At 46.0% G+C, this 286,280-nt stretch overlaps 6 protein-coding genes and 1 non-coding gene across 16 annotated transcripts in view; 3 read left to right on the top strand and 4 right to left on the bottom strand.

The window, feature by feature from the left end:
- Positions 1–30,400: 30,400 nt before the first annotated feature.
- Fam186b (family with sequence similarity 186 member B) lies at positions 30,401–53,876 on the bottom strand. Its single transcript, XM_038342176.1, has 8 exons — positions 53,781–53,876; positions 52,612–52,837; positions 44,869–45,051; positions 36,771–38,433; positions 36,120–36,312; positions 33,562–33,734; positions 32,830–33,015; positions 30,401–30,518 (listed from the first exon to the last, which is right to left on the bottom strand). The coding sequence occupies exons 1-8, from the start codon at positions 53,874–53,876 to the stop codon at positions 30,401–30,403; spliced, it is 2,838 nt and encodes a 945-aa protein (XP_038198104.1).
- Positions 53,877–63,713: 9,837 nt separating this feature from the next.
- Positions 63,714–86,228, top strand: Prpf40b (pre-mRNA processing factor 40 homolog B). 6 transcript variants are annotated; one of them, XM_038341716.1, is made up of 26 exons: positions 63,714–63,890; positions 70,979–71,059; positions 71,760–71,903; positions 72,168–72,233; positions 72,883–72,910; positions 73,141–73,166; positions 73,454–73,564; positions 73,869–73,989; positions 74,080–74,104; positions 74,321–74,530; positions 74,720–74,846; positions 74,927–74,991; positions 75,446–75,610; positions 75,705–75,813; positions 76,121–76,271; positions 77,222–77,355; positions 77,863–77,977; positions 78,123–78,214; positions 83,679–83,795; positions 83,971–84,108; positions 84,318–84,413; positions 84,535–84,636; positions 84,759–84,936; positions 85,292–85,353; positions 85,443–85,586; positions 85,669–86,228. In XM_038341716.1, the coding sequence occupies exons 1-26, from the start codon at positions 63,888–63,890 to the stop codon at positions 85,759–85,761; spliced, it is 2,703 nt and encodes a 900-aa protein (XP_038197644.1). In that variant the 5' UTR covers positions 63,714–63,887; the 3' UTR covers positions 85,762–86,228. The 6 variants fall into 6 exon arrangements, with proteins under 6 accessions (XP_038197644.1, XP_038197648.1, XP_038197646.1 ...); XM_038341720.1 differs by having other exon boundaries at positions 85,673–86,228; XM_038341718.1 differs by having other exon boundaries at positions 84,535–84,624.
- A 253-nt stretch (positions 86,229–86,481) lies between these two features.
- Fmnl3 (formin like 3) lies at positions 86,482–146,295 on the bottom strand. 4 transcript variants are annotated; one of them, XM_038343535.2, is made up of 27 exons: positions 146,053–146,293; positions 107,508–107,591; positions 105,438–105,518; positions 104,730–104,806; positions 101,892–101,975; positions 98,853–99,005; positions 97,603–97,711; positions 97,357–97,433; positions 97,085–97,178; positions 95,571–95,645; positions 95,352–95,462; positions 94,943–95,092; positions 94,424–94,525; positions 93,264–93,546; positions 92,800–92,868; positions 92,592–92,716; positions 92,178–92,380; positions 91,166–91,400; positions 90,971–91,039; positions 90,763–90,843; positions 90,541–90,670; positions 89,848–90,008; positions 89,237–89,338; positions 88,833–88,925; positions 88,456–88,579; positions 88,231–88,343; positions 86,482–87,681 (listed from the first exon to the last, which is right to left on the bottom strand). In XM_038343535.2, exons 1-26 carry the CDS (start codon positions 146,176–146,178, stop codon positions 88,252–88,254), a joined length of 3,090 nt encoding a protein of 1,029 aa, XP_038199463.1. In that variant the 5' UTR covers positions 146,179–146,293; the 3' UTR covers positions 86,482–87,681; positions 88,231–88,251. The 4 variants fall into 4 exon arrangements, with proteins under 4 accessions (XP_038199463.1, XP_038199464.1, XP_038199465.1 ...); XM_038343536.2 differs by lacking the exon at positions 88,231–88,343 and having other exon boundaries at positions 86,482–87,677; positions 146,053–146,294; XM_038343537.2 differs by lacking the exon at positions 98,853–99,005.
- A 42,899-nt stretch (positions 146,296–189,194) lies between these two features.
- Positions 189,195–189,298, top strand: LOC119824169. The gene has a single exon (XR_005287089.1). It is a non-coding gene; the product is annotated as a U6 spliceosomal RNA (small nuclear RNA).
- A 9,599-nt stretch (positions 189,299–198,897) lies between these two features.
- On the top strand, positions 198,898–218,689 carry Tmbim6 (transmembrane BAX inhibitor motif containing 6). 2 transcript variants are annotated; one of them, XM_038341570.2, is made up of 10 exons: positions 198,898–198,977; positions 209,658–209,737; positions 210,110–210,218; positions 212,321–212,441; positions 213,714–213,762; positions 213,847–213,944; positions 214,115–214,194; positions 214,906–215,006; positions 215,960–216,035; positions 217,010–218,689. In XM_038341570.2, the coding sequence occupies exons 2-10, from the start codon at positions 209,682–209,684 to the stop codon at positions 217,031–217,033; spliced, it is 714 nt and encodes a 237-aa protein (XP_038197498.1). In that variant the 5' UTR covers positions 198,898–198,977; positions 209,658–209,681; the 3' UTR covers positions 217,034–218,689. The 2 variants fall into 2 exon arrangements, with proteins under 2 accessions (XP_038197498.1, XP_038197496.1); XM_038341568.2 differs by having other exon boundaries at positions 198,901–198,977; positions 209,655–209,737.
- A 13,058-nt stretch (positions 218,690–231,747) lies between these two features.
- On the bottom strand, positions 231,748–268,842 carry Nckap5l (NCK associated protein 5 like). The gene is made up of 13 exons (XM_038342909.1): positions 268,784–268,842; positions 245,462–245,522; positions 243,899–244,027; positions 243,480–243,548; positions 243,356–243,394; positions 242,602–242,721; positions 238,919–239,032; positions 235,445–238,062; positions 233,907–234,069; positions 233,669–233,750; positions 233,052–233,360; positions 232,827–232,966; positions 231,748–232,626 (listed from the first exon to the last, which is right to left on the bottom strand). The coding sequence occupies exons 3-13, from the start codon at positions 244,007–244,009 to the stop codon at positions 232,417–232,419; spliced, it is 3,975 nt and encodes a 1,324-aa protein (XP_038198837.1). The 5' UTR covers positions 244,010–244,027; positions 245,462–245,522; positions 268,784–268,842; the 3' UTR covers positions 231,748–232,416.
- Positions 268,843–282,389: 13,547 nt separating this feature from the next.
- The window catches only part of Bcdin3d (BCDIN3 domain containing RNA methyltransferase), a 5,171-nt gene continuing 1,280 nt past the window's right edge, over positions 282,390–286,280 (bottom strand). Inside the window, exon 2 of the mRNA XM_038342599.2 lies at positions 282,390–284,105. Within this exon, the coding sequence (XP_038198527.1) occupies positions 283,509–284,105 (597 nt within the window). The 3' untranslated portion in view covers positions 282,390–283,508. The remainder of the gene's footprint in view (positions 284,106–286,280) is intronic.

The raw sequence follows: 286,280 nt of genomic DNA on the forward strand, positions 1-286,280 counted from the left end.
ATTTATTACTGAATGTGACTGAGGGGGGGGTATAGGAGAGCACGGGGGAAGCCATCAGGACTGCATGGCCTGCCACTTGCCCAGGGGATTGTAATTGGGGAGTTATTTGATCCCATAGCCATCAGGGATAGCTGGTTCTCAGCTATCATGTCTTCAAATTCATCTGCATTAAACTTGGTAAAGCCACAGATTCAACGCAATGCCCAGCAAAATCCCAGCAAAATTCTTCAAAGACCTCGAAAGAATGGTACTCAACTTCATAGGGAAAAGCAAAAGACCCAGGATAGCCAAAACAATCCTATGCAATAAAAGAACTTCTGGAGGCATCACAATCCCTGACTTCAAACTCTACTACAGAGCTACAGTACTGAAAACAGCCTGGTATTGGCATAAGAACAGACAGGACCAATGGAACTGAATAGAAGACCTGGATATCAATCCACACATCTTTGAACACCTGATCTTTGACAAGGAAGCAAAAATATCACATGGAAAAAAGAAAGCATATTTAACAAGTGGTGCTGGCATAACTGGATATCAACATGTAGAAGAATGAATATATCTATCACCATGCACAAAACTCAAATCCAAATGGATCAAAGACCTCAACATAAAACCAGCCACACTGAACCTTATAGAAGAGAAAGTGGGAGCCAGGCGGTGGTGGCGCACGCCTTTAATCCCAGCACTCGGGAGGCAGAGGCAGGTGGATCTCTGTGAATTCGAGGCCAGCCTGGTCTACAAGAGCTAGTTCCAGGACAGGCTCCAAAGCCACAGAGAAACCCTGTCTCGAAAAATAAAAAAAAAAAAAAAAAAAAAAAAAAGAAGAGAAAGTGGGAAGTACATTTGAACGCATTGGCACAGGGAACCACTTCCTAAATATAACCCCAGCAGCACAGACACTGAGAGGAACAATTAATAAATGGGACTTCCTGAAACTGAAAAGCTTCTGTAAAGCAAAGGACACAGTCAACAAGACAAAACGACAGACTACAGAATGGGAAAAGATTTTCACGGGCTGGAGAGATGGCTCAGAGATTAAAAGCATTGCCTGCTCTTCCAAAGGTCCTGAGTTCAATTCCCAGCAACCACATGGTGGCTCACAACCATCTATAAAGGGGTCTAGTGCCCTCTTCTGGCCTGTGTCATACACACAGACAGAATATTGTATACATAATAAATAAATATATAAAAAAATTTTTCACTAATCCCACATCAGACAGAGGTCTGATCTCCAAAATATACAAAGAATTCAAGAAATTGGACACAAAAAGAACACATAATCCAATAAACAAAATGGAGTACAGACCTCTCAGAACTCTCAACAGAGGAATCTAAAATGGCTGAAAGACTCTTAAGGAAGTGGTCAACATCCTTAGCCATCAGAGAAATGCAAATCAAAACAACTCTGAGACTCCATCATACATCTGTAAGAATGGCCAAGATCAAAACACTGATGACAACTTATGCTGGAGAGGTTGTGGGGAAAAAGAGAACACTTCTGTATTGCTGGTGGGAATGCAAGCTGGTACAACCCCTTTGGATGTCGTGTGGCGATTTCTCAGAAAATTAGGAAGCAACTTTCCTCAAGACCCAATAATACCACTTTTGGGTATATATCGAAAGGATGCTCAATGGTGCCACAAGGACATGTGCTCAACTATGTTCATAGCAGCGTTGTTGGTCATAGCCATAGGTAGATACATATGGGATCTAATATGTGTTATATATAATAGATGGTTTCTATTTCCGATTATTTGATGTAGTTGGATAAATAGCAAAGTTAATTCTGAATTATCTGGAACAAGTTCAGCAGTTTCAATATGCAAAACAACTCTTTCTGTATAATGAGAGTCAGTAACTTTATTAAGAGATTCAGAAAAATCTAATAATATCATGGCATACAGCTCTAATATTTGAGCAGAATCATAAGGACTTTGAGCCACTTTGCTTATTTTTCCTGCCTTTCCTGATTTATTTGCATCACTGTAGAAAGTGGGGCTCCAGCCCCTGGTGTCTCTGTTATTGTATGAGGGAGAATCCACTAATTCTTTAATAAGTGGAAGTCTCTTGCTTTTGCCATATTTGTTGTTAATCTCTCCCAAAAAATTAATGCAAGCTCTTTGCCAATGTTCATTTTCTGCCCATAATAGGCAATTTCAGCATTAGTAGAAGGTACCACAATTTCTTCTGTGTCTGTTCCTGCTAATTGGTGAAGTCTCATTTTTTTCCATTCAGAATCAATTCAGAAACCTATTCTCCATTTCTCTTTTAGTTTTTTACTATGTTTGTGCGCTAAAAATATCCATTCTAACATATTATCTTCTCTCTGCATAAGAATCCCTATGGGAGAATGTGTAGAAGGTAAAATAAATAAAGTACAATAAAACTTTGGATCAAGTGATCTACATGTACGTCCTGTAATCTATTTTCTAACAGAGCCAATTCTATCTCTGTTGTTTTGCAGTGTGGTGCAGCAGTGAGAAGGAATGTAACACCACATAACAGAACTCATGTGGGAGGCTTATTGAGGAGAGAGGAAGGGAAGGGACAGGCTGGCAGAGAGGCCTCTGGGATGAGAGCAGCAGGAAAGAGAGGGAGACACGGGAGGGTCCTGCTTTTTATAAGGGGGTATGGTAGATATGCACGTGACTTGATGACATATTCTGTCAGGAATCTTAGGGCTGGCCAGTGTAGGTGCCTGATTACCAACCAACACAAGTACACAAGGAGTGCTCTTAGTGGCTACAGTTGAAGACCCCAAGGGTGGGCCAGTATAATGCCTGAATACTAAAACTCTCAGCCTTAGCTGATAATTTTCTTGAACTATTTAAGTCCTTATCCTTGTGAGGTTTGAAATAAATTACTTAGCTCTTAAGTAGTTAATCCAGGTAATATCTTCCAGAGACTTTTGAAAATCATTAAGAATTTGTAATTGATCTCCCTCGATTTGTACTTTCTGTAGTCAAATTTTCTATAAACCTCTTATATAATTGTTAGAACATAATTGACAGAATCTCTTCTTTGTATTTTTCAGAAGCAATTTGTAAACAAGGCAAAATTCTCTTTTCTTCATCAAACATTTTTTCTAAGGTATCCGCATGTGAATCAGCCAGTAAGACATCATCCATATAATAATAAATTTTAGATTGAGGAAACTCTTCACAAATTATTTCTGTTGTACAAAATAGTGACACAGGTTGTTGTTGATTACAATAAAATAGTCCCAGACTAGCTCAGAATGGAGTCTAATAAAGGTTCCTTTATTTAGGGGTAGACGCACAGATCAGCAGTCCTCTGCTTGAACAGGGAACAGGAACCGAATCCAGCAGCCAAGGGGCTATGCATGTTTTTTTTTTTTTTTTTTTTTTTTTTTTTTGTTTTTTGTTTTTGTTTTTGTTTTTCAAGACAGGGTTTCTCTGTGGCTTTGGAGCCTGTCCCGGAACTAGCTCTTGTAGACCAGGCTGGTCTCGAACTCACAGAGATCCACCTGCCTCTGCCTCCCGAGTGCTGGGATTAAAAGCGTGCACCACCACCGCCCGGCGGCTATGCATGTTTTTACATCTATATATATAGTAGATGTGACCACGTCCAAAGTGGGCCAGTATCTTCAAGGCTATTGATTGAAGGAGTTCCCACAGCACCTCCCCCTTTTGCCTAAAATAAAAGAGTTCTAAGCTTAATATAAAACTATATACAGTAAGAACATATATCAAGTATAAAAATTAGAATTACAACCAGCATAAATAATACAAGCAAGAAACATGCTAAATGTTTCAATAGTTATCCTATCATAAGGAATCTATGTTTTGTATTAGAAATGGCTTGGCTAAGTCTTGAGAGGAAAGTAACTATCACTGTCTAGTCTTCAATCCCATAAAAGACTTGAGAAGGGGGCTGGAGAGATGGCTCAGTGGTTAAGAGCATTGCCTGCTCTTCCAAAGGTCCTGAGTTCAGTTCCCGGCAACCACATGGTGGCTCACAACCATCTGTAATGAGATCTGGTGCTCTCTTCTGGCCTGCAGACGTACAGACAGAATATTGTACACATAATAAATAAATATTTTTAAATAAGACTTGAGAAGGGAAATTATATTGCTTGAGTAAACAGGAAGTGAAATCAAGAAGCTTCCAACATGTTCGATAAATGACAGAGACAACCAACCACCCAAAGTCTTATTTGCAACAATGGAGCAACCAACTTTGGCTAAGGCCTAGAGTAACTAACTGACAGACCATTTTCAGAAGCAGGAAAAGTTTCAAAACTGTCTTACCCTGTCTTGGCAAGGTTTGGCAGTCTTTTTTCTTGTATCCTGCTTGTCCAGTCTGGACACTGTGTATTTTGTCAGTGGTTAGTGGTCAAGGCATGGGCAGTTCTTTGCCCAAAGGCCAGTTTTGCAAAGAAGAAAACAAGCTCAAAGTGGAGTGTCTTTGGTGCACAATATTCTCTCAGGAATAGATCGGTGCTGCCAGGAGCAATTGTGTCTCACATCATCAGAACCCTAATATATTTAAATACCATATTCTACAGTTCTTTGAAGTGGTTGAAATTACCTCTACATGTAGAACACAGTTGTTATGTATCTAGAGAACCTGATTACTCTAACTATAACTATGACAAACATGGATGACTATTGACCTATAATTCTTAATACTTATATAGCTTAAAGACTAAGGCTTCATATTAGAATATTAAATAATTTTTAAACAACTGTGCAGCAAATGAGGTCAATGACCTCAAAATGTAAACAATGTATAAGTAGCTTGATTAGAGGTATAAATGTAAAGTACAATATGATAAATATATCCTAAAATTATCTTAAATAATATCTTAATATCTTAAGCAGTGGTAGAAGCATGCATGCATACAATATGCCAAAATAACTTTGTACAGGTGTACAAACATTGTAAACAGAAATAGGAGAATATTCAATATAACAAATAAATTTGAATTTGTATTAACATATAAGAATCTATACCAATGTAAATTGTCTATAAATAATAGCTCACAAGTATCCACTCTATTACTCACTATTATTATTAGTGTAAGCTCACAGTAATCTACCTATTATCTCATCCCCCCTGTTTTTTAAAGAAATCCCTGAGCCTACATAATTTTTACCCCAACCATATACCAGTTATAATCAACCCCTTATTGATGTCCCTAACCCTGAGGATAAACTTTGTTGGGAGAGAGGACATCGTCTTCTAGAATTACTTTCAGCTGTCATGGGAGCGATGTTATTTCTATGGGATCCGATAAAACCTAAAATGATGGTTAAGTTTTAAGATTACTGTCTGGTATAATTGTAAATAGTCTCTGAGTAGACAGTATCTTTTTTTCTTTTTTTAAAGATTTATTTATTTATTTATTACATATACAGTGTTCTGCTTGCATGTATACTTGCAGGCCAGAAGAGGGAACTAGATCTCATTACAGATGGTTGTGAGCCACCATGTGGTTGCTGGGAATTGAACTCAGGACCTCTGGAAGAGCAGTCAATGCTCTTAACCTCTGAGCCATCTCTCCAGCCCTTCTTTTTTTTTTTTTTTTCAAGACAGCTTTGGAGCCTGTCTTGGAACTCGCTCTGTAGACCAGGCTGGCCTTGAACTCACAGAGATCCTCCTTCCTCTGCCTCCCAAGTGCTGGAATTAAAGAGGTGAGCCACCACTGCCCGGCTGGTAGGCAGTATCTTAAAGGCTATTGGCTGAAGGAGTTCCCACAGCAACAGGTGAAAATGTTTTACATTTCTTATGGAAGAACCTTCCATTGATATCTTTTCTTTCAGATTTATTTATTTATTATATATACAGTGTTTTGCCTGCATGTATGTCTGCACAGCAGGAGAGGGCACAGATATCATTATAGGTTGTTGTGAACTATCATATGGTTGCTGGAAATTGAACTCAGGACCCTGGAACAGCAGCTAGTGCTTTTAACCTCTGAGCCATCTCTCCCACCCCCACTGATACCTTGTAATGTTTAAGCGTTATTGTAAGTTGGCACTGTGAAGGCAAATTTTTCTTTATCCTGTACTTGTAAAGGTGTAGTAAGAAAGCAGTCTGTTAAATCAGTCACTATAATAGGCCATCCCTTAGGTAATAAAGAAGGCAAGAGAAGTCCATGCTGTAAAGAGCCTATTGGCTGAACCACCTTGCTTATGACTCTTAGATACGATACCATCCTCCATATTCTAGACTTCTTTTTAATGACAAATATAGAAGAATTACAAGGACTGGTCAATTCTTCAATATGTTGAGCTCCTGGACCAGCTATTTTAGTATCTGCAATTTTTCTGATGTCAAAGGCCATTTTTTGGCTCCTTGGCCTGAAAAGGGAGGGAGGGAGGGCATGGGGGGGAGGGGAGGGAAGGGGGAGGAAGAGGGGAGGAGATGGAAATTTTTTAAATAAAAAAACAAAAAACAAAAAACAAAAAACAAAACAAACAAACAAAAAAGGCCATTTTTCCACTACACAGGTTTGTCAGCTAAATATTTTAAAGGTAGGGAGGTGGATGGTGATGGTGTACACCTTTAATTCCAGCACTTGGGAGACAGAGGGAGGCAGATCTCTGTGAGTTTGAGGCCAGCTTGGTCTACACAGCAAGTTCCAGGGTAGGTTCCAAAAGCTACACAGAGAAATCCTGTCTCAAAAAACAACAACAATAACAACAAAAAGATAAGAAGTTTGGTATCTTTGAAAGATCAACAACTATTGTGCCCTGCTTATGTACAACATGAATGGGCTGTGACTGTTCTTGATAATACCTTTTAATATTTTTCTCAGAAGCATTCTTTATTTTGTGGTTTGTTTCTGAGATTGGAGGAATGTTAATCTTGTTTTCCATTGCTGCAACAATTTATGCCTCCATAAATTTATGGATATATTGGCCACATATGGTTTTAACTTTCCTATTTGTCCTTTTCGTTCTATACACTTGACCCATCTTGCACTTTGCTTTACCTGAGATAAAGTTCCAATCAATAGAAGCTGAATATTTACCTCCTGAAGAGGCCAATCTGGATGCCAAGATTTTAGTGAAAAAAGTTTCATCTGCTCCTGTATCTACTAAGCCTTCAATTGCAGTGCCATATATATATATTTAACTTTGGTCTCAGAGCATTTATAGCGGTTGGCCAAAATACTTGTTTACTGATCTCTCCTGATCAGTAGTTATTTATCTACTGAAGCTGTTCTGTCCTTGATTACATTTATAGCAGCATTGCTTTTAACAACAACATTAGGTCTTTTAATTAATCTGTGGATGAGTTCCAATGCTGACAGGGAATGATTGAATCCAATTGATGTTGGGACATGCAGGAGACCCCTCAGGGCATTTCCTGATGACAAAGAGTTACCTTGTGTTTCCTTTTTTTATCTGCATTCATTAGTCCAATGCCAGCCTTTGCCATGCCTCTGCATACTCCAGAAGACTAGGACCTTCTTTTTGTATTGTCTTTAGAAAAAACGTTGTTTCTAGAAATATCTTGCCTACAATCAATTTTCAAATGATCTTGCTTACCACAATTAAAACATCTGACATTTTGATTTTCCTTAAAACTTTTAGAAATTACTTCTATTAGAGTAGTATCATAAGTGTGAGATCCAATTATCAGCCCTGTTTCTAATCCATTTATCTATTGATGCTGATCTTGTCTTTAAAGGCTTAATCATCCTTTTTCATTCTGGATTAACATTTTCAAAAGCCAAATATTTGATTAATGTTTGTCCGACTTCTGGATCTGATACTGTTCTATTTACAACTGAAGTCAATTTTTGTAAAAAAAATTCAGTGAAGGCTTATTTTGGGCCTTATATAATTTTAGTAAATGACTCAGACCTCTTTCCTGATTCTTCTACCCTGTTCCGAGCATTTAAAGTTGCTAAATGACATAGGTGTGATCACCAAATTCAAGCTGCCTTTGTACCTCAGCATATTGACTTCTAGAGAAACGGATCTTGGGAATTACCAATCCCTCTAACCCTATTTCTTTGTTCTATGGCCCTAGCTTCCCCTTTCCACCATGTTGTAACTAGGACCAGGTTCCAATATTGCTGTTGCCAAATCTTCCCAGTCTTGGGAGATAATTCTGTTCTGAGTTACCCATGAATTTAATATTTGTTCCCCATAGGGTGAATGCATACCATATGAAACTACTACTTCCTTAAATCTCCTCAAATCTAATATTTCTATAGGATTACATTTAACTTCTACATAACCTTTAGGGTGTCTAGTCTCCTGATCTTTCTTGTGCAGTAACTGGATAAACTAAGGTTGGTTTTCTAACAATTTTGGGCTGCCCTCTTCAGTTTCATCATGTGGTGTGGTAGGTTCTTGTCTAAATTCCTGTCTGTTTCTGAGTATTTTTTTAATTTTCATTTATAAGTCTTTTAAAGGCTTGTATCTTATCAATCCACTTTTCATATTTGGCACAAAAATTTATTAAGGGTAAAATATGAATTACCAGGCTGCTAGTAATTACAATTGGTATTAAGTCAGTCTCAGCTAAGCCATTCATCTTTTTTTTAGCTTCTATTTTCAAGCCACTTAAAGTAAGGACTGTACAGGATCCTAATGTCCTGTGTTTGATATTTCCCATCTTTAATGAGGGAAAGATTTTTTTCTTTTAATAATACTTAACTCTCTTCTTGAGGACTTTCCAGGTAGCTAGCCAAGTCTGTTGTCTTCTTCGTTTGTCTGCAGCTGGCATCATTTCTCTGTCTGTGTGGTTGTGGCACATGTTGGAGTGCCAAATGTTGTCTCCGATTAAATCTCAATTGTCTGATTTTTATCAATAAAGACTTGGGAGCCAGATGCCGGGGTGAAAACCTCCACTGACATTCCAGAAAGAACTTTCTTCTAGGATGTCTCAAAACTCTCAAACTGGATGCCCCTCCCTTCTACTTCCTGTGTGCCTCTCTATACGTCCTCCTGACTCCCTTTTACTCTCTACGGTTTTTTTTCCTGTCAACGGGTTGCTTGCCTGGCCTCTTGAACTATGGTTGACTTTAATCCTGTTTGCAATAAGCAGAAAGCTCTTGAATTAAAGGTGTGTGCTAGACTTGAGCCACATCATAATTAGAAACAGGTTTTTCCAATAAATAACATAATCTTTGTGTTCATAGCGTGATCAAATATCCTGCAACACTTATAAAGCCTACACCATGTGGGTGCCACTAAGTCTGACTGTTTCTTCAAGATATAGTCTGTCCCTTTCTATCACAGTTGTATTGGCTTCTGCACACACCAGTGCCACACCTGGAGCACCTGGGGAAAGTGTCTCTCTAGTTGCTGCTTTCAAACAGTGAATAATTTCAGTGGTATTCTCAATTTAGGCTCTCAAATTTTAGTTTTCTGAGGTTAGTGTCTCAGTGGATGGGGTATTGCTTACAGGGTACCTTTCCTATTGTCCGGCTCTCTCTCTTACTATTGGATAAGATTAGTAAGCATTAACCATGAATATAGCCTGATCACTGTGTTGTCATTGTTAAGATCTGTTGGTTTGTCATTTGGGTATACTGTCCCTTTAAGAGACAAGCTCCACCCTCTCCCAACCCCTCCTCTTCTGCTGAGGGAAGAGGATATCCGGCTTCCTCCAGTCTGCACTGGCTCTCTTTCATCTCTCTGCTGAAGAAGTAGCTTCTGCTTGTGCGCTCTCTCTCTCTCTTCTTCCCCATCTCTCTTTCAGTGCCTCTCTCTTTTCTTCCCCCTTATCCCCTTCTTCCTTTCTCTTTCCTCTTCATAACCCACTAAATAAACTCTATACCTAAACTCTCTCTCTGCATGATGTATCTGTCGCTCACCTGCTGCAGTCTCCCATCTGCCAAGGTGACCGCCAAGGCCTTCAGGGGACTAGCTGAGGGCTGGGGTACCGCCGAGGTCTTGGGTCATTTGCTGCTACCCTTCATGGGTTGGCCGCCCCTCATGGGACCAGCTGTTAGGTTACCCCTCATATCTTTAAAAAAGAATAACAGTCCTACCCCCCAAATTCATTTATTACTTTTTAAATCAGCCTCGCTCACATTCTCAGGACATGAGCAGAGTGCAGCCAGGTTGTTTGGCAGAAGGCAACAAGAATGGTGCTGCCCGCTCCTGCTGAGATCCTGGGAGCATGGCACTTACCGTCTGCCTGTTGTTAGTGCTCCGCTCTTCCAAACTCACACCACAGGGCCTTAAAAGATCTGTGTTTAGAGCATTCTAGGACTCCTCTTGCCTACCACCCCAAAGTCTTCCACTCCCCAACCCAAAACCAGTTCCAGAGGCCTAGGAACCATATATGGGTCATGTTTATCACAGCAATACCCCGCCCTTACTACTGAGTCTCTGTACTTGTTCATTTTACTGTGTTCTCACAAAAACAGTTTAAGGACAGATTTGCTTTAGCACATAGTCTGAGGGGTGCATTTTATCAAGGCAGGGAAGCCGTGATGGCAGCAGTATAAGGCAGCTGGGAACACTGCATCTGCAGTCAGTGAACAGAGCAGACACGCTCGTGAAGTTCCTCGTGGTTTCTTTCTCTTTACTTTGGAACTCCAGCTCTTGAAGTAGTGCTGCCCGTATCCAGGGTGGTCCTCCCCACCTCAGTCAGACCTTTCTGGAAAAGCCTTCGTAAAGATACCCAGAGGTGTATTTCCTAGGTGATTCTAAATCCCATCAGGTGAGTGATGGGAGTTGACCTTCACATCCAGAATCTGATGAATTTGAAGAACAAGGATCCTAGTGTGGCTGGCGCAGGATGACCAAGAAAAAATACTCTAGAAGACGGGAGCAGAGGAGCAGTGTGTGTCAGGAAAGCTATAGAAGACAGGAGCAGAGGAGCAGTGTGTGTCAGGAAAGAAAACTCTAGAAGATGGGAGCAGAGGAGCAGCATGCCTCAGGAAAGCTAGTGTTACCTTGTAACTAACTCACAGTGTGGGTTCTGACCCCCCCTCCCCGGGACACAGGACTTTACTATCTAGCCTGGCTGTTCTGGAACTAGCTCCGTAGACCAGGCTGGCCTCAAACTCACAGAGATCCTCCTGCTTCTGCCTCCTGAGTGCTGGGATTAGAGGCGTGTGCCAACCACCGCCCAGCTGGATTTTAGTTCTTTTTTATTTTTATTTTTTATTTATTTTATTATTTTGGTTTTGTTCAAGACAGGGTTTCTCTGTAGCTTGAGTCCTTGTCCTGGAACTAGCTCTTATAGATCAGGATGGCCTTGAACTCACAGAGATCTGTCTGCCTCTGCCTCCCGAGTGCTGGGTTTAAAGACATGTGTCACCACAGCCCAGCTGGGTTTTAGTTCTTATTCTTGACATATTAAACCCTTAGTGATTACAAATAAGAAAGAATATCCTGAGATGTGACTCTGTGTTTAAAGCAATCTTTACTGCTTTGTGAAGAGCACAACTTAGGGTCAGAAGAGGCAGGTCAGCAATGGGCAGCAGTTCCAGTGCGGGTGAACTGGGGTTCAGCTCAGGGGTTCAGCTCAGAGAGTGAGCTCAGGGGTTCAGCTCAGAGGGTGAGCTCAAGAGTTCAGCTCAGGGGTTCAGCTCAGGGGGTGAGCTCAAGGGTTCAGCTCAGGGGGTGAGCTCAGGGGTTCAGCTCAGAGAGTGAGCTCAGGGGTTCAGCTCAGGGGGTGAGATCAGGGGGTGAGCTCAGGGGTTCAGCTCAGGGGGTGAGCTCAGGGGTTTAGGAGTTGAGTTCAGGGGGTGAACTCCTGTTTGTGATTAACCCTCTGTTTCTCAAGGATTGGGCTACACCTCACCTGTAGCCTTAGCTACAAATGGTTCTGTATTGCCTACTCCAGGAAACGGCAACTGTTTCAAAAGTTATTGTGACTACCTGTTGTTACGACTATCTTATGACCACCTTGCAATCATTTATCTGATTTAAAGGTTATTATGACTAACATGCTTGTCAAATCCCCCATTTGGAAACCTCCTAACCTATAAAAATCTTATCTTCCCACGTCCAAGGCTGACATCTTGAGCCCCACCTTAGAGGAGGCAGCCTGAGTACTCAAATTTAAAAGTCTTGCTTTGCTGGCAGTGGTAGTGCACACTTTCAGTCCCAGCACTTCAGAGGCAGAGGCAGCAGGATTTCTGAGTTTAAGGTCATCCTGGTCTACAGAGTGTGTTCCAGGACAGCCAGGGATACTTGTGTTAAGTGGAGTTAAGTGCTTTTTTGTTTCCTGGCCACCCAGTCCCAAATAATCATACAGAAACTATATTAATTATAACACTGTTTGGCCTATTATCTCAGGCTTCTTATTAACTAACTCTTACATCTTAAATTAACCCACTTCTTTTATTTTATATTTTACCACAAGGCTCGTGGTTTGTTACCTCACTGCTTGCTTCTTGGGCAGCTACATGGCATATGCCTGGTTCTGCCTTCTTTCCTCCTCTATCTCTGCTTGGATTTTCCACTCTGCTTGGATGTTCTGCTCTGCCATAGGCCAATGCAAATTCTTTATTACCAAATGGTAATAAAACATTCACAGGCCAGGCGGTGGTGGCGCACGCCTTTAATCCCAGCACTCGGGAGGCAGAGGCAGGCGGATCTCTGAGTTCAAGGCCAGCCTGGTCTACAAGAGCTAGTTCCAGGACAGGCTCTAGAAACTACAGGGAAACCCTGTCTTGAAAAAACCAAAAATAAAATAAAATAAAATAAAACATTTACAGCATACAGAAGGAAATCTCACATCATACTTGCTTTAATTAGTTTCACTCTGATGGTGTGATTTGCTTTAACTAATTTGGTTATGATGGTGTGATTTGCTTTCATTAATTTGGCTATGATGGTGTGATCTGCTTTAACTAATTTGGCTATGATGGTGTGATCTGCTTTAATTAATTTAGTTGTGATGGTGTGATTTGCTTTAATTAATTAGGCTTTGATAGTGTGATTTGCTTTAATTAATTTGGCTGTGATCTTGTGATCTATGTTGTGTCTTTGGGATTAGCCCTAGGAAAGAAAGGGGATAAAAAACAAGACCCAGACAGCTTAAGAAACTGGGTGGCTGCTATGACCCACACCTGAAATTGCAGCCGCTTGGCCACGGAAGCAGGGGAATCATATAATGCATAGCAAGCCTGCTGAGAAAGGAGAAGAATATCTCACATCTCAAACCACCTTGCCAACTTTCCCGCCATCTCCTGCTCCAAGTCCCCAGGTTCCACCTGCCCTATCTACTGCCCTTCCTACCATGAATTCACCGCACCCAGGCTGCTCCTATTCCTGTGGACTTCTATTTATTCTGACCACTGTCTGAAATCCTGCTCTTCTTGGAAGAAAGCTGCTGCCTCTCTGACCTCACCCTGTTGTCAGTGTGTGCTCTTCTGGACCTCTTGTTCAAAGACTGGAAAAGAAGGGCTCGGGCAGATCGGCAGGAGTAACAGGCTAACTTTATCAGACCAAAGCAACGGTACAGGTTGCAGAAGGTCGCACTGTCAAGACTGACATCAGGCCACGTGAGGAGAGAGCCCTGAAGGGCCCTAAGCTAAAGCCGGAGGTCTTTTTTTATTGGATCTAAAAAGTTGAGTGTTTCTCTATTTTAATTGATAGACTAAATCATACATTGTTTTCTTATTACACATGCCCCTTCCCATAATGCACCTGAGTTTAATCATATGCACACTCAATTATGTATAAGCTTAAGATGGCAAATAGACGCCCCCTAAAACTTACTAGAAGACACAATTTTGCCTTAATTGTACATATACCTAAAATCAGTTCAGACTGGATCAGCCTTCTTTTGTTCTTACCCTGATATGTTGGGAATAGAACTGAATAGAAACTGTTTTAATTTGATCATTACTAGGAGCAGAGACACTTAAACTATTGTTCAAAGATGAGATTATTCATAGCCTGATGCACACAGAGGATTGAAGGAATTTTGAAGTTGCTAGGTGCCATTTTTGGAGAGGGGTACATGTGCACAATACATGCAGGTGAAGGAACTCGGCTGCCAAATGCATTACTGCTTTAGGGTATATGCATAACAAATGGGGTTCCGGGCTAATTTGACCTGTACCAGTAGGTCATTCTTCGATGATCCTAAGCGGGTGAGAGGATAGAGAAGATGGGAAAGCTGGGCTTGGGGTCTTGCACAAGCTATGCCTTAGGTCAAGCAAGTTTATTAAGAAGGACAACAACTTATATACATTTTTTTTTCAGGGAAGAAATGAGACAAAATCAGCAGAAAATGATCATATATTGGGACAAAGTCATCAGGAAGCTAATTAAGCATTGTTGCCCAAGAGGGAACAGAGTATGTCTCTAGTCACCTAGCACACAGCAGCCTTGGGCCTAATGACCAGTGCTCTGAGGGGGAGACAAGTGGGGTCCCCAGGCCCTGGCCCCAGGCCATTGCTGGCCTTGCCAAGCAGATTTCTGGCAGGGAACTTCTGTTCCTTTCCCACACATCAGGGCCTTGGGTTTGTCAAACTTGTTCCTGGGTTGATAAGGTATTAGTTGTTTCTCCTCACATTGGGGTCTGGGGAAAGCCTTGGATCAGCCTGGCTCTCAGCACTGAACAATCTCCTATGCTTCAGTTGCCTTTGTCCTCCTCATGCCTGCCCAACTGTTTGGCTCTGAGGGCAGTTGTTTGGGTCTGGTTTTTGTTTTCGTTTATTTCAGTACTAAAGTACATACTTTATATTCGTTGAGTAATCATCTTTAATTACTAGAGGGGAAGAGTCTGTGGGAGGCCCAGAGTTGTGTAGGCACAGAAACAAAGAGCTCTGAGTTAAATAGGTTCAGTTTCGGGCACCTGTGCTCCCTGTGAGGCGTCTTGGTGGAGGTATTGAGTATACAAGGCAGATGTGAGAGCTTGGCGAGGAAAGAGGCCTGGAGATGCACAGAAAGCCACCAGAAGATGCAGATATGAATGCCTTGGGGAAGAGTAGAGACAGGTAGAATGAGGAAGGGCCAAGACCTGTGCAGGGACCCTTCCCAACATACAAAATAAAGTAGAGGGTGTAGATGAAAAAAAAAAAAAAGACAGCAATGACTTCAATCATCCAGTTTAGCAGCCCTCAGGGTCCAGCTCTCTTTTCCTGGTATGGATGTGGTGTACAGTGAGGGCCATGTTCATGGGTCCTTTTGGATCTTGGCTCAGGACTCCAGACTCCTGTGAGATTAGAACACAGTAGTTGGGAACACAGGATCTGGAGTCAAACTGCTTGGTTTTATTTCTTTTCTTTTTCTTTTTTTCTTTCTTTTTGTTTGTTTGTTATTTCCAGACAGGGTTTCTCTGTAGTTTGGGAGCCTGTCCTAGAACTCACTCTGTAGACCAGGCTGGCCTCAAACTCACAGAGATCTTCCTGTCTCTGCCTCCTGAGTGCCAGGATTAAAGGCATGCACTTGGTTTTATTTCTTATTTATTTGGGTTTTTTTTTTGAGACAGCATCTCTCTATGTAGTCCAGGCTGTCTTGGAGCTCACTGTCTAGACTAGGCTGGCCTCAAACTCACAGAGTTTCACTTGTCTCTGCCTCCCAGATGCCAGGACTAAAGGCATGTGCCACGATACCTGGTATTTGATTTTATTTTTTAAAGATTTGTTTCATTATTATTCTCTTTTGTCCCTCCCTCTCTCCCTCCCTGCCTCTCTCTCTCTCTTTCTCTCTTTCTCTCTCTCCCCCTCTCTTCCTCTCTCTCTTCCTCTCTCTCTTCCTCCCTCCCTTTCTCCTTCTCTCCCTTCTCTCCCCGTCCCCCATAACATTGTATGTGTTATGACAAATTTGTGGATGTCAGAGCACAGCTTATGGGAGTTAATTCTCTTCTTCCAACAGATAGGTTTGGGACTGAACTCCAGTTGTCGGACTTGGCAGCCCATGTCTTTACCCATTGAGACATCTCACTAGCCCCATGGTTATTTTTTTTCAACATGATTAAATCTCCACACTCAGCTGGTTATAGTGGTATAGTGACCTTTAATCCTAGCATTCAGGAGGCAGAGGCAGAGGCAGCTGGATCCCTGAGAGTTTGAAGCCAGACTGGTACAAAGCAAGTTCCAGGACAGGCAGGGCTGTTATGAAACCCGGTCTCGAAAAAACAAAAACAACAAAATCCAGAAATTTACATATTTAGTCCGAAGTTCATAATTATGCTTAATAAAAAAATTAGATTATTCCCATTACACTGAGACATGTGACAAGGTTTGCTCCTGTAGCTGTTTTTATTTAACATGGCTTTGAAAGTACTTGCCTATGTAATTACAGAGAGAAAAGAATGAGACATAAAAATCAAGAATTAGCCGGGCGGTGGTGGCACACGCCTTTAAGCCCAGTACTCAGGAGGCAGAGGCAGGCGGGTCTCTGTGAGTTTGAGGCCAGCCTGGTCTACAAGAGCTAGTTCCGGGACAGCCAGAGCTACAGAGAAACCCTGTCTCAAAAAACAAAAACAAAAACAGACAAAATAAAATCAAGAATTAAAATGTTTAGGATGGTAGCTTTCCTTTTTAGATTTTTGGCCACTTGGCATGGTAATGGTCTGTCCTGTCCCTTTAAGAGACAAGCCCCACCCACTCCCTCCCCCATCCACTGAGGGAGGCAGATCTTCCTTCCTGCTTGCAGTCTCTTCCTTTCTGTCTCTCAAAGAGGCAGTTTCTGTCTCTCCATTCTCCCCACTTCTCCCCTTCTCCCTCTTTGTCTCCCCCCCCTTTCTCCTTCTCTCTTTCCCTTCCATAACCCACCAAATAAATATCCAACTTCACTCTGCATGGAGTGCCTATCCCTCTCAGTCTCTCATGCAGCATCCTGCCTGGGACCTAGCAGCCTTTGTGGCCTGCCATCATCTCAGGACCCACTGCCCACTGCTTGCTGCCTGTCGCAGCTGGGGGACCTGCGACATGGGCTCATGGCCTGCTGCACACTGCCCACTGCCACTGCTCTGGGACCTGCAGCATTCTACTTAAACCATTACAGACACAAGAGTTATTTAGGAAGAAGAAACTCAACTGAGAAAATTTCTCCATTAGATCGGCCTATAGGCAGGTCTGTGGGGGTATTTTTTGATGGATGATTGATTTGGGAGGACCCAGTCCACTGTGGGTGTTATTATATTTAAAACTCCTGCGGCTCAAAAAACATGGCTTCTCCATACAACACATGACTGCTGCCATTTTGGCTGAGGTTAGGTGACTTCACTACCATCTTAACCGAGGGCCAGATCAGGTGACCAAGTCCTGCCATCTTTACTGAGGTACTCTTGTCTGGTCCCCCAATTCTGACTCTGTTACATGTGTGTTTTGTGCAGTGGCATGCCTTTGGTAGGGCCCACCAAAAGCATCCACTTTGCTCAATTCCTGTTCACTGTGTGTGTGTGTGTGTGTGTGTGTGTGTGTGCATATGTGTAACTTAAATGCATCTATGTTTACTGTTAAATGTTATAATTGTTCACTGTATCTCATTTCAGATTACAAAAACAATAAGTCTCATGTTTTAAATTGGTATGTACTTTTAAGCCTCTTACAAAAAATACAGTATATTTAATCCAACCCTGCTATATATATATATATGGTTTTTTGAGACAGGGTTTTGCTGTAGCTTTGGAGCCTGTCCTGGAACTAGCTCTTATAGCCCAGGCTGGCCTCGAACTCACAGAGATCTGCCTGCCTCTGCCTCCCAAGTCCTGGGCTTAAAGGTGTGTGCCACCACTGCCTGGCTAGCTTTAAAATATATTAAGCTGTTCTCTACTATTGTCAGTTCTACTGTTAACCTTCTATTGGAAGTTGTTGTTTTTTCTTCTGTCTTTTACAAGTATAAATCTTACCTGTTAAGTTGAGAGCCAGTACAGTCAAGCTCAACCCAGCTCTCCAGGCAGATTCTATACTGTAGTTATAACTCATCTATGCCTGGTAAACAGCCCTTTACTGCTCAGAGATCTGGGGAATATGGCATTTAAATCTTAATTATAATTAATACTTAATTAAAAACTTTTCATAACAAAGAGAGACAGGTTGGCTACTATCAGCAGCACTCTACTTCCTCCCAAGAAGACAGAAGATAGATAGGCAGAAAACAACGTCCAATTCGCTTCAACTGCCAAGCGCTGACCACTGGGAAAAACTGCCTTTCATCTAAATTGTAGATCTCCAGACGGTGGACAGAATCACTGAAATCGACAGCCTAGCCGCTCAGGTCAAGGTAGGCTTGTCTTCCTACAGATTTCTTAGCCCATAGGATCTTCTGGAGCCTGACAGGCCCTGCACTAATTAGCAAAAGGCAAATATGACCCTCAGCAACCATGGAGGAGTACTAAGTGCCAACCAAGTAAGTTCTTTGTCATTTTTAGTCAATAATTCAAGTAAAATTTTATCCTTCTCAAAGATCTCTGATGCAGTTTGACAGCTGAGAGGTTTTGTCGATTAAAGGACAAGCTCACCAAATTTCTATAAGATACACGTTAACAAAATTCTCTCTCATGCTGCCTTTCATAGTCTTAAAGAGACTATTTATTATATAAAAATATCTGTCACAGTCATCCTGATACAAATATGCTGCTATTTAAAACTTATGTTTTCACAAACCCAAAACATTCTTGTGAGTTCCAGGGAGCTGAATTAAAGGTTCCACCTTAAACAGGTCTAAGAGACATTGGATATTTCCATACCACAAAAACCCGACAGGAGCAAAGAGACCAGCTTATGCCAGGATGTGACCAGCACCCAGCTTTCTTAGGTCCCCTCATAAGATGATGCCCATAAATAAGCTGGAAACAGTCTAGAGAATCTGCCGTCCCAATTCCTTTAACCTGTTGTGCCTAGCCTCCCGCCTTTTTATTATAAGAAAGAGATGGGAATGTTATGATCTACTATCTTGTCCTGTCACCTGGGTACCCTGTCTCTTTAAGAGATGAGCCCTGCCCTTTCCCACCCCCTCCCTTTCTGCCAAGGGAAGTGGATATCCTGATATCCTGCCTCCTCCAGCCTGCACTGGCTCTCTTTCATCTCTCTTCTGGAGAAGTAACTATTCTCTCTCTCTCTCTCTTTCTCTCTCTCTCTGTCTCTCTCTCTCTGTCTCTCTCTCTCTGTCTCTCTCTCTCTGTCTCTCTCTCTCCCTCTTTTCTCTGTCTCTCTCTCTCTTCTCCCCCTTTTCCCCTTTCCCTTTCCCCTCCAAAACCCCAAAACCCACTAAATAAACTCTTTCTCTGTATGATGTTTCTGTCTGTCTCCCACCCGCTAAGGCCTGAGGGGACTTGTTGAGGGTCACCTGCTACCCTCCTGGGACCATTGCTCCTCGTGGGAACCCCGTCATTATATCTTTAAAAAAGAATAACAGTGGGTGGCGCCATACCTAGGAAGGTGTTCCTGGCTTTGATGTGGGAGGGTCTTCTGTTTGAGTTGATTTCATTGGTTAATAAAGAAACTGCCTGGCTCATTTGATAGGCCGGCCCTTAGGTGGGTGGAGTAGACAGAACAGAATGCTGGGAAGTTAGTCAGACTGCCGTGCCTCTCCTCAGGGAGTCAGAAGCGATGAAGCTCTGGCCCAAGATGGACATATGCTAGAATCTTCCCGGTAAGGCACCACTTCGTGGTGCTACACAGATTATTAGATATGGGTTAATCAAGATGTGAGTAAACGGCTGGAACTAATGGGCCAGGCAGTGTTTAAATGAATGCAGTTTGTGTGTTGTTATTTCGGGACATAAGTTAGCCAGGTGGCTGGGAGCCGGGCGGGAATGCAGCCCGCAGCTCCACACTACATGGCTTGTGTAAGAAAGCTCATTAAGTAAGCCGTGAAGAGCAAGGCAATAAGAGCACTCCTCCATGGCCCCTGCTTCCGTTTCTGCCTCCAGGTTTCTTCTTTGAGCACTTGCCCTGACTACCCCTGAAGATAGACCTGTAATCCAAATCCAAATGCAGCCTTACTTCCCTAATGTGCTTCTGACCGTGACCCTTATCATAGTGACAGACACAAAGACAAGAGCTTATTTAGAAAGTCCAAGAACAACAAAATCAACGCAATGCCCATCAAAATCCCAGCAAAATTTTTCAAAGATCTTGAAAGAATGGTACTCAACTTCATATGGAAAAGCAAAAAACCCAGGATAGCCAAACAATCCTGTACAATAAAAGAACATCACAATCCCTGACTTCAAACTCTACTACGCAGCTACAGTATTGAAAACAGCCTGGTATTGGCATAAGAACAGACAGGAGGACCAATGGAACCGAACAGAAGACCCGGATATTAATTCACACATCTTCAAACTCCTGATCTTTGATAAAGAAGCAAAAAAAAATCACATGGAAAAAAGAAAGCATATTTAACAAGTGGTGCTGGCATAGCTGGATATCAACATGTAGATATCTATCACCATGCACAAAACTCAAGTCCAAATGGATCAAAGACCTCAATATAAAGACAGCCACACTGAACCTTATAGAAGAGAAAGTGGGAAGTACACTTGAACACATTGGCACAGAAGACCACTTCCTAAATATAACCCCAGCAGCAAAGACACTGAGAGAAACAATTAATAAATGGGACCTCCTGAAACTGAAAAGCTTCTGTAAAGTAAAGGACATGGTCAACAAGACAAAATGACAGACTACAGAATGGGAAAAGATTTTCATTAACCCCACATCAGACAGAGGTCTGATCTCCAAAATATACAAAGAACTCAAGAAATTAGACACAAAAAGAACACATAATTCAATAAACAAAATGGAGTACAGACCTAAACACAGAACTCTCAACAGAGGAATCTAAAATGGCTGAAAGGCTCTTAAGGAAATGTTCAACATCCTTAGCCATCAGAGAAATGCAAATCAAAACAACTCTGAGATTCCATCTTACACCTGTAAGAATGGCCAAGATCAAAAACACTGATGACAACTTATGCAGGAGAGGTTGTGGGGAAAAAGAGAACACTTCTGCATTGCTGGTGGGAATGCAAGCTGGTACAGCCCCTTTGGATGTCAATGTGGTGAGTTCTCAGAAAATTAGGAAACAGCCTTCCTCAAGACCCAGTAATACCACTTTTGGGTATATATCTAAAGGATGCTCAGTTGTGCCACAAGGACATGTGCTCAACTACGTTCATAGCAGCATTGTTTGACATAGACAGAACCTGGAAACAACCTAAATGACCCTCGACCAAAGAATGGATAAAGAAAATGTGGTACATTTACACAATGGAGTACTACACAGTAGAAAAAAATAACAACATCTTGAATTTTGCAGGCAAATGAATGGAGCTAGAAAACATTATTTTGAGTGAGGTAACCCAGACACAGAAAGACAATTATCACATGTACTCACTCATAGGTGGTTTTTAAACATAAAGCAAAGAAAGCCAGCCTATAATCCCAGAGAACTTAGACAACAATGCAGACACTAATAGAGACTTACATAGATCTAATCTACATGGGAAGTAGAAAGTAGAAAAAGACAAGATCTCCTGAGTAAATTGGGAGCATGGGGACATTGGGGGAGGTTGAAGGGAGGAGGGGAGAGGCAGGGAGGGGAGCAGAGAAAAATGTAGAGCTCAATAAATATCAATAAAAAATGTATAAAAATAAAAAAGAAAGTCCAAGAACACGTACTAATAAGCTAGTACAAAAAGACATATTTTACATCTATCTGTGTGTGTGTGCGCACGTGTGTGTGTGTGCTCGTGCATGCCTGTGGAATACAACTCAGATCAGACTTGATTCTTTAAGCAAAATAGACATAAGTTAATATACATTTTTAAATGAATTCAATAGAAAGTATAAGGAAATAAAATATGTGATATCCAAGTGAAATAACAAGTAAAGGAAATAGCAATCTAATCATAAATATGCTAGATCTAGGTACTTAAAAATGCTAGCAAAAGACACAAAAAGAAGGTTGGATAAATGGGAAAGCACAGTATATCTTGAAGTAGAAAGACTCAGTATCATAAAGATGTCAGCTCTCCATAAACTAATCTATAAATTTAATATGGTCTAATAAAAATACCAATAGTCTACAAAACCTGAATATAAAGTTCATGTGTAAATTTATACTGATTTAAGCAGCAGCAGCAGCAACAACAGTAGCAGTAAGCATGAGCATTTTGAAAAGGAAGGTTAATGAGAGGGAAGAAGCTCTCCCAAACAGTACAGTGAACTCTGGAGAATGCCAGTGCATGCATAAGTAGTTCTACCAAGAGAACAGAATGGTCCAGAAATAGATCCAAGACATTAAAAAAATTAGGATGTTATAAAGATAGCATTGTCTGTCAGCAGGAAGAGGATAGATTATACAGTTAGTACTATTGAGACAACTGTGTAACCACCTGGAAAAAATAATTCAGTGTCTCTGCTTCAGTTCTTACACCAAATTACATCCATACGAATCAATCGTGTTCAAATAAATGCAAGAGTAAAATTACAAATTTACAATGTCATGGTGGAGGAAGGGTTTTTCAGATGGTACAGGATTTCTCAAAGCATAAGAAAGACAAATTCTGTCAACAGAAAAATCTATAATTTCTGCAGAACAAAAGCACACCATAAACAAAGATGAATGGAAAACCAGAGGGGAGATTTGCAACTCATATTGCAGACAAAGGAACTCATTTGCTTTATATATACAAAATCTTTTCAAATCAATATGAAAAAGAGTAAAAATTGTATAAGAAAATGGTTTGTTGACAGAAGAGATAAATGACCTTTACACATAGTAAAAAGGAAAAAACACCTAATGTCTCTCACAAGAAAACTTAAATTATATTTAAATATACTTTTTAAACCTATAAATTGGCAATAATTTCAAACGTTTGATGATCGGTCAAAGTGCAAATTATCACTGTTGGAATTACAGTAAACATATGATCTTTGATCCAGTATACCTGCATACATGGAAAATAGACTATATACAAAGTTAAAGCATTGGTAGCAAAAGTTTAGAAAACATGCAGACACTTATCACTAGAGGACCAATCAGCAGCACAGCTCATCCAAGTGATGGAGGACCATACAGCCAACTGAAGGGCTTTGCAGAGTAATCAAACATTTTCTTAAGAAAAGTAAGAGCCATCTTATGTATACCTTCCTAAGCCTGGATGGAGTGGGGAGGGCCTTGGACTTCCCACAGGGCAGGGTATCCTGCCCTCTCTTAGGACTGGAGGGGAAGAGGGGAGGGGAAGGGGGGAGCAGGAGGGAAGTGGGACGGGGGGAGGAAGTGGAAATTTTGAATGGTATTATTTATAAAGTAATAAAAAATTATTAGAAAAAAAAAGAAAAGTAAGAACAAGCCGGGCGGTGGTGGTGCACACCTTTAATCCAGCACTCTGGAGGCAGATCTCTGTGATCTCTGTGAGTTCGAGGCTAGCCTGGTCTACTAGAGCAAGTTCCAGGGAGGCAGAGGCATATGAATCTTTGAATTTGAGGCCAGTCTGGTGTAGAGATCTAGTTCCAGGACAGCCAGGGCTGTTACACAGAGAAACAAACAAGCAAACAGAAAGGAAAAAAATGGCCACTAGAGTTTTGTTTTTTTTTTTTAAAGTGGAGATGGTCTATGACATCTACAGTATAGATCTCTCAGCCCAGTGTGGAACATTGTTTGCAAGAGAATAAAACTAAAGAAACCTTGGCGTTTTGGAGAGCTGGCTCAGCAGTTAGGAGCACTGGCTGTTCTTCCAGAGGACCCACATTTGATTCCCAGCAACCACACAGTAGCTCACTCACAATTGTGTGCAACTCCAGACTGAGGAGAGCCAATGTCCTCTTCTGGCCTCTGTGGATCCCAGGCACACGGGTGGTGCATAGAGATACATATGCAGGCAAAACACTTATACACATAAAATAGTTTAAAAATTGAAATGAGACCCCACTCGATGGCCTGAATTAGGGTACTTACCGGAGAGAAGACACACAGAAGACGCGTAGACTGAATACAGGCCTAAGAGATAGGATAGGTGTCTGTTCTGGCAGAAGGAGGCTGGTGGTCGTGCTTTCAGACAGGAGCAGAAGGAGAAGTACAGGTCTGGGCTGATTGGGGTGAGCTGATGAAGGTATCAGTGGGCAGCTTTTGAGATGTTTGGTTGTGGGTACAATTCCTCGCAGCCACATGGTAGTTTACAACCATAACTCCAGTCCCAGGGCATCCAATGCTCTCTCGTGACCTTGGTGAGCACCAAGCGTGCACATGGTACACACACAAACATGCAGGCAAAACACTCACATAAAAAGTTAATAAAATGTTTTGAGAGAGAGATGTTGGGTTGTGTGTGTGCTTTACTGCTCTGTGACTCAGGATAGGATTGGAGGCCCATGTGGCATAGGGCCCATGGGTCTACCCCTGCTCCGGGGTTTCATCTTGGAGGACAGTTTCTGGTCAGCCAGCTAAAACATCCTGCTTCTTCCTGTGCTCCCTCTGCCCCGCCTGGTGATTAGCAGCTATAGGGCATTGTTGACTCCACCCTGGGCATGGTAATTTCCCACCTGCCTTGGGGGTATTCCATTGAGCAGCAGCTAGGTATTTAAGGTTTTTTTCTAAGTTTGAAAAAACGGCATTTGGTATTAGGCTGATCTCTTTTCAAATGACCCAGGTCTCTTGTGTGTTCTTTGAATCTGGAATCTCCAGGCCCTTGCCAGGCTCCCGAATGGCACAGTGATGCAAGTGTTACGATGTGGAAATCTCTTTATCTCTTTGACAGCTGCAGCCTGTGGCAAGGTAAAGTCATCTTGGGAGATAATCCAAACAGCTGGGTGTCGTATCCCCTCCCGCGCCCCCCCAACGGAGCCAGAAGATAACTAATGGGACAGTGGAGGGAAACCATGAAGAGTGGAGACCTTGAAGGATATAAATGGGTTTATTATTCTTGGTTTTCCCTCCCTGTTCATCCTCCCACCCTGCTCCCTGTAGTAGTTCTGTCTTTCCTCCTCCAACACTGACTGAAATCCCTGAGCCCAGGAGGTCTGTCCTGCAGTGAGCATCACTTCTCTTCTCTCCATTTCACCCTGCTCTATGACACACTGCCATGGACTGCTTTTCAGGCCTGCCAGCCCGCTACCGTTTACCACTCTGTCTCCAGGGTGGAAAGAGACATGGTAGCTCAGTGTCATAATCCAAAAAACCATATCAGCACAGCATACCAGGAAGCCATTGCTGAGTGAGTGGTGGATGGATGGATGGACGGATGGGTGGATGGATGGACGGATGGGTGGATGGATGGATGGATGGGTGGATGGATGGATGGATGGATGGATGGATGGATGGATGGATGATGGATGGATGGATGGATGGATGGATGATGGATGGATGGATGATGGATGGATGGATGGATGGATGATGGATGGATGGATGATGGATGGATGGATGGATGATGATGGATGGATGGATGGATGATGGATGGATGGATGATGATGGATGGATGGATGATGGATGGATGGATGGGTGATGGATGGATGGATGGGTGATGGATGGATGGATGGATGATGGATGGATGGATGGATGATGGATGATGGATGGATGATGGATGATGGATGATGGATGGATGGGTGATGGATGGATGGGTGATGGATGGATGGATGGATGATGGATGGATGGATGGATGATGGATGGATGGATAGATGATGGATGGATGGGTGATGGATGGATGGATGGATGGTGAGTTCTCAGAAGTATAAGAACCTGGTTTGTGACATTTCAGAACTTTACATATAGGCAGGACCCTGTGTTTGTGGTAAGTTCATATTTATGTCCTCAGTGCTTAATACAAAATGTGACACCACAGTAGGTGTTCAAAAAGTGATTAAGAATCAACCAGTAACCAGATATGGTGGCACATCCTTTAATCCCAGCCTTCAGGAGGTAGAGGCAGATAGATATCTGAGTTTGAGGCCAGCCTGGTCCAAATAGTGAATTCCAGGCCATCAGTGCCTAAATAGTGAGTCCCTGTCTCAAAAACAATCAATCAGTAAATACAAAGTCATTTATTTGATCTGCTTTCCAAGCAGAAGAGCAGCTCAATCAAAAGCTCAGATGAAAAGCAAGCAGTTCCACAAGAGGGGGAGGGGCAATCTATTCCTTCAAAAGAATTCGACTTGGTTTCTACGGTGTACACAGTCCTCTGGGCAGGGTGCATAGTGTCAAGTGCTTAACAGATATTTGTTGAAGTGAACGAATGAATGAGGACGTGGTGTGTGTTTGGCAGAAGTCCACAGGAGGGCCTAAATAATCATCTGCAAGAATGTATTTCCGCACTGCAGTGCTGAGGGCCTTATGGGGATGGGTAGCCAGGCAAAAAGGAGTGGCCTGAGGCTGAAGGAGAGAAGCTGGACTCCTACAGATCTTCTGTAGGATCTAGACGCTCAGAGGATGGTCAGGAATCTTCTGTGTCATTCCTCTCCCTTTGCCAAACGTGCCCTCCACGCACAGCCCGGACCTTCCCACGTGGACCTCCTGGCGGCCGGGGACCTTCCCAAGTGGCCCCGGGCCCATCCACCTGGTGTGGTTCCTAAGCTTCCTGTAAAGCATCTTCGCCCCTTGAGCCTCTTAAACAAGCACTTTGCTGCCTCCTAGTGGCTCCCGCAATTAAGGCACTCTCCTAGGAAGCAAGGCAACCTTGCTGTTCCCTCTTTCAGGAAGCAGCCGTGATGGTTCCTCAGCCGCACCCTGGCTGCTGTGCTGCCAGATGTGTTCAGGCTGTAGCTGTGCTGGGGCTGTGGTGTTCTAGAGTAGTCTGGTCTATCCCAGCCCTGTGCTGAGGGGCATTCAAGATAGTGACTAGCACACACATCCAGTCTCCTCGTGGCCTTTGCCCAACCAGTAACTGCTGTCTTTGTGGGGTTGTGAAGAAACCAGCCCAGCTCCTCGTGCTTGCAGCGTGGGAGGAAAGGCCTGTGGAGAACTAGCGGCCCGTGCCGCATGGGACACTAGCCAATTGTTTTTGCAGACAGAGATCTAAGCTAATAGCTTCCTGGGCTACTTGGTGATCTTGTGTAGCTACAAGGCAGGGAAACAGCTGGGTCACAGGAACCATCTGGCTGCCAAAGTTTCTAATGAGAAGGCTGCTTTCTTCTATGGTGTGCATGTACGTGTGTGTGTGTGTGTGTGTGTGTGTGTGTGTGTGTGTGTGTGTGTGCGCGCGCGTGCACATCCATGTCCGTGTTCATATGTGGTTGACTCTCAAACCCAGGGCCTCATACATACTAGGCAACTACTTTATTGTTGAGGTACACCCCATACATATTTGGGGGGGTTATGGCTAATTTTAAGACGTTCTCTTGGAGGTGAAGAGATGACTTGGTGGTTAAGAGCACCGGCTGCTCTCGCAGGGCACCTGGGTTTGAATCTCAGCACCCACATGACAACAACTGTAACCCTAATTCTAGGAGATCTGATGCCCTCTGCTGGCCTCCCTGGACACCAGGCAGGCTCATGGTGTACAGAGAGGCAAAGCACCTATGTGTGTAAACTTAAAATAATTAAACATTTAACTGAAAAGCTGTTCTGTCTTTGGAATCAGGTTTCACTGAGATATGATTAGGTATTTTCCTTTGTATTTACTCTGCTTAGGTTCTCTGGGCTTGAATCTGAAATTTAATACTTTCTATCATTATCTCTTCAAATATTCCTTTTCTTTTCCCTCCCTGGGTCTCCACATTCATGTGACATTGCTCCACATACCTTGGGTGCTTCATTTGGGGAGTTGGGTTTTAGTAGGTTTTGCATTTGGTCCATTTCTATCGACCCAGTCACAAGTTCATGGATCTCCTACCCCCTTTATTTTTACCTAGATTGGCAATAACATTCTTGAAAGAATTCATCTCTAATACTAACTTTTTAAAAAAAGATTTATATTTAACTTTTTTGTGCTGAGAATTAAACTTGAGGCTTTGCATGTGCAAGGCAAACACTCTACATTGAGCTATATTCCCAACCCTGCCTTTATTTTTCAGCCATGTGTGTATGTACATGTGGAATGTGTGTGCATGTATGAAGTGTCCATGGAGTCCAGGAGAAGGCTTTGAAGCTCCTGGAGCTGGGGTTACAGGAATGTGAGCCGTTTGACATGGGTTCTGGGAGCCAAACTCAGACCCTATGTAAGAGCAGTGTACACTCTTGTCTTTTTGTTTTGTTTTGTTTTCAAGACGGGGTTTCTCTGTAGCTTTGGGGTCTGTCCTGGAACTAACTCTAAGGACTAGACGGGCCTCAAACTCACAGAGATCCACCTGCCTCTGCCTCCTGAGTGCCGGGATTAAGGGTGTGCACCACCACCACCCAAAATTTTGTTTTGTTTTGTTTTGTTTTGTTTTGTTTTTGTTCTTTGAGACAGGGTTTCTATGTGTAACAGCCCTAGCTGTCTTGGAACTCACTTTGTAGACCAAGCTGGTCTGGAACTCACAAAAGATCATCCTGCCTGCCTCCCGAGTGTTGGGATTAAAGGCGTGTACTGCCATGCCCGGCACAGTGCACACTCTTAACCACTGAACAATTTCTAACTTTTTTATTTCCAGAATCTCCATATTTAATTTCCTTTTCTATAATTTCCTATTCTTCACTCCAGGTCCTCACTTACTCATGTGTACTGTCCACTTGTCCACTAGACCAGCCTATTAGCGCCTGCTCCTTCACAGCGCCCTGCTGACATCTGCAGGATCCCAGCCGTGCGCACCTCTCTACTGAGATGACTTATCCAATCAGAAGTTATGCCCATCCCGCTTTTTTGAGTCAGCCTCCCACAGTCTAGGAGACAGGAACATACCACTTTCTGTCCCTGGCTCTCTGCCTGGGTTATTTCCAAAAGATTCTTGTCCCTTTTTATTCACACCTTTTTGCAGTCACACTTAGGGCCCACACAGACCTTCCCCTCGGGTCCCTTTCCACATTACTTTTGACTCCTCAGGGAGCCCTGGGGGCCATGGACCATGCAAGCAGAGCTACAGCCACATCCCAAATACATGCCTTCCTTGCCCTCTGGGGCTGTTGTTTTGGTTTTGCAGACAATGTCCTGTTTGTAGTTTAACTCTATTCTGAAAAACATACAAACCAACCCCATCTCTAGAAAAGCACCACACACACACGTGTGTGCCCACATGCACGTGCACATACGTATGCATGAATTCACACGTACATGCACACAGACATGCTCACATGTGCACACATGCACACAAGCCTGCACACACACATATGCACACACATGCACATACCTCCCAGGTCATTAGTGAAGCAGGAGAGGAATCTATCAGGCACAGATTGCTTGCCAGAGATCTTACTGAAGGACATATAAGAAGACAAAGTCATCCATCCTGGTGACTAGCTACTCAGAACTCTAAGCACTGTGACAAGACTGTGAAAATATATAAAACCTTTAAAAATGTTATTGGTACCAAATATTTCAAGTGTTTTTAAAACATCATAGTTTTTTTTTTGTTTGTTTTTTTTTTTTTGTTTTTTGAGACAGGGTTTCTCTGTAGCTTTGGAGCCTGTCCTGGAACTAGCTCTTGTAGACCAGGCTGGTCTCGAACTCACAGAGATCCGCCTGCCTCTGCCTCCCGAGTGCTGGGATTAAAGGCGTGCGCCACCGCCGCCCGGCTCACAAGAGATCCTCTTGCCTTTATTTCCTGTGCTGGGATTAAAGGATGTGCCATCATACCTGGCTCTTTCCTTCATTTTAACTTCAACTGGAACCGAAGATGGATTCTATTCCTGAGGAGAACCTAGACATGGGTTCACTTAGAACACTTGCTGCTTGCTATGTCTGGTCTGCAGGCCGTTTGTGGCTGTGAAGTGGAGAGGGCTAAGAAAGACCGAGTTGGGGATGAGGCAGGATGGGTGAGGGTCGGCAGGTAGGTGTTCATAGACGAACGTATTCACTAAAGCAGGGCTTCCACTGAACAAACTCGTGGCTGCTGGCAATGGCCTCCTGAACTCCACCATCTGGATTTGGAACCTCGCCTCTCTATTTCTTCTGCCCTTGTAGTCAAGGATGACCATGAATTCCTGATCCTCCTGCCTCTGCCTTCCAGGTGCTGGGATCACCGGCATGTGCCACAGTGTCTTTTCTTCTTCTGAGCTGTCCTACTAATCAGCTGAATATGACTTATTTGTGTTTGAGTGGATAGAATTTCTAACCTGCTGTGTGTCAGGCACTGATAACAGCCTTCTGGCTTGTTGGCTCCCAGAGTCAGTCGCCCCACTTGGGCAACCTCTGAGTGATGCTTGGCTTATTGCCAGATGGCCTTGGGCCTAGTTCCAAAGACGAGTTGGGGGCAGTGGCTTTCGGCAATGAGACAGAAGACTTTGAACCAAACTCTATTTTATTAAAAACTAACAGTTTGGGGACTAAAGAAAGAAAATAGTGTTTCTCAAAGTTCTGGGACAACTTCACAGCCCCTGACGTGGGTTTCAAAGCCCCAGCTGGGATCCTGTGTTTGTGAGGTCTTTAGTAACCCAGTAGAAGTTGTTGGAGTGGAAGCTGGAGCTGCCCCGTCCTATTGGTTTTGTGGGGGCCCAGAGAGCGACTGGCTGCACATTTTTCGGACAAGCTCAGTTGGCTCCTCTGAGGGTTCCCGGCATTCCTTTCTTTGAATCGCTGAGGCACTGAAAGAGCTGATATGGTTACGGGTTGGGGAGCCACTGAGAAAAGGCCCATGTGGCCCACTCAGAGCGTGGGGTCAGATCCAGAGCGGGCTCAGACTTGACTTGAATGTAGAACTGCCACGCATGACACTTTTGCCTAATCTTAGGTGTTCGGCCTCTCCTCTTTTGAGTCTACATCTTGCCTTGCTTCACTGGGCATTTCCTCTCCCCTCCTTCCAATCTTTCTTCTTTTTTTTTTCTAACCCTAACCCTAACCCTAACCCCTAACCCTAACCCCAACCCTTAACCCTAACCCCTAACCCCTAACCCCTAACCCCTAACCTTAACCCTAACCCTAACCCCTAACCCTAACCCCTAACCCCTAACCCCTAACCCCTAACCCCTAACCCTAACCCTAACCCTAACCCCCTAACCCTAACCCTAACCCTAACCCTCCTTCCAATCTTATTTGTTATTTTTTATCACCCCATCTGATCTAATCTCTTTCTCAGGTACCAGGTTCTAAGCCTTCTAAGTTTGTGCTCCGAGACCTCTGAGTGGGCACCAGAGCAGCATACCCTGTGCAGGGGTGGCTCTTCTTGAGGGAGGGTAGGGCTCTTTGAGCTTCACACTCTGCAGAAGGTGCTATTGTGTGCAGATACAGCCACACTTATCCTGCCAGTCAGAGAGCCCAGGAGCCCTCCTAGCCAGACAAAGCAGAGACCTCAGTGAGGTGGGCCTGCGAGGTTTTAAAGGACACCATCTTGGCACAACACAGGAACCTCATAAAAAGACACAGGGAGGTGATCCAGCCTGGGCCGCAAATGCACTTAGGAGCAGGGCCCTGCCTCTGTGCTGGGACTGTGGTAAGTCGAATATACTCCCGGAGAGTTGTAGAAGGGGAAGAAAATTGCATTCACCTAAATTCTCTCACAAAGAGAGAAAGCTGTCTGCGCTGGGAACAATATTTTGATAAGAGCTTCAGCCTGAGGCTGAGATCCCGGTGGAGGCTCCGGGGTGGGTGGAACTGCTCTGTCTGAACACGAAAGGGATCTTAGAATTCTGCATTATACCACAGAGTGTGAGCAAAAGATGAAAGGGAATGACAGGAAAGGAAGCTGCTGCTGGGTGCTGGTCACGGCGCACTCTCTTTCCCCATCAGCCTCTTTCTCAGGGTGTGTAGAGGGTGGCCACGCTCATGTAGGTGTGTGGGTGGATGTATGTTATGTGTGTGAGCACACGGGGAGGCCAGAGAGTGACACTGGGTGCCTTCAGGTGTTCTCTGCATTGTGAGGCCTGGTCTCCCGCTGGGCCTGGAGCTCATCTGTTTGGAGAGCGCTGCCCTGCTAGCGTTTTATGTAGGTGCTGGGAATCTAAGCTCAGGGCCATTCCAGACTAAGTCATCACCCCAGCCACTATCTCCTCTCGTTCTCAGAAAGATCCTAATGCCCCAAATGCCTAGGGTCAAGTGTAGTATGTACACTGGATGTTTATCCAGGCATTTATGTGTGGAAAGAACAAAGGGGTGGCCCTCAAGTTCCCCCCAGAGATTGGGCAAAGCCAGGGAAGTATCAGGAGTACAGACACTGAAGGAGCCTGCAGTGGGGAATACCGCCAGAGGAGGGCGTCACTGAGCAGGATCCCCCAATGGCTTCTCTTTGTCAAGGGTCTTTCTTGGGGTGGTATCAGGCCCACTAGCAGCAGATGAGATGAATCTGAAAAGGAGCCCTTGAGAGCCTTGAGTGGTGATGTCTTCAAGCCAAGAGACAAAGGAGACAACCCGATCTAACCAGAAAAGCCTTTTGCTCTCCCCTCTGCTGCTGTCCCGGGCTAGCCTTAGCCTGGAGGTCCTCCTGTCTCGGCCTTCTGAGTGCTGGGGTATAGGTATGTGTCCCAACTCCTGCTTCTCAGCTGCTTTCCCCAGTGACAGTTCTTTGGGGCAGTCAGGAAATGAAAACCCCAAAGATGGGCTCAGGCCCAAGTCTGAGGTCTGTCACACAATTCTTGTTTTCTCTCAGTCTCTTTGTCCTTCCACCTGTTTCTCTAGAACAAAGGCAAGCTAGGGCACCTGAGAAAGCCACGTGACACTGGGAACACGTGAGAAGGTAAAACCCGCGCGGCAACCTAGGTCCCACGGAAAGTCCTGTGAGAGGTGGAAGCAGCATTGCCTCAGGACCCACGCCACTGGCCAGCGAATGCGTGAGGCAGAGAGGTGTTTCTTTTCTGGTGTGGTACAATAACTGAGTCCAGGACTAGTGTTTACAAAGAGAGGCCCTGAGCTGTTGGGCAGAGCCAGTGCATCCTTGATGGACAGGCTACACAACCCACCCTGGCTCCTTACCGAGTCTTGAAGGCCATCGAGCTTCTGTGGTAGGAGGGATGCTCGTCTACCGCCAATAGCCTAGGGATATCTGGGTAACCCCCCAGCTGGTCCCAGGGCAGGCTTGTGGGGGTTTTCTTTTCTATTGGGTGACTTGAAGAGGACACATCCATCTTCCATACGGCTTCCATCTGGTTCCCTTGTTGGCTAGGAGTGGGAGCGCACAGACAATATCAGGAGAGACAAAGAGACACGGGAATAGGCTGAGGAGCCACAAGGTCCAAGGCGCAGGCCTCCATGTCACCCTTACCTCCCCAACGTAGGATCTACGTCTTAGTTCCCGAGGCTCCACTTCCAGGCCCACGCCCTGGGGCTGAAGCTCTGAACAGGTCCCATTGGGGTAGGAGGTCATGGGAGGCATCTTGGCTGTCCAGAGGCTCAGCATGGCCTTTGGAGGCCACACAGTGGGAAGAATTAGGCTTATTTACATAGACAGACCAATGGTAGATACTGGCTCAATGTGCCCAGAGTAGAAATTGAGGTTTTCCCCCTGTATTTTCTCAGAATTAGTCAGGTTATCCCCACAAAACCACACATTATCATACACATTCTGTCTCTGGATCTGAGCCCAGAGCTGGTCAGGGCAGCTGAGCAGACAGGCCTTGAAGCCGCTGAGGTTTGTCCTCACTTGCTGCTGCCTCCCAGGCTGCCCCTGCTCCCTCTTCCATCTCATCTCAGCCTGCCAACACCTACCCAGCTATCCGCAGGGGCACAGATTCCCGGTGCTGCTTGGGTGGAGGAGGTTGCTTGTTGGTGGCAACACTGGACCGGACTCTCTGGAGTAAGACTGGAGGTGACTTGCTTTTCCCTGGCTTGGCAGAGTTGACCACAGGGACATTCAGGTGGATGCTCCACTCTTGCTGGAGCTAGAGAAGCCAGCAGAAGGCATCAGGAAGATGGGAAAGGAGGCCTCTCTAGGATGAGAGGAAGTCTTGTCTGATTATCACTGGCCCTGCTAGGCGCTGGGTTGAGGAGCGGCTAAGTCCCTTTGACTAGAAACCCAGGTCCCTCGCACATAAGTCCTTCATTCTTATTTGCTGGGGCAGTTCCTACTTCCTCCTTTGTTGTGAAGAATCTGGACAATGGACAGAAGAGAAGGAAGGGAACTGAAGGACTCCAGGCAGCAGAGCCCTGACAGCACTCGCAGGCCGGGCTTGAAGCAGAGAGTGGCCTTACACCCAGACACAGCGTGACAGGGCAGGTAGCACTGTTTACACAAACACCCAGACACAGCGTGACGGGGCAGGTAGCACTGTTTACACAAACACTTGCCTGTTCAGAAAGCCTCCATCGCATTTCATATGTCTTTCAAACTTTGTAGCATGAATAATAAAAATCAAGAGACAGCTATTGGGGTTCAACCCAAAAACCAGAAAAGCAAAGCAGCCAAGCCACTAGACAAGTCTTAACCTTTACCAAGGTTGGGCGACCACAGACTTAAGCAGACTAAGCCTCTCTCTCCTCCCATTTTATATTCCCTTGAGTGCTGGGATTAAAGATGTGACTCTCTAGTATTGGGATTAAAGTTGTAGGCCACTGCTACCTGGATTTGTTTCAGCATTGATCTTGTGCAGCCCAGGGTGGCCTTGATCTCACAGAGATCCACCTGCCTCAGTCTCCCAAATCCTGGGATTAAAGGTGTGCGCCACCACTGCCTGACTCCATGGTTTAGCTTTGCCCTTCTGATCTTCAGGCAAGATTTAGTTATTAAAACATAAATAAACTATCACTATAAAACTTTATTTACAATTATTAATGTGTATGTGCATTGAGTGCTTGTGGTAGTCAAAGGACAACCTCACGGGGCTGGTTCTCCCTCCCACCTCTATGTGTGTTCCAGGGCTCAAACCGAGGTTGTCAGGCTTGTGTGCCAAGTCATCGCACCGCACTAGATCTCATTACAGATGGTTCTGAGCCACCACATGGTTGCTGGGAATTGAACTCAGGACCTCTGGAAGAGCCATCAGTGCTCTTAACCGCTGAGCCGTCTCTCCAGCACGCCCCCCCCCCCCGTCCCCCGCCCTTGTTATTTCATTTGATGCTTAGCCGTCCCAATGCGGGGATCTCGGGCATGCAGCGGCGTAGCGAGTTGTCTCCATGCTCACCCGTTATAAAGAATTGCTATAATGGTTTCATTTCTCTTGTGCACACAGCACGTATGTTGTCTGCCGAGTTCAGGGAGATTTCAGTCTATCAGAGTGGCTGCGCACATAGCTGAGCAGAAGGCCGAGAGCTGCACCAGAACAGGGGTGAGTGTGACCTCCAAGGTCCAGCTCTGATGACTTGTGTCATCTAGGCTGAAATCACTTCCAAAGGGCTCTGAGGCCTTCAGAATAGTGACACAGACTGGGCACTGAAAATTCAAAACAAGGGCCGGCAGGAGACATTTTAAACTCAAACCAGAACAACCCAGAAGAGGGATGGCTGGGTCCTGTGGGGATTCCATTTTCAGCTTCTTTAGGAATCTCCCCACTGTGTCGGCTGTAACCAGGTCCCCATCTCCACCAACAGTGTACACGGGATCTCTTTGATCCACACCACTGCCTAATCTCACGTCACCTTTCTTTTCTGGTGTAGCCCAGCCCCTCCAAAGAGGAACTCCCATGATTTACCCCAACGTGCTGTGTGCTGAGTGAAATAAGCCGGACACAGAAAGACAGTCTATGTGGAATCGAAAAGAAAACATTTCAAATACACAGAGGTAAAAAAAAATAAAACATTAGTTACCAGAGTTGGGGTGTGGACCAGGAAGTGGGGAGGTGTAGACCAAAGGACGGAGTAGAAAGCATGAATGAATAACTCTGGCTGCCATCGTCCTCGCAGGGACCAAGATGTTCTAAAGAGGGACACTTGTGCCCCACTTTTTATCCGGTTCTTGAAAAAAACGGTCCCCAAGGAGTTAGAATTCCCCAGGAACCTCATGCAAGGGGCAGGGGAGATCTAAAGCCCCGGGGTTCCCCAGGAGGAGACTTCATTGCTGATGGATAGAGCAGGAGTTAAAAGCCCATGGTCTGGGATGGGACCGCATCTTGATCAGAACCGGGTAGTTAGTTCTGCAGACCTCTCTGCTCTGTTTACACCTAGAGCCCATGACAGCGCCTCAGCCAGACCAGCAAGCTCCCCCTTCTTGCACAGCGCCCTGTATTTATACTCCAGCCCAGAGGCTCTCACACGCCCTCTCCTTTTCCATCACCCCACGGGCCCCCACACTGCACCCCCTCATTGGCTAGGTGGCAGGACAGGAGGCCCACCTTAGGGAACACGGTGGCCATGGTATGCAGGCACTCCCTGTGCTTCTCCTCCAGGTCCTTCTGCTTGTCTGTCCAGGCCTGCAGCCTGAGGCTTTGCTGGCGGTCGATGTTTTCCAGGAAGACATAGAGGTTCTGGGCCTTATAGGTGACCCTCATTTGTCGAATGGCTCCTATATGTTTGATTACTTCTTGTCTGGGAAGACAGAGAAGTGACTTAGCTGGTGGAGGGGTTTCCTCTTTCCTTCAAGTCGGCTGACTAGAGAGAGGCCTCCACTTCGTTAATTCTTGAGGGGAAAAGAGGAATGGGTATGTGAGAAGGAGCAGGACGGTACGAGGTGGCCTGAGGGGAGGAACCCGGGGCTGGAAGGGAAAAGTCAAGCAAATGGTATTGAGTGCAGGACAGGAAGATAGGAGTTGGAGATGGGAAGAGTGGGTTTGGAGGGAAAGTCCACTATCAGGAAAACAACACAGAGATGCTCCCACACCTTCGAGTGTTGCCCAAGGCCTGATACTAAACAGTCTTTGTTAGTCCCCTATGCTAGGAGACCTGGGGGAGTCCCCACGTGGCTTTCCTGCCCATTGGCCCTACCCTGTTTTGCAGTGGGTACGCGTGGGTGCCAGGTGGGTGCCGGTTGTCTGCTGGGCACCTACCGGAGGCTCTGGAAGCGTCTGTAGTGGATGTACTTCCTGCACAGGCAGTGCAGCCTGAGGACACTCAGCTCCATGGCGACGGCAGTGACCTCCAGGGCCTTGCTACGCAGGTACTGTGGCAGTAGCAGCTCTGATTCCGAACTACCCAGGATCTGCAGGTTCTTCAGCTGGCCCTCCATGTTTATATGGTACACCTTGTCCTTAGAGGTTACCGGGGCTTTCTGCAAAGAGGACCGGCTCACCCTTCGGATGGATGTGCCAGTGATGGGAAAGGAAGCGCATTTCTTGGGTTTAGGAGAAACCTGGCGGGTCCACGATGCTTGCATCGACTCAGCTGAGTTCAGGGTCCTCTGGTTTCCCTGGCCAGGCTGCTGGGTGTGTGCAGACATGGGTAAATGGGACCTCCTGCTCTGGCGAGCAGACTGTGCCCTGCACGGGGGAGGTGCTGATGATGGTTCTGACTTCTCCAGGTTCCTCCATCGGTTGGTGGTCATGAAGATCAGCTTCTCGGAACTGCCCTTCCGCTCCCCGGAGGACATTCTGGGGCTCCCTGTCTCCTCTTCTGGCTGGATGAGTCTCTGCCACTGCTGCCTGGCAGCTGCCTCTGCCTCCCAATGCCGTACCTTTTCCTGGTGCTCCTGCTCCAGCAGGGCCCACTTCTTTTGCCGCTGGAGCCACATCTCCTCCTCCTGCAGCCACTGCTGCCTTCTTGTCTCCCAGCTGAGTTCTTCCTCCCAGTGCCCCATGTGGCTCTCCAAAAGCGTCCTCCTGGAGCTCCCTGGGGACAGACACTTCCCCAGATAGGACTTGTTTTGGACTTCATCCATCTCTTGGAAATGGTCCTCCCGGTCTTTGCTTTCATGTTCTGGGACCTCTTCAACCAGTTTTTCCCACCGTGTAGGGAACTTGGGGGCCTCTGAGTGCAGCAGCACGGGTTCTAGGTGTTCAGTGTGGCCAGTGAACACATCCTTGCCCCTTGAATCTGCGACCGCGGCCGAGAGCGGCGGCTGAGCTGGTGTGGCGCTGCTATCCCAGGCCTTGGCCAGGCGGCTTGGGGAAGGGGGGGAAAACAGCTGTTCCTCCTCCTTGAGCTTCTGGTGGGCTTTTTCCAGGGCTACACCTTTCTCTGGGAGGGTCTCCTTCTCCGGGGCTTCTGGGGCATCAGTGAAAACCTCCACGGATTTTTCTAGCCCAGCAGCAGTCTGAACCGTCTTCAGCTGGATTTCCAGGGCATGCTTTATCATGAGGAGGTCATGGTATTTCCCCCCCAGAACCTCTACCTGCTTCAGCAGGGCATCCCTTTTGCTTTTGAGGACTTGGATGGATTTTTGGAAGTACAGCCTCTGGCTGCTGAGCTCTTTGGTCATCTCCCCCTGCAGGTGTCTGTATTTTATCTCCAGACTCTTGTTCTCCTTGTGCTGCAGGATCAAGGCCTTGCTGAGGTTCTCCACCACAGTAGACATGTACCTGATGGCCTTGACCTCCCCTTTGTCGAACATGGTGGAGTCAAGGAGCTCCTGCAGCATGGACTTCACCTCTGAGGCCTTTGTGCAGGTAGGGTTCTTGTCTTGGAGCATCTGCTCCGGGCTCAGCAGCTCAGAGAGGTGTGAGGAGTTTTGTGGGTTTTTCTCCCGCCAGTCCTGCCAGAAGTTATGTTTGGACACTGGAAGATAGAGAGGAAAAAGGTAGCAGGCTCCCATAACGCAGCAGCAAGCCCATCAGGAAAGAAGTATACTGACTCTCCAGACCCTGCCCAGCAAGAATTCTTACCCACCCCTCTTCAGGACAGACAAGAATAAGGAGCTGGCTGTGTGAGCCAGAAGGCTGTTGTGAGGAGACACCCTCGGGCCTAGCCTTAGGCCTACCAGCTGCACAGTACCTGCAGAGCCTGAAGGGCCTGGACTAGTTGCCAGGCACCGCTCAATTCAACCTACCCCTCACAAGGAGTTGCTTTTCTAACCTTGCCCCTTTCCAGGTTCAAAGTCCATGTTTGGCTCCTTAACGCCAACTACCCAAAACCCTCAGCCCCACTCGGAAGTCTCCTGTCTGTCTCATGTTACCTCTGAACTGGGCACTTAGACCATCTGTTAAGGCCACTCACAGGTAACTGTTTAATGACCATCTTTGCCTATATGGGGAAATCACATTGGACCTTCATCCCAAGAAGATAGAGTAAGCACAGATTGTTGCTGTGTGCAGCCCCCGTGACAGATCTCCGCTCCTCCGGGACTGGTCATGATCATACATCTTTGTAGCTACTGTGTACAGGGCTGGTGCAAGACCGTCTTGGAGCATCTTCTCAAACACCACTGGCAAAGAAAACAGGGGCTAGCTTTGGATGCGGGGCAAGAGCACATGTGGTGCTTAGTGATGTCGAGCTCAACTCAGCATCCTGCCAGCGTTCAGACAAGCCATAGGAGCCTGGGAGTCAGGACTCTGAGACCAAGTCACTTGGATCCAAATCTATTTTGTGCCAGTTTGCTTTGGGTACATTTCCTGCCTCCTTAGTGCCTCAGTTTCCTCGTTGGAAAAATGGGAACAACCATAGATTCTAATGCTTAGGACTTAGAGTACACACATTTGAGGCCAAGTAAAGTATTAAATAAATGCTTAATAAATAATCCCCATGAGCTTGAAAAAAATGCTGGTTGGTGGTGGTGGACGCCTTTAAATCTCTGCTTGGGAGGCAGAGAAAGGCTAATCTCTGTGAGTTCGAGGCCAGCCTGGTTTACAGAGAGAGTTTCAGGACAGCAGGGCTACACAGAGAAATCTTGTCTCAAAAAAACCCCAATACAATACAAAACAAAACAAACTAAAAAGATACAGCTTTTGCCCTTTAAGGCTGCAGAGATGGTCAGGTGGGAAAGACTTACTGTGTAAGCACAAGGGCCTAAGTTTAGATCCCCAGCACCAACATAAAAAGCAACACATGCTAGGCAATCCATCACCCCCTTACTGGAGATGCAGAGACAGGAATTGATACGGGATTCCCCTCTGCATGTTGTGATTACCACTGATTAATAAAAAAACTGCTTTGGGCCTATAATAGGGCAGAACAGAGGTAGGCAGGGAAAACTAAACTGAATGCTGGGAGAAAGAAAGCAGAGTAAAGAGAAACCATAAAACCCTGCCAGAGACAGACGCTGGATGGAACCTTGCAGTAGCACAGCCACGTGGTGATACACAGATGAACAGAAATGGGTTAAATTAAGATGTAAGAGCTAGCCAATAAGAAGCTAGAGTTAATAGGACAAGCATTGGTTTAATTAATACAATTTTGTGTGGTTATTTTGGGGCTGAGCAACTGGGAACAAACAAGTGGCCTCCCACAACAAATTGGCACTCCAACGTGTGCTAGCTAAATCCACATAAAGCCTGAGAGGGCTTGGAAAGGAATTCTAGACACAAAAAGAAAAAAGAAGAAGAAGAAGGAGAAGGAGAAGGAGAAGGAGAAGGAGAAGGAGAAGGAGAAGGAGAAGGAGAAGAAGAAGAAGAAGAAGAAGAAGAAGAAGAAGAAGAAGAAGAAGAAGAAGAAGAAGAAGAAGAAGAAGAAGAAGAAGAGGAGGAGGAAGAAGTTTAGCTGCATTTTTTTCTGGATGGGCTCTGTTTGCTGGAGGCATGCTGCAGCTCCTTTAAGAGAGTTCCTCCTGATTCAGCAGTAGAAAAGAAAAGCACGGTTTCAAAGTGGCGGCTTCCTGGGCTGTGCTTCCCAGGAGGCAGAGCACTTGAGTGGGGTTTGTGGGCAGCATGCTACACGTTACTTGGTGGCAGCATGGGCCAACTGGTTACTAGAGTTGAGGTAGTGAGTGTGGCTCACACCTGGCAGTCTCAGAGGCAGTGAACGAACCTCCACCATGTTGGACTTGGTGGAGCCAAAAGGCAAAGCAGCCTTAGTCCTAGTCAGGCGGCAGCTTGGCATTTTAAGAAGTGGTCATGGTCAGAAAATAATTACAGACGCAACAGTAAAGACAGATTCAGATTTTTTTTTTAAAAAAAAAAAACCTCTAAGTGGGTCACAGGGTTGGATAAATGTACAAGGCTTGGGAGAGAAAAAAAACATAGACATTTATAAAATGAAGTAAATGGTTATTAAAAAAATTAAAGTCTTTAAAGAGACAGAGTAAACCTGTAGAAAAAGTAATAGAGTAAGAAAAATAAGCCACACAAAGACGGAAAATACAGAGAGTCTGGATTATGTATATTATTGTGCTTTCTTTGAATTTTTTGACTGTGAAGGAGCTAAGTGCAGAGAGGCATTTCATTGTACAGGCTGCTAAGCTAAACCAACATATATATCTTAAAGCCATCTTGACTTCAAAATATGGGTCTAAGAATATGTTGCTTTGGAAAAGAGGTTCTTCTTTTGTTACCACAGAAGATGAGAACCTATGGATTCCTTCTAGACTAATGTGGCTTGATGTACCAAGACCCCCTAAAAAGTTGCCACAAACATCCCCCAAAATTACTTCACCCAACAAAAAGCAAGAAGCAGTTTGGAGAGAACTACACCCAAATTTCCTAAATGAATTGTTTATAAATGTTTGTTTGCATTTAAAGGGGGATATGATATAGACATGGATACTTTGCATTGGTATGGATCTTAGTTTGTTGATACAAATTTAAAATCAATTTTGTTATATGTATATTTCTGCTCTTGATTAAGGTGTTATGTTTAGGCAGCTCATTTAAGAATGTAATGTATAATTAAGAAATACAGGTTAATAGATAATCATCATGGTGGTTAGTATAATCATCTATAATAGTTAAGTGTGTAGTCATGTTAGTTAGATTTTTCTAGATATATAGAGAGATATTTCAGTTACATAGGTATTCTTTAAATTTTTCAGAGACCTTCAGAATATGGCATTTAAAATGTTTTAAGAATTTAGGACTTTTCATGCCAATGAGATATATTTGCTTCTGGCAGCACCAATAACTTCATGAGGAAGATGGGCACCGAAGAGGCTCCTTATAGAGTTGTTTAGCCATTTTAGTAAGAAACTGCTCTTGCCTGGACTTCTTTTTTTTAAAAAAAAATATTTAATTATGTATACAATATTCTGTTTACATGTGTGCCGACAGGCCAGAAGAGGGCACCAGACCTCATTATAGATGGTTGTGAGCCACCATGTCGTTGCTGGGAATTGAACTCAGGACTTTTGGAAGAGCAGGCAATGCTCTTAACCGCTGAGCCATCTCTCCAGCCCTCTTGCCTGGACTTCTTGATGTTATGCTGTATGAACTGGACATGCAGGACCCACAGAAAAATGACTGCTGAAGTTGCCTAAAGAAGGTGAGATGGTCTTTCAGGGTTCCTACTTCACGAAAGAGTCTGCCAGACATTATGCAGGACACAGAAGAAAGTGACTGACAAACTGCCAATATAGGTGGAACTGTCTTTGAAATTTCCTGCTTCATGGAAAAGTCTGCCGGATACTATGGGCCTATAGGCCAAAGATGGGTGCCTGCAATGTTACAGAAGAACTTTGGGTGACTGTCCAGGTAGTGAGATGTCTCTGTTATTTCTAGAATATTGGAATTTGCTTACAATGTACTTCCTGTTAACTTAGGTAATATTATATTGTTCTGCAGTCTTTGATGAAGTTGAAGAACAGATAGTTACAGTTTCCTTAGTTATGATAAAAGATAAAGTAGATATAAATGTTGTAACTGTAATTCTTGCTTGATACCTGTTTTGCTATATGTAATTTTACTATGTTAAAGTTAAAACCTTCCTTTTCATTTAGACAGGAAAGGGGAGGTGATGTGGGATTCCCCTCTGTAAGCCATTGGTTAATAAAGAAGCTGCTTTTGGCCAATGGCTTAACAGAATACAGCTAGGCTGGAAAAGATACATAGAGTAGGCAGAGTCAAAGAGAAGCCATGTAGCTACAGTCTGAGACAGACAAGCTGGAACCTTGCTGGTAGTCCACAGCTACGTGGTGATGCACAGATTAATAGAAATGGGTTAAATTAAGATGTAAGACCTAGTCAATAAGAAGCTAGAGCTAATAGGCCAAGCATCAATTTAATGAATACAGTTTCTGTGTGGTTATTTTGGGGCTGAGCAGCCAGGAACAAACAAGCAGCCTATTATAACAGGGAATCCCTGGGCTTTCTGGTCAACCAGTGCAGCTCACTGGAAAGCTCTAGGTTCAGTGAAAGACTATCTCAGAAAATAACGTGGGGACTAACTGAGGAAGACTCCCAGTATTAATCTCTGGTCTACACACAAACTGCACAAATTACACTCTTGAAAGAAAATAAGTATACAAATAACTATACTTCAAGATCCAGCGTGGTGAAGATAATGGGGCAGATAGTCTCTGTTTTCCATTTCTTCCCCCTGGTACATTCAACTTCACTCAATTTTGTTTCTTTGGAGACAGAGTTTTTCTAAATAGCCCTGGCTGTCCTGGAACTCACTCTGCAGATCAGACTGGACTTGAACTCAGAGAGATCCTCCTGCCTTTGCATCCCAAGTGCTAGCATTAGAGGATGAGCCACCATACGCAGCTTCAATGTCACTTAGTTGATAATGATAATGAACTTGTCCAAAAGAATTCAGGGGAATGCTAATGCTAGCTACTGTTCATTAAGCCTGGACTGTTCCAAACATGGCGTCAGACATTTCATAGCCCATGCACACCTCTTCCCAACCCTGAAGGCAGATAATACCCTCTTCATTTTACATATGAGAAAGCAGATTCATAGAGATAAAATAAAGATGCCCAGCTGGGCAGTGGTGGCGCAAACCTTTAATCCCAGCACTGGGGAAGCAGAGGCAGGTGCATCTCTGTGAGTTCAAGAGCAGCCTGGTCTACAGAACGAGTTCCAGGACAGCTCAGACTACATAGAGAAACCCTGTCTCAAAAAAACAAAACAAGGGGCTGGAGAGATGGCTCAGAGGTTAAGAGCATTGCCTGCTCTTCCAAAGGTCCTGAGTTCGATTCCCAGCAACTACATGGTGGCTCACAACCATCTCTAATGGGGTCTGGTGCCCTCTTCTGGCGTGCAGGCATACACACAGACAGAATATTGTATACATAATAAATAAATAAATAAATAAATAAATAAATAAATAAATATTAAAAAAAAAAACAAAAGCAAAGCTATACAGCTCCAAATTGGTAGAGGTGGGATTCAAGTTGAAATCACACTCCAAAGGCCATGCTCTGGAGTGTGACTAACCAAAGCAAGGGACTGGGTTCTGCCATCAGGTTTCTGTGGCCCCTCCTGAAGTCTCTGAGCTTCAGGACTCTCATCTAGAAAATGCAGGAGATCATCTGGGGCCAGTCTTCTGCGTGTGGGCAGGAGTAAAATGCCAAGGTTTAGTCAGGCTGGTGACTGACCAGCTTAGGAGAATCCAGAATCAGGAAGGCTCCAGAGGAACGTCCAGTCAAAGCTTACCAAACCCTGGCTTGGCAGCTGGGATGGAGAAGGAAAGGATGTTCCTCAAGCTCTGCCTATAAATTTGCAAATTTAGGCCTTTTTTTTTTTTCGAAACCTGTATGAGGCCACAGCTCCATGGAGTACTTAAAAGCCCATTTTCACCTCACTCCTACCTATATCTTTTTGTTTGTTTTTCAAGACAGGGTTTCTTTGTGTAGCTTTGGAGTCTGTCCTGGCACTAGCTCTGGAGACCAGGCTGGCCTCGAACTCACAGAGATCCACCTGCCTCTGCCTCCCGAGTGCTGGGATTAAAGGCGTGCGCCACCATCCCCTGGCTCCTTACTTATATCTTTAAATATTTTTACTTTATAGATATCAGTGTTTTGGTCTGTGCTCCTTCTACATGTAGTGCCTGTAGGGGACAGAAGAGGGCACCAGACACCCTGGAACTGGAGATACAGACAGCTGTGCTGTTCTGGGAATGGAACCCAGGTCCTCTGAGAGATCAACCTATGCAGTGCAGCTCAGAACAGCTTTGTGACCAGTGTGGTCGCACACCTCAGCTCTGCACCCCGGCTTCCTCTTCTGCTGTCTGATGTGTGATATGGAGTAAGGGCAGACCCTGCAGATCCCCCTGAGACCTCTTCCCCTGAGACAGCATCCAACCCATCCCCATCCAGGCCTCCTAGGGGCTCCCAGAACCTACTTTGTGTCTTTTTCTTTTGTTCTTCAATCAGACTGGAGCAAAGAGAGATGAGAGACTCGATGCCTCCTTTGGTGGCCATGAGGGACAGAGGCAGCACTTTCTCCATCACCTCGATCCATTCGTCCAGGGCTTCCTCTTCCTCCACATTCCTTCTGTTCTTCATCTCATAGTTCAGACTGTCACCTGGACGGGGTGGAGGCCAGGCTGAGCCAGTCTGCCATCTAGGGACCCCCACAGAGCCCTACAGCACAGGGGTTGCGGCAGACCCGAGGGTGGACACTAGCTATTGGGTGGGTCACTCCTTGAGCTTGGGTTTCCTTTCCTGCAAAAGGGTTGGGCAAAGACTGAGTGAGCTAATACTTATGAAATGATTGACCCGAGGCCTGTGTGCAGAAATACAGTAGACATGAGAGATTGTTGTCAAGGTGTGAGGCCCACCCAGGTATGCCTGTTGTACAATCTAACCTCTGGACCACGAAGTGGGTGAAGTAGAATCAACAACTTTCTTTGTGCTTCTGTTTGTCTGCTGGTGTGAAGGAGAATCTTACAATGCAGCCTAGGCAGCTATGCTTGCCTGTGTGGGACTGTGTAGCCCAGAGGGTACGGTGGGGTGTCTCCTCTCCCTGAACCTGGAGCTGCAACCGTTTCTGCTGGGCTGGCTGCCACTCACCTTTCTTCACTTCCCAGTGCCGAGGTATAGGCACATACTGCCACTCTCTGCTTTTTTTAAAAAATAATTTTTTATAATTTTTATTTTTATTGAGCTCTACATTTTTCTCTGCTCCCCTCTCATCCTCTCCCCTCCCCTTAAACCCTCTCCTAAGGTCCCCACGCTCCCAATTTACTCAGGAGATCTTGACTTTTTCTACTTCCCATGTAGATTAGATCTATGTATGTCTCTCTTAGAGTCCTCATTGTTGTCTAGGTTCTCTGGAATTGTTATTTGTGGGCTGGTTTTCTTTGCTTTATGTTTAAAAACCACCTATGAGTGAGTACATGTGATAATTGTCTTTCTGTGTCTGGGTTACCTCACTCAAAATAATGTTTTCTAGCTCCATCCATTTGCCTGCAAAATTCAAGATGTCATTATTTTTTTTTCTGCTGTGTAGTACTCCATTGTGTAAGTGTACCACATTTTCCTTATCTATTCTTTGGTCTAGGGGCATTTAGGTTGTTTTCAGTTTCTGGCTAAGACATACAATGCTGATATGAACATAGTTGAGCACATGTCTTTTGTGGTATGATTGAGCATCCTTTGGATATATACCCAAAAGTGGTATTACTGGGTCTTGAGGAAGGTTGTTTCCTAATTTTCTGAGAAATTGTCACACTGACATCCAAAGGGGCTGTACCAGCTTGCATTCCCACCAGTAGTACAGAAGCGTTCCCTTTACCCCACAACCTCTCCAGCATAAGCTGTCATCAGTGTTTTTATCTTGATCATTCTTACAGGTGTAAGATGGAATCTCAGGGCTGTTTTGATTTTCTTTTCTCTGATGACTAAGGATGTTGAATATCTCCTTAAGTGTCTTTCAGCCATTTTAGATTCCTCTGTTGAGAGTTGTCTGTTTAGGTCTGTACTCCATTTTTTTATTGTATTATGTGTTCTTTTGATGACCAATTTCTTGAGTTATTTGTATATTTTGGAGATCAGCCCTCTGTATGATGTGGGGTTAGTGAAGATCTTTTCCCATTCTGTAGTCTGTCATTTTGTCTTGTTGACCATGTCCTTTACTTTACAGAAGCTTTTCAGTTTCAGGAAGTCCCATTTATTAATTGTTTCTCTCAGTGTCTGTGCTGCTGGGGTTATATTTAAGAAGTGGTCTTCTGTGCCAATGTGTTCAAGTGTACTTCCCACTTTTTCTTCTATAAGGTTCAGTGTGGCTGGCTTTATGTTGAGGTCTTTGATCCACTGGACTTGAGTTTTGTGCATGGTGATAGATATGGGTCTATTTTCATTCTTCTACATGTTGATATCCAGTTATGCCAGCACCACTTGTTAAATATGTTTTCTTTTTTCCATTTGATATTTTTTGCTTCCTTGTCAAAAATCAGGTGTTTGAAGATGTATGGATTAATATACGGGTCTTCTATTCAGTTCCATTAGTCCTCCTGTCTGTTCTTATGCCAGTACCAGGCTGTTTTCAGTACTGTAGCTCTGTAGTAGAGTTTGAAGTCAGGGATTGTGATGCCTCCAGAAGTTCTTTTATTGTACAGGATTGTTTTTGCTATCCTGGATTTTTTGCTTTTCCATATGAAGTTGAGTACCATTCTTTCAAGGTCTTTGAAGAATTTTGCTGGGATTTTGATGGGCATTGCATTGAATCCATAGATTGCTTTTGGTAAGATTGCCATTTTTATTATGTTAATTCTACCTACCCAAGAGCATGGGAGATCTTTCCACTTTCTAGTGTCCTCTTCAACTTCTTTGTTCAAAGATTTAATGTTTTTGTCATAAAGTCTTCCACTAGTTTGGTTAGAGTTACTCCAAGATATTTTATGCTATTTGTGGTTATTGTAAAATGTGATGTTTCTCTGATTTCTTTTTCAGCCCTCTTATCTGTGTACAGGAGGGCTACTGATTTTTTTTTTTGAATTAATCTTGTATCCTGCTACATTACTGAAAGTGTTTATGAGTTGTAGAAGTTCCTTGGTAGAATTTTTGGGGTCACTTTTGTAAACTACCATATCATCAGCAAATAGTGAGAGTTTAACTTCTTTTCTGATTTGTATCCCCTTGATCTCCTTTTGTTGTCTTTTTGCTCTAGTTATGACCTCAAGAACTATATTGAATAGATAAGAAGAGAGTGGACAACCTTGTCTTGTTCCTGATTTCAGTGGGATCGCTGGGAGTTTCTCTCCATTTAGTTTGATGTTGGCTGTTGGCTTGCTGTATATTGCCTTTATTATGTTTAGGTATGTTCCTTGTATCCCTGCTCTCTCATGAAGGGATGTTGTATTTTGTTGAAAGCTTTTTAGGGAACTAATGAGATGATCATGTGGTTTTTATTTTTCAGTTTGTTTATGTGGTGGATTATGTTGACAGATTTTCATATGTTGAACCATCCCTACATCTCTGGGATGAAGCTGACTTGATCATGGTGGATGATGGTTCTGATATGTTCTTGGATTTGATTTGCCAGTATTTTATTTTTTGCACCCATTGATAATTTAGGTAAGCATTATTTAATTTCCATGTTTTGTGGGCTTTCTGGAATTAGTATTGCTGTTGACTTCTAGTTTTAAACCATGGTGATCTGATAAGACACATGGGGTTATTCAAATTTTTTTTGTATTTGTTGAGGTTTGTTTTGTTACCGAGAATGTGGTCAACTTTTGAGAAAGTTCCATGAGATGTTCATGAATGAGATTGGTCTATAATTCTCTTACTTAGTAATATCTTTCTGTGGTTTGGGTATCAGAGTAATTGTAGCCTCATAAAAAGAATTTGGCAATGTTCCTTCTGTTTCCATTGTGTGGAATAATTTGAGGAGTATTGGTATTAGTTCTTTGAAAATCTTGTAGAATTCTGAGGTGAAACCAACTGGTCCTGTGCTTTTTTTGGTTGGGAGACTTTTGATAACTGTTTCTATTTCTTCAGCAGTTATAGGTTTGTTTAATTTGCTTACCTGGCCTTGATGTAATTTTGGTAAGTGATGTTTATCCAGAAAGTTGTCCATTTCCTTTAAGTTTTTCAATTTTGTGGAGTACAGGTTTTCAAAATATGACCTGATGCTCCTCTGTATTTCCTCCGTGTCTGTTGTTATGTCCCCCTTTTCATTTCTGATTTTGTTAATTTGGATATTCTTTCTCTGCCTTTTGGTTAGTTTGGATAAAGGTTTGTTTATTTTGTTGATTTTCTTGAAGAACCAACTCTTTGTCTCATTGATTATTTGTATTGTTTTCTTTGTTTCTATTTTGTTGATTTCAGCTCTCAATTTGACTATTTCCTGCCATCTAATTCTCTTGGGTCAGTTTGCTTCTTTTTGTTCTAAAGTTTTCAAATGTTCTGTTAATTCACCAGTGTGGGATTTTTCCAGCTTCTTTATGTAGGCATTTAGTGCTATGAAATTGCCTCTTAATACTGCTTTCATTGTGTCCCATAAATTGGGGTACGTTGTATGATCATTTTCACTGAATTTTAGGAAGTCTTTAATTTCTCTCTTTATTTCTTCCTTGACCCATTGATAATTTAGGTAAGCATTATTTTATTTCCATGTTTTCTGGAATTAGTATTGCTGTTGACTTCTAGTTTTAAACCATGGTGATCTAGTTTTAAAACATGGGGTTATTCCAATTTTTTGTGTTTGTTGAGGTTTGTTTCGTTACCAAGAATGTGGTCAACTTTTGAGAAAGTTCCATGAGGTGCTGAGAAGAAGGTATATTTTTTTTTGGTTTGGATGGAATATTCTATAGATGTCTGTTAAGTCCATTTGAGCCATAACATCTGTTAGTTCCCTTATTTCTCTGTTGATTTCTCACCAACCTGCCCAGTGGTGAGAGTGAAGTGTTGAAGTCTCCCACTATTAGTGTGTGGGGTTTAATGTATGGTTTAAGCTTTAGAAGTGTTTCATTTACATATGAGGGTGCCCTTATATTTGGGGCATAGATGTTTAGTACTGAGATTTCCTCTTGATGGATTTTTTTTCCTGTGACTAATATGAAATGTCCTTTTTGTCTCTTTTGATTGATTTTAGTTTGAAGTCTATTTTGTTAGATATTAGGATATCTATACCTGCTTGTTTCTTAGGTCCATTTGATTGGAATATTTTTTCCTAATCCTTTACTCTGAGACCATGCCTGTCTTTGAAGTTAAGGTGTGTTTCTTGTATACAGAAGAAGGATGGATTCTGTTTTTGTATCCAGTCTGTTAGCCTGGGCCTTTTTATAGGTGAGTTGAGTCCATTTATATTAAGTGTTATTAATGTCCAGTGATTGCTCTCTCCTGTTAATTTAGTTTTCATTGTTGGTGATGTTAATTTGTGTGTTTTTCCCTTCTTTGGGACTTGCTGCTATGAGACCATCAATTGTCTGTTTTTGTTGATGTAGCCAACTTCCTTGGGTTGGAGTTTCCCTTCTAGTATTTTGTATAGGGCTGGGTTTGTCGCTAGGTATTGATTAAAACTGATTTTGTCATGGAATATCTTGTTTTGTCCTTCTATGGTGATTGAAAGTTTTGCTGGGTAGTCTGGGCTGGTATCCATGGTCTCTTAATGTCTGCATAACGTTTGACTATGACCTTCTGGCTTTCATTGTCTCCAATGAAAAGTCAGGTGTAATTCTGATAGGTCTGCCTTTATATGTTACCTGGCCTTTTTCCTTTGCAGCTCTTAATATTCTTTCTTTAGTCTGTATGTTTAGTGTTTTGATTATTATGTGGCGAGGGGACTTTTTTGGGTCCAGTCTATTTGGTATTCTGTAAGCTTCTTGTATCTTCATAGGCATATCTTTCTTTAGGTTGGGAAATTTTTCTTCTATGATTTTGTTAAGTATATTTTCTGTGCTTTTGAGTTGAACTTCTTCTTCTTCTATATCTATTATTCTTAGGTTTGGCCTTTTCATGGTGTCCCATCTTTCCTGGATATTTTGGGTTAAGCTTTTGTTAGATTTAATGTTTTCTTTGACTGATGAGTCTATTTCCTCTCTTGTATCTTCAGCGCTTGAGATTCTCTCTTCCATCTCTTGTATTCTGCTGTTCATGCTTGTGTTTGTGGTTCCTGATCATTTTCTCATGATTTCTGTTTCTATAATTCCCTCAGCTTGTGTTTTCTTTATTGTCTCTTGACAAAATTGAAAATTTCAGTTTTTAAGTCTTGAATAGTTTCTTTTATATGTTTGATTGCTTTTTCTTGTTTTTTTTTTTTAAAGGGATTTGCTGATGTCTTCCAATTTTTTGTTAATCTTTTCCTCCATTTCTTTGAGGGAATTTCTCATTTCCTCTTTAAGAGTTTCAAACAGTCTCAAGTTATTTTTTAGGTCATTTTCTTCTGCTTCATCTATATTTGGTTGTTCAGGTCTTGGTGTTGTAGGGTCTTTAGGTTTTACTGGTGTTGTGTTGCTCTCTGTGGTGTTGCATGTGATCTTACCTTTTCTACTCATCTTTTCCTCTAATAGGCATGTTTGGGGCTGTCTGTGATTCTGTTGATTAATCTTCTAGGTGCCAGTGAATCCAAGGCTCAGGTGGTTGTTCCTTGTGTCACAGTTCCAGTTACCCCATTAGTTACTCCATATTCCTGGAGGTCTCTCAGTGCTCCCAGGCTTTGCTCCACTCCCTTGGAGTTTGCTGTTTCAGGCCTGCTCTAGCCTAGGTTGTCGCCTTTGACCTGTTTCTGTAAATCCTGGTCTGGATCCACTCCTGCAGAGCTCCCTGGCTTGGAGTTGGCCCTGCAAAGGTCTCAGGCTCCCATCGAAGTTCCCAGGCTCAGGTGCGCCCAGACCAGCAGAGGATCTGGCTCAGGCTTACTCCCTAAGACATCCCAGACTCACTCCTGGACCCGCAGAGATCTCTGGTTCCTGCCTACTCCCTTGGAGGTCCCAGATTCATGCCCAGACTCTCAGGGGACCTGGCTCAGACCCAGTTCCTCAGAAGTCCTAGACTCCACCCAGGCCCACAGGGGTCCTGGCTTAGGTCTACACCCTTGAAGGTCCCAGATTCACATCTGGACCCTCAGTGGTCTTTGGCTCTGGCCCACTCACTCAGTGGTTGCTCCCTGTCCACGCTCAACTTTTATGTCGCTTCTGGGAGTCTGAACTTAGGCCCTCAACTTTTCACGGCAGGTACTTAGCCACTGCGTCACCTTCCCAGCCCCTACGAGGTGATGGGGTGCACCTCTGGGTGAGTGCATTTACAGAGTGACCAGAACACAGGGGTTCTGACCCAATCAGTAAATTATTCCATTGATACATTCACAATCTGGGTGGACATTTCCAGAGTGACCAGAATACGGGGGTTCTGACCTAATCAGTAAATTATTCCATTGATACATTCACAATCTGGGTGGACTCCTGTGGGGAGTGATAAGGACCACGTTGGAGAAAGTGGGGGTGTGCCTTTAAATGGTATGTATTGACCCTGGGGTTTTCCTATTCTCTGCTTTCTGATTACAGGACTGGAGCAGCTTCTTCTGCCACAATCCCACTGTCACCATGGCTTCTGACTGGCCTGGGGCCTAAAGCGATAGGGTCAAGAGACCATCACTGACACCTCAGGTTCCAGGAGCCAAATTGAACCTTTTGTCCTTTCTTTCTCTCAGGTATTTGTTGGAGCAACAAAGGACTTGACTGATGCAGCCCTTCTGGGGTGGGGGTCACTTGCTGTGATGTCAGGGCTGATGTAGCTCTTCTGGGGAGGGGGTCACTTGCTGTGATGTCAGAGCTGATGCAGCCCTTCTGGGGTGGGGGTCACCTGCTGTGATGTCAGAGCTGATGTAGCTCTTCTGGGGAGGGGGTCACTTGCTGTGATGTCAGAGCTGATGCAGCCCTTCTGGGGTGGGGGTCACCTGCTGTGATGTCAGAGCTGATGTAGCTCTTCTGGGGTGGGGTCACCTGCTGTGATGTGAGTACTAGCAACCATCACTGGGGAAGAGGTTTTACAATGTGTTCTTTGCTGTCCCATATCCACCACCCCATTCCCTTTCTCACAAGTGCTGACTTAGGTGGAGAAAAGACAAGCCTGGGCCAGCAGGGACCAGCGTCTTGGGGGAAGCACTAGCTCTCAGGACCGTTCCAAGCCTGTAGACTCACCCCAGTCCCCCAGCCAACGGAGGATCTCATACAGGTGTTTCTCTTTAGCCTTGGCGTCTTTGGAGAAGGAGGCAATTTTTTCCAGCAAGATGAATCTCTTCTTGCCTTTTTGCTCTGGTTGGTGAGGTTTTGTCTTTTCTTTTAAATCATATCCCAGTTCTTCCTGGAAACGATTGATGGCACAATTGACATTATCCAAGATGTCTGAGAGCTGGGTGGAAATATCCTATATGGGGGGGCAGCAGATGGCAGAGGTCAGGAGTGTAGATCCCGGGGCCAGCTGTCCATGTTTTAGCAGCATGGTCCCAGACAAGTGGCTAAACTCTAGATCCCAGGGTTTCTTACTGGCAAAGTAGATCTCATTACAGTACTTAACATCACAGGCTTCAGGAGAATGGCACGAACTGGTATGGTATTTAGAGCTGTGCCCGGAACACGGAGAGAACATCAGCTCTCCTCATCTTAATTAGTAAGCTCAGTGACATTAAAGGTCCATAGTGAACCTACCTTCAGAATTTTAGAACTTGCTGGGGACATCTGGAATTTCACAAGGACTCAGAGGCAACGAGGGGGGGGGGAGGAAGCAAAAAACAAAACAAAGCCCCCAAAAACTGAATCCCAAAGAAACGCTGTGGATCAAAGGTTCAAGAATGTGTCCTTGGCTGTCCTGTGTCCACCACCCCCATTTCGCTTCTTAGAAGTGCTGACTTTGGTGGAGAGGGAGGAGCCTGAGCCAGTGCGGCAGCAGAGTCTCATATACAAGGTGATCCGAGCCTTTGGACACCACTCCAAGTGTTTCCAGGGCACAGCTTAGGGGATTCTAGTAGTCTGTCAACACAGAATCTGAATTTTAAATCCCCTCCCCCCAAAACACACCTTTTGGGACCCATCACTAGGCAGGCGCTGTCCAGGGTCCTCCTGCCCACTTATCTAGGGGCTATTGTTACCTTACAGCCCCGCCTTACAGGAGTGGTTGGTCTCAGCCTACCCTTACAGAAGTCAAATATAGGATGCAGACACTCTGAACTCATCTCTCTGTAAATCCAGATTGTCAAGTATCCCAGGACCCCCAAAGGCCCAAGGGCTGGAATCTTGTGTAAACATGAGATCAGTCCCCAGCCTCGACATCAGACTCCAATAGAAGGGTGTTTCCTCATCTCTGGCGTTACCTCCTGAGTTCGAATTAGCTGAGCAGCCTCAATCTTTGAGATGATAGCCTTCACTGATGTGGGAGTCACCAAGTGTGGCGGGTTGTCCTTCTCCATGCCAGATAATTCTCTCAGTCCCAAGATGCCCTGTGTCTCTTGTACACAGGTCTGAACAAACAGTATCGGCAGCTTTGGGGGTTAAGGGCCCAGGGAGATTCCCGGGTACCCTGTGCTCAGCCACAGCTCTAGTAACTGCCAGATACCAGATTCCAACTGACTCTCTTTTCTCTAGTGACATCATCAGTTTGACTTAAAGAATTAGAAGATTAAACTTTCTGCCAGCTAGCTCCATTTCATCCATTACCTGCTATTATCTTTTCTCGATCTGTTTTTTTAAATCATTATGTTATGTTCCCTAACTAAATATTAATGACAAAAAATAGGAAGAGAAGAAACTAGGAAAAATGACTTTCTTCTGTGGTTTAGGTCTTGGTTCCAACAAGGTCTGTATGTGGAAGGTTCCAGTTCACAGTGTGGTGCCACGGGGAGGTTGCTGAACATTTGGGGGGTAGGGCCTCGTGGGGTCCTTAGGATCTTGAAAGTACCCTTGAAGGGGGCTGTGGAACTTCAGCCTTTTCCTCACCCTTCCTCCTTCCCTGATTTGTGCTTTTGTTCCACCACATCGGAAACAGAAGGGCTGTTAGATCACAGCTTGGAATTTCCAAAATGGTGAGCCAAATAACCGCCTCCTCTTTGAGGGAATTATGTCGAGGATTGTGTTCTAACATCAGAAGGCTGAAGAGACTCTTTGGAAGAGAACATTTGATCTTAGAAATCAGAGCCAATCAGTAACTAAATGAGAATGTGTTTGATTCTGCCCCAAAGATCAAGGATCAATCAACACTATTATTGATGTTGATAATCACAGTTGGAGGTATTTAAAAAACAAACAAACAAAAAAAAGGATGTCACTGTGTGCTCAGGACCTAAAGTTATATCTGGCACATACTAGCCAGACACTGAGTGAATGAACTGATATGAAATGCAGGTTCATAGACATGAAAATTGTTGTTTCTTGTTACTAAAAATGTTGCCATTTAATAGATACCAAACTAAACATTGTAAGTTCAGCTCTTCGTGTTGCCGTACCCACGAATGACTACCTGTCTTTCGATTCATTCGTTAAGGTGATGTTAATTCTTCCATCGCTTACTCACTCAACAAACACGCTGTGCACATGGGGGCTAAGTGATGCCAGCCTGAAGTGAGTAGTCCCACACTCAAGCCCTGGCTCGTGGGCACTTGTCTACCTTGACATCCGCTCTAGATGGTCCCTTACTTCTTTATGATTTCAGACCATCTTAGAGTTCATAAATTATTTTTTATTTGACTATGTTTAAAAATTTTTTTAATTTAGCCTCTCTCGACCTCTCACACTTGCCGTGAGGATCAGATCCAGACCTGTGTGCATGCTGGGCAACAGTCAACCACTAGACACACCGCAAGCATGCTGGGCAACAGTCAACCACTAGACACACTGCAACCCCCTTACCTCACCTTCACCAACATACCTAAGCCAGCTGAGGCTCAGAGGGGTGGCATGCACCCAGTGACAGCTGCGCAGACCGAGATCAGGATTCTAACCTGGTTGCTTCGTTCCAACTCCTTATCATGCACTCTTATTTTCCTCTTCCATCCCTCTCTTTTCTTTTAAGCTCACCACACAGTTGAGTAAATTGTACGACTTAATTAAGAAAGGCCCAAGACACCACCTTGATTCAGTGTATGAAATTAGCGTTCTCCTTCATCAGGATGGGCACAGCTCACCCATTCTGAGCTTTCTGTTAGAAAAGAAAGAAAGCCAGACCTGGTGACACCTTCAGTTAATCCCAGCATGCGGGAGGCAGAGGCAGGTGGATCTCTGAGATCGAGGCCAGCCTGGTCTACAGAGTGAGTTCCAGGACAGCCAGGGCTGTACAGAGAAACCCTGACTCAAGGGGCAGGGCCAAGACCCAAACTTCACACTACTTACCTGGAACTTTACATTTAAAAGGCGCAGATTGCTGGGTGTGGTGGTGTATGTGGTGGCACCTGCCTGTGATCCTAGTTCTTAGGCAGTAGAGGCAAAAGAGTCAGAAGTTCACATCATCCTTTGACCCATAATCCATTCAAGGCTGGGCTCAGTAAGAGAGCTTTAAAAAAAAGGAGTGGGGAGGGCTGGGAAAATGTCTCCATGGTTAAAAGCACCTACTGCTCTTACAGAAGACCTAGGTTTGCTTCCCAGGGCCCATGTGGCCACTCACATCTGCTTGCAACTCCAGTCTCAGAGGATCCAGTGTCCTCCTCTGGCCTCTGCAGGAACTTCATGTACATGGTACACAGACAAACATACAGGCAAAATACCCATACACATAAAGTAAAAGCAAATAAGATTTCTTTAGAAGATCAAATATTTTATTATACTAATTCCATGTCACCAAAGAAGATATTCAAAATTATAAATACAGACATGAAAAGATTCTTGATGTCATTAATCAGTGTAATAAGAAAATGCAAGCCGAAACCATAACAAGATACCCACAACTTTGATAAAGGTGAGGATATAAGAGATGATGGTGAAAACAGGACCATACCAGGTGTTGATGGGTACAGTGGGAAGTGAAACACTCAGATTGTTGGTGGGAATGGAAAATAGAATCACCACCTTGGAAAATAGACAGCTTTGTTTTTAAGTTGCTTATAATGCTATACAGTCCAGCAATCTCATGTCTAAGTATTTACACAAGAGAAAGACCTGCACATGGATAGATAAATAGGTGTGCGTGGGCACACGTGTGAGAAACAAGTTGAGGGTCCCAAGGAAAGACCATCACTCCAGTTGAAGTGTCTCAACAAGATACAATCTTACTCTTGGTTAAGAGGGGGTGACAGGGGCTGGAGAGGTGGCTCAGAGGTTACGAGCACTGGTGCTCTTGCAGAAGACCTGGGTTCAGTTCCCAGCACCCACATGATGGCTCACAAGCATCTGTAACTCCAGTTCCAGAGGATCTGACACCCTCTTCTGACCTCCATGGGTACCAGGCACACATGTGGTAGGTACACATATATAATAAATACAGGCAAAATACTCTTACGAATTACAAAAGAGAAAAGAACAAAAGAGGCTACACAATTTGGTAAAAGTTGATGAGCAAGCACTCCAGGGCAGGAAGTTACTTGGTTCTTTTCTTTTCCCCCACAAGACGGCGTGGGAGAGAGTTCACACACAGCACACGGACACAGACACATGCAACACATACACGGGACACGGAACCGCTCCGTGACACTTAGTTCTTATTCTAATGTAGGGGGAGACATTTCGCCCATTGGGTGGGGTCTGACCTCACAGTCTTTTTTTTTTTCTTTTTTTTGGTTTTTCGAGACAGGGTTTCCCTGTAGTTTCTAGAGCCTGTCCTGGAACTAGCTCTTGTAGACCAGGCTGGCCTCGAACTCAGAGATCCGCCTGCCTCTGCCTCCCGAGTGCTGGGATTAAAGGCGTGCGCCACCACCGCCCGGCTCACAGTCTTTTAAGATGGCTTGTTTCCAAAGAATTTGTGTAAAGGAAATGAATGACAGTGGAAAGTCGCTCACTTAAGTCACTTAAATTCTGCAGGGCAGCAGGCAAGGCTATGTGCTAATAAAGTTTTATCAGTGTGTGGGGTTTGTATAGAGGTTTTACACCGTGGGGGGATAAAAATATTTGAATTCATTGTCATAAACAAATGTTTACAGTGTTCGACAGAAAAAGACTGCCATTTAGTGTTTCTTACACATATCCACAAACGTGTGCAAAACATCACAACACACACACACACACACACACACACACGATGCAACATGTAATGCTTGAGACTGTGGTGGGGCTGTGGACAGAAGGCAGGTGAGCCCTGGAGAGTGTAAGGGTTGACATGTCCTCCTGTCTCTAAAGCAGCCAGTCTTACACCCCTGTCCCTTGGGACACTTCCAAACACTAGTCCTTCTGAGGCCCACTCCCCTGGCCAGCTGTTATACCTGCTATACTGCCATTATAGTTCAAAGGTCACTCTGATCACTGCATGTCTAGGGGGAGATGCTGACTAGCTTTTAAAAAGCTATCTAGTGGTCCATAGAGTCATTACCTAAAGCAAACAAGCTGTTATGTTGTTAGTCACCTACATTGTATGTTCAACTTCATGACACTGTGCTGTGAAGAAGCCTGCTTGGATGATATCAGAGATTTGGTAGGTCAGACCAGTGTGTGTGTGTGTGTGTGTGTGTGTGTGTGTGTGTGTGTACAAAAGCGTGTGTACAATTCGGTGGTGGTGGTACATACTTTTAACCACAGCACTCAGGAGGCAGAGGCAGGTGGATCTCTGTGAGTTCGAGGCCAGCCTGGTCTACAGAGAGAGTTCCAGGACAGCCAGAACTGTTACACAGAGAAACTCTGTCTCAAAAAAAAAGGTGTGTGTGTATATAAGCCTGTGTGCATATTTTGCTTGCTTTTGCTTTTTTATTTATTTATTTATTTATAGTTAGTTTGAAACAGGCTCTCACCCTGTAGCCCAGGATGCCCTCAAACCAACAGTAACCCACCTGCCGGGGCACCTGCATGCTGGACTCACAGGTGTGAATCACCATACCCATCTGTGTGTGTGTGTACATTTTAAATTGCTGTTTGAAAGCAGCTAAAGTGTTTCAGGTTTTCAGGTGAAAAGTGTGGCTGGAATCCATGCATATAAGTGTGTCCTGTTGGATAGTGACGAAACCTATCGCAGGATTAAGTGTAGATGTGCATGCGTGCATGTGGAGGCCAAAAGGCAACCTCAGATGTCACTCCTCAAGATGACCATCTACCTTGTTTTCTGAGACGGGTTATGTCATTGGCCTGCTACTCTGAGTAAGGTAGGCGGCTAGCCAGCGAGTCAGCAAACTAGGGACCCACCTGTCTCCAAGCATTGGGGTTGTTAGTGTGAAACATCAAGCCTGGCTGTTTACACAGGTTCTGGGGATTGGTTGGGTCCTCAAACTTGTGAGGCAGAACTTTACAGACTGAGCCATCTCCTAGCCTCAAGGATTTTCCCCTCACAGCATAAATGCACAAGAGCAGGAAAACAAATATATTATTTTAAAACCTTCTAGCTGGGAATGTGACTCAGTGGTAGAGCATTTGCAAGGCCCTGGGTTTGCATCTTGAATGCTACACACACACGCATGTGCACGTGCACACACGCACACACACACAAAATAAATGTAATAAAATAAATTTAGAGCAGATTGTGGAAAGAAAAGAATTAAATAAAACACAATCACTCAACAACTAGTAATTTTCATGTTTAATTATTGCAACCAGAAACACATAAGATGCTATAAAAGGATGTTCAGAGCACACGTGAGAACAATAAACATGTCAAAACCAACAACTGCAAGGCAGTGGTGGCGCACATCTTCAATCCAGCACTTGGGAGGCAGAGGCAGGCAGAGCTCTGAGTTTGAGGCCAGTCTGGTCTACAGAGTGAGTTCCAGGACAGCCAGGGCTACACAGAAAAACCCTGTCTTGAAAAACAAAAACAAAAAAAGAGAAGAAAATGAGGACCCATGTGATTGCTTGGTGAATATAGGAACTTGCCACCAAGCCTGATGACCTGAGTTCAATCCTGGGACTCCACACATAGTAGGAGGAGAGAACTGATTTCCACAGCTTGTCTGTGAGCACACACACTTGTAGAAGGAGGGGGCTGCTTAATGGTTCCTGGCTACTCAGCCCCTAAATAATCACACAGAAACTGTATTATTTAAATCACTGCTTGGCCCATTAGCTCTAGCTTCTTATTGGCTAACTCTTACATATTAATTTAACCTATCTCCCTTAATCCGTGCAGCTACACGAGGTTGTGGCTTACTAGTAAAGTTTCAGCACATCTATCTTGGAAGCGGCTCTATGGCGTTTCTCTGACTCCACCCTTCTTTCTCCCAGCATACAGCCTAGCTTTTCCTGTCTAGTTCTGTTCTTCCCTGCCATAGGCTCAAAGCTGTTCTTTATTCATTAACCAATAAAAGCAACACATAGAACGAAGGACCTTCCACACTATACACTAAATATACAAATACAAATAAATTAACAAAAGAATACAAACAACACAAAGCAAATGAACAACAACAACAAAAGAGTAGTTAATGATTAATCCCGGCAAATAATGAGCATTTGTATAGAAGAGTCGCATTGACTTTCTGCTTGGCTCCACTCTGAGCAGCAATTGCAGTGTTGTAAGAATTGACAATTAAAATCAATAAAAAATAAAGAATTGACTATTAACACACAAGAAAAATATTACAGAACTGAATTTGGCAGACAGAAATTATAAATGATGTATCAGTTATGAGAAGGGAAGGGGAATAAGCTAAATCCTTATATCTGCCCCTATTGTTTCTGGGGCTGAGGCAAGACTATAAATCAATATTCATATACTAAATATTTCAACACTATAATCTGTAGCGAGGAGCTGTGTTCCTGATGCCCTGCTCTTGGCCACCGGCTAGCTTAAAACCCGAAATAACAACACACAAACTGTATTCTTTTAAACACTGCCTGGCCATTAGTTTCAGCCTCTTACTCACATCTTGACTAACCCATATCTAATAATCGTTGTAACACCATGAATGGTGTCTTACCGGGAAAGATTCAGCCTGTCTGACCTGGTGGCTGGCTTCATTGCAACTCACTGAGGAGAGGCAGGGCAGTCTGTCTCAGAGAGGAGAGGTGGGGCAATTTATCTCACTTAGGAGAGGCGTGTCATCTGACTGAGCCACCTACCTCACTTCCTTCTTCCTGTTCTATCTACTCTGCCCACCTAAGGGCTGGCCAATCAAATGAGCCAGGCAGTTTCTGTATTAACCAATGAAATCAACTCAAAAAAAAAGACCCTCCCACATCAATAAGCCAACAAACTGTTAAGGAAAACACATTCTAAAATTTAGTTTCACAAAAAAATTTATCTGGAAAGCCAGGTTCTAAATTGGAGTTCTGGACTCTGCAGAATTCTGCAGGAGAAAATGGCAGTGCCTAGCCCCTGGCCCTCCCCTCTTAGCTCTGTCCTGCCTTGAGAACACCTCACCAGAGACAAGTGGCCCCTGGCTTGAGCCTCTTTCTGCAAACAGCTGCCCTTGGTCATTCCCCAGGCCCAGGGATGCCCCTACATCATCTGCATGATCTTCCCGAGGAGGGATGTGGGAATCCAACAGGAAACAGGAGATGGTCCAGGAAACTGGGTAGGGGTTATACTGGTCCTGTATTTGAAATATCACCTGTAAGGAGTAAGTAGCTTTGGTCAGGATATCTTCTTGGACTACCAAGGATGAAGCGGAAGAGGGTCGTAGATATTCCAGACAGGGCTGGAGAGATGGCTCAGAGGTTAAGAGAACTGACTGCTGTTCCAGAGGTCCTGAGTTCAATTCCCAGCAACCACATGATAGCTCACACCCATCTATAATGAGATCTGGTACCCTATATACAGAATAAATAAATTTTTAAAAGATATTCCAGACAAAACAAAACAAACAGCACAAGAGAAAAACATACCAAAACCAATCCAAAACGCACAGAAAAACCACTAAAAGATGTAAAAATGGTTGTTTCCAGAGAGAAGATAAACAAGGCAACAGTCTGCTGTTTGTCTTGAAAATTTTTTATATATTTATTTGACCTTTAAAAACACTTGTCTTGCCGGGAGGTGGTGGCTCAGGCCTGTACTTCCAGCACTCAGGAGGCAGAAGCAAGGCAGATCTCTGAGTTCGAGGCCAGTCTACAGAGCAAGATCCAGGACAGTCAAGGCTTATCTTGAACCAGCCAAAGCTCTTCCTGGCCCCAAATTGTCTGCCCAGAGTGATGGCTCATATTGTAATTTCAGTACTTGGGAGGCAGAGGCAGGACTGTGAGTTCAAGGCCAATCTAGGCTGTAGTAAATTCTAGGTAAACCTGGGCTATATAGTGAGACCCTGTCTAAAAAGAAAAAGCCCCAAACCACGTGAAAACAACAAAATCATGTATTTTTGTGTTTAAACACCTCACTAAAATGAAAACAAAACAAAACCTAACAGCTCAGTTGTGCTTTGTTTGCAAACACAAGGACCTGAGTTGCCCTGAAGCCTTGTGAAAAAGCTAAGCATGGTAGGGTAAGCTCGTAAACCCAGCACTGGGTCCGCAGAGATAGACAGTTCCCTGGGGGCTCACTGGCTGGTCAGCCTAGCCTACTTTGTGAGTTCTAGACCAGTGGTAGATAGTGTGTAGGGAACCCCACCGTGAGTTGTCCTCCAGCCTCTGCATGCACTCACACAAATGTGCACACATGAAGTCCTGGTTCAGTCTCTGGTACTGACTTGTAAAGTTTATGGAGGTCTGATGTGACGGTGTGTGCCCAGATTTTCAGCTGCTGAGGTGGCAAAGAGCACTGACTTGCACTCAAGAGTTTGAGGCTAGCCTCATCCAAATAACAAGGTCAGGTCTCAAAAAATGTAATAACATTTCATGGAACCTCTGAACCACTTCTGTTGTGCCTCAAGTGCTCAAGAAGCTTGTAAGCTGTGCACCAGGCCCTCATGTGGCATCTAGATATTGCTAAACTGTTAGCTGGGCGCGGGGTGATGCCCAACACTGCTGCCAATAACGAGTTCTCTTCCCCCTCAGGTAAAGCCAGATGCTTGACTGTGCTGCAGAAAAATATCAGAACAAATGAAAGTGCAGTAAAAGTTGAGTTTATCAAGATAAGGAAGAGGGCTCCCAAGGGTGATTACATCCAGGTCTGACAAAGGAGAGAACTGATTCCTACAGGTTACACTCCACATACTTGCCCCAGCACACACACACACACACACACACACACACACACACACACACACACACACACGTTCTTTTAAAAAAATAAGGGAGAGGCTGGAGAGATGACTCAGTGGGTAAAGACAATTACCAGCAAGCCTGATGACCTGATTTCAATTCCCAGGGTCCAGAGGAAGGCGAGAATCCACTCCAGAAAGCTATTCTCTGACCTCCACGTGGGTGCGGTGGGCATGTGCCTCCCAATAAGCAAATGAAATAATAAAAACAAGAAAAAAGATAAGGGAGAGACACGAGATTTAAAGTATATAGTTCTTTTATTATTTGAGATGGCTTCAGGAAAAGCATATCAGAACCCAGGGGAAGGGCTTCTTCCCCCTCCTCAGTCTGTCTTTCCCTCTGATATCCTGCCTGAGGAATTCAAGAAACAGCTACTGATAAAGCCGAAGTTGTCTATAGACATAAAGAGGTGTTCGCCTGACTCAGGCTCAGGAAACTGCCACAGTGCTGAGAATCGAGGATAGGTGTAAGTGTTAATAGAGGAAACGGGAAAGTTCTTCACCCGGACTTTGGGAGGCAAAGAGGTGAAATGCATCCAGCCCTGGCTAGCAGTCGTCAGTTACTAGCCCACGAACCTCAGCAGACCCGTTAAGTAGCTTTGCGTTTCCTTATCTGCATAACCGAACGTTCATGTCACATTATAAGTATTATGGAGCCCGATTTCAAAACAGGGTTGAGCGAGAAGGCACGTGTGCACTCCTGGACCGGCCAGTCCAGATTTGTCGGCCGCGCCCAATACACGTGGTTCCTGGAACAGGTGTTAATAGTTCTTGTATGAATGACATAAAAAGTACAGAAAATAGACAAAAAACCCGCTCTGTGTGGAGCACAACGGTGCCCTACAGGCGGGTGGAATGACCGCCTCGGTCGAGTCCGAATCTTCGGGAAGCCTCGGAGGCGCGGGCAGCGCCGCAGATCTAGGCGCTGCTCAGCGCAGAGCGCGCGGGCAGCCAGAGGCCGGAGCAGGCGCGCCCCGCCCCCAGGGGCGGGCCCAGGACCTGGCGCGCGGGGGCGGGGCCTGGCTTCTCCGTGCCGGGGGCGGAGCCGGGTCGGGCACACCGGGCCGGTTGGGGGCTCCGCTCCTCGGCGAAAGCAACCGGAGCCCCGGCCACGAAGGGGTGCGACCCCCCACGGGCCCCGCCCTCCCGGCTGAGTCCCGGCCAATCAGAGCTGTTCTTACTGGCGAGTGGGCCGAGCCGGCCCAGCTGCTCTGAGGCTCTGGCATGGTAACGTCCCCGCGCGGGGGTGGAGAGGCCCGGGGCTGTCCCACAGCGCCTCCTGCGGCCCGGGCTCGGGCCGGGGAGGCCGGGGGGCCGCCGGGGTACCCGGGACCCTGAGGGAGGGCGAGGGGACCGAGGGGTGAGGAAAAGGAGCCCAGGAGAGGGGTGGGGGCGGGGATTTGGGGTAGAAGGGGCGGAGAGGCCATTATGGAGCCTGGCGGGGGTGTGCGGCCGGGGGCTGAGGGGACGGAGAGCTGAGGCTCTGTGAGGTGGAGGGATGGATGAAGTGAAGGGTGGGTCTGTGGAGAAAGGTCGGGGGAGAAGAGAGGGAGGGAGATGGAAATCTCTCCTGGGCTGTTTGGCGTGCCCTGTGCCCCTCCCCCAGACCCAGGCTTGTTGCTGGATGTCCTGGGTGCCCCTTAGGACCATAGGGGACTCACTTCTTTTTCTACCCATTCACAAAACCTTGTCTCTGAGGTGAGGAGGGAGCTTCTGAGGAAAGAGAGACTCCTGGTTTTCACCTCAGAGCTGGAGTAGCTAAGAAATGGATAAGCAGAGGCCCCTTGGTCCCAGCCCTGGCTCAACCTTCTACAAACTAGTAACTCTGTGTGACCTTGGGCAAGTCACTACCTTTCTTTGGGCCTCGAATTTCCCATTGGCTTTTAAGAAGGAAAATGGGCGAAAATGATACATTGGCTCTCCATCAGTTCCAAAAGGGGGCGGGTTTGGAGGAGGAGATTTAAGGTGAATGGATTCTAGGGTGTGGGAAGCATGAAGTAGGAGAGGAAACCCTCGGTTGGACTGGAAAAAATTGCCCGGGATTTGCGGGTAGGAGGAAATTTAAAGCTTGCATGGCCTCGTCCTGCTGGGCCTGGGTCTTGGAAATCCTGTTGGAGGAATGGTAGAGCTTTGTACGTAGAGGAAGTTGAACCCTGACTCAGAAAGATGAGAGCCAGAAGTAACATAACATTCTGTTCTTCCGGCGAGTGAAGAGGTGATGGGGATCAAAAGCAACACGAAATTGTATTCTAGAAAGATCTCCAGGCTCTTTGGGGGAGCGGAAGAAATGCTAGGGCTTACACACCAGAGTAGAGGCTAGGAAGGGGTTGGGGGAGGGGTTGGTCCTGTCTGGGCTCAGCAAGTCAATGGGTGATTAACCGGTGCTTTAGCTGTTGTTTGCATCACTGTGCATTGAAACTGGGCCTTGTGGATGCTGGGCTAGTGCCTCAGTGCTGAGCTACATTCCCAACCCAATTTCTGAGAAGTGTACCTCCTAGCTTTCATTTTATAACAGTTCCTTGGGTGAGTGAGAGTTGAGTCAGACCAGGCCAACCTAGGATCACTTGGCTGTCTGAGAATCTCAGGATTGTGTAAGGATTGGGATGAAAAGAAAACATTGAAGACAAGGCTAAGAAATGTCACCTGTGGACCTATCCTTCCTTCTGGGAGGCGGCTTTATGGGGTCAGACTGCTTGGATTCCAAGCCTTCCTCTACCATTTAACCTCTTAGAACCATAGTCAAGTAATCTGTCAGAACTCAGGGGATAGCTGATGGTTGTGAGAATTAAATGAATGTTTGGTGTGATTCTGGCTCATGATAAGCACCCAGTAACCATACTTGTTAGCTGTTATTTCTAGTCTCTTCCCTATGTTTCTCTATTCTCGTTCTCTGTTCTTCTGAATGCTTGGTTCTAAGATAACCCTTAGGTGAGGGCTGGGATGTTGTCTCAGGATGCTTCCATTGGTCTCCATGAATATATGATGACCAGATGATCAGGTGTCTCATTTTCATTATGACTCCCCAGTCACTGAACATGTGTTATGTTCCAGGGAAGCCCAACAGGTCTGCTTCCCGTCAGTTTCTTTCCTTTTGTCTTTCTTGCACTATCTACTTCAGAGTTCACTCAGAAGATAAGCAACCCAAAATTGTACTGGTACTGCAGCCCACTGGTGAGAGGAGCAGGTTTTTCAGGGAAGAAACTTGTGGAAGGGAAGGCTCTGACAGTTCCACAGTCCTTTACATTCCTCCCATTGCTCTGTCTTCCCTGGGTAGCTGATTGAATAGGCCACTGTTTGAATTCTGGCCAGAAGTCTCCATCCCAGTGTGAAGGTGATCATGCACGGTTAGCTTTCTGTCATGTAACTTTTCCCATGAGTATTTCATACCAGCTCCCTTTCCCTAAGCCAAAGCATCTCCACTATTCTACATGCTTCTATCACAGACTGCTCAGAATTTGTACAAAACATACGTGCAAACAGTGTTTTAGGTTGTATGCAAAACCCCACTAAAGTTAGGGATGAGACTGTTTCATCAAAACATTTCAGGTGGAGGGCTCTGTCTAGACAATTGGGAAGTATAAAAAAGAGAAAACAGCTTGGGGAGGTGGCTTAGTAAGTGCTTGTTGTGCTGGCATAAGGACTACTGGCCAGATACCCAGAACCTACAAAAATGTCTACTTCCTGCAGTTCTATCCTGGGAGGGCAGAGATTAGATTACCAGAGCAAGGCAGCTATTGAGGCTGACTGTATCAGTGAGCTCTGAGTTTGATTAAGAGACTCTGCTTTCCTCAGTGAATGAAGTGGAAGATTGATCAAGAATGATTCCCAACATAAGCTTTGGGTCTCTGTGTGCTCATGTGCTTCCCCCCCCCCCCATCTTCAAACATTATGAAATGGAAAAAGACAGAAAGCTTACTTCCGAAATGTAGGGAACGCCATGCTGGAGTGGAGAGGCGGGTAATTTCAGAACCCAGCAAACATTCAGAGGTGCATGCCACTCTGCAGTGCGCTGTATCCTGAATGGACAAAGAGTGTGTGGGGCAGGGTGTGCAGTAATGCAAAAGTCACACAGTTGTCTTGAACAAAACAAGACGGTAATCTAACAGTTCCTATACAGAAAGCACTAGGAGAGCCCTCGGGGACGGGCCAAAGTGTGGGATTGGTTATATTGAAAGGCTTTGGATGGTAGTTGAAGAAAAAAAATGTGTTTTGTTTTTCGAGACTGTTTCTCTGCCTAGCTCTGGCTATCCTGGAACTTCCTCTGGAGATTAGATTGGCCTCAGATTCAGAGATCTACCTACCTTTGCCTCTCAAGTGCTGGGATTAAAGGCATGTGCCATCATGCCCAATTTACTAATTTTTTATTGTGAGACAGGGTCTCTCTATGTATCTCTGGTTGTCCTGGAACTCACTATGTAGACCCAGCTAGCCTTGAATTCACAAGAGATTTGCCTGCCTTTGTCTCCCAAATTAAAAGCATGTGCCACCAGTATCTGACAGTAATTTGAGGAATTTTATGGGGTACGCAATAGGCACCACTGTACATTCTTAAGATGAGGTTGGAGTCTTGCTGATTTAATCACTTGCAGGAAAGGTAGGTATGAAGAATATCAGCTTTCTCTGGCAAACATTGCTCTTCTAAGAGAGGCAAATTAGATTCAGTTGGGGCTCATCTGAAACCAGCTGTGGGACTGTAGCCATGACTGTCTTACCTTTCTCACATGACAAGAGTGGAGTATTGGTATGTGTAGTGGCACTCCTGTGTTGGAGGTGGAGGCAAGAGGATCAGGCATTTCAGACTAGTCTATGCTACAAGACCAAACACAAACACTGGCGCATGTCTGTAATCCTAGCACTTGTTTTGTTGCAGGTTTGAGACTAGAGGTAGAGTGGAATATATAGCGGGCTCCTGGACAGCCTTATTACAGAGTGCTGCCCTGTCTCAATGTTGAGGCGTGCTTTGGGGGTGATTTTCAGATCTCTTCCAGCTCTGAATTGTATTTTCTTGATAGTAGGCCTTACCAGTGGCTCTCAGGTTTGGTGGGACTTAACAAGACCAGTCAAGAAACAAGTATCCATTCCAGCTTATGACTGCTCCCACCTAAATTTTTTTTCTAAAATTTCTATTATTTTGGATGAATGCACATGTGCTACTGTACATGTGTGGAGGTCAGAGGAAAAGTCGTGGAAATCAGTTCTCTATTTCCACCATGTGGGTCCTCAGGCCTGAAGGCAAGTACTTTAATCCACTGAGCTGTCTCATCAACTCATTTATTTATTTATTTTTGAGGCAGAGTCCCAACAGCCCAGGGCCTGGTATGCACCATATAGCCCATACCGGCATCAAACTCTGGATCCTCTCTATGTCCACGTGCTAGGATGACAGTGTCAAGCCACCATGCTGAGTTTACCTCTGCCTTTAAGAGTTTTCACTGTCATGGAGTTGTACTAAATGTTTTAGTTCGTTGAATCTAGCATGTGAGTATCCATGTTTAGAGTGGTGCCACATGGAACTCCACTAATGCCTGTAAACTTCCAGGGGGTGACTCTTGACAAGAAGGGCTGTGGTGTTGAGCATATAAAGGAGGGCTTGGGATAGTGCGGTGGGCTTTTGTGGGAAGTGTGTGCTGGCTGTGAAGTGGATATAGAACCTAGGAGAGGTGCTCTGTGCACAAGTGAAAACCTGAGATGGGAGAAGCCTGAGTATGGCTGGAGCACAGAAGACGGGTATGGAAGAGGCTGAGGCTGGCAAGGTCATTGGCAGCCTTACAGGCCTGGCTGGATAGGGCTCTGCTGTTCACTCTCGGAGCAGTAAGGAACAACTGGAGGATTCGAAGCAGGTGCTTAAGGGCCTGAGGTCCATTTTGAAGAGTGTATTGTGGGTAGTTATAAAAGTGGATATGAAGAGAACAGTTTGGGAGGCCACATAGATCAGATGGAAAATGTGGGTTGGGGGAAAATGGAAAGGAATGTCTAGATCTAAGAAATCTTTTGGAGGTGAAACTAAGAGAACTTGGGTTGGATTATCGAGGGTGCTATAGGAAGTAACTCCCAGGTCTATCTTGGGCAGGACTGGATAACACAGGGGCCTGATGAGACTCAAAGATGATTACCTGGTAGGTTAAAGCAGCTCAGGGAGGAAGAGTAGAACACATTTGATTTCCTCCCATGGTAACTCGTTTCTGACATTCCATACAGATAAAATTTCCAGAGAACAGGAACAGTGCCCTTAGTCGAAGACAGAGAATGGGGTCAATTGCAGTAGCTTGGCACATAACTACTTAGGACAAGGTCAAAGAGATATTTGTAGAGATAAAGGTTAGAAAGCATTTTTAACTGTCCAGGCCTCCTCAGAATAGGGGTAACTGAGAAGCAGTTGTGAGGTGTCTCCTGTTCCTCCAAGCTCCCTAGAACTCTCATGCTGCTTCTCAGCTTCCAAATAGGAAGAAGAGCAGCTTTTAGCTCCGTCTTTTTGAAAAGTGTCTGAGCTGAGTGTGGGCACACATCTAAGCACAACATGCAAAGGCAGAGGTAGGAGGATCTCTTGAGTTCTTAAGCTAGTCTGGTCTATAGGGTGAGTCCCAGGGCAGTAAGGACTACATAGTGAGACCTTGTCTCAAAAACAAACAAAACAAACAAATGTGTTTGTCAGTGCAGTGAGGCCAAAGGAAGACGGCAGACATTTTATCCATCCCTCTCTGACTTATTTGCTAGAGATGGCCTCTCACTGAGTTAGGCTGGTAGCCAGCAAGTGCTAATGATCATCCTGTCTCAGCCCTTCACAGCACGGGGTTACCGCCGTTCACAACCTGTGTGCATGTATTCAGGCATCCAAACTCAGGTACTCATGCAGCAAGTGTTCTTACCTACTGAGCCATCTCTCTAGCCCCCAAAGTACTTTTAAAATAAGGTTTATTTTTGTGTATTTAAGGGTTTGCTTGCATGCATGTCTGTGCCTGGTGCTATTGGAGACCATAAGAAGGTATCAGATGCCCAGGAACTGAAGTTATACACAGTTGTGAGCTACCATGTGGGTGCTGGGAACTGAACCCAGGTCCTCTGGAAGAGCAGGCAAGGGCCTTAACTGCTGAACAGTGTCTCTAGCTGCCCCCACCTTCAAATATTTTTGAGCAGGTAATAAAGCCATATAGTTACATATTTACAAGACACAAAATTGCATACTGTTTAAAGTCTTTTCCCTTGTCTTTTGTTTCTCTTATCACCAACATTTAAACATGGTAAAGCTTCACTGCACCTTGTCACTATATCATAAGGTGTTGACATTGATCCATTCTTATTTATGACTATAGCGTTCCATTTTATGTTTGCATATGATGAATCTTTACTGATGGAAATTTAAGCTTATTCTCATCTGTGTTTATAAAAATGAAGACTTTGTATGTCTATCATTTTATGCATATCTACTATATATATATATATATATATATATATATAATGACATTTTAGAATAGGAAATTTCATAGAAATTTGCTTCATTTGTTTTAAATTCATCCAGTATTATTGAGTACCTATTATGTGCCAGACCCTGTGGCAGGTACTTGGAATCCAGTCTTCAGCAAGTCATGTGATCCCTGCTTCTGTGGGATGGCGTCACCTCTAGGAGGGCAAACCATGCCCAGGCAGAGACATTGTAATAAAATTGGGTACATGAGGAAATTAAGGACGGGGATCAAATAGAGAAGAAATTGGAGAAAACCACTTTAAATAGTGTCATGTGTTCAGCTGTAGGGAAGACAGGACTGCTTAGACTGTGCAAGCCTATGTTCACGGTCAGGGCTTGTGAAGGAAGGGAGCCATCAGAGGTGAGGAGGATGGTCCAGTTGGTGTTTGGGAGCAGAAGTGAATGCAGGTGGATGAGTGAATATGAGTCTGGGTAGGAGGAAGCTGGTTGTAAAGACCCAGGACTGTAAAGGACTAACAGCCTTGGATTGAATCTTCAACCTAGTAAATTGAACAAGGGAAGACATCAACCCCTAACTGGCTTGAGAGAGGTGCAGGAGAATGGATTGATGTCATGGGAAGAGCCAGATGCCTGTAGTAGAGCCTTCTGTGACTCTGGCAAAGCGGGAACTCCCAAAATAAAGATGACATGAAGGCCTCTGTCAGCTGGCTCTCTGGGCTAGCACAGGAGAGCAGAGTTCTTCAGGGCTCAGGCTCAGAATGGGCGGGATGTGGGGCTTGGAAACTCTTCCTGAACTTGTGTTTCTCTTTCATCCTCATCCCTCTGCTTCCCTTCTGCAAAAGTCCATCTCTGTGCCCATCCTGGGTCCTATGACTTTTCTCTCCCTCAACAGTCGGTTCCCGATTCTGGTCCCCGGCCCCCAGCAGCGCCTGCCCCCTTCCCACCGGGGCCCCCCATGATGCCACCACCCTTCGTAAGTTTTATGTGTTTCCCTGGGCTTGGCTTTTCCAGCCTGCACCCTCAGCCCCCACCCTACCACTGCTGTGTTGCCAGCAAGAACCTGTACCACACCCTATGGTATTCGGAAGATGGGTGGTGTTGAGCGCTGGGGTGGGGAGAGCTGCTGCTTAAGCTCTAGTCCATAAAGTGACAGTTCTCCCTTTTGCTTTGTCCTGGGGAGAAGAGGGGCTGGAAATTGGAGAAATGGAAGGAAAAGACCCCTAGTGGAGTGAGGGCTGCGGAGGCTTCTTTCTCTTTCACTGTTCCTTACCTGTGCTCTTTACAAAAGCCTCTGAGTTTTGGGCTGCAATAGCATTGGTGGTCATGAGTTAGAAAGGGATGGGAGGCAGAAGCCTGGGATCCCTGCCTTCTCCTTTTACCTGAAGGTCTCTTGGGAGGAGTACAGCCTCCCCAGTCTGGTACTGTTCCCTTGTCCTTTTCCTTGCCCTCCCCAACTTAGGAAGCTGCGTGCTTACCATTGTGCTGGGGAATCCTCAATTACTTGTCTTCCTCAGTAGTGAAGGGGGAGACAGTGATGCCCTTTATTTCTCAGATGGAAGCCTTGGAGTCACCTCTTGGTCAGGATGAGGGTTGGGGAGTGTCTGACATAGGTGGTCTCTGCCATAATAAGACAGTGTCCTCTGTTCAGTGACTTTTTCTTTCCTCATTTCCAGATGCCCCCTCCAGGGATCCCACCTCCTTTTCCTCCAATGGGGCTGCCCCCTATGAGTCAGAGACCACCAGCCATTCCCCCAATGCCACCTGGCATACTGCCCCCAATGCTTCCACCAATGGGGGCACCACCACCACTTACACAGGTAATTGTTCTTTCCAAGGGGATCTTTAGCTGGGAAAGAAATGGGAGTAAGCATCTGGGCTTTAGAAATTGGGGAGGGAAGGGAGCTTTGGGCCAGATTCATCAATTTGTCTACTGAATGATTAAAACAGTTCTCAGGCATGGTGAGTATCCAAAACCTGGAGATTGCTTGAGAGTGTGCCCTAGATCAGGGTTGAAGCCACTCAGAGATCGGTCTGCCTAGCCCTTACTTACTAACATCGGCTGCTGGTCTTCATATCTATAGATACCAGGAATGGTACCTCCAATGATGCCAGGGATGCTGATGCCAGCGGTGCCTGTCACTGCAGCGGTAAGCTCTAGGGGCAAATAGGAAGCAGGCTCTGTCTTGCACTCTGTGGGTCTGACTTGGAGTGCATGGATGTGGACTTCTGTTCTCTCCCTCCTATCGTGTCTGCTCTGGCCCCTTGCAATATTTCTCACATTCAAATCCTCGCCAGCCACATACTCAGCAGTTCTAGTTTCCCACTCATCGCCAAAGGCAACATGTTCTCTCGTTACCTCTCGGGCCACACCCAGCACCCTTAAAGAATCACTCATTCAGGTACTCCTGCATTCTAGACACGCTAAGGTTTCTTCATATCACTTCCTCTTTGCCTCTGAAAGAGGCAGTAGCACCTTCTTGTGCTGTTGCTCAGTGTAGTGGAGTCTGAAGTGGGGTGTAGAATGTTGGCATCTGCTATGAAGAGATGGATCTCAGGAGCTGACTCAACAGAGTACTCTTACTTGTGGAAAACGAAGAAAGGAGCTACCATGCGACTCCCGTGGGGCCTGAGAGTCACAACCCTGGTGGGGTGGCGGGAACAGGACTGTTAGAAGGCAGAGATCCCTGGGAACAGGACACACATCCTGGCCTGGCCTGCTTCTCCATCCCCCATGGCCTGGGTCCTGGGGGCCACTGGGCTTGGCCCCAACCCTTCCCCCTCCTCTTTCTTCGGCAGACGGCTCCGGGTGCGGACACCGCCAGCTGTGAGTCTTCTGGGGGCCTGCTCCCCCCAGGCTCGGAGGTTGGGGGGCACAGGGGAGAGGGGACCATGGACTGGAGCCCACGCTGGATCATGCCTGTTGGGATGCCAGGGATTTTGGGATGTTGATGGGATCAGGGGTTATTTATGGGACGGAAGAAGGGAGGAGTAAGTGGGGAGAAGACGGCGGTTTGGAGCAGGGGCTTAGTAGGTTTCCTTTGGCTTCTTTTCTAGCTGCTGTGACTGGGACTGGCCCTCCGGTGAGTGCTTTTAGCTTAGGTCTCTGGGTAGAGAGTGGGAGGCTGACTGGGCGGTGGTGGGGCACACCTTTAATCCCAGCATTTGGGCAGGTGGATCTTAGTGAGTTTGAGACCAGCCTAGACAACAAAACAAGTCCCAGGACAGCCAGGACTGTTACACAGAGAAACCCTGTCTCGAAAAACAAACAACAAAAAAGGAAAAGCAAGTGGGAGGCTGATGGTTGTCTTCGGGTGAGGAGAGTTTTAGGGAAAGGAGCTTGACCACGATTCTGTGCCCCTCCCCCCAGAGGGCCTTATGGAGTGAACATGTGGCCCCTGATGGGCGCATCTACTACTACAACGCTGATGACAAGCAGTCCGTGTGGGAGAAGCCCAGCGTGCTCAAGTCCAAGGCGGAGGTCCTAAGTGGGGCTTTCTGGCTCTTCCTTTTAGTGTCTCTGACCCTCTCAAGTCCTTGGCCTTCCTTGAGTCTCCGTAACCATACTCATTGTGGTTCCTCTGACCCTAAGATCCCTGACTACCTCCACACACCTTGGAATTCCCTCCCTAGGGTCTTAGGAAGTCCACTTTCCCCCATTCAGGCAAGGCCAGGTGACAACTAAAGACTGCTACCGTATCCTCTATTCACTGGGTCCCCTTAGCCCCCTAGACAGGCTGGAGAGCTGCCCAGCAGCTGATGACTTCTGACCCATCCTCTTACAGCTGCTGCTGTCCCAGTGTCCCTGGGAAGAGTACAAATCAGACACAGGGAAGCCGTACTACTACAACAGCCAGAGTCAGGAGTCCCGTTGGACCCGGCCCAAGGATCTGGATGACCTGGAGGGTGAGGGGTCCTGGAGATAGAAGGGGAAGACTGGGCAAGGCTATTTGGAGACCTTTGCTACTCTGTGACTGTTATCTTTTCCCCTTGCAGCCTTAGTCAAACAAGAGTCTGCAGGGTAAGTGACTTGATCATGTATCCTTCCTTCTTGGAGCACTTGCGGGAGGGAGTGAATTCACAATTATCCTTCCTCAATGGGAGGAGAAATCTTATTTCTTTATGGGGTCAGCTGCTTTAGACTCAATCTTCCCCAAGCTAGAGCAGTTGGCCCACCCTGCCTTCCTGTCCTCGCATTGATGCACCATCACCCTTTTGGCTTATCGCTTGCCTACAGAAAGCAGCAGGCCCAGCAACTGCAGACCCTACAGCCACAGCCGCAGCCACCTCAGCCACAACCTGACCCTCCACCTATACCTCCTGGTCCCATCCCAGTGCCTATGGCCCTTCTGGAACCTGAGCCAGGTCGAAGTGAAGATTGTGATGTGTTGGAGGCTGCCCAGCCCCTGGAGCAGGGGTTCCTGCAACGGGAGGAGGGCCCCAGCAGGTGAGAGCTGCTCCTATGCACTGCAGCCTCTTTCTCTTCAGAGACTTGGGAGGGACATGTGAAGATCTGAGCATGACCCCTGAAGGGCTCCATGGGGAGCAAGAAAAGGACAGTTCATTGCTGAGAGTGAAGGGCACTGAAAACTATAAGGATTGTGGGTCTTGTGTCTGAGTCCCTTCTTCTCTCCAGTTCTACTGGACAACATCGGCTACTACAGGAAGAAGAAGAAGTTAGGCCAGAACCAGAGAGACCTGGCCTCAGTTGGAGCAATCGGGAGAAAGCAAAGCAGGCCTTCAAAGAGCTGCTAAGGGATAAGGTGCTTGGTGTGGGCTTCCAGGGAAGGCCTGAGGGGTGTGGAGGTGGGCAGGCTCCAAGACCTATGCATCTCTCTTCCAGGCTGTCCCTTCCAATGCTTCATGGGAACAGGCCATGAAGATGGTAGTCACTGATCCCCGTTACAGGTAGGCTTGAGCAGGAGGGGGGGATAGATCTTGTTCGTGAAAGCAACTGGGCCGGGAACTCCCTGAGATGTTCAATTCGACACTCAGGTCCAAGTGGCTAGGGTGGGGTGCAAGAGAAAGAGAACTAGAGTAGCTCCAGAATGAGAAGAGGGAGAGGTACAGCCATGCGATACTTAGTAAATGATTATTGGCTTAAATTGAACTATAGGGAATAGGGGCTCTAACAAGACGGGTGTCTGATGGTGACTTGAGACCACCTAAGCCAAAGGGCTTAGTGCTTCTTCACTACCTACTCACCCCTACCTATATTCTGGATGCCTGTATACTAAGTCCACACATGGGTTCCAACTTGGTGTTGTGGAGGCCTTTCCCCCATTTCTTGAGACCCTGCTTCATGGGTTGTGCAGGCTAATTCAAGCTGTGTCCTTCCCTGTCCTCACCTTGTCCACTCTAGTGCCTTGCCCAAATTGAGTGAGAAGAAGCAGGCATTTAATGCTTACAAGGCACAGCGGGAGAAGGAGGAGAAAGAGGAGGCCCGGCTGAGGGCCAAGGAGGCCAAACAGACCTTGCAGCATTTCCTGGAGCAGCATGAACGCATGACCTCCACCACCCGCTACCGGTCAGTGAACTGTGTTAGGCTGGGCTGGGGCTCTGGGACGCTAAGAACAAACAGGTTCTGTTTTCTGCCTACTCATAACCCATGTGCTCCACAGGCGGGCAGAACAGACCTTTGGGGACTTGGAGGTCTGGGCTGTGGTCCCTGAGAGAGATCGAAAAGAGGTTTATGATGATGTCCTCTTCTTCCTGGCTAAGAAGGAAAAGGTAATGGTTATAATCACTGGCTGGATTCTCAATTTCCTGTAGATCATGGGTGTTCATTTCTCCACACAGCCAGTGTCCCTTCTGAATTGGAAGCTGGTGTGGGACTTTTCCCTTCCTTATTTCTGCACTGGGCCAATAGCCCCGGATAGGGGAGGGCAAGGAGGACACTGATCTATGACTTGGAATTCCTCCCCTTTCCTGGGACACTAAAGTCCCAAGTCTGGCCCTTCTAAGGTTTTCTAGCTACCTCCTTTTCTCAGATCCTACTTTGCCAGCCCTGCCACACTTTCATCCCATGGCTTTCCAGGAACAAGCCAAGCAGCTTCGGCGTCGAAATATCCAGGCCTTGAAGAGCATCCTGGATGGGATGAGTAGTGTCAACTTCCAAACCACATGGTCCCAGGCCCAGCAGTACCTCATGGACAACCCCAGCTTTGCTCAGGACCAGCAGCTGCAGAGTAAGCCTGGCTCTCTGCCCTTTCTCCACTGATTTGAGACCTTAGAGCCTGCCCCTGCCTGTCCTGGAAACCCTCCCTTCTGTCATTGCTTCTCTTGGACTCGGGCCCAGATGTTTCAGATTGCCCCTCTGGTTTGCTGCTGTATCTGTATGTGTGGTGCTAGGGATGGTACCCTGACCCTTACATATATTTTACATCAGCCTTTTTTTTTTTTTATTAAACACGTTCTTATTTAGTGGCACTGAGAATTGAACCTAGGTCCTCAGGCAAATGCTGTACTGCTGAGTTCTACCTCCAGCCATAGGGTTCATTGTTTACCTGAACACGTGTGTCTTGGAAAGATATATGAAATCCTTGGAGATGATGGTATCTTTAGCTCAAATGAAGGTGTTCTAAACTGTCTTAGTATTGTGGGCCTTAACTGTAGTAAGGAATTGCTGGCTTGTGGTTATTGACAAAATAATTCACCTTTTTTAAAAAACTGTTTTACTGTATTTCTCTCTCTCTCTCTCTCTCTCTCTCTCTCTCTCTCTCCTCTCTCTCCTCTCTCTCCTCTCTCTCCTCTCTCTCTCGGTTGTGAGCCACCATGTGGTTGTTGGGAATTGAACTCAGGACCTTTGGAAGAGCAGGCAATGCTCTTAACCTCTGAGCCATTTCTCCAGCCCCACTTTTTAAAGCTGCATCAAGGCCTGACTGACTTCCAGTTCCCTAAGATGTGATGCCTCAGATTCTAAGATAAACTAGGTTTAGATGGTTGTTTGTACAAACTGAATTGATCAGTTGAGTACTTGCCCAGGAACCACCATTAGTGACTGCTCCCATATAGCTGTACTTCACTTTTCTCCACCCCCTTGAGAGCACCTAGCACTCACAGGGGAAGCCTTGAGAAATGGGGTCTGAAGGGCTCTCCCACTGATACGGTGCCTGCTGAGCTTCTTCCCCACGTGTAGACATGGACAAAGAAGATGCACTGATCTGCTTTGAGGAGCACATCCGAGCTTTGGAGAGAGAAGAGGAGGAAGAGCGGGAACGTGCCCGGCTTCGGGAGCGGCGCCAGCAACGGAAGAACCGGGAGGCCTTTCAGGTATCTTCCTGTTCTTGGGATCTAGACCACAGCCTCTCTGTAGTGCCTCTCAGTGAGGTTGTCTGTTGACTAGCCCCTTTCATGTTTCATAAGACCATTCTGCAGTAGTGCCCCTCCAGGGCACTGTTTGTACCACCCTCAGATGTGAGTGCCAGCTAGACCAAGTGTCTTTCCCTTTGGGTGGAGTCAGACAGTTTATTCTCAGCTTGGAAGCAGTAGTAGTGGGTTGACTAAGCTGGACATAGTAGGAAATTGAAGCCAAGTTAGAAAATTGTGCTGTCTGCAGGTTTCTGCTTTACTGCCTCTAGACTGGCTTATTTATTCTGTTTGTATATTCATGTTCCTCCTTTTGTAGTTTCCTCCTTTGCCTGTGTCTCCGCGTCTCTGCCTCCTTTGTGTGAATTGCCCCTACTTGTCCAACTCTGCCATTCCCTTCCCTCCTCCCTAGTCCCCGGCCATGCTTCCCTCCCTATCTCATTCTCCTATCTCCGGCCTTTCCCTGTTCAGACCTTCCTGGACGAGTTGCATGAAACAGGGCAGCTGCATTCCATGTCCACCTGGATGGAGCTGTACCCAGCCGTCAGCACTGATGTCCGCTTTGCCAACATGCTGGGCCAGCCGGGTAAGGCAGCCAGGCTTTCCCTTGTCTGGTCTGGCTTCCTACCTTGCCAACCTCTCTGCAACCCCACTCTCTGGCTTGTCCTTGACCCCACCCTGGGCCTTGGGAAGCTGCCGCCCGCCAGGCCCCCATCTCTCCCTTTCTGCAGGCTCTACTCCTCTGGACTTATTCAAGTTCTATGTGGAGGAGTTGAAGGCTCGATTCCACGATGAAAAGAAGATCATAAAGGACATTCTTAAGGTAGGAGAGCCTGGTGTGACGGATGGACAGAGAGACAGAGAGAGAGAGAGAGAGAGTGTGTGTGTGTGTGTGTAAGTCACACTCTAGACCAGGATCCCTAATTCAGATTTTTCAGGAACAGGGCACCTTTCCCTGGGGATACAGATAGACACATTTTCTAGCCAGATGTAGCGATGTTTATCAGTATTCCCAGCACTTGTGAAGCTAAGGCAGGAGGACTGCCACAAGTTCAAAACCAGTCTGAGCAATAAAGGGAGTGCCAGCCATGTTGATACACTGTGTCAGAAAAATAAAAATCAAAGCAACAAATCATTTTCTGCTCCTAGGAGCTCATGACCTAAAACAAACTTAAGAAATATTAGCCAGGGACAGGTGTTACTACAGAGACAGAAATCAGAAGAGTTGAGAGTGATCAGTGACCTCACCTTCAGGAGTGAGTAGGTGGAAGATGTAGAATGATGTAAGCATAGGGTCACTACAGGAGCAAAGGCAAGTGGGTGGGAAGGGCGTAGTAGGCCTGAGTAGCAAGCACAGCTAATTGCAAACTCTTACCCCCACAGCTATGCCCCTCCCAGCCTGTAGGGTGTTTTGAAGAATTTGGAATTTATTGCTAATATTTTAAAATCAGATTTTACAAAAATATGTTTTGTTTTGGTTTTTGAGACAAGGTCTTACATATCCCAGGCTGGTCTTGAACTCCCGGTCCTTCTCCTTTCACTTCCCAGTGCTGGGATTATAGGTGTGCACCACTATGCCTGGCTTCACATAAAAATATGGATCTTCAGTGTCTCTTGCCAGTTTGGATGATCTGTCAGCACTGGGCTCCTTCTGCAAGGCATGCCAAGGACACTGGCTGAGATGCCACTGCTCTTTTAGAAAAAGGGAGAGGGTGAGGCGTTCTTTCCCTCACTACTCTTTACTGCCTTCTTAGCACTGGCAAGGTCAGCTGCTGTCCACTAGCCCATGCGCCCTGTCATTTTCTTTACTAGAGAAATAGTTGTCCGGGTCTGTACAAGTTACAGATGTGAGTTAGCCAGTGAAGGGAGCTTTGTGCTCCAAAAGGATAAGTGTGTTTCTTTATGGAAGTAGGTGGTATTCTAATATGTAATTCTATTGGTATTCTAAAAGAAAACACTGTTTGGGGCTGGAGAGATGGCTTAGTGGTTAAGAGCACTGGCTGCTCTTCCAGAGGTCCTGAGTTCAATTCCCAGCAACCACATGGTGGCTCACAGCCATCTATAATGAGATCTGACGCCCTCTTCTGGTGTGTAGGTGTCTATGGAAGGAATGCTGTATGCATAATAAATAAATCAACCTTTCTTTAAAAAAAAAAGACTATCCTAATTTTCTAATAAATACTGTATGTATTTGAAGAGATCGTCCAATACAATGACTAGCAGCAGGACTTGGGGTCAGAGTCCAGATGAAGCCCTTACGTGTGTGAGCTTTTCTAAGCATCAGTTTCCTTGTCTCAAAAATGGCAAGTGTTCCACCAAGGGACACCCAGTTACTGAAAACAGTGACTTGATGTCCAGGTTGAGAGGGACATGAGGTAATGTTAGGTAGATCACCTTATAAAGCCATGGATGTTGATTGTAATGCAGTCACCTGTTTATTATGGACTTAATAAACCAAGTGTAGTGGTTCATGCCTTTAACCCCAGTGGAAGTTGAAAAAGGAGGATGGTGAGTCAGCCTGGGCTACACAATGGGTTCTATCTCTGAAGACCTGAAAAAACCCTAAGAGTTATGTTTCTAAGTGAGATGCATCCTGTTGTCCTGAGATTGTCTCTATTTCTCTGGAACCACATGCCCACTAGAGCTTTGCAAAGAGCTTTAGGTGCTAAAATAAGATGCTTAGATTTTTAGATTGTAAATGATAGCTCATATGGTTGTGGAGAAATACTTCCCAGTTTGTCTGTATCCTTAGGGGAAGTGGTAGTGAAAAGGTAGTTTAGCTCCTTAAGCCTCAAGATCTTAAAAGTGATGACAGGTACTTGAGCTACATATTTTAGCTCACTCTTGTCCCTGGACTTGATCCCAGTACTGACCTGTTATCAGTGCTCTTTGATACAAAGGTTGGAGAACCTTATGATGCCAGAGACTGTGTTAGCAAGAAGGAAGAGGGTGGGGAGGATTACTACTCAGGCAGCTCTTGCGGAGTCTAGGTGGCAGATGAGACAAGATGCCATATATTCCTTGTAAATATGTGCTGAGGCCCAGCGTGAAGGTGCATCTTCCCTTATTTTCTAATAGAAAAGCTTATATCTCTTGTGCATTGAGGTGCTGTTGAAGATTTTTATTAAAAAAATTTGTTAATAAAAGTTAGACTGGGCATGGTGACAGATAATTTTAATTCCAGCACTTGGAAGGCAAATAGGTAATCTCTGAGTTCTAGGCCAGCTTGTTCTAGAGTGAGTTTCTAGGACAGCCAGGGCTACACACATAGAGAAACCCGTCTTGGAAAAAAATAAGTGAGAGTTGGGTTGGTGAGATGCTTTAATGGGCAAAGAGTATTGCCACCAAGCCTCATGGCCTTAGCTGGACTTCAGACATCCACAATGGGAGAAGAGGAGAACCAATTTCACATATGCCATGGCACATGAGTGTCCGCATATACACATGGAAAATACTTTAAAAATGTTAAAGGTGACTTTTTTATGTGTCCCTCTGACCTCAGTATTGATCAAAGGGTTATCAAGGTCACCAAGAACAATTTAGAGATTGCCAACGACTGGCTTAAAGGTGTTTTCAAGTCTGATGAGAACTCTGACATTTATAAATAAACAAATAGGTAGGTAAGTAGATAAGTAGGTAGATAGGAAGATGGGGATATTTAAACTCAGTGGGACAGAACCACTATAGTAGAAGTGCCAGATTATTTTGTGACGTTAAGGGAAAGGTGCAGGGCAGGCAGTGAATGGCAGCACTGCTTTAAATATTAAGGATTTTAAGCAGTGATAGTTAAGCAGAAAGAACTGGCTGTAGGGTGGATCTCTGCGAATTCAAGGCCAGCCTAGCCTACAGAGTGAGTTTCAGGACAGCTAGGACTACACAGAGAAACGAGAAACCCTATATGGAAAGCAAACAAAACAAAACAAACGTGCTTCAGAAGACAAGCATTCCTGAAGTAACTTTTAAAAACAACCTGTTTTAAAAAACAGCAGGAAGGAATAAGCATATAAATACCATATACAGGGTAATCTTTTTTTTTAGATTTATTTATTTATTTATTATGTATACAGTGTTCTGCCTGCATGTATGTCTGCACACCAGAAGAGGATACCAGATCTCATTATAGATAGTAGTATGTCACCATGTGGTTGCTGGGAATTGAACTCAGGACCTCTGGAAGAGCAGCCAGTGCTCTTAACCTCGGAGCCATCTCTCCAGCCCCTGGGTAATCTTGTAAATTATAAATACCTATCTTTATTAAATAGTTAACATTGGGCCAAAGTAACTGGTATAATGGCCTGCTGGGCTCCTGTCTACACCATCTGAGAAAATGGTGTGGTAATTTTGGACAGTTCCAATTTCTATTCCTTCTTTTGGGCTCCCAGTTTAGGAGGCCAGGTGACCTTAGGAGTTCCTGTGGCCACCCACAGTCACATGGACTGCAGGAGCACCTCTCATCGCCTAGGACAATGTAGGGCCCTGACCCTGGAGCAGATAGAAGACTGGAGATCTGGGCTAGAAGATGAGCGATGAGTATGGGAATTGTGCATTAGAATAGCAGTCTGGTAAAGGTCTGAAAGTCAGCAGATGAGGGGTGAAACTGCCAGGGAGAATGTAGATCAGGTTAGTTAAAAAAATAAAATAGCCAGGCGGTAGTGGCACATGCCTTTAATCCTAGCTCTTGAGAGACGGAGGCCGGTGAATCTTTCTGTGAGTTAAAGGCTATCCAGGTGTACAGTGTGAGTTCCAGGACAGTCAGGGCTACACAGAGAAACCCTGTCTCAAAAAACAACAACAGAAACGAATAATAATGAAAATAGTGTAAGGGCAGTTCTCAGGAGGGAAGTGACAAGAAAGGTCAGGATACAGGAATCCTGGAGATGGGGGTACTGTATAATTTCATAGGAAAGTAACTTCCGGCTGTTTATTGGCTGAAACCTCCACACGTTTATCTAGTGCTTCTGAGCCTCAGTTTCATCCTCTATAAAGTGGGGATAATCTACATACCACATTGTAAATTTTTAAAAAACATTCATCAAGTGTCTTGCTTGTAACAGGCTCTTGATAAATGTTTATTCCTTTTTCCTGTGCTGTGTCCAAGGAATTGAATGTCAGGAAAAGGAACAGCTAGTTTGAGAAGCTAAATGCAGGATGGAGGGCTATTCTAAGTAAAGGGAGCTGTGCCTTGGGAGGACAGTGAAGAGGGTGCTAGAGGTGATGCTTGCTACACAAGCATAGGGACTTGACTTTGAACCCTCACCACCCACATAAAGTCTGTTTGCAGCCCCATCACTGAAGCAGGGCAGACATGATCCTAGCCTGATAGTTTAGCCAAAATGGAGAGCTTCTGTTCCAGTGAGACCAGTCTCAAGGGAGACTGAGCTGTACACCCAAAGTTCTCTGGTTGTGTCCTCACTCGCACAGAAAGGATGTCTTTGGGAGGGCTAGAGCCTTGACTGAGAGAGGACTTCTGGGGAAAACAAGAGTATATTCCTGATATCAGCAAGCAGGAAGACTGGAGGAAGCCAGCTGTGTGGAAGGACAGGGAAGTTGGCCTATGACAGTATTCCATTTACCTCTCACGTCAGCTTGGCCAAGTGAGATTACTCTCCTTCACCTCAACTTCACTGGGACATGGAGGCTTTTGGATGAGAAATATAGAGCCTGACCATGTACCTAAGACAATGGACGTGTTTTTAATATTGCTGGAGAGTTACACACTCTATGGCCAACATCTCTTCCAGGAACTCTGCAATCAGGGTGGGTATAGTGCTTGAAGCACAGATTTGGGAATTAGACCTGAGATACAACAGATCAAGTGCTTTCATTCTTGTCTGCGTAAAATTAGAGACCGACTTAACAAAGAGAGCAGGAAGGTTAAAGGAGAAAAGTGTCAAGCACTCAGCAGAAAACCTATTACAAAGCACTCAATACAAAAGGCAGAGGGTGTAGCCCAGATGTTAAGAATGCATGGCAGCTTCCATGAGCAGCGGGAAGGCCCAGCTGTGGCCAGAGGAACAAAGATGTAATTGTGAAAAACTAAGTCATCAATCAAGACTGAAGAAACTTCCTGACTTTCTTGGCTTCATATGAACCCACACAGGTTGGAAGGGGGGAGGGGAGGATCCTGTGAGGTGAAGACTTAGCGTGGTTTCTAAGGTGTGTCACAAATCTTGTGGGTACTCTGTAAGGGCAGAGGCCTGAACGCCTTGCAGCCTGATCCTTTGTCCTATTGGCCTTGGGTCTGGGCCTGTGGTGCCTCTGGCCTTCACGCACTGCTGTGCCTACAGGACCGGGGCTTCTGTGTGGAGGTGAACACAGCCTTTGAGGACTTCGCCCACGTCATAAGCTTTGACAAGAGGGCTGCTGCGCTGGACGCAGGCAACATCAAGCTGACCTTCAATAGTGTGAGGGGATGGGCAGGGCTGGGTGGTTCTCTCAGTTATCCCAGTGTCTTGTTCCTTCTCACTACCCTGCTGTTTATCTTGGGTTTGGGGAATGATGGCAGGAGTCCAGACCCCACCTTCCTACCTCTTTCAAGTATGCCTGACCCTGTTCTCTTTTCCTTTTCCTTTCCCTCAGCTGCTGGAGAAAGCAGAGGCACGGGAGAGGGAACGGGAGAAGGAGGAGGCACGAAGGATGCGGCGCAGAGAAGCTGCCTTTCGAAGCATGCTGAGGCAGGCCGTGCCTGCTCTGGAGCTGGGCACTGCCTGGGAAGAGGTCAGGAGCACAGCCTGGCCCCACTCACCCTCAAGCCTGAGGGCAGCGGAGCTTCTCCATCACTGAGGGCCCACCCCAGTCACAGCACAAGCCCTGGGCCAGCTCCAGTTCCCTTCCTTCCTCTGCCCTAGCCCTGCCCAGTGCTCGTGGCGTGTCCAAGCTGGGCCAGGCAGGGCCTGGTCTGATCAGCAGTGCTCTCCCCGTTCAAGGTCCGTGAGCGCTTTGTGTGCGACTCAGCCTTTGAGCAGATCACCCTGGAGTCGGAGCGGATCCGGCTCTTCCGAGAGTTCCTGCAGGTGCTGGAGGTAAGGTACTTGGCCACCCTGATCTGTGTACCTGGCCAGCCAAGGAAGGGGACTGAGGGTATTCTAGAAAAGGGCTCACTGAGACAGGAAGGCAGGTTCTCACCTCTCCCTCTGCCTCTAGCAGACTGAATGCCAGCACCTCCACACCAAAGGCCGAAAGCATGGCAGAAAGGGCAAGAAACACCATCGCAAGCGTTCTCACTCACCTTCAGTGAGTTGGCAGGTAGAGGGATGTGGGGGAGACTAGACCGTTTCCTTACTTGGCTCTGGACTATGTCCCCAGCTCCCAGGTGAGGGCTTCTGGAGGACAGAACTCTAGGATGACTATGTCTCTTATCTGCTCAGGGTTCTGAGTCAGATGAAGAGGAGCTGCCCCCACCATCCCTCCGGCCTTCTAAGCGGAGGCGGCGGAACCCCTCGGAGTCTGGCTCTGAGCCCTCATCCTCACTTGACTCAGTAGAAAGTGGGGGTGCTGCCCTTGGAGGACCAGGGTCCCCATCGTCCCACCTTCTTCTTGGGTCAGGTAAGCAGTTTCTAGTAGCCTGGGAGCTAGAGGACTGTTGTCCTGACAGAGGCAGAGCAGGTCCCAGATCCTTTGTAGATGAGGATGGGAGAGCCTGGCTGTGGAGCCACATTTCCCATCCCTGCCCAGGCAAGGAGCTGGGTAGAGGAAAGGAAGCCAGATTCAGTCTTCCTCAGACCAGGAGCCAGCATCTACAAACAATGTACAGGGAAGATCATGATCTCTCTCCTCCCGTGGGACTTAGAATGTACAGGGAAGAACATGATTTTCTCTCTCCTCCAGTGGGACTTAGTATTATTATAAGTAATAATATATATATATTATTTTTATTTATATTTTTATAATAAATCTATAGATCATGGTCTTCGGAAAGCCAAGAAACCAAAAAAGAAAACTAAGAAGAGAAGACACAAGTCGGTGAGTAGCTCTCCTGAGATCCTGGAGTCTGTTTTACCTGCCTTCCAGCATGCTGCTCAGTTGCTTAGATGGACTCTGAACTTTTACAGAACAGTCCTGAGAGTGAGACAGACCCTGAAGAGAAAGCTGGCAAGGAGAGTGAAGACAGAGAACAAGAACAGGACAAGGACAGGGAACTCCGGCAGGCAGAGCTCCCCAACCGCTCCCCAGGCTTTGGAATCAAGAAGGAGAAGGTGAATGGAAGGACCTGGCTTTGGCCCCAGCCTGTGACACACTGTACAGGGGGCTCAGGTAAGCCACATCTTTGCTCAACAGACAGGCTGGGACACATCAGAAAGCGAGCTGAGTGAGGGGGAGTTGGAGAGGCGAAGGCGGACACTCCTACAGCAGCTGGATGACCACCAATGACCCCACGAGCTCTTTCTGCCTTGGGACTTCATGAGGCAGTGGCTCCAGGGCCGTCCTCACCATCTGCCTCAGACTTCGTCTGTCTGGTCTGTGTCCACTTTCCCTAAATAACCCACCCCAACACACTACTGTTAGCACCTCTCAAGGTTGCTCTTGGTGTTCAAGGGTCCCCTAGTTCTCAGAAACTAGTGCAGTCCTTGCCCTTAGCCCCAGACCAGAGATGGGCAGTCTATACCACACGGGGTGGGTGATGCCAGTAGATAAAGTGTGAGAAGGGGTTTCCAGGAAAGCGACAGGCTGGTGGACACAGCCTGGGTGGCAGAGGGCAGGGTCCTCACCCTCTAGCATCAGTGCCTGCTCTTGCCTGACCTGGCCCTGGGGCTCCACCATTGCTTCCTCTACCCCTGGGACCTGATGTATGTGTTCTGTTTTTGTTTTTTAAATAATATTTATAACATGATCTACAACTATTTTGTCTTCTTCATGTGCTAACCACTGGGGACCAGCAGAGGGCACTGACGGGGAGAAAGAGGGAAGGGGGAGGGCATTCCCCCCTACCTCTTTGCATCTGTGGTAGTTAAGCCCACCCAGCCAGGCTTCCCCAGCCCTTCTAGGCCTCATCACTCCTGAGATGGGAAGCAAAATACCACTCCCACCCACTCTTATATATCCTCATCGGCCCACCCTCGCCACACACAACCAGAAAGGAGAAAGACAGGCCAGGTGCACAAGATTTTGTTGAGAGGTGTGGGATTTATGTACAAGAGAGACAGGAAATGGTACATATACAAAACAAAGTGCCCTCGCATCCCTTCCAAGGTCAGAGAACCTAGTAGAGAACTGAGCAGATAGTCTATGAAGATCCTCTACGTTGCCTGTTCCTGGCCAGAATCCACCTAGCTGAGGAAGGCGAGATCCCGGCACATCCTTCCTCTAGCAGTCTTGGAGCTGGCGCAGTGCCTGTGCTCTTCTTCACTCAGTGGGAAGACAGTGGGCAGGCTGTGGTTCAGGCCCTTCCTTTCATTGTCGGGAGCAGGAAGTACCCCTCCAGAGGGTGGCCACCTGGGGTTAGCTGGTCCCACAGTCACACTCTCCATGTTCAGTGTTAGCCCTTCCCTTTCCATCTTTGAAAGCCTCAAGTCTTTCCCCACAAAGACCTTTGGTTTTGAGAAGTGTAGCAAGAAGCTCCTACAAGAAGCAGGAGGTAATGCAGGAGAATCAGCTGGCTCAGGAAGCCAAAGAAGCTGGATGCCAAGGTTGGTGGGACCAAGGGCCTGGAAGGCAGGACCAAAAAACTGAGTACTCAGGTAGAATGTCAAGAATGTAGTGGCCTGACATTGCTCCTCTACCCTTTTTTCACTTGGGCTCAGCAGAGTGGGCCCAGGTAAGGAAGGGCCTTACTCAGTGAGATGATCTGATATTGCCAGTCCAGGGATCCATAAGCCTGGATATTTTTAGACCAGAGCTGACTGGGACTACAAAAAGGGAAAAAAAAAAAAAAAAAAAAAAAAAAAAAGGGAGGACAGCATTCTCCTTTTTCATCCTATTAGACTCTAGTGGAAGAGGGGCCATCTGCCCTCATGAGCCAAAGCTGGAAGTGGTTTTTCCCAGCCCTGAATGAAGTTGAAGGCTGGGGGCAAGGTGCATTATGGGAGGCACTAGGGAAGTGCCAGGCCCCTATAGACCCAGTACCCACAGTGGCACAGGGAAGATCCAGCCCCAGAGCTGGAGTGGCTGCAGCTGGAACAGCACAGCCCTCTGCTGGGCCCTGGGTCCACTGTCCGGACTTGCAGGAAGAGTTAAAGTACTTCTACCTCCAAAAGGATCTCAGTGAGGACCTGGAGCCCGAGGAGGGCCACTGGGTGGTACAGCACTCCTGGCTTGGTTGCGAATGCTCATGGGCCCGTGTTTGAAGCCTGTGGGGAAGACAGACAGATGCATGTGAACAGGCAGGGAGACTAAGCAGGGCAGCACCTTCAGGAGGTACAGGGAATAAGTAATAGCATGTATAAAGGTCAGGGAAGGACCAGCTAGAGAACTGCTGGAGCTGTTTTCAGAGGTAACACGGGGGCTCTAAAGGCTACTCAGGAAAAGACCACTAGCCAACTAAGATGTCAGGAAGCAAGGTCATGGGACATCTGTCCCTGAGTAGCAGCTATCTGCCAGAGCTCTTAGGGGAGATCAGGACCCTGGATACCTTGGGGTCTAGGAGTGAAGCCTCAGGAATCGGAGGCCATAGGCTTGGACTTGCCTGCTCTGGCATAGTTCCAACCCTGGCCAGACTCCTTACCCCTTGGGTCTTATTTAGTATCTAGGACAAGAATTAGTGGGGAATGAAACAGGCAGGGGAATAACTGTGTTTCTTCAGGGCATGCAGCATGCAAGAAGTCTGTCTCCATCCCAGGCAGGCTGCTACTAGATGATTCTAGAAGCATGCAGAGTATGCAGCCATGATGCCCAGTACCGTGTCAGGGGCCCCAGCCTTGAGGGCTAACAGTTTGACTCATCGTGGTGGGCTGCATCACAGAAGAAGCGTGAGCCCCGCTTGGCAGTACGGGCCGTGAAAGGGACACTCTTCAACACTATGGCCCAGGAAAGATCGTGGTCAGGCTTTATGGGGAAAACAGACTAGAAAGAAGGACCAAAGGGGGTTAGCTTAGGCTCTGGGAATTGGGCCCAATGGACCCATCCTACCTGTGATGATATCCTCAATGGTACCATCCTTCCCTTCGTAAACAGGCCGGTGTTCCTTAGCTTGGCGCCGTCTCAACTCTGCAATTAGCTCCTGCTGTTGCCATTTGTTTCGCTGGGATGGAGTCTAGGGCCAAAGAGTAGAAGGGGAAGGAAGTCATCACTAACCCAACAAGTAACTGGTTCCTGTCCCAAGATGCAGTCTGAAGATGGCCCTACTGAGAGAAACCCTGTGTCCTGTCCATCTGTGTCTGCCCCTCCCCCTGGACTCTTGCCTTCAGGCACGCCAAGGGTGTGTGTGTGTGTGTGTGTGTGTGTGTATCCCTGAATCCTCAGGTTTTTGTCCTACCCTCCAGACCAAAGCTCTTGGTCCCACCCACCTTGGCATCCAGCTTCTTGGCTTCCTGAGCCAGCTGCTTCTCCCGCATTACTTCCTCTTGTTTCTTGCGAGCTTCATTCTCTTGTTCTGCTTCCTTAGAGAGAACCAAGAAAAGGGGAATGAGGCTCTCACAGGCTGGGAAAGGAGGGGCTGACATGAAAAGTGGGTGGCAGTAAGACCAGCTAACCCCAGGTGGCCACCCTCCGGAGGAGTATTTCCTGCTCCAAACAATGAAAGGAAGGGGCTGGGCCCCCACCCTGCCCACCAGTTCACAGCTGAGGCCTGTCACCAGCTTCCATGGTTCCTTTCCTAGGCCTCAGGAATTGGAAAGACTCAGACTTGAAGCCCAGGTTCTCTCTCATCTAATCTCAGCCAAACTCCTCTAGAAACTTTTCTTCAGCTTACCTTGTAAGAACGAATGAATCGGACAAATACTGGGAAAAACACAGAAGGAGGTGTGGTCTTGGGACTCTCGCCAAAGTAGCGCACAACTGCATTGTAGGCCTCCTGGGTAAGGAAGGGGCAGACAGAAGGGTGGGTAGAAGCTCTGCTCACACATGGACAGAAGGCCCACAAAAAAAACCTAAGGCCAAAGGGAGAAAACCAACTACCCAAGCGCCTGTGAACCAGAGAGAATATGGGTGTTCTCAAGAGTTATAACTCCAGACATGGATGTCTGCTGCTATCTTTAAAGTCCTTTGTGACTCCCACCACATGTTCCCTAACGGCTGGCTAGCTGCCTGGTGGAACTGCAGTTGGAGCTGACACGGTGGCCTTAGTACCTCGGCTCTAGTGCAGCGGTTCCCAACCTTCCTCACACTGTAACTCTTCACTACAGCGCCTCATGTGATGACCACCTCATGACTGTAATTTTGCTACTCTTAGGAAACATAATGTAAATATCCGACATGTGACCCCTGTGAAACAGTTGTTCGACCCCCCCCCAAAGGGGTCATGACCCACAGGTTGAAACTGTTGTCCTAGATGTTTGTTGCCTACTCCAATTCCTTGCTCACCTCGGCAGTCTTGGCATCACGCTGGAGCTTGTCCAGCCTGCCTTCATTGGTGCTGAGGAAGTTTCGAAGGACGCTGTTGTCATGAATGCTGCATTCCCGCCGAATCAGCTCCATGCCCCGGCCCAGCTCTTTCACATCCAGCAGCACGTTCTCCAGGGACACTATTTACCAAGGTGTCTGGCTGAGGCTTGCTCAGGACTACAGCAAATTTATCCTCCCCCATGGCATACACTTCCAGTGACATACATGTAGGGAAGTCCATGTCAAGCAGACTAAGCTCTCTCAGCAGTGGGAAAGAATGGAAGGCCAGAGTTCATAAGCCCAAAGGACAAGGTAGCAAAGGAAGGCAAACCACTGAGACTGCTCATCTCCAAGCTGGAGCTAGCTGCCTTGGGCCTGCTGTAGTTTCTCATGGGCGGAACAGAAACAGCAGTACTGTATGTATTAGGGGGCTTTATAATTATAGTTTTCTAACCATACCACATAAATGGTAGAGAAATGCAATCTCTGGGTCAGCCTAAGGAAGCCTGATCCCACTTGAGCTCAGAGGAAGGCTCCCTCTGGAGTGGTCCCAGCTCACGGCTTTAGCGGAAAGCTTTGAAGTAGTAAGATAACAAAAGCCAGAAATGAGCCCAGGTGTTCCTCTTGCTCAGCTTCCTGGTACTGCCCAGGCTGGAGGCAAGGAGCCCTCACCTGCTGCAGCCTTCTCCACGAAGTGCAGCTCATGCCAGAAGGTAGCCAGGTCTGGGTATTTCTCCTTCACTGTCAAGGCGATGAAGTGCAGCAGTGTCATTTTCCGGTCAGTGGACTTTGTGTCCAGCAGCTGGAAGGCAGTGGTGGCAACAGAGAGCTAAGCACCCTAGCTCCAACACTGGTGTTCCAGGCTTCCTGCACATGCTGCTCCCGCCATCTTACCAGATCCAGGCTCTGGAGCTTAAAGCCGTACACAGCACCTCGCTTGCTGCTGTTCATGTAGTTCCCCAATGCAAGTATGATCTGTTCATAAGATGCACGGAAGGCGGGACATGAGAAGCTCCAAGTACTTCCTCCTTTGTATAGTAGCACTAGAACCCACCCAGGACCCCTGGGAACCACCAGCACCCCAGTCATTCCCTTTCCCAACCTCCAGCATCTGCTTCAGTTTCTGTGAGGACTTGACAGAGGCAGAGGCTGCAATGATGGCATTCAGTTGCTGGAAGACAAGATGAACAGAGTCACCAGGCTGGGAGAAGAACAAAGTCAAGGGATAGGGCCAGAAGGATGGACAGCAGACATGACTAGTGATGGCAGTGGAAAGTGATTAGGGAAGAGGCTGTACCGGTGTGAGCATCTGCAGGTTGTCCTGGAAGTTGCCCAGAAAGGCCATGCCAGCCATTCGCTGGGTCAGCCGTTCCACCTTGCTAAAGAGTAACATGAAGCGGTCCTCAGCGGCCAGCTCCTCCAGGGGCTGCCGTTCACGCTCATATTGCCGCAACAGCTTCACCTCAGCCTCTGTGGGCAGGAAGCGCATCAGGCATTCCACGAAGTCTACAGGTAATGTCTGTAAGTCAAACCTGTAGGAGGAAAACCACTTCAGGTCTGACATCTGTCCACATGTTCCCTCGTCCTTACAAGGACTGGGGAACAATATACAGGACATAGCCAGACGTAAAGACATTGCTTCATCTCTCATGATGTTAACAACACTCCTAGGGGGTAATCTGTGTCTGCTGTTCGTTTTCAGACAGGATCTTGTTATGTAGCCTAGGGTGGTCTCAAACTTGTGAGCCTCCTCTCTCTGCTACAAAAGAGCGAGGATGACAGATACACAGACTATGCCTGACCCTCATGCTCCTGTTGTTAAAGCCCTTTAGTGACTTCCCCTCTGCATCTATGGTAAAGTTTAACCAACCTGAATATGGCCTGCAAGACCTCTGCCCACTTACTACCCTGCCTGGCCTCCACACTAAAGGCAGATTTCATTTTCAGTACTCAGTATCATAATGCTTCCACCAGGTCCTGACCTGGACCAACTTGTGCACTTCCTTCAGTCTTAGTTAAACCCTCCTTGGAACGCCTTCCCTCAGTGTCAGTGGCTCTCCTGTCTGCTCTGCTAACGTGGTATCCCTGCCTACACTATTCCTGCCACACTTCTTCGTTCTGGGCTGAATGGGTAGTTCTCTCACTGACACTAAGCATGCAGTCAGTATGCTCTGTTCAGGCCAGTGGGTGGCTGAGACGTGTGAACAAGTCCTGTCAGGAACCCAGAAATCTAGGAGAACCCATTGCTGTGGGGATAAACTGGGGTAACGGCTGTCTGGGAACCAGGGCCAAGTTAGTGGGAGCCTCACGTGTGAATGGCCCTGCAGATCTCCTCAGCTGAGCGCCCAGCCTTGCGAAGGGTGATAGCCAGGTTCTTGGCACGATTGGCTTCCAAAAGGGTCACCTTGCTGGCAGCCTTTTGTGCAGTCTTATTCTTGGAGCAGATGAGGTCAAGGGCAGGACCCTGGGCTTTTGTCTTAAATAACTCTTCAAACTTGTCCAGGTCTAAGTCCTGGCAGAAGTAGAGATGATGTTGAAGGCTCGAACTATGACAATAACCCACTGCCACGTGCCCTGCAAGGACCCAGTCACGGTCCCTAAAGCTGATATAGTATCAGTTCTGCTCTGCCTAAAAGCTTTTCCAAGACCAGAAGATCTGGCTGTGAGGACATCTTGGTCCTCAGACCCCAACCCCACCCTTTTGGACCCCAGAACCCTGTCACCTCCAAGATCTTTTCATCATCAAGTTCACTGAAGACAGTGCCATTGATCTGATTGGGTTTCAGTGCTGTCCAGTTGAAGACTGGCAGCCGGAACTTTGTCTTGATAGGTTTCTTGATGCGAATGGCTAGTTTTGGAAAGGGGACAGGTATAAGGCAAGGGTCAAGGAAAAACTCCATCAGCGTTGCCCAGAGCTCTGAGGATACTCACCTGACAGGCCCACTGTTAACACAACAGAAGGAGCAGCACCAGGGAGAGGTGGGGCAGGGGGACACTTGTCTGGGGAAGAAAAAAATGCCACAGTGACCCAAAGGTCCTAAATTCTTTCCAGGCTGCTCAAACTCTGCCTGCCTGACCTGTCCTTAGAGACCCAGAGAGGAATGCTATGGAAAGTCTGGTCAAGCTAATCCCAGAAGTCTCCTGAAGGGGGACAGTGACTAGCATCCCTGATGGAGTTTCTTCAGAGTAATTAAGAGTAGCACTCAGAGATCCTCAAAGCAAAGCCTGCTCCCAACATTCCTTCTTCTGCTTCCCCAAATTCTGGTCCTCCCTTAGTCTTCTCATCCTGACTTATCCTCCTAGCCCTTAAATGATGCTATTTCCCAGCTGCTCCCTGAGACTAGAGTCTTGGTCTCACAAAAACCTGCCCCTCTTGGCTTGGAAGTCCCAGTTACCTGGTAATGGAGGAGGTGGTGGGGGCAAAGGTGGAGCTGGTGGAGGGGGCAGAGGAAGGGCCTCCTCAGCAGGTGGGGCTGAAGCCAGCAGGTCCAAGTCAGAGGATGGCATGCCCTCACTCAACTCTGTAGGGCCTATCCTGGCTAGGGCCTCGCTACCACCCATGGAATCCAGGCCCCGGGCACTTGGCTCCAGGTGGCATCGGCGTTGGAAAGCCTCCTCCTTTTCTTTAATGAGCCTCCGAAGAGTATGAACCTGGTGGTTTGTGTTCTCATATGTCTCCTATCAGGCAGACAGCAACATTGAAGGAAGAATGGGCTGAGGGTACAACAATTACTTCCACAGAGTCAGAATTCCTACCCAATAGACCCTCTCAAGGAGCTAGGGTCATCATGTCAGGGAGGGGGCTAACAACAGCAGAGATCTGGTCAAGAACACAAAGCAGAAGCAGGAAGAAGATTCAGCTAGCTTCCACTGGTATTCTGATAGATTCTCTCTGCTCAAGTCAGTTCTTACTGCATAGGACCCTCAAGGCTCAAGGAATAAGGAGGCCCCACATTTGAAAGTCTCATTGATCCCCTGCCAGATGGGCACAGCGGCTCTCTCCACAGATCTTAACTCTTCATTGTTGGTTTTATTTCTCTGGCTGTGGATAATTGCTCAGATGGAAGCCTCATAGATAAGCCTTGTCTCGGTGAGCTCTGTACCCCCAGCAGAGAGGAGCAGATACACACAGAGCTGAGCTCAGTACAACATAATCATATTCTTCTGCAAGAAAAAGGAGTTTGTGGCATGGCTTTATAACTAAGTTATTAAGTTAGGCGCAAGAACACAAGAGACTGAACTAAGAGAAACCCTGCCCTGCAGAGGACACCTGTCTAATAAGTAGACCTGGGCTGCTTGGACGATGCTCAGTCATCAGAGCTAAGGAGATGTGGGGAAAGAGCCAGCAAGTGGGCAGGATGGCTGCTCCCGTTCTCTTCTGTGTCTGGCCAACTCTAGCCTCAACTTCTCTTTCCAGATAGAAAAGGGGAGATCACCAGTTACCCCTTGCCTGAGTGCCTTGAGGATAAATCAGTTTCTCTCCTGGACACGATTTGGTGAGAAGGGGAACCCAGGTCAGCTGCAGTCTCCCCACTTCTCCCTCCCCTACTGGCACCTTGATGCTCTCCAGCTCCTTCTCCCGCTGTAGTAGCTGCTTCTCCAGCTCTGCCACTCGCATCATATTCTCATTCTCCAGGTCCAGCAGCTTCTCTGTGAGCTACAAATGGAGAAGCAATGTTCAAAGCTGTGTTCAAGCCTGAACACTCATTATAAATTTGGAGCCATACCAGGACCTGAAAAGCAATGCCCAAAAGCCAATTTATTCAAGTGGCTTCCCTACATCACTCTCAGGAACCGGGAGTCCTGATACTATGAAAAGCAACAGGTAGAAGGCAAATGGTAGCAGTGTGTCCCTAGTTGAAGACCATCTTATACCCAGCCATGGATGTTAGCACATTCTAGTGAGTAGTGTCCAGTGCCCTGGGCCAGAGCTGAGTCTAGAGACTCAGTGGTTCTAAAGCCTTCCTGTAGCTCAATCTGAAGGCAGGCAGGTCAGCTCAGGATTCCTGGAACCTAGTTTTGCCCATCCTCCCAGACTTCCACAGTGACTGCCTGGTAAGCAGAGGATACCTACGTGGGACACGTGCTCTTCCAGTTCTTCCACCTTTTCCAGGGCTACATTCTTGGTTTCAGCATCCTCTAACAACCCCCCTACATCAAACACATTGTCCAGGTAAGCCTGAATCTGCACCTGCAGCTTTTCGCTCTCCGTGTGCCTTGACTTCTAGGGAAATACAGAGTAGCAGGGAGTCAGTGTAGGCCTGAGAAAGCATCATTGCTTCATAACCACCTCTGAGAGCATGTAACCAGGGTCTTCCAGCTGTTCCCGATGCCTGGCTGGCCCTGATAGAGCTGTTTTATTGGGAAGACAATAACTGGCAAAACAGCTTCTGTTCCAGGTCAAAGGAGACAGGCCCTTTGTGCTGTGCCTAAGCTGATTCTCTACCCTTAAGAGACCCTTTCCAAGACCCTAGCCAGTTTACCTGCAGGAATTCCTCCAGCCCCAACTTGGTAAACTCGTATTGCAGGTGGACCCGGAAATTCATGTCCTCTACCGAGTGCACCACAATGTTGATGAACTGCATGCAGGCCACCTAAGGGGGAGAAGCCAACTCTCAAAACACGATGTTAGTGTGGCTTGATTTAAGTAGCAGAAAGCCTCAATGGCATGGCATGCACTTGTCCCAGGCCCAGGTCCTCACCATGAAGTCAATGTTGCTGTCTTCATTCCGGAAATACTCCATTAGCTTCTCAAACCGATGCAGTTCTTTACACACCTGAATGTGCAAACATTCTCAGAGGAAGAATCTGCACCATGCAGAACCTAAACCTCCAAGCCCTGGTTCCCAGGAACATGATGGCAAAGGCACAGTTCAGACCAAGTTTAGCCACAACTCAGTGGAGCATGGCAGTCTGCACCTAACTTCCTAGCTAGCCTTCAGGAGGCTGAAGCAGGAGGACTGCCGTATGTTTGAAGTCAGCTCGAGTTGTGAAGTAAAAATCTGTCTTCAAAAAACAAAATATAACCAACCAACCAAACAAACAAAAGATACCCAAATAAATATATAAGTAAATATCATAAAATAATAGTAAATTAACCATAACTCTATCTAGGGACTGTGCCATTTGGATACCAGAAGAAAACCCAGGACCTGGAATCTGGCCCTGGGTCTCTGACCCTCCACCACACTGAGGGAATCCAGTACAGCCTAGGATTTAGCTCTGATGCTGGCAAACTACAGAAAGAAGAAAAGGAGAAAGAAAGGAGTCTAGCCATGGCTGTGGCAGGAGGCTGAGCCCCAGGGGGACAAAAGGGAGGAGTCAGTATGCAGCAAAGGCCTCGGCTGAAAAGGGTGCAGGGGCTCCTTTGAGTTTCTGAACTTTAAGGAGGAAGAGCTGTTTCCTGAACTAAACAATGGATGTGAGGGAAGAGGCCCAGAGAGGAGGAAGGGGTGGGACCACAGCTGTGGCTAGATGTTGAGGAATCCCATGTTCGAGCAAACTGGGGTTTCAGACGTAGACCTCAGGAAGGGAAAATTCCACACACAAGTTCTCTCTTCCTTCGCTAGCTTTCCTCCCTGAGAATATACTTGCTTTGGATTCCACCTGGGGGCTCACTGCAGCAGAACCACTTGGGGAGTCTTATAAAGTGAAGATGATGCCCAGGCTCTGCTCCAGTGGGTCAGGAGTAGAGCCTGTGCCTAAAACAAGAAAAAGAAATTGTGTGTTTTGCCTATGTATATTATATATATATATATATATTATATATACATATAAATGTATATGCATATGTTTATAATACGGTGTCTGTGCAGGCCAGAAGCGGGCACCAGATCCTCTGGAACTGGAACTAAAGACAGTTGTGAATCACTGGAAACTGAGTCAGCAAAGGCTCTGAACTATCGAACCATTTCTCCAGCCCCAGTCTGCATTTTCAACGCACTCCTTCGGTGATTCTGACAGTATCAGGTTAGAACACTTCAGTCTGTCCCAGAGTGTCATTAACTGGCCAACTGCGCAGTGTCGTGGAACAAGATCTAAAAAGCTCTGGTTTTGTTTTAGCTTGAAGCAGGCTGCTCAGTCAAGCAGTTATTTTAAAACCACTAGAGATCCCAGTAATTGGAACCACCATATTTTTCTCTAATACACACACATGCACACGAACACACGCTTGCGCACACACATGTGTCGTGTGTGGAGCATGCAGGAGACTAACCTCTTTGAAATTGTCAAAGGCAGCAAGAATGATTTCATGACCTCCTCGCACCAAACACACAGCTGCCAGCAGCTCCAAGACCAGAGCTTTGGTCCTAAGAGATGAAAGAAGATTAACATCCTAGGTCTCATCCAAGTCACCACAATTCATATCCTTAGATGCTTCTCCAGCAGAGGAGACCCTGACTAACAGACCCCAAAGCAGGCAGGGCTTGTCAAAGACAAGTCAGGACCATCAGATACCTGGGCATAATGAGGAAGGAAGGAACACACCTTGGATTCTTGTTGTTGAGGCTAAGTGCAATCTCATTGACCGCGTGTGGGTGGGACATGACCAAGTTGAAGCCATACTGCAAAGGAAAGGAGGGGACCTCGATGGTGGGAAAGGGAAAGCCAGCAGGCCTCCCACTAGCAAACCTCTCTTTCACAAGCTGGTGCTTTGCTCTCTTGGTTTGAAAAAAAAAAAAAAACATACGAAGCAGAAGGAATAGTACATCCACGAGGAGCATCACCTCTTACCTGATAGTTCATGATGGCTCTGAGACAAAGGATACAGACGTGGACATCGTCCTTCTGGCTCACCAGGCGGGAGTTCTTCAAGGCCCTGCGGCCAGGGAGAGTGCTGTACCTGGGGGGGCAGTGCCAAGTGATCAGGTAAGGGACAAGACTGCCTGCTGGTGAAGGTTCTAAGACACCACGCTGCCCCTTCAAAGCAGAAGAAATGCGGGGGGGGGGGGGGGAGGGGAAAAGGACCTTGTACCAACTGCCAGTACAGCAGGAGGCAGGGGAGTCGGCTTCTATTCACCTCCTTAGTAAAGGCCTTTGTTAGCCCAGGACCCTAGCTTTATAGTCTGTCAAAATCATGCTAACCCCAGAGACCCTCTGAAATACAAAAATGTTTTGAGAACTTTGTAGTCCTTGGGATGGATCACAAAGAACGCACCTGAGATTTCTCTCCTCTCACTTTTAGTTAGCACAACTTTGGCACACTCAGTGGGGCAGGTGCATCTTTACTTTCGTCTCATTCTTAAGCCCCGCAAGGGCAGAGCAGACCTACATAGGCCTTACGAAGTCTGGGGGTTATGCCTGCTTTGTATCATTCCTCCCCTGCCTTAATGTTTTGTGAGAAGAGGAAACATGAATGGAATCTGTTCCTGCCAGACCAGAATGATGAGCAGTGTGCAAGACACAAAACCCAAGGAGACAAGCAGAGCAGTGGACGAGAGAAAGGCTAAAGGGAAAGCTATGAGGTGCAAGGACAGCCTCTAAACTAAAGGGGCTCTGAGAAGGGATCCGGTTCACCAACAGGACTGCTCTCAAGCACACAGACAAGTGAAAGCACAACTTAGAAAGACCTGAAGGAAAAGGGAAGGAAAGGATGGAGCAGCAGGCAGCTGGGGCTGGGTTCCAAGCCACTGATGGGAAGAGTGAGTGTGTTCACGAGGGCAGGAGCCGAATCAGCCAGCAAAGCCCAAGCCCTGCCCAAAGTCAGGAAGGAATGGCTAAAAGAGAGTGAGGACTAGAGAAAGGGGAAAGCTGGAACATCAGATGGGGTGGCACAGCTGAAGACCATGTACTTACCCAGGACAGACTGCTGGGCAGAGTCAGGGAGACAGAGAGGACAGATCAGAGACAGGCGAGCAGGCAGAGGGCAAGAGAGCTGAGCCTGGAAGCAAGAGTGAAGGAGGAGCGTGAGCACTCACCGGGTTACCAAGACCTGGATCAGGGCTGGGGTGGGATGCAGGTGGGCAGAGTAAGCGCACACATACCGGAGCACGGACTGGCGCGCAGAGCGAGCGAGGCTGTTGGTGAAGGGGGCCGACAGGGCGCTGGGCGGCTGCAGGTCCTCGATTGACCTGCTCCAGGACCGGAGCTTGTCAAATGCACCATCATCGCCACTCTCCAGACCCTCAAAGTCAAACCTGGAGCATGAAAGGACACACATGCGCACACACAGGCACATACACAAGAGAAGTTCTGTGCCAAGCCCCCAGCAAGTTCACCCTCCACCCTTCAGGCCTCTATGGCAACACAAAGCAAGGACAGCAAGAAGAAAAAACAGAATTAGGCATCTGAGACCTAATCCTGATTGGAGCTACCAATGTAAGACAGGGCAGAGAAGGTTCAGACAGTTCTGGGAGCAGGAGATCAGAAGGTTTCTCCATGGCCTAGGACGGTGGAGGCTGGCTGGCTTCCTGTGCCCCTAGACTCAAATGGGACATCTCAAATTACCATGGCTCTACTTAAAAAAATCTATACCAAGGGCTGGAGAGATGGATCAGTGGTTAAGAGCACTGGTTGCTCTTCCAGAGGACCCAGGTGCAATTCTCAGTACCCACATGGCAGTTCATTGCTGTCTAGAACTCTAGTTCCAGATTTGACACTCACACAGACATACATACAGGCAAAACACCAATGCACATTAAATAAAAATCAGTTCAAAATTAAAAAAAAATCTATACCAAAGAAGAGTATAGGCAAATGGGCCAGCTGCAGATCTTACTCACTGACCAATGGCAGTGGCTTAAAGATTCAGAGCACTCTAAAGTAGCCTAGGTCATCAAGAACTGGATAGGCCTAAAAAGAAAGTAATGGGGTTCCTGAAAAGTCAAAGTTGGCCCTTTAAGCTTAGGGAGTACACCTGTCCCAGCCTAGTACTGAACTGGCTTCATTTGGCTTTTCAGTACTGGACGTAGCCAAAGGCCTCCTGCTAGGCTGGTGTGCTAACAAGAGGCCCCAGTAGCTACACCCCAGGCCTAGTGGCCCTCTTAATGGGCTGTTTCTCTATGACTGACTACATGGGGCTTCTGTTTTCCATCTTAGCTTCAGCTTCAGTAGAAGAAAGAAAACCATAGGCCAAGATTGACAGGGCGTGCTAGCTGCTGGAGACGCCGGTGTTGTCTGGGCACTTCCTGTAGCATGTCTCTTACCAGAAGCAGTGTGCTCAGGGCAAAGAGGGTAGCTCAAATTACACACCACCAGGGCCTTCCCTTACATTTTCACCAGAGCACACACCCTGAGAGCAGTTCCACCTGAACTTCTTCCCCCGTGCCCCTGCAGCCACTGAAACTGGGGCACATCCCCCAAAGCCTTTTCCCACAGGACATCTTGCCCCACGTGAATGCCCAGTGTCAAAGGCTGGGAGTTCTAAAGGAGGCTGCAACAGTCCTGACAACAGGAGGTAGTTAGCAGGGCAGTCCGCACCCTCAACCATGGTACTCCGGGGCCCAGAATGTGCCGTTTATAAATGCACGCCTTCTCTCCAACTATTCAGCCACACCCCTTCCCTCGCAAGGCTTCCTAAAACATATTCTCTCTCCTTCTCTGGACTCTTTCCTTTCAGAGGCACCGCCCTCAACACCAAAACATTAAACATCTGGTGTATTCTTGCTTTAGAGCAACTGGAATTTGTTTTCTTTTTCAAGACAGATAGGCATATTTGGGGAAACAATCTACATCTTTTTACTATAAATGTTCTGAACTAAAAATTCATTTAAGCATTTTTTTCCATTTCTTTTTATAAAAAAGATTATTTAAAGGGACAGGAGGACCATGAGGTATGAGTTCTGCAGAGATCTGCATGGAGAGCAGCCTACTCTAGGTTTAAAGAGGATGACCTGGGAATGGTGATAGGAGCTGCACCTGGGAGAGGCTTTAGTGTGTGCCCTTAAGAAAATGCACTGGACAGAGAAGAGCCATAAGGGCAGGGACAGCACAAAAGCAAAGGTCTAGGCAAGGCTCAAGGCTCAAGCCTGGGGCTTCTCCAGACTAGGAACATTCAATGCTAGGGTACCATGGGAAGTTGAGAGCAAAGCTGGGACCTGCTTTCCCCAGGCTGACTGTCTAGGACGTAAGACTACACATGTTGGTAACTTCATTTGCCATCACAGTCAGCCTTCTTTCTATATGTCTGGAAATTACAGGCAGGCCCATCATCCGGGTAATAAATCAACAACAAGCAGCCGCCACAGAAGAGGAGGCCTAGCATGTTCCAAATGCTAAGTGTGAGACACACTTCTCATTTACTCCTTCCAGCGATGATGACAAAGCTGCTTAAGGTTCTACAGATAGTGCACAACCCAACTCTGTCTGAATCAAAGCTGCTTAAGGTTCCACAGATAGTGTACAACCCAACTCTGTCTGAATCAAAGCCCTCAGTCACTGTGCCTCGCCACGCCATTGTTCCTGCCTCCCTGTGAAAAGGATATTTGGACAATGCTCCCAAATGCTTCATCTATCTGCTCAGGTCAAAGGTCATGCTCACTGTACTTCTTCAACAACAGACCTGTAGTAAACCTTTCATATCTCAGGGCTTAAGCTGCTTCGTCGAATATTCAATTTTGTAGAAATGGAGAAGTCCTACCAAGGCATTTCCCTGAGGAGCCAGGATATTTCCTTAGATAGCCTGTAATTTGGAACTTAGATCATTTGGGTTCTGATTCCAAGCTCCCTTTCCATACTTTCTCTTCATGCTCCGCCAATCATGCCTTCTATTCCAGCTAACCGACCGATCCTTGCTGGTTCTTGATTTGTCTTGATTTGCTTGTCTTGCCTGCTCACCTTGACACAACACTTGGATTGCTTCCTCCTGTCTTGGGTTGCCCATTCCCATCCTCTCTGCTGGAATCTCATCCTTCCTTGTCCTCCACCCCCATCTCCTCCCATGCTGGAGACTGAACCCTCAGCCTCAGCACATGGCAGAGTGTTCTCTGATGCTCTGTATCCCCACCCCACAGGTGCTTCTTCTAAATAGACTGGAGCTGTGTGCTTCCCAGTGGGTCCCCAACCTTAGCCCTTGTGATACTCACATGACAGAACATTGGGCAAATGACAGGTAATCCACCAGCACATCCAGGCCTTTGTTTTCCTCATTGAGAAATTCCCTCACCCACCTGCAGATACAGGAGACAAGTGGACGGAGTCTATAAACTGGTTTGGTGGAGGGCTCTGACCCAGCAATCTAGTGACAAATGTGTCCACTCTTGTATACTACTGGAACCTAGTGTCAGGCTGAGAAAATCCTGAAAACCAAAATCTATGACATCCATCTGTGACTTTGTCACGAGTCTGGGCCTCCCACAGCCAGGGAACCAGGGATGGGGAAAGCATCTCCAATACCACTTGCTTTATCACAGATAAGCTTCAGCCAACAAGATTCCAGCCAGTCTCTCCTAGTGGGCCAAGGCTATAGCCCAATTATTTCTTGTATCTCATTGTCCTTTCCCACTGTGTGCCGAAAGAATTGGGGAGGCATCCAGAGCATTTACCACTCACAGAGCTGTGTCTGAGAAAGCTAACAAGTCCCTAATGCCATAAATCTCAGTCAGAGCTCCTTACTGGGCCAAAGGGCTCTTTACTGAGTTCAGTCTTGAGAAGCAATGAGCAAGGATGGTTGTGTGATTTCTGTGTTCAACTGGAGTGAGTCTGGCAGAACCGACAAAGGCTGGGAACAGCTAGGAACTCAAACTCCAGCATGTCATGACTCCCACAGTCACATGAGAATGTGGGAAGGCAGGCAGGTGGGCCACAGAAAGACAATGGCCTAGGGCGCTTTGCTTTCCTTTTGGACTGTGCTATCTCTGGAATATATGTGAAGAGTCGGTGCCCGCAGAGCTGGTGAGGGCTGTTGTCCACTGCCCCTCAGGACAAACCCCTCTTCTCCAGAGTGCTCTATTCGCTCTGGAATGTCACGGGACCACATAAAGCAGCTGTGTCCATCTGCCCTGCAGGACTTTCACCCCACAGTTGGACATCAGTTCCATGCTGGGCAGCCACACCCGGAGCTGAGAGAGGCTGGAGCTGGAGCGCCAGGCTTGGTTGATTTGGCAGCAAGCACCAGCTGAAGCTGACACTGGAGCTGCCTGAAGTTAGTTTCCTCTCTGGGGGCCGACAGGCCTCCCATTTCCTGTCTGTCTGCTCTCCAGCTCCCCACCCCCTTCTCATTTCCTGTCTGAGTCTACACTGCTATTTTAGGGACAGTGACACTTTGAAGGAGAGGTTAAAGGGCGCTGTGACAAGGCAGGAAAACCAACACGAATCAGAAGAGCTAGAGGGCTCTGGAATCCTACTTTGGGCAGTGTCATTCGACAGCATGAACCCCCAACCACTGCCCGTGGACTCACTCCTGCAGAACCCCTCAGGACCCTTCACTAGCCTGACAAACTTCCTGAAGAAAAGGATTCTGTCTTCCTCATAGAACTACCCAAGAAGCCTCAGACTGGACGGCAGGGGCTTCTACAATGTCACAACTAAGCTCTTTCCTGGGAGTCAGAGGCTGATTCTGGACTTCCAATGTGAGAACCAACTGCTAAGAAGCCCCGGGCCTGGGAACTATGCTAATCACAGGGGATGGTTACTTTGTGGTCCTTTCCTAAGGAGCACAGACTCTCACCCTCACAGACGACATCACGGCCTGAGAGAGAGGCCCTGTGGAGAGGAGTGGTGCAGGTACCAGATGGTGCTCAGGACTGCTGGTGTCACTTTAAACCACGTGCACATAGCCTAACTGAGGAACTGTCTAGTTTTCCCTCTGTACGGTTTTTGGGAGGGCTTGGCTACATCTTTCTCAGTGCTTTCCATGTCTAGGTCACATATGACCGGTGTGGAAGCCAAGCTCTGGCTACCACAGCACAGCTCCCAGCGCCAGGAACTGCCCCTTTCCTGCCCTCGCCTGTGCCGCTTCCCTTCTGACTGCTGTTGCAGCTGGCCACATACAGACATCCTCTCCCGCTTAAGAGCTCCAGGCAGGTCTGGCCTGGAGGTAGACAAGTAGGCTGCTGCCTGGACAGAGAGGAAAAGATAATGATGTCATTTGGCTCTTTCCACCTTACTCTCAGGAAGCTCAGGGACTTAGGATGGCATCTGCCCAGAAGCCCCACTTCCCCCTTTGCTGACCACTCACTGAGGCCCCACGTCACTCTCCTTTCTGCACAGGCACACACACCTTCTACCCCACTCTGTTCACCTTTCTCGCTCTTGAGGAACAGCTTCACAGGACTGAGGCACTGTCCTCTCCTGAACCTCACTGCATCAACCCTTAGCTCCCTTTGCACCACTTGGCTCCCCACTGGGGCTGAGAGACTCACACAGATCTCAATGTGTTGGCAGCACATGGATCCGTGGATACAGGAGACAGCCAATGCCTGATCCCCACTATCTCACATCTTTCTTTGGTGTTTCAGGAAGCCTCTTCTGCTTGGGTACTACAGTTGTTTTGGTTTTTTTTCCCTCACAAACAGGTAAATAATCTGTGCATCAAAAAGTCTAACTAGTCACCAGTTAGGAAGTAGGTTTCATCTATTCAATATAACATATTCTCATATTCCAAGCTTTGCTGGGCCTCTCTTGGCCCAGGACCAGCCCACAGGCAGACTCTAGTCTCAGCTGCTATGGGAATGTCTTCTACTCAAAGCCACAGGACCCCAAGAGAGGCCCCAGGCTTGCCAGAAGTGACTGGTCAGCAGTAGGCAGAACTGAAGGGTAGAAACCCCAGAAAGGGCACATCTAGAGCTCTGTAGAGCTGAGAGTTATTCAAGGGAAACCTACTTCATGGCAGGAAGGATAAACCAACAAAGGGCACCAAAATCTGTGTGGTGGACTATGTGTGGTACCAGGGAGAGAGGCTGGGATGCTCCGGCCTGACTTACCCAATGTGATTGGTGCGAAGTGAGATCTCCAGCTCCCGTAGGACCTTGGTTGACTCCTGCACTCTCCTCCTGAACTTCTGTAAACATAGAATCTTTTGTCACTTGATAGACATTCCCTGTCAAACATTTTTCTTTAAGATTTTATTTGTTTATATTTTTGTATGACTGTTTGCCTGCATGTATGTCTATGTACCATACACATGCACGGCCTATAGAGGCTAGAAAAGGATATTGGATTCGCTGGAGATGGAGTTACAGAAGTTGTAAGCTACCATGTGGTGCTGGGATCTGAACCTGGGTCCTCTGGAAAAACAGCAAGTTCTCTTAACTGCTGAGTCATCTCTCTAACCTCCCTTCCTCCACCAACCTTATCTGTCTGTCTGTTGTTTGTCTGGGGAAAGGGTGTGCAGCATCTTGCTATGTAGCCTAAGTTGGCCTGGAACTCACAACCCTCTCGCTTCAGTCTCCCAGGCATACGCTAGCATACAGCTATCCAATTTTATATTACAAATAAAAGAGGCGAAAAGAAAACATAGAAAGTACAATGTGCAATCACAGACGTTTCCTCCAGTACTGGACAGTCACTTAGGCCTCAAAGCTCAGATATCTTACTCCCATTATTCAAAAATACTTAGTCCCACATCAAAAGGTTTGTGCCCAAACTCCACAGAAGGGCAGTAAGATAGGCCTTTCCATCTCATACTTCACCTTCCGTGTTACGTTGGGGTCCAAAAAGCTCTGGAGTTTCTGGATATAGGTGTGGGGAGGATTCTTCACCTGGAATCGTTCCTGTGAGAAAAAGACATATATATATATATATATATATATATATATATATATATATATATATATGACACACACACACACACACAAAACCCATAAAGTCCACAGAGGGTGTAAGGAAGGAGAGTGCCTACAGTGCTCAGTTTGAGGAAACTCAGCCTCCAGTTGTCTCCTGTCGCTTAGCATCATCCAACCCTTAGGCTCACTTCCCTGATTGATCCCTAGGCACGTCCCACTTGTTGCTGTGGTCTCCTCCAGTCAATGCTCCTAGCACCTAAAATGCTTTTCTATGTTAGAAACTATTTTGAGTCTACTGCTTGCTAAGATGCAGAGACCAGAGCTGGGACTAGTACTTAAAGGGAATATGTAAATGGCTAGCTGGCAGACAGTTATGAAAGCCACAGGGAGGGGAGCTTTGTCCCAAAGAAACTAGTTTTTGTAGTTCTAAACTCTGCAGCTATGGCTCAGCTAGCATTGCTGTGTTCTTATGCTCAGGGAGGTATATAGTCTGTGCTTGACCAGGAATTGGACCCCAGCAACCAAATGCTGATTCGCAGCTGGGTTACCTCCCAATACCCTTCCGCAGAGCGCAGGACTATGTCTTCTATACTCAGGCCCACCCAAGAGGAGACTCAACAAACCCCTCAGCAGTGGTCCTCTGAAGTCCTCCACAAAGACTCTATCTGAAGAACTCAGGGGAAGAGATGCATACAGGGATCCAAACAGAACTTGCCAGGCAGTGGTGGCACACACTTTTAATCCCAGTACTCAGGAGGCAGAGGCAGGAGGATCTCTGAGTTCGAGGCCAGCCTGGTCTACAGAGTGAGTCCAGGACAGCCAGGGCTGCACAGAGAAACCCTGTCTCAATGGGGACGTGGGGGGGTGGGGGGAGAGAACTTTACAAGTAAAGAACTTCAGCACTGCTGTTCTCCAAATCTTTTCCTGGCGAGAGCTCACACTTAGACCTCAGTACTCTTAATTTTTTTCTTTCTGTTTTTTTGAGACAGGGTTTCTCTGTGTAGCCCTGTCTGTCTTGGAACTAGCTCTGTAGTCCAGGCTGGCCTCGAACTCAGAGATCTGCCTGCCTCTGCCTCCCGAGTAAAGGCTTGCACCACCACTGCCCAGGCTTGGACTTAGACCTCAGAATCATAATGCCAGCTCAGGGTAAGCACAGGGCACAGTAGAAGAAAACAGCTAGCAAAGACCTAGCACCTGTTTGTCTTACCCAATCTGACTGTGAATTCTCTAACTGAAAGAGCATGTGTATCAGGGGATTTTGTGAGGATAAATAAGATATTTTATTGTGTGTTTCATTCCTGACAGGTAGTCAGCTCTCAAACATTAGCTATTATGCTTTTTTTTTTTCAGAGCCTTAAAAAAAAAATCACAGATTTGTTGATGACAAAGCTCAGCACCCGAGTGTGATTTAAACACAATGCCCACCATCCTCTGTGCCAGGTCCTTCCAGACCCACCAAGAGACAGGCTGAGCCTTGCATTCAAAGACTCATGACCTGTGACCTTCACATGTGTGCAGGGAAAGAAAGGCAGTGAGTGTTGATGACGCCTTGCTTCGCAGCAAAGCAGCGCCTTCCCTTGCTACCCAGCTCTAGACACTGTCCATGCAAGGAAAGCTGCAGTCCTCGGCTACACAAGGACAAGGGCATCTCCCTCTTACAAGTCTGTGGTTGACAGGACAAACACCCCACTGTCTGTCACATCCAGGTCAGAATAAGAGTCCGTCAGCACAGCCTGTGTCATAGCCACAGTTTTCTGAGAAAACTGCTCACCTCATCCACAGCTGACCTGCACAGGCCACCAGCACCACTGCCCACTAGGTAGCCCTTGTGGGCGCTCAGGCCCACCAGTCATCTCAGCCAGGAAGCTCCCTGAACAAAGTTAGGTTACCCTGTGCCAAGGCTGGCTCCTGTCAACACGGCAGTTATACCTTTGGCCTTACTGTTCCGTCCAGGTGTCACAGACTGCCACCTCATACCTGATCACAGATGAGATCCCACTTCTTCTCGTTGTCGTACTGTCGCAGGAGCCGGGCCTTGTCAGGAGGCAGGTTCATGGAGCTCTGAGGAGAGAACCCGAGTCAGCAAGCTGAAGCTCCCGCCACACACTCACCTGGAAGGCAGGAAGGAATGAACTCTCCTCCCTCCTTTTACTGCTGCTAAGGTGGCACAGAAGGGGGGGTACTCCCTGTCTCCCCACCATAACAGTCAAGTTTGGCTGAACAATATTTTCTTTTTTTGTGCATTACTAATATAAATATTTATTAAACAATTAATTAGAATCCAATACCTCACATTAGATATAAAAAAGGGAAGATAAAGAATTTGTCTACAAAAGGCAAACACATAAAGTATAGAAAGTTTGAATGAGCCGGGCGGTGGTGGCGCATGCCTTTAATCCCAGAACTTGGGAGGCAGAGGCAGGCGGATCTCTGTGAGTTCGAGACCAGCCTGGTCTACAAGAGCTAGTTCCAGGACAGGCTCTAAAGCTGCAGAGAAACCCCGTCTCGAAAAAACCAAAAAAAAAAAAAAAAAAAAAAAAAAAAAAAAAAAAAAAAAAAAAAAAAAAAACAAACAAGAACTAAGCTTCTGTTGAGTACCTTTGCCGGGCGGTGGTGGCGCACGCCTTTAATCCCAGCACTCGGGAGGCAGAGGCAGGCGGATCTCTGAGTTCGAGGCCAGCCTGGTCTACAAGAGCTAGTTCCAGGACAGGCTCTAGAAACTACAGGGAAACCCTGTCTCGAAAAACAAAAAAAAAACAAAAAAACAAAAAAACAAAAAAAAAAGAAAGTTTGAAAGTAATGGAAAGGAATATATCATAAAAAATAAGAACCTATTTTATAGATAGAGTTTTCTACAAGTAAACTAGAAAGGTGCTATTATATTAAATTCTATTACAGTAGTTGCAATTTTAAGATGATTAACAATATGAATTTGTTTATTGTTATGCGTGTGTGTGATGGGTTATATGCACAGGAGTTCAACTGCCCAACAACACCAGGGACAATCACAGCCTCCTGCTGCCAGACTGCCAGGTGGGTGGGAACCACCTGGTGTGTGTTCTGGTAACCAAATTCAGATCCTCAGCAAGAACAGTAAGTGATGTGCTCTTAACTGCTGACCCACCTCTCCAGCACCAACAAATTTTTGTTGAACAATATTTTCAAACTAAAGGTTAGAGAATAAATCTAGCGAGACAAAATGCACAATAACAGTCAGTGAGATGCTTGCCACCAAGTCTGTCTTGAGCAGAGCCACATGGTGGAAGTCAAGAGCCAACTCTTATAAGCTGTCTTCAAACCCCCTTGAGTACATCATGGCACACTTGCTCCCACAAATCAACACAAAGTACTTAAAATTGCAAGTAAGATTTAAATAGAAGATATCAATATTCATTGCTATAGATGTTTTATGAAGCCTTCTTTGACATTCTACCTATATGCACATAAGTCATGTTGTAAGAGGTGCTATATATAATATGAGACAAGTCAAACTGGGAAAGACCATACTGTAAAACGTTTTTGTTGTTTTTACTATTTTATCTATTTGGTTTTTTGAGACAGGGTTTCTCTGTAGCTTTGGACCTGTTCTGGAACTAGCTCTTGTAGACCAGGCTGGCCTCAAACTCGTTGAGATCTGCCTGCCTCTGCCTCACAAGTGCTGGGATTAAAGGCATGCATCACCATCGCCCAGCTAAATTAATTAATTTTTTTTGCCATGGGTGTCAGGTCCCCTGGAACTGGAATTACAGACAGTTTTGAGCTGCCACGTGGGCATGGGTCCTCTGGAAGAGCAGTCAGTGCTCTTAATCCCTGAACCATCTCTCCAGGCTTTGATTTTTTAATATTTTTAAATTGTGTGCAGGTGTTCTAGGAGTCCAAAAGAGGGCATGAGATCCTCTGGAACTGGAGCTATAGGAAGCTATGAGCTGTCTGATGTGGATACTGGTTGTCTGTCAGAGCAGTACCTACTTTTAACCCCTGCACCATCCATTTCTCTAGCACCAAAAGATACTTCTTAACATACAAAAGATCAAAACTTTGAAAGTCACTTCCAATTTGGTTTTCTGCCATAACCCGAGAGTCAAGCATCATGAATCAGATGCAAGAGGATAAGGTCATTCATATAAAAAGAACTATTCACACATTTTTAGAAAAATATTTACAAGCCGGGTATGAGTGGCGCACACCTTTAATCCCCACATTCAGGAGGCAGATGTCTGTGAGTTTGAGGCCGGTCTGGTCTATAGATTTAGTTCCAGGACACCCAGGACTATATAGAGAAACCCTGACTTGAACAAAACAAAAATAGCAGTAGCAATTTCCTTGCTACTAATTACAAATTACTACCTTCCCAATTAACCAATATACAGCACTGTCCAGACCTCCTGCTGAGACACCCTAATATAAAATACTGAAGGATACACATGAATCATTTTATCTTGCTCATTACTATGTACTAAGTGAGTAATTAGTACAGTGCAAGGAAGACCTAAAGTCTGCCTGTACATGGTATAGACCTCCCCTCCTGTGTCCCCTGCAGCCATGACTGCCCCCCCCTTCAGTTAGATGTCCCCTAAGCCATGACTGGCTTTGTTCTAGGTCACAACCTTTGCCTCTAATAGCAGCCTGACACTTTGATCAGATGACAGACAACACCTGCACACCCCACTTCTGACTCAAAGAAGATGCCCTATTTGAGGTACCACAGCTGTCTGACTCACCTAGCCCCCCAGAAGACCCCCCTTTCACCTCTATCTGTTACATTAAGCCCAGCACTTACTCCCTGGTGGCCCAAGTCTAAGCACTGGCTTCACTCCTGTCCACCCCTAGCATCTTCCTTACATGAATGGTATACTCAGGAGCTCCAAGGAGAAACAGAAGAGGCCTGGGGGCAGGCTGATCTACTTAAGGGTTCAACAAGGGAATCCTTAAATGTTATTTACTTCTGTCACATAATCTATTCATCATGCACTTATCTTACACATAACTATTATGTATCTGTGCACTCCACTCACCCTGAGGACTCAATCTATATTCAGTGTCCTCCTGTTAACACATTTAATGGAGACATAGTTGATGGTAAATCCATGGTTATCAGGCCCCAGGAGCAGTGGGCTCATGTCCTGGCTGAAAGCAACCATTAAGGTTCAAAATAGAAGCAGGTTGAGGACTCCAGTTAGTTATAAATGGAGAATTTAGGATAGAAAGACAAAAGCGGCCCAAGGAAAGAACAGGGACAACCTCATCACAACTCTCCCATGGTTTCTTCCTGAACTACACGAAAGGGGGTTGGCTCACACCTTCCCCACAGCTGATACTGTATTGATGGGCAAACACAAACCACCCTCTGGAATTGCTTTGCTGATGGCCAGTCTCAACTGTCTGTGTGGATAGCAGAACGGTAGTGATGTTTCATTTGTATTTTAATAAATAAAGCTTGCCTGAAGACCAAAATACAAAACAGCTACACTCGTCAGCCACAGAGGCTGGGCAGTGGTGGTGCACGTCTGTAATCCCAGCACTAGAGAGGGAGATAAAGCGGAATGAGAGAGGAACTCGTTCTCTTTCAATCTGAAGATTTCATAGAGAGCTTCAGGATGAACTCCAGTATCTGTCTCCAGGTTTTTATTATTCATGCTACAATTGGTGCCCCACGTTTAGGGTACGAATAAGCCATTTGTCTGTGGATTTTAGCCACCTGCACAGGCCGGAGCTGCACATGGGGCTCCAGCTCCACCTGGCTAGGCTTTCTTTTCTTTTTTCCCCAAGCATCTGAGCAAGTTTGAGATTTTCCTATTGTAGCCACTATGAAACAGTCTCCAGCTGCTACCCAAACTCCAGAAGCACAGGACTCCAAATGCCACAGGATTCAGGCTGGTTCTCCTGTGCATTTTTCAGACAGCTCTCCTCTCTCTCTCCCTCTCTCTCCCTCCCTCCCTCTCCCCCTGCCCCCCCCTCCCGTGAGGTAGGGTCTCCTTGAACCCCCTTCTCAGGCTGCTGCCAAACTAGGAAGCTTCCTTGAAATCCAGTAGGGCCTTTACTGTTCTATGAAGCAGGAATAAGCCTCACATCTACATCAACTCCATCAGTAGATTTAGTAAGACAATGGGGAATTCTTAAAGGGAGAAATTAAAAGAGAGAGGTTTTTTTCCACATTAAAAAAATGGGAAAAAACCATTACAATGGAGGGATTTGGGTCTCTGTATGATAATATGCTGGACAGTTTGAAAATGGAATGATTAAATAAGAAGATATTTAATTTAGATGGGATTCACATAATGTCAATTGTAAACATTATCAGTTTTATCATTTTTGTCTTATCACTAAAATAGTTGGTTAATCTGAGTGCTAAGATACAGGCCTTAGAAAAACCTAATAAAACAGATCACAGAATTATTCAAATCCAGACAGAGGAATTTAATGGAGAACCAATTTCAGCATGCCTAAGGTTTTCAAACAACCAACCTTAATATATCCAGTAATCTTACAGGAACTACCAAATGGCAAAGGTTCTATTACAGCAAACTCCTGTGCCAATGTTAGATTTGAGGAGATTCAAGGAAGCAATAGTCTCATATGGTATGCATTGACCTTTTGTGTGAAGCAAATGTTATACTCATGGTCAGTTTCTCATAAAATTATCCCTAATTAATAGATAGAATTGGTTAAAGGTGTTTTAGAGCCTGGTCCACAATTACAATGGAGGACCTGGTTCAGAGAAGAGGCTAAGATTATTGAACAATGGAGTAAAGCAAGAGGTAGGGAAATCTCCCAAGATCAAATCCTTGGAGACGGAGATTATGAAAATGTAGAAAGGCAAACTGTATATGATGACCATGCCCTGGATTTATGCTACACATCAGCTTTGAATGCTTAGGTCAGAATTGGAGAAGTAGGAAAGAAAACTGAGTCATTTACTAAAGTTATACAGGGCTCAAAGGAAGCCTTTATGGATTTCTTACAGACTGACTTCAGCAGTAAATAGAATTACACCAAATTCAGAAGCCAGACAAATAATAATTGAATCTCCAGCTATGAGACTGCCTAATTCTCTATGGAACAGGGTAATTAGGCCATTAAAGGCAAGGTCAGCAACTTTGGAGGAATGGATTCGAGATACAATTAATATTTAATCTCATGACCATGATGATACTTGGATAGGACAGGTGATTTCCAGAGGTTTGAAGAAAACTCGAAATGTCAAGTGTTTCAATTGTAGTAAACAAGGTCACCTTAAAGGATTGCAAATAGGGCATTTCTAAAAACAATGCTTTTTCTAAGAATAATCCATTCAGAACGCTCCTCCCTTCTGGATTATGCAGAAGGTGTGGCAAAGGTAGGCATTGAACTAATGAATGAGGACTATTCATGGTAATCCTGTGCTTAGGGAAACTCCTGCAAGAAGCCCCCGTGCTAAATCCGGTTCAGTTGTTTCCTGCCATTGTAGAGGAAACTCCTCCCAGAGCAATTAAAGAAACTAATGACTCTTCTAAGAAACCATCCTGCTCTGGATGACTGAACAGATATAGAAGAGAGAACGAAAAGTTCAGGAGAAACCATAAAGCAAGTATTTTGGCAAACTTCTATAAATGAACAAACTTCTATATACAAACAAATGACATTGTCATTGAAAGTCTGGTATACACAGGTGCGAATGTAACAATAATTTCATCAGAATCTTGGCATGCAAACTGGCCTTTTCAGGATGTAAATGGTCAGTTTTTAGGGATCGGAATTTTATCTCAGGTAAAGCAGAGTGTGAGATGAATGTATGTATAGGGACAGAAGGACAGAGAGAAATATTAAAACCATATGGGGCTACCATAGTAATGAATTTGTGGGGATGTGATTTGTTACAATATATGTATGTTTCTGAGAAAAAATATCACAAGATATTATAAAGAACAGTCACCATATGTACAATGAGAAAAAATAGTTTTTCTAAAAAAAATTTTAAAAAAAAAGAACATTTTTGTCCGGCAATCTTGTCTACTTCCAATAACCAGGAGGATAACTATATGTTTTTCTTTGGGTTCACCTTCTTATATAGCTTCTCTAGGATTTTTTACGAATTATAGGCTCGATGTCCTTTATTTATAATGGCTAGAAACCAATTATGAGTGAGTACATCCCATGTTCCTCTGGTTATTGGAAGTAGACAAGACTGCCGGACAAAAATGGGAACATGGGGGTGGGGTGGGATGGGGGGATGGGGAGAGAAAAGTGTGAAGTGGAGGATGGGAAGAGCTTGGGGGAATAGGATGGTTGGGGTATAGGAAGGGTGGATATGGGAATAAGGAATTATATATCTTAGTTAAGGGAGCCATTCTAGGGTTGGCAGAGACTTGACTCTAGAGGGGTTCCCAGGTGTCCAGGAAGACGACCCCAGCTAGTTCCTAGGGCAGCTGAGGAGAGGGTGCCAGAAATGTCCAGATCCTATTGTCATACTCATGAATATCTTGCATATCACCATAGAACCTTCACCTGGCATTGGATGGAGAAAATGACAGAGCCCCACATAGGAGCACCAGACTGAGCTCTCAAGGTCCTGATGAGGAGCAAAAGGAGGGAGATCATGAGCAAGGAAGCCAGGACCGCGAGGAGTGCTTTTACCCATTGAGACGGTGGAACAGATCTAACGGGAGACCACCAAGTCCAGTCGGAATGGGACTGATGGAACAGGGGACCAAACCGGACTCTCTGAATGTGGCTGACGGTGGAGGAGGACTGAGAAACCAAGGACAATGGCAATGAACATGAACTCTACAGCATGGATGGGCTCACTGTGAGCCTTGTCAGTTTGGCTGCTCACCTTCCTGGACTTAGGGGGAGCTGGGAGGACCCTGGACTTAACATAGTGAAAGGAACCCTGATGGCTCTTTGTCTTTGGAGAGGGGTGGAGTGGGGGTATGGGTGGAAGGGAGGGGAGGGAAGGGGGAGGAGATGGAAATCTTGAATTAAAAAATAAAAAAAAAAAAGAACAGTCAACGACCATTCAGGTTATACAAAAACAGGGTACAACAGCTGCTGATCCAAAGACACCAACAGCTCTATCTTTAAAATGGTTGACAGACAAACCTGTATGGGTTGAGCAATGATCTTTACCAACAGAGAAATTAACATATGTTAATTTATGATTTGTTTCTAAAATTGGGGGATTGGGGAAATGTTAATCTGAGCAGGCTTTAGAATAGCTGGTACAGGAGCAACTAGATGCTCAACATACTGAAGAATCAACCAGCCCTTGGAATGCTCCTGTATTTGTTGTTAAAAAGAAATCTGGAAAATGGAGAATGGTGACAGATCTAAGAACTGTTAACGTGATTCAGCCATTGGGCTTTCTACAGTTTGGTGTTCCTTGGCCTTCTCTATTGCATAAAGGATGGCTTCTTATAGTTACTGATTTAAAAAACTGTTTCTTCACTATACCTTTATAAGAAAAACACAAGAGAAAAATTTGCCTTCATAGTGCCTACTTACAATAATTAGCAGCCTACTAAGAAATATCAGTGGAAGAGTCTCCCACAGGGAATGTTAAATAGCCCAACCCTGTGCCAATATTTCGTAAGTCAGACATTGAAAATGATACGTTAGCAATTTCCTCAATTTATAGTTTACCATTATATGGATGACATTTTACTATCTGATTCGAATGCAGATAATTTAGAAAAAACGTTTGGGGAAGAAAAATTTGCCTTGTTGGGGATTACAAATTGCTCCTGAAAAAAATACAAATAGGAGACTCAATGAATTATTTAGGTTATAAATAGGTTTACAAAGAATTAGATTTCAAAAGGTGCAAATTAGGAGAGAGCTATTGCAGACTGTTAATGATTTCCAAAGATTGCTAGGAGACATTTCCCATCTATGGCACACCGTTGGGATAGGTCCTGATGACTTGAATAATTTAAACAAAACCTTAGATGGTGACAAGGACTTAAATAGTCCCAGGAAATTATCAGCCGAGGCTAAGAGAGAATTGGCTTTGATTAAAGAGAAATTATAAAAGGCACATGTGGATCGTGTAGATCCGAATCTTAACCATACTCTGGTCATATTACCCTTTAAACCTTCCACTACAGGTATTTTAATACAGAGGGAAGATATTATCATAGAATGGATCTTTTTACCACATAAACCAAGTACAAATTTTAAAAAAATGTGGAAAATGTCTCTGAGTTAATTCTAAAAGAAAAATTGAGACAGCATCAATTAGCAGGAATAGACCCAGCAGAAATTATAGAACCTTTTAGTAATGACAAAATTGACAAATTATGAGTAAAAAGTGAACCCTGGCAAAGAGCTTGTAGTAATTTTTTGGGAGAGATTAACGATAAGTACCCCAAAAGCAAGAATTCAACTTATGCAGAGAACTAACCTGACCCTTCCTCACGTTGTACAGGACACAGCAATAACTGGAGACCGTACATTCTATACTGATGCAAATAAATCAGAAAAGGCAGGTTACACTAGAAAATTTAAGTAAAGTGGATCAAAGCCCTTATGATTCTGTCCAAAAGTCAGAATTATGTACTATTCTCACGGCACTAAAGGATTTTAAAGAACCTCTCAACATAGTTACAGATTCGCAATATGCTGAAAAAGTTGTTTTACATATTGAAACTGCTGAATTTATATCAGATGATATAGAACTGACTTTATTATTTATTCAGTTACAAGATATAACCAAGAATAGGAATCACCCCATATACATAGCACATATCTGATCCCATACAGGTCTGTCAGGTCCTCTAGCACAAGGTAATGCACAAATCAATAAATTATTGATTGGAAACGTGCTGAAGGCCTCACAATTTCACAAAAAAATATCATGTCAATACCAAAGGTTTAAAAGACTTTTCCATCACGTGACAACAAGCCAAAGAAATTCTAAGGAAATGTCCTACTTTTTCTTTATACAATCAAACAGAATAGCTGCAGGAAGTAACCCAAAAGATACTCAAAGGAATGAAATCTGGCAGATGGATGTGTTCCATTTTGTAGAATTTGGAAAACTATTATTGATACAACCATACTATTGATACATATTTAATTTGGAAAAGGCTGATTTGGTAATCACATATTGGCTAGAAGTTATGGCCATCATGGGTATACCTGTACAAATAAAGACAGACAGTGCTCCAGCATATCTCTAAGAAAATGGAAGCTTTTTTGTTTATTATAATATAAAGCATATTTACAGGTATACCACACAATCCTACAGGTCAGGCAGTTATGGAAAAATCAAATCGAACTCTAAAGGATATGTTAAATAAACAGAAAGGATGATAAATACCCCCAGAAATAGATTGCATAATGCTTTATTAACTTTGAATTTTCTAAATGCTAATGAGAAAGCAACAGCTGCGGAGAGATATTAGCTAGAAGAAAAAAAATTATGTAATTAAGTCAGCCAATATACTTTAAAGATGTACTGACCTCAGAATGGAAACCAGGACATGTGTTATGTTGGGGAAGGAATTTTGCTTTTGTTTCCAGGGGAGAAGAAAAGCTATGGATACCATCAAAATTGATAAAGATTCAATTGAACAAGAGACACTCTTAATTAGAAGAGATGATAGTTCATCAAACAGCATGGTCATTTTTAATCTAAACCAACCTATAACACTAACAAATTCTTATTATTTGAACAGATATAACTTGACAAAAAAGAATCTCTCCAAATTTAGGGTTGGGAAAGGGTTTTGATAGTGTCTTTTTAGGAGAATCAAGATATCCAGCTAAGGAGTCTGAAGACTACTGGACAAATGAGACATCTGAAGAAAAAGGACAAATCATCCAGAAAGAATGTCTCAAGAAAAGGAGTAAATTGGCCTTTTGATATATCACATTTCCAACAGGATAAAATTTCATAAATCTTCCCAAATGTTTTTTTTCTGCTGTTCTCTACAGATATTTAATGCAAATGGACTTTTTGTAGTCCCAGTCCAATTAATTAAGGTTAAAGCTGTCTCTGGAGTTGGAGTGTGTCTCTCTCCTTCTCTAAACCCAAGCATGCTTATTAAAAGTGAAATCCAAAATCTCTGTCAGAAGAGCCACCTGATATGGAACAGAAGAAAACCAAGTATTTAAGGACTATTTTATTTCCAGTAACTTTATAATCCTTTGGTTTTGTATTGACTCTTTAACAGCTTTTCTTAATGTATAAGATTTATAAGATTAATATATATAGATATATTAGTATATTAATATATTAAGATATATATCTTAAACTTTTTGTCATTATATTAATGGTCATATAGAGTATTAACTTATACTAGAAAGCAGTTTCATCTACCTTCCTGTACATAATTTCAGGTTTGAGCCTCTATCAGTGAACCATGAACATGCCTGACCTTTGAAGTCTCCAAAAGAAGGATGGGGCCCCACAACGATAATTCCTCCAGGACTATGATAACACCATTAAGCTGAAAAACACCACCTGAAGATCAGCTTTTAACTCCAAACTGCTCAGAACAATTTCGAGGCTAGCTATGATCCAGTCTGACAGACTACTCTAACCAGAACTTGAGACAAGCCCTGCACTTTCCCATTACTCAAGAGACTGGACAACAAATGATACAACTACCTCTCCCAGGACTTAACAATTAACCCAAATTTTTCTTTTCAGGATTCCCTAAAGATGCCATCACCCCCAGACTGCAGGTAGTAAATTTAAGAATACGATACCCACATTTCCAAGAGGTGGGGTGGATGGTTTTTGGCCATTCAATGGGTTATAGATATTTGTCATTGTTTAGGGGGGTTAGTTACAAGTTGTTATTGGTTACTCTCGGGAGGAAAGTTGAACATAGGAGATTAGATTCAGACTTCTTATTCTGAAAAGAAAAGGGGGGATACAGATATGACAGGACAAAAGGGTAGATTATTGAATCTACTCTAAAAAGAAAAAAGAGAGTATATAAATGATAAGATAAAAAGGTAGATTTTAAAAAATAAAAAGCAACTACTAGTTTTAAATGTTTTATATTGGATTGGATTTTTGTATATTGTATAGATATTTTGTATATTGATACAAATTTGAGATTTTGTTAGAACATACTGTACATACATTTCTACTCTTGTTCAAGGTATTGTACCTATAGAGCTCATTTAACAATGTAATGCAAATATCTGGTGAAACAAAATGCGTCAAATGGGGGGTACGCGAGTCAAATAATCCCAAGCTAACTCTGAATAGAGTATTTTAAAGTTTTTCTTTATTAAAAGGGAACTCACATATCACAGTGAGGAAATAGGAATTGGGTCCGACATCCAGGTGTGGCTCGCAGGAAGAAGAGAGCAAGTGGGGTGGGACTGTGGCTTTTTGGTACCCAAAGTCATGCCCCAACCTGGTCCAGCCTCTTAATGGCCACTGACTGAAGGAGGTTCCCCACCATCACCTCCTCCTTTTTTCTAAATAAGAGAGTTCTAAACCCAATACAGAACTATACATAATACACTAAGAACAGATATCAAGTATAAAAATTAGAATTACAACCAGCATAACAATATTAAGCAAGGAGCTTATGCTAAAATGTTTTAACAATAATTTTATCCTAAGGAGTCTAAGTCTTGTATTAGAAGTGGCTTGGCTAGATCATAAGAGGAAGATAACTACAACTATCTAATCTTCAACCCCATCGAAGGCCGAGAAGGGAGATAATATTACTTGAGTAGGCAGGAAGTGCAATCAAGCAGCTTCCAAAATGTGCAGTAAAATTGACTGAGACATCTTGCTGCCTGGAGAGTCACCTAAGGGTCTTTTGTTATGTTGTAGGCACCCATCTTTAGCCTACTGGCCCATAGTATCCGGAAGACCGTTCCTTGAAACAGAAAATTTCAAAGACAGTTCCACCTATATTGGCAGTTTGTCAGTCACTTTCTTCTGTGTCCTGCAGAATGTCTGGCAGACTCTTTCATGAAGCAGGAACTCCAAAGCTGCGTGGCTTCTTTTGTAAGCCTGTCTTAAAGGAGCCAAGGTGAGCCAGCAAACAGAACAAGAAGTTGCATTAAAGTCTTGCTTTTTCATGTCTAGAATTCCTTTTCTTTTAAAAAATATTTATTTATTCATTATGTATACAATATTCTATCTGTGTGTATGCCTGCAGGCCAGAAGAGGGTACCAGACCTCATTACAGATGGTTGTGAGCCACCATGTGGTTGCTGGGAATTGAACTCAGGACCTTCGGAAGAGCAGGCAATGCTCTTAACCACTGAGCCATCTCTCCAGCCCCTAGAATTCCTTTTCAAGCTTTCTCAGGTTTTACGTGAATTTAGTCAGCCCCACGTTGGGCATAAGATGATGCAGAATGCGTCAAATGGAAAGGAACATGAGTCAAATAATCCCAAACTAACTCTGAATAGAGTATTCTACGGTTTTTCTTTATTAAAAGGGAACTCATGGATCACAACGAGGAAATAGGAATTGGGTCTGACATCCAGGTGGGCTCACAGGAAGAAGAGAGCAAGCATGGTGGGACCGTGGCTTTTTGGTGCCCAAAGTCATGCCCCAACCTGGTCCAGCCTCTTAAAGGCCATTGGTTGAAGGAGGTTCCCATCATTTCTGCTCCTTGAAAATTATTTTTACCAACTGTTTAGGATAAGGAATTGTAGATTAGTAGTTAATCACCTATTATAACTAAACTTGTAGTCACATTAGGTATGTTTTCAAGGTCAAACAAAAATATATTTCAGATAGACAGGTCATCTTCAAACACTTTAGAGATCTAGAGAATATAGCATTTAAGATGTTTTAATAACATAGGCTCTTTTTTATGACAATGAGACATGTCTGCCCCTGGCAGCACCAATCTACTTCAGAGAAGATAATGGACATCAAAGAAACTTCACGTGAATTTTACTTTCTTTGTGGCAAAAGTAAGTCACTGGGCAAAAAAAAAAAAAAATGCCCTTGCCTCAACTGCTGACATTATGCTGCCCTAATTAGACAATCAGTTCACAAAAAGGTGACTGCCAAACATTGTCAAGACAAGGTGGGACAGCCCTTCAGAATATCCTGCTTCACAGAAAAGTCTGTCAGATATGCTAGGCCTGTAGGCCAAAAGATGAATGCCCCAACATCACAGAGCAACTCTGGGTGACTATCCAGGTAGCCAGCTGTTTCTGTCATTCCTTACATTTTTTGGAAGTTGCTTGCTCACACTTCCCGCTTACTCAGACTCCTTCTTTTGTCTCTGAGGGAGTTGGAGACTAGATAGTTAAAGTTTTCCTTGTTTACCAGGTGCAGAAAGAAAATTATGATAGAAAGTAAATTAGGTACAAGACTTTGAACTCACTAAGATAGGACAGATATGGAATATTTTTTCTGAATTTGTCAAATGCAACTGGACTAGATACTGTTGATGTATTTATTGCCTGTATATATTGCATACAGTTATTGTACTTATTGTATATAGTTTCTTATTAGTTATAGCCTTTTTATTTTAGATAAAAAGGATGGAAATGTAGTGATATTTCATTTATATTTTAATAAATAAAGCTTTCTTGAAGACCAGAAAACAAAATAACCACACTAGTCAGCCATATGGGCCAGGCAGTGGTGGCACACACCTTTAATCCCAGAAGCCACACTAATTAGCCACAGGGGCCAGGTGGTGGTGGTGTATGCCTTCAATCCCAGGCCTAGAGAGGAAGCTAAAGCAGGATGGGACAGGAACTCACTCTCTTTCAGTCTGAAGATTTCACAGAGGTAAGAGCTCTCTAGTGGCTTGGCTGCTTTGCTTTGCTTCAGGTTGAACCCCAATATTTGTCTCTGGGTTTTCTGCTACACAGAACAGAAGCAGGGAGCTTTAACAGAGACACAAATGTCAAAAGGCAGATCCCGAGAGTCTCAGTTCACCCAGTTGGGGTACAGGCTGCTACCAGCTGAACATAAAGAAAACTAAGTAGAAAGAGTCCCCAGAACTAGTCCTGGCTCTATACTCCCTGGGCATAGTACCACTATCTAATGATACTGCTTCCAAGTCTGAGCCAGGAAAATAATTTCCTACAAAAGAAAACAATGCTAGTTGTGCTTTTTTTGTTACTCATCTGTTTTATCAATTTAACATTAGCTAGAGTCATTTGAGAGGAGAACCTCCCTGTGGGCAAGCCTGTGAGGCATTTTTCTTAACGACTAAAGCAGGTGGGTCTATCCCCTCACTGAGGACCTCACTTGGACAGAAGATGGTCCTGGGTACAGTAAGAGAGGAGGCTCAGCAAGGGACAAGGAGCAAATCAATAAGCAGCATTTCTCCATGGCCTCTGTACCAATTCCTACCTCCATGTTCCTGCCCTGACTTCCTCTGATGACATAAGCACTGTGGTTAGAAGTGAAATACACTTTCCTCCTCACGCTGAGTTTTGGTCATGGTGTTTTGATGACCCTCACAGAGAGCAGAAACAGTCTGCTGCTACTGTGGCTGACATCACCTCCTGTCGACACCACCTTCCTCCTTTGGCCAACCACTGTGGGCTGCTGTGGCTTTCACATCTAACTGGCAGGTGTGCTGGTGAGGAAATGCTTGACTCTCTCCAGGCTTCAAGACTGAGCAAAATCAACCCCTCCAGGACTCCTATCATAAACCATGGGTAAAGACAGGTCGTGGTGACACACGCTTTTAATGCCAGTACTCAGGAGGCAGAGGCAGGTGGATCTCTGTGAATTCAGGGCCAGCCTGGTCTACAGAAGTTCCAGGACAGGCTCTAAAACTACACAGGGAAACCCTGTCTCAAAAAACTGGGAAAAAAAAAACATGGATGACACATCAAGGATCTGATCACAATTTAAATCCTCAAAGAAGATGGACCCCTGCAGTGTGGAAATAGGTGGCAAAGCATGAAACAGGCCTCAGAACGGGCCCACGCCCTCCTCTCTAGACCTTCTGTGGACAGTGGCTCCAGCCTTCTGTTTTGTCAGGGCTGAAAGAGTAACACGAAGGTGATGGATCAGGAGAAACCTGCAACCTCTAGCATTCTCACAAAGCAAAGTACTGACTATGGCAGGAGCCACCAGCTGAGGCAGAAGACAGGCAGTTCTCTTCCTGACAGACAAGAGCATGAAGGCTCTTGCCGCTACCTGATAACGTGTATAAATCTGGCAGGGTCCAATGTCCAGAGGAAGCCAACTTCTTGGCTTCCAGAGACAGTCTGGGGTTAAACTTAGCACGGCTCCAGACTAAGTCAGAAGCTTGTTTTCCCAGCATTCTCCTTCCATGGTTCCTTGGCTTTCAGAGGCAGAAGTTAAGTTCTTGCTAAGTGTCCAATTTAAGTCTTGCTGGACAGAAAGAAGGTAGAGGGCACTGGGTATGGAGACTGAGTACCCAAGATCCACTTGGGCATTTCAAGCTCTCAGCCTCACCGAACTCCATCAAGCTCATCTCACTGTCCATGGGTTCTGAGCATCAGAGGATAAGTACTTTACACTTGCACACACCTGGAATACGGTGGGTACTGGCCAAGTCCCCTCTCCTCCTGAAAAGTCTGTGTGGTACCTGGCATCCATACACCAGCCCTCTTGCTTCTGGGTTGTCTGTTCTCATTTATCCCTCAGCAACCCTTCTCAACAAGGGTAAACCTTTGAACCCTTTTTAATCCTTCTTTGATTTCCTCCCAGATTAGAGTCGATCTAAACATTCCATCTTGGAGGAGGGACACACCCCACCCAGGAATGGGAGAAGAGAGGCGAATCACAGCCCAAACAGTTACCATAGGAGACAGGAGAAGGGGAAGTTGAAATCAAATTGAAAGCTATTCTGGGTCCTGATCTCTAAATCAAAGGGTAACAAGAAGATGCCTAAATAGAGACTCATAATGGAAGAAGTTGAAAGGTATGAACCTGATGCAAGGCTGCTCTGGCTTGCTTCTGACTTGGGAGCCTGTATAAACAAAGAGGGTCCTATTCCTCCATCAAGGTCTCCCTACTTCCTCCCATCCAACCTGATCCCCGTCTGCCCCAGGAAAGCTAGGGAAGAGGAAGGGGTTCTGTTCTCAGAGGTTCCTTTCTCCTGCAGGCCTTGTCTGCTTAGCCCCTCCTCATTTCTTTCCCACTGCAAGGACAGGGAAATACCGGATATTTGGAATTTCCTTAAAAGCTGTGTGCCTAATCTGGGACTCACCCCTGCTCTACCAGTCTTCTTGGGCCAAGCCTGGGGAAAACCCAGCATACAGAAATAGGAAGTACCCAAAATTCCCTGCTACATTACTTCTAGTCCCCGCTGATCATGACAAATCTGTGAACAGACACAAAAATGACATAGCTCCTAGAGACTATGAGACACTGGAACATCCCTGGGAAAAGGACTGTGAAAACTTTAGGGACAGCCACAAATGGTATTTACTTTCAGCAAAAACAGAAAGAGTTGGTGATTGTTTTTAATGTTTTCTCTTGCAGAACCACCTACCAACAAAGTTTCCAAAGCTGGACCTGTCTTGGAGCACAGATGCTCCAAGCCCTGTGTTTAGGATGGAGACTCCTGGAGAAATGAATCTAGAGTCTCCCCACGGGGGACATGAAGTGCTTTCTCAGCACGCTGCTGACCTAGTAGACAGAGGAGCAGAGGTAGGAAATGGTAAAGAAATGGCAAAAGCTTGGACGCTGTGTAGTCTGCTGTAGGAGCAGAGTTAGCATTGTTCCCAGCCTAATGGGATACCCTTCACCAATCAACAAGTCTGCCCCAAAGCCAGTGACAAAGCTGGCAACATAAGGCACAAGGCCCATGACCAGACATCAGTAGGACACTGTTTGGAACAGCCCAGCCAGCCTTCCACACATCTCCAGGGGTAGGCAATGGGCACAGCTGTGGCCAGCTGGGCACTGCTACAAAAAAAAAAAAAGGAGGCATCAACCCCTCCTACCTTGGCCCCTTGGCGGCCACAGCCAGCTCCGCTGCAGTAGCAGCTCCCAGACAATGAGAGCTATTTTAAGCCAGTGCTTTAACACAAGCCAGCTGGCCAGTATGCTGGGCAGGAGTCCTCCTCCACCCAGCCCGCCCAGACAGCGGGCTGCCCGGCCAGCCCCACCCGGCCCATGCTGCTGCCACCTCTGCATCACTGTTCATCACTGTGACAGCACAGCACCTCCCAACACCCCCAAAACTGCAATCCTGTCAAAAGGAAACAAACAAATCAGAGCTTAATCAAAGGTCCGCAAGCTAACATTAGAAAATCCAGACATAGGAAACACAGCAGCCCCTCCAAACGCCCACACTTTTCCCCAGGCCCATGACTGGCTGGGGTAGTGCAGGGGTGGAGATGAAACCCATGAACAGGCAGACTTCCCTGCAGCCCTCACCAACCCAGAATTCAGTCTTCACTGCCAAGCCTGGGAAACAAAGCTTGAGACTGCTCCTCTCGCCCACTTCCTCTATCCTTTCCAGAGCAGGGCTTCAGAGAATAAGTCTGAGTCTGGAGACAAACTGATTCTGGATAAGAGCTGTTCTACTCCAGAAAGAGAATCATAGGAAGGGCCAAATTTTTGTAGGTACTCAAAGCACAGATGGATGGAGTGAGCAGGGCAAACAATCCACCAGCCCCCTGCCCAGCGGTATTCTAAAACAGGAAGCAGGGAGGGCAGCAGCCACCTCCCTTGGACCCTGGGACTCCAGCCCTTTTCTGCCAAACTCCATAAGCTCACAGTACAGCAACCCAGCCCCCACCTCACTCCTTCACTCCTTTAGAAAGACCCTATGCACCAGACAGAGTACAGAGTGCACAGCTCTCCAAAACAATTTTCTCCAAGGTTGAGCTATTAAATAAAAAGGGAAGTTGCTGGGGCTCCTTACGGCATCAGAAAAGCGGGTGTGCTTTTCTTTGACTTAAGTGTCTGCAGTGGCTTAAGTCTGCCTTTCTGGATTTGTTTTAATTGAAGCCATCGTTTTGGGAACAAGCTGCCAGCAGAGAACTATGTCTGGAGAACGTGCTCCTGTGGTCACTGATGACTCTATAACCAGAAATGACTTGCTGAGCAGTTATGGGCCAAGTCCCTAAGCAGGCTGCAGGAAAAATAAATGGATTCACCAGATGTCTCCAGCTGATCTCTGCAGTTCGCACATGGCAAATCAGATGAAGACGGGTCCTAGGTCCCAGCACAACTCAAACGGAGAGGACTTTTTCTAACGATTACACCCCCGAGACTTCTTCGTCACCTTGGAGGATTCCTCTATTGGATGTCGAGAGTGACAAAAGGAAAATGACAGTGTCCCCAGTACCAGGAAGCCTAGGCTCTACTCTCTTCTGCACTACTTTCTTACACCTAATATCAGGTAACTTCTGCAGAGGACTTGGGCCCAGCTTCTAGTTGAGGACACCCTTCTGCCTACCAGTTGAAGGTACCCAATTTCAGACAAAACTGCTGATGTCATTTTCCAACTGAGCCATTGGCCCAATGAAACCACCACCACAGCAACTTGATCCACTTGCTGGCTCCTCAGCCCCTCCTCGTGGTTAGCCAGACCCACACACTCCCCAGTTACGCAGAATGGAAAGTATTCCGATGGTGGTGGGGGTGACAGGTTTTCCAAAGCCAAGGAGTTTTAGGCACAGCTTGCCACTCTCTTAGCTAATCTGGGTCCTCTCTCTCTCTCTCTCTCTCTCTCTCTCTCTCTCTCTCTCTCCCCCCCCCTCAGGCAACTCATAATTCCTGGGGTCACATCCCTCTCTGTCATACCACAGAGATTCTCACTGGGACTTTCTCACTGGGACTCGGTGAGTCTCCCTTAAGCAGCCTTCGACCTACACAGTCCCCTGCTCTCCCACTGACACTCCACTGACCTCTTACTATTATTCACTTCAGCCCTTGGGGCACCGGACCTTCTACTGTCATCCCTACTTCTAGCACTTCCTTCCCTTTCCCCAGAAATAGGAATGAAACTTCAAACACCCAGGCACATACAGTGAATCGTGTTTTTTCTTGATTCAGAAATACTCTTGTTCCTTATCATTTACAAAAGTCCTTGGCTGGTTGCTCCTCACATTTTACCAGAAGGCACTTGGGAGCTAAGCTTCTCTCCAGGCTGGCCTTGGCACCTCTGAACAGCTTACCCTTTGGGCTCTCACGGAACTAGACTTCTTGCCATTTCTTGGCACCAGAATTTGCCTGTGACCAACACTTCTTTGGTCTTCTAAATCCCTCCTACCTATCACTACCTGAATCAAAATCCAATAGCTGTCACAAATCACACTCCCAAATAATTACATGTAAAAATGACATGGCAAAGGCCCACTTGCTATCCCCCAGTCTCCTCATGTGTTAAATGGACATAGGAATAGTGTCTACCTGGCAATATAATATGGTGACTGGGGAAATTAAGTTAGCATACGTAAGCATCTACATCAGAACCCACATAGAAAATGTTACACATAATGCAAACTTTGCTCAGGATTTTTATTTCAACACTTAGTTATGAAACTACACATCAAGCACTAAACTAGAATCTGGGAAGGGGAAATAACAAGGAGTGATTACTATCTTTGGAAAGTTTATATCCTGAGGCAAGGTCGACCAGAAAGCTAGGGTGAGCTGTGGCTGACTCTGTTAAGGAAGAGGCAAAGGTTGCCCAAGGGGTCTCAGGGAGACACCATCTGTTAGATGAGGAAGCAAGCAGGGATTCAGGGATTACTGGAAGAAAGTTTCAGGATTCTGTATTAAACATCAAGCAGGAGAGGGTTGGGCAAAGCAACAAAGAAGATGGTCATACTCTAAATCAGGACACAGCGTCAGCAGATATGTACAAGCACAAAAACATCAGGCCAGGAGTCTACAAGTGATTTGCTGTAATAGTGTGCACTAGGAAACTATTAGTGGCAGAAAACAGTCCAATAACAAAGGAGTCTATGAACTACTAGATAAGCAAGCAGGAATGAGTAGGGTGATGCTACTATTGATATTACAATAGTAATGATGACCAAATCTAACATTTATTGAGAAAACTGTCATAAACACTATGGATTTTTACCTCAACTAATCCTGTAAAATAAGGACTATTGTCTTTGTTTTATAGGTAAGGGGCTAAGAAAAGTTATGGAACTTGCCTAGGGTCACACAGTGAATACGTATGTGAAAGGGCTGGAATTGGAGTCAGATCTAACTCCAAATCCTGAACTTTACCCCTATATAGCACCTATTCTGAGCCCAGGAAGTGCCTTAGCCCTCTTGGCTGCCTTTCTAACCTGTATACCCTTCAGGACTCACCTGGATAATTAAAATTTTTCTCATAAACCCTTCTCCCACCAACAACCCAGACCTCTGTATACGATTTCCCCTGAGCTTCTGCAGGGAACTGTTAACAATTATAGTCAAGCATTTTTCCTTGCTTAGTTTTCATTTATAATGATGAACTTTACAATCCAGCTACTTAGGACTAAGGAAAATGTGGAGCCTAAAGAATTGCAGTGAGAGGCTGGGGACAAGGGGATGCAAGTTTTTAATCCCAGAGACTGGCAAATCTCTGTGGGTTCAAGGTCAGCTTGGTCTACAAAGGGAGTTCCGGGCATCCAGGGCTACAAAATATAGGCCCTGTGTCAAAACCAAAACAAAACAAACCTACACAAACAAAACAAAAAATAGAACAGTCCGAGCAAAAGCACAGGAGATATTTGGAGTATATAGGGTGGAGTTTCTCTCCTGAGCCACGAAAAGGAAAGGTCTGCTGGTTAAGATATATGTAAATCGCTGGGCGGTGGTGGTGCACGCCTTTAATCCCAGCACTCGGGAGGCAGAGGCAGGCAGATCTCTATGAGTTCGAGGCCAGCCTGGTCTACAAGAGCTAGTTCCAGGACAGGCTCCAAAGCTACAGAGAAACCGTGTCTCAAAAAACAAAAACAACAACAACAAAACCACAAAAAACAAAGATACACACAAATCAACAGTATAGAGTGATCCAGTGTCAGTAATAGTTATCTTCTTGCTGAGCTTGCTGTACATGGACCCAAACAAAGTGATACATGACTTGCATGGAGGCTCGTAGTTTCCTTCACCTTCCAAAAAACCACAGACTTTTCCACTCAACTACTCAGGCTTAGCAGGGGGTATGAAAACTGTAACTATTAGCACTGATCCATCGTTTTCCATGAACAACATGCCAGGGCCTGGATGCTTCAGAATAAAGTACTCCATTTCAAATTTCTCCCTGTAGACAACTTGAAGCCAGTGCCACTATAGAGTATGAGGTCACCACCCTGGCACATGAATTCTGGAATAATTCTGTGAAAAGAGAAACCCTTACCCTTCGTATTCATTGCTCAGAACATAAAAGTTTTCTCCTGTCTTTGGAACTTTGTTGGCAAACAGCTCAAAGTAGACGCTGCCCAAGGACTTGCCATCTACAGTAATGTCAAAGAACACTGTAGAACTGAACACAGATGACAGCAAAAAGTCAGGTGACAGCATCTGCGGAGCCGCAGGCTTTCTTTTAACAGCCGTAAATGTCTTCTACACCCACAGTGTGCCAGGGGAGGATGTGGTCTCTCTCTCTCTCTCTCTCTCTCTCTCTCTCTCCTCTCTCTCTCTCTCTCTCTCTCTCTCTGTGTGTGTGTGTGTGTGTGTGTGTGTGTGTGTGTGTGTGTGTGTAAAAATCAGAGTCAGTTCTCTCCTTCTACCGTGCGTGTTTCAGGGATCAAATACACGTCCTTTACCCACGGAGTCATCTCACCCGCCCAGAAAATCTGTTTTGCCTCGCAAAAACTCTAGTATATTTACAGAGAGGGGAAGCTGTAGTTCATAAACATCTACTCTGGGCCAGGCACTCTGCTAAGCCCTTTAATTATAAATTGTCATATAAAAAAATTTTTTTCCTCGGTTGTTCATTGTTCACCTTTTGCGTGATTTCCTGAACTAGACTGCATGAACTGTATGTATGAGGGTATGAACTTAGCATAGAAACACACATGTTCCTAGGCAAGAATATTTGGCATATGCAGAAGAAATTTAGTAGAAACTGGCTATCCAAGGAGACAGGAGAGGCTGACGGGAGATAGCACTCCAGCACCCAGTGCACTTGCCTTGGCCCTACTCTGACTTTCCAGGAGTCTCATAATAAATCCAGGAGCTTATTATCCAACCATAAAACTTAATGAATCCCTTCCTACTTCTAAACACATGTGGGAGGGGCATGACTCCTGCTTTATAGAAGGGTAAAATGAGGCTCAGCCCCAGGCACATATCTCATTGGCCAGGAAGAGGCATTCCAAATCCTCTGTCTCTCCTTGCTTTTTGAACTCTTAAATGGGACATGTCCACAGTGCCTCCTGGCTTCTCTCCTTTGAAGGAGGAACTATAATGAACTCAGTCTACTCTCAATCTCCAGTTTTCCAAAGCTGTTACTCCTCAAGGCCACTGCTACCCACATCTCAACAGTTTTTAGTTGTTCCAGTCTTTTTATATTTCACTGGACTATCCAATGAGATGAGAATACCTCCCTGAAATTGGCCCACTGAGAGTTCCTTTCCTATGATATAAAGAAACCCCAAGGGCCTGGTGAGATAGTTCAGTGGTTAAGAGCACTGACTGCTCTGCCAGAGGATGCAGGTTCAACTTCCAGCACCCACATGGAGACTTACAATCACCTGTAATTCCAGTTTCAGATAATCAGATGCCCTTATCTGGCCTCTGCAGACACCAGGCAAGCACACGGTGTACAGACATATAAACACATACACACACACACAATTTTTAAAAAATGTTCATGTGACATTTTAAAAAATAAAGAGATCCTAATAGCTTTTGGCCATCTATGATGACATACACCTTTAATCCTAGTACTAGGTGGGCAGAGGCAGGCGAATCTGTTATAAGTTTGAAGCCTGGTATACATAGCAAGTTCCCGGCCAACCAGGGCTACACAGTAAGACCTTTTACCCAGAATCAAAGATTAGAAGAGAAACATTACCAAGCATTTCGTACAGTAAGCACTTGTCTCAAATATCTCATTTACTGCCCTCAGCAACCCCTGGAGGTAAATGCTCTTTCACTTGTTAACCCAGTAAGGGAAGAACTAGAGATCAATCTGCTCAAGGTCATATAGAAAGTACTAAAACCAGCTGGGTGGACAAGGTGGTGCCTGCCTTTAATTCCAGCACTCCAAAGGTGGAGGCAGAGGCAGAAGTAGTTTGAGGCCAGCCTGATCTACAAAGAGAACTCCAGAATAGCCAGAGCTGTTACACAGAGAAATCTTGTCTTTAAAAAATGGGAGAAAAAAAAGCACTAGAATCCAGATTTAAGACCAGACATGTAGTTGTAACATACATGCTTTTCTAACATGTCCTGCCATCAGCTTTTATGAAGGAAGGTGGGGGAACTCCATTTCTAATTGAACAAGAGCCACCTGGATTTGTTTGACAGCTTTGATTATTAAATGGTGCTTCCATGCCTATCAGGATCGAGAGATATCAGCTGACCGAGGCGTGTACACACACCTGAAGTTTAAAGTGTCTCAGTAAGAGTACTATGCATAGCCAGAGAGAAAAGAAACTGTTCTCTTGGAAACAACATGGTCTTACAGCTGAGTAACATCCTGAACTCTACAAAATACAGCAGATAGCAATCAGCCCAGGCTGTGCTAAATGTGGTGGCATATACCTTTATCCTAGCCCTTGAGAGGCAGAAGTAAGCAGAATTTTTAGTGAGTTCCAGGCCAGCCAAGAACTCACTGTGAGATCTTGTCTGAAAAAAAAGAAAAAAAAAAAAAAAAAGGCTTTGGCTTTGGAAGCAAAAGGTGACTCAGATTCGAGTCTCCGTCAGGAGACCTTGACTAAAATCATGAATCTGGGTCATATTGCTTTAAAATATTTGTCATAACTTCTAGAGAAGTTATCAAAGTTTTCTAAGCCTCAGTTTTCCCAACTGTAAAATAGGAAGATGACTACCTCTTCGTCATGCTTTAAAGCACATGCATATGTAGCTGAACAGCTCCCACAGTGCACAAGCCAACCACTCTGAAGTCTAGAGCAGCCACACACATGCTACCCAGGCTTTTCCCACAGGCAGGACCAGAGCTCAGGAAGATAGTACAGAAGCGCTGACTAAGCTGCCACTAGGCTATGACAACAGCCGGAGGAATCTGGACAATTCACAAAACTTGTGGGGTCATAGTTTGATTATCTGTAGTGATTAGGGGAAATGTTACCAGACTATTTCTAGCATTCTTGGCTTACCTCTAATCCCTCACTTTCCCAACTGCCTCTGACTTCCTCCGGCACAACCTGTGGTCTGCAAACCTGAGGACTCATTTGACCATAAGTCACTCTCTTCAGCCACCTCACTATCTCAACAACTCTGCTTTGTTTCCGGGGCATTATGTAAGTCCTCTTAGTGTCCCTCCCTGTTCTTAGAGGGCTAGGCTGTGAGAACATAAAGGCCTCAGGTTTAACTTGACCAGTTATAATAGATAGTTCTGTCTCCAACATCTCTTTTGAGCTTCATCAATAAATCTCCAGCTTCCCAGTAGATGTTAGTCCCAGATTCCCATTGGTTCTGTGACTTCACATGGCTCAAGACCAGTCTCATCTTTTCCATTCTCAGGTCCCTGTGTTCCCTCAGCTGATGAAACTTCCATTTAAGTAATCCAGCAAGCTAGAAATCTCAGATGCCATCCTGAGTTTTCATTCTCTCATCTTCACGCTCCCAAAGTCAAGCCTAATCAGTCTCCACTGTGCCTCCCACAATCATCATTACTACTCAATTACTCCTCATTGCTGATTTCTTCCTATGGGACCTACGGGACTGACCCTACACACAACTCAAAATCTGACCATGATACTCTCTTGGAAGAACTATTAAGTACAGTTCCTTCTATGTGGCATCCAAGGCCTCCTGGCCAATTTTGCTTTACTTCCCACTGCTCTCAGCTTGCACCTCTCAACAGCAGTGAGCTGCTCTGAAAAGATTCTCGGAGCACATCACACTCTGACTCCCTTACATGTCTATGGCCAAGCTGTTCTCTCTATCTTGAGTGACTTCTCTCTCCTTCTCTGTCCAAGTCCTACTATCCCATTGGCCAACAGAGATTTCCTCCTGTAGGCAGCACTCCCCAAGTCTATACCCAAGCTTCCAGCTGATCTACACCAGACCTCGCCTAACTACATAGTCTAATTATATGTTCGGTGAATTTGGCTCCCCCTCCAGCCTGAACTCCTGGGGTAGACACTGTCTTAGTCATCTTTAGTTCTCTGGCAATTAACACAATCCTAAACCCTCAATAAATGCCTGCTGGGTGAATGAATGCTACCCTATACCTGCTGAGCCTCTGATGGCTGAAACACCGTTCCTGTCCCTGTCTCTAGGCAGGGCAGATGACACTCTGGCCATCTTCAACTCACTGCCTCAGTCCCTGCAAAACTGAAAAGAAACTGAAAAGAATCTTCACCAGCCTTGCTTCAGGAAAAAGGTGGGAGGAGCAGCTGGCAACACTAAGGTTATTATGGCTTCGCCTTGACATCTCCCCGAGTATCTGGAGTAATAAGTACTAGATGGTTTCTTTACAATTCTTGGAAGGAGTCAACTGAGGCCAAATACCTCCTCATACTCTTCAGCTGGCCACCCCTCAAGTCCAAAGGTTATGCTCACAACTTTTAACATGAATATTTTGGGGAAATGACAAATAAATGCTTTGGGAACATACCAGGACCTGTTGCTCTATAAATGTACAAGAGATTCTTAATCCCTTAGTCACCTACCATGCTAACAGTAATTAAAATGCCCACAGGAAGCAATTAAGAACTGCTATTGGACTACTAATCTAGAATTCATACCAGATGCACCCAAATAAAAGCAGCAGATAGATGTGAGCTCTTCTCAGACACCAGGATTCACCAAGTCTTGCCTACCAAGGGCCTGCACAAATGAGGGCTGTGTGAAGCTCATACTCCCAAAAATAACCACAACCACAAACAAGTCTGTCCAAAGTAAAGGGACTCTTCCCTAATTGTCTATCTTCTGGCCCATCCATTCTAGAGTATCATCCCCAAGGTCTGCACTAGGAGAAAGCGTTGTGGAATCTCCAGCCTACAAATGAATCCACAGAACAGCAACCCAGAGGTCCTCAGCCTCAGCAGGCCTGTGATGGCTGTCCTGGCCTTAATAAAAGTGCCAAAGTTGAGAATGCTCTAAAAATCAGAATCCGCCATGGCTGCACCACAAACAAAATGCACTGAAAGGCAGGCTGACAGGAATCTAGGGTTACCCTTGTCCCTGGAGTCTCTAAAACTATGGACAAGTCATGATTAGTCTAACATCAGATGGCAAAGCAACGTGTGGAGGGTAGTGCAGTGAATCTGCAACTCAAGGGTGCAGAAAACAGTTTCTGCCCACGAATAGTAATTCACACTTCTTTTCTGTTTCATATTGTTTTTATGTGCACGAATGTTTTGTCTGTATGTATGTATATGCACTATATGCATACCCAGTGTCCACAGAAGTCACAAGAGGGATTCAAATCCCCTGGAACTGGAATTACAGATGATCATGAGTCACTATGTGAGTGTTGGGAATTGAACCCAGGTCCCCTGAAGAGCAACAACTGTTCTTAACTAAGTTCCAGCTCCGATAATTCATTTCTTGAACATTTTCATTTGGTTTCATAATACAAGACCCCTGATTCACTAGGTTAATGCCTTTAGAATATTCCTTCTTAGATTAGGGATGCGATTTGGTAGGAGAGTGCCTGCCTAGCACACATGAGGTCCTGGGTTTGACCCTCAGTACTGCATAAACTGGGCTTGATGGAGCATGCCTGTAGTCTCAGTATTCAGATGGTGGAAGCAGAAAGATCAGAAACTCAAGTTCATTCTTGCCTATTTAGGGAGTTCGAGATCAGTCTGGGACATATGAACTCTTTTATTGAGCACCCCACTATGCCAAACACTGCCTTGGATCCTCTACTCATCATTTAACTCTTATAAAAACACCCAGAAAGCAAGTACTGCTATTCTTATTATACAGGTAAAAAAGCTAAGGTTCGAGAAAGATGAGAACTAGTCCAAAGTCAGAGCTAAAAAAACGGTGCATTAAGATTCAAATCCAAGGCCAGGTTGGTGGTGGTGTACTTCTTTAATCCTAGCAGTCAAGAGGCAGAAGCAGACAGATCTCTTGCAAATTCAAGGCCAACCTAGTCTACAAAGCAAGGTTCAGGACAGCCAGAGCTGTTACACAGAGAAACCCTGTCTTGAAAAAACAAACAAGCAAACGATTCAAATCCAAATCCCGTCAGCTCAGCTCTTACAAGTGCACCCAGATACAGGAAGGAAGCACCCTGTCACCGCTGCAGTTGTTTCCCAGGCCCAGCTTCACAGTCCTCCTCTGTTCAGCACAGTCCCCTCAGAAACCCCCAGAACCAGACTTGAGAAATCCCAAGAAGACAGGTGTCTATTTACAGTTAATCAGCACCCTGCTCACCCTGAAGACAGTTGACATTTTGAGCCTGGAAGAAACAACCACAGCTCTGAATGGGGCCCACCTGGGGCTAGGAACCAGCTGGGCCCCCAGAGGGGCACTGCCTCTCATCTCCACCTAGGCTGACTATACTGACAGAGGGAACCTCTGCCTGAGAAACAGCTGCCGGGATCTAGAATCTATAGAAGTAGCCTGTCATTTTTCCATCTTTTTCCTATACTTCAATAGCCACAGAAAATACATGATCAGCTTATCTAAACTTATCTAAACTATCATTCCCATTACTGTCTATCTTTCTTTTCCTATGTGGCACTGAATATTATTTTATATACTGTACATTTATTTATTATTCTCATCAACAATATGAAGTCTGAGGCAGTGTCTTTGTCTCTCTTATTCACTGTGATATCACTAATGCCTAAAAGACAAAAATCATTCAATGTTATTGAACACGTATGAATGAATGGACGGATGGATGTTAATGCGATCAAACAGGAGAAACGAATGTGAGACAAGACTGAATAATGTTTACTCCCTAGGGAACTATATCAAGCCTATCACTGAACCCCAAGATGCCCTCCAAATCCCTCCCTAGAGTCCCCACATCTCAGCACCAGGCACAAGCCCTTAAAGGGCCCTATAGCAGGTACTAAGGCAGAACCTGGAGCTATGCCTGGGGAGGAGACTTGCTTCTTCAGTAAGTACAGCCCAGGCAAATTAAAAGCTCACTCTTCACTGAATCCACTCAGCTTTAGTTATAGGTCGCACTTTTTATTTTTGTAACCAGCCAACCCACCAAATTATAGGCCCAGGCCATGGATAGGCACTCCAAACACTGGGGCCAGCCTAGCAGAGACACTGCCCTTTTTGGCCTGAGGGTTAGTACAACAGTGGAGGGCTGAGCACCAGTCAAACCTGAAATGATAGATAAAGAGAGTCATCCCTCTTCTACAGCCTAGAGAGGATCCTGGCCCTCAGGCAGGCTGCTGGCTAAGCAGGAAGGATTCCAGGACTCTCTCCAGCAGCCACAGTGCACCCAGCACTATGAATGAAGCAGGGTAGGGCTTTACCATGCCTGAAAACTATCCCCATAACTGCTCTCAAACTCCTTACTAAGGCTGGCAAAATCCCACATTGTCTGGGTCCTGATCAACATCGATGGCTTCTCAGACCTCTTTGGGATCCTCATCAACTAACCTGGCCTCTCAGTTCCTTGAGTGTGCAGTTGTTTTGTCTCCTGAAAAGAAATTTCATTATTCCAAGAAAGTTTCCCACAAAAACTTCAGAAGTGAGCATATGATGGTAGATGGAGAACAGTCAGGTCCCGCAAGACTCAAGCAAGGAAACCATCGAGTTCATGAAAGCAGGCCAACTACAGAGTGGCAGTTGTAGAGGGAAAGCAAACCGAGCAGCTGTCCAGAGGGACTCCAGGTACCTAGCCTGGGCAATTAACTAGGAAAGTGTACTGTCTCACCCCCACCTCCCAAATATAGCATGCACACCACTATTGGCAGCCGGAGAGTAATGCTGGTCATTATCATGATACGGTGAAGCACATCTGTTGAGAATCCACCACAATCAAAGCATTTTGTGTATCTGTATGTACCCATGTGTATCTATGCAGTGTGAACATGACTGTGGAGGTCAGAGCTTGACATTGGGTGTGTTTCTCAATAGCTTGCCATCAAACTTTTTGAGACGGTGTCTCTCACTGAACCTGGCTGGCGCTCACCAATTCTCCAAAACCGACTTACCAGCAAGACCCAGAGATCCTCTTGTATACCCAGCACTGGGATTACTGGCATATAAAGACCTTGCCCAACTTTTTATATGGTTGCTATTGATCAAACTCAGGCCTAAGCACTTTAGCAACTGAGCCATCTCCCCAACCCCAAGCACTGTTTTACAAATTGCTTAGTACAAGATGCCCTTCCATCTTTAAAAAAAGGCAAGACAGCTGCTGGGCAGTGGTGGCACACGCCTTTAATCCCAACACTCAGGAGGCAGAGGCAGGCAAATCTCTGTGAGTTCAAGGCCAGCCTGGCCTACAAAGCAAGTTCAAGGAAAGGCTCCAAAGCTACACAGAGAAACCCTGTCTCAAAAAAAAAAAAAAAACACTAAAAAACAAACAAACAAACAAAAAGAATGTGGACTTTGGAGGCAGTGTGGTGGTAAGCAGCTGCAAGCCCAGGACACAGGAGGCTGAGAAGTGTAAGTTAGACACCTGTGTGGGCTAGTGAGCTCCAGGCTAGTCAGGCCCTGCAGTGTGAGGTCATGTTTCAAAACAAACAGAAATACAACAAGGGCTTTGGAGTCAGAATGCTTGGATTCAAACCCGAAGCACTTAACCTTCCTAGACCTCAATTTTCCCATCTACAAAACAGAAATAACTGCTTCAGTCTGGGAATGTAGTTTAGTGGGAGAGCATGTTTGAGATTATTCATTCAGCTTTAATGTGTACAAAAAAATCTAAAAGCAAGCAAGTAAACAAACAAAACAGAAACATAACTCCTGCTTTATATAGTCATGGTGAAGAAAAAAGATGGGTTGTGCCAAAGTGACTGCTTGGTGCTGGCATCCCATTAACATCCAGTAAATGTTACCAAGAATTATTTGGAAGATTCCCTTGGTGGAAGGTCACTAGATGTCACAAGTTCCTCTTCCCAATGTGGCCACATTCATTATATCTTCTTTTTCTGTTTTTCGTTACTTAAAAACACTGTTAGCTATCCTTTTCCTAAGAGACAAGAATCTAGAGAAAACTATTTCTGTAAGGGTCGGACCTGCTGAGCCAACCCTGAGAAGTTCGGGTTCAGTGAAGTTCAGAGCTTATTTCCTTGGTTGATGTCACTGCGGCTCTGCCAAGGAAAGAGGTACAAGTTTAAGTGGACTTGAAAGAGACTAAAAATATACAACCTTCCTATGTCTGAGAAACTATGCCTGCACTCAACAATCTAAATGCAGACTCAGGGCAGAAGGGCATCTCTCTACTGTAAGAACATGTGACAGGCAGGACCTGGCTACCAGTCTCACCCGTGTCCTTTCTCCTGTTCATCTTTTGGCTCGCTGTAAATAAGAGAAACTTTTAATACTATCATTCAAAGTTGAGGTGCCACCAGCCAGCTCCATTTTTATCTTTAAAGAATGATACACAGTATAAAAATGTATGTTTTTTTTTTTTGAGAAATTCAATCTACCCTGATGTTTATAGTCTTTTTCAACCCCAACTTATTCATTTCCCTCCAGAGGGCAACACAATTTGGTAGTGATTCTTCTAGGCCTTTTTTCTACCTATTTACACACAAGCATGTACATACTATTATAAAGTATTATAGTCTGAACTAATAATTATAGGTTATTATTTTTGTACAAACACACACTCCTATCTTGGAGATTCCCATCTGCCGCAAAAATTAAATGATGACTCCCAAGTATTTGGCTGTACAATGATAAGCAGATGTAACGTCCCCACCCTCGGGGGATCAGTAATGTAGGAAGAAAGATAAGTACGCAATTAAATAAATAATTTCAAAATGAAAACACAAAGGATTCTAAGACAGAAAATAATAAGCAAGGCTGGCTTTTGAGAGGTGGCTATGCAAAAGCCCTAAGTTATAAATAAAGCGAGTGATTTAAAGATCCAGGCTAAAAGCACCCATGGCAGACATTGTTTATACAAAGACCCTAATGTAGAAAGGATGTTCTGAATGAAAGACTAATATTTTAAATTTGCCTCCTTTGTGGAGAACAAATGAAGAATGGAGAGGTTGCCTGGCTGTAAATACAAACTAAACTGATACTGACTTGGATAGAAACAGTGGCAGTAGAAAAATGATGAGAATAATGTATATTTTTGGAGAGAAACCAGGGGGAATTACACATAGACTGTATACTGAAAAAGAAGAGAAAAAAATTTAAAATAACTCATAGGATGAGCAGTTAGGTAAATGAAAAAAATCAAGTTTTTTTAAAATGTCTTTATAGGCTCCTTTTGTTTGTTTGTTTTTTAAACTCAGGTCCCCTGGAGTCACTGACAGTTGTGAGCTGCCATGTAGGTGCTAGGAATTGAACCCAGGTCTTCTGGATGAGTAGCCAGTGCTCTTAACCTCTGAGCCATTTCTCCAGCCCCCCCGTCCCCTTTTTAACCATTAAGCAGCATCACTGAGTATCCCCAACAGGGACCTTTATGCATACATGTAATCAGTTCTGGAGAAACACTTCCAAGAAGAATAGAGATGGCCCAGTTTAAAAAAAAAAAAGCCTTTCTGGCTGGGCATACCTTTGATCCCAGCACTCCAGAGGCAGAGAAAGGTAGGTGGATCTCTGAGTTTGAGGCTAGCCTGGTCTACGAGGTGAGTTCCAGGACAGCCAGGGTTATACAGGAAAACCCTGTCTCAGGAGAGAGAGAGAGAGAGAGAGAGAGAGAGAGAGAGAGAGAGAGAGAGAGAGAGAGAGAGAAACAAAGAAAAAGGAGAGGTAAAGCAACTGCTGAAGACAGACCTTCCCAGTCCTCTTACACGTGTTGGGAGCCAACTCTACCTTCTACCTGGACACTCTGGGAGAACACTGCCCAGAGGAAAGGCGCTGCTGCTCCTCAGGTAGTGCCTCCAATCACAGGACAAGACTTATCAACTCTGTCCCCTACTACAAGAGAGGCTACTTGTTCCCCATGACGTATCAAAACTCATGTAATTACTAGATGTTCCCAGAATTTGAGAACTGGACCTCTACCCCAAAAGAGTAGACCAGACCAGACCCCCACGACAAAAGATCCTTAATCACCAGACGCCTAGCACAGAGGCAGAGGCAGGTGGATCTCTTGTGAGTTCAAGGCCAGCCTGGTCTACGAAACAAGTTCCAAGACAGGTTCCAAAACTACACAGAAGGAAACCCTGTCTTGAAAAACCAAAAATGTCCAATCAGTGTCAAGGAGTCTGAACGCCTCACTCTGAATGGGAGTCAACCAAATTTCAACAAGATACCTTTGTTGCTACCACTAGCAGAAGCATCATTTTATCTGATTAACTAGGGTTTCCTCCTACCACACACTCAGATCACTGCTGGCATTAAGAGTCTCCTCACCCTCTATCCTTTTCTATTCTCTGACAATCAAATCTACTTTCCTGGTAGATCCAAGGACAGGCCCAAAGCCCCTCACAAGACCTCGTATATGCATGAGGGAGGCCGTAGATTTGAACAGATTTTCAAAGGGATCTATTATTCAAAATTAAAGAAGCACTATCAAATTCACTTTAAATTCAGCTAGGCATGGTACCACATGTTTGTAATCTGGCAGTGAGAAGGTAGAAGCCAGAGGATCAGGAGTTCTACCTTAACTCTGCCCTAGCCATAAAAAAATATTTCTTGGGGCTGGAGAGATGGCTCAGTGGTTAAGAGCACTGACTGCTCTTCTAGAGGACCCGGGTTCAATTCCCAGCACCCACATGGCAGCTCACAACTGTCTGAAGATCCAGTTACAGGGGATCTGACACCTTCACACCAATGCACATAAAATAAAGTTAAATAAACCATAAAAATATAAAAAAATATTTCTTGATAAAATATTCCCGACTAAAACAGCTTATCATTATACACTGGTCTAACGGACTGACAAGGGAAGAGGCAGCATGCACACACCACAGTCATTGGCAGAGTTTAGGGTAGAGCCTACTGTACTACTTCGTAGGCAGGGGTAATAATTACATCCACTTCTTTTCTAAGATATAAGTTCATAAGCTATGGCTCTATCTTTACTTTTATTCCTTTAAAATAAAAGTTTTAAAAATACACAAAATTTCCATTTGTAGCTCAGGCTGGCCTCCCAAGTGTTGGGACTACAAGCAAGTGCGGGAGTCAAATTCACTTTGGATGTTTAACATCCCTGGACTTGTGTATCGAACACAACATCAGTTAGTGTGATAACTTAAATATCCTCTCTTGCTCCCCAAAACTCCAATAAAGGCCAACCCTTCCCTCAGCTGAAAATCATGTTAGGATTCAGGAGTACCCTTAAAACGCTGTAGAGTAAGAAGTTCTCCCCACTCGTGTCATAAAAAACAGAAGTGGCTCAGAAAAGTTACAAGATTTGGGATGGTGCAATGGTGAGCAAGTAAGGACACTAACCACCAAGGCTGACAACCTGAGTTCAATCCCTGGAACCCACCTGATAGGAGGACAGAACAGACCCTCACCAGATATCCTTGGTCCTCCAGACCCACACTGCGGCACACGTATGTCCACATACATACACAAAACAATAAATGACTGGAAATTAATTAAATTAGGGACTGGAGAGATGGCTCAGTGGTTAAAAGCACTGGCTACTCTTCCAGAGGACCTGGGTTCAATTCCCAGAACCCACATGACAGCTCACAGCTGTCTGTCACCTCGGTTTCAGGGGACCTGACACCCTCACAAGGACATACATGCAGGCAAGACACCAATGCTCATAAAATTAAAAAAAAAAAAAGAAATATAATTAAATTTTAAAAGTTTAAGTTATAAGATTTGTCCACAGTCTTTTAGATGAAAACAAAGACTACAAAACCGGATCAGAACCTAAGTCTCCTGATTATAACACCAACAGCCTTTCTTTAAAACCAAATCTGAGCCAGTAAACCTCTAACCAGCTATTTCCTTAGCGGGGGTGGGGGTGGGGGTGGGGGACTTTCCCTGCAAGGAAACTGACAAAAAAGAGCTAAACTCTGAAATCTAAGTAGTTCTTAAAAGAGAATAACCATCTCCGAAAATAACCAAATCCCAGGAACGAGCCCAGCCCTCACTTGGAAAAGGGTTGGGTAACTGAATGACGTGACAATCTCCACTTGAACCGACACAGAGATGAGAAGAACAAACGTACACATCTCTCTTGTTACTCTGGGCTAGGGACCCAGGGGCAAACCCGACAGGCTGCTACACTAGCCCTGGAGAAAATCAGAGGTGAGATGGAGACAAGAATTAAACCTGAACCCTGCCATGGAAGGAACTCAGTCAGTCTCTTAGGATTCTTAAAGTCATTTACAATACTTTTCAATGTCACAAAATATGACAAACTGAGCCTACCGCAGATCAGCAAAGTTCAGGACTGAAAAAACTCTGCTCCCACTCGTGCCCAACTTCTCCAGGTCCTTTCCTACCAACCCACATTCCCAGACCACACCTGTGCTGCAGGGTGACAGAAGAGATAAGAGACCAGGGAAAGGAGGAGAGAGGACAGGAGGGGGCAAACTGGAGACAGAGCAGTCAGGAGGGTGGGAAACAAAGGCACCAGGAGACTAGTCAGCGGACAGGAGGCCTCCACACCTTAGGGGATTCACTCACCCAGAGGGAAGGAAAGCAGAGAAAACTCGGGGATTCGAGCTACCCACTTCAGCTCCATCCTAGCATCTCCTGCCAACTCCACTTCCTCACCGTGAACCTTTAAACCCTGCTCGTCTACAACTGTTCAGAGTGAGTCCTGAAGTTTCTTGCCCAGAGGGGACAAGGGAAAGGAGGTTAAGTGACCACAGACAGCACCTTCTCCATCTTCAAAGGAAACGGTCTATTTTTCAAAAGTATTCCTAAACCAAATGAACTCCCAGCCTTCCCTGCCATTGCTGCAGCTCAGCTCAAATGCAGGAGAAATGTCTCCCTAAAATGGAGGCCAGATGCCGGGCAGACCAGGCAACACACTGACTGAAGGCAGACAGCACTGCTCTTCTCTGGGTTCACACAGCCAGCCTGGGGCAAATACCATGGTCTTGACCACAGGGTAGACCTTGACTAGCCTTCCTAAGAAGCCTCAGGGGAAGATCTGCGGGTTTCATTTCCTCTCCACCTCAGCTTCTTTTCACTTCACTGAAGATTAGCTATTTCCAACTAGACCTGTTCCTGTTCTCGCCGAATGTGGCAGTTGTTCTCTTAGAGGCAGAGTGTGTGACAGCCACCTGTACTACCCCCAGCTGTGGGACACACAGACTCAACAAGCCCTGCACTAGAGACTTCTCATTCCAGAGACAGTGCAGAGCATAAGGGGCAGGGAGCAATTCCAAGAACTCCACAGTAATCTTACAGAACAGTTATTTATACTCTTTCATGTGTGAAAAAGACAACGTGAGACTGTAGAAAATATACATTTACTACATAGACATATGGATACAGAATAAATCCCAACAAAGAACAAAAGACAAACAGTAAACAAAAGACGACAAAATATTCAGAAAAATCACAGCAAAACAAGATAACATGTTGTATTAATCAAAGAAACAAAAGTTCCTAAAAATCTAAATCATCCAGAAGTGGATTACAAAGAAAAGCAGAGCTGGGTGGTGGTGGCACACACCTTTAATCCCAGCACTCGGGAGGCAGAGGCAGGTGGATCTCTGTGAGTTCAAAGCCAGCCTTGTCTACAGAGTGAGTTCCAGGATAGCCAGAGCTACACAGAGAAACCCTGTCTTGAAAAACAAAACAAAAAGATACAAAATGCTTAAAATTGTAAAGAAAGACTCGGTTTACAACACAATCCCCAGTATTATCTTAATTGTTAAAATATGTTTAAGTGTGTCAAAATGTTACTAGAAAACAATTACTAGTCCATAGTACAGATAATTTACTTCCTTCAGTATTTCCAAATCTGCTGAATTAAATATATTACTTTATAATCAAAAGGAAAAGCCATCCCACTTGGAGGACACTAACTTTTCTGGAGGATGAAGATTTGGTTTTGACACAGTATCTCACTGTGAAACTGAGACAAGTTCTTCTACTGCCTAAGCCTCACAAGGGATTACAGGCATGTACTACCATACCAAATCACATTATGGTTTTTGAAAAATAATCTGGAAATACACACCAAGGACCTTAAAAGCATTTATAGGGGTGGCAAGGTGGCTCAGCAGGTAAAATCTCCTGCCGGACAGGCCTGACAACCTGAGTTCTAGGCCCAGAAGTCATGTTGGAGAGAACGGAGTGCCAAAAGTTGTCCTCTAACCTCTATACTCAAGCCATAACACCTACATGCCAGTAGTCACACACGATAGTAATAAATACATTTTTTAGAAAATAAAAAACGATTTATAACCTATAATTCAGCAAGCTCAATTTAAAGCTTCTATCCTAAGGAAAACTATACATTGAAAGGGTATTTAGCACAGCATTGCTCATGATGGCAAACAGGAGCTGCAGCCCATGCTTCGGTGCTGCTAGGCCGGTGAGAAGCAGGCGTGTGATATATCAGCACTGGGTAGGTGCTAGGCCTGAGAGAAGCAGGTGTGTGATGTATCAGCACTGGTTAGTGGCTCAATGTGGGCTACTTTCTTTTTCTTGATGATATAAAACAGACAAACTGTTTGCCTTCTTCTTTCCCAGTCTGTCAGCTTCCATGCAACTGATTGGGTTTCCGGAAAGGCTATTTGGCGGATGTAGTGTGACATACTAGAATCATGGTTTAGGATGTGGACGACGTTCAAGCCAGAATTAACTGTTTTCTTCCGTCTCTGCTCAGGTAGTTGACTCCCTTGGAGCCCTACTCTCCTTACAGTGTGGGTAGTAACAGCACTTGCCCCATGGGGCTGTTGTGTAGATTTAATGAAAGTGGAAGTCTGCGGTGCACTATATGCTCAGTAAATGTTAACTCTGAAGTTTATCTCAACGGTGACTCAGATCTGAGATCACTTGTATTCCACAAAAGGAGCTATCTAAGGAAGGTAGCTAGGCTATGCTATGTACCTAGTCACAGGATATGCCAGCTCTTGTCAGATGAGAGCATCCTAACCCCCTCTGTATTTATGGAAACCCCTGAAAAACACTCTGGCTGGAGGAAGTTGTATCAGTGCTGAGTCAAGACCACAGACTCCTGGCTTTCTGGTGGAGACACATGATCTGATCCACACAGACGGTCAGCAGAGGTTGGAGAGCTTGAGGCCTGAGGTGATTTGCTCAGGACACCGATCCCAGGAATCCTAACCCAAGTCAGTGTCTTAAACCACCGCCTCTCCATGCGGTACACATCATAGGTGTGCAATACTGATTTCCTGACTGGTCTCCTCTATGTGAACCCTGATATGAAACAAGTTCCAAGGCTGGGATCCTTGCCTGCTTCCCTTGGAACAACTCTTTGGAACATCCTGGACTCTGAGTCCAAGTCGGTGCCAGTGAGCTGATGTCAGGCTCTCCACATTGCAAAGGCCAGGATCTCTAGACAGCTCCACTGCTGCCAACAGATCTAATCACCCTCTTCCAAGGCAGATGAAATCCAATAAGGCTGCTAAGTCTACAACTTATCCCTCCTCACTGGCAGAGTCGGCCCTCCGGCCATACCAACGACACACCAAAATTCTTACTGAGAGTTCCTCGGGGGAAACTGAGAGCTATTCCCCAAGTTTTCAGATTTCTCTGTTAGCAGATGTTCAGGTTTCTCTAAAGTTTCATGTTTAGCTTCAACATATGGTCCAGCTTCATCTCAGTGGTACCTGCTAACCTCTCTAGTCACAAGCCACTCACATCCCAAAGTCGGCTCTGAAAGGGCATCTTTATAAACCATCCCTTTTGAAACCACAGGACTACAAAGAACCACAGGCAAAGGAATCCAAACCAGTCACCAAGGCTTAACATGAAACGAAGGGGAAAAAAGAATCAGGCGGAATGGTTTGTGTATTGTTTCAATCAATTGGGGGGAAAGCCTAGTCAAATGGCTTATCCACATGTTCAGACCAGGCAAACTCACTCCGACTTAGCAGAATGCGGCTCTGAAATAAGTAGAATGGTATCACTCCTTATTCCCCCACCTCCAGCCCCTTCTCCGTTCCCTCTTCTCCCCACACCCCCGAAACATCTGGAATGACCACGAGACCCACTCTCACACGGGAGGAAAAGCCCGATTTGGTCTGGGGACCCAACAGCTTCTGAAATCGCCCACCAGGGAGGTCCCGGGAATGGAATTCCGGCAGGCGACCGGGAAGTCTGAGGGAAGTGGGGAGGAGTCTGGACCGCGGGCAGGTCCGGGGCTGGGGGACCCCTCCTCCCCGACCCCCGACGGGCTGCTCCGAGCTCCCGGGCCGGCGTTGCTGGCCGGGTCAGGAGCTGACCGGGCGGCGGGGGTGGGCGGGACCCGGCGGGGGAGGGGTGGGGGCGGCGGAAAGGCAGCAGCGCGGGACTCACCAGCACTAGAGCGAATCTCTCTTCCAGCTCGCACGGCTCCGGCATCGGCGTCTTGCCGGGCGGTAGCAGCAGCGGGACGGAGGGCGGCTCGCCGGGGCCGCCCTCGGTGCTCTCCAGGTTGCCCATCGCGGCGGGGCCTCCTCCGGGCCTCAGCCCTCCACCTCCTCGCCAGCCAGGGCCCTCTGCCGCTCCGACCTGGCTCCTCCCTCAGCGCCCGCTCCCCAGGCCCGATTTCTCCGCCCCTCAGGGGGCGCCTCGTAGTCCGGCGGGCGGCGGCGAAGCGCTGGACGCGCTGAAGCGCGCCTTATTCATGCAGGCCACGCCTCCCGGCCCCCGCCCCGCCCGTGGCTAACTGACAGCGGCATCGCCCAATCACAGAGCCTCCCGCCCTCAGCGGCCTCGCGCCTAGCAGCGAGCGCGCCCTGGCGGCCCTTGGTGGGCACCCAATCATCGTGCTTGCATAGGGCGCGGACTGCAAAGTGAACTGCGAGATACTGTAAACACTACACCACCATCTGTGACCACATAGCAAGACTCTGTAAGTAATCGGTTTTTTGGTTGGTTTGTTTGTTTGTTTGTTTTTTGGTGTTTTGAGACAGGGTTTCTCTGTAGCTTTGGAGCCTGTCCTGGAGCTAGCTCTTGTAGACCAGGCTGGTCTCGAACTCACAGAGATCCGCCTGCCTCTGCCTCCCGAGTGCTGGGATTAAAGGCGTGCGCCACCACCGCCCGGCCTCTGTAAGAAATCGTGAGAGCAGTGTGTGTAACCCTAGAGAACTTAGGACACCGCTTTCCTAGCCTTGGTCACAAGGAGGAAAAATTCCCATTTGAAAGTATGGTTAAAATGATTACTGTGAGGGCTGGAAAGATAGATGGCTCAGCTGTTAAACTCACTGACTGGCTACTCTTCCAGAAGACCCGGGTTCAATTCCCAGCAACCACATGGCTCCTTACAACCATCTATAACTCTATTTTCAGGGGATCTGACCCCATCACACAGACCTACATGTAGGCAAAACACCAATGCACATTTTAAAGCATGAGTACTAATGTCTATTTCAGGCCTGACTCACAGACGGGTTCCAACGATGGTATCCGTTTTATGCAAACCTTCCTTAATGCACCTTAAGCAAACTATTTCTTCTCCAAGTGGCGAGTTCCTGTACAATGCATGAATAGGACGCCCAGATAGCGTAGCTGAAGACAGAAGGTTAGATTATGGAAATGGATTTGTTTGGTCCTTCCACTGCCCACAGTGTCCCAGCGCTGCTGGAACTGAAGCCAGGTGGCTCCTGGGGACCCTAGAGCTCTCATTGATGCTGTAAATGTGGCAATGCCTGTTGTCTGGAGAGGTCAGGAGATTCAGGGTCGGTCCTGTAGCAGAATCTGTTTGTCCTTTCCTGAACCTGGACTTGGCATTAGGAAGAAAGGGATTTCATTCGAAAAGGAGACTCATGAGGGAGATGTATTTGAACCAGGCATCCAGGGATGAGGAAGGCCTCTGCAGACACGCAGAGATGGGAGAGGGGCATTTAAAGTAAGACCTTATCAACAAGCACAAGTCCACTGGGCTGATGTGAAAATAGAGAGAAAGGAAATGGCGCCCACGTGGATAACTGAATCCACAGAAAGCTTGGGAAAGAATAGAGTAAAGCATGGCTTCTTGGTGGCAGCAATTTCTCGGGTCTGCTCTGCTTGCTAGAGGCAAGCAAGCACTCTCATCTAAGAGAGGCTTCCTGACTCAGCTTTAGCTGCAAAATCCTGCAGCTCTTTTAAGAGGTCCTGCTACGAAACACTTAAACAGTGTTGATGAAAAGCTGAATGCATGCTTTTTGGTTTTCAGCCATAGCAGGAAAAAAGCTGTGCCGTTTTAAAATGCCAGCTTTCTGGGCAGTCCTGCCAACTCTGACTCTTTCAGGCAGGCAATCCAACTGAATGTGGTCTGTGAGCAGAATGCTGCAGCTTGCTTGCTGGCAGGGACCTTGAAACACCATAGAGTTGTGGCAATAAACATGGCTACAGCCAGTGCCTCCACCATAAGGCTGGAAAGCTAAGGAATGGGCTGGATCTAGCCGTCAAAGCCATACTTACCCATATTGCTCAGTAATTTAAAGGTTCATGTGGTCAGAAAAAGAGAGATACAGTAAAGAGAGATTCAAAAACAAAGAAAACCTCTAAATGATTTAACAGTGTGTTAAAAATATATGCAGGCTAAAAGTTAAAGTTCTTACAGTAAAAAAAAAAAAGAAAAAAAGAGAGTAGTTGGGTGTGGTGGTACACATCTTTAATCCCAACACCTGGGAGACAGAGGTAAATTGACCTCTGTGACTTCAAGGTGTGGCAGGACACACCTTTAATCCCAATGCCTGGGAGGCAGAGGCAGCCGGATCTCTGTGAGTTCAAGGACAGCCTTGTCTACATAGTTATTCCAGGACAAAGATATACAGAGAACCTGTCTCAAAAAGTAAAAGTAAAAATAAAAGAAATAGAGGTTAAAACAAAGCTGCACAAAGATGGAAAATACACAGAGAATCTTGATACTGTATGCTATTATGCTCTCTTTGAATTGCTTGAATGCTGAAGAAGGAGCAACAGCCGCTAAATGATATTTGTTTATAAATGCTGCTGAACTAATCCAACATAGTCATTTTGAAAATACCTTGACTTCAAACTTTGGATCTAAGGTTATGATGCTTTGGAAAAGTCCTTCTGGGCTGGAGAGATGGCTCAGAGGTTAAGAGCACTGCCTGCTCTTCCAGAGGTCCTGAGTTCAATTCCCAGCAACCACATGGTGGCTCACAACCATGTATAATGAGATCTGGTGCCCTCTTCTGGTCTGGTGGCATACATGCAGACAGAACATTGTATACATAATAAATAAATAAATCTTTAAAAAAAAAAAAGAAAGAAAAGTCCTTCTTTTGTTTTCATAGAGGATGAGACCCTGTGGATTGCTTCTATCCCAATATGGTATGATAGACAACACCCTCCTGAAAGGTTGCTGTGAACACCCTCAAAAAATTACTTCACTCAACTGCTGACTGAGATGAACCTGGCACACAGGTTATACCATGAAAGACCTAAATAACAGCGCCCCATTCAGCAGGAAGCAGTTTGGAGAGAAATAACTGCACCCATATTCCCAAATATTGTTTATAAATGTTCTTTTACATTTAAAGGGGGATATGATATAGAGATGAATAATTTGTATTAATATGGATTTTGCTTTAGTGATTTAAATTTAAGGTCAATTTTGTTATATGTATATGTATTTCTGCTCTTGATTAAGGTATTGTGATTTTGTAGTTCATTTTTAAAATGTAATGTATAATCAGGAAATATAGGTTGTTAATGGATAATCATCAATAATAGTCAAGCTTGTAGTCATGTTAGTTAGATTTTCTAGATATATAAAGATATATTTCAGTTAGATAGACATTCTTCATATCTTCCAAAGACTACAGAATATGGCATTTTAAATGTTTTAATAACTTAGTGTTTTTCATGACAATGAGACACATCTGCTCTTGACAGCACCAATCTACTTCAAGAGGAAAATGGGCATCGAAGAGGCTCCTTATGGAGTTTGGTAGCCATTTGGTCAAGAAACTGCTCTTGCCTAGACTGTTGCATAAACTGGACACAGAGAACCCTCAGAGAGAGGACTGCTGAACTTGCCTAAAGATGAGATGGTCTTTCAGGGTTCCTGATTTATAAAAGAGTCTGTGAGACATTCTGCAGGACACAGCAGAAAGTGACTGAACTGTCTTTGGAATTTCCTGCTTCATGGAAAAGTCTGCTGGATACTGTGGGCCTGAAGGCTGAAGATGGATGCCCCAACAGTACAAAAGAACTTTGGGTGACTGTCCAGACAGTGAGATGTCTCTGTCATTTCTAGAGTTTGGAAGTTGCTTATTTCTTGTTTACTTAGGTAATATTGTGACCTTCTGGAGTCTTTGATGGAGTTGAAGAATAGATAAATAGTTATGGTTTTCCTTAGATATGATAAAAGATAAAATAGATATAAATATTGTAACTATAATCCTTGCTTGATAACTGTTTTGTTATATGAAATTTTACTATGTTAAAGTTAAAGCCTTTCTTTTTTGTTTAAACAGAAAAGGGGGAAATGATGGAGGACTCTCATTGGTTAATAAAGAAACTGCCTTGGCTTTTTGATAGGGCAGGATTTAGATAGGTGGAGTAGACAGAACAGAATGCTGGGAAGCAGGGAAGTTAGGCAGTCACCATGCTTCTCTTCTCTGAGACAGATGCAGGTTAAGATCTCTCCTGGTAAGCCACCCCTCGTGTGCTACACAGATTACTAAATATGGGTTAAAGCAAGATGTGAGAATTAGCCAATATGAGGCTGAAACTAATGGGTCAGGCAGTGTTTAAAGAATACAGTTTCCATGTAATTATTTTGGGTAAAACTAGACGGGTGACGGGACGCAGCCCACCAGTCTATCTACAGGAAAACGGCTGTGCTCTGGCTTGTCACCCCTGACAAGTGATGGACATCAGTCATTTCTATCAGCCTTTGTCCCCCTTCTCCTGGTGACAGAATCCCATTTTCCTTGAGGGAACCACTAGTTCCTGTTTTCAGCTGCAGTGAAACTTGCCTTTGGCCCTGAATAGGAGCAGGACTTGTCCCAGGACTGTCCAATTTTAGAGATTGTTAATTGACCTATGCCCAGCTGACTGTAGGACAAGTCAAGGTTTTTCAGAAAGAGTCAGGGTCATTTGGGCTTCTGAATTATTAGAATATAAACCTGCAGCTATTCTCACCTACCTTGCTGTCACTCAGCACCCCCAAACCTGCCTGAGAATGAAGCCAATGCATGGAGAATGGCCAAGGCAGAATTCAAATGGCACTGAGAAACTGGATCTAACCTTCCCTAAGTTTTACACCCAAATGTTTTAGTCATTTGTTCATCAAGTATTTATTGGAAAGATTATTTTATATCCCATACTGTTCTGAACATTGAAGATGCATCTGTGAACAGAAAAGGCAAACTCATATATCAGGGATACTCAAGTAACATGGAACAAAAATTTGGCAGGATGCCCAACATCATGCCTTCATCCCTGTGTGGTTCCTCATCTAATGTTGGACAAATCAACCAAACTCATATCTTTCTCTTTTCCTTCTCCGCTACCCTAAGCATACACTTAGCCAGCATTTTGTAAAATTTTATTTTGTTTCTATTTATGTGTTTATGTGTATACAAGGGTACCTGAGGAAGGTGTTGGACTCCCTGGAGCTGGAGTTACAGGTGGTTGTGAGCCACCTGATGTGGGTCCTGCGAACTGGAGTTGGGTGCTCTGGAAAAGCAACAAAGGCTCTTAACTGTTGAACCACCTCTCCAGCCTCCTTCCCAATTCCTTAACGGACACTTCCAAAGCAGAGACATTGTGATAAAACTGTAAACTCATACTAAACAAAAGTCAAGACTCGAAAGAGGGGGAAATAAATCACTATTAATTCATCATAGCCATGGATACACTCACGTAACAAGCAACAGAAAAGGAAAAAACAAACTTGACAGGATGCCTCACAGTGTGGCTTCATTCCTGTGTGGTCTCTTAGTCACGAGCATTTTGCTTTTAGTTGCTAATACTCTTGGGATCTTCCAGCACTCACTAGAGGACAACTTTCACCGTAAACCCCCTGCTCACTCTCAAAGCCACTGTCTTATTTCCCTTCTGGCATTGAAAGATCTGTAGAATAACCTTCAAACATTAATGCCCTTTTATCCTGCTTTTCCTATCTCACCTACCTCCAATCCTTCAAACGAATGCTTTTCATCAGCCAGAAATGTCCATTTATTACAAATAATAATAAAGATACCAGTGATAAACGGGTGTCTTTCTTCCAGGTGCTCAGTCTGAAAGAAATCTAGCAGACTCCCAAACTAATGTTTACAGAACAGTGTGATAAATGTTGCAATAGGAATGCATACAAATACCACTGAGAAAACTGACAACAAAGCCCAGGAGAAAGAAGGGATGTTGACCAGGAGCCAGAAAGGCCTTGTGGGAGTGGAGGAAAGAAACAATGAAAGAATGTGAGAGGCTGAGCAGCACTCAAGCTAAATCATAGAGTGTATAAATGTTGAAGCCTGCTCCAGCAGTCAGCTAGACTGTTAGTCCTAGAGAAGCCCCTAAGGAAAGCCAACAACTACATCAGAAATAACAAAAGTGCTTTATTAATTCCAACATTGTGGTGGCACATGGTGACCCCCTACAAGATGGTCGTAAGCTCCTTTTAAGCAGAGTTAGGGGAATTACAGGGAGGAGGGATCTGGGGCTGATTGGTGGAGGAAAGATTAGTCTGGGGCTGATTGGTGGGAGGTCATAATGGTGAGGGGCCTTCCAGCAGCAGGGTAAGGAAAACTATCTTAGTTATCAGGAGACCGAGGGGCACCTGCTGAGCTAGCAGAAGGTGCCATGGAGTGCCTGCTGAGCCAACATAAGGCTGTGAGGCACTTGCTGATTGGTTGCTCCTAAGTTGTGATTTTCCTGAGGACTATCTATTTAGCTCTGTCCCATTTTAGTGAACTGAAACTAAGGCCTTGTCTTTGCCAGGCTACTAGGAGAACCTGTCTTGGCTCTGGTCTGCCTGCCCCCCAGCCCTCTCAGGTGGAGTGGAGGGGGAGGGCACAAAGACTAAGGAAATGTCAGATGAAAGAAACTGAGACAGAAAACACAGGATAGATTTGAAAGTCTGTTGGTAAAATACCAACCAGTCCAGAGTTTATTTCAGAACCTGCTTATATACAAAAGCAGAACAAAGCACAACCTAGACAGTCAGTCAGTATCTAACCACAAGACTATTCCTGTCCTTGAGCAAGCAGTTTCCTTTTCTCTCTAGATGTGCCCTCAGCGGCATTCACCGGCCTGTGTCTTGGTAGATAATGTGCTCTTTCCCATGGGCTTAGTCAGAACTTTCTCAGAGCTCTCAAGGATGCAGGCAGAACAGGCAAGCTTGAATTCAAATGACTTTAAAGTCAGAATTGACTCCAGATGGAAACTGAGTCACATACAAGATCCCGCACATTCCCCCATTTTTATTTTTTAAGACTCCTTTGAGTCCCTCAGATGTCTGTGTCTGTCTTAGGGGTCCCATACCACATTCCAGTCTTATCCATCATGGTAGCATGAATTCCATCATTCATATTCTGCCTTAGGTTGAAAAGAGGGAAAAAAACTTACCCATCTTTGAATGTCAGCCTCTGGTATCATAAGTTTAGGGAAGCGTGTGGAGTTTTACTCCATGAAGTTCTGAGCACTCTTTCCTCAGCAAGTTCATCATCAGTTGGAGAACTAGGTGAACAAATTATGCCCAATAGAAAACATGCCCTGATAACTGCAATACTACTTAGAAATTAAGTAAATGCTGACCATGATGGAATAGCCTCTGAAAATGGTCTGTCAGTTACTATAGGCCATAGTCAAAAGTTGGTTGCTCCAACGTTGCAAATGAGACCTTGTGTGATTGCCCAGGTAGCCAGTGGTCTCTGTCATTTATTGCACATTTTGTAGGTTGCTTCTTTGCACTTCCTGTCTACTCAAGTAATATTATTTCCCTTCTAAGGTCTTCAATGAGGTTGAAGACTAGATAGTCATAGTTTCTTTCCTCTCATGACTTAGCCAAGCCATTACTAATACAAGACTTAGTATTAGTAGGGTAGGGTAATTATTAAAACATTTAGCATATGTTCTTTGCTTAATATTGTTTATGCTGGTTATAATTCTAATTTTTATACTTATATCTGTTTTTATTGTATATAGTTTTTATATTGGGTTTGGAATTCTCTTATTTAGACAATAGGGGGAGGTGCTAGAAAAACTCCTTTAGCCAATGGCCTTTGAGATGCTAGACCACTTTGGGTGTGGTCTTGGGTACTATAAAAACAGATGTAGAAGAAACGTACACACTTTCTCTCTTGGCTTCTGGATTCAGTTCCCATTTCCCGCTCGTGCAGAGGACTGTTGATCTGTGAGTCTACTCCTAAATAAAGAACCCTTTATACTCAATTCTGAACTAGTGTGGAACTACTTTATCATGATCCTCTATGATGTTGGACAGTTTACAAAATAAATGAGCATTTAAATTAAGTGTGTGTGCATATGCTATGTGATATTTGAGGAAGTCAGAGGGCAGTTCACGTCTTTCCTTCTAGAATGTGAGTTCTGGGGATTGAGTTAAAGTCATCAGCCTTGGTAGCAAGTGCTTTTATCACTGAGTCATCTCTGTTGCATGCCTTACAATTTGAAATGTTGTCTATCATCAGATGTGATCATTATCCAAATTTTTGTCAGTGAGTAAACAGACTTAAAGGTCATGAGTCATTGGTTAGTCGGGCACCAACCCTAGGTTTTAGTTTCAAATTTTTATATCATTCTAATTCTCTTCTAAGAAGTGAGGGAATTAGCTGTTCAGTGGTTGCTGTGGGAGCTCTTTTGGCCAATTACCTTTAAGATACCAGCCCACTTGGGCATAGTCTCTTATATTATAAATGCAGCTGTAAAGCATGCGCTCACTCTCCTGCTTCCCGTTCTCGCTTCTGGCTGCTAGATTTGGTTCCTATTCCCTGTTCGTGCAGAGGATTGTGATCTAGGACAGTGATCTGTGAGTCTCTCTTAAATAAATAACCCTTTATTATACATAATTATGAACTAGTGTGGGATTATTTTGTAACTTCCACCATCATCAGGCCACCAAACATCGGGACCATGTCCACATGTTTTGGGATCAGTTTGCCAGCCACATGGCGCTTTGGGCACTGACTCTCCTGCCCACAGCTCTAGCCTGCACTCAGATGCAGCAGGCTGCTTCTCAGCACTCCCTAGCTCACGACCCACATACTGTCACTTAGAGCATTACACGCCAGCCCACACACTTCTGCCTGCGATTCCTGCAGCACACACAATCCACAATTCTCACTGATGGAAAACTTTGGGTTTTTTCCCTATCTTGGGCCCCAACTCTTGGAATCATTTGATCACCTTAATAACTGCTCTTAATTTGTTAAACAAAGCATATTGATCAATATCTAAGTAAGCAACCCATGCTGTTCGCTGCTGCTAGTGTCTCTCAGCCACATGGCTGCAACTGTGACACCTACTGGCCAATAACGATTATTGTACCTAGTCCAATTCATTGTAATTGCCTTACGACAGGTAAGATATGAAAAACTACAGAAATTACTGATAACATAACTACCCAGGAGTTCAATAATTATTTTGCTTATACTATGGAAGGGAAGGTATTCTGCAAGGCTTATGTGATTTCCTTCTACATCCCTTTATTTGATTCTAGAAATTAGTTTTGTTTTCAATATTATATCACTAAAAAAAATGGTCCAATAATAGGGTCAAGAATGAGGCACTTGGGGCTGGAGAGATGGCTCAGCGGTTAAGAGCATTGCCTGCTCTTCCAGAGGTCCTGAGTTCAATTCCCAGCAACCACATGGTGACTCACAACCATCTGTAATGAGGTCTGGTGCCCTCTTCTGGCCTTCAGCCATACATGCAGAGAGAATATTGTATACATAATAAATAAATAAATATTAAAAAAAAGAATGAGGCACTTTTAGAAATAATACAGTCTTTACAGACTAATAATGGACTGCTATTTGAGAAGATCAATACTATGGAGAGTGATAGCATCAATTTGACAAAATTATCTGAAAGAATTTATGCTGTTGAATTTAACAATCTCTCCAGGGTAATATGTACACAAACAAAATTATGTCCAAGGATGAGACATTATCTTTATTGGACAAGTTTCATACCTTGGAATCCTCAGTGAGGGAATTAGAACATAACACTGGACAGGAGATTCAGACTTTATAAAAGGCAGTAGTAAAAATATTTGAAAAAACTGAGGAATTTATGGAAATTGATGAGCAGGGACAGAAGATACAAGGACAGGATTTAGCATCATCAGTACATGCTAGACCCTGGGATGACTTACTCAAGAGTTTTAACTGCATATCTGGTAATTTCCTTGGAAAGACCATCTGGCACTAAGTACCCTAAGGTAGTCAAAGAATATGCATGGGAACCAATACGCATGAGCAATCTAAAAGAAATAAAACAAGCAATAGTTTCTTATGGGCTACATTCACCTTTTGTCAGGAAAATGGTGAAAACGTGGGCTTCAAGCACTGAGACTACCCCACACGATTGGCTTCAGTTAATCTCAGAGTTCCTAGAAGATGGACCTCAGCTGCTTTGGAAATGTTATTGGAGAGAAGAGGTAAAATTTTAGAGCCACAGGGGAAAGCTAAAGGATTTGACACTTCCCAAGATCAAATTCTTGGCAAAAGTCATTACTCTGATCCTCAGGAACAGGCTCACTATGATGAATGCACCTTGTCCTTATGTAGTACAGCATGGGACAGGATTCAGGGACCAGGAAATAGGATTGAGTCATATATTAGGGTTAAACAAGGCCAGAGAGAAGCATTTGCTGACTTCTTACAAAGATTAACTAAGGCTGTACATGTAGGAGTGACAGACCCTGAATCTAGACGTGTACTTATTGAATTTTAGGCGTTTAAAAATGCCAACTTAAAATATAAGAAGATCCTTGGGCCTTTAAAGGTTAGATCAGCAACTGTAGATGAATGGATCTTGCATACAATGAATGTTGAAACATTTGACTATAGTACTGAAGCTTGGGTAGGAGAAGCAATTTCCAATGGTATGAAGAGACACCAAAATGTCAAATTTTTAATTGCGGTAGAATAGGACATCTAAGAAGGGGCTGTAGACAAGGAATTCCTAGGAATAATGTCACCTGTAGGTATGGCAAAAGACTCAGCCTTTTAGTATACGTAAAAGGTGTGGCAAAGAGCCGGGCGGTGGTGGCGCACGCCTTTAATCCCAGCACTCGGGAGGCAGAGGCAGGCGGATCTCTGTGAGTTCGAGACCAGCCTGGTCTACAAGAGCTAGTTCCAGGACAGGCTCCAAAGCTACAGAGAAACCCTGTCTCGAAAAACCAAAAAAAAAAAAAAAAAAAAGGTGTGGCAAAGGCCGACATTGGACCAATGAATGTAGGTCAACAAGAGACAGACAAGGCAACCTAATACCACCAGGAAACTCCTTGGGGGGGGTGGCCTCTCGCAGGCTCCAATGTCAAACAAGGTCCAGTCATTCCCAGTCACTGTGGCGAATATGTCTCACCAGGAAAATTAAACAATCCAGTGCCTACTGTAAAGCAAAATGAAATAAAACATACTGTTCTGAATGATGGAATAAACATGGAGGATGAATTAAAAACTCCAGTAGGAACTAGGAAACACATATTTTCTCAGACTTCTATAAATGATCAAAGACCAAAGCTAAGAGTGCATATAAATGACATTGTAATTGAGGGATTACTAGAGATGAGTGCACACGTGAGTATCATTACTCCAGAATCTTGGCATCCAGATTGGCAGATATCTTCAAGAGGGGGATATTCAATTCCTAGGAATTGTAACCCTATCTCAAGTGGAATAATGCACAAGGTGCATTGAATGCATAGGGCCAGAAGGACAGAAAGGAAGGCTGAAACTATATGTAGCTAATGTTGCAGTGAATTTATGGGGTTGTGACCTATTGCAGCAATGGAATACCTAGGTTAACATTCCTGCAGTCCCAAAAACTCATGTTTCTGGGAAGGATATTGTAAGATATTATAAACAAAGGTCACCAGCTATTCAGACTATACAAAAAACAAAGCAACTAGCAAGACTTCAGAGGTACTAATGGCCTTGACTTTAAATTGGTTAACTGAGAAACTCATGTGGGTTAAACAATGACCTTTAACAGAAGACAAACTGCAGGCTTTAGAACAGCTGGTACAGGAGCAACTAGATGCTCACCATATTAAGAATCAACCAGCCCTGGGAATTCTGTATTTGTTGTTAAAAAGAAACCTGGAAAATGGAGAATGGTGACAGATCTAAGAGCTGTCAACACGGTTATTCAACCTATGGGCCCTCTAAAATCTGGAATTCCTGAGACTTCTCTATTACCAAAAGGATGATCTTTTAGTTATTGATTTAAAGGATCGTTTCTTTACTATACCTTTATAAGAAAAGAGTAGAGAAAAATTTGCCTTCATAGTGCCTACTTATAATAATTCTCAGTCTACTAGGAGATACCAATGGACTGTCCTCCCATAGGGAATCTTATATCCCCACTCTGTGCCAATACTTTGTAAGTCAGCCATTGGAAATAATATGCTAGCAAATTCCTCAATCTATAATTTACCATTATATGGACACATTTTATTATCTGACTCAAATGCAGATACTTTAAAGAGAATGTTTGAAGAAGTAAATAAGTTTTGCCTTAATGGAGATTACAAATTGCTCCTGAAAAACTGCAAAGAGGAGATTCTGTCAATTATCTAGGTTACAAAATAGGTTTACAGAAAATTAAAACACAAAAAGCACAAATTAGGAGAGAACGATTGCAGACTCTTAATGACTTTCAAAGATTTTTGGGGGGGCTGGAGAGATGGCTCAGAGGTTAAGAGCATTGCCTGCTCTTCCAAAGGTCCTGAGTTCAATTCCCAGCAACCACATGGTGGCTCACAACCATCTGTAATGGGGTCTGGTGCCCTCTTCTGGCCTGCAGGCACATACACACAGACAGAATATTGTATACAAAATAAATAAATAAATAAATAAATAAATAATTTTTAAAAAAAAAAAGATTTTTGGGAGGTATTTCCAGTCTACGACCAGCGGTTGGGATAACACCTAATCTAGTAGTTCATTTAAATAAAGCCTTAGATGGTGAGAAAGACTTAAATAGTCCCAGGGAATTTTCAGCTAAAGCAGAAAAAGAATTGACAATCATTGAGAAGAAATTAAAGGAGGCACATGTAGATAGAGTGAATCCAAATCTTAATTGTATTCTAGTCATTTTGCCTTCCAAAATTTCCTCTACAGTAATTTTAATGCAGAGAGAAGATAGTATCTTAGAATGGATCTTTTTACCACTTAAACCAAGTAAAAAATTAAAAACTTATGTGGAAAAAGTCTCTGAATTAATTATAAAAGGAAAACTGAGACTTCATCAACTAGCAGGTATAAACCCAGCAGAGATTATAGTTCTTTTTACTGTTAATGAGATTAAAAAATTATGGGAAGACAATGAAACATGACAAAGAGCTTGTGCTATTTTTTGGGAGAAATTAATAGCAATTATCCCCAAAGTGATAAAATTAACCTTATAAAGAGAACTACTTGGATTCTTCTCTGAATTGTACTTGATCCACCAATATCTGGAGCCATTACATTTATACTGATGCAAATAAATCAGGAAAGGCAGGTTACAAATCAGAAGAATTAAGTAAGGTGGAACAAAGCCCTTATGATTCTGTCCAGAAGGCAGAATTATATGCTATTCTCATGGTACTCAGGGATTTTAAAGAACCTCTCAATATAATTACTGATTTGCTTATGCATATTGAAACTGCTGAATTTATACCAGCTGATACAGAATTTACTTCATTATTCATCCAGGTTCAAGACATAATCAGGAATAGGCTTTGTCCCATATATACAACACACACCCAATCCCATACAGATCTGCCAGGTCCTCTAGCACAAGGTAATGCAGAAATTGATCAATTATTGTTTGGAAGTGTGCTGAAGGTCTCAAAATTTTGTAAGAAACACCATGTCAACAGTAAAGGTTTAAAGAAAGTTTTCTATGACATGACAACAAGCTAAGGAGATTATAAAGAGATGTCCTGCTTGCTCTTTCCATAACCAAACACTGCTACCTGCAGGGAGTAACCCAAATGGCACTCAAAGGAATGATATCTGGCAGATGGATGTGTTCTACTTTACAGAATTTGGAAAATTAAAATATGTACACCACACCATTGACTCTTATTTAGATTTTCAATGGACAACTTCCTTGAGCTCAGAAAAAGCTGATTCAGTAATCACACATTTATTAGAAGTTGTGGCCATCATGGATATATCTGCATAAATAAAGGCAGACAATGATCCAGCATATGTGTCTAAGAAAATGAAACAGTTTTCGCTTATTATAATATAAAGCATATTACAGGTATACCAAACAATCCTACAGGTCAGGCAATTATAGAAAGATCAAATCAAGCTATAAAGGATATGCTAAACAAACAGAAAAGGATGGAAAATATGCCCAGAAATAGATTGCATAATGCCTTTTTTTGGTTTTTCGAGACAGGGTTTCCCTGTAGTTTCTAGAGCCTGTCCTGGAACTAGCTCTTGTAGACCAGGCTGGCCTCAAACTCAGAGATCCGCCTGCCTCTGCCTCCCGAGTGCTGAGATTAAAGGTGTGCGCCACCACCGCCCGGCTTGCATAATGCCTTATTAACCTTGAATTTTCTTAACGCTAATGAGAAAGGAACAATGGCAGCAGAGAGACATTGGATAATAGAAAAAAACTTCTGAATTAAATTAGCTGTTATATTTCAAGGATGTGTTGACCTCACAATGGAAACCAGAAGATGTGCTACATTGGGGAAGGGGTTTTGCTCTTGTTTCTACAAGAGAAGAAAAACTATGGATACCATCAAAATTAATAAAGATTCAGTTTGAAAAAGAAAAATCTCTTGACAGCTCATCCATAGAAGTGTATCAATCATACAGGTGGTAAGAAAACCTCATAAGTGTTGGGGCAGGGTTATGTTCTTGTCTTTGCAGGAAAATACACATCTTCAAAAAGTTGAGAGACCTTGGACATCTTTAGATACCTAAAGATGAAAAGGTAGCTATCCAGAAAGAATCAACAAGCAAAGAGAAAACTGACTTATGATGCTGAATCATCTGCACAGTAAAATTTGATTATCTGCACATGTAGACATCTCTAATTAAAAATAAGACCTGGCTTTGGAATTGGACAATGGCTATCCTTCTCTAAGTCCAAGCATGTTGTTAGAAGAAAAATTCAGAATTTCTGTCTCATGTCAGGAGCCATCTGGTATGGGACAGAAAGAAGATAGATTTTAAGGAAATATTTTACTTTTCTCCATGCCCATTTTGTCTATATCATATCTTTTGTTGAATATATGTCTATATGAATAATGTTTTAGTTTTCAGCAATGAACAGTAGATTTTCCTGCAGTAATCTTTGAAGCTTCCAGGAAGAAGATGGAGCCCCACAACAATGAGATAAGAACTTAAAAAAAAACAAAACAAAACAATTTAAAACCCTATTGACTACTCAGAGACTATTTGCAATTATACAAAACAGCAATCTTGAAACTTAACCATCATTTTACTTTTACAGAATCCCATAGAAAGAATATTGCCCACACAACAGCTGGAAGCAGTTCTAGAAGACAACATCTCTGTCCCAACAAAGTTTGTCCTCAGGGTTAGGGACACCATTTCAGGGTTGATTATTACTCGCATAGGGTTGTGGGTTTGGGGTGGAAATTATGGAGGCCCAGAGATCTAAAAAAAAATTGGATGGAATAATAGGTAATTTAGTGTGGACTTATTTACACTAATAATAATAGTGAGTACTAGAATGAGTACTTGTGAGCTATTATTTATGGACAATTTATATAGGTATAGGTTTTTGTATATTGATACAAAAATGTATTTGTTATATTGAATATGCTTCTATTTCTGTTACAATATTTGTTCACCTATACTAAGTCATTTTGTCAGATTGTTTGCATGCATTTTTTCTACCCCTGTTTAAAACATTTTGTATATTGATACAATTTTAGGATATATTTATCATATTGCATTATATATTTCTACCTCTGATCAAGATATTTATACATTGTTTACATTTTAAGGTCATTGTCCTCCTTTACTACACAGTTATTTAAAGATTGTTTAATTCTGATATGAAGTCTTTTTTTAAGGTTTATTTATTTATTTATATACAGTGTTCTGCCTGCATGTGTGCCTACAAGCGAGAAAAGGGCACCAGATCTCATTATAGATGGTTGTGAGCCACCATGTGGTTGCTGGGAATTGAACTCAGGACCTCTGGAAGAGCAGCCATTGCTCTTAACCTCCAAGCCATCTCTCCAGCTCCCTGATATAAAGTCTTAATCCTTAAGCTATATAGGTATTAAGAATTATAGGTCAATAGTCATTCATGTTTGTTATACTTTTAGTCATACTAATCAGGCTCTTTATATACATAGAGATTGTATTCTGCATAAATAGTTAACCTTCAACCACTTCGAAGATCTATAGAACATAGCATTTAAATAACCTAGGATTCTGTTGACATGAGACACGATTGATACTGGCAGCACCAATCTTTCTCAAGAGAGTAATGAGCATCAAAGATACTCCACTTGGAGTTTGTTTTCTTCTTGCACAACTGGCCTTTGGGCAAGGAACTGGCTATGCTTCGGCCACTGTCAAAGTGCACGATGTCCAGACTGTACAAGCAGGATACAAGAAAAAAGACTGCCAAACCTTGCCAAGACAGGGTAAGATGGTTTTGAAACTTTTCCTGCCTCTGAAAATGGTCTGTCAGTTACTCTAGGCCTTAGCCAAAGTTGGTTGCTTCAACATTGCAAATGAGGCTTTGGGTGATTGCTCAGGCAGCCAGTTGTCTCTGTTATCTACTGCATATTTTGGAAGCTTCTTGACTGCACTTTTTGCCTTCTCAAGGGAGATTATTATCTCCCTTCTCAGACCTTTGACAGGGTTGAAGGTTAGATAGTTGTTTTAATAATCTGTCCTGTACCTTTAAGAGACAAGCCTCACCCACTCCCTCCCCTATCAGCTGAGGCAAGCAGATCTTCCTTCCACTTTCAGCCTGAGTTTTTTTTTCCATTCTGCCTCTCTCCCGTCTCACCACTTCTCCCCCAACCCCGGTCTGCTTCTCTTTCTCTCTCTCTCTCTGCCTCTCTCTCTACTCTTCTCCCTTCTCCCTTTTCTCCCTTTCCCCTCCATAACTCACTAAGTAAATATCCACTTTCTCTGCATGGTGCATCAATGTCCCTCACCCCCCAAGTGGCTTTCAATCACCAAATGGCTCCTTGCCCTACCTGGGATCAGCTGCCTTCATGGCCCGTGGTCTTGTGCCCACTGCAGCTACTCGGGGACCTGTGCCATTTTATTTTTACCATAACAGTCATAGTTACCATCCTCTTTTGATCTAGCCAAGCCATTTCCAATACTTAGATCCTTGGGATAAAATGTTTATTAAAACATTAGGATATGTTCCTTGCTTAATATTGTTTATGCTGATTGTAATTCTAATCTTATACTTGATTATCTGTTCCTAGTGTACATAATTTTATATTGGGTTTGGAACTCTCTTATTTAAACAAAAGGGGGAGGTGCTGTGGGAGCTCTTTCAGCCAATAGCCTTTAAGATACCAGCCCACTTGGAAGTGGTCTCTCATACTATAAATGCAGCTGTAAAGTGTGCGCCCACTCTCTTGTTAGATTCAGTTTCTGTTCCCCACTCATGCAGAGGACTGTGATCTAGGACAGTGACCTGTGAGTCTCCCCTAAATAAATAACCCTTTATTATACATAATTATGAACTAGTATGGGATTATTTTTTAACTTCTGCCATCAGTGGTGGTGCATGTCTTTAATCCCAACAGCCAGGAGGGAGAGCTAGGTGGATCTATGTGAATTTGAAGCCAGCCTGGTCTACATAGTGAGTCCCAGGACAATCAGAAGAACATAGTGAGACCCTGCCTTGAGTGGGGAGAAACAATCTGTCTTTTGCAGGAAGCCGGTTTGACGGCCGCCATTACAAGATGGCTCCGAGCTCCTGCGGTGTAGAGTAAACGAGTCCATATTAGACAAGGCTGCAGAGCAGTGCCTCCCACATGCGCAGTAATGCATAGCAACCATGGCCAATCCCGTGGCCGGGGGCATCGACAGGCAAGCAAGTAGCCAATCCAGGCGTGACCCGTGTCTATTCTCCCTATATAAGCAGCTGCCGTTTAGTCCTCTGGGCCCCTCGCTTCTTGCTCTCCCTTCAACCAAGAGGCTCCAATAAAGCGTGATTTGCAAAAGAATCCTCGACTGGTGGTTGTTCTTCCCTGCTGGTCAGGGAGTTCGCCGCAACTGGTGCCGAAACCCGGGACGCCAGGACATCTTTCGGTCGCCGGGTGAGGGGCCACACGGAGCAGCGATGTCAGTAAGTCTCCCAGGTATGCTGATTGCTGGGGTTGAACCTGGGGTGTTTGCCTTGCCTTTGTGGTGCTTGTGATTTGTGTTTTTATGTGTTGCCTTTGGTTGCGTTGTCACCTTGAGAAGGCTAAACAGAAAGACAAGATCGGCCGTGGCACTATGCCGCTGTGGCGGCTGGTGCCAAATAGCCTACGGGAAGGTGACAACTCAGACAACCTGTCAGAGTCAGAGTCAAAAGGGGGAGACTTGGATAGGCCTAAAAGAAAAAAGGAAAAGGAAAAGGATCCAAAAGCTAAGCCCAAGGAAAAGGGCCAAAGACAGCCCTTGGGCAGAGAAAAGGAGGAAAAGAACCAGCTTTATCCGGTTCTTGAGGAGTTCGCTGACCTAGATTTGTTGGATGATGAGCTGAGTCCTCAAGAAGAGGAGGACTTAGAGGAGGAAGCTGCCAGATATGAGGAGGAACAGTATGGGCAGCAACGCCTGCTGCGGCCTCCTGCATATAATCCCTCCGGGGCCAGAGGAGGGCCTGGGCGGCTGCTGAGTGAGTCTCGACCCTCAGCGCCACCATCATCTGCGCAGGCAGCACAACCCGATGAAGGCTATCATTTTATTAGTAAAAATACTTGGGCTCATTTGGCCTCGGCATTTCCAGTGCTTGAGGATCCTATTACACACCATAGATGGTACGAACCGGTGCCCTATAAACAGCTAAAAGACTTGGTGGGAGCAGTCAGAGATTTCAGAGTCACGGCAGAGTATACGATTGCTCTGCTACGCAGACTCTGTGTCCAGGTCTTAACACCCACAGACTGGACAGAGATTGCTAGGGCATGCCTGTCCCGAGGACAGTTTTTGGAGTTTAAATCCCTGACTGCTGACAAGGCACAGGTTCAGACTCGGGTCAATGCACAAAATGGCCACCCAGAATGGTCTGCAGAGATGCTTTTGGGACAAGGACAATTTGCAGGGAATCAGGTTAACCATCCCCTTGAGGTGTATCGGCAAATTAGCGATATTCATTATCGTGCTTGGAAGGCCCTTCCCAATAAAGGGGAGGTGGCAGGTAATCTGACCAAGATCATCCAAGGACCCACAGAGTCGTTTGCAGACTTTGTAGCCAGAATGACTGAGGTTGCGGAGAAGATCTTTGGTAACTCTGATGTGACCTTGCCGTTTGTGCAGCAGATAATTTTCGAACAAAGCACCAAGGAATGTCAGAGAGCCATAGGACCTGTCAGGCAAAGAGGACTGGATGCATGGTTGAAAGCCTGTAGGGAAATTGGAGGCCCTTTAACAAATGCAGGCTTAGCGGCAGTGGTACTTTCAGCCACAAGAACGGCCCGGGATACAAAAGGAAAGGGGTGTTTTCGATGCGGCCGGGTGGGGCACTTGAAGAGAAACTGCCCTAATGGCAATGGCCCACCTAAAATGAAGCCTGGTCCGCGAATGCCAGGCACTTGCCCCCGCTGTAAGAAAGGAAAACACTGGGCCAATGAGTGCCATTCAGTTAAAGACATTAACGGCCAGCCTATCCCGCAAGCAACACAAGCCCTTGATTCTGAGTCAAAAAATGGGATGAGGGGCCCAAAAATATTCAGGGCACTTCAGGCTTCAGCCCCAGCCCTGAGTCACCAGAGGCATGCCCACCAATCCGGAGAGCCACCATCGGTTCCGCAGGGTTGGACCTCTGTGCCACCTCCGGAAGGGTATTAACCCCAGATATGGGAGTTCAGATAATGGAAACTGACATGTTGGGCCCCTTGCAGGAGGGACATGTGGGGATTGTTTTGGGACGTTCTTCGTCCACTATGAAAGGACTGATTGTCCTTCCGGGAGTCATTGATTCAGATTACATGGGGCAGATTAAGATTCTTTGCCATTCTCTCCATGGTGTGATCTCTATCGCTCCCAGTGACTGAGTTGCTCAAATGCTAGTCTTACCTTCCAGACATGAACTGTTTCCCTCTACTGGGAGGGTAAAGGGGAATGAGGGCATGGGATCTACAGGAATTGATCTTGCCTGCTTATCCATGGCCCTTGATAATAGGCCAATCTTGGAATTAACAATTGAAGGGAAAGTCTTTTCAGGCTTGGTGGACACTGGTGCAGACCGAAGCATTATCAGGACTCAGTCCTGGCCCAAGCAGTGGCCTTTATAGCAGTCCTCCCAATCTCTACAGGGGTTGGGGTTTGTGCGTACGTCGTGTATTAGTTCAAAGGAATTAACTTGGAGGATGGAGGATCAACAAGGGAAGATACAGCCTTTTGTAGTAGACCTCCCCATTAACCTCTGGGGAAGGGATCTTCAGCGACAATTACAGCTTAGGCTGACCAATGAATTTTCAGAAAATAGCAAGGGCATGATGAGGCTGCAAGGGTTTGTTCCTTCTCGAGGCCTTGGAAAATATCTTCAGGGTACACCTGACCCAATAACGCCGGTCAGCAAGACAGACCGTAAGGGGCTGGGTTTTTCCTAGGGGCCACTGACATGTTGGCTTCCACAATGGGCTCCATACCCATACCCTGGATAACAAGTAAGGCTGTATGGGTTCCCCAGTGGCCTTTTTCCCAAGAAAAACTGGAAGCCGCTAGACAACTAATTGAGGAACAATTGCAATTAGGTTATATTGAGCCTTCTGTATCGCCATGGAATACCCCGATTTTTGTTATTAGAAAAACATCAGGAAAATGGAGATTATTGCATGATTTACGGGCTGTGAATAACCAAATGCAAGTTATGGGGCCAGCTCAGAAGGGTCTCCCATTACTCTCTGCTCTGCCAAAGGATTGGCCAATTATAGTGCTAGATATCAAGGATTGCTTCTTTTCCATTTCTCTGTGTCCCCAGGATAGGGAAAGGTTCGCCTTTACCTTGCCTTCTGTAAATCATGAACAGCCTGATGCTCGTTATCAGTGGAGAGTCCTCCCCCAGGGGATGGCAAACAGTCTCACTATGTGCCAGCTATTCGTAGATTCTGCCCTGTTGACAATAAGGAGGCAGTTTCCCACTATAAGGATCATTCACTATATGGATGACATCCTGCTGGCAGCTTTATCCCAGCAAGTGCTTAATGAAGCTTTTCAAAATACAGTTCAGGCTAATTATAGCCCCTGAGAAGGTACAGCACTCTACATCCGCACTGTTTCTGGGTTCCATTATCTCCCTGGATGCTATCAGACCCCAAAAGGTCCTTATTCGTACCCAAAACTTAAGGACCCTTAATGATTTCCAACAGTTACTAGGAGATATTAATTGGATCCGAGGGTATCTACATATACCAAGGTCAGAGCTACTGCCCCTATTTTCTATCTTAGAGGGTGATCCTGACGTTACTTCACCCCGGACGTTGACACCTGCCGCTATGCAATCTTTACGCAAGGTTGTGGGGGCTATATCCAAGGCACAGCTATGCCGCCATGACCCGTCTTTGCCAATTTCTCTTTGTATATTAAAAACAAAAAATATCCCAACAGTACCTCTATGGTGGCTGCATGGTAATTCAGTTGGGGCAAGAACGCTTAGATACTATCCTGACTTGGTGGCTAATCAAGCCTTAATGGGAATAAAATTTTGCTTGACCTGTTTTGCAAAGATGCCTGATAAGCTGATTATACCCTATACTAAAGAGCAAGTGGAGGTCTTGGCCGCTACTGTGGACATTTGGGCTATTTTGCTTTGCACCTTTTCTAATACTATTGATAATTGTAGTGTGGAGCTGCGGGCCGGCTTCCCGCTGCCCGGCTCCTGGCTGCCCAGCTAGCTTTACCCAAAATAACAACACACAGATTGTATTCTTTTAAATACTGCCTGGCCCATTACTTCCAGCCTCTTACTCACATCTTGACTAACCCATATCTAATAATCTGTGTAGCACCACAAAGTGGTGCCTTACCAGGTAGATTCTAGCGTACGTCCATCTTGGGCTGGAGCTTCATCGCGTCTGGCTTCTCTCTGAGGAGAGGCACGGCAGTCTGCCTAACTTAGGAGAGGTGTGGCATCTTACTGATCCTTCTACCTCACTTCCTCTTCCTGTTCTGTCTACTCCACCCACCTAAGGGGCGGTCTATCAAATGGGCCAGGCAGTTTCTTTATTAGCCAATGAAATCAACTCAAACAGAAGACTCTCCCACATCAGATAATCATTTTCCTAAGCATCCAATTTTGAGTTTTGTGGAAAAGAATTTGGTTACTTTCCACAAGTTACCTCCCCTAAGCCCTTATTGGGAGCTGTAACCATATTTACTGATGGCTCGAAAACAGGAATAGGGGCTATGGTGGTGGGGCATCAGCAACCGGTGTTATTCAATTTTCAACCCGATGCCCCTCAGACCACCAAGTGCTTGGTGGTGTTGGAGGTTTTTAAGAGATTTCCTGAGCCCTTTAATCTGTTTTCGGACTCCCAATATGTAGTTAATGCGGTATCCTCTCTTGAAGTGGCTGCTTCCATTCGCCAATCGAGTTCAGTTTCTAATATTTTGGCACAAATTCAACAGTGTATTTTTCAAAGGAATAATCCCTTTTTTATTGGCCATATTAAGAGCCCATACTCTGTTGCCTGGCTTTATGTCTGAAGCCAATGCAAGGGCTGATCAGGCAACCAGAGCTATGGCTCTGGTTGTTGCGGACCCAGTGGAGCTTGCTCGAGAGTTCCACAGACTCTATCATGTGACTGCTGATACCCTTCGTAGAAAATTTGCCCTGTCCAGAAGCAATGCAAGAAATATTGTGAAGGCCTGTTCCTCTTGTGTGACTTTTCTTCACCCTCCTCATACAGGGGTTAATCCCCTGGGCCTGCGCCCAACTGATCTATGGCAGATGGACGTGACTCACGTCCCTGAATTTGGGAGGCTGAAATATTTACACGTGTCCGTTGATACCTGCTCGGGAATTGTCCATGCCACCCCTTTGGCAAGTGAAAAGGTTGCCCATGTTAAAACTCATTGCCTGGAAGCCTGGGCGGCCTGGGGTAAACTGCTGCGTTTAAAAACGGATAATGGCCCAGTGTACTCCTTCCAAGGCTTTCACTCCTTTTGCACACAGCTTCAAGTTGAACATACTTTTGGCCTGCCATATAATCCCCCAGGCCGGGGAATAGTTGAAAGAGCCAATAGAAGCCTCAAAGATCTTTTACAAAAACAAAAAGGGGGGATAGCAGAAGCAGCGTCCCCTAGGGATAGAATTGCCCTGGCACTTTTTACATTTAATTTTCTAATTTCTGACAGTCATGGCCAAACAGTGGCTGATAGGCATGCTAACACGACCCCTGAGGACAAGGGAGAGTCTGTTATGTGGAAAGATGTGTTGGACAATAAATGGTACGGACCAGATCCAGTCATTGCAAGATCCAGGGGAGCTGTTTGTGTTTTTCCACAGAATCAAGAAACGCCCCATTGGGTTCTGAGTCGCCTGGCCAGACCCGTCAAAGCTGCCTTGAATGCTCCCCAGAGCTCTGAGGATGAGCCAGCCTTACCAGAGGATGATTCTGCTGCTGCTCCTGCTAATGATGATGATCCGATGCCAAATGGAACCAAGATGGGGAATACTGTCAGCCTTCCCTAAACCAATTCCTGTTCATCATAATGCCTTGGTTTTTCCACGATTTTTTACCACTGAAAAAGTATTGGGCCTCCCCATGCTACCGCTGGACATACATGAGGCTCCACTTGGGGAAACTAGGTCCCTTCAAGAAATAGGGTCACTTTGCTTTCAATTGGCTAGTTCAGCAGGGGATTGTATACCTCTGAAAAAACAGGGCCTAGCATGGTTCAAGGGTAGACAAAAATTCTCCAGCTCCTCTGAAGAGAGGCGAAATTTTCAATTTGGGGAAGAGAATGATACTGCCCCATGGAGATTTACCAATACTAGCTTTACCACCATTGTCCCCTGGTTTAATGGGACCCTTTTGGGACATACTGATAACTCTACCTCTCTGCCACCCCCACAGCAGCGGCTTGCTCCCCATTGCTGGGGATTCTATGAGGAAGGGGAACTTTGGCCCTGGTCAGATTGTCAGTCCACAGTGGTGAGGTGGGCTGATTCCCATCAACACTTCACCTTTTTACCCGATATGCGGGGCCCCAGTGCCCAAAAGCATTATTTTACATGTGTGGATCTTAGTTTGCCCAAGGACTTGCGTCTTGGATCTCTTCTGCTGTCTCTTTCTTCAAGGAATGGGTGGGGGTAGGGATGTTTTTGGCATGCTCCCTAGGAGGATGCGTGGTCTGCCTGTGGCTGATTTGTCGCCTCCGTGCTCAAACTGCTCGAGATAAGGTCACTGTTCTGCAGGCCTTAGCCACCTTGGAGTGTGGTGACTCTCCCCAGGTGTGGTTATCAGTTCTTAAGAACCAGTAGGCATTTGTCCTGCATAGCCTTTGCACCCCCAAAGTAATAGCTTCCATTGCACTGGGGAAGGTATGCAGAGATGTTGCTTGAGGCACTGCCTTTGCACCTCCTAGGAGTTTGGTCCATTGCACAGGAGAAGGAGTGCCATAAACCTGGGCCTCCCTTGATCAGCCCCCACATCATGAGGTGGGAGCCAGAACGAGAATAAGACCCCTTGTTGCCTATCCTGCTATAAAAACGAAAAGGGGGAACTGCAGGAAGCCGGTTTGACGGCCGCCATTACAAGATGGCACTGAGCTCCTGCGGTGTAAAAGACTCCATATTAGGCAAGGCTGCAGAGCAGTGCCTCCCGCATGCGCAGTAATGCATAGCAACCATGGCCAATCCTGTGGCCGGGGGCATTGACAGGCGAGCAAGTAGCCAATCCAGGCGCGACCCATGTCTATTCTCCCTATATATGCAGCTGCCGTTTAATCCTCGGGGCCCCTCGCTTCCTGCTCTCCCTTCAACCAAGAGGCTCCAATAAAGCGTAATTTGCAGAAGAAGCCTCAACTGGTGGTGGTTCTTCCCTGCTGGTCAGGGAGTTCGCCGCAGTCTTTCTGTGTTTTTCTTGGGTAAGTGTGGAAGAAAATGTGAACACAGACATTTTAGTTTCTTTCTTGGTCAAATTTGGTGGTATGTGCCCATAATCCCAATAGAAGCAAGAAGATTGACACAGCTGGACAGTGGTGGCACCGTTTTTAATCCCAGCACTCAGGAGCAGAGGCAGGCGGATCTCTATGAGTTTGAGGCCAGCCTGGTCTACAGAGCAAGTTCCAGGATAGGCGCCAAAGCCACACAGAGAAACCCTATCTAAAAAAAAAAGTAGAAGAGGAAGAAGATTGCCACATATTTGAGGTCAGCCAGGTCTACATAATTAGACCAGCAAGGGTTAGAAGAAAAAAATCTTTTTGTTTTTAATTTTTTTGTTTTTTTGTGTTTGGATTTTTTTTGAGACAGGGTTTCTTTGTGTAGCTCTGGCTTTCCTGGAACTCACTCTGTAGACCAGGCTGGCCTCAAACTAAGAGATCTACTGCCTCTACCTACACATGCATAAAGCCAAGTTTAAAGATCAGCTCTTTCATGAATTCTCTACCAAAAATGGTTTAGGACATCCTTGGAAGCACGTAGTATCCTAATGTGCCTCTTTCATCATACCATGACATCATCAGGTTGTGTAAGCTCCTCAGAGGAGGAAAGTGTGTCTTTGTCTAGATGGAGTGTCACTCACTGTCTGCTACATGCTCATAAACAAGTGAGTATCATGAGGGGCGGCCTTTGTTCTTTGTCATTCTTCCCACATACAATGTGACTGCCAACTTGTATCATTCCAGGATTGGTGCAGGAAACTGAACCCTTGCAAGTGTTTTAAGGATGGGAACACACACACACATTGTCAGTACTTTTAAAATCCTCTAGAAAGTCCAGAGTAGCAGAACTCCTGGAGGAAGGTGGGCTGGACCTCCAGAAATGACTTCTAGACTATGGTAGAAGTGCTGTACTAGAGACATTGCTCTTTCTGCCCGTCAGGAGTGCAAAGGCCCCTGGAGGTCTCCATTGATGGCTTGGCTTAAGAACACAGACTGCAGCTACATTCCAGGGATCCTGCAGCTATATCAGGACACTGCGACTGCTGATTCTGATGGAACCAGTTCTCACTGCTTGTGAAATAGTCAAATGATCAGGATGGTATCCTTTGTGCCACTTCCGAATCTGATCCAAGTACGTGATACTGGTCGCAAGTTAGCCCGAGAAACCCTGCGGTGGAGGTACACCGGCTGTGGGGATGGATAGAAAATTTTCACCACCCATAGCTGTGACACAGCTCGTCTGCAGTCCACCCCTTGTTTTCTTGTCTACAACTGGGTCTTTTCCTCTGCATCTACATCCCTTTCCCTGTGTTCACCCAATGGCCGCTTCAGTGTCTAGTACTGGCCTAAGGTCTGCCTTAAAGGGTACCATATATCCCTTTCTATTTCCTAAGGTCTGCCTTTCAGGGTACCACATATCCCTTTCTATTTCCTAGGTTTGGCAAACTATTTTAGCTTTGATTCTAAATGTGCAATCTATAAAAGAATAAGTCAGTATCTTGGTATTCACCAGAATTAAAAACTAGTCAAGCACTGGGTGGTGGTGGTATCCACCTTTAATCCCAGCACTCAGGATGCAGAGGTAAGTGGATCTCTGTGAGTCTGTGGCCAGCATGATCTACAGAGAGAGTTCTGGGACTGCTAGGGATACACAAAGAAACCCTGTCTGAACACAAAAAAAACAAAAACTAGCCTGTTGTGGAATATTTAACTATGTAAAGATGTGTTATATTTGTTCATACTGCAGAATATTACTTTAGCTGTGTAAAAGTGAGTTACTTTTGTTTCTGCTGTATTTAATTGTATAAGGATATATTGCATTTGTTTCACCTTGCCTGCCTAAGGCACGTGATTGGTCTAGTAAAAAGTTGAATGTCCAATAGCTAGGGCAGGAGAAGGATAGGTGGGGCTGGTAGGCAGAGAGATTAAATAGGAGAATCTAGGCTCAAGAGGAGAAGAGATAAGGAGGAGAGAACAAGGAAGAGAGAGACACCCAGGGGCAGCTATCCAGACAGCCCGGGCAGCCAGAAAGAAGGGGTGGGAGTGGGGGAGGTGAGGGAGTGGGGGGAGGTAGAACATACAGGAAGAAAAGATGAAAAGCCCCAAGGGAAAAGGCAGAGAAAGAGAAACAGATTAAGTTAAAAGAGTTTGCCTAAAATGAGCCTAAGATAAGCTGAGAGTTCATAACTAATATTAAGTCTCCATGTCATGATTTGGGAGCTAGTTGGTTGGTGGCCTAAAAAATAAAAAAATTCTGGTACACTAGTGTGATGGCTCCTGCCTATAGTCCTAGAATTTAGCCATGATTACAGAAAGCAATACTCTGTCTCAAAACAGCAACAAAACCCAACAAAACAAAACAAAACAAAAAGCTTTTCCTTTAGGAATTCAACACAGAGACCTCAAACATATTAAGTTATCATCTTTTATGGGTCATGGTTCATTTTTTAAAATTATTTTATTATTGAGACAAGGTCTTACTCTATCCCTCAGTCTGGCCTTGAACCCACGTCAGTCCTCCTGCCTCAGCCTTCCAAGCAGCACGAGTCACCAACCCAGCAAAACTAAAGATATTTGTTGTTTAAAGTTTTAGCCCAGGCTGGCCTGGACCTAACTCTCTAGCTGAAGCTGACCTTGAATTTATGTTATCTTCCAGCCTCAGCCTTGGGAAGATCACGTTCATGAGCCACCATGCGTGACTTACTAATGCTTCTTGAAAAAACAAGTGACAAGTGACAGGGGTTGGGAATGTAGCTCAGTGATAGCACACCTCAGTCCCTAGTTTATCTGAGTATCAAAAGAAAGGGGGTGGGAACAAATAAGTGAGCTATCTAGCTTTACCAAAATACAAATTGAAGCCACATTGAAAGGCAAGGGCTGTAACTTGCCCCTTGTCTAAAACAAACACAAGGTGCTGGGTTTGAATCCCAGAACCATAAAAATCAAAGACTCGTTTAGTCAATTTACAACGAGCTACATATCCAAAAATTAAGTCTGTTGGGTGGTGGTGGCGCACGCCTTTAATCCCAGCACTCAGGAGGCAGGGGCAGGCGGCAGACAGATCTCTGTGAGTTTGAGGCCAGCCTGGTCTACAAAGTGAGTTCCACGACAGAGAAACTCTGTCATGAAAGATGATAGATAGATAGATAGATAGATAGATAGATAGATAGATAGATAGATAGATAGAAGATGGATGGAAGTCTGACTATAATATTAGTGAGTATAGAGAAAGAAATTAAACTGCTGTGTAAAAGCATAAAATGATGCAGCCACTCTGGGGAAAGTATTTGGCAGTTATTTAGACACTAAACATATGGGCCTGGAGAAATGTCTCAGAGGTTAGGGCTGTCCACCACTCTTGCAGAATACACAGCTTTTGTTTTCAGGACACAGTGGCTCACAACAGTCTGTAACTCCAGTTCCAGGGATCCTGTGCCCTCTTCTGGCCTCCAGAGGTACTACATGCACATATGTACAGTCAAGCAAAACACTCACATACATAATTTTTTAAATCTTAAAACAAAATAGGAGCTGAAAATATAACCCAACAGTTAAGAGCTTTTTCTGCTGTTGTAGAAGACACGGGCTGTTCCCAACACCCACACAGTGGCTGTATTGTTTACTTTTCTTTTACTGTGATAAAACACCGTGACCAAAGGAACTTACAGAACAAATTTATTTGGGATTAAAAGTTCAAGATAGCATAGTGGAGGCATGGTGGCTACAGGTAGAAGAAGCAAAGAACTTACATCTGAAACCACAGCATTATGTGGAGAGTGGTGTGGACTGGCACCTGGATTTAAAATCTCAAAGCCCACCTCCAGTGATACTTCCTCCAGCAAAGCCACACCTCCTAAACCTCCCCCAAAAGCACCCGCACTGGAAACTAGGTATTCACAAATCTGAGCTTTGAGAACATTCTCATTCAAACCACCACATTGGCTCAAAAACAACTGTAACTCCAGTTCCAAAGGATCCAGAACCCTCTTCTGACCTCAAGCACACGCAACACGCATGTGACACACATACAGGTGAAACACGCACACTCAAAAGTAAAAAAAAAAAAAAAAAATTTTACAAGCTAAGCATATATCTTTCACGTGATAACAGTCATTCGTTTTTGTTTTGTTTGATATTTACCCAAAACAAACATACATATACCCAAAGATTTGTAATAGGAAATAATTTGAATCCCAGTAGTTGGACACAGAAGCAGACTGATCTCTCAGCCTGCTCTACAGAATCAGTTTCCGGCCAGCCAAAATGCCATGGTGAGACTCTGCCTCAAAACAAACAAAGAAAACAACATCTGGGAATGATCCACAAGCCCGTCAACAAGGGAACAGATAGATATCTTATGGTAATCTATACAGCAGAATGCCGCTCAGGAATAACTAATGGACTAGAATACTATAATATGGCCAAACCCTAAAATAGTACTGCCGAGGGAGAGAGGCCAAAAAGAAAGTACATGCTGCGTCACTTCATTTTTGTAAAATCTGGAAAAGCCCAGATTAATCTATCATGATCAAAGCAAACCAGTGACTGTGTGGGGATAGAGGAGGATGAAGGGAGGAGTGTAACTCGAATTCTAATTGATATTAATAATAAAACCTGGAGTCAGATATTAGGGGGGTGAAAATTGAAGGACCAGAGAAGTAGTACAGCCAGCCACGAGACAGACCTTTTACCTCTACCAATGATCAGACCGAAGGGGTGATCCTGCCCTTAGACTCTCTCCTCAAACTGCATCCTCAGACTGCAGCTATCTCCAATAAATGTCAGACTGCACTGAGCTCTTGTCTCCTCCTGAGCTCTTATATTCCTCTCTCCGCTCAGCCATATCACTCCTGTCTCCACCTTCTTAGTGTTGGGATTAAAGGCATAGGATCTCAAGTGCTGGAATCACCTTTGTGTGAGCTCTGTTTCTCTCTCTCTTTTTAAAGATTTATTTACGTATGTATACAATATTCTACCTCCATGTATGCCCACACGCCAGAATAAGGCACCAGATCTCATTACAGATGGTTGTGAACCACCATGTAGTTGCTGGGAATTGAACTCAGGACCTCTGGAAGAGCAGCCAGTGCTCCTAACCACTGATCCATCTCTCCAGCTGAACTCTGTTTCTCTTTTAGACAGATTCAATCTCATGTAGCCCAAGGTGGCCTTGAACTAAAGGAGATTCCCTCCCCTCTGTCTCCCAAATCCTGGGATTAAAGGTGTGTGCCACCACTGCCTGGATTCTAGTGGTTTAGCTCTGCACTCTGATCTTCTGGCAGCTTTATTTGTTAAAACACAAACAAAATCTCACTACATCAGAGAAATTATAAAGAGGCTTGAGGAAATGGGGTTATGATCATGGTTTCCTGTCAAAACTCACAAAATTGAAGTTGACATATATTTTTACCATTTGCTATATATTTATTATGCCTAGATAAAACTATTTCTGAAAGGAAGACATACAGAAGCCAGGCAGTGGTGACACACACCTTTAATCCCAGGACTCAAAAGGCAGAGGCCAGCCTGATCTACAAAGCATGCTCTAGAACAGCCAGGGCTGTTACACAGAGAAACCCTGTCTCTAAAAACAAAACAAACAAACAAACAAAAAAGGCAGACATCGGCTTTGACTTCTTACTTATGTGATTGTTATACATTTGTTTTCCCCACTCAAGTGAAAACTTCGTAAGGTTTGGACCATGCTTATTTGCACAAGGCCATATCTAATATTTAATTCGGCATCTGGTGCATAAGAGAGAGGTGGCAAATATTTGTTGAAGAGAAGAGAGCTGGGAACAACTCCAGTTTGACCATGGAGGGAAGGGAGAGTGTGCTGCTGTTAACTGAAAGAGACTCAATGTGAGGAGTAACAAGTAGTTGCATGGTAGAGAAAGCTTAGACATGGCGTCGTTTGGTATTCAGCAGTTAGAAGCACTGGTGACTGAAAGCAATGAAAATAAAATTCCAACAGAAACCAGGCTGTTTATTCCCCCCCCACACAGCATCCATTTTCTTGGCTCCCTTTGCCTTTTGCCAGTCTCACCCAAGCTCTTTCTCGTTCCCATAGCTGAGGTCATGTCTCTGGTACCACTCTTGTTCCCATTTGCCACAGATTAACTTGAACGGCGGTTTCAAAGCCATTCCAGGTCAAGGCCTAGTGTTCTAGAGTCTGGAATGTTCTTCATTAGCTCACGGTTCACTGCTTTTGAATGCTGTGGAGCGCTTAGTGGGTGGAGCCTGGCTGGCAGAAGCAGGGCTTTAGGAGTGGGCTTTTTGAAAGTTAAGCCTGCTTTTGCTTCCAGCCTGTGTGCTCTGCTTCCTGGGGGACATGATGGAGGAGCCCACATAACTTGGCTGTGCATTCCCTGCCAGGACAGACTGAAATCTTTCTGTAAACATGAACCTAAATAAGCACACACCCCCGGCCCCACCCCTGTTCTGTAGTTGTTCCTGTTCTATATTTTGTCACAGTGATATGTAAAGTAACCAGTTCACTTCTTCTATGCTAGCCCCTGTCCTTTAGTTCTCTTTACCCAAAGGGGTGGCACCTGTAATGTGTTCAAGTTTTGTTACATTAACAAGTTTAGTTACATTACAAAGGAAGCTGAATAATAATATGAATTCTTTATTTCTCAGAGGCTTGAAACAAACAAACACAAACAAAACCTTTCTGTTGCAGTTTCTGAGTCCAGAATCTGCAAAAGGTTTGGCTGCCAGCTTCTGGTTGAGGATTTCCTGTAAGGCAGCAATAAAGGTATCGGCTGATGCAAGCCTAAGTCTTTTAAAAAGATTATTTGTTCATGTGTATGCATGTGTGCATGTATGTGCACTTGAGGGCAGATGTCTGTGAAGGTCATAATAGAACATCAGATCCTCTGAAGCTGGGGTAACAGCCTATTTTAAGATGCCTGTCATGGTACTAGAAACCAAACTCAGGTCCTCTGCAAAAATAGCAAGTGTCCTTAACTTCCAAGCCATCTCTTCAGCTCATTATTGACCACCCATAGATGTCTCACTTGGGCTGACAATATAGACCAGTGGTAGAATCAATCCCCACCCCACCCTGCCCCATACACACACACACACACACACATACACACACACACACACACACACACACACAGATGGCTGTCAATAGGATGCTCCGGTTCCTTGCAAGGTGTTGACCAACATGTGGTTGCTTACCACCCTGGCCTTTCCATGAGGCTGCTGGAAAGTCTTCCTGACACAGCAGATGTCCAGGGATGACCCAAGGGAGAGGGGAGGAGAGAGAACACTGCAGGCCTTTCACAGTCCAGCCTCAGAAGTCATACTCCATCACTTCCACTGTTCATTCAAAGCAAGTCTTTAGCTGGGCATGGCGGCACACACCTTTAAACCCAGCACTCAGGAGGCAGAGGCAGTTGGATCTCTGTGAGTTTGAGGCCATTCTGGTCTACACAATGAACACAACACAGTCAGGGCTATGTAGAGAGAACCTGTCCCCCCTCCCCCCCAAAAAAAGAAAGGAAGAAAGAAAAGAAAACAGACAAAGGAAGAAAAGCAAAAGAAAGAAACAAGTCACTAAATCTAGTCAATAGTTAGTTAAATGATGAGGGTTAGTGTCCCCTCTCAAAGCGAGGAGTTTCAACTTTGAAACTGTTGTAAAATTAATACATGGAGACAAGGAGTAAAAAGTATATTGACACCTTAACCTTAAGAACGCAGCAAAGATTTAGAAGCTAAATTATGGCTAATCTAGGGGTTAATGCAGGGAGCAGTGGTCACACAATGCACCATCTGGTCTACCTGCCGACCAGAGGAGGTAGAGGAGGTTGGCGGTTTGTGTGGAATGTGAAAATGGTGACAAAGCCTGGGAGGTGGCTGAGAGATTAAGAGCCCAGCCTGCTCCTCCAGAGGACCCAGGTTTTGATTCCCAGCTCCCACATGGCAATTCACAAACATCATGTTCCAGGGGATCCAGCACCCTCTTCTGGCCTCTGAGGACTTGATGCACATGGTGCATAGAACTTCCATATATTAAAAAAAATGGTGCTAGATGTGTTGGGGAATATTCTTTTAAGGTGTGTGACTTTTGTTTATGCTGTGCAACATTTGTTTAATGATGTAAAGATATGTTGCTTTTGTTTATGTTGCATTTGTTTAACTCTGTGAAGCTGTGTTACTTTGCCTGTCTAAAACACCTGATGGACTAATAAGGAGCTGAACGGCCAATAGCGAGGCAGGAGCAAGGATAGGCGGGGCTGGCAGGCAGAGAGTATAAATAGAAGAACCAAGGAAGAGGAGGAGCAATGAAGGAACAAGGAGAAGATACTAGGGATCAGCCACCCTAACCCAGTCAGCCCTGAAGTAAGAGTGAAAGTAAAATATACAGAAGAAAAGGGAAAAGCCCAGAGGCAAAAGATAGTCGGGATAATTTAAGATAAGGAAAGCCGAGCTAAGGCCAGGTGCTCATAACTAAGCATAAGCCTCCTTGTGTGATTTATTTGGGAGCTGGGTGGTAGGCCTCCCAAAAGCCCAAAGAGTAAAATAGACAACAACATAGAAGAGTACACGTGCCAGAGATCTGGGAAACGCTGATCTGAAGTTCCACCAAGAAACGGGAAGAGCTTGTTACTCATGAGAACGAAACATCTAAGACAGCTGTTTTAGGGAAACTCCTGCCTTTACCTCTCAAGTACCAGGACTGCAGGCATACACCATTGTACCCAGTTTACACACTGCTTGATGTAGTGTTCTTTACACATGCTGGACAACGTTTCACCAAGGGTGATAGCCTTTCCCTGGGCCTTTCTCCTCTAGAATCACAGTTCCCCTGGACCATTTCCTAAGCATGTTTTTATGATTTCTGAAAAAACAACTTCCAAGTTCTGGTGGGAAATGGCATATATAATTTAGCTTGATATTAGTAGCTAGAATAGGAGCCTAAAAGGAGGCAATGGAATGAAAAAAAACAAAGAATAGAGACTTAGGAATATTGTGAGGTGTTTATTTTTATTATGTGCATTTATTTTGTGTGTGCATGTCCTTATATCCCCTGGTTTGAGAATAGAGGTCAGAGGACAACCTGCAGGAGCCAATTCTCTCCTTCCACCATTCGGGTTCCAAAGACTAAACCAGATTATGTTGCTTGGTGGCTGAGCTATCTTGCTGATAAGATAAAACTATAGAAAGATCTAGAATAGAGTGCCTATGTTAGCAGTAGCTGAATACTTTAAATGGCATTTTAAAATGCTTGTCTTAGGCTGAAAGATGGCTCATCAGTTAAGAGCACTGCTACTCTTCCAAAGGACACTTGGGTTTCATTCTTAGCACCCACACGGTGGCTCACAACTGTCCCTAACTCCACCTCCAAAAGATCTGAGACCCTTTTCTGGACTCTACAGGCACAAAATATACATCTAACACACAGATGTACATGCAAGCAAAACACTCAAATACATAAAGTAACAAAATAGAAATTTTAAAAGAGGGTGCTTGCCCTTGTCTGTCTCTTCTCTTTTCCCTATCAAACAGTTGCCTTCCTACTTAGTGCCTCAGTGTTATTCTTTTTTAAAGATACAAGGGGTGGGGGGAAGGCTAGTCCCAGGAGGTGTAGCAGCTGGTGGGTGACCTGAGGCCTCGGCAAATCCCCTGAGGCCTTGCCTGATCACCATGGGTGGAAGACTGCAGAGGGTGAGAGGTCGCCAGATATATCATGCAGAGAGAGTTTGGGTATAGAGTTTATTTAGTGGGTTATGAAGGGGAAAGGGGGAAGGGGGAAGAAGAGGGAGAGGCACAGAGAGAGAGGGAGAGAAAGGGGAAGAAAGACACAGAAACACACACACAGAGAGAAAGAGAGAGAGAGAGAGAGAGAGAGAGAGAGAGAGAGAGAGAGAGAGAGAGAGAGAGAGAGAGAGAGAGAGAGAACAGAGCCCAGGCAGAAGTTACCTCTTCGGGAAAGACGGAAAGAGAGCTCAGGTTGGAGAAGGTGGGATTTCTGCTTCCCTTAGTGGGAGGGGAGGGGTTGGGAGATGGTGGGGCTTGTCTCTTAAAGGGATAGTGCAAGTCAGTAGCAGGTCATAACATTCCTGAATCTCTTTCTTATAATGAAAAGGCAGGAAGCTAGGCACAACAAGTTAATGGAATTGGGACGGCATATTCTCAAGACTGCTTCCTGCTTATTTGTGGGAATTGTCTTGGGGGGGGCAGGGGGGGAAGCCTGAGAAAGCTAGGTGCTGGTCACATCCTGGGGTAGCTGGTCTCTTATTCCTGTACAGGGTTTTGCAGTATGGAAATGTCTGGTGTCTCTTAGACCAGTTTAAGGTATTGGCAGAACAGAGGACAAAGTTAAGTTTAGGAAAAAAAAATTGTTTTAGAACCAGGGAATTGAGAAGGGTGTATCTGACCTGTTTAAGGTGGATCCTTTAATTTGGCTTCCTGAATTCACAAAAATGTTTTGGATTTGTGAAAACATAAGTTTTAAACAGCATATTTTTGCCAGAATGCCTGACAGAAATTTTGCATAATGAAAAATATCTTTAAGACCATGAAAGGCAGCATGAGAGAGAGTTTTTGTTAACTTGTATCTTATAGAAATTTTAAACCATGAAACCTCTCAGCTGTCAAACTGCATCGGAGATCTTTGAGAAGGATAAAATTTTACTTGAGTTATTAATTAAGAATGACAGAAAGGGGCTGGAGAGATGGCCCAGCGGTTAAGAGCATTGCCTGCTCTTCCAAAGGTCCTGAGTTCAATTCCCAGCAACCACATGGTGGCTCACAACCATCTGTAATGAGGTCTGGTGCCTTCTTCTGGCTAACTGTATACATAATAAATAAATAAATAAATATTTAAAAAAAAAAAAAAAGAATGACAGAGAACTTACTTGGTTGGCACCTGGAGCTACTCCTCAGGGTCCTCCATGGTCACTGAGGGTCATATTTGCCTTTTGTTATTTAGCACAGGGCCTGCCAGGCTCCAGAAGATCCTGTGGGCTAAGAAATCTGTACGAAGACAAGCCTACCTTGATCTGAGCAGCTAGGCTATCGATTCTGGTGATGCTGTCCATGTCTGGAGATCTTCAGTTTATATGAAAGGCAGTTTTTCCCAGTGGTCAGCGCTTGGCAGTTGAAGTGAATTGCAGATGGACGTTGTTCTGTGCCCATTTGCTTCTGTCTTCTTAGGAGGAAGTAGAGTGCTGCTGCTAGGAGCCAACCTGTCTCTTTTGTTATGAAAAGTTTTTAATAATGAAGCATTTAAATGTCATACTTCCAGATCTCTGAGCAGTAGAGGGCTGTTTACCAGGCATAGATGAGTTATACTGCAGTATAGAATCTGCCTGAAGAGCTGGGTTGAGCTTGACTGTACTGGTTCCCAACTTAACAGGTAAGATTTATACTTGTAAAAGACAGAAAGAAGAAAAAACTGTTTTTAATAGAAGCTAATGGCAGAACTGACAACAGTAGAGAACAGCTTCATATATTTTAAAGCAGGGTTGGATGAAGTATACTGTATTTTTTGTCAGAGACTTAAAAGTACATACCAATTTAAAACATGAGACTTATTGTTTTTGTAGTCTGGAATGAGATACAATGAACAGACAGTTATAACATTTAACAGTAAATATTTGTGCATTTACACCCAGTTGAATTTAAGTTTTATACACATAGAGTGAAATAAAAAGTGAGCAAAAGGAACTGGCTAGGGGAGGGACCTCATGTGGAGAGCCTGGTTAGGGGCAGAATCTCTGGCTCCTCCCTTTGTTAAGCTCAAAGAAAATGGCGGCAGCCATGGTTGTCCATGTGGTGTGACTATTTAAATCTAGCCGTCTGCTGGTAGAAGTTAGAAATGTGGTTGGTTCATAGCTGAAAAACGTGAGAACGGTGAAAATGGCACAAACCCCAGGGCAACTAGCCTGACGTCTCCAGGCCAGCATGAGGGTTGATAATAAAGTCAAGCTGATTCCTGGCCTGTTGAGTCAGGAACTAGGGGCTAGGACTGCTCGGAGCAGTCCTTACAGCAGTGAGGATCACTTATGAGAGGTCTGAAAAGAAAAATCAAACCAACACACACCACACACACACACACACACACACACACACACACACACACACACACACACACACTCACACACACAAACACACACACACCACACCACACCACACACATCACGCACCACACACACACAACACACACCACACACACACACCACACACACACACACACACACTCACCACACACACACACACACACACCAAACACACACACACACACAACACACACACACCACACACCACACACCCACACACACACACCACACCCACCACACACACACACACCACACACACACCCCCACACAACACACACCACACACCACACACAACACAACCACCACACACCCAACACCCCCACACACACACTCCCCACTCCCACACACACACACACACACAACACACACACACAATTCCAAACAGCACGAGGACCACTCCAAGTGGTCTGCTCACATTTTTAGCTATGGGAAGCAATGAGGCAGAAGAATATCCGAGGGGCCCTGGGCCCCCAAAATGAATGCCAGCTCAATGAGTGCTTTGGGTCGTGGGATCCCTTGGATTTTTTTCTTTCTTTTGGACTGCTCGTAAGTGGTCCCCACTGTGAGAGACCACCCGGGGCAGCCTCTAGCCTCTGGCTTCCCAGTTGCCTAGACCAGAGCCAGTCAGGCTACATTATCGTTCCACCTATAGAGTGAAGACATTCCTCTATAGGCCTTGAGCTGTTCACGGTTTTCATGCTTTCAGCTATGGAAAATAAACCCTCAAACTACCAGTCACCCGCCTGTAAACACTGCCAGTGTCCCACAGGCTCCGCTTTTCCTTTCTCTGGGCAGCCCCTTCCCCACCTGTCTAAAAATGCTCTTTTCCTCCTGCTCCCATTCCTTCTATTCTAACCCTGCCACTGCTACCACTGGTCCCACAGAAACCAACAAGATTAGTTGGATCCAAAAGGCAGTTGTTTTCCTTTCTTTCTTTCTTTCTTTCTTTCTTTCTTTCTTTCTTTCTTTCTTTCATTTTTTGTTTTTGTTGTTGTTTTCTTTTGTCTTTTGAGACAGGGTTTCTCTGTAGCTTTGGAGCCTGTCCTGGAACCAGCTCTTGTAGACCAGGCTGGCCTCGAACTCACAGAGATCAACCTGCCCCTGTCTCCCGAGTGCTGGGATTAAAGGTGTGCACCACCACCTGGCATCTCTGTCATTTTTAAGCATTAACTCAGATAATCCTTGTCAAGCTCTCTGATGCAGTTTGATGACTGGTAGCTTTGTCAACTGCTTCTCGGTTCTCTGTGTAAAATTCAGGTCACAGACCTCACCCCTTAGAGGCAGAGCCAATACTAAGTCTAGACACATTTTACCTTGTCACAGGTTTGGATAAGAATTAAACTCACTGGTATTGGCACAAGAACAGACAGGAGGACCAATGGAACCCAATAGAAGACCCGGATATCAATCCACACATCTTTGAATACCTGATCTTTGATAAAGAAGCAAAAAAAATCAAATGGAAAAAAGAAAACATATTTAACAAGTGGTGCTGGCATAACTGGATATCAACATGTAGAAGAATGAAAATAGATCCATATCTATCCACCATGCACAAAACTCAAGTCCAAATGGATCAAAGACCTCAATATAAAGACAGCCACACTGAACCTCATAGAAGAGAAAGTGGGAAGTACAATTGAACACATTGGCACAGAGAACCACTTCCTAAATAGAACCCCAGCAGCACAGACACTGAGAGAAACAATTAATAAATGGGACCTCCTGAAACTGGAAAGCTTCTGTAAAGCAAAGGACACAGTCAACAAGACAAAACGACAGCCTATGGAATGGGAAAAGATCTTTACTAACCCTACATCAGAGGTCTGATCTTCAAAATATTACAAAGAACTCAAGAAATTGGACACCAAAAGATCATATAATCCAATAAAAAAAATGGAGTACAGACCTAAACAGAGAACTCTCAACAGAAGAATCTAAAATGGCTGAAAGACACTAAAGGAAATGTTCAACATCCTTAGTCATCAGAGAAATGCAAATCAAAACAACTCTGAGATTCCATCTTACATCTGTAAGAATGGCCAAGATCAAAAACACTGATGACAACTTATGCTGGAGAGGTTGTGGGGAAAAGGGAGCACTTCTGCATTGCTGGTGGGAATGCAAGCTGGTGCAGCCCCTTTGGATGTCAGTATGGCGATTTCTCAGAAAATTAGGAAACAACCTTCCTCAAGACCCAATAATTCCACTTTTGGGTATATATCCAAAGGATGTTCAATCGTGCCACAAGGACATGTGCTCAACTATGTTCATAGCAGCTTTGTTTGTCATAGCCAGAAATGGAAACAACCTAAATGCCCCTCCATCGAAGAATGGATAAGGAAAATGTGGTATATTTACACAATGCAGTACTACACAGCAATAAAAAATGACATCTTGAATTTTGCAGGCAAATGGATGGAGCTAGAAAACATTATTTTGAGTGAGGTAACCCAGACACAGAAAGACAATTATCACATGTACTCACTCATAAAGCAAAGAAAGCCAGCCTACAAACCACAATCCCAGAGAACTTAGACAACAATGCGGACACTAAGAGAGACATACATAGATCTAATCTACATGGGAAGTAGAAAGTAGAAAAAGACAAGATCTCCTGAGTAAATATGGAGCATGGGGACCTTGGGGGAGGGTTGGATGGAAGAGGAGAGAGGCAGGGAGGGGAGCAGAGAAAAATGTAGAGCTCAATATATATCAATAAAAAATGTATAAAAAACAAACTCCACCTACTCCCTTTCTCTTCCCTGCTGTGCTTCTGAAGAGGCAAGCAGGTCTTTGTATTTTTCATTCCCTTGCTTCCTGTCTCTGTCTGTCTCTCTCCTCCTTCCCCTTTACTCTTCCCTCAGTAAACTCCACACTCAAGTTCTATCTGCATGGGGTATTTGTCTCCCACCTCCGGCCTTCACCCGCCATCATTGGATGCATGTCCATGAAGGGAACTACAGGAACCTGTTTGTTTCTTAAATGGTTTTTTTTCCTGGCTTATGATAAAAGTGGTTGGCCCCAATATTTATTCCTGACATGGTATGCTACCCACACCAGAGGCCTGAAGAAAAGAGGCCACCGGTTCTCAGATGGGGACATCTACCAATGTCAGCCAGAATAAATCCTCTTTAAAAGTTAATTGCCCATTTAGCTAGAGTGCTACCATGTTGACTTATACATATATGAAAAGTGTGGAATAGAGAAAACGCAAAGAATGATAATAAATAATTTTGTGCCTGTTGCTCACCATTAACAAATGTTTGTTGACTAACTGGGTGTTTTGGCTGCATGTCTGACTGTGCACTGTAGGCATTCCTGATTGCAGTGGCTGTTAATTACCCAGATGATAACATTGGCTTATTTTGTGTTGGTTTTGTTCTTACTGATTTATAGAATGTGCAGTATGCCATCACCTATAACCACCCCAAATTTGGTCACATGAAGCAGCTACCATTCCACTTGGCCTATGGATTCTGTGTGAGAGAAACTTGGTCCAGGCACAGAAGATCCTCTGGGGCCTCCTTTATCAAACTGGGCTCATCTGGGCCTGTTGACCAAAGCACCATGTGTCCTCTCAAAGACTCTCAAGTTCGCAAGCCAGAAGCACACACTGAAAATAGAGAGATCTAGGAAGAGGATGTGTAGCTTTTTGTGAGCCTTAGGAGCCGCTCAGTGGCTATAACCTGTGGATTGAATCCGTTACAAAGTTGCCAAGATTCAGGGAGTGAGGCCATAGACTCAGTCTATTTGCTTACTTTTATTACTACAATGAAGTAGCTAAAGTGAGTACTTTCTAAGAAAAAGGGTCTGGGGCAGGAGATAACCCAGTCGATAAAGTGTTGCCTCACAAAGACTTGCCTTTAATTCCCACCGCCCATGTGCAGTGGGGAGCATAGTGGCCTGTACTTGTAATCACAGGGTAAGGAGGTGGAGACATGACCATCCAGGAGGCTAGCTGGCCACTGTGTCTAGTCTATTGGTGAACTCCAGGCTAATGTGAGACCCTGGCCTGATGCAGATAGGCAACCTTTGAGAAGATGACATCAGAGGATCTCCTCAGGCCTCCATTCACACATACACACACAGTCAGGTGCACCATTCCCCTCCCCCACCCTAGAAAGAAGCTAGACCTGCAAAGAATGACTGACCAGAAGTTCAGTGGTATGAGGATCATGGAATGTTTCAGGTCCTAATTACAATTTATCTTTGACAATGTTTCTCCTACTAAATAGACATTCTTTGCCCCCACCTTCCTATGACTAACAGATAAAGCCTGACCTAATAGATAAAAAAACCAAATTACAACAACTCCCCCCCCCCCCACACACACACAGTTTGGAATGTATTAACAAAACCCTCGTTTTCTGCTGGTCTCGGTGGCTTTCTGGAGCCCTGCTGTAAACCTCCATTACCTTCACTCTGTTGTGTGACTTTCCCTGGGGAAGCATGAATAAATGAATGTCTACACACCCGGCAGAACATGGAGGCAAGACCAAAGAAATTACTCTGTCCAAGTCCAAGTTGGCAAACCAGTGAGTTTATTGGGGATACATACAGGAATATGGGTGAGGGGAGACAGCTACGCCACCAAGAGCCCACCCAGCATGAGTGAAAACTCAAGAAAACTCCATCATCCCTGGAGCTCCCTGCACAACTTGCAGCTGCTGACAGTTTTGAGACTCTCCCACAAGCAGCTTAACTTGGAGGAAGACTCTGTTGCCCAGTGTTTGTTTACTGTTTGTACGACCTTGAGGAGGCCCTTGTAAATCTTGTTTCTGCTTTCCCAGCTTTCCCAGACTCGAGGTCATTTACTTCCCGTGTTTCCTGAGCCCCTTCCTCCCTGGCCAGAAGACTGTTCGAAGGAAACGGCTACACAACACTCTTCCATCTTGCAGGCCGGCAGAACGAACCCCATAACTGATGCCACGTTCTGCTGCTCCCCCTGAGATAGAGCTTGGTCTCCTTTGGCCAACACTGCAGCAGCTTGGGAGTACTTGGCTGTCTGAACCTAGGAAAACACTTATGAAAAACATTTATGATACTGCCCCTGTGAGCCAAGGGGAAGAAATTAGGAAAGAACTGTGTTGGTTTGAATGAAAAGAGTGCCCATAGATTCACAGGAAGTGGCACCGTTGGGAGGTGTGGCGTTGCTGGCAGAAGTGTGTCACTGGGGGTGGGCAGAAGTCCAAGCCAGGCTGGGTGGCTCTCTCTTCCTGCTGCCTGCAGATACAAATTTAATGTTCCCAGCTACCTCTCCAGCACCATGTCTGCCTACATGCTGCCATGTTTCCCACCATGATAATAATAGACTAGACCTCTGAACTGTAAGCAAGCCCCAGTTAAATGTTTTCCTTTATAAGAGTTCCTGTGGGTGTCTCTCGACAGAAATAAAACCCTCACTAGAAAGGGCACCACAGGAAAGAGTTACACTGTCCTTGAGTACACCTGCAACTTTACCATTTCTTTCCTGCAAGTCCCCTTCTCTCTTTCCCATTGGGTCTTTATCCTCACTGCCCAGGAGTTTACAGCATCAATTCAGAATGTAAATCACCCTATATAGGAGACAAAGAAACCAAAAAACCAGAAAAAATTGTTCTGGAAAATTTGTCTCTGCCTTTGATGAAAATTCCTGTGCTCGCTTCGACAGTGAAAGATTCTGGCAGCGCAATCCTGGCAGGTGGGAGACAGACAAATACACCATGTGGAGAGCGCTTGGGTATAGAGTTTATTTAGTGGGTATTGGAAAGGGTATAAAGGTAAGGGTATTGTGGAGGGAAGATATGAGACAGAGAGAGAGAGAGAGAGAGAGAGAGAGAGAGAGAGAGAGAGAGAGAGAGGGTTGAGATGGAGGAAAGGCACAAAATCAGCTTGCCTCAGTGGTGGGAAGGGGGAGTAATCTGGGATGGGTGGAGCTTGTCTCTTAAAGGGGCAGGTACCCAGGTGACGGAAGGCCAGAAGAATGGTAACAGACAGCACATATACTAGAATCAGAACAATACAGAGAAGATTAGCACGGCCCCTGCACAGGATGACACGCAAACTCATGAAGTGTTGTATAAAAAAAGTAGAAAATTCCCACAGAGCAGTGGTTCTAATGCTGTGACCCTCTAATACAGTTTCATGCTGCAAGGACCACCAACCATAAAATTATTTTGTTGCTACTGCATAACTATAATTTTGCTACTGTTGTGAATTGTAATGTAAATATCTGATATGCAGGATATCTGATATGTAACCCCCATGAAAAGGTCATACTACCCCAAGGGGTTACGATCTACAGGTTGAGAACCACTGCCAAAAAAAGATGGTGCTGGGTAGCAATAAACTTCTTCCTGCAACAAAGCTCCCATTTCTCTGATAAGAAGGCCACAGTGCTGGCTGGGCGGTGGTAGTATACACGTTTAATGCCAACACTGGGGAGGCAGAGGCAGGTGTATCTCTGTGAGTCTGAGGCCAGCTTGTCTACAGAGTGAGTTCCAGGACAGTCAGAGCTACAAGAGAAACCCTGTCTCGAAAAACAAAACAACAAAACAAAAAGACAAGGGCCGACAACAAGCTTAGTTTTGAGTGCACCTAGACCTTTCTTGGTCCAGTTATTTTTAAGCCAAGGACCTAGGGTGGCAAATACAGCAGACAAAGATCTATCTGGAACAGTGGCTTCAGATTCATTGTCTCACACCAATGAAGTTAAAGATGCAGACTCTTTTGGAAGCAATGTGGAATGCAAGCTTTATTAAGAGCATTAAGGAGGGGCTGGAGAGATGACTCAGTGGTTAAGATCACTGACTGCTCTTCCAGAGGACCCAGGTTCAATTCCCAGTACCCACATGGCGCCTCACTACCATCTATAACTCTAGTTCCAAGGGATCTGAAACTTTCTGGCCTCTGGTGGCACTGCATGCAAGTGGTTCACAGACATACATGCAGGCAAAACACCCATACACACAAAAAGTAGTAGTAATAATAATAAATATAAGAGGTATTTAAAGAAAAGTGGCAAATTAAGGGAAATTGAGATGTTAAAGTGAGAGACACTCCTGGGACAGGTTTGCAAGGGAGGAAAAAGCTGTTGAGCATCCCTGTCCAGGAGTTTTACAGAAGAAACTGGACAAAGGCTTCATAATTACTATGAAATTGGTTCATTCTATAGGTTCACCGCTGGCTGATCCCTTGGTGGATTGGCATATTCTTGGGGTGTTCTCCTGTTGTCCACTCAGTTAGGGATGGATGAAGCAAGGTTAGTACATTTAGAGCCTTCCCCAGAACTATGCACTTGATGGATTAGGTCTTTGTTTTCATTTTGGCAGGTTTACATGCTGATTGTGGCCTGAATGGAGTCAGCTGTGCTAAGGTCTGGGTCCTTGTTACAGTGTTACATAGTGGCATGGTGGCTCCACAGGGGCAGGAGTATGTGGCTAAGACTTCCTCACAACGTAGGAGAATAAGGACTGGGGAGCAGGGGAGAGAGGGGGAGGGGCTAGAAGTAGGGTCTAGTTAGAGTACCTAAGACAACCCACTTCCTGTATCTAGGCCTCACCTCCTAAAAGTGCTATAGCTTCCCCAAACAGCATCACCAGCTTGGATGTTCAACCAAGTGTTCAAACAGATGAACCTCTGAGGAACATTTTTCAATAAAACCATAACACCAGATACAATGTAATTCCCCACTCCTCAGTTGTGGAAACAAGATTACGTTTTGTTTTGAAAAGATTTATTTATTTTTACTTATGTGCACATGTATAGGTGTTTTGCCTACACGTATGTGTGTGTATTTTATGAGAAGGTCGGGAGCCAGACAAGGGCTATGACAGGCCCTGCTAGAAGCCCTACCAGAGACCAGTTTCAGTTTACTGGATCCGACTGGAGGTGAGCAAGCAGTTCTTGGGAAAGCTGCAACTCAGGGGCAGCCAATCAGAGGGTGTCCCACAGCCTTGTGCAAGCTTAAGATAACTAAAGATAGCTTCTCCCACTCTGCAGCTGAAAAGCCTCTAACCATTAAGTCACCAACCAATTCTATAGCAACCCATAAGCTTTTAATTTAAACCTAGCAATCAACCCCCAGACTAACCTCTCCTCCATAGATCCCCCTAATCTTGCTTGAAAGGAGCCTGCGGGCTTCTCTCATCACCGCCATGTTGGAATTTTAATAAAATGCTCTTGCTGATTGCATACATGAATGGTGGTCTTCTACAGGACTTCTCGCAGACCCTAACATTACACTTATCCACTGCCTACCAGGACTAGAAGAGGGCACTGAGTCCTTTGGAACTGGAGTTATAGCCCATTGTAGCAACCAAGTGGGTGTTGGGAATAAAGTCAAGGTCCTCTGGATTAGCAGAGAGTTTTTAACCAGAGCCATCTCTCCAGCCTCCCAAACAGGGTTTTGTTTAAGGTATGTGAGGCTTCAGGAAAATGATTTGTGGACCCAATCTATATAAATATTTTTAATTAAAATGTATGTAATTCTTATATATGTCATATAAAGCTATCAAAGAAAAAATAGATTATATCAAAAATTAAACTTCTTGCGTTGTTGAACCATCAGCAAGAAAAAAATCCATATAATTGGAGCTAATACTTGCAAACCATATATCTGACAAGTACCCAGACTATATAAAGAACATTTGCATGACTGGGGATGTGGGTCACTGGGACAAGTGCTTGCATAGCACGTTTGAGGCCCTGGGTGTGATCTCCAGCTCAGCAAAATTCTAATACTTAGGAAGCAAAAGTTCCAGCTCATCTTTGAACATAGTAATTTCAAAGCCAGCCTGGAATACATAAAATCCTGTTTCCCACAAAGAAAGACCATTTTCAACTCAATCATAAAAAGGGTAAATGAGCTACTATTAAAATGAGAAAAGGATTTGAATAGGCATTTATCCCAATAAAATATTCAATGAGCAGTAAGAATATAAAGATATATTCAACATAATTAATAATCATTAGCAAAATAAGCCATAGTAAGATATCATTCACAAGTCAGGTGTTGGTGGCACATACCTTTAAACCCATCAGTTAGGAGGGAGAGGCAGACCTCTGAGTCCTGTCTTGAAAAACCAAAATAAAATACCAGTTCATATCATGTCTTAGGGTTTCTATTACTGTAAAGAGACACCATGACCGTGGCAACTCTTATAAAGAAAACATTTAATTGGGACTGGTTTACAGTTTCAGAGGTTCAAGCAATTATTATCATGGCAGGGAGCATGGTGGCATGCAGGCAGACATGGTGTTGGAGTAGCTGAGAGTCCCACATCTTGCAGGCAACAGGAAGTCAACTGAGACACTGGGAGTATCCTGAGCATAGGAAACCTCAAAAGCTGCCTCCACAGTGACACACTTACTCCAATAAGACCATACTCCAAATAGTATCAAAACCACACCTCCTAATAGTATCTATCACTACTGCAGCTGGACGATTCGAGGCCAGCCTGGGCTACAAGAGCTAGTTCCAGGACAGACTCCAAAGCTACAGAGAAACCCTGTCTCGAAAAACCAAAAAAAAAAAAAAAAAAAAAAAGAAAGAAAGAAAAAAATAGTATCACTACCAATGAGATTATGGGGGGGGCGGCCAATGACATTCAAACTACCACATTCTACTCCCTGGACCCTATAAGCTTGTAACAGTAGCATAACGCAAAGTTAATTTAATCCAATTTCAAAAGTTTTCTCATAGTCTATCACAGTCTCAAACTTGTTTCAAAGTCCAAAGTCTTTTCTGAGACTCATGGCAGTCTCTTATCTGTAATCCCCTTGGAAAAGCAAAAAGCAGATCACATACTTTCAATATATAATGGCACAGGATATACAGTGTTGTGGTAGTTCGAATAGTGCCTCTTTACAGCAACAGAAGCCTTAGCTAAGACAATTACTCTTTCAAAACATAGGGAAGAGACCATTGTGTGGAACTACTGGACCAAAGCAAGACTGAAAACCAGTTGGGCAAACTCCAAACTCTGTATCTCAATGTCTGATGTCAAAGCGTTCATCAGCTCTTCAACTCTATTCACCTTTGTTGACTGCAACACACTTCTTTCTCAAGCTGGTTCCATTCCCTGTTAGCAGCTCTCCTTGGCAGGTATCCCACAACCCTGGCACCTTTAATGTCTTGGGTTCTCCAAGGCAATCCAGGCTTCAACTTCACAGCTTCCTACTAGACCTCTGTTCAGGGACACCCCCCCCCAACATGTGCCTGATCTCACCGACTTTCTTTTTCTTTCTTTTTATTTTTTTAAGATTTATTTATTTATTTATTTGTTCGTTCATTCATTCATTCATTTATTTATTTATTTATTTATTATGTATACAGTGTTCTGTCTGTCTGCCTGCCAGAAGAGGGCACCAGATCTCATTACAGATGGTTGTGAGCTATCATGTGGTTGCTGGGGATTGAACTCAGAACCTCTGGAAGAACAGTCAGTGCTCTTAACCTCTGAGCCATCTCTCCAGCCCTTCTATTCTTTTTTTTTTTGTTTGTTTGTTTTTTTTGTTTTTCGAGACAGGGTTTCTCTGTGGCTTTGGAGCCTGTCCTGGAACTAGCTCTGTAGACCAGGCTGGTCTCGAACTCACAGAGATCCACCTGCCTCTGCCTCCCGAGTGCTGGGATTAAAGGTGTGCGCCACCATCGCCCGGCTCAGCCCTTCTATTCTTAACTCTAAAGCAGGAACCCCAACGGACTGTCTCACTTTGCCATTACAAGGCAAACAGATCTTCAAATTTCCTGCTTTGTGGAAAAGACTGCAGGATACTATGGGCCTGTAGGTTAAAGATGGATGCTCCAATGTTATAGAAAAACTTTGTGTGACTGTCCAGGCAGCAAGATGTCTCTGTCATTTCTAGAGTTTTGGAAGTTGCTTAAAATGCACTTACTGTTAACTTAGGTAATATTATATCCTTCTGGGGTCTTTGATGGAGTTAAAGAATAGTTATAGTTTTCCTTAATTATGATAAAAGATAAAGTAGATATAAATATTGTAACTAATTCTTGCTTGATACCTGTTTTCTTATATGTAATTTTACTATGTTAAGGTTAAAACCTTCCTTTTTATTTAAACAGAAAAGGGAAAATGGCATGGGAAGTCCTTCTGTATATGTGTTGCTTTTATTGATTAATGAATAAATCTGCTTTTGGCCAATTGTTTAACATAGTAAAGCCAGGTGAAAAAGAGAGATGAAGAGAAAGGAGAGAGGAGGCAGAGTAGAAGAGAAGCCATGTAGCCACTGCAGGAGACAAACGCCTCAAACTCACTGAAACTTTGCCAGTAGGGCTCGACCCTGTGGTGATGCGCAGATTAATAAAGATGGGTTAATGTAAAATATAAGAGATAGCTAAAGTTATAGGACAGGCTCCAAAAGCTACAGAGAAACCCTGTCTCGAAAAACCAAAAAAAAAAAAAAAAAAAGGAGCTAGCTAAAAATATGCTTAAGCTATTGGCCAAACAGTATTGCAAATAATATAGTTTCTATGTGATTATTTCAGGTCTGAACAGCCAGGAACGAACACCTACTAGTATGAACACTAGTAACCACATGACAGAATCTATACTGTTTTGAGATTTCTTCTGCCAAGGGAATTAATCCAAAATCCTCCACTTTTAGCCTCAAGTAAACTCTTTGGACAAGGACAAAAGGCAGCCGCTTTCTTCACCAAAATATCACAAGAAGGATCTCTAGGCAACATATTAAAATTCTTCTCCTCTGAAACCTCTTGAGCTGGGCCCTCACAGTTTATCAGGTCACACTTAGCACCACTGTCTTCCATTCTGCTACTAGTATGACTCACTAAGCAGTGCTTAAAGCATGCTGCTGCTTTCACAACCCACAGTACCAAAGTCCAAATTCCTCCAAACATAAACATGGGCAGGCCTGACACAGAAATACCACAGTCCCCGGTACCAACTTCTGTCTTAGTTAGGGTTTATATTGCTAAGAAGAGACACCATGACCATGGCAACCCTTATAAAGAAAACATTTAATTGGGGTGGCTTTACAGTTTCAGATATTCAGTCCATTGTCACCATGATGGGAGCATGGTGGCTTGCAGACAGACATGGTGCTGGAAGAGTCGCTGAGAGTCCTACATTTCCCAGGCAGTAAGAAGTCGAATGAGACACTGGATGGTATCCTGAGCATAGGAAACCTCAAAACCCACCTTCCCAGTGACACACTTTCTCCAAGAAGGCCATACTCGTCCTAACAAAGCCACACCTCTTAATGCCACTTCCTATAAGATCATGGGACCAATTGCATTCAAACTACCACATATCTGTTAAAACAGCAATAAATGCTGGCAATGATATAGAGAAATTGGAACCTTCATGTACTGCTGGTAAGAAAGTAAAGTGACTCTCAAATACATGTAAATAATGAAGTTATAACCAAGCAATCGAACTTTCAATTGGTTTAGTTCTTTCTGTGATATAGCAAAATAATCAAAGCCGGATAACTTTATGAGGAAAATATGTTTCTTTCGTGCAGAGCTGTTCAAGGGCTCACATCTGGTGATAGTTTTCTAGCAGCATTGTAGTGGCATTGTTTATAATAAACTGCCAGGGAATAGAAAGTACCCAAAGGTTGATCAACAGGTGAGTAGATGTGGGCCATAGTGGCACCCACCTTTAATTCCAGCAAAACAAACAAACAAAACACGCATTAGTGGTTTTTTAGTATACTGTTGTGTTGGCCACTTTTAAGTCAGCTTGATACAAGCTGGAGTCATTTGGAAGCAGGAACTCCTACTGAGAAAATGCTCCCACTACATTGGCCTGTAGGCAAGCCTGTGATGCATTTTCTTGATTGATGATTGATGTGGGAGGGCCCAGCCAAACCCTACCCCTGCCTCTCTGCCTGCTGCCTGTTGTGGAATATTCCTTTACACTGTATGAATATATGCTGTTATGACTGGTTTAATAAACAAGTTGACTGGCCAATAGCTGAACAGGAAAAATTTAGGTGGGAAAGCCAAAATAAGAATGATGGGAAGAAGAAGGGTGGAGTCAGAGGAGTCACCAGCAGATGCAGAAAGAAGCAAGATGGGTATGCTATACTGAGAAAAGGTACCACACCACATGGCAAAACATAAATAAAAAATATGGGTTAACTGAAAATGTAAGAGTTAGCTAGTAACAAGCCTAAGCTATTGACTGAGCATTTACAATTAGTATTAAGACTCTGAGTGATTATTTGAGAGCCACTGCCAGTCCAGGAAAACTCTGCCTACAGCCTATGATCAGAATGTGAAGCTCTTAACTACAGCTCCAGCATCATGGCGGTCTGCTTCCTGCTATGATGATCATGACTAACCCTCTAAAACTGTAAGCAATCCCCCAATTAAATGCTTTCTTTTCTAAGAATTGCCTATAGTATCTCTTCACAGCAATCAAACAGTATCTTAGACACTAAAGCTAACCTTGAACTCATTATGTAGCCAAGGTTTGGGCTTACTACCACACTTGGCCTTCGAGCTTTTTTATGGCTATATAATATTTTATTGTATGACTATACCATATTTTGTTTATCTATTCACCTGGGGTTTGTTTGTTTGTTTGTTTGTTTTTTAAGACAATTTCTCTGTATAGCCCTGGCTGTCTGGAACTCACTCTGTAGACCAGGCTCGCCTTGAACTCTTAGAGATTCACCTGCCTCTGCCTCCTGAGTGCTGGGATTAAAGGCATGTGCTACATGCCTGGTCTGAAATATGTAGTTTTGAAAGATGTACTTGCTCTAGCTCAGTGTTTGCAGCATGCAGTTTGTAGCAGGTCTCAAAAGCACCCAGATGGGGTTGGAGAGATGGTTTAGAGGTTAAGAGCATTGCTTGCTCTTCCAAAGGTCCTGAGTTCAATTCCCAGCAACCACATGGTGGCTCACAATGATCTGTAATGAGATCTGGTTCCCTCTTCTTGCCCACAGGTAGGCAGACCACTGTATACTTAATAAACAAAACAAAACAAAGCACTCAGATGTAGGGTTTGGTGGTGCATGCCTGTAATCCCAGTACTAGGAAGGTGAGAAAGGCTAATTCAAGGCTAACTTGAGCTACTCACTGAATTTGTGGCTAGCCTGAGCTACATAGTGAGACTCCATATCCTTAGAAAGAAAAAAAATCAAAGTTTTGTTAGTTTTTCGTTCTTGTTTTGTTATGGAGTTTGTGACATCTAGGAAAAGCCCATAGACTCAATCCGATTATAGTTAAAAGATTAACTACTAGCTGGATGAACAGTCGCTGATCTGAATTTGAGATTGCTGTGAAGGAGAAGGGGCATGGGGAAGTGTTGGGGGAGGCTGCTACTTCATTTTCCAGCTGCCCTGACTCAGAATAATCACACAGAAATCACAGAAATCTGTATTAATTGTGATATTGTTTGGTCAATAGCTTAAGTGTATTTCTACCTAACTTATATCTTAAAATTAACTCATTTCTATTAATCTGTGTATCGCCACGTGACTGTGGCTTATTGGCAAGGTTCCAGCATGTCTGTCTCCAGCAGCAGCTATATGGCTCCTCACTGACTATATCTTTTCCAGCCTGTCTATATTCTGTTAAGCCATTGGCCAAAAGTAGCTTCTTTATTCATTAACCAATAAAAGCAACACAGACAGAAGGACTTCCCACACCAGTGAAGGACTTTCAAAGGGGAAAACCACATGGAGACCTTCACTATCAATGCAACTAAATAAAAACTGTTCCATTCTGCCAATCTTAAGTGATTAAGGCAACTCAAAACAATCTTTGAGTGTCTGCTTAAGCAAGTTACAGAAGGAAAAAAAGCAGTTGCCTTATCGTAACAAGTAGATAGTCACGGCTGTATATTTTGGGGAGACAAACTACTACTGGTGGTTACCAAGATGGAGGCCTAGCATAAAATGGAGCTTCTTTAGCCCTAACAGTTTAATCCAACAGAGAACATTCTGCTGTGTAATCAACGCTGGCTAAGAACTGGTTGTGTTCCGGCTAGAGACACGCCTTAAAGAAAAGGCCTGCTCTTTGACCTCCCTTGGCCAGGTCTCCAAAGAGCTGGTTAGGACTGCAAGACCAGTCTTTGCTGCCCTGTTCACACCTGACTTGTAGAGCCCTTGGTAATTATAAAGAACCACTCATTTTCATGGAGGTTAATAGGAAAGCTGCGTCGTAGCCTGTTTGCTTGGGGCTCCAGGACCGCCTTAGAGAGTGACCTCCAGGCTGGGGTCCTAGGGTTCTTGTAGGCTGGACCTTCAACGGCGCTCTGAAGCTTGGGCTCCACTGTATTCACTGTTAAAGGTCCCAGGGAGGCAGTTTTTCTGGGCATTCTCCGTTTTTCTCTTAACTATCCCACGAGAAGCCTAAAACCAGCATCTCTGGACTTTTTAGCGCTGTAGTCGTTAGTGTCACGGGGTCTCACTAGGCAGCGGCCTCAGGACTGACACACCCCACTTCACTGCCTCTACCGATCGGGCGTCAGACAGCCTTTCTTCCTAGGGGAAAGAGGGCGGAGGCCTCTGGCCACCGAGCCGGTTGGTGGCCACAGCCTTGATGGACAGGGCATTAGCCGATGACGCTGACGTAACAACTGCTGTTTATGAACGTACAGCCAACGGAAAGGCGGTAGTGCGACCAAGGACCAATAAGAACTTGCGTGGCCGGGATAGGGGCGGGGCTTCCCGGGGGGCGGGCGTGGGTAGAGCTCCTGTGCCAACGCCGGGAGACTCAGAGCACATCCGGTTTTAGCAGAGCTGAGAAGCTCCTGAGTCGCGGGCCGAGAAGGTACGTGCGAAGCTAGGAGTAGGCAACCCCGGGGTGAGGGTTGCGAGGGAGCAAGACCGGGCTGAGTAGGAGCTTCCGTTTTCGGACCGCCCCGTCCCTCGGAAGCAGGTCGGCTCTGCGTCGAGATCGCAGCCGGGCCGGGAGGGACGCGGAGGAACGAGAGCCGCGCATGCGCAGCAGCGCCGGCGGGGGCGGGGCGGGTGGGGCGGGGGTGAGTCTGCGGGGTCTCCGGGGCGTTTTGGGGCCTGGTTTTGTGGCGAAGGCTTCGTAGGGACCTCGCTTGCGTCCCTTTCAATTTTCATCATCTTCCCCTCAGCCGAATTCAGGGCTTGAATTCGAGATAGGTCCCCCACTCCCGACTTTGAGGAAAGCGAAAGGGAAAGCTGTGTTGTTTGTGTCACCCCCGCCCCACTCGGCGATCGCCGCTGGGCAGCGCCTTCTCGGGTTCCCTCAGCCTGGCCTGGCTGAGCCGCCGGGGTCGGGGACTCGGGTTAGGCCTGGGTAGGCAGACTGCCCTGTCACGGCGGGCCGGGTGATGTCACACTTCTCTGTGACACGCGAGATTCCTTAGTTACTTGGAAGCCAACGGTAGAGGCTGGAGGTGAGAGGACGCGGGCTTGGCCTGGCTTCCCGGCTCGACGGAGCGGCCCCCCTCTGATCTGCTAGATTACCTCTGGACAGGTGAGGTGGCGGTGATTGCTCCCACAGGTCCCGAACCAAAGTCTGCTCCGGAAGGGCGGCGATGGGCGGGTTTTCCCTTGGACCCACTGCTGAACCTGTGATAAGTAGGCTTTGACATTTCTTTTTCCTCCTTGTTTCTCTTTTTATTTCTTTCTTTCTTTTTTAAACAACAAGAACAGGCTATCTCGTTGCCAGACCAGGTTGCATTTCCTGTCCAATCAGGCTTCTGTTGATCAAACCACAACAAAACCACTTTGAACTTGAGACTCGAGTTACACAAACACTGTGAATGTGTAACACTTTAGAAGAGCTGACTGCCTGAAACACAGACAAGGAACTCAAGGTTAAAGGTTAATGGCAGAATTTTTAGTTACTTATTGATATTTGTGAATAATTTATCTTGGGGCTGAGTAGGTAGTTTAAGAGATATGATTCAAGAAAGATTTCCCTGGATTGCATAATCCCGTTTTCAGGGCTTCTGCAAACACTTAAGTCTGTAATGGTTGCATTTCTTTTATTCGGTGTTTCTTCATTGTCTAGAATTGTTTCTGTTCTAACTTGGAGAATAAGTTGACATTTAGAGCCCCTTCGGTTTTCATCCAGTAGAGAGAGGCTTGAGCCCTTGAGAAATGCAGTTCATTATTCGTGTGGAAATCCGGTTTCACAACCTTGTTCTCTCCGTTGATCTGAATGAAGCCTTGCTTTCCCAATGACTAGGAAAAGGAAAAATTGAATACTTAGCATTTCCAGTTTTCCTCCTCGTTACAGATACAGTTTCATGTACTTGGTAGAAGTGCTAAAAAAATATACGTGTGTGGTAGGAATCATCATCTGTTTTGGACAGTTATGAAATTGCTTTTTTGAAAGCTTACTTTTCTATTGTGGGTGTCAGGAGACCTGAGTCTGTCTGATGTTGGTCAAGTCGGTACTAATGTCGGTTTGGTGCCTTACCAAAAAAAAAAAAAAATGCACTTTTACTTACTTATTTATTTTTGAGACAGAGTTTGTCTATGTAGTCTGGGATGTCCTAGAACTTGCTGTGTAGACCATACTGGCCTCGAACCCAGAGACCTGACCTGCCTGCCTCTGCCTCCTGAGTGCTGCTGGGATTAAAGGCGTGCACCACCATCACCTAGCATACATGTTTTTCTAATTGAGAGTCGGTAGAAGTGGTATTAATCATATGTTTCTTACAATTGAAGAGGAGGTTGAATTAAGTAAGATTGTCTTCTAGAGGTTATGTGGTAGAAAGGGTAGGATTTGGAACTCTAGATCTGGTTCTTTCCCCACTATTACACTGTTACTAAAACAACTTTAATGTGGGGCTGTTTCTTTTTTTCATGGACTAATTGTGAGGATAATAGGGGTTGTGTCTTAAGTGTTTACAATTTAACAACTAAAGTAACTAAAGTAAACACTTTCACATATTTAATTAAATACTAGATTGTAAACTACATGTCTATCCTTCTGTCTGTGCGCCCCCCTCCCCCGTGTTAATTCAACCATCTTGGATTCTGTTCCTGCACATTAGAAGGAATCAAATTGATACTTATTATCATTGGAGATAATGTACTGACTTGAAGAGTTTCATTTTATTTCATAAACTACCCATGGGTATTAATCTCCTTTGGGGAAACCGCTCATAATGTTCTCACTTCTAAGATTTTCTTTGCTACTTTGTCTTGGCTATAGGATCTGGTACAAAGGTTTTCTTTTTCATCCAGTTTTGTTCCCCTAAAGTTTCTAACCAAATTTCATGGTAGCACACATTCCCCAAAAACGGTATTCAAGACCAGCGAGAGGCTATAGAGACTGGATTGCACTTGAGTAAGTTCCACTCTGAGTGGCTAGCTAAGGAATGACTCTTATGCTTTTTTTTAATAATTCATTTATTTTTATCTTATGTGCATTGGTGTTGTTCCCGCGTGTGTGCTTGTGTGAACGTGTCAGATCTTGGAGTTAATGATAGCTGTGACCTGCCATTGGGTGCTGGGAATTGAGTCTGGGTCTTTTGGGAGAACAGCTACTGAACCATCTCCCCAGCCCCTATGCTTCTTCCTTTTGGGGAGATAAACAAGGTATTAGTGTGGGAGACACTACCGGTTTCTAATGGAAGATGATGTGTTTAGGACATTGAAACGTCTTAGGCTTCACTTCTGTCAAAGAGGTATGGCTTTAGAAAGGGCGATTCAATCGTTTCAGATTTGGTTCAAAAAAAAAAAAGAAATTTGAGCCAAGTGTAGTAGTGCACAGGTTTGATCCCAGCCCTCAGGAATCAGAGGCAGCCAAATCTCTGTGAGTTCAAGGCCAGCTTGGTCTACATAACATTTCAGAATTAGAGAGACCCTGTCTCAAAAGAATTGACAGTGGAAGGCATTCCTTTAGTAATGGCTGAGGCAGCCCTCTCGAGAGATATATGCTGTGGTAGCTTAGCCCAGGGATTTGGGGTCAAGTTAAGAGAGAGCTCTGGAGCTTCAGGTCTCCTTATGATGTCGGCCCAGCCCTCACTTGAAACTGAGCTGACAAGCTCCTAGGGTAGCAAAAGTACCCAGCTAAGAATGAAGTTGACTTGAACAAACTCTGCCATGGTGGCCTTTCACTAGGCCGTTGAAGCACCTCGTGGCCCTCTGGGCAGGGGGTGCAGTGAGTGTTAGAGGGAAGGTACGCCGGCTTTATCAGGGTCCTTAGAGGTCCTCCTTACCTGTTTACCTTCACTTTCTCCATAGAGAAGTGTTAAGCCTTCATGATGCAGTTGCTGAGAGTTACGATGGTTGTTTTTTGGGGTTTTTGTTTGTTTGTTTTGGTTTTTCGAGAAAGGCTTTTTCTGTGTAGCAGTCCTGGCTCTCCTAGAACTAGCTCTTGTTGACAGGCTGGCCTTGAACTCAAAGATCTGCCTGTTTCAGCCTCCCGAGATTAATGGCATGCACCACCACTGCCTTGTAAGTTATGTATTTTTTAAACAATTTACATGGTCTATGTAAATCAGACTTAAATAGAAGTCTAAAACCAGACTTTTTGGTGAACATGCCATGAGCTTGTCCTAACCACCTAGCTGCACTGTCTCACAGTCAACCCCGTGAAGTAAAGAGTGTTGTAGTTCCTGGTTGGGAAATGGTGAGACTGAAGCAGAGCGAAGCCAGACTGAAGCCAGAAGCTTCTGTGGTTTTGTAGGGTGCCATGGCTTGCTTAGCAGCTACACCTGTAGTGTCGCCCTACTAAGGATAGGCGTGAATATATGGAGGCTGAAAACTCGTCAGAAGAGACAGTCTTGCCCCACCCTTTAAAATTACATCTACTGGGAGTTGGAGAGATGGTTCGTGCATTAAAAGTACTGGCTGTTCTTCAGAAGATCTGGGTTCAAGTCCCAGCACCCACTTGGCCCCTCATAACTGTAACTCCAGTTCTAGGGGACCTGATACCCTCACACCAATTCACATAAATAAATTTTTTAAAAATTACATTTCCTTTGGGGATGGGGGGAGCGTGTGTATAGAGGTCAGAGTGCAGCATTCAGGGGTTGGTTCTCTCTTACATGTGTGTCCAGGGGGTCAAACTTAGTTTGTCTGGTGTGGCAGTAAGCACATTTAATCAGTCATCAGCCCTGGGTTTTTGTTTTTCCTTTACTTACCAGTTTAGTCCCCTATGGAGGTGCAGGGAGAGCAATCAAGATAGTTGAAGGTTTACAGGATAGCTAGTTTATAGGAGGGTAAAACAGTAGTTCACCATCTAGTATCTCATGTGTATTTAAATAGCATTTGTCGTTCATGTTAGGTTGTGTACATTGGGGCAACTCCTGTAGTTTTCAGCTGTGATACTTTCTGTCTGCAGTAGATTTAGAGGCTGCTGCATAGTTCATTTGTACTGTATTTACTATATGTGTTGAAATAAAATTAAGTTTTTTTTTTCAGTGATGGGTAGGACCTTTTACATGCTATGAAAGCATTCTATCACTGAGCTCTTCCCAGTGCTTGTTGGTTTTGTGTGTGTGCGTGCACGCTTTGAAGGCATGACCACTATTAGATAATAACCTTTTGTTTTAGGACAAGAGTAAGAAGGGTCCCTGGAACGGAAATGGGATTTAATAAGACAGGCTAGACTTTATCCTGCCAAGCTAAAGGTGGTCATGGTGAAACTATGCAGTAAATTTGGGAGTTTTTGTTGTGCATGTGTGTGCTTGTGTGTGTTGGAGTCCTGAGGATTGAATGTAGGGCCTTGATCAACTCAGCAAGTGCTTTGTCACTGAACTGTGCCCTCTGCTGGGCGTGGCCTTGGTTTTAGTAAGTCTCCACTGAAAGGCTGGGCGCTGCCCAGCTCCCACCCTGTTTCACCTTCCTTCTGTGCTGGGATGAGTTGTGTCCTCTCAGCTCCTGCTTTTTGTTTTCTAACTTGGGGTGGCTTTAGCGGAGGAAGCTACCTCTGTCACTTCATCCAAACTAGCAATATGTGCATAACAAATTTTGATAGGTTCTGTTAATATTTGGAGTTCCTGCTGCCTTAAAGATAGCCCATAAAATGAGGTGCAGAGTCAAAGGATTTTGGTTGTAACTAAAACATATGTGCATTTCTTTTTCTTTTATACGAGCAGTCTGAGCAGATTTCCCAATGCCCCGGAAGGCACTGCCTTTTAATTTTGTGTGAATAATCCCTCACAGTTGAGTATTTCTATTACTAGGAATCTGTTTCTAAGTTTCTGTATGAATTAGAGTTTATGATGAGATAGACCAATGATTTTCTTTTTAAGATTATGCTTCATTATATAGCCCAGGCTACCCTCAAAGTTAAATTTATCCTGAGAAGTCTTGAGATTTCAGAGGTGTACCACCATACCTGACTTGTTGACTTTTGTAATAGTCTTAGTTATGTGTCAGATATATCACAGTGAACTTTGAAGCAATTTGGACCCCCTATATACACTGGAATGATGCTTATTTTCGTAGTGTCTGAGATTGAATCTAGGACTTCACTTGTGCTAGGCAAGTGTTCTACTACTGAACTATGTCTCCAGTCCAATATTTTTCCCCCATGGCAAAAAAACATAAAGCACTGCATCTTTAAAAACAAAAATCCAAGACCATGATGGGAATACCCACTGAAACAGCTTACCTTGAACTAATGGGAGCTCAGCGACTCCGGCATGACAATGGGGGAACTGGCATAGGACCAAACTAGGCCCTCTGAATGTGGGTGACAGTTGTTTGGCTAGGGCAGACTGTGGGCCACTGGCAGTGAGCCAGGATTTATCCCTACTGCTTGTACTGGCTTTTTGGAACCCATTCTCTTTATAGGGATACCTTGCTCAGCCTAAATATGGGGATTGGGGTTTGGTCCTGCCTCAAAGCAATGTGCTAGACTTTGTTGACTTCCCATGGGAAGCCTTACCCTCTCTCAGAAGTGGTTGGTGGGTCGGGTGTGATGGGAGCTGGAGGAGGGGAGGGAGTGGGAACTGGGATTGATGTGTAAAATGAGAAAAGTTTTTTTTAATTAATTAAAAAAAATCCTAACACATTGCTCAATGCAGAGGTCTGGTGCTGTATAAAACATCCTAATTTTTTTTTAATGTATATGTCAGGGCCAGGCACGGCGGCATACACCTTTAATGCTAGCACTTGGGAGTCAAAAGCAGGAGGATTTCTTTGGTGAATTTCAGGCCAGCCAGGGCTACATAGTGAGACCCTGTCTCAAAAAGAAAAAGGGAGAAAAAAGAACCTTGGGGGAGCACTTTATCTCTGTTTCTACCCCAATTCTCCCCAATTTGGACAACTCTAGAGCAGAGCTACATCTCCTTCCATTCGAGACCTGCTTCCCCTTAGATTTTACCTTTTCCAAAATGAAATATGGCATATACTTTAAGTATATACATTACTACTTTTTAAAAAAGAAAAGTTGGAAATTTTTATTCCTTTGTGTGTGTATGTGATGTGTGTGTGACCATGGCTGTGTCACAGCATGATACAGCATGTGTGCGGAGCCAGAGTCAGCGCTGTTTTCACTGGGAATGGATCTGCTTTAATATCAGCCATCTCTCCCAACCCCTCTTACTAACAGTATAAAAATTGCTTTAATTAACATATTTCACTTAATTAACTTAATTAACATATTTCACTTAAAGTTTGAAATAGACACAGGCTTTTAATCCCAGCACTCAATAGGCAGAGGCAGGCGGATCGCTGAGTTCAAGGCCAGCCTGATCTGCAGAGTGAGTTCCAGGGCTGCACAGAGAAACCCTTGCCCTCCCCACCCCCTTTAATTGAAATAGGTAGTGAAATAAACATATATATGGAAGTTTTAACCTGGTGTGACACTTGCAGTCCCAGCACTTGGGACACTAAGGATTGAAGGTTTCGCTTGTATAGTGAGACTGTATTTCACAACAATGTTTATTTTAGTATTTTAAACTGGAAGTTACTGATAAGTCAAGGAAAAACTAAGTATTTGACATCCTCATTCTTACACAAACGGTCTTACCTTTTCTTCATAAGACTAAGTGTTTTATATGCAAATAATGTCTATGCACCACATTTGTGCCTGGTGCCCTCAGTTCAAAGGAGGGCGCTACATCCCCTGGAGCTGGAGCTACAGCTGTGAGCTGCCATGTGGGTGCTAGGATTGAACCTGGTCCTGTGAAAAAGCAGCCAGTGGTCTCAGCTGCTGAGCCTCTCCAGCCCCTGTCTTTGTGTATCAACTGAAAGCTCCAGAAGGAGGCAGTCAGTACCTTCTGGAACATATCAGAGAGCAAACTGGGAAAGAGTTCCGTCATTGTGCTCTCACAGTTTTTCCTCAGAGGGTCTGGTTACATGAGTATTGCCCCTTTCTGACTAACAACACCCTGGGTATTTAAGGCCCCCTCCCCCTATTGCTGATTGAAATTGGAAGCAAGAGGTAGTATAGCACTTCTGCTGTGAGTGCTGAGAAACCTGGCTGTGGAGGTTGCAAGTGCTCTCTGGGGACATCATTAGGAGTGTTAATGGACGCCTTAAAGACACTTTCCAGTTGCTGGATTGTAGCATCCTGTAAGTGTGCTCTCTGGAGAATGCATCATCATGGTTGTGGAAGACTGTTTGGCCTTGCAACAGCCTGCAATAGTTGCACCATCTAGACCAAGCGGGTGCAGAAACCAGTGACTGGAGAGGAGAGCAGCAGCTCCGGTAGGGTCTGCACTTCTCATCAGATCTGTTCTTGAACTGAACTAACAAGAGTCGGGGTAAGTAGGGGTGAGGAAGGAGGCGGCCTGAGAAGGCCAGCCTGTGACTTTAGGATTGTAACTTTGATTGCAGGCTAATGGTTGTTTGCCCACCCCCTTTGGTAGATTGGGAGTAGAGTGGGCATTGTGTGTTTAGTACTGGTGTGTGTGTGTGTGTGTGTGTGTGTGTGTGTATTTAGGAAAGCTGAACGCTCTTGATCAGATCTTAGTTCTTAGACTAGATGTGTTTATTCGGGATTGCACATGAGATAGAAGAAACTGGATATGGTTTGCTGGGTTTTGTGTTTGCTTTTAAATTTCTGTTGGGGGGAGGAATTGCACTGCCCACATATTAGGCTCGTGAGGGTCACAGTGGAAAGGGGGTGGCACATGTCCTGCTTTGGTTCCAAAATGCTGTGTGACATTTTGGAACTGTTGGGAAAATCTGAATAAGGTCTGTAAATCTGTTGATAACATTGTATCATAATCTTCTGGTTTTGATGCGTGTTTTCCAGATATACACACTTAAGTATTAGAGCATTGTCTACACAGTTTAAGAAAAAGATTTTAAATCTTTATATTAAATATTGTTATATGTGGAGGAGGGAAAAGGCAGATACTAATATTTAAGAAATCTAAGAGGAGAATATCAAGTGGGCTAGTGAGACGGCTCAGTGGGTAATATGCTTCCCATGAAAATGTTAAGGCCCTGAACCCCAGAACCCACGTAAAGCCAGGCATGATGGCTCCTGTATTTGATCCCGGTGCTCTACAGGGAGATAGGAGGCAGAGACATAGCCTGTAAATAACTATTGACTGTCTCAAGTGGAAGGTGAGGACCAAGACCCAAACACGTCCTCTGACCTCAGCATGCATGCTGTGGGAAGCACATGTCCACAGTTGCACACACTACAGTCGAGAGAGCACACATACTAGTATACATACAGATTTTGAAAAGAATATAGGAGGCCAAGTGGTGGTGGTGCACACCTTTAATCCCAGCACTTGGGAGGTAGAGGCAGGTGGATCTCTGCGAGAGTTTGAGGCCAGCCTGGTCTACAGAGTGAGTTCCAGGAAGCTCCAAAGCTACTGAGAAACCCTGTCTTGGGACAAAAAACAAAAAAGAAAAAAGAAAAGAACAAGAACACAGAGGGAGTATTTATACAATTGCAATCTTTATATAGGAAGGCTTCCATGGGAGCCTAAGCATGGTGGCACACGCCTTTAATCCCAGCACTTGGGAGGCAGAGGCAGGCAGATCTCTTAAATTTGAGGCCAGCCAGCCTGGTCTACGTAATGAGATCCAGTCTAGTCAGAGCCTCTAGTAAGTCCAAGTCTTTGACAAATGATTCTGAGGGAGCTGGAGAGGTGACTCAGCAATTAAGAGCACTTGCAGCTCTTAAAGAGGATCTGTTTGGTTCCCAGCTCCCATATCAGGTGACTCACAATTTCCTACAACTACAGTTGCAGGTAATCAGATCTCTTCTTGTGGCCTCCTTGGGCTACATGCATGTGATGCTCAGATGTACATAAAGTGAAACAATAACATTTTTAAAGGTTCTAATACTATAAAAAACAACAAAATTCTTGTGTATTTTATGTTCATGGAGATACAGAAATTTTTAAAATTGTGACTTTCCATTGAGTTTTTCAAATGTGTTACTGTAAATTGCCCTAGAACAAGGATTGACTCCATTCCTGGGTGGTGCCACACTTTCACCCCAGCACGCCCCGGCAGATTGCTGTGGCTTTCAGGCCAGCTAGGGCTTACATAGTGGGACCAAGTCTGAAAGGAGTAAATAAATGGCCTTTAAAAAAAAAATCTTTGAGGTAGTGTTTTTCTTTCTTTTGATTTTTCGAGACAGATTTTCTCTGTAGCTTTGGAGCCTGTCCTGGAACTAGCTCTTGTAGGCTAGGCTGGCCTTGAACTCACAGAGATCTGCCTGCCTCTGTCTCCTGAGTGCTGGGAATAAAGACGTGTGCCACCTGGCTGAGGTACTTTTTCTGAGAGAATTGACTCTCTAGTATCTTGAAGCAATGACATAATTGTTCCAAGGTAGATGAAGTCCTTGCTATGCAAACCTTGAGTTCAACCCCAGTACCGAGTGCCATCTGTGGGAGGTGAGGACTAACTTCTCCACATAACAGCTGTATCACCCACACGTTCAATAAAGACAGGCAAACAAACTCGATGAGTTCTTTGAACCAGATTGCTCATTGAAAAATTATCCTGTAAACTATCTTTTGGTAGGGGAGGGGTGTTCAAGGTAGGGTTTCTCTAGCTTTGGAACCTGTTCTGGAACTTGCTCTGTAAACCAGGCTGGCCTCAAACACATAGGCCTGCCTCTGCCTCCCAAGTGCTGGAATTATAAAGGCATGTACCACCATTACCCAGTGTAAACTATCTTTTCAAAGACAAATCTGCCCTTTAAAAATTGTAAGTACTGCCGGGCGGTGGTGATGCACGCCTTTAGTCCCAGCACTCGAAGCAGAGGCAGGCGGATCTCTGTGAGTTCGAGACCAGCCTGGTCTACAGAGCTAGTTCCAGGACAGGCTCCAAAGCTACAGAGAAACCCTTTCTCGAAAAACCCAAAATAAATAAATAAAATAAAAATTGTAAGTACCCCTTAAAATAATTGAAATCAAATGATAGTAGTTTTGGAGAGGAGATGGTTTAATATCTTTTGTCTTTTTTAAAGGAGTTGATGGGAACTTTTAATTTTCCAAAGCTTGTATACTGCCTTTTTTTTTTTTAAAGTATACCTGTGCTCTTTAGTGTCCTGGTGTCTACAAAATAATCTTTTCTTCCTTCTTAGCAGGTGTGCTGAGCAGACTTCGGAACCATGAACATATTTGATCGGAAGATCAACTTTGATGCCCTCTTAAAATTTTCCCACATGTAAGTGATCTAACCTTGACCATTGTCCCTTGCTACATTTCTTGTCACACCTAGTTTCTTTTCTTAGTTGGATAACTTTTTTAGGTGACAGTAAACAGATAGGCTAGACTGTGAAGCCTAGCAGAAGCAGCCAAATCAGGGCTACTGTGTAGTCACCAGCGAGTCATCTGTTCCAGTTGGGCACTGATTGCGCATATGTTTCGGGTTTGGGCTCTTCTCTAGCAGGTTCTCTTAACCCATTTTCCAAACATTCTTTTTTATTATAGTATGTTCTTCCCAAAGTATCTCAGACTGTTCATAGCTTTTTACAGAGAAATGATTATAGCTTAGAGATAAGTCCAGACATGATATGCTGTGAACACTCTTTTCTAGAACTCCCTCGACACAGCAGCACCTAAAGAAGGTCTATGCCAGCTTTGCACTCTGCATGTTTGTGGCGGCGGCAGGGGCCTACGTCCATGTGGTCACACATTTCATTCAGGTAAGAACACGTTTCTCTGGGGGCAGTAGCACAGACTCCATTAGGAAGAAAACAGCTTAACAGGGTAGCCTATTTCTATGCGCTCTCTAATATTCTTATCAGTAGTTTGATATCAGAACTCAGTCAGACATCATTAAACCATTAATGTTTTCTGGCAACTGTTCCTCTCTTGGAAACTGAACACAGGAATCTCTTCTGCTGGGTATTCAGCTGATGCTGGCTAACATACAAGACCCCGTCCTCAGATGTGAGCCAGGTGCTGGCACTCATGGCATGGTGCCTGTCCCACCTTTTCTTCTTTGTTGCCTCATTGACTGGAATGCTTGGAACAAAATACCAGTTATATAATTGTCAGATTAGGCAGGGTAGGGACGTGTACAGATTTGACCCATTTCATTATGTGCATGCCTGGGAGAAGCCCTCAGCAACTTGCTGGTCTAGGGAGGAAAGTTTGGGTTTGACTGACAGAAGTAGAAGGTTCATTTTTTATTTTTATTTAAAAAGTAACCAAAAAATTTTGAAGTTTCCCTAGCTGCCAAACTCCAGAGTGGCTGTTTTTAGCATAATCACAGAGGTGTATTTGTGTTGACATTTGCCACTGTGATGAACTGTCCTTTTGTTCAGGCCTCTCCTCCCAAGAGTTGTATCAAAAATTGCTTTTGGCACTCAGAAGGGCAAGGCTGATCCTTGAGTTCAAAGCAGGTTCTGGGTCTTTTTTCTGGTTTTGTGTTATTTTTGCATTTTTGTTGTTTGTTTGAAATAATGTAAAATGCACTTAGTTCCCAATGCAAACTGAGTTTTTGCATTTGGGGATTCAACTACTCAACAATCACTGTTTGGCACTTTTGTAAGCATGTAAAGTAGTGAAAACTTTTCATCTTCTACGACATGCATGCCCCGTGGAGGTTAGGATCCTGCTTCACAGCCATGTTGCTTCCACAGGCCCAGTGCCACCTTTGTGCTTTTTTGTGTGCCAGGGATTGAACCCAGATTCCTACATGCTTCTTACCACTGAGCTGTAGGCCAGCCTGGCTTATACTTTTAGCTAGGCTTTTACGTAGATCTGGCTGGACGTTCTGCCTGTGCCGCACTGCAGTTAAAGGTGCACACCATCGTGACCTGCTCTGTTCTGTGTTTTTGTTCCTGATTTCGTCAAAAACGGCATGGTGCTTAAGTACTGTCTTAATACAGGGGTTGCTTTACTTCAGAGAGAAACGGTGCTTGTCTTAGCAGCTCTGTGAATCAGCAGTTTATGTCAGATAAGGGCCTTAAAAAGCGACACATAAAGTAAGGTTGTGTGTTCGTCATTTTGTGAAAATGTGACCTGAGAGGTGCAGAAACCTCTCTATATCCCCCCAGGAACACTCAGGAATTCCGCATCCAGTTAATAACTGTGTAACCTTTTAACTGCTCTCAGTGGTAAGAAGGGAACTGTACCTTTCTTTAACAGCAGGAACTTCAGTGCCCGTGTTTAGCCTCAGTAATTTCCTCCTAACACCCGTGGGTGGGTTTTCCCCTTAAAATTTTTATTTTTGTTAGAAAAGTAATGTTACTGTTATTTTGAATGAAATTCAAAAATAGCTGAGTGATTTTAAACCTCTAGAAGCCAGATAATATTGTGTGCATCTGTACTACCAGCACGGCAACAGAGGCAGCAGGATCCGAGTACAAGCCTCTATAAAACACCCCTCCCCCAGCCTTCCACAGCCCTGTGTGCCTGTGCTTGTGGGTGAGCCTGGGTGTGCCACAGTGCACATGTTGCTTTCTTTAACCACTTGGGTCCTAGGAATCAAATAACTTAGGTTAACTGGTATTTTTTTGTTTTGTTTGTTTGTATTTTTCTGTCCTACAGATACAGTGTGCTTCTGGCACTTTTCTGTTTGACTTAGTAGTTCTGTAATTGAAGGATCACAGAAGGCCTTTGCCACCAGTCATGGTCGTAGCCCTCACCTCCAGGCCTCTGGTTTCTCTCCCCCCTTCTCTCTGAGAACATACTACCTTCTCCTCTGCCTCTGGATTAAAAAGCAAATGTTAGAAATTTCAGATGAGTATTTGAACCTAGTAAACATGAACTTTGAAGTGTTTGTGACTGGCTCTCACAGGCTGGCCTGCTCTCTGCCTTGGGCTCCTTGGGCTTGATGATCTGGCTGATGGCGACACCTCATAGTCGTGAAACTGAGCAAAAAAGATTGGGCCTTCTTGTTGGCTTTGCTTTCCTCACAGGTAGGTGAAGAGGTTGTTGGGGACAGAAGAGGTGTTTTTTGTTTGTTTGTTTGTTTTTGTCTTATACGATTCTTTCGAAACAGTTCTTTCTGTAGAGTTTCCCTAAATTCTATCACACTGCTGTGGTATCTCTTTTCTGGTCCTTGATCTGTACCCACTAGTCAGTTACACATATTTGAGCGTTTTTGTTTTGCTTTGTACTGCTTCCTTGTTGTGTATAAACTGTTCCTGTCTTGCATATAGAGTTAAGGACTATCTAACTAGTACTTGATAGCTAGCAACTATGACCTAAAAATAGGTGTGGCTCGAATGAGGTCCATGGCTTTTTAAATGGTAGACATGAACTAAGAGTCTGGTTAAAAGTTCATTTCTTGCTGGGTGTGGTGGTGCACACCTTTAATCCTAGCACTTGGGAGGCAGAGGCAGGCAGATGTCTGAATTTAAGGCCAGCCTGGTCTACAGAGGGAGTTCCAGGACAGCCAGGGCTATACAGAAACCCTGTCTCCAAAAAAAAGTTAATCTCTTTTAGAATTCTCATTGAAGAAAACAGATTGGAGCTATATAATAAAGTACTTTAAAATGCACGGGTTTCTTCTGTACAGTGTTAAGGAAATTTTAGAAAGGAAGAGATTTAGGATTTAAGACTTGGCTCAGGGAACACTAATTATTGGAGGTATTGGGGGATTATCAGGGAGGAAATAGCCAGAATAGAAAAAATGCTGGGTTGCTTGCCTGTCACCACGTGATCACCCCAAAAAACTGGTCTGACTGCCCTTCGCTGCAGGACTGCGGGTCACTGGCTGCCAGGCTGTTTCTGTCCTCCTACTGTCCCTGATGCGCATTACAATCTCAAGGACACACGACATTTCCGCTTTTGTGTTGTTTCTCATTTTTATTCTTCCTTAAACATCCATGGTTTTCTGCTCAGAGGACTAATATACCTGTGAATTAACTCAGTTATATATTCTCTTGAAAGTAAGGAAAGGGTAGAGTAAACGAATTGCTTGGGTTCCTTTATTTGTTTGTTTGTTTTTGTTTTTTCAAGACAGGGTTTCTCTGTGGCTTTGGAGCCTGTTCTGGAACTAGCTCTTGTAGACCAGGTTGTCCTCGAACTCACAGAGATCCGCCTGCCTCTGCCTCCCAAGTGCTGGGATTAAAGGCGTGCGCCACCACCACCAGCTTCTTCTTCTTCTTTTTTTTTTTTTTTTTTTTAATAAGAATGCATGCCTGTGATCAGAATCATGGTAATTTGTTCTGGGGTTTGCTTTGTAGGAATTGGCCTGGGCCCTGCTTTGGAGCTGTGCATTGCAATCAACCCCAGGTAACTGTGTTGCTGTGTGTGTGAGTATGCCCTCTAGACAGACCGTGTAGTTGGCGCTCTCCCTCAAGGCCTTTTCTTTCACAGCATCCTCCCCACTGCCTTCGTGGGCACGGCCATGGTCTTCACCTGCTTCAGCTTGAGCGCGCTCTACGCCAGGCGCCGGAGCTACCTGTTTTTGGGAGGTATGGACTAGAAGACAAGCCCTGGGCTCTGCTCTGGTAGAGCTGTCAGTAGGCCGCCATTTCTACCTCAGGCCTTCATTTGGGGAGACAGTTAGAAATGACGACCTTCATGGGATTGTTTGTGCCCAGCTTTGGCGTCTCTCGTGACAAGGTTTGCCCTCTCTTACTAGGCATCTTGATGTCAGCCATGAGCCTCATGTTCTTGTCCTCCCTGGGGAACCTTTTCTTTGGATCCATTTGGCTATTCCAGGTAAGATTTTACAGTTTTCAGCAGTCATTTGTTCTGTTTTTCTCACCTAATTCTAAGTCAAAAGAGGTGACTCCTCAGCTTAGGGGGACGGCTCAGAGGTTAAGAGCACTGGCTGCTCTTTCAGAGGTCCTGAGTTCAATTCCCAGCAGCCACATGGTGGCTCACAGCCATCTGTAGTGGGATCTGGTGCCCTCCTCTGGCATTTAGGGTACACACAGGCAGAACATTGTATGCATAATAAATAAATAAATCTTTAGAAAAGAAAAGGAGCCAGGCATGGTGGCACACACTTTAATTCCAAGACAGAGGCAGGCAGATCTGTTAGTTTAGGCCAACCTGGTCTACAGAGAAAATTCCAGGACAGGCTTCAAAGCTACACAGAGAAACCCTGTCTCGAAAAACCAAAACCAAACAAATAAAGGTTCTAGAGAAGTCTAGAACTCTCACTTTCTTTGGGCAGTGCCCTACAGACCTTGAGGACTTGGCCTCCCGCCATGGTTAGACACTGCTGAGGAGAATCGACTTGCTCAGAGACTGTTTCTCTCAGTCCAGACTGGTGATCTGGAATGAACAGAATTGTGTCTTGAAAGTAATATGGACTTTGCTGTCTTCTGAGTTAGCATGTGTATGTTTCCAAAGGGAAGAGGCAGGAAGTAGACTGTTTCCCGCTGCTGTATCTGCCACATGTAAACTGTCTCTCTCTCTTCTCAGGCAAACCTGTACATGGGGCTGCTGGTCATGTGTGGCTTTGTCCTTTTTGATACTCAGCTCATTATTGAGAAGGCTGAAAACGGAGATAAGGATTACATCTGGTGAGTGTGAGAACTGGTCCACATTGAAGGTTGACACAAATTGTTCCGTTCCATGGCTCTACATGCATACGAAAGTTTGTTCATTTTTTCTAAGAGGCAAGGTCTCACATACCCAGGCTGGCCTTGAACTCACTGTGTAACTGAGGATGACCTTGAACTTGTGATCCTTTACTTCCTGAGTGCTGAGATTATAGGCATGCGCTAGCGATTTATGCTAGGAATTAGATACAGGGCTCTAGCAGTGCTGGGCAAGCACTCCAGACAAGCCATATCACTGGAGCCGAGCTTGGGACTCCAGCATGGCACAGTTTTAACATCTTCCACCTGCAGGCATCCAGGAGGAAAGGACTTTCTCTTTTACTCTGTTTTCAGTGGTAACGATGAGAGGATGGTCTTACCACTGGTCACTGATACTTAGTAGTTCCAGGTTCTGATTTGGTCTCTGTTCTGTACAAAGCCTGGTCTTCATGGATTTGTGTATTTGGAGGAGGCTGCTTGTTCGTCCTGGCCGCCCAGAACCAAAACACAGAAACTGTATTAATTAAATCACTGCTTGGCCCATTAGCTGTAGCTTCTTATTGGCTCTTAGATATTAATTTAACCCATTTCTGTTCATCTGTGCATCACCATGAGGTTGTGGCCTACCAGCAAAGTTTCAGCACATCTATCTCCAGCGGCAGCTCCATGGCGTCTCTCTCTCTCTCTGCCTTCCTTCTGCCAGTATCCAGTCCAGTTTTCTCCACCTACCTAAGTTCTGCCCTATCAATAGGCCAAGGCAGTTTCTTTATTCATTAACCAATAAAACCAACACATAGAAGGACCTCCACACCAGACTTGTTGAGTTGACTGTTTTGGGGGGGTGGAGTGTTGGAGGGAGTGACTCGCAGGTGGGCACCTGGGCTTCCTGGGGAAGGAAGTGGAGGTACTGTGAGTGACTAGTTCTTCTCTTTCAGGCACTGCGTTGACCTCTTCTTAGATTTTGTTACACTCTTCAGGAAGCTCATGCTGATCCTGGCTTTGAATGAGAAGGTTAGTGAGTCCACAGCCTGCACATGAGAGGGTGGCTCATGCTCACGTCTGTGTGGATGTGAGACTTTTTTTTTTTTTTTTTTGGTTTTTCAAGACAGGGTTTCTCTGCAGCTTTTTTAGGTCTGCAGCCTGTCCTGGACCTAGCTCTTGTAGACCAGGCTGGCCTCGAACTCACAGAGATCCGCCTGCCTCTGCCTCCCGAGTGCTGGGATTAAAGGCGTGCACCACCACCGCCCGGCTTGGATGTGAGACTTTGAAAAGTTGGTCATTCACTGTGTAGGGCAAAAAATATGTGAAAGGCAGGCAGGCCCCTCAAGTAAGAGGGGAACCGAAGTCTATGCTATCGAAGAGAAAAAGACCAAGTAGAAACAATTTCCTTACATCTTAACTAATCCTGGAGATGAATTTCAAATGGCAGACAGCTGTGGTGGCTGCACTTACGGAGAGTAAGGCTGCAGGGATCGTGAGGACTCAGAAAGGGGCATTGGATGCAGTTCCACCCCTGGAACTGCAGTTACAGTTATCCCAGGAGACAATTCTGAGCCACTGTGTGGGTGCTGGTAACCAAACCCAGGTCCTCTGCAAGAGCAGCCAGTACTCTTAACTGCTGAGTTGTCTCTCCAGTCCCATCCATTTGTTAATCTTAATTTTTCCCCCAAAAACAATCAGTCTAGTCTAGCAGCAGAGAAACCATGAATCTATGAGCTTTCCTTTTAAGTCTGACTCAGGAGTACAAGTGAGTGCGTGCTGGGGGCAGGGGGGGAAGTGACAGGATAGGATTGTGGTTCTGTTTGGGCCGTACCACAGTTGTTCCTCTCAGCTGTTGAACTCTGTTCCTTTTCTGTTTTGGGCTTGCACCTAAGTAGAAAGGACTCAGCTCACACAGGCTTTTCTCATCCTTTCATTGTCTGGATTCCCTCACACTCCTTTGGATTTGCTTGTAAAGTACTTAGGAGGTTCTTCTTCATTTGTAGGACAAGAAGAAAGAAAAGAAGTGATTTGGGCCCCGGCCTCCCAGCTCGACTCCTCTCCCACCCTTCATTTCTCTGCACACATTACAGGTGTCGTGTTCTATGATAATGAAAAGCATCAGAAAAGCTTTTGTACTTTGTGGTTTTCTCTATTTTGAATTTTTTGATCAAAAAACTGATTAGTGAATATAGTTTGGAGTTTGGCTTCACATTCCTGAGGTTTCCACGCTCCCTCTTCTGTCAACCTATCCATAGCCTATTGCTCTGTTCAGGCAGCCAGTGCACCAAGATGAGGAGCGAGGAGCAGACGCTGCCTTCCTGCCACGCCTCGCAGATGGATTCCTGGACTCCTGCCTTTGTGTTTGCTTTTCACAGTCCAGTGAGACTGGGCAGCGTGTTTTCCTTGAGAAGGCGCTCACCTGTCCTGTCAGCCTGCCAGAGGCTCTGGTGGGTGCTTTGCCGCCTCCTCTGCCTGAATTGGTCTGGCAAATGCCTTTCCGCCTTGCCATGATAAGGAGAATGTGGATTTGTGGGTGTTCCCTTTCCACCTCTGAGTGACCTGCTTTCCATCTGTGGGGTGGGAGGGCGGCTGTTGTCAGGCACCCGTGAAGCGCTCTGAGCATGTATGGCAAGGGAGAGGTCACAATTTTCAAGTGTCCCTATTGGATTATTTTGTTGTTGGTTTTTTAAATTATTACCTTTGTTACTGATTGGCTTCCACTAGGTGACTGTGGTTAAATCTTGGGGAAGGATAGGAAAGAGGAATGATTGAGCCTCAGGGCTAATTGTACTAAATCTTTTCAGAAAAACCTCTGTAAGGACTGCAGCAAGGGGCAAGTCTCCAGCAGCTGAGCACTTCCTTGCAGGGAGTCTTGACTGCTACTGAAGGTAGCTCTCCTGACTGCTCTTCAGTGCATTTGTGTCTGTCTGCCTGGACACTGTTCGGGAGGCAGGCCAGAGATTGGAGGCAGTAGGTAATGTTCACCTACAGATGCACTTTAGTTTGTTTGCTTTGTTGACCTGTTTCTAGAAATTTGTTGGTCTAGGCAGAAGCCAGGTGACCAAACTATGGCCACCAGTCTGCACAGAAGGGTTCCATCAGGAGTTGCCGTGGCCCTGGCTACTTGTGGTTTCTATTCAAAAGAACAAACCACTGAGAGCCCATTACCAGCAGGATGGCGCTTTTGACTTTCCCTGCTCACAGCCAGTACAGTTGAACACAGTGGCTCATGGTTTACTGCCCCATGACACTGCTTCTGCAGTGGTGTGCCCCAGAGTGGCCCAGCGCCACCGGGGTGCTGCCCTGTTTGCCTGCTGCCCTCTGCCCTGGCTTGGACATCAGCCACTCTCCAGAACAGTGATTCTCTGCAAGCCCTAAGGAGCTGACGTAGTTCCACCTCTTGAAGCCAGACTCCACCTCTTGTGCTTTCTTGCTTGGGATAAAGAAATTTTTCTTTAGAAACAGTGCCAAGAATGATAAGATATAAAACTACTTTTAAAGAAAATGCCTAACAGGTTTTAATACAGGTGTCATGTCATTTCCACTCTGTCCTAGTTCTTTGGTTTTCCAGCTCAGACTGCATTCTCTAACTCATACTGTGAAGACAAAGGTGTTTTTGATTAAAAAAAAATATATCTACATAGTCTTAATTTGTAAAAAATAAAGAAAATTCCTTAACCTTTCCTGATGTCTAAGTGTGTTAAATCAAGGGCAGGCTGGTAGGGGGCTGGGGTGCTGTTTGGGTTATTGCTGGTGGGAGCTGGAAGTTAACCATATGCTCCTCGTGGAAACAGAAACAAGGACCAAACTTAGGCCTCCCATTCTGGAAGCGCAGCATGCCCAACCTCCAGAGCCCTAGCCTTTGCTGTTGGTAGTAGCCAACACAGTTAAGCTGTGCACCAGCTTCTGGATCGGGGAATGCAGATCACTTATCCTGCAAATACTCAAGTTCACTCTCTGGCCAGGCCCTGCTCCAGGTGCATCGACGAATGAGTCCTTGTAAGGGTGCTTGTGAGATGGGCTCAGTCTGCTCTGTTCACCCTGGCTAGCCAGACTCTTAGATTTAGCTAGGCTAGACAGTAGGATTTTGTTACTCTTACCCATCCAGGGTGCTTACAGTTGATCTCTTTGAACCCCGTAAACCCCCATCTGCATTAGTTACTTTGCTGTACTGTGATAAAACACCATGACCATGTCAGCATGGAGAAGGAAGGGTTTACTTGCGCTTACAGTTACTGGAAATGGTGAAAATATTTTAACTGGCAAAGCCTACCTCCAATAACATAACTCTCCCAACAAGGCCACGCCTCCCAAACAATTCTATCCCTGAGGACCTGCGGAACATATCAGACCACCATACACTGTCCCCACTAAACAGCCACTTTTCTCAACTTGAGACAGTTCCTCTCGTACCTCCTCCCTGGAAGAAGGCTCATCCTAAGGACTTTAAAGCCTAGCTTTATTCTCATACAGAAGGGAGGCACAGGCACACTTTATTTCAAAATAGGAGTCCCTGGAGCTGAAATTACAGACATTTGTAACTGCTTGATGTGGGTTCTGGGGTTTGAACTAGAGTCCTCTGCAAGAACAGTATGTGCCCTTAACCTCAGCATCCTCCCCTGGCACAAGCACACCGGGTTTGACTGTTGACAGATGCCAAGCGCTGTGCAGAGACTTGCAAGTGCGCCTGTCCTGAGATGATTTTATTTTAAACATTTCCTTCGTTTTCAACATTTTAAATTTATTGTTGGGGATGGGTTGTGGCACGTTTGGAGATCAGAGGGTCACTTTATGTAGAGTGGGGTTCTCTTCACCTTTGTATGGGCTCCAGGGATGGTGTTTAGGTCTCCTTTACCCATTAAACCATCTCATTGACTCTGTTTTATTGTCTTAATAGCCAAAGAAGATGATACATTTACTACATGGGCTCAGTTATTTCCAAGGTCACACCATCAGGTAGTAGTAAATTGTCTGCTCAGAAAGGAAAAAGAGGCAGTTGATGCCAGAGTCCCTAATATCTTACTGTGTGCAGGGGAGTTCTGGGGCATTGCCGTTCTTTCTATCCTGAGCTGAGTGTCGCTCTTCGGGTCAGAGGGAACGTACATCCATCTCAGCAAAATCTCTTCACCTCAAATCTTTGCATCCAGTATGAGCTGCAAGCACAAACACCCTTTTCATCTTCCCTGACTGAGCAGCACTAATCTGAGAGCGAGGAAGACATGGACTGCAGCACTGGGTGCCCTGGAAGAGGAACTTCCCTTTGGTGGTTTGGATGTGATGGCCCCCATAACCTCAAGGAGTGGCACTATTAGGAAGTGTGGCTTTGTTGGAGTGGGTATGGTCTTGGTGGAGGGACTGTGACACTGTGGTAGCGGGCTTTGAGATTTTGTTTGCTCAGGTGCTGCCCAGTCCTCAGATGGCGTCTGTTGCCTACAAGATGTAAGAGACAGCTAGTCCAGACCATGTCTGCCTGCACACTGCCATGTCCCACCATGAGAATGGACTGAACCTCTGAGCTGTACGTGAGCCACCCCAATTAAACGTTTTCCGTCGTAGGAGTTGCCGTGGTCATGATGTCTTCACAGCAATGGAGTCCCTAACTAAGACACTGAGCAAGTGTCTGGATTAGGAGTGTCTATTCTCCCAATGTTTCGATCTATTAAGGTGGTTCCCCGTTTTGGCAAGTCATTGTCCACTAGCACAAGAGAGCTACTTGTAAATATCTCACGTTCAGGAGGCTCAATGGATCAGCACTTGCAGTGCAAGCTGGCTGGACTTCAGGCCCTCCAAATTATGGTAAAAGTAGAATTAGTGTTCAAGGTCAGCCTGGTCTACAAAGCTAGTTCCAGGACAGCTAAGACTGTTACACAGAGAAACCCTGTCTTTAAAAAAAAGGAGGAGGAAAGAAGAAAAGGAGGAGGAGGAGGAGCAGGAGGGAGTATTGGCTCCTGGGCGGCAGAGCTGGAATCGCCTGGACAAGTTGCCTGGGTGGAAGGGCAAGCTTCGTAGCGTGAAGAGCAGTTGAGGAAGACAGCTGACTCCAGGCCTCCACATGGACACAGAAAACTGCATGTTTGCAGGTGACCACTGTGGGCTTGCAGTGAGCGACAGTCCTGCTGGGTCGGGGTGCTCTTTGGAGATGACACAAGCTGAATCCTGAAGGCTGAATCAAAGTGAGAGGAAATGAAGAGATTAGGGAAGACAGTAGGTGTGGAGGCTTTAGGCTCAGGAAATGGCGCTGCTACGAGGCACAGATGTGGCTCAGCTGGAGAGCACAGGTTTTGCTGTGTTAAGGAAACCAACCAAAAATGGGAATTAGGCTTGTCAGTAAGTAGGTCAGCAGTTACCAAGGACTCCAGTAGGAGGCATTACGGGGTTGACTGCCCTGAGGGCCTTAGCGAACAAGAGAGGGAAGACTTGATTTCACACCCTGCCTATTTCCAGACTAACACTAACCCTGTTACCAGCTTGAATGAACTCTTGAATGAACTCGTCTGCCTAAGGCGCTGAGAGGTCTGTGACAAGCTTAGCCGAGCCCCACCTGGTCTAGGGTTGGGGGTCAGCCTAGGCTACATAGTGAACTCTGTTAAGGGCAGCTCACACCAGACTCCAAGGCAAAAACCTAAGGAAAATGCTGAGAGCTCAACATGGAACAATTTAGGCATCAGTAAGAATCATAACTGAAACAACTAAAAGGACAATTTTTTGTTTTTATTTATTCATTTTGGTTTTTTGAGACATGGTTTTGCTATGTAACCCAAGGCTGGCCTTGACCTAATATCTTCCTGCATCAACCTCACAAATGCTGGAATTATGACATCATGCTTGTTTTTTTTTATTTAGTGTATGAATGTGTGTGTGTGTGTGTGTGTGTGTGTGTGTGTGTGTGTGTGGTACTTGGTGCCAGTGGAGGTCAGTAGAGGACACGGGACACACTGGAACTGGAGTTAGAGGAGTTGTGTTGTGAGTCACCATGTAGGTGCTGGGAACCAAACCTGAGTCAGCTCTGAGAACAAGTGTTCTGTACCATTAGCCGTCTCCAGCACCCTAGAGTGCGCATCCAGAAAGCTCTCTGCCAGCTAAGCTGCACCCTCAGGCACAGTGGTGTGTGATTGTTCATTGTTCTTTTGTATGTGTGTTTGAGTATGTCTGTCAATTTAAAAATAGTCTTAGGGTCTGCAGTGTAGCTTACAACTGATCAGCACCAGCCCGGCACATGTGTGGAGGAAGAGGACCAGCTTCCACGTCGCTACCGTGTGTGTCTGTGTGGTCCAGAGCAGACCCTCACTAGCTAACCCATTTGTAACCAGCCACTCTGATGTGGACAGGAAAACAGCATTTCAACCTTCCTTTCTACCCTAACTTTATTTCCAGGAACATGAACAGCATTTCTGTGTAGAAATATTCCAATAAGTGATGAAGGGATTACAGTGTTAATATGTCCCTGATGTGAAAACCTGTGCTGTATGAAGGCGGGTGATGACAGCCTTCACTGGTGACTTGGTAACAGAAGCAGTGTGACATTACAACACTACCAATACAGTTTTTTAAAAAAATATTTATTATGTATACAATATTCTGTCTGTGTGTATGCCTGGAGGCCAGAAGAGGGCAGCATACCTCATTTACAAATGGTTGTGAGCCACCATGTGGTTGCTGGGAATTGAACTCAGGACCTTTGGAAGAGCAGGCAATGCTCTTAACCTCTGAGCCATCTCTCCAGCCCCCCCCCCAATAAAGTTTTTTTTTTTTAAATAGCACTTAAATCAGAATCATAGGGAGTTCTAGATCTAAGTACCATTTACAAGAAAGACATTGCAGGAACATTAAGTACCACCACCCAGGAGGGTTGAGGAGGGTGTGCTGCTGGAGAGCTGGCTCAGCAGCTACCAGCATTTCCTGCTCCTCCAGAAGACCCAAGCTCCCAACACCCATGTCCCATAGAGCTGATGCCCTCTTCAGGCCTCTGTGGGCACTGCACTCCTGCACATACCCACACGCAGATGTACACATGTATACAATAATTAAAAGTAAAATAATTAAAATTTTAATTAAAAAACACTAAGTGGTAAGCTAAGAAAAATGGAGCCATTGGACACATGGTTTGGTGGCAGACGCTTGCCTGATGTGCCTAGGATGAGACCAGAGGTTTAGTGATTTTGTTCTACAATGTAAATAGACGACATTATATAATTTATGTCAATTAAAATTAAATTTAGGGTTGTCTAGTGTGTTTGATGCTCTGAGTTCAATCTTGAATTAAAAAAAAAGAAAATTTTAGCCCAATGTAACTCATGCTGGTAATCAAAGTATTCAGGAGGCTAATCTGGGAGGACTGCCAGGGGTTTGGGGCAGTCCTGAGCTATAAATCCAGCACTTGGGAGATAGAGGGAGGCCAGATATCAGGAGCAAGGTCAATCCAGATGTCATGGCAAATTAGCTCATCAAACAATGGGGAGATCCAAATTAAAGCAGGAATGAAATATGGCTAATATGTATGTATATATGTGTATGAATGTATATGTACATATATGTAGGTATTGATAAACAGTGCTGTTTAAAGTGTGGAGCAATGGGCCCCCCTCTAAATCACTGGTGATAGGGGGTGGGGTGGAGGGCAGGATATAGTCTCTTATAAAATCATGGCTATGAGATTGATTGGTGTGTTGTTTGTTACATGGCCATTTAGAGGGCTCTAGAGAAGTGGTTATGAGGTTAAGAACTTTTATTGCTCTTGCACCCAAGTCATGCAGCTCACAACCCAGCTCCAGGGGATTTTTTTTTTAAGGCTCTTACTATTCAACCCAGCATTTGCAATGCTGGATATTCTAGAGAAAAAGAAATTACGTTCTTACAGAAGCTGTACCGAGAGAGAGAGAGAGAGAGAGAGAGAGAGAGAGAGAGAGAGAGAGAGAGAGAGAGAGAGAGAGAGAGAGAGAGAGAGAGAGAAGAGAGAAGAGAGAGGAGAGGAGGAGAAGGGAGGGAGGGAGAGAGAGAGAACACGTAAGATTGAGTTATCACATCCAGTGGAGCTAGAGTTACCAAACTCAATCCTCTGCAAGAACAGTGTGTTCTTATAACTGCTGAGCTGTCTCTCCAGCTACTTTTCATTTCGGGACAAGGTCTCATATGATCCAGGCTAGCTTCAAACTCACTATGAAGCTAAGGGTGACTTTAAACTCCTAAACTTCTTCCTGCCTCCATCTCTCAAGTTCTAGAATTACAGGTGCTTGCCACCAGCTCTCGCTTCATGCAGATCTGGGAACTGAACCTTGGTCAGGCTTTGTGCATTTAGGCAAGTGTCCTACTGAGTGAACCACATCCCCAATTCCAGTTTTAGTTCTAATAACCCAAAACAAGCAACGATTCAGTTATTCTTCCCTTTTGACTGAGTAAACAAACGGTATATCCTTGGGATGGAAATTAGTCATGGCATATGCAACAGCTTAGATGCACCCGAAGGTATTACTGTCTTATGGTTTCCAGAAAGCTGAGAACATGAGGACACTTGGGAGGGGAAGGCAGAGGGACAGATTCGGTGGCTGTGCTGGGGCTTTCATCGCACCCTGGCCTACAATGCTGCTCCATTCAGTGATCACCTATGACTGCTCAGTGCTTCCCACCTACTGAGTGCCCAGTGAGCGTCTGTTGCAGATGTAACAGAACTGGATTAAAAGGAGGAGGAGGAGGAGGAAGAAGAAGAAGGAGGAGGAGGAGAAAGAGGAGGAGGAGGAGGAAGAAGAGGGAGGAGGAGGAGGAGGAGGAAGGAGGAGGAGGAGGGAGAAGGAGGTGAAGGAGGAGGAAGAAGAGGAGGAGGAGGAGGGAGGAGGAGGAAGAAGAAGAGGAGGAGGAGGAGGAGGGAGGAGGAGGAAGGAGGAGGAGGTGGAGGAGGAAAAGGAGGAAGAAGGAGGAGGAGGAAGGAGGAAGAAGGAGGAGGAGGAGAAAGGAGGAGGAGGAGGTGGAGGAGGAGGAGGTGGAGGAAAAGGAGGAAGAAGGAGGAGGAGGAGGAAGAAGAAGGAGGAAGAAGGAGGAGGAGGAGAAAGGAGGAGGAGGAGGTGGAGGAGGAGGAGGTGGAGGAGGAGGAGGAGGAGGTGGAGGTGGAGGAGGAGGAGGAGGAGGAGGAGGTGGAGGAGGAGGAGGTGGAGGAGGAGGAGGAGAAAAGGAAAGGAAAGGAAGAAGAAAGATGAGAGAGGATAGGTATGGCATGGAAGTTCGCCTGCAGAATGTCCTGACCTCATGAGGGTTGTCTAGCTGTTTTTCCAGCCTCATCTACATTGAGACTGGCTGCAGGAAATGTGTCTCCTGTGATGCAAGGCTGGTAGAGAACTGGCAAGGATAGTTCCAGCCCAGTGAGATAGACAGGGACAAGTTTCTTCTGTTTGTGCTCCCTGTGCTTTATCCAAAACCTACAATACAGAAGGTTGTCCAAGAGGCAGAGGATGCCCTGTATTTCTGCTTATAACCACAGAGCGGCAGTGCAGCCCTGCAAACCATGAAGCTGCCTCCGTTGCCCCATCTACTGGTAGCATTTTCTCCATTGCCAAGAAAAACTGTTTTATTGTTGCTTAGAGAATGGGAGCCTGGTGTGGTGGCCCTACATACACTTTGAGGCCTGGAGAGGCCACCGCAGGGGCAAGAAGATTGTCATGAATTCGTGACCAGTCTGGGCTACATAGTGAGCTCTTGTCTTCAAAAAAAAAAAGATAAGTAATATGGGATCCCCCCCCCTCCCCGCCCCAATGCTGTGATTACCATTAATGAATAAAGAAAGATGGCTTGTGAGGGCAGAACAGAGGTAGACAGGGAACACTAAACTGAATGCTGGGAGAAAGAAGGCAGAATCAGGAGATGCCATGTAGCTGCCTCCGGGAACAAACGAGCAGGAACCTTGCCTTGCTGGTAAGCCACAGCCATGGGGCAATAACAGATTAATAGAACTGGGTTAAATTAGATGTAAGAGTGAGCTAGAAATATACATAAGCTAATAGGCCAGGCAGTATTGTAATTAATACAGTTTTGTGTGATTATTTTGGGGCTGGGAGGCTGGGAACAAACAAGCGGCCTCCTACAACAGATAAATAAAGTAAATGTACTCCAAGGAGTTCTCCTACCTTAGAGAAACACCCTACTCCAGCAATCTCATGCTACCTGCTTGGCTTCCACTAGGCAAGGACTGAAATTTAATTTCCTGATGGCACTGTAAGACCCTTGTTGCCGTCTTCCTGCCCACGCACTTGCCACTTCACCTCTGAGTTTCCTCTGGCAGTTTTCACTCTGTCTCACATCAGCGGCATGAGCTGGGAAAACGACATCCCTCTGGTTCACTGCCCTTCACTCCTCGCCCATTCTCCGCTTGCTTCAGGAGCCCAGCCCAGGTGTTCTTCTCTTCCCCCCCTTCATATTTCGGCATTAGGGATCAAGCTCAGGACATTGTTGCTAAGCAAGTGACCTACCTCTGACTGACAACCCATGTGTGTGTGTATGTATACGTGTATATATGTATATGTAATATATGTGTGTATGTATGCATGTGTGCATGTGTATGTATACGTGTGTATATGTGTGTATGTGTATGCACGTATATATGTGTGTATGTGTAGACGTGTGTATGTATACGTGTATATGTATATGTGTATATGTGTGTATGTGTATGCATGTATATATGTGTGTGTGTGTAGGCATGTGTGTATGTATATGTAGTCTCAGTACTGCCTTAGCTTTAAAGTTATTTCCCTTCTGTTGTTTTCTTATTTTTGTTCTTTTGAGACCATTTTTCTCATATATATATATATTAATTATTATGTGTATGTGTACATAGGGGGAAGAATTGCACATCAGTGTAGATGCCCGGAGAGGCCAGAGATAGCAGATCTCTCTAGAGCCAGAGTTACAGGTGGTTGTGAGCCATCCAGTGTAGGTACCAAAGTTGGTCTTCTGGAAGAGCCTTGTTCAATCTTCTCCACTGATCCATCTCTCCAACCCCAGGGCAGGGTCTGGCTTTGGTTTTGTAGTTCAGGGTGGCTTGGAACTCTTCATCCTCCTGCCTTACCCTCCCGAGTGTTATCGGTTGTAGTCTTGATGTTCTCTGGAGTCAGAGTGTCTGGGCTTAAATCACAGCTCTTCTACAGACAGGCTTAACCTTTCGTGTTCCAGTCTTTATCAAACCAGGGCAACAGGATCACCCACATAAAGAGATTGCATCTAAGGTTTGCCAAGTAGCCACATGCACAGCTGAGGTCGTGCTTGGCCTATCATAAATGGTGTGTGTGTTTGCTCTTCTTTATTTTCTGTGAAGGAGAGGTCACTTCCACTGGCCCTTCACCTGCCTCCTTAGTTCCCTCCTCAGCAACACTTACTCTGGATTAAGTCCACAATTTTCCTTTTCTAGTCCTGAAACCAGGTGTCTGCACCTACTGAGAGAAGCAGCCCCACTCGCTAAAACCATTTCCCCAGCAGCTGGGTGCCAGAGACTCCTTGCCCCCACCTCCACTGGCTCCAGCTTCCTGGGAAGTCCTTAGTCTGTATCTTAGGTGATTTCTCCCCATCTTTACCACTTTCCCTATCCACAAGGTATGAAAGACTCAGGCAGTGCCTGTTGGGCAAACTGTGAACATGGCTGCCATGTTTTGTGCTCCTCTAGGGACGTGACGATTCCCATTGCCCTGCACCTTCCTCGTCTGCTGTTTCCTGAGAGCTGCTGCTGAGCCTTCTAGTTTCAGGCCCTTTATGGCTCTCCTCCCAGTGACTAAGTGTTTTGTGTGTGTGTGTGTGTTTGTGTGTGTGTGTGTGTGTGCGTGTGCGTGCACGCTGCGACCACCAGCTCTGCTGTCCTGCTCTGGTGTCGATGCTACCTTCTTACAAAGACCGGACTCTGTTCCCTAAACTTCCTCAGCTTTGAGTGTCAAGTCCTTGGTCCACACCACTTACTAGGCTTCCCTTTCCACTCATCTACTTCCTTGCATTTCTTATTTTTTTTTAATCTTTTATTTTTGAGATTATAATTACATCATTTCCTCCTTCCCTTTCCTTCCTCCTAGACGTCCTATATGCTCTTTCAAATTCATGGCCCATTCTTTTAATTGTTCTTATAGATACACACACACACACACATAAACCCGATTCAAGTGGACCCTCCCGGGCCTTCTCTAGTTGAGCCTTTTTTTGAGACAGTGTCTGCTATCCTAGGCAGGCCTCGACCAGCTCCTGCCTCCAGCGCTGGCGTGCTGGGACTCCGGGTGTGCAGTACCACGCTCAGATCTACCGCTGCTAGATGCACTCCCAAGGCCTCATCCGCACCTGCTGGGCACTTACCAGCTAAGCTCTACTCCTAGCCTTCTGCTTGCTTTTACTACGAGCATGGCTATACCTGTGGTCTGTGTGGTGTGCATGCCAGTGTGTGTGGTAGTCAGAGGGGAATGTTCAGAAGTTGGTTCTCCTTACACTGTAAATCTGGGTGCTGAGCTCATGCTGGGCTTGCACAATAAGCACTTTTACCAGCTGAGCCATCTTATCAGCTTTCCAGACACTGGGTTTTTTTTTTGTTTTTTTTTTTTTTTGGCTTTTTGAGACAGGGTTTCTCTGTGTAACAGTCCTGACTGTCCTGGAACTTGCTTTGTAGACCAGGCTGTCCTCAAACAGAGATCCGCCTGCCTCTGCTTCCCAAGTGCTGGGATTAAAGGTGTGCGCCACCACTGCCAGACCCCAGTCATGTTTTTAAACTAGATGACTAACTCCCAGTGTCCCCTCCTCTCAGACTACGAACTCATCATTTCTTTTAGTAGACCTTCAAAAACATTTTATTACATTGATTAAATAATTAATTAGCTAACTTGGTTATGTTGTTGTAGAGAAGTCAGAGACAATTTGCAGGAATCAGTCTCCTCCTGCTACCACGTGGGTTCCAGGGATTGAACTCGGGTCATGAGGCTTGGTGGCAAGCGCCTTTATCCAGTGAGCCATCTTGCGGGCTTGTTTATTCAGGACATTGGTCGAGTATGTTGCTCGGGATCAAATGGTCTTCCTGCTTTAGCCTCCTGACTGGCTAGTGCTATAGTGCATGACCTAAGCCGGGCCCCGGGGGAAGGGGTCTGCTCAATATTAACTCCTGGTTTACATGGAGTCTTGGTGTATTTATCAAAGTGTCCTTGTTTGTAGGAAGTAAGCACCATAGTATCTGAGGTGGTGGAGCAACAAGCTGGCGACCCATTTGCAAGTAGTTTAGGAGAGAAAAAGTTCTCTGCACCACACGTGAAACACTCATGCATGCCATCACTTCAATTTAACTGTGTGTATCTTAACTGTAAGTCTCACTCTGGTGAGGCAGAGGCAGGATTTCAAAGTTGAGGCAAGCCTCTGTTTCAAAAAACAAGTAAAAAAACCCTACAAACAAAAATCTTAAAGCTCTTAAGACCAAATTTCTTTCTTTTCTCTTTTTTTTTTTTTTTTTTTTTTTTTTTGGTTTTTCGAGACAGGGTTTCTCTGCAGCTTTTTTAGAGCCTGTCCTGGACCTAGCTCTTGTAGACCAGGCTGGCCTCGAACTCACAGAGATCCGCCTGCCTCTGCCTCCCCTTTCTTTTCTCTTTTGAGACAGGGTTTCTGTGTTTAACTGCTCAGTCTGTCCTGGAATTTGTAGACCAGGCTGGCTTCAAACTCAGGGATCCACCTGCCTCTGCCTCCCAAGTGTTGGGATTAAAGGCGTGCACCACCACTGCCTGGCCTGTTTGCCTTTAATTAGAAAATTTTAAGAAAAGGTTTGTTCCTAAAATCACAGACTTGCCAAAAAGTACTTAACCATGAACTTGTGTCTTTAAGAGATTATATACTTGAAGTACCTCAGAGAGGGAGGAGAGCATCTAGAGGAAGGAGAGCATCTAGGGGGAGGAGGGCATCTAAGGGGAGGAGGGGATCTGGGGGGAGGAGAGCATCTAGAGGAAGGAGAGCATCTAGGGGGAGGAGAGCATCTAGGGGGAGGAGAGCATCTAGAGGGAGGAGAGCATCTGGGGGAGGAGAGCATCTGGGGGGAGGAAGAGATCTAGGGGAGGAGGGGATCTAGGGGGAAGAAGGGATCTAGGGGAGGAGGTGATCTAGGGGGAGGAGGGCATCTAGAATTTTTTTTTTTTGGTAATGGAAACAAAACATACTATTTGTGGGGGGGGGGGGGAGCTAGGAATAGGAAAAGAAAATAAAACCACTGAGATATAATATAAGCCCTGTGAAAAAGCTCAGTCCACACTTTTGGGACGGCCTGCAAAGGAAGCACAGCAGTGAGCGTTGTCTTTCTTCAGGCCTTTCCTAAGGCCTGCTGGTGGGGGGCAGGGCAGGTGTCTGGCAACAGAGCTTCCTGTGTTGGAGAGAGCCAGCCAAGGATTTGCACTATGGGAAGGTGAACATTTGCCCATTGTTCTTGAGTTAGGAGTGAGGTCACACTCACTTTACGAGCAGCTGTTGCACACTGAGATACCAAGTGTTCGGCCCCAGACAGGATCAAGGAGGTTTTTAGCCAAGGCCTTCCTTGAAGTCCCAGAAACTGGGTTCCCTGGAGTATCAATAACCGCACCCACACATCCATCCCCAAACTGTTTGGGGTTCAGTTGGAACTGGGCCCTCATGGGAGCAGGCACAGTAGAGCCGTGGGCTGCAGCTGTTCACTACAGAAGCCTGCAGAGGATCAGGGAGGAGAGCCATGGCGGGAAGGGCTGCCTCTGGGCATCGTCATGGCCCATGAGTCCTGGGACATTTCTCCAGTCAGCTCACACTGGCCCAGGGACCAAGGTGTACCTAGGATTTTCAAACTCCCAAGAACAGAGCCCAGGAGCAAACTGACTGGACCCTGGCGAGAACGTGGATGGATCCTTTGGTCTTAGCTTTGAAGGGAAAGAGATGAGACACGAGCCCACCACGCCAAACTATTTTCCAGAAAGGAATGGCCGCTTGAAGGCCAGGGGAGTTCTAACAGGAAGTGATGTAATACAACAAGCTTAAGGCAATAATAGGCCAAGGGGCAAGTCAGGAGGCCACAGACTTCCTTCAGCCCACTTAGGAAGAGGCAGGGACATGAAGACTGACAAACTTAATAAAACTGTTAACATCACCCTATTCTGGCTCTTGTTAATGTCTTCAATGATGACATCAACTAGGGGAAGAAGGGATAGGCCAGACATGGATGGACTGCAGAACATTCAGGGGGAAATAGCTGACAGAACCACCTGGTTTAGCACAATCTAATAGACAGGTGAGGAAGACCAAGGTTATAGAACGGCAGCTTTGGTGATGACGATCTTCTGGTCTAGCGCTCTGCAGCTTTGGGGGATGGTTTGCAAGCCACGAGAGTGCGAAGACAGCGTGGTGTAGCATTCCTACCAGGCTTGTCCCCTTTCTGCCTGGGCAGTTACTACCTGTTGTTCCCTCCATGTGAAGCCAGTGCGGCTGCTCTTCACCTGGCCTGTCGCCCAGCGGGCACACGGAGGTACTTGAGTGCACCATCAATCTCCTTCCCCATCTCTCTCCAAGGCTGCCCAGCCTTGTGCCTCCCTTGGCCTTGGGGGCCAAACCTCAGATCTAAGCAGGGCGTCGTTCACAAACCCCTAAGTCACCTCCTAGAGGACTAGCCACATTCTCTGGGTGAAAGGCAGGCACACAGCCTCATAAGAGCATCTGAGGTTCCCTCGACCTGCCCACCTGTCCACCTCGGGGTTATGTATAGGGAAGCTAGCAAGGCTAGCAAAAAGGGAGACACTGTCACAACAGTCACGGTGGGGAGAGGCCGCCACGTTTTATTAGGGTGCCGCAGAAGCAGAGGCTGGAAGCAGAGCAGCCGCTTTAAACGTCAGATAAATTAACTGCAGTGCGGGCTGGGCGTGGGGACCGGGCCAGGCGCTGTTATCTATGTGTATATATAAAAACAGATGAAGACAGACGAACAGACCCCAAAGATGTGGGGAAGGGAGGCAGCACCATTCAGACAGCAGGGAGGACCAGGGCAGAGAGAGAAGGCAATTTGTCCCCCTCACCCCCAAACTCCACAAGCCTGGGGCTTCCAAAATTGGCCCCATGGGGGCTTCTGGGGCAGGGTTGCAGCCAGGTTGGGCAGAAATGGCGGGCAGGAAGCCCAGCACCACAAGATGGCTCCACCTAAAGTGGGAGCTGGGACAAAGCAGTCGGGGCCCCCAGTCCCTCAGAGAAGAGCTTGACTCTGGCGAATTAAGGGACCAGGGGTGAGGTCTCTCCCTGAGCTGAGCATGGTTGTTTCATCCACAGCAGCAGTGGGGTATGCCAGGGACCCCTGTCACTTTTTATCCACCTTCTCCTTGGTCCCTTCACATGGAGCCTCACTGGCTCCGAGGCAGGGAGCATGAAAGCAGGCCCAGTCTGGGGTCCCCAGCTCTGGAGGAACTGGAGTGGGTGCAGTCCTTCAGCCCTGACTCCCACAGGACGACAGCGAGTCATAGAGTGAGTCACTTAGGGACTCGGAGGTCTCCAGCCCGGGAGCTCCCCCGCTGGCCACTCTGCCTTCCTCGCCCATGTCCGACGTGCTGGGGGTACGACTGCCCCCAAATGCTGGGCCCTGAGGCGTAGCTGTGCGGCTAGGCTCCAGGCTCTGCTTCCGGTCCACGGGCAGGGCCTAAAGAAGAAGGACCTGCTGAGAGGGCCACAGAGGCAGACTAGCGTTCTGACTATACACAGTCCTTCCAAGGTTCTGGGGAGCAAATGGGCCCTCGCTCCTGCATGGGCTGGCTGTAAGCACCTTACCAGGCATGTCTGCCTCCTAGTGTCACTCCCTCCTGACCCCAGACCCCTTTCTTTTTCCTTCTGGAAGCTTACCATGGTCCTAGGCAGGCCCTCCAGTTGTCGGGGTGGGCACAGGAAGGGGTCGCTGGAGCTGCCAGCTGCTCTGGTGTTGGGGAAGGTCCAGTTCTTGGCCAGCTGGACAGGTGGGGGAGGGCCTGGATCTTCACAGGGATCTGCCCAAGAGAAGGGGAAAGTGGCTGCATCTGCCCAGCGCTAAACATCTTCTTGATCATGTCCACTGCCTGCTAGGACACTCACCATCAGGACAGGTCTGATGGCTTCGGTGTCCTGAAGGAGCAGTGAGCAGTCCAGGAAAGGCTGGCATGCTGGGGTGCCGCCCACTCACCAGCAGCTCTTCAATGCCTGGCACCTCCCGCTCGAGTGTGTGGGCACGACGAGGGACTTTGGTGAGGGCTGGAGCCCGAGCTGGGGGTGCCCCTGGCGGGGGCTCTAGACGCAATGACTTGGTCTTGGGGAGATTTTTGCTGGGGGTTCCACTGCTGCCATGGTCTGGCGGGGGGAAGGTCCCGATGCCACTGTCCAGGGTCCGAGTCAAGGAGCCACAGGCTGTGGAGAGAGCACACAAGCATGAGACTCGGGCGCAGCCCTGCGCTCTCTCCCAGCTTCAGGCCACCCCACCCAGTCTTCTCGGCCCCAAAGGATGGTCTCACAGAACTCACCCCCACCTCTGCCACTCTCTCAGCTTGACACAGGTGCCCCTAAGGGCAGGGAGAATTATTCCTATGCAGCCACTGAGATCTACATCCCCAGCAGCTATGGCTGGGCACCAAGATGCCACTCAAGACCAGGCACTGCTGGCTCCGCTGGCTCCGCTGCAGTGACGGGCAGTGAGGAGGGAAGGGGACCCTGCTGACCTGTAAAGTGTGTGGTGGAAACTGGCTCAGCCAGGCTGTCCTCCGAGGGCATCTCTTCCCGCCTACCTGGCTCATTGCTGGGCTGTGTGGGTACAGAAGATACGGGTGTCCATTCCAGTGACTCCTAAGTCCCCCACAGTGCCTCTAGGGGTACAGGAGGCTGGGTGGTCGGCCCTATGCAGACTTCCAGGTGCCCAGGAAGCCAGGCCCTTGATGCAACCCCTGCTCAAGAACTTACCTTTCCAGAAGGTTTTCCGCAGCCCTGAAGTGGCCCTACCAGGCCATTCCGGGGTCCACAGGCAGGCCAGGGACTCTTGGGGTCAGTGGACGCTGGCTGGAAATCCCCATACTCAGGCTTGGGCTCCCGCCAGCTCTTGGGGGGCAGCTCCTTGCCATCCACCCTAGGAACAACAGCACAATGGACGTGAGGGAAATCGGTGTCTCCCAAGGCTTGAGGTGTTGAAAGGCACTGTTCCTAAGGAGGTATTAAAATGGAAATGCCGGGCAGGTGGCAGTGCTGGCACACACGTTTAATAGGCAGACGAATCTCCTCAAGGCCTGTCTGATCTACAGAGTGAGTTCCAGGATGGTTGGGCTACACAGAGAAACCCTATTTTAAACCCCATCCAAAAAGATGGAAACGTTGTCAGGCACAGTGCTGCACACCTTAATTTCAGCACCAGGCGAAGGCAGGTGGAGCTCTGAATTTAAGGCCAGTCTGGGCTACACAGGGAATTTCAGGACAGCCTACATATTGAGACTGTTTCAAACAGACAGACAAAGGATGAAGATGCTTCCAGAGGTAGGACCTTTCGGGAAGTGACCAGTATCAGGTATGGTCATTAGGGTACAGACCTGTGACTGGTGGCTTTCAGGAGACACTAACAGAGTCACATGTGCATACTCCCTATCTCAGTCCATGACACTTTGGGATTCTTTGGAAGCAGAAGGCAATCACCAGATATGACCCATGGATCTCTAGAACCATGGTCCAAAATGAAACTCTTTATAAAAGTAGTTTGTCTTAGATACGCATTTAATTAGTGATACAAAATATCTAATGTACCAGCCATGAACCCTCCAACAGAGCTGGTCCTAGAGAGGTACTTCCTGCCACCCATCCTGGGGAGACAGCCATATGGATGACCCCTCCTCCTGAAGCTTATGATGGGCAGGGTAGGGGAGGGGAAGCAGGGAAATAAGGAGGGGCAAGAAAAAACATGGGGGCCCAGCTTCAAATCTTCCCAGGGTCATCATGCCCTAGCGCAGTGGCAGGCCAGTTCACATACGGGACTAGATACAATAGTCCCGGCCTGCTGCCCTGGGGTTTCTGAGAACACGGTAGCCCAAAATGAAAGCCCTTCACAGGGCCTGAGTCCTTCATTCCTTTTACCCAACTGGCCTAGAAAGAATAAACTTTGTAAGTGGGTTCCCTTCCCTAAACCACTACTCCCTTAGTGGCAAGAGTCAAAGAGGTCTTTCTTGCCCTCTCCGAGGCAGACTTCCAGCAGCTTGGTTAGGAGCAGCCTTCAATTAGTGTGTGCAGGCACCTGGGGGGGGGGGGCAGGAATAGGGGAAGGAAGGTCAAAAGAGAGCTAGTCTTTCTGAGTCTGACACCAGTCAGCATGGAGGAGGAGGGTAGGGCTGTAAACCCCACACTTCTGAATCCTAACCCTCCTTCTTGGTCAGGGCACCAGCGCAGAGGCACTTCATTCCCCTTTGATCTCTGGGAAGCTCCAGAACTCTGGGTATCTCCCACCTGGTCCAGGCCCTCACCTGTTCAGGAGCTGCTGCATGAAGGTGTCTGCACCCTGATACATGCCCGCTAGCTGGCCTTGCACTTGCCCCAGACCTGTGCCGGGCACGGTGGCTGGGCCTGCAGGCCGTGGGCGGGCTCTGCTGCTCAGGTAGGCCTTCTCTTCCTCGAGGGCCCGGCGCAGGTCCTCCGCCTTGGCCATCAGTTTGGAGATGTTGAGACTCTCAGCCTCCAGCTTCCGGGCATCTGTCTTGATTTCTTTCCGGAGTGGGGAGCCCCCACCAGTCCCTTCCTTGTTCTTGGTAGCCTCTGTGCGGCGGTTCAAAGCCGGCAGTTTGCTCTTTTTAAGGCCAAACCAGCTGGCAATGCTGCTGGTGTTGCGGTGTTTGGCTTCGGAGCCTGGCATCCGTTCCTGACCCTGAAGCCGCAAGACATTCTCCTCAATGCCCTTCATCACCTTCTCCTCGATGGCTGAGTGTGGGGCTGGCCCTTCTGGGCACTGGCTTGGATCGGTGGGGCCAGGTACTGGGGATGTAGGCTGGCCAACGGTGCTGCTACAGTCTGCCCAAGGTGGGCCCTTCCCTTTGTCAGGCTTGGAGGTCTCCTTGGTGCCTAAGGGTGCCACGGGTCGGGGCGCCACCTTGGTGGGTGACTTGGAAGGTAGCTTTGTCGGGCTGCTATGAGGGCTCTTGGGCTTGTTCAGGCTAGGGGTTGGGGTTGGCACTTTTGCAGGTGTGCGGGGCACCTGGGGACACAGAGCCCCTGCCAGCCGACTCTTAGCTAGCTCCACTTTGGTGAGGCAGCTCCTTGGTGAGATGGGCTCCAGGTCCACTCGAGCACCCATGGAGTGGGAGGAGTAGACTCGGGCCCCAGGATCTGTCAGTCCCAGTTCCTGCTGCTTCAGGCTGTTTGTGCCTAAGGCCACCGCTCCCCTCAGGATGCCCTTAGCTTCTGGCTGTTCAAGAGGCCTCGTGGAGGGAGGCACGTCTCCAGTATTCTCGCCTGACCGCCCTAGTCCCCTGGCCTTCTCCGTGCCAGGCCGGACTGGCACTCCGTTCTTCTCTAGACCCAGAGGCCCCTCGGGGCCTGTCTTCAGTTTGCTAAGGGCTGCCAATCTGTCCCGCAGAGGTGTGTGGCTAGGATCACCAGGTCGCCGCCCTGATCCCTGGCCAGGCTTCTTGGATGAGCCGCCTGAAGTCCTGCGGCTGGGGTGGGGAGACTCAGAACCTGCCTTGTCCAGACCCTTCTCCTGAGGGCTCCCATATGGGCAGGGTTCTGAGAGGCCAGGGCTGGGAGCCCCAGGGCTCCTGAGGACCTCAGGGGCCTGGGGTACCTCCAGAGTCAGTTGTGAGTAGGCGGGCACCTGCAGCGGGGATGGAGGTGGCTCTGGGGAAGAGCTTCTAAAGGCGTTTCGGGAGAGGTCCAGGATGTTTTCAAAGCAGGGAGATGCTACTGGTCCTGGAGACAGTGTAGTGGGCACAGCTGACTGCGAGGGTCTGAACTGCACAGACTCTGGGACTGCAGAGCAGGGCGAAGGGCTGTTGGGCAGGCCCTGTGCCCCGTCTGGGGACAACTCTCCTCCACCCAGACCCCTGCGGGCCAGTAGCGGAGAGGGGCTACCATCTGAGCCACTGTTGCGACAGGGGATTCGAGAATTCCGGGGGAGCTGGGGGCTGAGTTGGGGGCCTCCTGGGCTGGGGACCTTCTCTGAGGCTGGAGGCAGTTTGAGAAACTTGAGACCTCTGGCTGGAGAGGGCAGAAGGGGTCCCTGGGCTTCCCCGGGAGAAGGGGGCCCAATTTGGAGCTTGCTTTTCACCTGAGATGAAGAGTGGGAGAGGCCAGGCCGTGAGCCCAGTGGGGCATCCCCTGCACCCATGAGCATGCTGAGGAAGGGAAGGGGCCCCTGGCCCTCTGAGGTAGCACCAAATCCCAGCCTGTTGACCTCTGGGGTACCCCCACCCCAAGCTGACTTCGGGAGTCCTTTGGACTTGGACAGCTGTGGGGGTCCTGGATCTGGTGAGGATGGCTTCCCAGCACCAGGGTGGTCACCATTGAGAGGGCCTGCAGCCCCAGCCAGGAAAGCCTGGAGATAAGTCTCCGTGTCTTCGAGGAGTTGGCCCAGGTTCATCTGCTTGTGGGCCAGGGCACCTAGCAGGCTGTCAGGGCTGGGTGCCTCATTGGGGTCGCCTGCTTCATCGGAAGAGGAGGAGGAGCTACTGCCTGGGGCGCAGTGTGGGCCAGAGCTGGGGCCCTGAGCTTGTGGGGGAGCCCTGCTAGGTGCCCAGGGTTGCCGGGTACCTCCATCTTCCCCAGAGCCCCCCAAGAGACGCTCCCAGTGCAGCAGAGCTCCTAGGCTCCCAGGGCCGAGCAGCAGATAGGGTGCCCAGGGTGAGGGCTCAGGCTGGGGTGGGCCACAGAGCTCGCCATTGATGGGCTCTGGGGAGCTGGGGCCCTGGCCTGGGGGCCGCCAGGGGGTGGCCGGTGAGCACGCGAGCAAAGGGTCAGTCTCCTCCAGGGCACGCAGCACCTCTAGAATCTGGGCTTTCTTCCGAAGAAACGGGGACAGGGCATCCAGTGCTGGGGGTGGAGTGGCTGGAGTTGCCGGGCCTCCTGGCCGCAACTGCTGTTCCCAACACACCTGGGGAGAGATGGCGTGGGAAGAGGCTGTGTGTAGCTGGCATGCAAGGCCCAGGCCTTAAGATACAAGAGCGTATCCTAGGGACAACCTCAGCTGGCTGTCTGTCCCACAAATGAACACAGAGCTCAGCTTCCTCGAGGCCAGCTGAGCCCTGCCTAGCCCAGCTGCTGTGCCTCATACTCGGAGTAGACCGGTTACCCCATGCCCAGCTTTCCAGCCCCACTGCTCTTCACCTTGCCAGGCCTGACCAGCTCCAGTTCTGACCTCTGTGTTTGTTCTGGGATGGAGGGAAGCCTGCCTGTTTCTCTGGCTCCGGAAAGAACAGACATTCAAGAGGAGGGTGTATCACAGCCAAGACCTAAGTCACTCCCGACCAGCAGGCAGGAGTGCCAGCAGAAGGGACCTGTGGATGACTCCATGACTCTTCTTGTTCTGGTACAGTACTTAACAACATGTACTCTGGAGTCAGAGGGATCAAGTCCAGGTCCCTTCATTTACATGACCTTCAGCAAGCCATCTGAGCCCTAAGTTTCGGGGTGTCTGCTGTGAAATGAGATAGTGATTACGCTTCACCCCAAGAGCCCCGAGGTGTCCTGCACAGTTGGCACCCGGCATGGAAGGGTCAGCAAGTGTGAGCGCTGACCCCGCTGCACGACCGCACACACTGGCTTGCAGGCCAGGGCTCGGGGAGGGCAGGCCTGTTTCTCTGGGTCTAAGGCTGACAGCTGAGGGCTTACACTTCCAGCCTGGACAGGAGTCTGCACATAGGAAACAGCCCCTCCCCTCAGACTTGCTAAGAGCCAGCAGTGGAGCCTCTAGTCACTCAGAAACAAGCGTCAACACCTGTTCCTCCTACCTCTCTTTGCCCAGCACAGTGTCCTAAAGGCAAGGAGGTGGCTGGTCCCTCAGCAGCATTCAGGGACGGGGAGGCTGGTGTTTCTGATGGTGTCTGGAGTGGGGTGAGTGGGATCTGCAGAAAGAATACATAGCTGTCATCAAGCCCTCACAGAGCCAGGCATCCCTACCTACCATGCCCCTCCAGAGATGTCTCCCAGTCAGGTAAGCTTAAAAGCAGGAGACCTGAAGACAGAACAGGGCCAGGTAGCATGGAAGTAGACTAGCACAGTGGATTTGGGTTGGGAGAGACGTCCTAGGGCCAGGACAGCAGCGGGTCTAACCCAGTGTGCCTATCTCAGCTACAGCACTACCTTGCTTTCCCGCTTACAAAGGAAACTACCATGAAGGCCCCTTCCTGTTCTGACCACCTAGGATCTGAGAATGCAGAGGTGGAAGGGCTTAGAAAATGAAGGCAGGGTGGATAAGATGGCTCAGTGGGTAGAGCGCTATGCAAATGACAGGACCAGAACTCGGATGCCCAGCATCCGTATGCATGCCAGGTGGGCCATGAGACAAAGACAGGGGCTCCCTGAAGCAAGCTGGCTACCTACACTAGCCAAACCATCCAGCTCTGGGGTCAAGTGAGATCCTATGCCTCAATAGAAGGCAGGGAGAGCAACTGAGGAAGACACACCAACCTTTGGCATCTACCTGCAAGTACACACACATACATGTGCCCATCCTTACACAGGCATGCATACCACACATATATAGACACACAAAAAGGACCAAACTAGAGAAGACAGGCTGAGCAGGGGAGACAGATCAGTAGGTAAAGTGCTTGCTATATAAGCATGAAGCCTAAAGTTTTTGATCCCCAGGACCCGCACACACACACATAAAGCCAGGCACAGTGGCAATGCCCTTATCCATTCTGGCTTGCAGTAGCAAAAGCCAGTGAAACAGTCTCTTTCTTTCCTGTGTTCCTCCGGGACAAGGTGGACAGCGTGCGAAGAATGGGTCACAACCAAGGTTGACCTCTGGTGTGCACGCTCACACATACACAGGAACACACACACACACACACACACACACACACACACAAAGAAAGCCATCATTCTGTGTTCCCCAGTGGTTTCATGTGCTGAATGGGAATGAGTCAGCTTTAACCCTTCACTCACTGTCTCTCACAGCCTTCAGCATCTGCCTTGCCTCTGGCCATCTGCAGCCCAGAACTTCCCGCTTCTGGCCTGGACAGTGCTTGGCATTCCAGTGAGTCCCCTAGACCCCATTTAGTGGCCCTCTAGTTTGGCACAAGGAAGCTAACACATCCTTTTCCTTGTGCTACAAAGCCTCCTCTCCTGGCCGTTGCCCACCGTAGATCTTCTCCCCTCCAGCCGGCGATTCTCAAGACAGCTGCTCCAGCTTTTGTCACCCGCGTCCTTTCACACACCCTTTGCTCTAGGCAAGCCGCCAGCGTGCCCCTGTCTAGTGTTCAGAAACGGGGGGTTCCTTCTGTCATTCTCCTTCTGACCTACACGCAGGCCCAATAGCATATCCTTATAGGAACCTTAAGTCTGGGGGGGGGGGGAGGAGTGATCTCTCACACGCGCGTGCACGTGTGCCTGCACTCATGCACATGTGCATGTCTGTGCTTTTCCTCAGGAGTTCATCACTGGGACCTGAGGCTCAATGAGCAGGCTAGTGAGTCCTAGGCTCTTCCTGTCTCTGGCTCCCCAGAGCTCAAATGAAAACTGCACGGTATCATGCCCAGCGTTTTACATGGGGCCTGTGGATTAAACACAAGCCCTAACATTTGCACAAGAGCAATAAGGCCACTGAATAAGCCGCCTCCCCAGGCCTCGGAGGCCTTCTCCGAGGGCTAGCTGTCTCCATACGGGGATAAGCGGTATTGCCACACCTGACCACAGCATGGCTGTCCACAGACTGCTCTCAGGAGTCTCATCCTTCCAGGGCCACACTCACCCTGCAAAGGATGTGACCCCACATGGCCTTGAGATGTGGTTCAGTTCCTCAGGCTTTGGCAAAGGCGTGGCTCACAAGAAAAGCTTCCTTAGTGTCTGCTGAACAGAGCGTTCACCCAGGAAAGCGCACCGGGGGAATCACATCAGCAATACAACTGCTGCCGCTTACTGACTTTCTGTGAGCCAACCACTATATATTATCTCATTTAATCCGGGCAACACTGTGTAACGTAAGCATTTTTATGCCCATTTGTAAGGGGGAAGCCTATAGTTTATCCAGTTTGATACTTTGCCCGAGGTCACACTTAGCTAAGAAGCAGTTCAGTTAGAAATCCAACCCCAGTTTAATCTGAGGCCAAGGTTTGTAATTTTCCATTGCATCATGGTAACTTGGAATAGAGAGATCTGCTGGACAAAACCCTCAGTGGTACCGGAGTTCATCTAGGTTTTCTAAAAACCTGACTTAAGGTTGCTCCCTGTTTCGTTATCAGTCACCGAAACTGAGGGAGCTTGGTGACAGTAGGTCTCGGGGTTCTGGGGGGTTCTGCCCGGCAGTGACATGGCAGGGCAGGAACAACTGCAGACTCTCCCCTGCTGGTGGGGCACATTTCGGGGGTTAGGCTCTAGGCTGCATTATCCGGCAAGATACACAAGTTCAGACAGACAGATAGACACGGCTCAGCTCCTCCCTGCTAAAGTCCTTCTTTTCTTGTCAAGATGGGGAAGGGCTGGTTGTTCCTCAGAAATGACCTGCTGCTCTCCTTGACTTCCAGATTGCTCTTTATCTTCTCTCTGTGTCTCACCCCATCTATGGGGTCCCTGATGGGTGGCACCAGTGACAACTGAACCCAGGACCCATGCACAGAGCCTTCCACTGTTCCCAGGGCAGGCAGGACCCAGGCTGCCAGCAGAAACCACTGCCTCTGAAGGTACGAGTCAGAGGCCAGTGTGTGCAGCCATATACATCTGGTTACCAGGGTGAGGAGCCTTTCTTGTCCTCTCTGTGACACGAAGCCACGGGTTGTTTACGCTTAGCCCTGCCCTAGCCCTGGCCAGGAAGAAGCCATGTCGGTGGCCACAGGGCCTATGGAGCTAGAAATAACTGCATCTGTAGCCTCCATCCAATTCTCCACACAGGGCTGGAGCAAGTTTGAATTTTCTCTGTCAATAAGAAGAGGTACACTGGCCAGGTGATGGTGGCGCACGCCTTTAATCCTAGCACTTGGGAGGCAGAGGCAGGCAGATCTCAGTGAGTTTGAGGCCAACCTGATCTACAAAGCAAATGCAAGTTCTGGGACAACCAGGGCTACACAGAGAAACGACGGCTCAAAACCAAAAAAAAAAAAAAAAAAAAAAAAAAAAGGAAGGGGGTTCCCTGAGAGTGAGGGCCAAATTTATAATCTCAGTACTCAGGAGAATTGCCTCAAATTAAGGTCAGCCAGGGCTAGACTGAGAATCTGTTCAACAACAACAAAGATGCTGGCTGGCTGGGTAGGGAGAACCTCGGAATGGGTAGCAGCTAAGTTTGTAAGGGACTCAGTGAGTTTTCCCTCAGCTAAGGTAGTCTGTTAATCTGGGTAGGCCTTCCCTGCATGGCCCTGCAAGCCCCTGTGCTGAGAACAACTCATGCCCTGCTCCTATGAGGTGAGCAGAATGGAATGCTGATGCCAACAGGGTCGCAGACGCTGGCTACAGGGAGAAAGAAGCATTTGCCCACCTGAGGGAGGGAGTTGGCCGTGAGCTGCAGCTTTTGCTGTAATAGTGTGCTCAGCATCTGGTTCTGTCGCTCCAAGTCAAACACCCTCTTCTTCAGCTTGATACACTCTTCCCGCAGGTCCTGTCCACCCAGGAGGTACAGGAAGCAAGGGTGGGGAGGCAGGAGAGGAACCGTGAAATGAGCAGGTCTCAGCCCAGTCAGCTGTATTCACGGCTACAGCTCTGGGGACCAGTTCTCTAGGTTTACTATTCTAATGAACCATAAAGGCCAGGGTCTCTGTCCTTTTCACCATTTCTGGGGCTGGCTTCCTCCCGCCTAGAAATTGTGTCAAAGAAAGGTCATAAGACATGGAAGACCCTGAAGTCAAAGGGCTTCATGGTACGGTTATCCACAGCAAATGTTTCCAGGCCACTGGGCCTCGTAGCGTCAGCACCGCTCTGAAAGCCATCCCAACCTAGAGAAGCCAGCGGGCTCAGGCTAAGGGAAGGCGCCGAGTCCAAATCAAAGTTCCCACAGTTCAGAGACCAGATCTGGCCTTACGTACCCCCTTGTCTCCTGGTAAAGAAAGATGGTCCTGCCAGAGGCAGCAGAGAGGGACCAGGTGGAGGGAGAGCCAATGTAGCTCTTTCCTCTAGTCCCTAGTGAAGACTTAGCTGAGCAGGCCCCTGGAGTCCAGGATAGCCCTCCTGACTACATCCTGGGTCTACCTCGGGGCGGATGGGTGGGAGTATGAGATGGTTCTTGAATCACTCACCTTCTGGTTCAGTAGTGCCTGGACCACGTGGTTGGCAACCTGGAGACAGAAAGCCCAGAAGCTGAGCTGGCATCGTGTCTACCCATGCCCATCCCCAGCACTGTCCTTTGGCATACCCACAGACCTCATCCAGACAGCGTTCGTAAGTCTCCCGCTGGTTCTCATTGGCCTGGGCAAGTGCTGAGTTCTCTGCCTACAGGGGTAGGAGGAGAAGGGAAGTGTTGGAGCTCTTTCTTACCATGGGGAAAGGGATGCTTTGCCTTGTCCATCAACTGGGCCTAGGTCACCTGACTGTTGTATTCAGTAGTCTCTGAGACCACCATTTTCCCTGGAGTCAGCAGGGCCATAAAAGTGAAGGGGTGGGGAAAGACACTTGGGGTATAGGATAGTTCACCCCTTTGCACGCATCTCCTTTCCAAGCTGCTCAGGGGAACTGCACTAAAGCACCCAGCCTCCTCCAGCTTGGCAAGCCCTGGGTGGGCAGCCCTGACTCCCCAGGGTCCTGGCCAGCATGACTGCCCCACACTGCCCGCCACCACACACCTCCAGCTCCTGAAGTCGGTGCAGAAGCTCGTGGCAGGAGCCTAGCTCCATGCTGCTGTCATCACCAGCCGCTGGCTTCAGGCTCCCAGTGCCTACGCCCGGCTGCTCCATCGCCTTGGGTGTCAGGCCCTGGGAACAAGAGAGCAAAGCCCTGGCAGGCTACTCACAGGCAAGAAGAGAAATAAAGAGGACAAAACTCTTTGACCTCTGTTACACTGCGACAACGAGACAGCTCAAGTCAGGCTGGTGACCCGTTTGCTCCTGGGGCAGAGGCTAAAGAAATCTCAGTGTCCCCATACCCTGCCTAGGGGCCTGAACCTCAAATTTTCCACTAGGATTCACCACAAACTGGCAACTCAATCAGCTGCCCTGTGACTCAATGTCCCTGGTTACAAACTAACACCAACTTCAACTAATCTTATCCGCTGTTGACACATAAAGATTAACTCTGCCAAGGTGATTTGAAAGGTAAAGGCCGGATGGAGACATGGCTCAGCAGTTAGGAGTGCTGACTGCTCTTCCAGAGGACCGGGGTTCAGGTCCCAGCACCCACACAGCAGCTATGCTGTCACCTCCTCGACACAGTGGAAAGTATCCTGTGTCCCCCCAACACTGCCTCTTCTAAATGGCCCAGGTACTGAGAGAGCTTAAAGCCCGGCCACTGGTCCCATTGCACCAGCTGCTTTGCAATGGGGCCTCTCTGCAGCCGCCTCCTGCTGCTGCCCAACAGCAGGTCTTCCCATTGCTGCCTGGGCTCTCAGGGCCGGTCTGTACTTGGTGCTGCTCCGGCAGTTCTGTAATGGTCCCCTGACCAAGGTTTCTGAGCACAGGGTACAGCACTTCCTTCCCTGCCCAAACTCACACTGTCCTTGTGAAATCTGGCATGCAGTAGACAGGCTGAAGACAAGAGACTAGTCCACCCTGGGCTATACAAACACAGCAGAGCTCTGACTAGCAGTGTGCCGTGTGTTCCTCCTGTCCACGAGGCTCTTGCCATTGCTGTTAGCTTTAAAGGCCAAGTCTTCATCTCTCACCTGAGTCCTACCATTTTACGGCTTAACAATGAAATGTGCCTCCCCCCCCCCCCCCCCGGGCTCATCTTGAGCATGCAGTCCCTGTCTGGTGGCAGTGCTCTGAGAGCCTATGCAGTCTTTAGGACCTTTGGAGGACACAGCTCAGTCCCTGCGCTCACCCTCCCCACTTCCTGGTCAGTAGATTGTGAACAATTTTTAGCTCACACTTTTGCCACCATATGAAGCCACTCTGCACTGTCCTCTTTGCCAAAAGTCAAAACTCCTCTCCCATTAAGATGTTCCTGCCAGCTGTTTTGGACCCAGTGACACCAAAGTCGTGGGGAACCTTAGTGGGAAGGGGCTCCATCGCTTCCTCCTTAACTGATTAAAGGCCCCATACAAGGGAATTAGAAATTGTGGATCACAGAAGAGGGAGGACCTCAGCGTCCAAACTCGCTCTCCTCCGCACTGAGGCACAGTGCCGCCTTTCTGACTCCCAGCCCTTTCTCCAGTCTCTCTCACCGGCACGCACAGGCCTCAGGCTACTCACCGGTCTCTGTCCCTCACCCAGGCTGGCACCCTCACTCTGGCAGCCAGATCAGTCACCTCACCTGTAGAGAAAACAAGATGATGTGAGCGATGCCCTCTCTTGGTACTTGTGGGCAATGGCTTCGTGTCAGGTAGAGGGCACAGCTGCACACAGACAGCCCTGCCATGCCGCTTTCAAAGCTTCTACCTCATGGACAACACAAGGCACAAGACAACACGAGGGGCTGACTCTACACAGAGGTCTTAGCGGCTTTCTCAGGGTAAAGGATCTGCCACAGTCACATGACTGGTCCACACAGCACACTGGACAGGCATGGATGCCCCCTCCTTTGTGTTCTCAGCTTTACTGTCAGCTACATGGAACAACTTACATGCAAACTCTGCCCAGCCCTGGGAGCACAGTAGGAGAACCTGCTGTATTCCTGGAGTTTTACAGTGAGGCTGGCTTGATACTGACCCCAGAGAATTCCTTTCCTGGCTTGAGAAATGGGGATAGGGCTACTCAGTACAAAGGGCAGACAGAGGACACATGAGGTAATGGACGGTGTTCCGCAGAAACTCGCTGGACACTTCCAGCACACCATGTGCTCATCAGGCAGTCCAAAGCCTGCCGTGACCTTGGGCTCATACACAGTAAGCCTGAGTTCCGGGCCCTCCGCACTCGAGTCTTAGATGCAGGGCATCTACACGTTTTAGGTGCTGCCTGGCCTGGCCTGCTCTGCCCTCGGAGGACCTTCCCTTTGAGTCCCTTAGTATATATAAGGCTCTGTCTTGTACACTAGAAAGAGGCAGCTGACAGTTTTGAGGGTAACAAGCAAAGGAGAGAAGCCTTTCTGATGGTTTCTGGGCAGGGTGGGGAGGGCAGTGCCAGAGGCCTTGGGGCACGCCAGGCAAGTCTCTGCTGCTGAGCTACAACCCCAGGCCCGAGAAGTCTTCCTTCTTAGCTGTATGCATGCATTCCCAAGTGAGCAGAGAAGAAAGAGCTATGTAACACTTATTTTTAACACTGCACAAGAAAATGCACAGTACTGGCAGCTGGAGGGATGGCACAATGGTTAGGGGCACTCGTTGCTCTTGTAGAAGACAGGTTGTTTCCAGCACCCATATGATTGCTCATAAGCACCTGTAACTCTAGTTCCAGGGGGTTCACCACCATCTCCTGACCTTCAAGGGCACTGCACACACGTGCAGCATTTACACAATGCAGGCAAAAACATTCACACACATAAAATAAACATAGTAAGTCTTTAAACAAATAAAGCCCTTTGTTATTCTAACATTGTCAAATGAGCTGAGTATAACTTGATTTGCTCCCGACATTATCTCATTTGATATATTTAGAAATGGGGGCCTGTGAAAAACGAGAACAACTTTAAGAAGTATTTCCCTTCCCACACACATGTAAGGGTTAAGACTCAGAAGGCCCCAGGTTACATTCACCCTTCGGCAGTTCTGCGCTCATGCCTCAACTCTGGTGTCTGCAGCATACCCCAGTCTGTGGTCCTGATGCCCAGGGGTCACCAGCTTTCCCCTCTAGCTTGCACTCTTTGTCTCCTCCATAGCAACACCCAGGGAAGAGCAGCTGGCACGTGTGCACACATCTGTGCACTGGGATGGCGAACGAGGCAACTGGGATGAACTGGACAGGATCCAGCGTCCAGAAATAAAGCTAAAGCTAGCGAAGTCCAACAACTTGTGCTCTTTACACAAAAACAAAACCCAGAAGAGAACAAAGGTAATTTACTGGGATATCTCTTCATAAACGATTAGGAAGCATCCCAGGCAGGAGTGAGGGCCAGAACTTGAGGTCACTACAGTTTATCTGATGAAGTAGGTGGAGACCCATATACCCCAAAGGCAACCAGCACCCCTCTCCAAATATGAACCCTGCAGACGAAGAGGCAGGGGTCGAGTTCCACACGGATAGACCGGATGACCTGATGTTTCATTTTTTTTTCTCTTTAAGATTTATTTACTCAGTGTTCTGTTTTGCGTGTATGCCTGAACACCAGAAGAGGGCACCAGATCTCATTACAGATGGTTGTGAGCCACCATGTGGTTGCTGGGAATTGAACTCAGGACCTCTGGAAGAGCAGCCAGTGCTCTTAACCACTTCAGCCCCAACCTGACGGTTCTAAGATAAGAGTGATAGTCTCTCCTGCAGCTCTCTGCAAGTATTAACACAAGGAAGACCGCGAGTCATTTCCTCTGTGGGAGAAACGCTGTTGTTCCCTTCCCAGAGGCCTTGGCAACTCAGGATGGTGTCTGTAGGCTTCCAGCAGCAGAGAGCAGGGAGCTGTCAGCCCGCTCTGGGAACGGTCATGGGATAAGCCCTGTGCTTAGCCTTGGTGGTGAGAAGAAGCGCATCGGTACCTATGTGTGGAGCCAGAACGCAAGCAGAATACTTTTTTAATTGTAGTTACTACATTTGTGTATAAGTGTGAGAGCAGGCTGGAGCGTGTGCCATATCTCACACTGCAGGGCAGTGCATAACTTGTGGGAGTTGGTGCCCTCCTCCTACCATGTGGGCCTAGGTTGGCAGGCTTGGTGGGAAATGACTTCACCTGCCTTGAAGGTGCCAGAGCTGAAGGTGTGTAAAGAGATAAGTGTGGGGGCACAACCCTGGAACACTTGAGAGTTTAGGCAGATGTATCATGAGTTCAAAATCAGCCTGGCTGCATCCTGAGAGTCATTTATTCTTGAAAACTTTTAAAGATTTTTTTCCAAGAAACTTCCTCTGGCCCTCTGGGGAACATATTATCTCCAGGCACACACCAAACTCAAACAGGAACTCTGCTGACAACAGTCGCATTAAGACCAGAGACTGTATGGGATGTCACTGTGCCTCTGGGGCCAAGCAGGCTCCTGCTGCCTTGGGTCCCAGGATTTCTCACATTCACCACAGGGTTCCACAGCACGTCAGAAAGGCTGTATCTGATCACTCCCTGCCAACCAGGCTGGGGGGGGGGGGGTAACAACGAGGCAGCGGGGTTTGGAAACTCTTAGCTTGAACTGGAAGCTTCTGAATTGCAAACAGGAGGCCCCTACTCTCAAGATGGCTAATTCCCAGGAAGTGACCTCAGTGGAGAGGGAACGAAGGGAGCTCTCAGGCAGCAGGAGACAGGGAAGGGGAAACTGGACTAGAGGCGTCTGGTCAGCCAGGTGTGTGGCTCACACCTGTAATCTTGACCCTGAGGTAGGAGGACAGCTGGGAGTTGAAGGAGAGCCTGGGATATGAAGTAAGATACACCACAGCAGCTTAGATCAGAGTGAAAACCAAAGATAAATAAATGAAACAAAAACCTCAAACCCAAAGGTATGCTGGCTCATGCCCTGTAATCCAGGGATTGGAAGAGAGGGGCAAGAGATTAGACCAACCTGGGCAAAAGGAAACCCGGCCACAGACAGACAAAGAAATGACTGGGTAACCTGGGGACTTTTCTCGGTGAACTGGGTCATGGTTACCTCTAATCGGTCATGAAACCGCCCTTACCTCCCAATTCCAGTGCCAGGTCTGGTGTATGCAAAGCCTGGCCTCCCTTTAAATCTAGGAGGTCAGGAGTTGTGCACCTCAGGTCTCGCCATACTGGCCTTTATCCAGCCAAGGAAAGCGGAGGTCTGTGCCCCCCCCCCCCCGTCCTCTTTTTCTCTAGTCAGGGCCTGAGTCTCAATCTCTCTCTCTGTCTCTCTCTCTCTGTCTCTCTGTCTCTCTCTCTGTGTCTCTCTGTCTCTCTCCTCTCTCTCTCTCTCTCTGTGCGCGCACAGTGTGTGTGTGTGTGTGTGTCTCCTCACCTGGGCCATCAGCCAAGGCCTTCTGGCCCTGAGGAGCCCCTCATTTCCCAGCTGTTCCCCCAACGGTCCTCCTGGGAGAAAAGCCAGGGGCAGGCGGTGGGGGCGGGGTGGGCAGCTGCAGCAGGAAGGCAGAGATGGGGACTTAAATAAAAGAATCCTCTGGGACACCAACCAGCTCAGCTCCCTGCCAGCTGCTTTCTGGAATCCCAGCCTGTAACACCCAGGAGTTCACTTGTCAACAGCCAACCTTGGCACCCACAGCAAGCACACAGCAAGCTAAGAGGAGCCCTGGGCTGCGGAGGGTGTAAGCAGGGATACGGCAAGACCTGAGAGGGTCCACGTCATCTCTGGCCCAAAGTACCCAAGACCTCCAACTAGAATTGGAACTGGGAAAGAGGGCAGACAAGAGTGTTGTCCTGTCCCCGTCATCCCCCGCGGCCTCCACAACAAGTGGTACAGAGACACAGTGGTCCTTCTGCAGTGATGTCTACCACAGAGGTGTAAGTTCTTCCAAACTCAACTCAAAGCAGGACCAGGCCTACCCTACTAGGCAGGATGGCATGTTATTAGCCCCCTGAAGTCCTCTGGATCTCAGTAGGCCTCATCTCTGCTCAGAGCTCTGCTGTTCCCTGTCCAAGGCATAACCAACAACAAAAATAGCAGCTGCTGGAGGTGGGGCGAGGGAAGGGGTTTCCACACAATGGGTTTATTTATAGGACCACACACCAGGGGCTCAGCAGCCAAGCAGCCTAGGCCCCACTCCCAAAAGGCCAGCCAAGAGCCTGCCCAGCCCAGCTAAGGAGATGGGAAAAACCTCAGACCCGAAGGCAGGGGCATAGCCTAGCCCAGCTCCACAATTTAGTAGCTTTAAGGCGACAATCTCTCAGGAACAAGCCCTTTCCCACTACAAGGAGACTGTTCTAGAATAGTGACTCACAAAAACTGGCCTGGGCATCCTGAAGCCCTGTCAAGCAGTCCACAAGGTAAAAACTATTTTACAGTAAGAAGACACTGTCTACCTTACTTCCTGGCCTTCTCTCTTAAGGGTCTCCAGTAGCGTTTCCCAAAGACTGTGCAGCCACTATGACAACGACAATGACAATGGAAGCGGATGAGACGCTCTGCTCTCTACCAAATCAGACACAGATTTGCAAAAATTGATAAAAACTGATATCCTCCTTTTTTGTTTCAGAATATAATTGCTTTTCATAACATATCACTTTTATTATTTCTTAAATTTTTATTTTACTTTGACTTACTGTTTTTTGTTTATTTTTGGAGACAGCCTTGGCTGGGTTACGGTACTGTGAAATATTATTATAACTAGGAAAAGATGCATTATGTTTATTTATGCTGCAGAATATTACTTTAACTGTGTAAAGGTGTGTTACTTTTGCTGCATTTGCTTAATGATGTAAGAATGTGTGTTTAATTATGTAAAGATGTGTTGCATCTGTTTCACCTTGACTGCCTAAGGCACTTGATTGGACTAGTAAAAAGCTGAATGGCCAATGGTTAGGCAGGAGAGGGCAAGGCAGGGCTGCTACACAGAGAGAATAAACAGAAGGAGAATCTAGGCTCAGGAGAGGAAAGAGGGAGAGAAGGAGAGAACAGGCAGCCCCCAGCCAGCCATACAGAAGCAGTGAATGTAAGATATACAGAAGAAAGATAATAAGCCCCAAGGCAAAAGAAACAGGTTAATTTAAGTTAAAAGAGCTAGCTAGAAACGAGCTAAGGCCGAGCATTCAAAACTAATAATAAGTCTCATTCAAAACTAATAATAAGTCTCTGTGTCATAATTTGGGAGCTGGTTGGTGGCCTAAAAGAAAAAGCCTGGTACAGGGTGGAACTTGCTCTGTAGACCAGGCTGGCCTTGAACTCAGAGATCTGTTTGCCTCTTGAGTACTGGGTCTAAGAGTCCAGCTAGGTTGCTGTTGCTGTCAATTATTATATTTTTTTTCTCCTCCCACTCCCCATCTCTCTCTCCTTTCCTCCTTTTGGTGCATGTGTGAAGATCAGCACTGACTACCAGAAGTAGCTGTTTCTCTTCTACCATGTGGTCCTGGGTATCAAACTCAGGTCATCAGGCTTGGTGGCAAGTGTCTTTACATACTAAACCTTCTTACTAGACCTGATTTTACATGTACTTAGGGAGCATGCATGCATGTGGAGGGCAGAGGGCAACTTCTGGGAGTCAGTTCCCTCCTTCCCCACCAGGTTTCCAGAGATCCAACTCAGCCTTAGTGTCAAATCCTTTACCAGGACAAGCATTTTACTGTCTTAATTTTTTTATATAATTTATTTACTTGTGCTCTATTAGCATGTGTGATATGTGAATACCATTGATTAATAAAGAATCTGTTACAGCCAGTGGCTTGGCAGAGTAGAGCTAGGCAGGGAAAACTAAACTGAATGCTGGAAGAAAGAAGGCAGAGTCAGGGAGACACCATGTAGTCATCAAAGGGGAAAGACGTAGAGCTGACAGCTGTAACCTTGCAGGTAAGCCACAGTCCAGTCACATGGTGATTGATAGAGATGGGTTAATTCTAGATGTAAGAGCTAATTAGCAATACACTTAAGCTATTGGCCAAACAGTGTTGTAAATAATATAGTTTCTGTGTGATTATTTCAGCTCTAAGGGGCCGGGAACAAACGAGCAGTCTTCCACTTCTCATGTGTGCCTGAATGACAGAAGAGAGCACTGGATCCCATTATAGATGGGAGTAGCCATTATGTGGGTGCTGGGAATCGAACTCAGGACCTCTGGAAAGTCAGTCAGTGCTCTTAATTATTGAGCCACCTCTCCAGCCCCCACTGGCCTTATTTTTAAGAGAATTAAATAAATATTTGAAACCCTTAGTTCTAACAAAGCACAGGAAGGTTGGCGAGAGGTTAGAGTGGGCTCTTCCCTGCTGCTTCCTGGATACACATTTCTATCCTGCCACAAGTCTAAAACCAACAGTCTGAATGAATTTAGAGACTAAATAAATAAAAGCATAGAGTTCATACACCAAAAGGCTTGAGAATCACATTTGGTTGTTTTATCCATTTCATCCTACTTTTGCAGTGCTGGTGACCAAACAAAGGGATGAGCACTCGACCAGCTGGGCTGCTGCACAGCCCCTGAGCATCACCTGTCCAGGGCAGAGAGGAAAAGCTCAGTTTACTACTGTTACCACTACCTATGGGGGGGAATGATGGCTAATCTGAGAAAGTAAGCTCTATCTATCTATCTATCTATCTATCTATCTATCTATCTATCTATCTATCTATCTATAATTTTACAGTAGCTGAGGCTGGCTTGAACTCCTAATCCTATCCTCCCACTTCCCTAGTCAAGGGATTCCAGGGATACAGAAGCCAAGCTCAGACTGAATCAGTTTTGAAGAGCCACTAGTAGCTGAGGACTTTAGGTCCACAGGAAAGGGAAAGGAAAGGACAGACACACATTCCTTTGCTTACCTACTCTTCTCTGCCCCGACCAAAGGAGTCATTTTAGCTGCGCCTGGGCCCTGCCAGCTACCCATCAAGGCCTCCAGCAGGAGTTGGTCTCATCACCATTCTTTCTCCACCTTCCTCAGACTTCTGTCAGCTACCCATCCCGCATCCCCAGAGGGTAAAAAGCCAGCAGCAGGCTAATCTCTTATCTCCTGCCATGACATTTCCTCTAGTCCTGTAAGAATCTTCTCACCAGGCATGGTGGCACACATCTTTAATCCCAGTGCTCCAGAGGGAGAGGCAGGAGGATCGACCGGTCTCTAAGAGCTCATGGCTAGCCTGGTCTACACACTTGAGTTCCAGTCCACAAGGACTACATGTCTCAAAACAAATAACAAAGGAATTCTCCCTACCTACTCATCACCTAGAGTAAGCAGTAAAAGGTGGGCCCTCTCAGACTAAGTCCCTCTCAGAATTAAGCTGCAATGAAGACTCCCAGAGCAGAAAAGCTGCAAAGAGGGCTGAAGAGATGGCTCAGTGGTTAAGAGCACTGACTGCTCTTCTAGAGGTCCTGAGTTCAATTCCCAGCAACCACATGGTGGCTCACAACCATCTGTAATGGCATGCGGGCATACATGGAGGCAGAATGTTGTATGCATAATAAATAAATCTTTTTTAAAAAATATTTATTTATTTATTATGTATACAATATTCTGTCTGTGTGTATGCCTGCTGGCCAGAAGAGGGCACCAGACCTCATTACAGATGGTTGTGAGCCACCATGTGGTTGCTGGGAATTGAACTCAGGATCTTTGGAAGAGCAGGCAATGCTCTTAACCTCTGAGCCATCTCTCCAGCCCCATAATAAATAAATAAATCTTTTTTAAAAAAAAAAGCTGCAAAGATGCAGAGACCAGAGAGGCTGCCGGGAAGCAGAGAGCAGTCAGCTGCTTGCAGAGGGTTAAACCCTGAGGCACCTGGAAGGGACACTTCCCACCCTGCTGAGCTTCTTGCAGGTTGTGCAGTGTGCTCCAGGTTCCCAACTCTGCCAGCTGTCACTCATGCTGGGGTCGGCTCCCTTGAGGGAGTTGTCTGAGGCATTTCTGCTCCTGTAAGTAACCCCAATAAAACTGAGTGCTTCACCAAGTTGGGCCTTGGTGGTATCCATACTCTGGTCTGTTGTGGGTTCCCTATCTGGGGCAGATAGATGTGTGTGTTGGCTCTCCAGAAAAAGTTTTGTCATACAAGACCAAGTTTCTTTAAAAAGAGAGAGAGAGAGAGAGAGAGAGAGAGAGAGAGAGAGAGAGAGAGAGAGAGAGAAACACTGCAGCAAAGAACAAAACCAAAACTAATAGACAGCTGCTTCTCACTTGCGTATTCTTGTCCTGAGGAGCAGCATCATCACAACAGCCGATCCCACCAGCCTTTCCCAATCCTGACTGCTCTCCTGTTCCTGTCCTTACAGTCCACCCATTCACAGGTGCATGCTGGGCTTGGGGGTGCACCATCCTGGCATGCTCGGAGGACACAGATGAGGGGATATCAAGCTGAAGGCCAGTCTGAGACGAGACCAGCCTCAAAGAACATCTACGGATTACAGCAAGTACAGACGATTCAATGGGGTTCACTAGGGTAAGTGCGCTCATAACATCCATTTTAGGGCATCCTTTACTCTTGCCTTTCTCCTTAGCAGCTTCCACCGGTCCAGCCCCGGGGAAGCCCTGTCTGTCTTCTGTCTTCATGGTTCCTTATTCTGGAGCTCTTGCTTGAGTGGAGTCTCACAGTGAGTGGCCGCCTTTCACCCTCCGCTCACCTGTGTGGTCACGGCTCAGTCTGCGTGCACAGCCCCGTTCCATCTGTCTGTCCACCTGGAGGTGAGCACTGGCATGCCTTCACTCTTGCCTAATATGAATCAGATAACCTATGGGTACTTTTGTGTTCTCTTAGGAATCCACAGAATTGCTGGTCCACGGACCTAGGTCTAGTTGTCCGAGGAAAGACCTGACCGTCTTCCAAAGCAGACACTGCTCACATTTCACTGAAGGACAAGGATCGTGGCTTCTTCACAATCTCACCACTTGTTACCTGGTTTTCCTTCGTTCTTCCTTCCTTCCTTCTCTTTTGAGACAGAGGTCTCTGTAGTTTTGGAATCTGCCCTGGAACTTGCTCTGTTAGACCAGGCTGTCCTCGAACTCACAGAGATCCATTTGTCTCTGCCTCCCGAGTGCTGGGATTAAAGTCGTGGGCCACCACTGCCTGGTATTACCTGGTTTTTTAACCCTAGTCACTCCTGACAGTGCGAACTGGTGTTTCACTATGGTTTTGAGAGTCTTGCTATAGCTCTGGCAGGTCTGGAACTTGCTGTGTAGACCCTGGCTTTGAATTCACAAGAAATCCTCCTGCCTCTGCCTTTTGAGTGCTAGGATTAAATACACAATCCACCATACCAGTTCTTCACTGTAGTTCTGGTTTATAATTCTCAGGTGGTTTACAATGTTGGTCATTTCTTACGGGTCCCCTGCCCCAAGATTTAATTGTTTTATTTTATGTCTGTGGGTGTTTTCCTGCACGTTGAGTTTGTATATCACATGTGTGCAATGCCCGGGGAGGCCAAAAAGAATCAAATCCTCTGGAACTGGACTGGCTGTGAGTCATCATGTCGGTGTGAGCCACCATGTAGGTGCTGGAGACTGAATCTGGGTCCTCTGGGAGAGCAGCCAGTGACAGCTGAGCCATCTCTCCAGCTTCCCATATTCAAAGTCTTATTTGATCCTCTGTTCATTTCAAAATGGGTTTTCTAGACATCAGTGTTTACATGCCCTAGAAACACACATTTCACCCCATTCTGTGGGAGAACAGTTATTTCCCCGAGGGGATCTTTTTGGTCCTGGACTTGTCTCAGCTTTCCAATTCCTCATATTATTCTGTGCGCGTGTGCATGTGTGCATGCTTGTGTGTGTTTGTGTGTGTACACTTAAAAGATACAGTAGCATGCCGTTGGTTCTCTTTAGCAGAACAATTTTTAGAAGATGAAATCATAGAATTTATTCATATCCAACCAGCTTTCCTACTGCTGTCCCAGAACCCCACAGAGGACATGGCAACTCTAAGTCCTGCCCCGCCTTTCGGAACCTGGACACTTTAGAAGGTAACTGGAGACCTTGGGTTTGTCTGATACTTACTTTTGCTGGCCAAGCTGGTCATGCTCTGGGAGGCCTAGCAGACAGTGCCCCTAAGTGTGCAGTCATTTCAGGAGGGAGGTGCTCTCACCGGGACTTCTCAGCAAGGCGGGAGTCACCTGCAGAGTCTTTACTGTGCACAGAGTGACTTATTTGTACTTGGATGTGATCCCCGGCAAGACAAAAGTAAAGCCTGGCTCAGCCTGGCTAAACACCTTTGATCCCAAGCCAGAGGCAGGCAGATGTCTACAGTGAGTACAGAGTAGCCAAGGCTACATAGTGAGACTCTCAAAAAACTAAAATCCAAACCCAAACAAAACAAACATAAAAGTCTATATTTTCTCTCTGCAGCTAACATTTGGAAGGTAATACATTAATATCATACAGCCATTCTGCTTTTCATATTTCCACCTACTGATTTTAGGTTCATCAATCGGCCTTGCTTATGGGAAGTACTATGGTTCAATTTCTCCCATCCCTTGTACATTCATTACCTGGAAGTTTTTCTGTAAGGAAAATTGTCTCTCTATCTGCAATTATTTAAATATATACGTCTATTATTGTGTATTAGCTAAGTTTTATTATTTGTTTTATAAATAAATGTCCACTAGTACATCACTATTTCACTGCTCAAATACCCGCCTGCTACTGAGTTCCAGGTTGTCTCCTGGGTCCTTCCGGAACCCCACCCCCACCCCACCACACCCTTACTTTCTGGCTGGGAATACAGCTGATGGCAGAAGTGCTCACTTAGTATGCACAAGGCCCTGGATTCAGTTTCCAACATTGTGAAAAACAAAAACACAAAACCAAAAAGCTCTCAGCTCCTGCCCACCTCAGTCACTCCTCCAACACTGCGAGCAGATCATCCATATGAACACAATGCTGGGTGGGCTCTTGGGCAATCGACTCAGAGTTAGATCAGCTCTTCTGGGATTTCTTGGACTCCTACGGTCCAGGAGATGTAACATACATATTTATGAAAACCAGCAGCATTTTTTTTCTTCTGGTTTTTCGAGACAGGGTTTCTCTGTGTAGTCCTGGCTATCCTGGAACTTGCTCTGTAGACCAGGCTGGCCTCGAATTTACAGAGATCCGCCTGCCTCTGCCTCCTGAGTGCTGGGATTAAAGGTGTGCGCCACCACCGCACAGCTACCAGCATCATTTCTCTATCATGACACAGAAAATAAGGTAAGGGCTGATGAGATGCGCATGGAGCAGACAGCTCTGGCTGAGCAACCTGATGAGGGGAGCTCAACCCCAGGAGACTTCATAAGAAGTGGATCCCTGTGCACTCCAGGCTAACCAGGGGTAACCAGTGAAACCCTGTCTCAATTTCTCACCCCCCAAAAATTCAAACCTCATAAACTCATTTAAAAAAATGTTTTAAACCTTTAAAAACAAGCAAAGGGTGCTGGAGAGATGGCTCAGAGGTTAGGAGTACTACCGGCTGCTTTTCCAGAGGATCTGGATTGGATTCCCAGCACCCAAATGGCAGCTCACATCTGTCTGTAACTCCAGTTCAGGGGTCTGACGCCCTGTTCTGTCCTCTGAGGGCACCAGGCAGTCAAGAAGCACACAGACATACAGGCAGACAAAACACCATACAATTAAAATAAAACGGTAGCTACAAAATAGTAAAATACTCTGGAATAAACTGGTTTTAACCAAGAAGATAAAAGACTTCTACGCAGAAACCTGTAAAATGATGAAAGAAATGGAAGAAAACAACTAAATGCAAAGACAGCATGTTCATGGCCTGCACTGTGGAAATCTCCATGCTAGTCGGGAACGACAGATTCAAGGCAACCCTACCAAAACTCCAATGATAATTTTCACAGAAACAGAAAAAAAGTTTGTGTGAAACCATAAAAGACTCAATAGACAAAGCAATCTTGAGCAAAAAGAACAAAACTGGAGGCTTAACTGAAAATTGTACTCCAAAACTACAGCAATCAAAACAGGATGGTGACGGCATTTAAAAAGAAAAAGCCCCACAGAACCCATGGGTAAGCAGTTTGGGGATTACGATGCCTCAAACAAAAGTAAAATTAGGCAGATGGGATCATATTAAACTAAAAAGCCACACAACAAACTGATTAGCTCATTAGTGATGTGAGAAGATAGCTCACACAGTGGGAGGAATGCAGAGCACACAATTCACAGGGTTAGTACCAGGAGTATAAGGGCTGGCTGTTTCTCAGAGGGCCCGGGTTGGAGTCCCAGCACCAACACAGATGCTTACAATGATCTGTAATTCCAGTTCCAGGGGATCGGACATCCTTTTCTGTCTTCTTTGGTCATCAGGTATACAATGGTACAGACAAGACATTCAGGCAAAATCCCCATAAATATGTAAGAAATTAAAATGAAAACCATTTAAAATATAGAAAGAACTCAACTCAAAGTAAACAAATATGCCCTAATTTAAAAGTGGGGAAAAGTGGACTGATGAGACGGCTCAGTGGGTAAAGGTGCTTGCTACAAAGCCTGACAACCCCGAGTTCAGTACTGAGAACACAAATAAATATTAAAAACAAAATAGACAAAGGACCTGAAATGGCACTTCTCAAGAGATGTTTAAATGACCAATAAATGTATAAATGATGCTCACCGTCACTAACCACCAGGTAAATAGAAACAGAAGGCAACATCAACCCCTATTATAATAGCTCTAGGAAAACAATGAAAGGCAAGTGTTGGCCACTGTGGAGAAGAGGGGTATGGCTGGGCGGAATGTAACAGTACAGCACTTCCTGGAAGCAGAACAGAGGCCCTTCAAAGTATTAAAAGAGAAATACCCCCAACCCAGCAATCCCATTACTGAGTCCACAGCCACCAGACATGAAATCACAAATCAGAGCAGTCTGCACCCCCGGCTGACCGCATATCACACACAATAGCCAGGCTCAGCCTCCTACAGATAAATGTCAAACCAATCGAGACGCACAAATCCGCCGGAATACTATTAAGTCTTAAAAATGAATATCTTGTCGTGTGCCACAACATGAAGAATCTGGGGACATAAGGTTAAATGAAGTAAGTCAGGTGTACAGAGATAACCACTATGTGCTCTCCGTTATATGTGAAACTGGAAAAAGTGGACCACATTAGAGTTCGGAGTAAGATGGCAGTCTCCAGGGGCTAGGGTTTGAGGATGGTCACGTACAAAGTGTTTGTGCTGATCAAGCTGTACCAAATTTAAGTTACATAGGCGGCAACGCATATGCTAATTTGCTTGATTTAGTGACCCTGAAATCTCAGCTATCCAGGAGGTTGAGGCAGGAGGATTTGAAGTTCAAGGCCGTTCTGAACTACAGACTGAGGTTATGGCTGGCCTACCCAGGTGAGGCCCTAAGACACTTAGCTAGCAATCGTAAGGCCCAGCGCTACTACAACAGCAGCAACAACAAAACCAAAACAACAAAAAATACACCGTAAACTGGGTGGCCAGCACTCAGGAGGCTGAGGCAGGTGAATCTCTGTGAGCTCAACGTCAGCTTGGTCTACAGTGTTCCAGGACAGGCTCCAGGGCTACACACAGAGTAAACCCCATCTAGAAAAATAAAGCAAAACCAAAAATGGTGTCTTAAAACCCCAAATGTACATATCTTTGATCGTTGATCTTTGTTCCCCTGTGCCGCAGAAGTGCACACATGAGAAAGGATGCAGGAAACTGGGTGCGTGTGCAAACAGACGACTCGGTGCAGCTGGAACTGACGGTGCCCAAAGTAAGTATTTTTCATGTTCTGATCTAGGGGACACTGACTCTTCTCTCGTCCCTGGGTAGGAGCCAGTATTTTTTTAAGATACTGGACATGGGATAGGGGACCACAGGAGTGTTTGCTGCCACTCACACAAGAAGATCTGGGTTCGCATCCCCAATACATGCATACAAACCAGGCATGGCCACATCATGGCCACCTCTACCTGTGACCCCAGCACTGGAAGGGTAGGGATGTGTGGATTCCAGGAGCCCTATGGCAAGCCAGACTAGCCAACACCAGTGTGCTTCAGGTTTAATGAGAGAACACGTGTCAAGGGAAGAAGACAAAGCGACAGACAGAAGGCCAGTGTCGTCTTCTGCCCTAGGAACATGCACCTGCACACACAACAAGGGGGGGTGCTGGGTGTAACCAGACACATGCTGGGGCTTTCAGGAAGGCCAGAGGCAGAGGCCCCTGGAGGTGGCAGCAAACAATGACCACTGCCCTTGGGTGACAGTGCCTGGATGGCTGCTCAGCTGATTCAGGCTCACCTACGGTCCCAGGAAAGCTGGTCAGAGAACCTTCCAGCTCCCCACACTTGACCCCAGGGCCCACTCCTCTGAGCTCTGTACCTAGGTCTCTTTGTAACAGGAACAAGCTCTGACCAGCCTTCTGCACCCAGTAGCTCCAGCGGGTCAAGCCCAGATGTCCCCTCCTAAGCTGGCAGCTCAGACCTGGAGGGGACTGTAGGTGCACTTCACAGACAGTTGCTCCTTCCCATCTGCCTACAAATGGAAGTGACCCGAGAAGAGACTGAGAAAGGCCACGAACACCTCTGGGCCTGGATTTTACTCCCTATAAAGTGGGAGTGAGCCCTCTTCTATATCTCTTCCAGCTGGGTACTCCCAGCTGGGTACAGAAGGTTGGTATCATGGAAAGAGCTGTGGATGGGCGGATCCTCCGGACCACAAAGGATGGATGGTGTTGTGTTTTGTGTGCCACTCATGGTACCTTTGGGAACTAGCAGCTGCTTTGAAGGCTTTCCAGGAAAGCATTGGGGGAGGAGAGGAAGAGACGGCAGAGCCAAGAGTGTTCGCAGCCTTCTGGGGAGGGGGTGCAGGAAGTGAGGTGCTGTCTACAGAGGAAATGAGAAGCAAACACCCCCGAGCTTCCCTTAAGCCACAGGGAGGGAAAGCAGGCTTCAGCTTTAGCAGAACTGTGGGCCCAGGGCTGGGGAAACAGAAGGTGCAGCCCAGGGTCAGGGAGAAGGGAAAGAGGCACTATTAGCACCATCTGGCAGAGAAGGCGGAGTCTCTGTCTCGGACACAGAGGAAGTCAGTGGCCAAGAACGTCCCCACACTTGGGAAGTGGAGAGAACAGAATCACTGAGCCAGGCTGGGAAAGCCAGCTCACGTGGTGCAGATCTGCGGCCTTGGCCAGACGCCTGCTTCCAGCAGTGCCCAGCCACACAGCTCGGCACGTGCCTCTGCTCACACGAATACACACCAAGCTGAGGCAGGTCTTGCGAGTGCTTACTCTTCCAGTACGTGCCTTTTCTTTAGAGTTGACACAGATTTGTAATGATTTATGGGGTACAGTGTCCTAACGCAATCCATGTATACAGTGTGATATTCATATCAGGGTTGCACATGGCTTTGCATTTTACAAGTGTTCAGTGGCTAATGAGTGTGGACTTGCTTGCTAGGAAGCGCTAAACTATCTGCTGGCTTTACGAGTGGCCTTGCATAGCTTAAAAACTCCTCAGCAGCTGGACTGGACAGGAGTCCTGGCGTCTGAGTGAAGATCAGCATTTGGCCAATAAACTCTGACCGTCATGTGCAGTCCAGTGAGGAAACCCGAGGAGGGGCCATGGCTGTAATGTCTGTAAACAACTCCCCATGAAATCCTCAGTTTCAGGGTGAGAGTATAAGGAGTCGGGGTCACTGAGAGGTGTGGTTAGGGGTGGTGTCCTTTAGGACGAAATTAGTGCCCTTATAAAAGAGGCCTTGAACTCTTTTGCAGTGGTGGCTCACGCCTGCAATCTCAATACTCAGAGGGCTGAGAAAGATTACCAAAGTTCAGGTTCAAGGTCATCTTGGAATACAGTGAGATCTGTTTTAAACAAGAACAAAAACAAAACACAGAGACCCAAGAAGCAAAACAAAGAGGCCTTAATTACAGCCTGGCTCCTCGGCCGCTGTCATCTTTCAATGTCTAAGCCCTAGAGAGACCTCCATGCTTTCCAGCACAAGGGAACACAATGAGAAGGCTTTATCATCGGACCTGAAATCCGTCCTTTGCAAGATACTGACTATTCGCACAAGCTTGATCTTGTACTCCTCGCCTTTAAAGTTGTCAGAATGAAATGTGTGTTGCTTGTAATATCTGAAGTTCACGTGACTTTGCTATAGCAGCCTGTAGCCAGAGGCCTGGGGAACCCCTCCAACACTCAGGGGTTGCTAACCAGTAAGAATAGATGCACAGAGTGGGGGAAAGAGAATACACACTTGTGTGTGTTTGATTTTGTATAAAGAAACTCTGCAGGGGCAAACATCGTGACACACGCCTGTACCACTAGCACATGGGAAGCTGAAGCAGGACGGTCCTGTTGCCAGGCCAGGCTAGGCTGGCTATACCGTGAGGTCAGCAAGAGACTCAGCTCAGTGGTAGGGGATTTGCCAAGCACACACCAGGTACTGGGTTTGATCCCCAGCAAAAACAAAACAAGTGGATGATTAAGTGAGAGACTAGTAAGATGTTATCTATGAGAAGGGGATGAGGAGAGGAATTCTCACTGCATGCCTTTAAAAAACACTACTGATTTTTCAATTTTGTAAAAAAAAAAATCAAGTGAAAAATAAAACTCTAGGCTGTATGTGTGGTGGTGGCGCACACCTTTAATCCCAGCATTAGGGAGGCAGACACAGGCAAATCTATGAGTTCAAAGCCAGCCTGGTCTACAGAACTAGTTCCAGGACAGCCAGGGATACACAGAGAAATCCTGTCTCAAAAAAACAAAAACAAAAACAAAAAACCAACCAACCAACCAAAAAACAAACCAAACAAAATTCTAAGCTTCAAATGTAGCATACACCTTTCATTCTATGACCCCAATACACGGCTACCTAATACCAGCTCTAAAATACATTTTTTTTTTTTTGAGACAGGGTCTCACTATGTAGCCCCATTATGTAGGCCAAGCTAGCCTCAAACTCACGGGGTGCTAGAAGTAAAGGCATGGCCACCATGCCTGGCTAAAATAACTTCAGAGATGTTATAAGGAGTCTGAGGTTGGGCACATGTCTTTAATCTCAGCATTTGGGAGGCAGAGGCAGACAGATCTCTTGAACTCAAGACCAGCATCACCTTGAAGAGTTACAGGACAGCCAGGGCTACGCAGAGGGACCCCGTCTCAAGGAGTCGGCGGATGCAGAAGGGGAGAATAACCCTTGCCTGGGACATGTCCTTAAGGCCCTGGGTCCAGTCACCAGCACTCCAGAAATAAAGCATATTCAAGTGGAGAGCGCTCACACTCTGGAGGCTGAAGAAAGACTACAAATTTGAAGTCATTCCGGGTAACATAGTGAGTTCCAGGAGGCCAGCCTCAGCCACAGAGTGAGCTTCTGTTTAAAAAAATAAAATAAAAACCAATTAAAAAAAACTGCTTGACTAAGTGTCCTTTTGAGACAGAGTCTTGCTAGCATCCCAGGCCCGTACCATCATTATGGGCTAAGCAAGTCTGTTCTAAAGCTTCTCCAGCTGTGCCCATCTACAGTCCTGCACGGAGAAGCAGAGGAAACATCCCAGGAGCAGGTGAGGCAGCCTGGCCAGATGTGTGTGGTGTGTGTGTGGACTTTGACCATGGGTACCAACGCCTTGGCTCCCTTCTTCCCCAGGGTAAGAGGAGGCTTCTGTGTCCCCGGTTTGTGGTGTGGGAATGGCAGCACTACTGAAACTGGCGAGAGCCACTTGTACCTGAGTGAGAGAGAGCTGTGTGCCATCTAGACCGGCAGTTCTCACCGGGGCCCAGACCCCTGTGAGGGGAGGGGTTAAACGACCCTTACACAGGGGTTGTATATCAGATATTTACATTACAATTCATTACCGTAGCAAAATTATAATTATGAAGTAACAACAAAAATAATTTTGTGGTTGGGGGTCATCACATGATGAACTGTATTAAAGGGTCACAGCGTTAGGAAGGTTGACAACCACTGATCTTGACCCTTAGAAAGGAGCAAAGTCTAGCCAGATAGCAGGAGAAGCAGATCACCCTCCAGTCTATACAGAACTTGGGGGCCAAGAGGCAGGAGATTGGTCCAGAGGAGACTTTTGAGTCAGGAGGGAATAAGACAGGCAAAGGACTTCTGGAAATGACCAGAGCTGCTGTGGGCAGCTTCTAGGGGGCTGTATCAACAGATCCCTGCACAAAAGGACCAGTTACAGCCCCTGTACCAATCCAGCTGGTGTAAAGTGAATCAGTCTTTGGAAACTTTGTCCCTGAGGACCCCAGGAGTTCCAGGGTCTATCACAGCTTCCCCCTGGGGGTCAGAAGCAGATTTAGGCTGAGATGGAAGAAATGCAGCCAGCAGCACCTACTGTTCAGGCCCTGCAGGCGACAATACAAACACAAGTGTGGATCTACCCTCCTTTTAAGAGAGCTGTTTAAAAACAGACAAACAAACAAACAAACAAACAAAAACAGTGTTTGAGATGGAACCCAGGGTTTCTCAAGCCCTTTACTACAGGGTTATACCCCTGACCCTATAATTTTTGTTTTTTAAATAAAAGCTCCCAGAGCTCAAGGCCCAGCACAAGGTTCAGGATGCTGTGCCTAACTGGGTTCTGCCAAGCACCTACTGGGTTTTTAGAAATCAGTAATAACAGCAATGATAATTCACCTTAATAACAGCCTGCCCCCCTCAGACCTCTTTCATCTGCGTAACTCCCAGAGCTGAGAAAAACGGTAATTACGGAGCAGGGCCACACCCCAATGATGATGTGTTATTAATTTAGGAGTCCTGCTGGGAAACTGAGGCCCAGGGAGAAGGATCTTGCTCCAGTGGAGCTAAGAGCCCGGGTGCTGAGCTGCTGGGCAGTTGGGAACTGGAGGTGCTGGCTCCACTCCTGCAGTTTTGGGAAGATGTTCTAGCGAAATGGGTGGTGAAGAAGGTGCAGGCATACCGGATATGTGTCCAGGACGGGGCGGGCAGCCCTGGCAGGGAATTAGGGCCTTTGTCTTTCAGTCCCTGCTCTACTCTCCTGGAGTACAGGGAAGCAGGCCAGCGGTTGCCTGAGCCATCCCTAGACGAGGGGTCACAGGATAAGAGAGGGCCGGAGTTCCATAATTGCACATCACAAACACCATACAAGAAGAGGCAATGAAGTGTCAGGGGTGGGGCAACTGGCGGCTGGGTGTGGGAACCTAAGCAAGAGCAAGTCAAGAAGTGAGGAGTCTAGTTCAGAACCTGGCATCTGTAAGGCCCTGGGTTCAATCCTTGGCACAGGAAAAAAAAAAGTCACTGAAAAGCTGTTTCTTGTTGTAGTGTCCACCCGCCTTTGGCGATGGTCTGCTTCTCACAGCAAGTGGGACGCTGCAGAGGGCGCCCCTGCCAGCCTGACACTCAAGGGGGCGGGTGAAAACCCACAGCCAAGCTTTCCAACTTGTATCCAAGGAGGGAAGCAGCGAAAAGTCAAACTAAGATAGCAGATAACAAGATTGCACAGCCTACTGCGAGCCTAGCACCGTGCTGATGCTGGAAACAAAAGTAGCTCACGGGGAACCACACGGAAGCCATCCACGATCTTGTCTTCTGCAACTCCAGTGTTTCTCCAACCAGTCAGAGAGCTACCCAAAGCACTCGGGGAAGCCTAGGCTAACACTCTAAATTGTTGAGTTCAAGAACTGGCTTTTTTGATTTAAGCATAACCAGCTCTCTCATGAATGAGAGACTATGGCAGAAAACCATGTAAACCAGAGGCCCGAGGCTTGAATCCCACCTTGGGCACTCACTGCCCCATGAATCACTTCCTCTCTGTCAGTCTCCCTGTTTGGGGAGACAGGGTCTTACTATGCAGCCCTGGATGTCCTGGAACTCATGGTAGACCAGGCTGGCCTCGAACTCACAGAGTCCCGCCTGCCTCTGCCTCCCGAGTGCTGGGATTAAAGGTCATGGGCCACCATACCCAGCTCTGTTTCCCCATTTTTAACTTGAAGGTGGGCCTAGGATTAGATTTTTCTCCCGGATTCCTTCCAGCCTGTGGAGGCTCTACATTGTTTTGATGTGGTGGCAGATCTCAGATTGATTTACATAAATTTGCATGTTCAATCAAAAAACTCCAAACTCCAAGTATAGAAAATCCAATCGCTCTATTAGCGCAGCCAGACATGCTGGAGGGGCTGCCAGGTTCAGGAGAGGGTTGTCAAAGCAGAGAGTGATAGGGGTTTGGGGGAGGGGGCTGAGGGAAGCAGGAGTGAAAAGGGGCACCTGTTCTGAGAGAGAGAGAGCGAGAGCGAGCGCAGCACCAGCGAGCCCCTGGTGACTCAGATCTGCACACCAGGGCCCCTCACCCCTCACTCAGGCTGTTGTCCTTTCCCCTCCACAGGGCCCCGGGCTGACCCGCCTCACAGCCATTCCGCCATTCCTCAAGATGGGATTGCCGCTTCTGCCTAGCAACAGCTGCGTCCTTCAGTCTGACAGGAACTCCACCATGACTGCTGCTGGGAAACTGACCTCCCTGGGAGTTTCCATTATCCACCTCAAGGGTTTCTTGGGTTTTAACCTACAAGCCTTCAGTAGAAGCTCACTCACCTAGGGTAGCGGGGCTGAGGCTAGAGGGCTCCCCGGGCCCAGGACAGGGGACAGAGTAAAAGACAACGCAGGAGGCTGTGCCTCACAGCCCAGGGCCTTTTTAAGCACCACAATCTCCAACAATATTCCCCATCACCTGGGAGACCAAGGATGAAAATAAACAAGAACATGAAGCCTCCTGGCTCTGGGGCTGGAAAGCAAGTCCTAACCTGGAGTACCAGCGTCCTGAGAGAGCCCTACCTCAAAGAGGTAAGGGGGCTGGGAAAAACAGGGCTGTGGCCGCGTCTCCTTGCTGCCTGGGAGCTGAGCTGAGCACAGAGGTGCAGTGTGTAGAGCCAGCAGGTAGGATGGGCAGCAGCAGTGGGGCCCTCCTTGCCCTCTTCCCACAAGAGGGTGGATGAATGTGCTGGGCTCCCTGGCTCAGATCCTAAGACAAGTCCCAACAGCTGAGATGCAAACTGTCTCCTGGGAATCTGCCTACCCTGCTGGCCCTTGGCTGCCTCCTCCTCTCCCTCAACCCCTCCCCAAAGATCCAAACCAAAGCCTGGCCCAGTCGTGGTGTCTCACCTTGATGGGTGGGCTGAACCTGAGCCAGCAGGAGTTCATATCCCAAGGCGGCAGGGTAAGCAAAAAAGCACTATTTACAGGCAGAACAGGGTTCTGTTCTCTCAATCCTAAAGTCCAATCATGACACACTGTGGCCCAGCATTTTAGCTCTCTTAATGGAGACACCCTGCTGGAGGGCTTCTCTCCCCTCTCCAGGGAATTTTAGATCTTTCTGGTCCTACTGCTAAGTTCCAAAGATGAAGGAAACTGAGCCCCAGAGAAGCAAACTATCTTGCTCAAGGTCAGACCAGGCTGGAAGCGCAGGGCCAAAGCTCCTGACTCCAGCCATCTTGACAGCAACCCAGTACCCACACACAAACCTTCTCTGCCTCCTTCTCTGCAGCCTGGGCCAGCAGCTCCCTGTCTGGGCTTTACTCTCCCAAAAGGCTGGAGCTGGTGGAGGATACTATAAAGTCAAAGACACCTTAGGAACAGACCACAGGTGCTGGAAGCAAAACCAAACAATCTCTGTGAGGATCCCTCTCTAGACAAAAACGCTCCTGGTTTCTCTGGAGCAAGAAACCCCATTCATCTCACACTGGGCTTGGGGTTCAAAATTTGAGAGCCAGGCTCTCAGGTCAGAACTGGGGGGAGTTGTCTGTAAGATGAAAGAGGGTCTACAACAAAGCAGTTGTGCAATGCTCACTTCCCTTCAAAGGACCGGGCACACAATGGTTAGACAGATTCTTTCTCCATGGTTCCTCAAACCAGTTCTGGTCCCCAGCCTCTGTCTCCAACCACTTCCTCTGGCTGACAATTGTGTAGAAGCAGACCCGCTGGAGAAGGGAAGAGCGAGTTCGTGGACAGGGGAATAAGAGATTGCCTTTAAAGCTAAGGAAGCCCTCAAGCCTAAGACCACTGGTTCCTGAGGAGGGTCTTTAAAAGGCAGCTGCTGGGCTGACTGGGTGGCTGAGCCCTTTGGAAAGCCAGACCTGTGGGGAGGTGAAGGCCTTCTGCACCCTTGGGACAGTGCCAAGGCTAGGGAGACAAGAGGGGCCTTCTGCCCAGGATGTAAAGATCGAGTTGGGGTCCCAAGTGCCGCTTTCCCGGGCCTGCTAAACCAAGGGAATATCAGGCACTGACAAATTCTCTGCATTTTTTAGCGCCCCAGCCAAAACCCAGAAAGCTTTTTCTGTTGGGGCTGCCCTGTCCCTACTCCAGCCCAGCCATTCTCCTCCGTCAGCCTCTATTCAGCAGGCAGATTGTCGGGTTCCCTCCATCCCATAGCCCCTCAGAGCCTCAGCAGGGTTGTTCCCAAGACCCGGTCACTCCGCCTTTCCCCGCCTCCCCCACGCCCTACAGCCCCGGACCACGGGGACTGGAAGGAGTACGAAGGGGTGCCCCAGGCTCCATTCTGCGCCTGCGCTTTGGGGAGAGCCCCCTCCCTCTGCAACCCAGCACCGCTAAACAGTACCGGGACCGTGGGATGCCGGCAGGGTGGGATGCGCAGTGGGGGCAAGGTCAGTGCTTTCAAAGAGGGAGGGAGACCCGCCACCGGAACATCCCCCACTCCCGAAAGTTTCCCTTCCGGGGCCACCGAGTGTGCGCGAGGATGGCGCTAGGGGCGGGAGGGGGTGGGGTGGGGATGGGACAAAGTCACAACAGGACCCCTCCTGGGAGAGTGCGGCGGGAGGGACTGGCAGGCGACGAGGTGTGGGCCGGAAGCCTCGCTGCCCCTTCTAGCCTAAACTGCCACGAGAGCCTTTCACTCCCCACTCCTCGGCCCCCGCCCAAGGCGCACGGCCCCCCACCTCACAGCCCGTTAAATGCCAAATAGGCCTGAACTCACCGAGATCAGGTGCTGAGCTGGGCAGGCCTGGTCCGCCGGGTCCATGGCTGCATCTCGGGGGGGGGCAGAGAAAGGGGGGTACCGGAGCCGCCTCTTGATGTCAAGGCTTTAAAGGGGCCAACAAGCCCCGCCCCTCGCCTAGGCCCCGCCTCCCTCCTCCCGCGCAGCCAATCCAAGCTCAGCCTGGGTGCGCGCCCCTCCCAGCTCTGTCCAGATGTTCCCAGGACGAGAGCTAAGTCTGCCCGGCCGGCGCGCGCCGCTTCCGCCCGCCCGCGCGGGTGGGAAGGGCCTCCCCTCCCCCACCTCTGCGGAGAAACAGTCCTCGCCTGGCCGGAGCTGACGGGCCAAACCTTCCCAGGCCGGGGTTGGGGATGCCAGGCTCGGCCGAGTCGGGCTGGAAAGGGGGCATTTAGAACAGAGAGAACTAAGTAGGTTCCCGCGGGCCCACGGGCATGCGCGTCTGCTTCTGTGGGTGTGGGCGTGCACGTGTATGTGGTTGAGAGCGTGTTTGTAATTTGCCTTCCTGCTTACGTGTTGGGTGTAAATCTATGGGAAGCATCCTGAGTGTCTCCTTGGCCTTAAATGCTCCCCTCGCTCCCTTCTCTAAGTCAGGGTCTTCCTAGATACCCAGAAACTGGGTGAGGAACAGTCAGCATTTGTAGAAAGCAGTGCAAGTTTTAGAAGCAAGGCAGACCCGGGTGTGCTTGCTCACGCCTTTTAATCCTCACACTCGGGCAGATCAGACTCAGCAGAGGCAGGCAGATCTCTAGAGCAGAAAAGGATATGGCCTTGATTTTTAGCCACTTCCTATCGGGGAAGAGGGAAGTGCAGTTCAAACCCTTGGAGTAGAGAAAACAAGCTAATTAACTCACTCAGGCCTTTGCATCCTAAGAGCTCAGTACCGTTGTTGAGACAGGGTCTCTGTATAACCCTGGCTAACCAAGAACTCACAATACAGGCCAGGCTGACCCAAAACTTCCCGTGATCCTATAGCTTCTGCCACCATTTTGGTCCTTGAAAGCTTTCTTTTTATTCTGTGAATAATGTATAGCCTTTGCAACCTGCCCTGTACTGACTGGCCTGGATGTGCAGGTTCTGAACTATATCGCACATTGGACATAATGTATATTTTACTGAAATTGCTTCTGTTGTAGGTGTACAGGATTAGCTTTAAAGTGGAATGAGTCCAGTAAAGGAACATAAACCATAAGGGAACATAAGGTGGTCAGGTTGGCTGGGATTAATCTAAGAGTTCCTCTCTGAAGAAGGCCTCTTACTTAAAGTGGGATTCTGAAGACAGAGACCTGGAGCAAGATCTAGGCAGGACAAGAGAGTGGTAAGAAGCGAATTACCGCCCTGGGATAGCAAGCGAATGGGTAAGGAGTGGGGAGAGTTAGTGCAAGAAGTTTTGTATGGAAAGCAGAACGAACCTATGGATAAAGGAGTTGTTTGGGATCTAAAAACAGAAACAAACAAACAAACAAGGGTCTCACTGTGTAACCCAGGCTGACTTCAAGCACTCTGTCTCCTGGGTATTAGGACTGCAGGTGTGCCACCCATGCCCCATGCCCCATGCCCAGAGGTTTACACACGTCAGGCAAGCATTTTATCATGGAGCCAAATTCATGGCCTTCCATTCCCTTTTTGTCATATTTCTTGATGCTCTATTATGGCATTTTTGAAATACTACAGGACTGATTAATCCTTGCTCAATCACCCAATGTTTATTGAATAAGGATCAATGGGCTAATCCTGGAGAATAACAAAAATTAGATCCAGTTCTTCCCTCAACGGGCTTTAAAGTCCAATTGGAATGATGTGATGTGTCTGTTGCATTCCTGTGCCTTGGGATGGGAATCTTAAGTCTGCCAGGCATTTTCTAACTGTTTTTGAATGTTCGCAAGTGACTGAATTTTTGGAAGCAAACAACATCTAGATTTTTAAACTTCGCATGTTTACCCTTACTTAATAAACACAGGTAGAACATTTGCATGTCCTTACCGTCCTTACAGGCTCTCACACACCTGATGCCTTGGCTGTCAGATTTTGGCAAACGTTGTTCACCCTTAGAGACAGATGTGGGACTGTAGTAATGTTCCATCATTATTCTTTAATGAGGCTTACTAAATTTTGATTCAGTTTTATTAATCAGTTTATTAAAACTCTGAAGTCCCAAAGTTGATTCTCCATTGTTATTATACATCACCAATCACTTCCTTTCCTTGTTTGTAATAAGATAAGCTAGACTTCTTGGGTGTCTGGCACTGCAGGCTGCTGTTTACAAAGCCGGGTGATGGTGTGGCATAACTATGTGTATAGTAATGATGACCTCGGAGAGCCACGCCCTCTCTACTCGTGCCAGCATTTCAGTTGCACACTCTCGCTGTTTTTTAAAGATTTATTTACTTTTTGAGAATGGGTGTTTTGCCTGCATAGAAATCTGTGCACCGGTTGAGTGCTTGGTGCCCACAGAAGTCAGACGAGGACATCAGATCCCCTGGAACTGAATTATGGATGATGTGAGCCACCTTGTGAGGGCTGAGACTTAACCCTGGTCCTCTGCAAGAAGAAGTACTCCTAAGCACTGAGTCCCATAGTCCTGCTTTAATACTGTGTGGTCAGCCATCAGAGGTTGACATAGTCACTTTACTGTTGTTGATAAGAGGGCCCAGATTTCGAACTCCTGGCATTAAGATGTGGTCAGGTTGCTAACTGGCTTCTTAGAACACCCTTACCTACTATTCTTCAAGTTGGATCACTCCAGGACATGGTCTAGATGTTACTACTGCCTAGTAAGAGGAAGAAAGGAGCTGGCTAGTGTTTGGTCCATTTTCTCAATAAGAGTAAGTCATTGCCAATATACTTTGAAATCTCTCACCTGCAAGATATGATGGATCTGCTGACATCCTTGAACTTCTCTTTTTGAGTTGGACCCTGTGATCCAGGCCTGTAGTTGTAGCTACTTGGGAAGATCACAAGTTCAAATCCTGCCTGAGCTACAGAGTGATTTCAAAGGCCAGTTTAGGCAACTAAATGGGACCCCATCTCAAATAAAAGGTAATTAAAGGGCTGGGATATTGCTCAGTGGTAGAGTACTTGCCTGATATGTGTGAGGTCTTGAGTTCAGTCCCCCAAATTTTTGCTGAGTCTTTTTTCTATGCTGGGCACCATGCATATAGTATTAGGCTCAGCAGCAAGGATGACTTTGGGAAAGTGAGCAGTGTGAGACTGTACTTAGCCCTAAGAACGCAGCCAAGCCTTTGCATGTTTCTAAGTGAGGCTGGGTAGAGCTGGCAGGATGATAATTAGATTTGTATGTTGTGTCTTGTTTTTCTTTTTTGAGAAAGGGTCCCACTGTGTATGTATCCCTGGCTGACCTGGAACTCCCTCTATAGCACAGGCTGGCCTCGAACTCAGAGAAAGCTGTCTGTTTCTGCCTCCTGAGTGCTGGGATCAAAGATGTGCCACCAAACCTGGCTTCAGATTTGTATTTTGATTTCTATCTTTCTTTCTCTTTCTTTCCTTCCTTCCTTCCTTCCTTCCTTCCTTCCTTCTTTTTTTTTTTTTGGACAGGGTTTCTTGTATCTTTAGTACCTGTCCTGGAACTAGCTCTTATAGACCAGGCTGGCCTCAGACTCACAGAGCTCTGCCTGCCTCTGCCTCCCGAGTGCTGGGATTAAAGGTGTGTACCATTACTTCCCAGCTGGTTTGTATTTTGAAAAAGCACTGTGGTCACAGTGTACACAGAGTTAAGACTGAAGTCAGGGCCACCGGACAGAAAGCATTTATAACAACCAGGGAGAAAAATGAGAAATGATGTGGTCTGGGGTAGGAAAGTAAGACAAGTGCTGGCTTAAAGTGATGAACATCTTTATCGCAGGTCTCAGGAAGCAGAGGCACACGGATCTCTGGGAGTTCAAGGTCAGCTTGGTCTACAAATGGAGGGTCAGGACAGCCAGGGCTTCATAATAGAGAGACCATGTCTCAAACAAACAAACAAACAAAGAAACAAACAACAAAAAACACAAAACCAAACAAAGAAAATGAAATACATAGCAATAGAGTCATTGGACCTTGGGATTGGAAGTGGAAGGAAGCGAGAGGAGGCTGGGACCTTTAAACTGGGTACTTTGCATATAGTAGTACCACACACTGAAATAAAAGATGCTGGAGAAAGGTTTGGGAGATGACATGCTTACTTCCAAACAGGTTGATACTGAGATGTCTGGAAGATGTCTAAGTGGAGATGCCTCTCCATGGATGAGCACTTCCTTCCCAGCTGCTGCTGTTCCTCAGGAGAGGCTACAGACAAGCTGCACACGAACCTCAATCTTTAGGACAGTACAAGTTCCCAGAGAAGCGTAAGACAAAAGCAGAAGAGAGACTGAGAGAAACGAGACTAGCAGGAATGGGGGGGGGGAAGACTGGTGTGGAAGGATGAGTAGTCAAAGATACATGTGTTTTATGATATCCAGTATCATGTACAATGAATATATTCCAGCAGGGGAAAGGAAGTTGGGGGGTGGGGGTAGGTCTGGGTAGATGGTTCAAAGGTTAAGAGCACTAGATGCTCTTTTAGAAGACCGGGGTTTGATTCCCAGCAGGACACACATGGAGGCTCACAACTATCTGTAACCCTAGTTCCAGGGTATCTGACAGTCTCTTCTGGCACAGCAGGCACCAGGCAGGCATTTAGTGCACAGACACACATGAAGGCTAAACACCTTCATACACATAAAAAATTAAAAAAATAAAGAATGAGAAGTGATAATGTTGGCTTTGGATAAATAATTTTGAAGCTCAGGAGAGGATCTGGACTAAAGAAATCTATGAGTCATTAAAACTGGGGGCACCTGAAGCTACAGGGTAGAGAAAATTATGCAGGAGGTGAGGGGGTACTGTAACAGAACCCCAACAAATGCCAGCATTAGACAGGGGTCTCCAGAGGAAAAAGAAAACCAGAGGAATTTCATCACCAGATTCCAAGCCAGATGTCCAAGGACCAACTAATTTCCAGTGCTTCAGAGGTTGGGTCAGGACAGACATTCTTGTTGACTTTAGCCACACATCACTGGAGACTGGCAAAACCAGATTTTGAACGGTTGAGAAAGAACGGCATACATAATCGGTAATGGAGACAGGAAGTGTTTAAATCTTGCAGGCATCTTGGCTGTGAGAAAAAAAAACTAGGCAGATATGGATGAAGATGAACGAGGCAGTAGGATATCCGTGAGAATTGTTTAGTCAGTTTTAGGAAGTGCCTGCACACACACGTGAGAACCTCAGTAAAGACCATCAGCCACACACAGAAGAGTGTGGGATGGTGGTACACACATCTGTAACAGCAGCAATGTGGAGGGATGGACCCCTGCAGCAACCACCTGGTCAACTAGTATGTTCCAGGATCAATGATAGCCTTTGTTTCAAAAAATAGGATGGAGTGGGCCGGGTGGTCGTGGCGCACGCCTTTAATCCCAGCACTCAGGAGGCAGAGGCAGGCGGATCTCTGTGAGTTCGAGGCCAGCCTGGTCTACAAGAGCTAGTTCCAGGACAGGCTCTTAAAAAGCTGCAGAGAAACCTTGTCTCGAAAAACCAAAAAAAAAAAGAAAAAAGAAAAGAAAAATAGGATGGAGTGATCAAGGAAGACACTTGATGTCAATCTCTTCCTCCATAGGCGCGTGCACGCGCACACACACACACACACACTGTATGTGTGCACACCCCACATGACCCACACTTAGACCACACATACACAGTGCATACAGGGACTGGGGGAGATCTCTGTCAGTGCAAGTATGAAGACCTGAGTTTGGAGTCCCCAGCACCCACATAAAAAGTTGGCTGAGTGAGGCAGCTTGTGTCTGTAATCCTGGTTCTGGGGAAGCAGAAGCAGGGACAGGCACAGGAAGACCCCTGGGTCTTGCTGGTCAGCTACTCTAGCTAATCAGTGGGCTCCAGGCTCAGTGAGAAACTCTATCCATAAAGCTAAAGGCCAGCAAGATGATTTAGCAGATAAATGCCACTGTCATGCAGGACTGATGTCCTGAGTTTGATCCCAGGAACCACAGTGGAAGGAGAGAGCAACTTCTGAGTTGTCCTTTGACATCTGCATGGCACATATGCGTCTGCATTTGCACACACACACTGCATTTCCACACACGTTCACACACTGCATTCACATTCACATACAGGTGCTGCATTTACACACACTGTGTTCACACATGCTGCATTCATACACACTGCATTTACACACATGCACACACACACTACATTCTCACACACACTGCATTCATACACACACACTGTATGCAATAATAAATTAAAAATAAGGTGAAGTGCTGGGCAGTAGGAGGCAGAGGCAGGCGGATCTCTGTGAGTTCGAGGCCAGCCCGTGCTGTGGGAACACATTCCACTCCTTCAGCCAATAGCCTTTAAAAAACCAGCCCACTTGGGTGTGGTCTTTGATACTCTTAAATAAAACAGTTGTAAAGCGTGTACTCACTCTCTTGCTTCCAGCTGCCGCTTCCGGCTGCTAGATTCTGTTCCTGTTAGCGCAGAGGACTGTTATCTAGGACAGTGATCTGTAAGTTTTCCCTTAAAATAAATAACCCTAAAAAATAAATAAAGGGCTGGAGACATGGCTCAGTGGTTAAGAGCATTGCCTGCTCTTCCAAAGGTCCTGAGTTCAATTCCTGGCAACCACATGGTGGCTCACAACCATCTGTAAATGAGGTATGCTGCCCTCTTCTGGCCTGCAGACATACACACAGACAGAATATTGTATGCATAATAAATAAATATTTAAAATATAAATAAATAAATAACCCTTTTATTATTCATAATTCTGAATCGGTGTGGGATTGTTTTGTGACTTCCTTCATTAAGCCTGGTCTACAAGAGCTAGTTCCCGGACAGTCTCCAAAGCTACAGAGAAACCTTGTCTCGAAAAACTAACTAACTAACTAACTAAATAAATAAATAAATAAATGAAGTAATTGAAGAAGACATCCAACATCAGCTTCTGACTTTGTGTGCATGTACATACACACACATACACACACACACACACACACACAGTAGAAATGAGTGCATATACTTTAAAACAAAAACACTTGCAATCTTTTGGTTACATTTTCCATCTCCAGCAATGAGCTATTTTCTCCTTTCCTTGATTCTTTAAGATGACTAAGCCTGTTTATATGGGTGTTTTGATTTTTTTTAACTACCTTGAATGTATATATTCTTTTCAATTTTTCCTTACATTTATTTGTTTATTGTCATGGAGGACTATAGTGATGTTTTGTTTGTGATCTAACAAATAAACCTTGCCTGAAGATCAGAATGCAGAGCTAAGTCACTAGTTAGCCATAGAGGCGAGGCAGTGGTGGCACACACTTTTAATCCCAGGACTCTGTGATTTCAAGGCATCCTGAGCTACACGATTGAATCTGTCTAAAAGAGAAACACAAAGGTGATACCAGCACTTGGAAGTTACATGCCTTTAATCCCAACACTGAGGAGGTGGAGACAGGAGTGATATGGCTGGGTGGAGAGAGGAATATAAGGCAGAGGGGACAGGAGCTAAAGGTGGTCTGTGGATTCAGTCTGAGCAGGCAATCTGAGGTTTCATAGAAACAGAAGTCTGAGGATTTGTAGAGTCAGGATTGCTTATTCAGTCTAAGGAGTCAATAAAGGTAAAAGGTCTTTCTAGTGGCTGGCTGCTCTGCTTCTCTGATCTCTCAGCTTTTCACCCCTTAACATCTTCCGTGTTTTTATTATTAAGAACAATTAGAATTCATGCTACAGAGGACACATGCCATTGTGCATGTGTGGCCATCAGGACAACTTCCAGAAGTTAGTTGTCTCTGGTTGGTTCTGGGACTGACTCAGGTTGTCAGGCTTGGTGGCAAGTGCCTTTACCTGCTAAGTTCTTGTCTGCCCTGGTTGGTTTGTTTGTTTTTGACATTGAATCTGTTTTGTAGCTCGGTGGCCTAGCTTTGCTCTCTGCCCTGCCTCTTAAGTGTTAGATTACCCGTGTGAGCTGGTAATCTTGTGTTGTCTACTCTTTAAAAGAAACAAAGGCAGGATCTTTCCCATTCTTGTTTTGCCACAGGACTGGTAATGTAGTCCAGGCTGTCCCATAGCCCTCAAACTTGAAAGTGTCCTTAGTCTTCTGAGCGCTGAGCTTACATACGTGCACCACCTCCAGCCAATGGCAGAATCTTACCGTTCACACAATTCTTATCTTGGAGACCTTTCCTTCTCAACAACACTGTGCACACGTACATATGTGTGAATGGTGAAGGCTAGGGGAAAACTTGCCATTCCTAAGTAGCTACCCAGCTTGGTATTTTGGAACAGGATCTTACTATGTAGTCTTGGTTGGCCTGGACTATGTAGACCAGGCTAGCATCAAACTCACTGAGATCTACCAGCCTTTGCTTCCCATGAACATGGGACGCTAGTTGTTGCAACATTGTTGTTTTTAATTTAAAAAATGTGTGTCTATGTGTGAGTGTAGGCATACAGACACCGTGCCATGGCAGTGCATGCGGAGGTCAGAGGACAAATTTAAGGAGTTCATTCTGGACTTCCACTTTGTTGAGACAGGATAGCTCTTGATTCTATCTGCTATGTGTGTCTGGCTCCCATCCCACCTTGCTGCCTAAGTCGTGGGAACACATGTAACTTTTCTTACATGGGTCCCAGAGACTGAACTCAGTAGTTGGGCTGTGGCTCATGCTTTCTACAGCTGAGCCATCTGTCCCGCCCTCCCATTCCCTCATTTTGTTTTTTAAGACAGGGTCCCGTTATCTAAGCAGAGCTCACCAGGTGGACTAGGTCGGCTGGCCAACAAGCCCCAGGGATTTCCAGGTCTCTTCTTCTCCAGCACCGGGATTACAAGTGTGTCGTCACTGACTTTTTTAGGGGGTTCTGAGGATCAAACTCAGGTCCTCCTAGCTTGCATGGCAAGCAGTTTACTAAGCTGTCTAGACCCAGGTGGATATTTTCCCTTTACTTTCAATTTTTTTGGTTTGCTTTCAATTATCCACTCATGTCAAGTAATTGTAATGTTTTAACATTACATATATACCCTTGCATACTTATGTGTGTATATCCACAAAATAACTTCTTCACAATGTAATTTCTAAGCATAGTATACATTTTGATAAACATTGGACAACTGCCTTCTCTAACAACCATGCCAACTTACGTTCCAACTAATGGTACACAAAACAATCTATTTTCTCAGCTTCATTCAGATGAATGTTTTGCTTATGAGTGCACCATACACATACCTGGTGCCCATGGAGGTCAGGAGAGGGCCTCAGATCCCCAGGGCTAGAGTTACAGGCAGTGTTAGCTGCCATGTGGGTGCTGGGAATGAGCCCAGGTCCTCTAGAAGAGCATCCAGTGCTCTTAAGTCAACAACTTCAAAACCCAGAAGCCGGTCAGTACTTCACTAATCAGGTTTTTAGTCAAGTGTTAAGTTCTTATCTGCCTTCCCCCCCCCCCCCAATTCTATGTAGTCCCAGCTGTCCTGGAGTTTGATATGTAAAATAAACTGGCCTGAAACTCACAGAGATCCGTCTGCCTCTGCCTCCCCAGTGCTGGGATTAAAGGCGTGCACCACCATGCCCAGCCTGCCATTATTTTCTGTGAATGTCATTTTCTGAGATTCACAAATTGTGTATGCGCTTAGTCCTTTGTCAGATACATTAGGAATAATTTTCTTAGTTGGTGCTCATGACACTTTATTTCCCCCCCTTTTAGTCAAATGCCCGTGGGTTCTGAGTATTTTGTTATGTGTGGAAAGTATTCCACTATTGGCATTGCTCTATGCCGACACCTGCCTGTCACCAGGCCAGCCTGTGTGTTCTTGCTCTGGCCATAGGGGGCCTTACGCCAGGTCCCCAGGGACTGCTCCTGGCATCAGTCCACACCCTCTCACTGACAGCTGTCTCTTTTCCGTGTCTCCTGTGCCCACCGCAGCTATAGACGCCCTTCCCTGAAGCTCCACGCTCACATAAGCTGCTGTTGGCGTCTTCTGGTCAACCTGAATTTGTAAAACAGGCTGAATTGAACCTTGGAAGTCCAGGTCTGTTTAGTCTGCTTCCTGACACTATCCTGCAGCAGCTAAGAGCATGACAGGCGATGGAAGGACCTGGACGTGGACTCCTCATTTGCCACAAAAGCACGTAAACTAGACACATGCTAATACGCATCTGAAATATGGCTGACCCAAATGGAGATGAACTTCATATGTATTTTTTTAAAGATGTATTTATTTGTTATGTATACAACATTTCTTCCATGTATGCCTGCATACCAGAAGAGGACACCAGATCTCATTATAGATGGCTGTGAGCCACCATGCGGTTGCTGGGAATTGAACTCAGGATCTCTGGAAGAGAACTCAGTGCTCTTAACCTCTGAGCCACCTCTCCAGCCCCTTCATATGAATTTAAATGCCAGAACTGGAAGCATCAGTGTAAGGGATGGTTGGTGGGTCTCACTCTGCTGCTGAATGGAAACACTTTGTAGATATTTGATTACATATCTAAATTTGTGTTTTTCGAGACACGGTTTCTCTCTGTAACAGCCCTGGCTGTCCTGGAACTCATTCTGTAGACCAGGCTGGACTCAAACTCACAGAGGTTCGCCTGCCTCTGCCTCTCTGGGATTAAAGGTGTGCACCACCACCGCCCAGTTTGATTACATACATAAAATTTTTTTGGATACTGGATCTTTGTCACATAGTGTAAGTTGGCCTGGAGCTCTCTTCTCAAACTCAGCCCAAGTGCGGAGATTGTGGTGGAGTGCCCCTACACCCAACTCATGTCTTTTTTTAAAATGCTGAGGTATATTCAGCTCATTCTCTATTTACGTCTGTCCCGAGGCCTAAAAGGGCTCAGCTGACTTGGTGCCATGCCTCAGTCACACAGGTCTGCTATAAAGATGACCTCTTCTCAGAGAAAAGGCATCTTCATGGCCTTCACAGCTCAGAGGCGATTAAGCAGTCACTATCTGCGTGGCCTCATCTTTATGAGCACTAATTACACATCTTCTTCTAGCTGACATGCAGGTTGCAATGAAGTGCAGCGGTTCCTCTGACTGATCAAGCAACTACTTGCCCTGTAGCATGGCCCTAGTGAGCAGGCAGCCCGCACCCGCAGGCATTCATGGCTGACATATGCTCACTGTGACTGTGGAGATGAAGGCCCTCCATATCCTTTGCTTGCTGAGGTCATTTTCTGCCATCAAGTTGTTTGGGACAGCTGGGCATGGTGGCACACACCTTTATTCCCAGCACTCATGAGGCAGATGGAGGCCAGCCTGGTCTAGAGTGAGTTCTAGGACAGCCAGGGCTGCAAAACCAAGAATGAAACAAGTTATTTGGGCCAGGTTCTGAGGCCTTCAAAGCCAGTTCCACGGAAAGAAGCTCCTGTGTTCGTGCCGTTCGTTGTTGTGACAAGTCACAAGTTTAGTGGCTTGAAACATGCTTATTCTAAAAATCTCAGATTAAGGTCTCAGCAGGCCGTGTGCCTTCTAGGGAATCAAGGAAGGATGTACCCCCTTGCCGTTCTGACTTCTGGAAGCTACCTGCATCCTTTGGCTTGTGGTCCTTCCTCAGTGCCACCCAGTATGCTGTGGTTAAATCTCTGCTTTCCTCTTAAAGGGGAGCCCAGTTAACTTCCCTAGGTTAGGGTCCCTAATCACACCAGCAAAGCCCCTTGCGCGCTCTAACACTCACGGGCTCCCAGGACAGTATGTGGACATGCTGGGATCTAGTGTGACCCAACACAGTGACAGAATTCTTTGTACTGTCCTGGTGATGGGTGACAGAGCGTGCCCAGCAGAGCCACATAGTAGACTTAAGATATAGAGAGAAGGCTGGGCGGTGGTGGCGCATGCCTTTAATACCAGCACTCGGGAGGCAGAGGCAGGAGGATCTCTGAGTTTTTGGCCAGACTGGTCTACAAGAGCTACTTCCAGGACAGCTAGGACTGTTACATAGAGAAACCCTGTCTCAAAAAAAAAAAAAAGATATACAGAGGAGGAAACTTAGCTCTGTCTCCAACTGCGACCATTCTGAGACCACCCCAACCTAGCTTTGTTTCTGATCTTCCATTCCCACTTCTCCACCATTTAAAACGTTCAGTGGCCTTCAATCAGTGCTCCTCATTTTACACTTCCTTCTGAAAAACAAGTAAGAGTCATATTTTCTACCGTTTTCCCTTTTAAGCCTTTGTTCCAACAAGCATAATTGTAGGCTGCAGCATGTTGACGGAGCGGAGCGTCGTCACAAAGTAACAGCACCTTATTTTTAATACTTTATTCCGAAAAATTCCTTCTGATCCTTAGCTCACCTGGGTTCTGGAAAAGGAGAGCGGTGTTTCGGATGTGTGGGTATGGCTACGGCTGAAGGCAGTGCCCAGAACCCTTCAGAAGGCAGGTGCTGCCGCACGGGTGCACTGAGTGGGGTAGATTACGTGCTGGACTGCACCTATTTCAGTGCGGGGGAGCAGACAGGAGGAGCCAACTGGAGTCTCTCATGTGTGCAATAAATGAACACCACAATGGGATTAGGTTGGAATAGGATTAGTTTGCTTTTGGGATCTTTTGAATCTGAGATGCCTAATAATTACTTCAGGGGATTATGATTACAAAACAGGACAGTATTAGTCTGGAGCCCTGGGGGGTGGAGCTGCCATCAGGGGTAAGTGAAAGCAACAGGCACGGAGGGCCTGTTAGCAGAAGGCTAGATAGAATCCCAAGCCGCCAGTGTTTTCTCTTTCACTTGTACCAGATCAAAGTGTCTTCTAAAACAGAACCTTCACTGTGAATGTACTTAATGCCACAGAATTGTATGCTTAAAAATGGCCAGCACAGGGCTGGAGAGATGGCTCAGTTATTAACAGCACTGGCTGCTCTTTCAGAGGACTCAGGAGTCCGCACATCCACACCATCTGTTAACTCCAGTTCCAGGGGATCCGCTACCCTCTTCTGGTGGTTTTGGGCACTGCATGCACATGGTGCACAGACATACACGCAGACCAAACAAAATACACATACCATAAATAAATTAAAATGGCTATCATGACAAATATTGTCACATAAATTTTGCTGCAATAAAGAAACACAAGGCTTGGAATGACAATGTAAGCCTTGTTTGTTTGTTTGTCTGTTTGTTTGAGACAGGGTTTCGCTGTAGTTCTAGAGCCTGTTCTGGAACTAGCTCTTGTAGACCAGGCTGGCCTCAAACTTACAGAGATCCGCCTGCCTCTGCCTCCCAAGTGCTGGGATTAAAGTCATGCGCAGCCACCACCACCTGGCAACAATGTAAACCTTTAATCCCAGCTCTTGGAAGGCAGAGAGGCAGGATCCCAGTGAGCTCAAGGCCAGATTGGTCAATATAACAATCTCCAAGACAACCAAGACTACATAGAGATGCCTTTGGTCAAAAAATAAAACAAAACAAAAATGAAAACAAAACCAAACCAGGCTGGGATGGACTCAGTGGCAGTCTTGCCAGTGGGTACAAGGTCCCATGTTCGATCTGGTCCTGAAAACTAAAGAGAGACGGCAAAGGAAGAGGAAGAGAAAGCAAGATTGCTGAGCTGTATTATAGAACCAAATCACAAATTACTACCTATCTTAGGGTTCATAATTAAATTCTTTTTGTTGTTCTTTTGTGGGGGATGAGAAGGCTAGGTATCAAACCTTACAGGTACTGAGTAAACAGTCTACATTTAAGCTCTACCCCGAGCCCTAAACATCTGTTATCACACTGGTTTTGATTTTTTGAAGACAGGAGGGACTCATATAGGCCAGGCTGGCCTTAAAGCTGTCCTTGAACTCCTGATCCTCCTGCCCCCGCCTGTCAAGTGCTAGCATCTGCCACTGTACCCAGCTTCTAAGTATTTCTAAGTATTTTTTTAAAATGCTAGCTAGCATGTCTTTCAGTTCATAATGACCGTGTGAGGCTTGGCCTCATCTAGAAAGATGAAATGCTTTCCCTCCTGGCCACTTCTTGTAGCCAGTCCCAGGTCTCTCACTGCAGATCTCATCATGAGGCTCTGTTTCAAGGCAGCCAAGCAAGTCCAGAAAAGGCCTGAAGATCCAGGTTGGATTTAAGGAGTTCAAAGAAGTGGCAGTATGCAGCTCTAGAGATGGCTCAACAGCTAAGAGCACTGACTGCTCTTCCAGAGGACCCATGTTCAATTCCCAGCACCCACAGACCTGACACTCTCACACAGACACACATGCAGGCAAAATGCCAATGCACATAAAATAAAAATAAGTAAATAGAAGATTATTACCCGGATCTGATTTTTATAAATACCCCGCAGAGCTGGAGGTGTAGCTTGGTGGTAGAATATTTGACTACCACATACAAGACCCAAACTTTGGTCCCCAGCAAACAAGACAGCTTTCAAAGGCAGTTCACTCCCCAGGACCACAATCTCCATCCAGACTGCCCAGCTCACTGCTCTCTGAATTCATTCCCCTCAGGGGCTATCCAAACATTGGGAACACAGACACCAATTCTTTCAGTTGCTTGCTTCAGACACTTTGCCAAAAGTTCCTGCCAGGTCTGGAGGCCCGATCGCTCCAGGATGTGGACTCGATTCTCAGTATGAAAGCGGCACATTGTATCCCTGGTACTCTTCCTGTTTGCCCTCCTAGTCAGAATTCCCATTTCTTCCTTTCTGTCTCTTTGTCAGCGGTTCAGGGGCTGATGAGTCTCCACGGCGTGCTTTGCTCTGAAGAGCAGAAGGCTTCGGTCCCAGCTGGTGTTGCCAAAGCAGCGCACTAATTCCATTGCATGGTCCTGCGTCAGGATCCGCACGATCTGACCGGCCATATCGCCTCGGATGGTGAGAGAGCTGAAATGATCAAAGTTATGGAGTCCCAGCTTTCGGAGGCGCCTTGCAGCGGCCCGGTAACACTTCCAGGGCTGTGGCTCCACAAGGAGGTAGCGACAGAGAGAGGAGAGATGGGCCAGGAACTCCCACAGACCACGGTCCCCATGGTTCAGATGAATCCACATGGTTACTGACATGCAGAAGACTATGTCAAAAACAGAACGTCCAAACTGGCTTAAGAAAGAACTCAAGGGAACCTTCCTGTTCCTTTGATCCATGATGTCCAAGGTGATAAAGGTCAGAGCATCGGGAAAAGGGCATGCTTTTTCAGCTCGCTCCACAAGGACTGGATCTATATCACAGCAGAGGAGGCGGAGATCTCTGGAGGCACCTGAGCAGGGCTCCCCATCACGCAGGGAAAGGAAATGTTTGCACAGAGCCACACTCAGGTCCTAGAGGAATCCAAAAGAGTCTTGTCATTGCAGCTCTCAAACACTGAGCGGAAAAGAAATCTCTCATCCTTTGAGACTGCCACTTAGCTCTTACTGTACCGACGTGAGGCTCTTAACGTAATAATCTAAAGAGGCTACGTTTTTTTCATGAGCAGACTCTCACCGCCCTCCAGAGGCTGACGGCTGTAATGCACCTGCCCTAGATCCTACATTCTAATATTTTTGAGTCACTCTTAAGTGGTTCATGCTGACCTAAAACTCATTATGTAGCTGGGGATGGCCTCGAACTCCTGCTCCTCCCGAGTACTGGATGACATGCGTGCACCATGCCTGGCCTGACACCTGTGTAGTTGGCAGTTATAGCCCAAATGACACAGCAAAGGTAGCGAAGAGCCCATGGCAGATGCATTTTCTTTTTCTGGGTGTCTCATATCCAAAGGCAAGGGATTCAGAAGTGTCAGTGGGGTCCCTTCTCTGGAAAGTGGGGACTACAGTAAGCATGACCTTGTGAAAACCTGTTTCTTAGATGCAGCTGGCAAGGTCTGGATTCTAGCAATCCAGCCTTCGTTCCTACTGTCTGAGCTTTCACCACCTCAAGTCATCGTGAATGTTTCTAGCTGTGTCTAATGACATGATTCTTACCATCTTAGCAGACTTCTGACTCAAATGAGACACCAGCTCATTCCTCTGAAACTATTATAGTTATGGAGGCACTGTAACTAATTCAAACGTCTTGTTTTATATAGTTTCTCCAAGGAGTTCCCTTGTCTTTTCATGCAGGTGAAGAACATGCACAGAGGAAACCACTCAGATGTCCACTAACGAGCAAGTAAGAAAAACGTCACTAAGATGGAATAATAGCTGCTGGTGGCGCACGCCTTTAGTCCTAGCGCCCGGGAGGCAGAGGCAGGTGGATCTCTGAGTTCGAGGCCAGCCTGGTCTAGAAAGCTAGTTCCAGGACAGCCAGGGCTACACAGAGAAACCCTGTCTCAAAAAACCAAAGAGGGGAAAAAGAAAGAATATTAGTAACATTGTTAAATTGAGGATCTTGGCTTAATGCACCAAAATGGAGTATTTTCACCTCTACTATTGACTGAATTTTCAATTCAGTGCTGCTGACTAGAAAGTCAAGTCACAATGAAAATACATGGCAAGTTTCCCTTTTTTGTTTTTTGCAAACAAGTCTCACTATGTAGATCAGGCTGGTCTCCAACTGTGGCTCTCTTGCTCCAGTCTCTCAAGTGCTGGCATTACAGACATGTACCGACAGAGCGGACATGCAGGCTTCCTTTAAAAAAAATCCCAAAGTGGGAAAATTAAACTATATTAATTAGGGACAAGGAAAGAGTAAGACAGAAACAAAAGCAATAACAGGCTGGTTGTCCCTGCGGGTGAAGAAGGGCTTTTATAAATAGGAAATGGCACATAAAGAACCTCTGGGGTAGACAATGCTTTATTTTTTTTTTAACTCTGACAGTGGTCATAACGGTTGCTTTATAATCATAAAGTACAGACATGTATGTGTACTATTAAGAGGATATAAAATAATTAACAAAAAACAAAAATAATTAAAAATTATGGCTTGAGGTTATTTACTTATCTGAAGTCACATGGCCAAGAGCACAGTAAGACTTAAGCTACACTGAGTTCCTTTTTCCACCTAGACTTTCCTGACTTTTAATAATTTACTTTTATTTATGTGTATGTATGCATGTGTCTTGGTGCTTACATATGTCATGTGTGCAAATGCCCGGAGAGGCCGGAGGAAATTACTGGGTCCTCGGGAAGAGCAGCAAGCACCCGGTACTTGCTGTACCTCTAGCGAGTACTCTGAAGGGTGCTTCTTCTGACACCTTCCAACCTTTAACGGTGCCCAAGTCATCTACGGAATCATCTTAAAACACAGATGCTGGCTTAGCAGACACGAGAAAGGCCAAGAGCCTGCACTGCATATAAACAGCAAAGAAGTCATGTTACCGCAGCTCAGAGTCACACCCGAAGGCACAAGAACCCACACCGTGCTGCTAAACCTGCCTCCTTCTTCCGGTCTGACCCTGTGTGTTTGGCCTACCGTATCCAGGGCAGTGTAGCTACACGGTGAGACCCTAGGTAAAATAAAAAATAAAATAAAATAAACCGTATTTGGGAACAACTGCTTTAGCCCATCGCTGCTGT

This window comes from Arvicola amphibius, chromosome 9, assembly GCF_903992535.2.
Source record: "Arvicola amphibius chromosome 9, mArvAmp1.2, whole genome shotgun sequence".
Taxonomy (NCBI): domain Eukaryota; kingdom Metazoa; phylum Chordata; class Mammalia; order Rodentia; family Cricetidae; genus Arvicola; species Arvicola amphibius.

Excerpts from the sequence above, each read along its gene's own strand:
- Tmbim6 (XM_038341570.2), top strand. The coding sequence starts at position 209,682 with ATGAACATATTTGATCGGAAGATCAACTTTGATGCCCTCTTAAAATTT. Across the intron at positions 210,219-212,320 it reads TGGTCACACATTTCATTCAG|GCTGGCCTGCTCTCTGCCTT; the intron begins GTAAGAACACGT and ends TGGCTCTCACAG. Across the intron at positions 214,195-214,905 it reads GATCCATTTGGCTATTCCAG|GCAAACCTGTACATGGGGCT; the intron begins GTAAGATTTTAC and ends CTCTCTTCTCAG.
- Fam186b (XM_038342176.1), bottom strand. The coding sequence starts at position 53,876 with ATGGAGAAGGACAACCCGCCACACTTGGTGACTCCCACATCAGTGAAG. Across the intron at positions 38,434-44,868 it reads ACAAAAGAAAAAGACACAAA|TGTCCAAACATAACTTCTGG; the intron begins GTAGGTTCTGGG and ends TCTATCTTCCAG. Across the intron at positions 30,519-32,829 it reads TCGATGGCCTTCAAGACTCG|CTCTTTCAGTGCCTCAGCGA; the intron begins GTAAGGAGCCAG and ends TAACCATATCAG.
- Fmnl3 (XM_038343535.2), bottom strand. The coding sequence starts at position 146,178 with ATGGGCAACCTGGAGAGCACCGAGGGCGGCCCCGGCGAGCCGCCCTCC. Across the intron at positions 107,592-146,052 it reads AGAGATTCGCTCTAGTGCTG|AGCTCCATGAACCTGCCTCC; the intron begins GTGAGTCCCGCG and ends TTCTCTCCTCAG. Across the intron at positions 88,344-88,455 it reads CATTGAGGATATCATCACAG|TGTTGAAGAGTGTCCCTTTC; the intron begins GTAGGATGGGTC and ends CCTGGGCCATAG.
- Nckap5l (XM_038342909.1), bottom strand. The coding sequence starts at position 244,009 with ATGGAGCAGCCGGGCGTAGGCACTGGGAGCCTGAAGCCAGCGGCTGGT. Across the intron at positions 234,070-235,444 it reads ATGCAGCAGCTCCTGAACAG|GGTGGATGGCAAGGAGCTGC; the intron begins GTGAGGGCCTGG and ends TGTTGTTCCTAG. Across the intron at positions 233,751-233,906 it reads GCGGAAAACCTTCTGGAAAG|CCCAGCAATGAGCCAGGTAG; the intron begins GTAAGTTCTTGA and ends GTACCCACACAG.
- Prpf40b (XM_038341716.1), top strand. Across the intron at positions 74,847-74,926 it reads AAGAGCTGCTAAGGGATAAG|GCTGTCCCTTCCAATGCTTC; the intron begins GTGCTTGGTGTG and ends TCTCTCTTCCAG. Across the intron at positions 84,109-84,317 it reads TGGGCACTGCCTGGGAAGAG|GTCCGTGAGCGCTTTGTGTG; the intron begins GTCAGGAGCACA and ends TCCCCGTTCAAG.